This window comes from Salmo salar, chromosome 22, assembly GCF_965601325.2.
Source record: "Salmo salar chromosome 22, fSalSal1, whole genome shotgun sequence".
Classification (NCBI taxonomy): domain Eukaryota; kingdom Metazoa; phylum Chordata; class Actinopteri; order Salmoniformes; family Salmonidae; genus Salmo; species Salmo salar.
In genome coordinates this window covers 10,325,966-10,614,323 of record NC_138312.1, presented here as the reverse complement: position 1 = coordinate 10,614,323, position 288,358 = coordinate 10,325,966, and the positions used below count along the sequence as shown (strand labels likewise).

Below are 288,358 nucleotides of genomic sequence, written 5' to 3'. Positions count from 1 at the left end.
CAGTATCCAACAGGTAATATTTACCAATTCCACAACAAAACCTAATACACACAATCTAGTAAAGGAATGAGATGAGAATATATAACTATAAAATATATGGATGAGCAGTGACAGAGCGGCTAAGATGCAATAGATAGTAAAGAATAGATAGTGAAGGATACAGATTTTTTTTATTTCACCTTTATTTAACCAGGTAGGCCAGTTGAGAACAAGTTCTCATTTACAACTGCGACCTGGCCAATATAAAGCAAAGCAGTGCGACACAAACAACAACACAGAGTTAAACATGGAATGAACAAACGTACAGTCAATAACACAATGGAAGAAAATATATATTCAGTGTGTGCAAATGAGGTAAGATTAGGGAGGTAAGGCAATAAATAGGCCGTAGTGGCGAAGTAATTACAATTTAGCAATTAAACACTGGAGTGATAGATGTGCAGAAGATGAATGTGCAAGTAGAGATACTGGGGTGCAAAGGAGCAAAAATAAATAAATAACAATATGGGGACGAGGTAGTTGGATGGGCTATTTACAGATGGGCTATGTACAGGTGCAATGATCTTTGAACTGCTCTGATAGCTGATGCTTAAAGTTAGAGAGGGAGATATGAGTCTCCAGCTTCAGTGATTTTTGCAATTCGTTCCAGTCATTGGCAGCAGAGAACTGGAAGGAACGGTGGGCAAAGGTGGAATAGGCTTTGGGGGTGACTAGTGAAATATACCTGTTGGAGCGTGTGCTACGGATGGGTGCTGCTATGGTGACCAGTGAGCTGAGATAAGGCGGGGCTTTACCTAGCAAAGACTTATAGATGACCTGGAGCCAGTGGGTTTGGCGACGAATATGAAGCGAGGGCCAGCCAAAGAGAGCATACAGGTCGCAGTGGTGGGTAATATATGGTGCTTTGGTGACAAAACAGATGGCACTGTGATAGACTGCATCCAATTTGCTGAGTAGAGTGTTGGAGGCTATTTTGTAAATGTCATTGCCGAAGTCAAGGATCGATAGGATAGTCAGCTTTACGAGGGTATGTTTGGCAGCATGAGTGGATGACGCTTTGTTGCAAAATAGGAAACCGATTCTAGATTTAATTTTGGATTGAAGATGCTTAATGTGAGCATGGAATGAGAGTTTACAGTCTAACCAGACACCTAGGTATTTGTAATTTCACACATATTCTAAGTCAGAACCATCCAGAGTAATGATGCTGGATGGGCGGACAGGTGTGGGCAGCGATCGGTTGAAGAGCATACATTTAGTTTTACTTGAATTTAAGAGCAGTTGGAGGCCACGGAAGGAGAGTTGTATGGCATTGAAGCTCATCTGGAGGTTAGTTAACACAGTGTCCAAAAGAAGGGCCAGAAGTATACAGAATGGTGACGTCTGCGTAGAGGTGGATCAGAGAATCACCAGCAGCAAGAGCAACATCATTGATGTATACAGAGAAAAGAGTCAGCCCGAGAATTTAACCCTGTGGCACCCCCATAGAGACTGCCAGAGGTCCAGACAACAGGCCCTATGATTTGACACACTGAACTTGTTGGTCGAGGCAGTCATTTGAGAAACCATGGCTGTTGAGTCTGCCAATAAGAATGTGGTGATTGACAGAGTCAAAAGCCTTGGCTAAGTCGATGAATACGGCTGCACAGTATTGTCTTTTATCGATGGCGGTTATGATATCGTTTAGGATCGTTTAGTATACAGTATGAGTAATGCGAGATATGTAAACATTCTTAAAGTGTCATTACTAAAGTGACTAGTGTTCCATTTATTAAAGTGGCCAATCTCTCTGTCCCAGCTTTGATGCACCTGTACTGACCTCGCCGTCTGGATGGAAGCAGGTAGTGGCTCGGGTGGTCATTGTCCTTGATGATCTTTTTGGCCTTCCTGTGACATCGGGTGCTGTAGGTGTCCTGGAGGGCAGGTAGTTTGCCCCCGGTGATGCATTGCGCAGACCACACCACCCTCTGGAGAGCCCTGCGGTTGTGGGCGGTGCAGTTGCCATACCAGGCGGTGATACAGCCCGACAGGATGCTCTCAATTGTGCACCTGTAAAAGTTAGTGAGGGTTTTCGGTTACACATCACAATTTCTTTAGCCTCCTGAGGTTGAAGAGGCGCTGTTGCGCGTTCTTCACCACACTGTCTGTGTGCATGGACCCTTTCAGTTTGTCTGCAAACTTGATGATTGAGTTGGGGGCATGCATGGCCACGCAGTCATGGGTGAACAGGGAGTACAGGAGGGGGCTGAGCATGCAACCTTGTGTGGAGCCCCAGTGTTGAGGATCAGCGAAGTGGAGATGTTGTTTCCTAACTTCACCACCTGGGGGCGGCCCGTCAGTAAGTCCAGGATCTAATTGCACAGGGCGGGGTTGAGACCCAGGGCCTCAAGCTTAATGATGAGCTTGGAGGGTACTATGGTGTTGAATGCTGAGCTGTAGTCAATGAACAGCATTCTTACATAGTTATTCCTCTAATCCAGATGGGATAGAGCAATGTGCATTGTGATGGCGATTGCATCATCTGTGGACATATTGGGGCGGTATGCTAATTGAAGTGGGTCTAGGGTGGCAGGTAAGATGGAGGTGATATGATCCTTGACTAGTCTCTCAAATCATTTCATGATGATAGAAGTGAGTGCTACGGGGTGATAGACATTTAGCTCAGTTACCTTTGCCTTCTTGGGTACAGGAACAATGGTGGTCATCTTGAAGCATGTGGGGACAGCAGACTGGGATAGGGAGAGATTGAACATGTCCGTAAACACACCAGCCAGCTGGTCTGTGCATGCTCTGAGGACGCGGCTACGGATGCCGTCTGGGCCGGCAGCATTGCGAGGGTTAACTCACGTCGGCCATGGAGAAGGTGAGGGAGAGCTCGCAGTCCTTGGTAGCAGGCCGCATCGGTGGCACTGTTTTATCCTCAATGTGGGCAAAGAAGGTGTTTTAGTTTGTCTGGAAGCAAGACATCAGTGTCCGTGACATGGTTGGTTTTCTTTTGGCAGTCCGTGATTGCCTGTAGACCCTGCCACATATGTCTCGTGTCTGAGCCGTTGAATTGCGACTCCACTTTGTCTCTATACCGACATTTCGCTTGTTTGATTGCTTTGCGGAGGTAATAACTACGCTGTTTGTATTCAGCCATATTCCCAGTTATCTTTAAAATTTTGTGCGAATGCCGCCATCTATCCATGGTTTCTGGTTAGATTAGGTTTTAATAGCCACAGTGGGTACAACCTCCAATGCACTTCCTTATAAACTCACTCACCGAATCATCGGAACATTTCCCAGTCCGCGTGATCAAAACAATCTTGAAGCGTAGATTCCGATTGGTCAGACCAGCGTTGAATAGTTCTTGTCACAGATACATCCTGTTTGAGTTTCTGCCTATAGCAAATTAAGATGTGTAATGTATGCCTTTTGTTTTGATGACAAAACATAGTCACCTACACACCTGTCGAAGTTTGTCACTTTCAGGGCCCAACTGCAATCTCCAACTGATCGGCTGAATACCATGTGCGTTTGCTGTTGTTTTTTTGAAGGGGTAAGAGGATCAGAAATCAGGGCTATATGTAAATATATTCAAATTAGTATCCCACTCCCACACAGTCTGACTGAGCATTTCAGTGGCCCAAGGAGGCTCAGGAAAATAAATGCTAAAAAATATATTTTGGGTTCGGTGATTTTAGATATTAATCAAATCAAATCAAAATGTATTTGTCACATGCGCCGAATACAACTTTATTTAACTCGGCAAGTCAGTTAAGAACAAATTATTATTTACAACGACAGCCTACCCTGCCCAAACCCTAACCCGGATGATGCTGGGCTGATTGTGGGCCGCCCTACGGGACTCCCAATCACAGCCAGTTGTGAAAAAGCCTGGAATCAAACCAGGTTCTGTAGTCATGCCACTAGCACTGAGATGCAGTGCCTTAGACCACTGTGCCACTCAGGAGCCCAAAGTGACTATGCATAGATAATAGATAACAAACAGTGAGTAGCAGAAGTGGGAAAAAAGGGGGGAGGGTCAATGTAAATAGTGGCCATTTGATTAATTGTCCAGCAGTCTCACAGCTTGGGGTCAAAGCTGGTAAGAAGCCTTTTGGACACAGACTTGGCCCTCCGGTACCGCTTGCCATGCGGTAGCAAAGAGAACAGTCTATGACTTGGGTGACTGGAGTCTTTGACACCACCTAGTATATAGGTCCTGGATGGCAGGAAGCTTGGTCCCAGTGATGTATTGGGCCACACTCACTACCCTCTGTAGCGCCTTACGGTTGGATGCCGAGCAGTTGCCATACCAAGTGCCGATGCAACCAGTCAGGATGCTCTCAATGGTGCAGCTGTAGAACTTGTTGAGGATCTGGGGACCAATGCCAAGTCTTTTAAGTCTCCTGAGGGGGAAAAGGGGTTGTGTTTGGACCATGATAGATTGTTAGTAATGTGAACTCCAAGGAACTTGAAACTCTCGTCCCAATCCACTACAGCCCCGTCGATGTTAATGGGGGCCTGTTCAGCCTTCCTTTTCCTGTAGTCCACGATCATCTCCTTTGTCTTGCTCACGTTGAGGGCGAGGTTATTGTCCTGGCACCACACTGCCAGCTCTCTTACCTCCCCTCTATAGGCTGTCTCATCATTGTCAGTGATCAGGCCTACCAATGTTGTGTTGTCATCAAACTTAATGATGGTGTTGGAGTCGTGTTTGGCCAATCAGTCATTGGTGAAAAGGGAGTACAGGAGGGGACTAAGCATACACCCCTGAGGGGCCCCGGTGTTAAGGATCAGCATTGCAGTTGTGTTGTTGACTACCCTCACCACCTGGGGGTGGCCCGTCACGAAGTCCAGGATCCAGTTGCAGAGGGATGTGTTTAGTCCCAGGGTCCATAGCTGAGTGATGAGCTTTGTGGGCACTATGGTGTTGAATGCTGAGCTGTAGTCAATGAACAGCATTTTCACATAGGTGTTCCTTTTGTCCAGGTGGGAAAGGGCAGTGTGAGGTGCAATTGAGATTGTGGAGCTGCCTCTCGGGCTTCCGTTGTTGTGCTAATTCTTCATATCGTCGCCGTTCCTTTCTTGCTGCCTTCATATCCTCCCTTGGACGGTGATACTCTCCACTCCACATCCAGGGTCCTTTGCCGTCCAGGATGTCCTCCCATGTCCACTCCTCCTGGCCACACTGCTTGGTCTGTTTTTGGTGGGATCTTCTGTTACGTTCGTCGTAAGAAGTAGTCCAAGGTGCAGCGTGGTAGGCAAACATTCCAGCGCCCGACGCCACTAGCGGAACACCTGCTCCAATATCCAATGATAGGCGTGGTGTGAATTACAAATTCCTCAAAAATACAAAAACTTCAATTTTTCCAACATATGACTATTTTACAGCATTTTAAAGACAAGACTCTCCTTTATCTAACCACACTGTCCGATTTCAAAAAGGCTTTACAGCGAAAGCAAAACATTAGATTATGTCAGCAGAGTACCCAGCCAGAAATAATCAGACACCCATTTTTCAAGCTAGCATATAATGTCACAAAAAACAAAACCACAGCTAAGTGCAGCACTAACCTTTGATGATCTTCATCAGATGACACACCTAGGACATTATGTTATACAATACATGCATGTTTTGTTCAATCAAGTTCATATTTATATCAAAAACCAGCTTTTTACATTAGCATGTGACGTTCAGAACTAGCATACCCCCCGCAAACCTCCGGTGAATTTACTAAATTACTCACGATAAACGTTCACAAAAAACATAACAATTATTTTAAGAATTATAGATACAGAACTCCTTTGTGCAATCGAGGTGTCCGATTTTAAAATAGCTTTTCGGTGAAAGCACATTTTGCAATATTCTGAGTAGATAGCCCAGCCATCACGGCTAGCTATTTAGACACCCACCAAGTTTAGCCCTGACCAAACTCCGATTTACTATTAGAAAAGTTTGATTACCTTTGGTGTTCTTCGTCAGAATGCACTCCCAGGACTGCTACTTCAATAACAAATGTTGGTTTGGTCCCAAATAATCCATTGTTATATCCAAATAGCGGCGTTTTGTTCGTGCGTTCAAGACACTATCCGAAGTGTAAATAAGGGTCACGAGCATGGCGCATTTCGTGACGAAAGATTTCTAAATATTCCATTACCGTACTTCGAAGCATGTCAACCGCTGTTTAAAATCAATTTTTATGCCATTTTCCTCGTAAAAAAAGCGATAATATTCCGACCGGGAATCTGCGTTTAGGTAAAAAGACGAAAGGAAATAAAGCATGGTGTCGACTCGGGCACGAGCCTGAGTCTCACAGTACTGTGACCAGCCACTATCCAAACGCGCTACTTTTTTTCAGCCAGAGCCTGCAAAGCCACGATTCAGCTTTTTGCCGCCTTCTGAGAGCCCATGGGAGCCGTAGGAAGTGTCACGTAACAGCAGAGATCCCCTGTATTGGATAGAGATAATCAAGAAGGGCAAGAAATTGTCAGACAGGGCACTTCCTGCATGGAATCTTCTCAGGTTTTGGCCTGCCAAATGAGTTCTGTTATACTCACAGACACCATTCAAACAGTTTTAGAAACGTTGGAGTGTTTTCTATCCAAAGCTAATAATTATATGCATATTCTAGTTTCTGGGCAGGAGTAATAATCAGATTAAATCGGGTATGTTTTTTATCCGGCCGTGAAAATACTGCCCCCTAGCCATGAACACCGTCAAAACAACAAAATACAAGAACGAACGTAAACTTCTGCAGGCTACACAGTAACTAACAAAAACAAGATCCCACAATCACAGGTGGCAAAAGGGCTGCCTAAGTATGATCCCCAATCAGAGACAACGAAAGACAGCTGCCTCTGATTGGGAACCATATCAGGCCAACATAGAAATACATAATCTAGAATGCCCACCCAAATCACACACTGACCTAACCAAATAGAGAGCTTTTTTATTTCTCTACGGTCAGGGCGTGACAGGTACTTCCAACTTTAGCTTTTGCTTGTAAACAGGAATCAGGAGGATCGAATTATGGTCAGATTTGACAAATGGAGGGCAAGGGAGAGCTTTGTATGTGTCTCTGTGTGTGGAGTAAAGGTGGTCTCAAGTTTTTTTCCCTCTGGTTGCACATGTGACATGCCGGTAGAAATTAAGTAAAATGGTAAAGTTAAAGATAAATAAAGTTCTGATTTAAACATTTAATTAAAAAGACGGCATGGGGGCTTTGGGGAGAACATGGCCTGGCTAATTATTAGTGAAAGTACAATGTTTATGGATTAGAGTTTGATTAAAATTCAGTCGTCATGCTCCACTATTTTTTGGCATTGATTGTATGTCTCCGACTTTGCTGACCAAGAACATTCTGACCAGGGTTGCATTACTTTTATGGCTACTTTATTGATTGACTGCCAGTTTATTCTGATGAAATCACTTTAACACTGATTTTGCAAAAGACACACAGCCCCTTTAAACGGCACCCTGTTACCACAACACTACTCCCGGTAGCCTATATTTTTGGCGGCAGTTTCATCAAGGCAAACCTACTATATTACAGTTTAGACTAGGACCTCTATAAGATAAGATGATGTTTGACTTTGAGGTTAGCTAGCATAAAGAACCTAGGAGTATGGCATGAAGAACCTGACACTTGGATAATGGGACCTATAAAGGAGAGATGAGCAAAACAAGCTGACATAATACCTAAAGACCTTGCCCTGAACCGTATCTCATATAACTGTATTTAACTTAACTCCACTTTCAATTTGTAGACTCTTTACCCAGACATCCCTTAGTAATGCACAGTGCCTTCAGAATGTATTCCCACCCTTTGACTTTTTCCACATTTTGCTGTTTTACAGTCAATGATGTATATAAACCCTGGATTTCTGATATTGTGTATTGGCCATTGAGAGGCTTTGACGTCACCTGTCGGCCGTATTGGCACTCCCCAGTAGGAGCAGTCCTCCATAGGAATGAATGCAATTCTACAGTATTTCAATTAAACATTTCAAGGACAAAATTAGATGTATTTAAGTATTTGTATTGTTGTAGTGGGGACAGTAGCATTAGTAATCTCACAAAATTATACTTTAAGGAAAATGTTTTTATATATTTTTCTGTTTTTATGGTTAGTTCACATAATTTTATAATAAAAATTTCTGTAATAGAATAAAAAAGTGGCAAAAACAAACATTAATTAGACATTAATAAATGTATTTATATAGCTTCCAAAATATTTTTACAATGATGGGGGAGTGCCAAGATGGAGGCATGGTGGCTTCAACACAGCACCCTCTATCAGTAATTGGTTACAACCTGAATTTAAAATGGATTCAATTGAAATTTTTGGTCACAGGCCTACACGCAATACCCAATAATGTCAAAGTGGAATTGTTTTTTGAAATCTTTACATATTAATAATAAATGAAAAGCTGTAATGTCTTGAGTCAATAAGTATTTAACCCCTTTGTTTTGGCAAGCCTAAATAAGTTCAGGAGTAAAACATTTGCTTAACAAGTCACATAATAAGTTGCATGGACCTGAACATGATTTTTGAATGACTACCTCATCTCTGCACCCCACACACACAATTATCTGTAAGGTCCCTCAGTCGAGCAGTGAATTTCAAACACAGATTCAACCACAAAGACCAGGGAGGCACCTTTTGGTAAAAAAAGCAGACATTGAATATCCCTTTGAGCATGGTGAAGTTAGTAATTACACTTTGGATGGTGTATCAATACACCCAGTCACTACAAAGATACATGCGTCCTTCCTAACTCAGTTGCCGGAGAAGAAGGAAACCGCTCAGGAATTTCACCTTGAGGCCAACAGTTACAGAGTTTAATGGCTGTGACAGGAGAAAACTGAGGATGGATCAACAACATTGTAGTTACCCCACAATACTAACCTAATTGGCAGACTGAAAAGTAGGAAGCATGTACAGAATAAAAATGTTCCAAAACATGCATCCTGTTTGCAACAAGGCACTAAAGTTATACTGCAAAAAAATGTGGCAAAGCAACGTACGTTTTGTCCTGAATAAAAAGTGTTATGTTATGGGCAAATCCAATACATTACTTAGTACCACTCTTCATATTTTCAAGCATAGTGGTGGTTGCATCATGTTATGGGTATGCTTATACAGTGGCTTGCGAAAGTATTCACTCCCTTGGCATTTTTCCTGTTTTGTTGCCTTACAACTTGAAATTAAAATTTATTTTGGGGGGTTTGTATCAATTGATTTACACAACATGCCTACCACTTTGAAGATGCAAAATATATATTTTTTGTGAAACAAACAAGAAATAAGACATTAAAACTGAAAACTTGAGCGAGCATAACTATTCACCCCCCCCCCCCCCCCCAAAAAAAAACTCTATACTTTGTAGAGCCACCTTTTGCAGAAATTACAGCTGCAAGTCTCTTGAGTGTATAAGCTTGGCACATCTAGCCACTGGGATTTTTGCCCATACTTCAAGGCAAAACTGCTCCAGCTCCTTCAAGTTGGATGAGTTCCGCTGGTGTACAGCAATCTTTAAGTCATACCACAGATTCTCAATTGAATTGAGGAATGGGCTTTGACTAGGGCATTCCAAGACATTTAAATGTTTCCCCTTAATCCACTCAAGTGTTGCTTTAGAAGTATGCTTGGAGTCATTGTCCTGCTGGAAGGTGAACCTCCGTCCCAGTCTCAAATCTCTGGAAGACTGAAACAGTTTTCCCTGAAGAGTTTCCATGTATTTAGCGCCATCCATCATTCCTTCAATTCTGACTAGTTTCCCAGTCCCTGCTGATGAAAAACATCCCCACAGTATGATGCTGCCACCACCATGCTAGTGTTTTCCTTGATGGCCAAAAAGCTCAATTTTAGTCTCATCTGACCAGAGTACCTTCTTCCATATGTTTGGGGAGTCTCCCACATGCCTTTTGGCAAACACCAAACGTGTTTGCTTACTTTTTTCTTGAATCAATTACTTTTTTCTGGACACTCTTCCGCAAAGCCCAACTCTGTGAAGTGTACAGCTTAAAGTGGTCCTATGGACAGATATTGGTCCTATGAACAGATAATTTGCAGCTCCTTCATGGTTATCTTTGGTCTCTTTGTTGCCTCTCTGATTAATGCCCTCCTTGCCTGGTCTGTGAGTTTTGATGGGCGGCCATCGCTAGGCAGGTTTGTTGTGGTGGCATATTCTTTCCAATTTTAATAATGGATTTAATGGTGCTCTGTGGGATGTTCAAAGTTTCAGATATTTTTTTATAACCCAACCCTGATCTATACGTCTTCACAACTTTGTCCCTGACTTGTTTGGAGAGCTCCTTGGTCTTCATGGTGCCGCTTGCTTGGTGGTGTTGCAGACACTGGAGCCTTTCAGAACAGGTGTATATATACTGAGATCATGTGACAGAACATGTGACACTTAGATTCCACACAGGTGGACTTTATTTAACGAGTTGCGTGAATTCTGAAGGTAATTGGTTGCACCAGATCTTATTTAGGGGCTTCATAGCAAAGTGGGTGAATACATATGCACACACAACTTTTCAGTTTTTTTATTTTTTAAATTTCACATCACCAATTTAGACTATTTTGTGTATGTCCATTATATGAAATCCAAATAAAAATAAATGTAACTGACCAACATCCGATGAAATTGCAGAGCGCGAATTTCAAATTACAGAAATATAAATATGTAACATTCATGAAAATACAAGTATTATACATCAAAATAAAGCTTAACTTCTTGTTAATCCAGCCGCTGTGTCAGATTTCAAAAAGGCTTTACGGCGAAAGCACACCATGCCTGAGGAAAGCGCCCCACATATAAAAACAAGAAAAAATATTTTCAACCAGGCAGGAGCGACACGAAAGTCAGAAATAGCGATATAATAAATGCCTTACCTTTGAAGATCTTCTTCTGTTGGCACTCCAAAAGGTCCCAGTTACATCACAAATTGTCCTTTTGTTCGATAAAGTTCTTCTTTATATCCATAAACACTCAGTTTAGCTGGCACGATTCATTCAATAATCCACCGGTTTCCCTCCTTCAAAATGCATACAAAATGAATCCCAAACGTTACCAATAAACTTATCCAAACAAGTCAAGCAACGTTTATAATCAAACCTCAGGTACCCTAATATGTAAATAAATGATCAAATTTAAGACAGAGAAGAGTATGTTCATTACCAGAGATAAATAACAAAGAACGCGCCTTCACCCACGCACATGGAAACACTACAGCCAAAATGGGAGCCACTTAGAAAAACTACAACTTCTAGCTCATTTTTCCAAAAACCAGCCTGAAACTCTTTCTAAAGACTGTTGACATCTAGTGGAAGCCCTAGGAACTGCAATCTGGGAGGACTTCGCCTCATAATAAACATGAAAGCCATTGGAAACAGCAGAAGGCTGAACATTTTTTTTGGGATGGTTTGTCCTCTGGGTTTTGCCTACCATATCAATTCTGTTATACTCACAGACATAATGTTAACAGTTTTAGGAACTTTTGAGTGTTTTCTATCCAAATCTACCATTATAATCTACCATTATATGCATATCCTAGCTTCTGGGCCTGAGTAACAGGCAGTTTACTTTGGGCACGCTTTTCAGCCGGACGTGAAAATACTGCCCCCTACCCAAGAGAGGTTAAATTACAGGTTGTACTACAACAAAAAAGGAAAAACACCAAGGGGGATGAATACTTTTGCAAGGCACTGTAATCGTTATGGACTGGAGACTTTTTCAGGATAAAAAATATGTGTAATGGAACTAAACACAAGCAAAATCCTACAGGAAAACCTGGTTTAGTCTGCTTTCCACCAGAGACTGGGAGATGAATTCACCTTTCAGCAGGACAATAACCAAAAACACAAGGCCAAATCTACACTAAAGTTGCTTACTAAGAAGACAGTGAATGTTCCTGGGTGGCCGGGTTACAGTTTTGACTTAAATATGCTTGAAAATCTATGGCAAAACTTGAAAATGATTGTCTCGCAATGATCAACAACCACTTTGACAGAGCTTGAGGAATTTTGGAAAGAATAATGGGCAAATATTGAACAATCCAGGTGAGCCAAAGCTTTTAGAGACTTACCCAGAAAGACACAGCTTAATCGCTGCCAAAGGTGATTCTATGTATTGACTCAGGAGTATGAATACTTATGTAAATGAGATTTTTCTGTTTTAAATTTTTTATAAATGTGCTAAAATGTCTAAAAACATGTTTTCACTTTGTCATTAGGGGTTATTGTGTATAGATGGGTGAGATGGATTTTTTTTAAATCCATTTTGTATTCAGGCTGTAGCACAACAAAATGTGGAATAAGTCAAGGGGTATGAATACTGAAGGCACTGTATATGTTGAAATATCTGTTGAAATATCTTATATCTACAGCAGATAAATCATTTGTTGTTGTTTGTGTGTGTGTGTGTGTGTGTGTGTGTGTGTGTGTGTGTGTGTGTGTGTGTGTGTGTGTGTGTGTGTGTGTGTGTGTGTGTGTGTGTGTGTGTGTGCCAGCATGTGTATATGTACCTTCTATTTGCTCGTTAAGCATCAGTTGATATGGAGGACAAACAGATGGACACACCCTGCATCTTGGTGGGGAAGGCAGAGACTTGGGCCTGGTGTCACGCAGTGAAACAACCTCCTTAGGAGGCCAGGCCTGTTCAGAAAGGAGGTTATGCTCCTGTTAGAGACAGCAGGCTTCTTATGCAACATTCATCCTCGGCTCTCTGGAAACCAAACCCTGGTTTCTGTAATACATAGGAGATCCGAAGGGAGCAGTCTGAAAGATCGTACCTGGGTAAGTTCATGGAAATTGTACTCTGACACCAGGGTCTCTTGAGTTGACTTATGCCAGTCAAAAGTCTCCCTGAATGTTTTTGTTGGTTTTAGTGTTTAGTTGTGAAAATACTTAAAACCTGTGTTATTATATATTCATTTTTTATCTCTATAAAAATCTCAGCGAGTATAATGTGTGTGGAGGAAAATCTTTGAATGTGTTTTTAAATGTCTATTCAAGTAGGAGTCTTTATTACATTATTTTAAAATCCTCTGTGAAAGATACCACAAGGTCAAAGGTTTCCATTACCTTCAACTGTGATGTCATGGGGGAACACCCCCAGCCCTTTCCTGACCTAGAATTCTCCACCGCCAGACTTTGTTACTGCAAGCTTCTAAATAATGCAACTGACATTTTGGTCTTCTTCAATAATTCAAAGTGGTTTAAGAGATTAGTTTGTGATGACCTGTCATCCATCAGTAACGAGTAAACCTTATATAATGACTCTCAATCGGGTGATCTAATCTTCACAATGTGAACCCTAACAAGGAAATTACTGGGATATATATGATCCGTAGACAAATTGGGGACTTTTTTGTCTGTCACTTTAAGTGATTTCACATTGCTGCATTTTGAACTGATGTGTATTCTTTTTGAATGGTACTGATTTCTTTGAAGTCAGACTGAGGTTACTGCAGTCTCTAACTTATAAATCTCTGCAGCAGACTAAATGGGTTGGAGTCCAGCAAAAGCAGGTAATGACCCAAGAGATAAAGATTGATGACTGATTACAGAGTGGTGACTCCTGCTGCGCTGCAGTATGCTGTCCCTCAAGGTTAATGACCAGACCATGTGAGAGGAAACCTAAGTCCGACATCTGTCCTGCTTAAGACCAGGCACCAATGGCTGAAATGAAATTTTTCTATCCATTTTCAGATTTGTTGGTATATTGGTCCATTAATATTAGTATTTTCAATAAGTAAAAATTAAAATGTAAAAAAATATAATCATTTGTTTATCATACCACGGCCATCAACTTTTTAATGAATTTTAACAACTAAAATGGACATACATCAATCATTTCAAAGTTCACAACATTAAATTACAGAAGTGGAAAAGTGTTAAAAACTGGACGATATTTAGTAACTTACTTGGAGAGATGGTGATTGGGTCTAAACAGGCATTTGGTATTTGGCAGTCTAAATTCAGTGTACTTGTCTTTAACTGCCAACTCTTCACACACCCCAACTTATTTTTGTAAGCTTCAGAAGCATCTGCATTCACCAAATTGTGTGTGGTCATCTTTAGATATGTTCTCTAGACTTGCCCAGAGGAAATTGTTGGTACACAACATCACCAAAAGTTTGTGGACATCTGCTCATCAAACATCTCATCCCAGAGGTGTTTGATGGGGTTGAGGTCAGGGCTCTGTGCAGGCCAGTCCAGTTCTTCAAACACTGATCTCGACAAACCATTTCTGTATGGACCTTGCTTCGTGCAAGGGTGGATTGTCAAGCTGAAACAGGAAAGGACCTTCCCCAAAATGTTGGCACAAAGTTGGAAGCACAGAATTGTCTGGAATGTCATTGTATGCTATAGCATTAAGATTATTCCTCCTCCACCAAACGTTACAGTTGGCACTATGTATTGGGGCAGGTAGCGTTCTCATGGCATCCGCCAAACCCAGATGTGTCTGTTGAAGGGGTGTACACATACTTTTGTACATATATTGTATGTTGTAAATCATTTAATTCTAGATTTTAAAAAAAATATCAAGTTGTGTTTAGTATTTTACAGATACAAAAATTTTTTAAAAATGTTTATCCATAATCTTCTCTGGATAAGTCTGGTCCTGGAGTGTCTTAACAAAATGAAACCAAAATATTTAGGATGACTTCATCCAGTGTCCCAAAACAGTGAATTTGTGCAATATGCAAATATGTGCATATTTAATTATATGTCTCCTCATTTGCATATTTTTATCAAATATTTATGAAATGTTTTAATACCAAATGTATTATTTTAGAATAAATTGGGAATTATTTAAGAAATGCGCAAGGGTACCAATATATTTGGCCGCAACTTTATGGTTGATATTGATAACTCAAAGCGCTATCAGCCGAGTGAAGCATGTTGTAGAACATCTCTAATAAAAAATGCCTAAAGTATTAGTGATTTTTATAATAGAATCTAATAGGATTCTCACAATCCTATATTGTAGTTGACATTGTAGTTGACAGTGAAAATAAAAAAAACATGTACAGAATAAAAATATTCCAAAACATGCATACTGTTTGCAATACGGCACTAAAGTAAAACTGCAATAAATGTGGCAAAGAAATGTCCTGAATACAAAGTGTTATGTTTGGGGCAAATCCAATACAACACATCACTGACTACCACTCATCATATTTTCAAACATGGGGGTGGCTGCATCATGTTATGGGTTTGCTTGTCATCGGCAAGGACTAGTGTGGGGTAAAATTACATTCAGACATGATATGCTGGTTTTACTTCGAGAATTGTCTATTGTTATACGCTAGTGTTTTTTCGTATACAAACTTGTGTTGTGTGACTTAGTGATAAGCCATTTGGGTGCGACCGCAATATGTTCCCCTACCTTGTTTCCACACATCTGCTAACTGCCACATTCTATAAAAGCTGTGAGCCAACTCTGTTCGTTGGGCTTTTAACTCTGCACTACTGAGTGATAGTTGATTGCTCCCTTTTTGCAAATCTTATAATAAAGTTGTTGTTGTCATTAGCGCTTACCTTTGTCCACACCTCTCCTCCTCCCCAAACCAACATGAGCAGTTCAAGACTAGAGGCTCAGAGACTCGGTTTGTTTTACTTTAACAACAAACTACCTAGTTAGCTAATAAAAGTTTTCAATAGTTTTCAAATCTGAAATCACCACAGTCAGGGAGGGCCTCCAGAACATGTCTGGGAAGGCTGATTACCTGGATGGACAATCGAGGATAAATAATCTTGTAATAGATGGTATATTCAGAAGCGCCAAAATGAGACATGGACTGAATCAGAGGACAAAGTTCAAAAGCTGTTTTCTGAGGAGCTCAATTGGATCAATAGGTTGAGCTAGAATGTGCTCACAAGTCTGGGAAACCAGGGGGAACTGGTGGTGCCAATAGTGGTGCCAATGGAACCAGATCCAGGCCAATTGTAGGGTAAATCCTCAGGTTCAAGGATGAGCTTGCAGTCCTTGAAAAAGCCAAATGCCTTAAAGGGTCCTTCATCTTCATCAATGAGGACTTATCTGATGCAGTCCGACAAAGAAGAAAGGAACTAATACAAGCTATGAAGGCTGCAAGAGAACGAGGTGACATAGCATACCTGAGGTATGACAAACTGATGTAATTTGTGAAATGTTGGATACGGTATATGATGAAAATGGGGAAATATATTTTTGGGGAGATATGAATATAGATTTTTTTTAACACCAACTGTCCAATGTATGTAACCTGACCGAAGTTATGACCTTACCAACCAGAATGTTCACTAATAGGTCCGGTATCACATCATCAACTTGTATTGATCACATTTTTACTAACATGGCTGAACATTGTTCTAAAGCTGTATCAGTGGCACTAGGTTGTTGTGATCGTAACTTTGTTGCACTAACTAGGAAAACTAAAATACCAAAGGCTGGCCCTAAGGTAGTCTACCGAAGGTCTTACAGAGGGTTCAATCAGGACTCATTTGTGGATGAGATTAAGAATGTCATATGGTTAGAAGTCTGTAGTAAGGATGATCCTGAAATGTCACTAACTTTGTTTATGTAATTATTCATGAGTATAGCTGATAAGCATGCCCCTTTAAGAAAATGCACTGTGAGGTCAAACGGTGCCCCATGGATTGATAATGAGCTAAGAAATGTAGTGATTCAACGTTATGATGCCAAAAAAGCATCAGATAAATCTGGCACTCTGTTTGATAAGCAAAGTTATTGTAAATTTAAAAAATCTTGTGACCAAGCTGAACAAAGGAAAGAGGAAGGGTTTCTATCAGCACACAATGTGTGAAGTAAAGGGTAATGGTAAAAAAACTGTGGAGAACGTTGAACGCTATTATGGGAAGAAATTAAAATATGTCCGCCTCTTTTGTTGAATCAGAGGGTATATTTATTTTCAAAACCACACGACATCGCAAACTACTTTAATTAATATTTTAAAGGCAAAGTGGACAAGTTGAGGAATTCTATGATTCCAACTGATGGTTCCATGTCATATACCATTATAAAACATTGTATCATGAAGGAGAGGCAATGCATGTTTTAATTTCACCAAGTAGAAAGGGAAGAGGTAGAAAAGATGCTGTTGTCTTTTTCGGATGACAAGTCACCTGGTACTGTCACACCCTGATCAGTTTCACCTGTCCTTGTTATTGTCTCCACCCCCTCCAGGTGTCGCTTGTTTCCCCCAGTGTATTTATCCCTGTTTCCTGTCTCTCTGTGCCAGTTCATCTTGTATGTTAAGCAAGACAACCAGCGTGTTTTTCCCGTACTCCTTTTGCTATTCTCTTTTGCTAGGCCTCACAGTTTTGACCCTTGCCTGTTTTCTGGACTCTATACCCGCCTGCCTGACCATTCTGCCTGCCCTGACCTTGAGCCTGTCTGCCACACTGTACCTCCTGGACTCTGAACTGGTTTTGACCTTTTTGCCTGTCCACGACCATTCTCTTGCCTTCCCCTATTGGATTATTAAATATTGTAAGACTCCAACCATCTGCCTCCTGTGTCTGCATCTGGGTCTCGCCTTGTGTCATGATAGGTACAGATAATATTGATGCCAAATTGCTTAGAGTTACAGCTCACCAAATATCTACCCCAATAACTCATAATAATAAGTGCTTGATGTATGGGGTGTGCCCAGAAGTCTGGAAAGAGTCAAAAGTTATTCCACTACCTAATGATAAAAAATCTGCATTCACTGATCCTAATAGTCATCCTATAAGCTTGCTGCCTGTGTTAAGTAAGTTATTGGAAAAAATTGTATCTGTACAATTGAAGGATTATTTCTCATGTAATGGTCTGATAACAGGTTTTCAGCATGCATACAAAGAAGGGCATTCTATGAGTACGGCCTTAGCACAAATGACAGATGATTGGTTAAAGAGTATGGATGACAGGAAGTTAGTAGGTGCAGTGTTGCTAGATTTCAGTGATGCTTTTGATGTAATTGATCATGAACTGTTACTAGGTAAACTCAAATGTTATGGTTTTCAGTCTGCAGCTCTATCCTGGATGGAAAGGTATCTATCCAGGAGAAGGCAAAAAGTGTTCTTTAATGGTAGCTTTTCAGTAAAGATATACACTGTGGTGTTCCTCAAGGAATCTGCCTAGGCCCACTTTTCTACTCTATCTTTACCAATGATTTACCTTCAGTAATTAACAAAGAAAGAGTGGGAATGTATGCTGATGACTCTACAATGTATAGCGCTTAATCAGAATGTAATGAGTTAACAGATGTACTGGGTAGTGAACTAAGAATGGTGTCTGAGTGGGTTGATATGAACAAATTGGTGTTGAACATTTCTAAAACTAAATGTATTGTGTTTGGTTCAAGATATATGCTTACTGATGATCGCCAATTGAATTATTTGATTAATAAAACGCATGTAGGGTAAGTGAAAAAAACAAAACTACTAGGCATCATATTGGACACAGCTTTATCATGGTCAGAACACATAGAAAATATTGTTATTAAGATGGGTGAGGGAATTGCTGTCACAAGAAAATGTTCAGAATATGTAACATCTAGCACTCTGAATCAGGTGATTCAATCCCTGGTACCATCACACTTACAGTACTGTCCAGTTATATGGTCAACTGCAGGAAAGAAATACATAAAAAAAAGCTCAAAATTGCTCAAAACAGGGCTGCCAGATTAGCTTTTCATTGCTCTATCTGTATGAATATTCTCCAAATGCATTAGAATCTCTCATGGCTTCATGTTGAAAAAATTACCTATCCAGTCTTTTTTTTAACATAGTACTTTTCAGGCCAGTTAGTACATACTAGCAATGTGCATAACCACCAAACCAGGCAGGTAAATTCAGAGCATATAAGACAACCCAAGCCAAGAACAAATCGCCTTAAATCTACAGTTTTATATAGAGCCAAAGCTGAATGGAACTCTTTACCAATCCATATTTCTCAGGTAAGAAGTAAATCCACCGTCAAGAAAAAAATAAAAGAACATCTAATGCTATAGACCATATGACTGGACAGGAAATAGAAAGCATCAACTGAATGTTCAGTTTATTTCCTGTCAGGTATTTTAATTGTCTGTATTGTCTACTTGTCAAATGTTTGTAAAGTCTTAATTTGTAATTGTTTGTAATGTCTTATTAATTGCTGTTGAACCCCAGGAAGATTAGTTAACGTTATGGCATTATGCTTTTTTTATTGGAATCCTATATCCGATTTTTTGTCTAGGGACAGCAACAGACCAGCGGAGAGTTACTCCTTTCACTGAATACAGCCGTGCCATCTGATCCAAAACCTTATCTGAGACTCGCTCATCTGCTGCACGATATGGATCCTTTCCCAGATATGGACAGCCAGCCATTCAGCATGAATAAGAATAATCATCAGAGATGTCATGATCCGTGTCTTCCCCACCATCTGAGTCAGTTTCATTCAGATCTTGTAGCAACGCTAACGCAGAATGTGCATCTATTTGTCTTGGTCTTGCCATTGTAAATTACACACACTTAATGTGTAGCCTTCTCCAAGTAGGCCTAGAGTAGACTAATTATGCATTGTTTGCTTCCCCTCGCTCATCAACTAACCCATTCTCCCCCATCATACTATATTTCAATTATTTAATCTGTTGTTATATGTGTGAAATTAGTTTGAGTATAGTTTAGGTTCAGTTTTGAGGCAATTATCAGGGTGATTGTCAACTGGACACTGCACCTAAATCCGGTTATAACTCCAGATCTGTTTGTGATATTAAGATTCTAACGACAGTGTGTTATATAGACTTACTTGGGAAAAGTCAAGGAGGAGGGGGACATGACTTTAAAAATGGTAGAGTAATTAAACATTTATATTCATTTTGAGTCATTGTGATGCTCTCTGCCTTTCAATTGTTAATGTACACAATCACAAACAAATCCATTCATGTTTTGTTTAGGAAGGCCATGAAAAACAGGAAACAAAACCATTTATTTCATAAGAAGAGAATAGCATGTTTTGAGTTGTATTTATCGGTGCTTAGTGAAATCAACTTGTTCATTTAGCAGACATCACAGGCCCTGTAAGAATATAATGGAATACAACAGAAGAAAATTAAAATCATATTTTTCCCAAATGGCTATTGCTGATCATCACCAGTAACCTACTCACATGAGGAACTCCTTGGATATTTTAGTTAAAAGTTATATTTTGAAACAGAGACCATCTGCACAATTTGTAGAATTGTTTGGCAAAAATAGGTTAATTAGAAACCTTGGAATCTGTTATTTCTGATAGGGCCCTCGAACTCAACTCTGGACCACAAAGCCAGTACCACTGCATTTTTTCATTGTTCCCCTCTAATCAGCGACTGATTTAGACCTGGGGACACTAGGTGTGTGCAATTACTTATCGGGTAGAACAGAAAACCAGCAGGCTCCAGAGCTCATAGGGTAAGAGTTGAGTACCCTTGTGAAATGGTAGAGCAATTAAAATGTCTGGCCTGCATGGACCTCTGTAGGATGATATGGAATAAGTGCTATTTGGTAAGCTATGTTCCCTTCTTTGTCAGTGCACCCTGCTCTGGTCATCAGTCTCTTCATTCTCTATTTGACAATTGATAATATTGTCACCCATCAGACTACTGTCAATTTAATCTTGTCTTTAGGCCACATCTATTATTATGTGTGTGAAATTAGTTTCTATATAGTTTAGGTGTAGTTTGGATGGGCCATTAACTGGGCAGGCAACTCTTGTCTTACAGTCCGAAAATACACTATTGTCTTATTTTAGTATTTACAGTCTATTCGCTTCTGGATCAATCAATGCATTTTCTGACTGATTACAATTTACTTCTGGTGTCCTGAGGTTTCTTATGACCTCTTTTAACAAAATATATGCATTAATTCAGCAATTTATTACTTATTATGGAATATTTACACAATTGAAATATCAACAGTCAGTGGGTTCATAGAGGTATTGTGACGTGACTCTCATTAATGGGATGACTGTTATTTATCGAATCAACTAACTATGTTTAATTGTTACCCGATGAAATTAATTACGTAACAAATAACTCATTAGGAATTTGGGGCACCACGGAAGAAGTTGTTTATAGATTTACCATCTCTCGAATTAAACTCTAAAGATATGTTATATATCGATAACAGTCACTTATTAATCATTACCTCATATCAGTCTCATTCTGAACGTCGCAGACTTCTTGAATCTGCACAAATCCGAGTCTTACTGATCATCCCGTACCACACAAATTGATTTCATTATTTATTTACTAACTAAATGATACCACAGGACACACACACACGGTATAGGTTATTGATTAGAAACTTAGTCTGCTAGGGACCTGTTTCCATCGTATTAAGACATGACACTTGTTACAAAAAATGGAGAGTTAAAGAGAGAGAGAGAGAGAGAGAGAGAGAGAGAGAAAGAGAGACAATACTTGGATATATTTAGAAACTACGCTCACAGTAATCCTAATACCCTGCCCCGAACTGGCGGCAGTTCGGGGCAGGGTATTATGATTACTGTGAGTTATTTACGGGTTGAAAGTATTTCTTCGTCGAGTATCTCTGTTGGACCCAGGCCTTCATGAAGAGGGTTCCAATGGGCCTTCTCCCAAGCTCTGTGTAAGAGAGTGTGTAAGTGCAAGGCTCTGATTGTCCACAAGAGGTCACAATGTCCTTCTTAGTTGACCGTGGTTTCAAGGCCTTGTCCTAGAGTCTGAAGGAGTCTGAAGAAGAACTTGTTCTCGTTCTGGAAGAGTGGTCTTCTGAAGAAAGATAATCAGCCATGTCAATGATCCCAAGTGGGGTGATGAGAGCCTTGTAGTCAACGATGATTTGAAGAGAATAACCGGATGGTCCTACTTAAATTCACTTTCTTAGATACAGTACTCAGAAAAGCTACTCAACCGTAACATTGATTGTTAGAGGCTACTTTGTCATCTTCAACCTGTGTTGATTTTTAGGGCCGTGACCAATGTAGACCTAACTGCAGCTTGAGTCCTTCTAGTCTGGTATGTTAATTCTTAACTCAATCCTTTATAGACTTGAGTAAAAAGGGGCGTTTCCGTCATACTGACACACTCTCTGAGCCACCTCGGGTGTGGCTAGTTACAGGGCAAAACATAATCAAAAGCTATGATGTCATTAGAAAACTAAAATTACATTCCTATCCTATTCCTATACATTCCTAAAAGTATTATCTTCATCCTTGAAATTTCCTACACAACGTAAAGGATGTATACCTGATATACACAGTGTGAAAGCTCTTCAAGTTACAATATTTTCATTATATCACTTTTATACAATTTTTATGAATTTCCCATATTCCATCTCTCATCATTTCCCACATTCGGATGGTGAAATATATGGTCCCAGTGTTCACTTTTGGACATTAGAGCTTTTGGATGGCAAAATGTCTCTGTAATAAAGGGGACATTTCAATCCCAATACTAGAGACCAAAGAGAGTCCTGTAAGAGACAAGTCCAGTGGCTTCTTCCACAACTGCAGGGACCCACTTAGGCACTCAAAAGTAGCTCCTCATATACACAGACTTGTCGGGTACAGAATGCCTTAAATGAACAGCCCAGCATCTCTCACCCCAACACTCTATTCCTTCCCCACCTCTTTTTATTTGTATTAATTGCCATTTGGAGCAAAAATGCATGGGAAGAGAACCATGATAGATGACAACCATATAGATGGTAAACTGTCATCCTGCTCTGTTTGTTTGATAAGATCGAAGGGTGAGCAGACACCTAAAAAGGCATCAAGGGGCTGTTGAGGACCCGTAGGTTCAGAATGGGGTGCAGGAAGTACCGGGAGTAGGAGCCACGATGTCTCTCTGGCGCTGGTATTGCTCTGATTCTATTGAGCAAATGGGCAGAGGAGATTTTCAAACAGTGTCGGCACTTGCTACTGAAGCCAGAATCCCATTGAAAATTGGTGGCTTCATAGAAAACTGCCGTCTGTATCCTTTTGTAGCTTTGGACAAGACCTAGGACAGGACTGAGCATGCGTGCCAGTTCCCTGCTCTTGCGGCAAGTCGCCCACAAGTTAGATGACTCGGTGCCGAAATGCCCTCTGGTGGCATTAATGGCAATTCAGCCTCTTTATTGAAAGGGTAGTGTAAAAACACTGGGATTTGGGGACAGTGCTTTGTGGCGACTGACAATGTGTCTTCCTGCCTCGGCTGCTTGAGAAAGAGCCGAAGACAAAGCTGTGGCACAAAGGGCACTTGGGGGTTAAGTGAGCTCCCTCGTCTTCCCTGTGAGTGGACACATAGTAATGAGACGCTGGACGTGGGGAATGGGGTTTTAAGAGTGCATATGTGCCTCTCACTCATTATGATGGGGGGGGGGGGTTCCATCCGAGAGTAGACAGGCCAGGACACGGTGTGAACTGTTGGCTGCACCTCTCTGCCAATGGGGAAGGAAACCCTAGGTCGGTCTTCCTTCCAAGGGAATCACCGGGCAGGACGTTGATGTGGTCGCAGTGAAGGACAGCTTCCCCCACTGTCTGCCCCTGTCCTGAGACTTGGACTGTGGGTTTGCAGCTTTCTGTGTTGCTGGTCTCTTAGTTAGCACTGGGGCTAGCGAACTGCCCTATCCTCGCTGCGGAGCCTTGGCTCGTAGAGGCAGACCACCATAGTCCCTGCTTCAAGTTCCTTGGTGCCCACATCACCAACACACTATCATGGTCCAAACACATCAAGACAGTCGTGAAGAGGACATGACAAAGCCTATTCCCCCTGAGGAGACTGAAAAGATTTGGCATGGGTCCTCAAAAGGTTATACAGCTGCACCATGGAGAGCATCCTGGCTGGTTGCATCATGGCCTGGTATGGCAACTGCTTGGTCTTCGACCGCAAGGCACTACAGAAGGTACTGCGTACAGCCCAGTACATCACTGGGGCTTAGCTTCCTACCATCCAGGACCTCTATACCAGGCGATGTCAGAGGAAGGCCCGAAAAACTGTCAAAGCCTCCAGCCACCCTAGTCATAGACTGTTCTCTCTGCTACTGCACGGCAAGCAGTACCGGAGCACCAAGTCTAGATCCAAAATGCTTCTTAACAACTTCTAACCCCAAGCCACAAGACTCCTGAACAGCTAATAAAATGGCTATGCAGACTATTTTAATTGTTCCACCTTTTACACTGCTGCTATTCTCTATTTATTATCTATGCATAGTCGCTTTAACTCTACCTACACGTACATATTACCTCGACTAACCTGTGCCCTCGCACATTGACTCTGTACCGGTACCCGCTGTATATAGCCTCACTACTGTTATTTTACTGCTGCTTTTTAATTATTTGTTATTTTTACTTATCTATTTTTTACTTAACACTTATTTTTCTTGAAACTCCATTGTTGGTTAAGGGCTTGTAAGCAAGCATTTCACAATACCTGTTGTATTCAGCGCATGTGACAAGTAAAATTTGATTTGATTTGAGGGGAAGACCGGTTTGCCACGGTACCCAAGTCTGCGGTGCAGGTGGTGGCAAGGCCAGCCTTTACGTAGTAGCTGACCTGTTTTTTTTGTCTCTTGGACCGGAAAACCTAATAGATGGGGCCGGTTAGGTTAGTAAGCACAAAAACAACTGAATGTCATGTGAACTATGCAAGGGACCTAAGCTAGCGGTGTGCTAGCTGAGGAAGGCCATGTGCACACTTCACCTAGGTTAGCAGTGGAACAGCAAGCCTTGCCACGTCTCATGGACCGGATCACTGCATGGTGGGACAGGTTCAGTTACTAGGCACTACGCAACTTAATGCTAGTTGAACTAAATACGAGAGCCAAGCTAGCAATATCTAGACAGTGGTTAGCCAGATAGCATTCGCCGTGAGGGCTTGTAGCGTAGCTTAAGCTAGCACGGGTCAATACTTGGTAAACCTTACAAAACTTGCAGGAGTTGTTTGAGAGCTGCCGGAGAGCTGCTTGTTTCCCATGGGGTACCGGGCCCATAATAACTCTTGAAGAAATGTATTGCTAACCGTGTTAAGCATGTGCTAGTCGATGCTTAGCCATGAGGCTTTTGTGTTAGCTACCCTGCTGAAAAAAACAGCAAACATCAGCATAGGCTGGTCAGCCATCCTAACCAGCTAGACCATGCTGGTTAGACAGGCACTGAGCAGCATGGACCAGCATGGACCAGCTTGAAATTTAAGCTAGTCTATGCTGTTTTTTTCAGCAGGGTAGCTAGGGTTCTAATATTCTCGCTATAGCTAGCATCGTGTTAGCCGAAGAAATAGTATTGCTTCTTAGGTCTTGATAGTCTCTTTTGACCATAGCACGCGAGGTGTAAACCAGTCAGTTTAGCCAACGAAACTAGTAAATGTTAGATGTACTAAATGAGAGATCAAGCTGGCAATTCCTCCATAGGTGGAAGAGTCTGTAGCAGCTGGATTCTCAGCATCATTGAGCTGCCAGCGTAAAAGCAAGGGGGTACGAGTGCCTACCTCGGGCGGGATAGCAGTGGCTATTATTAGTTGAACCGGGGGAGTCAAGTTGGGCCACAGTCAAGCCATTGTTACCCTTCCTTAGTCCCCAATTTGTGGAAAAAGACCTGTTAACCCAGTAGTACCTGCTGTGAATTAGCCTTGACAGGTGTGTGCTAGCTTATTAGATGCCTCACGACTAATGGCTAGCTGAAGTGAGAACTGTGTATAAACACTATAGCTGTGGTGGGCTAGAGTAGGTGTTAGCTAGCTAGCTAGCAACCAACTTGTGGGCTACAGTTGTTATAGCTAGCATAGTGCTAGCCGAAAAGAGAACCGCGTGGGTATTCGTCTTCAGGTAGAACATCTCCCACGACCGTAATGCCGAGAGGCTAAACCAGTCAGTCTCGTCAACACAAACGAGTGAAAGTAGGTTGTACTACACAAGGGGCAATGGTACTGTCTGATTAGGTATGGAACTCGTTCCGAGTTAGCTAGCAATGCTTATGCTAATGTATGTGTTGGTAAGATCCAGGTAAAAACACAGGGAGAGGTGCATAGGACGCTTGGGGAGAGAGTAGCTCCATTTTGAACCGTCAAGACTGAGGTTATAAAGAAACCAGACATTTAAATGAAGCCTTTAAAATCTACATATCAATATATCACTAAGTAACCAGGAGAGAGAGAGCCAATCTGAATCAATCTGTGAGTAAAGAGACCCTGAGACTCAAGCCCAACATGCCATGGCTTCCCTTAAAAGAAAAGACAAAGAACAACTTGGAGAAGCAAATAAGAGCAGCGAACAGCTCAAGGATATCCAGGAAAACATCGCTAAAATGCTCTCAAAGCCAAAATAAACAAACTGTTACAATCTGTTGTTAAAAAAGTTGATTTGTTCGAAAGGAAAGTAGAGTCTATCGAGTCAGATATGCATATACAGTTCCAGCGAGTGGATGAGCAAGACCACAAAATTGGCCTTCTGGAAACAAAGGTGCAAACTGTAGTAGATGAACTGAATCAGCTAGAAAGATTGGGACAAAATAATAGTCCTTACCGGAGGATGAGGAAAAAGGGGACCTTTTCAGCTATGTGATCAAGCTGATATCGGAGGAGCTTGGCATGGATGTGTCGCAGGAAGAACTGGAGTGATGCCATCGGATCGGCATGAAGCAGAAGAACACTAAATACCCTTGCGTGGTAATCTTTAAGCCGTGGAACTATCAAACCAAAGTCAGCATTCTGAGGGCACAGATCCAGGGCCAGTACATTCGATTTGTCAAGGACCTATCTGCTAGACTGAGGAAAAAACTCCAGCCATTCACTCCTATCAGACAGTCACTGGAGGAAAAAGTCTCAACTCCGGATTCCCAGCAGTACTATGGGTATAAAAGGGAACACAGAGAATGGCATTCACAAGCGCCGATGAAGTCATGAACCGGATGCAGGAAACCTTTCCATTTGAAAGAGAGCCCAGTGCCCTGAGGAGTGGCAGAAGCAGAAAAAATAGACAAGCACACCAGGCTACATACAGTGATACCCAAGACCAGCTGATCATAAGTTCAGACAATATTCCTTCCCCCTTCCCCCAAAACAATGTAGACTCTATTGTCCCCAAGTATCCATTCTTCTCTAGGAAGTAACGATAGAATTAGCTGATGTCAATGAGATACATGGACACTGAAAGGACAATATAATAGAGTATAAGTAGCATGGACTGAAAGTCAATAATTGTCAATAATGGTTATGTAGATGTGAGGGTCTGTGGGTGAAAAGGTGTGAGTGGCTGTATGTGTGGGTATGTGTCTGTGCATATGAATGGGAGAGTGAGGGAGGGTGAATGATGACGTGTGTGGCATTCTCTCAACCAGCTTCATGAGGTATCAAATCAAATCAAATGTTATTTGTCACATACACATGGTTAGCAGATGTTAATGCGAGTGTAGCGAAACGCTTGTGCTTCTAGTTCCGACAATGAAGTAATATCCAACGAGTAATCTAACCTAACAATTTCACAACAATTACCTTATACACACAAGTGTAAAGGAATGAATAAGAATATGTACATAAAAAAAACATATGAATGAGTGATGGTATAGAACGACATAAGCAAGATGCAGTGGATAGTGTAGAGTACAGTATATACATGAAATGAGTAATGTAGGATATGTAAACATATAAAAGTGGCATTATTTAAAGTGCCTAGTGATACATTACATCAAGATGTCACCTGGAATGCATTTAAATTAACAGGTGTGCCTTGTTAAAAGTTCATTTGTGGAATTTCTTTCCTTCTTAATGCATTTGAGCCAATCACTTGTGTTGTGACAAGGCAGGGGTGGTGTACAGAAGATAGCCCTATTTGGTAAAAGACCAAGTCGATATTATGGCAAGAACAGCTCAAATAAGTAAAAACAAAAACGACAGTCCATCATTACTTTAAGACATGAAGGTCAGTCAATCCGGAAAAATACAAGAACTTTGAAAGTTTCTTCAAGTGCAGTCGCAAAAAACATTAAGTGCTATGATGAAACTGTCTCTCATGAGGACCGCCACAGGAAAGACCCAGAGTTACCTCTGCAGCAGAGGATAAGTTCATTATATTTACCAGCCTCAGAAATTACAGCCAAAATAAATGCTTCACAGAGTTCAACTAACAGACACATCTCAACATCAACTGTTCAGAGGAGACTGCATGAATCAGGCCTTTGTGGTCGAATTGCTGCAAAGAAACCACTACTAAAAGGACACTAATAAGAAGAAGAGACTTGCTTGGGCCAAGAAACACAAACAATGGACATTAGACTAGTGGAAATCTGTCGTTTGGTCTGATTAGTCCAAATTTGAGATTTTTGGTTCCAATCTCCATGTCTTTGTGAAATGCAGAGTAGGGGAACGGATGACCTCCGCATGTGTAGTTCCCACCGTGAAGCATGGGGGAGGAGGTGTGATGTTGTGGGGGTGCTTTGCAGTAGACAGTCGGTGATTTATTTAGAATTCAAGGCACACTAAACCAGCATGGCGACCACAGCATTCTGCAGCGATACGCAATCCCATCAGGTTTGCTCGTAGTGGCACTATAATTAGTTTTTCAACAGGACAATGACCCAAAACACACCTCCAGGCTGTGTAAGGGCTATTTGACCAAGAAGTAGAATGGAGTGCTGCATCAGATGACCTGGCCTCCACAAGGTAAGAAAAGTTATTCAAGAATTGATTACATTTTTATTTTTATGCACTCAATAATTTACTGGATTCAACATTTTATGAAATAGTGATATCGGATCATTCTCTGGTATCATGCTTAATTACACCAATAGAAAATACTTTAGAGACAGAATTTGGGGAATGAATAGACCACATTTTTTGGAGCCAAATTTGATTAAATATATATACCAAATTCTTGTAATCTTTACCATTAAAAATGTAGACAGAGGACAGAGAAAAGCTGACCCCGGTTTAATTTGGGATACCTTTTGTCACACCCTGATCTGTCACACCTGTCCTCGTTATTGTCTCCACCCCCTCCAGGTGTCGCTTGTTTTCCCCAGTGTATTTATCCCTGTGTTTCCTGTCTCTCTGTGCCAGTTCGTCTTGTATGTTCCAAGTCAACCAGCGGTTTTCCCGCACGCCTGCCTTTGCTATTCTCCTTTTTCTAGTCCTCCCGGTTTTGACCATTGTCTGTTCTGGACTCTGTACCCGCCTGTCTGACCATTCTGCCTGCCTTGACCTCGAGCCTGTCTGCCACTCTGTACCTCCTGGAATCTGAACTGGTTTTGACCTTTTGCCTGTCTACGACCATTCTGTTGCCTACATCTTTTTGGATTATTAAATGTCTTAAACTCCAACCATCTGCTTCCTGTGTCTGCATCTGGGTCTCGTCTTGTGTCATGATACCTTTAAGGCATTCATTAGGGTAGTGATAATATCATACTCGGCAAAAGGTCAATCTGATTTAGAATTTAAAATTAAAGAAAAGTTTAAATTAATCACTATCTTAGAAAAAAGAAACACAATTTCTGAACTTAAGCAGGAATGCAATATTTTACTACTGAAGAGAGCCAACAACTTTAGGTTAAACTCAAATAAAGCATAATACTTAATGGCAAGAAAAACTGGTAAATATCTCGCTGCTCTCACAAACGAATACATGCAAAACCAGTTATAATTGTGAAAGATAAAGATACAAAAGTGGTATTTAGAAACAACAATGTGATTAATTACAATTTTAAAAGTTTCTATGAAAATGTACAGTATATAAATCAGAATTAAACAGTGGGACGAACCCTATAGCTTCTTAGACAACAACTCTGAAGCATCTATCAGCAGACAAAAAATAATCATTAAACAGAGATCACCAAAAAATAAAAATTAGATACTGTTACAACATTCACACTGAGAAAAGCACCAGGAATGGATGGCTTTCACATCGAATTCTATTCAACATTTTGGGACAAAGTAGCCCCCCTATTTACACAAATGACAACACATGTCACTTAATTCAGTACATCTTAGTTCCATGTATCAAACAGTTATTTCAGTTACATAAAAATCAGGAAAATCGGGAGAGTCCCCTGCTAATCATAGACTATTAAGTTTAAGAAATTGTGACAATAAAATAACAAAGCTTATAAGCAATAGAATGTCAAAGGTATTACCAGACTTAATACATATCAAACAGGGTTTAGAAAAAATAGACACTTACAAACAAATACAAGAACATGTTTCAGTTTAATACAATACGCAAAAAAATAAAAAAATAAAAAAATAATGACTGCTGATGCTGAAAAGGCTTTCAATTGCATTGAATGACTTCTATTCAAAACTGTGGAAGCTTTTAACTTTCCAGCTAAAATAATACAATTAATAAAATATTGTATAAATATCTTAAAGCAAAAATATACACATACATTATCTGATGAAATTGCTTTAGAAAGGGGAATACACTACCGTTCAAAAGTTAGGGGGTCACTTAGAAATGTCCTTGTTTTTGAAAGAAAAGCCAATTTTTTGTCCAATAAAATAACATAAAATTGATCAGAAATACAGTGTAGACATTGTTAATGTTGTAAATTACTTGATTTTGAATGGAATATATACATAAGTGGACAGAGGCCCATTATCAGCAACCATCACTCCTGTGTTCCACTGGCACGTTGTGTTATCTAATCCAAGTTTATCATTTTAAAAAGCGAATTGATAATTTGAAAACCTTTTTGCGATTATGTTAGCACAGCTGAAAACTGTTAGTACCCGCATAGCTTCATTAAATAGTACCTGCAAAACACCAGTCTCAACATCAACAGTTAAGCGACAACTCCGGGATGCTGGCCTTCTAGGCAGAGTTCCTCTGTCCAGTGTCTGTGTTCGTTTGCCCATATTAATCGTTTATTTTTATTGGCCAGTCTGAGATATGGCTTTTTGCAACTCTGCCTAGAAGGCCAGCATCCCGGAGTCACCTCTTCACTGTTGACATTGAGACTGGTGTTTTGCGGGTACAATTTAATGAAGCTGCCAGTTGAGGACTTGTGACGCATCTGTTTCTGAAGCTAGACACTCTAATGTACTTTTCCTCCACAAGGAAGAGAGGAGAGAATTACCAGAGCACGGGCGAGTGGCTCCTTATAAGGAGGGAGGGGCTCACATCATTCACCACTCGACCCGTCTGTCACCGACAGGCATTGTGTGATTGGTTCTTCGTGCAGTGATCTGCCTGCTGCTAATCCCCATAGTGAGATATTGAAACAAGTATTTGAAAGATAACTGATTAAACAAATACCCTTTCAACTGCGTATCCCAGCACAAATAGTGTTTGTGAATCATTACTCTGTCACACTTTTTCATTGGGGACATAATTATCTCCAGGTTTTTCGTTCACACCTCATTTACTTTAATTCTGGTGTGCATCATATGAAGGCCAACCTGTCACTTCAGTTTGTATAAAGATATGAGCTTGCGCCTTCTGTCTTCAGTGGAACATAGTACGTAGGGTGGTTGTATGAGGAAGTTAGCAAACAAGGGCTTATGGAGCCTGTGACAAGGAAGCTTGAGCCACTTCCTGGCAAGGTGACCTGGATCACGTAAGATAGAAATATACTGTGTAGAAATGACATGATACTTTGTCATTTAGAAAAGGGAATGTCAGCTCTATGAGTTGGTGTGTTTTGCATAAATGTTGGGTTGACGATCAATCTATGTGATCACGCTCTCTTATTGTGTTTCACAGTGTTTGGGGTGACATCCTGAGGCATTGAAGCATTACTGCATGACTGGTTCATTTCAGTTTCAATAACTAGTAAATAATACAGTCTACTGTGGAATATAAATGTCAAATTGATTTGATACTGAGGATGTCAATTTTTTTTTGAAAGGTACAACAAATTAAATATTCCCTAAACATAATCCAGTTACCAGAGCCCTTCATAATCCTTTCATAATTTCATGATCTGACTGATGGTCAAACATCAGAGATCAGCCCTACAACGGCCAGATTTAGAGGCTGGCTAAGGTCCACGCCACTCTGTCTGCCGCTGTATGAGTTTCCGGTTGGTATTTCAGGAGAGAAATAACTGAACATCCCTTACATGAGACAGCCAGCTGTTTACTAGCTCTGTAACCTTTCTATAAGGTCAGCCCGTGTACAGAATTTACTGAGCTTGAGTACAGAATATAATAAAATATACCGTAATATTACTTTATTAGTCCATGTCCACAGAGATGGAAATTCACAAAGATGTGTGAAAGTGCCTTCCACAAACATTAAGGTGTCTATAAAACTTAACCTATAGGTTTTAGTGCTTTACATAAAATGAAACCAGCGAAAATGAAACTTCAGCCATGCATAATTGAAGAATTTCGAGAGGCAACAAAGGTTTGATTCACTTCTCTTTTTTCCAGTTACCGTATATGCATTGAAAAGCAGAAGAGTGGGTGTATCCGGGTCACACAGGGTGAATGGTGCAGCACGTACTCACTCAGAGGAAGCTATTGAGAGGCTTTACACACCATCCCCAGTGTTCACAGAGAATGTGGATACGACACAGTGAGTCAGCAGCCACACTCAATATGCAGGTCAAGATCATGCCATTTAAATCCCCAGTGATAAGAAGAGAAAAACATAATAGTATGTGCATATTGTTCAGTTTGTGTGCAAGCGCTTAGTGAAAACTGACGATGGTGCTGCTAAAAAGGGATTCATGAACACGTTTGATTGATTGATTGATTGATTGATTGATGATGATTGGATTGAATGAGGTCTGTATTTGTGTCTTGTATGTCGTGCAGTATGTGTAGCCTGCTGATTTTTTGACTACAATGACAGTGTGCTAAGTGCTATGGTGTGTAAGAAATTAAAAGGTGACTGGTATGTGTGCAATATACAGTAAGCTACAAAATGTGGGCAAGCCTGTACTGTAAATCAACATATGTAGCTGGCTTTTGACTATACTGATTAGACTGCATTGCATTACATGGTGCACTGAGAATTCAACAGAACCCCTTTTTGTATTAGTTAGTGTTCTGCCAGCTTAATCTAAATTCTGGCCATATAACTACTATATGGCTCGCTAACCTTGACTGGAGCAAATGGATTACCAGGCTTTAAACAAGACCAAAGCCAGTGGTAATTGAAAATGAAAATCACAGCCACAATATTAACAGTCACAAATTCATTTCAGATCAAATTAAGTATGACGTAATCATCTCCAGATCTCACATTCATCTCAGGTTTCAATTATAAACTGTAGTACATTTCATGATTCATGTGATACCTTTGTAATGGAAAAGGATAAAATTTCAAATCATGCAGCTTTGAATGAGGAGTGCAGCATATCTTTTCAATGGACTCTAGCAGTGTATGCCACTACAGACAAGTTTATCGATAAAATGCATTCGGCTAATTTATTACAATTAAAAAACTGAAATACCTTATTTACACACCTTTTTAGACCCTTTGATAAGAGACTCAAAATTGAGCTCAGGTGCATCCTGTTTCCATTGATCATCCTTGAGATGTTTCTACAACTTGATTGGAGTCCACCTGTGGTAAATTCAATTGATTAGACATGATGTGGAAAGGCACACACCTGTCTATATAAGGTCCCACAGTTGACAGTGCATGTCAGAGAAAAAACCAAGCCATGAGGTCTAAGGAAGTGTCCGTAGCGCTCCGAGACAGAATTGTGTCGAGGCACAGATCTGGGGAAGGGTACTAAACATTTCTGCAGCATTGAAGGTCCCCAAGAACACAGTGGCCTCCATCATTCTTAAATAGAAGAAGTTTGTAACCACCAAGACTCTTCCAAACTGAGCAATCATTGAAGAAGGGCCTTGGGAAGGAAGATGACCAAGAACCCTATGGCCGCTCTGACAGAACTCCAGAGCTCCTCTGTGGAGAAGGGAGAACCTTCCAAAAGGACAACCATCTCTGCAGCACTCCACCAATCAGGGCTTTATGGTAGAATGGCCAAATGGAAGCCACTCTTCATTAAAAGGCACATGACAGCCCGCTTGGAGTTTGCCTAAAGGCAACTGAAGGACTCTCAGACCATGAGAAACAATATTCTCTGGTCTGATGAAACCAAGTTTGAACTCTTTGGCCTGAATGCCAAGCGTCACATCTGGAGGAAACCTGACACCATTCCTACGGTGAAGCATGGTGGTGGCAGCCTCATGCTGTGGGGATGATGTTCAGCGGCAGGGACTGGGAGACTATTTTGATTGAGGGAAAGATGGATTGTGGGAAAGATGAACTGAGCGAAATGCAGAGAGATCACTTGATGAAAACCTGCTCCAGAGCACTCAGGATCTCAGACTTGGGCAAAGGTTCACCTTCCAACAGGGCAAAGACCCTAAGCACACAGCCAAGACAATGCAGGAGTGCCTTCGGGACAAGTAAGGAAACTCTATCACCACCGATAAACCCATTATAATTGAGAATTTCAATAAGCATTTTTCTACGGCTGGCCATGCTTTCCACCTGGCTACCTCTACCGCAGTCAACAGTACTGCACCCCCCACAGCTACTCGCCCAAGCCTTCCCCATTTCTCCTTCTCCCAAATCCATTCAGCTGATGTTCTGAAAGAGCTGCAAAATCTGGACCCCTACAAATCAGCCGGGCTAGACAATCTGGACCCTTTCTTTCTAAAATTATCTGCCGAAATTGTTGCAACCCCTATTACTAGCCTGTTCAACCTCTCTTTCGTGTCATCTGAGATTCCCAAAGATTGGAAAGCAGCTGCTGTCATCCCCCTCTTCAAAGGAGGGGACACTCTTGACCCAAACTGCTACAGACCTATATCTATTCTACCCTGCCTTTCTAAGGTCTTTGAAAGCCAAGTCAACAAACAGATTACCGACCATTTCGAATCCCACAGCACCTTCTCCGCTATGCAATCTGGTTTCAGAGCTGGTCATGGGTGCACCTCAGTCACGCTCAAGGTCCTAAACGATATCGTAACCGCCATCGATAAGAAACAATACTGTGCTGCCGTATTCACTGACCTGGCCAAAGCTTTCGACTCTGTCAATCACCACATCATCATCGGCAGACTCCTTGGTTTCTCAAATGATTGCCTCGCCTGGTTCACCAACTCCTTCTCTGATAGAGTTCAGTGTGTCAAATCGGAGGGCCTGTTGTCCGGGCCTTTGGTAGTCTCTATGGGGGTGCCACAGGGTTCAATTCTTGGGCCAACTCTTTTCTCTGTATACATCAATGATGTCGCTCTTGCTGCTGGTGAGTCTCTGATCCACCTCTACGCAGACAACACCATTCTGTATACTTCTGGCCCTTCTTTGGACACTGTGTTAACAACCCTCCAGACGAGCTTCAATGCCATACAACTCTCCTTCCGTGGCCTCCAACTGCTCTTAAATACAAGTAAAACTAAATGCATGCTCTTCAACCGATCGCTGCCCACACCTGCCCGCCTGTCCAGCGTCACTACTCTGGCCAGCTCTGACTTAGAACATGTGGACAACTACAAATACCTAGGTGTCTGGTTAGACTGTAAACTCTCCTTCCAGACTCACATCAAACATCTCCAATCCAAAGTTAAATCTAGAATTGGCTTCCTATTTCGCAACAAAGCATCCTTCACTCATGCTGCCAAACATACCCTCGTAAAACTGACCATCCTACCGATCCTCGACTTCGGCGATGTCATTTACAAAATAGCCTCCAATACCCTACTCAACAAACTGGATGCAGTCTATCACAGTGCCATCCGTTTTGTCACCAAAGCCCCATATACTACCCACCACTGTGACCTGTACGCTCTCGTTGGCTGGCCCTCGCTTCATACTCGTCGCCAAACCCACTGGCTCCAGGCCATCTACAAGACCCTGCTAGGTAAAGTCCCACCTTATCTCTGCTCACTGGTCACCATAGCAGCACCCACCTGTAGCACACGCTCCAGCAGGTATATCTCTCTGGTCACCCCCAAAGCCAATTCCTCCTTTGGCCGTCTCTCCTTCCAGTTCTCTGCTGCCAATGACTGGAACGAACTACAAAAATCTCTGAAACTGGAAACACTTATCTCCCTCACTAGCTTTAAGCACCAGCTGTCAGAGCAGCTCACAGATCACTGCACCTGTACATAGCCCATCTATAATTTAGCCCAAACAACTACCTCTTCCCCTACTGTATTTATTTATTTTGCTCCTTTGCACCCCATTATTTCTACTTTGCACTTTCTTCTACTACTATATCGTGTTTACTTTGCCACCATGGCATTTTTGCCTTTACCTCCCTTATCCCACCTCATTTGCTCACATTTTATATAAACTTATTTTTTTTACTCCATGTGTAACTCTGTGTTGTTGTATGGTGTTGAACTGCTTTGCTTTATCTTGGCCAGGTCGCAATTGTAAATGACAACTTGTTCTCAACTTGCCTACCTGGTTAAATAAAGCTGAAATAAAAAATAAAATAAAAAAAGTCTCTGAATGTCCTTGAGTAGCCCAGCCAGAGCCCGGATTTGATCATCTCTGGTGAGACCTTAAAATAGCTGTGCAGCGCTGCTCCCCATCCAACCTGAGAGAGCTTGAGAGGATCTGTAGAGAAGAATGTGAGAAACTCCCTAAATACAGGTGTGCCAAGCTCGTAGCATCTTACATAAGAAGACTCGAGGCTGTAATCGCTGCCAAAGGTGCTTCAACAAAGTACTTAGTAAAGGGTCTGAATACTTGTGTAAATGTGATATTTCAGTTACTGCATTTGCAAAAATGTCTAAAAACCTGTTTTGCTTTGTCATTATGGGGTATTGTGTGTAGATTTGAGGAGAAAAAAGCATTTGATCATTTTTAAAATAAGGCTGTAAAGTAACAAAATGTGGAAAAAGTCAAGGGGTCTGAATACTTTCTGAATGCACTGTATTGCCATCCAGTACTTTCTTTGGAAATCTATAGTAGTCACAATAATTATCATTGAATAGCTCTTGGCTTTCAGAGAATATAGGTCACTTTAGGATGGTGTAAAGACTTTGGCGCCTATAAGAAGCATTGGCCGTTGACAAATGTTCTTCATCTCTCTCAGTTAGGTGCAAGTTTTTCCAGGTCACAGGTCACGGTTGAGGCCGCTGTCAGACATTTCTGCCTGGAAGTCTCTCTTCCTCTTTGTGTGGCATTTCCTCAGTTGCACTCAGACCTGGTTGCACAGCATTGCGTGGGAACATGCAAAATTGCCCTGAGGACAGGTTGGGACATGTCATCATAAAGACCCTACCCAAAATGAGCATATTCAATGAAAAATACCTGTTTTTCGCTTCTTCAGCCCTAAAGGTTTAGGCTTAGCCTATATGGTAGGCCTAATTCATTATGTCCTGAAGTGAAAGTCCAAATGCCACACAAAAGTAGTCACTCACAGTTTCCCTGCAGTCATTAAACTCTTATCAGTAGGCTAAAGTGTAACCACTTACCAGTATGAGGTCCAAAGATTCAGATGGAATCCTTTATTGCTTTGACAGCAATACAACTCTAATCAGGGTTTACCTGTATTTCCCCATATTGCAATTGCAGTAAAAAGTATGGCCAATCAAAAAACAAGAGAAAATACCCTTAGGGTGAGGCTTCTGTTTTTGTTTCTGGTTGCATATGCCACTGAACCATCATTATGATACAGGCCTTATCAATGTTATTTTCTTTAAGGGGTAGCCTATTTATAGCCTTATTTTCATCCAGGTTAACTAAAACCCAACTCCGTAATTTCCCCTCTTAGACCAGCAGGACAACATCAAAACCGTAAACAAGCCCTAGGATGAGCCTACTGAAGAAAATGGATTAACCTGTAACCTAGTGGGCTGTTGTGGTGACCATATTACCACCACACCGGCAGTCGTGACCACAGTAAAATTGTACTTGAACAAAGAGGTTCAAGAACAGGTTGAGCGGTAAACATGGTCATTGTGGATGTTGTGTCAAAGCCTCACAACAAAATGGACAGCTCATTCTAAGGTGATGATTCATTCAAACACCCACATGCATATTAGAGCTTCTGCATAGGCATATACTGTGTTTGAGACCAAGCCTGAAAAAAAACCTGAATTAAAATAATGATTGTGCCGTCATACAATGCATAGCCTCCCACATATTACACATGGCAGAAAAACATTTTAAAAATACTGATTTTAGATATCTTTGGTACATAATTGGTTTTGCCTAAATTAAACAAATTCAGAGTTAGTACAATGCATTTGATTTTGAATAGCCTAGTTATAGGGCATTTTTTAATTTTCATAATTAGTAGGTTGACATTAGCCTACCTTTAGATACAGAATATCTCCTCCCCTCCCTCCTTCATTCCTTTTTCCAGCATGCAGAGAGAGGGGCTGTCAACAGTTTAATGAAATATGTTTTGTTGTGGAAACATGTTACTATCAATGTCCTCAAACAGACTTCACTTGGTTTCCCAAATTAAGCACTGGGTAACTGCAGGAACAGGGTTGGAGAGCCCATGGCACGCAGCGAAATAAAGGAGTAACCTACCCAACATGAGTGAAAAACGAACAGGCAGGAAAGTGGCTGTCACGACTTCCGCCGAAGTTGGTACCTCTCCTTGTTCTGGCGACGTTCGGCGGTCGACGTCACCGGTCTTCTAGCCATCACCGATCCACCTTTCATTTTCCATTTGTTTTGTTTTATCTTGTCTTCCCACACACCTGGTTTCAATCCTATCAATTACATGTTTTGTATTTAACCCTCTGTTCCCCCCATGTCCTTGTCTATATTGTTTATTGTAAGTGCTTGTGCACGTTATGTCTGGTGTGCGTCGGGTTTTGTACCCATTCATTGATTATTCTGTTTTCCGGTGGTTTTTATTATTAAACTGCGCCGTTGGAAACACAGTTTTTGCTCTCCTGCGTCTGACTTCTCTGCCGCCAGTACGCACCCCTTACAGTGGCCTCCATTCACTATTCGAGTACATATGGATGATGTCTTTTTTCTCCTGCCCCCGTTCCTGCCCATTTCATAATGGGCCATTCTAAATCGAAACAAATGTTACATATTGGTAAAGACAAGATTCAATTGAGAATAGTCTGCATGGTGCATATTCAGATAACTTATCATAGGCCAACTCATATTCTGTTCTTCTGAAATACATTTAATTCATATCATAATGTTTCTTTAGACCTGCCTAAAATAAATAGTGGATTTATTGTGATGGTGATTTATTCTACTTTTTTGTTTTAATGTAGATGTTCCAAAGGTGTGCATCAGCGGCTTGTATGTGTGGAGGCCTGGAGATGCCAAAAGTGTTTACGTTAATTAACGGTCAATTATCATGAGACTGTCAGAGTTTTGCATGACAATAACCAGATGACAAAATTTCACAACCGTCACAGCCCTAGTGGCAAGACCCCCAAAACACAACCATGTTTTTCCATATCGTTAAGGTCTCCCATATATGAAATGGATGATTGTGTAAAAATAGTTCACTGCAAAACTGGTTAAATTGATAGATATTGTGACACCTACTTAACTCAAAGAGTGCAGAATAATGAATGCCTGCCTAGGGGGCAGATAAGCTCATGAAACCCAATATGGCAAACTCTGTTATTGCTCAAATGTGGAATACAAGTAGTCAATTGTCTGCCCTACATACTGAAACAAACAGCATTAGGATATCTTAAATCAGTTGGGAAATATAGACCTGTAAACACACAGATACAATAGACAGAAGAATCAACTATTAAAAATGGAACTATTTGGTAGCTTTTCAATAAACAACTTCCCAATTCAAATTTGCTCTCATTCAGGGCTGTATGGTCCTGCCTGACAAAAATACATACAGTAACAGATATTTTTGGGTACTGTGGCTATTGTAATCCGTTCTAAGGAAAACACCACCTAAACTCTAAAAGTGCAGAATAATGCTTGGCTGGATGGGGGGTGGGCGACTTAAGCTCATGTAACCCAAAATTGCAAGTTCTGATATTGCTGACATTCAGTCAGTTGTCTGCCCTGCATACACAAACAAACAGCATTAGGATATCTTGCATCTTGGAAATTTAGACTTATAAACATACCGATACAATAGGCGGAAATATCAACTATGAATATGTATGATAAATGTAAAATTTACTTTTTGGTAGCTGTTCAATAGACAACTTTAGACAAAAGTCGATAGACAACAATAGACAAAAGTCAAGTTTGCTCTCATTCAGTGCTGTATGGTCCTGCCTGACAAAAATGCATACAGCATTTTTTATTATTTTTTATGTTATGGCTATTGTAATTGGCTCTAAGGAAAACCAGTGGGCTCAGACATCTAAATTACATTTTTGGGGGTCCAAGGTTCCTTAAAGGATTTTATCTTTAGCCCCTAGTCTTGCAATTAAGTCAAAGGGGCCATCACAGTTTATCTTTATATTTTGGCTCAAATCCAATATGGCATCCAATCAACTATAGGTGCCATAACAACATTTAATGGAGGTTAAATCACCTGTAAATATTCATTTTGTAAATGAGGCATTTTTTCAGAATTGTGTTCAACACACTAGCCTTTAAACACTGTTGGTGTGAATACATTTTATTCTGAATCCAATAGGGCCAACATGATTACACTCAAACAGCCTGCATATAAGTAGCCCTTGTTCATTTTGTATTGTGGTATGTCTTTAAAATGGTATATCTAGGATCTTGGTATATCTAGGATTATCAGAGGCACTGACATGTCTCTGTTCTGTTTGAAAAGCCGAAGCCAACTAGTTTTTCAATGTGTGTTCATGTTTTAATCACATTCACACACTTACAGCATATTGTTGTGTCTTCGGCATCATTTAAAGGTGAAGACTTTTATTTTATCAAATCATTTCTCTATAGATATTATTACGTGATTAAACTATTCATGTAAATTTAATTAACTAGGAAGTCGGGGCACCACGGAAAATCTTCAGATTACAAAGTTATCATTTTCTGATTATAACTCTTCAGATATTTTAATAACTGATCAATTAGTCTTCTATTAATTAATTATTATTTACCTCACGTCAGTCTCATCTGAACATCATACATTGTTGGTTATCTGCACGAACCCAGCCTTTACTATAAATCATCCATACACCAATTGGCTTAATCATTTATTTACAAACTAACTAAATAATCACAGAAACGCATAAACAAACAAACAATAGATATTGGTTACTAGCAATGATTGGCGAAGATCCCCTAGTGGGCTAAACCGATATGACAGCTTGGTGGACAAAGGGAAGGGGGTGTGGACTGAGAAACAGCGGGAAAGAAATAATTGCAAGTACATATTTACGCCCGTATGTCATTGTTGTCTTCTCTGTTGGAATCCGGTCCGTCTGCTGGAGAGTTCATCCGAGTCTCTCTCTCGCTTTCTGATTCCCTGAAGATCAAAGTACACTGCTCAAAAAAATATAGGGAACACTTAAACAACACAATGTAACTCCAAGTCAATCACACTTCTGTGAAATCAAACTGTCCACTTAGAAAGCAACACTGATTGACAATACATTTCACATGCTGTTGTGCAAATGGAATAGACAACAGGTGGAAATTATAGGCAATTAGCAAGACACCCCCAATAAAGGAGTGGTTCTGCAGGTGGGGACCACAGACCACTTCTCAGTTCCTATGATTCCTGGCTGATGTTTTGGTCACTTTTGAATGCTGGCGGTGCTTTCACTCTAGTGGTAGCATGAGATGGAGTCTACAACCCACACAAGTGGCTCAGGTAGTGCAGCTCATCCAGGATGGCACATCAATACAAGCTGTGGCAAGAAGGTTTGCTGTGTCTGTCAGCGTAGTGTCCAGAGCATGGAGGCTCTACCAGGAGACAGGCCAGTACATCAGGAGACGTGGAGGAGGCCGTAGGAGGGCAACAACCCAGCAGCAGGACCGCTACCTCCGCCTTTGTGCAAGGAGGAGCAGGAGAAGCACTGCCAGAGCCCTGCAAAATGACCTCCAGCAGGCCACAAATGTGCATGTGTCTGCTCAAACAGTCAGAAACAGACTCCATGACAGTGGTATGAGGGCCCGACGTCCACAGGTGGGGGTTGTGCTTACAGCCCAACACCGTGCAGGACGTTTGGCATTTGCCAGAGAACACCAAGATTGGCAAATTCGCCACTGGCGAATGGTGCAAGGTTGATTCAAAGTCTTTGGGGTGACAAGGACATGAGTGTGTTAAAGGATGCAGAGCACAGGAGGTTGGTGGCACCTTAATTGGGGAGGATGGGTTTGTGGTAATAGCTGGAGTAGAATAGGTGGAATTGGTATCAAATACATCAAACACATGGTTTCCATGTGTTTGATGCCACTCGATTAGCTCCATTCTGGCCATTATTATGAGCCAGTGGTGGTTGTAGTTCTGGGGCCTGACCAGCTTGCACTACTAATTGGTCGTTCTGGGCAAGCTGCAGTGACAAGCGTGGTGTCCTTCCTGTATGACTGGGGCTCTGGGGTGATCAGTTTCCATTTCTACAGCTCTCTATAAGCATTCAGCAGATACAGCTTGCATACCAAAGAGACCCATTGACTAACTGGAATGTTATCCCAGCCTGAACGATGCTGGGGATACTCCAGTAGTGGAATGGTTGGTTGTCTGGATGTGAAGGAAAGTCTGTGAAAGGGCTGTCAAAAACAGACGTGCCTTTAGATCTTTCGAACACCTACAGTGCCTTAACCTGTTAGGGCTAGGGGGCAGTATTTACACGGCCGGATAAAAAAACGTACCCGATTTAATCTGGTTATTACTACTGCCCAGAAACTAGAATATGCATATAATTATTGGCTTTGGATAGAAAACACCCTAAAGTTTCTAAAACTGTTTGAATGGTGTCTGTGAGTATAACAGAACTCATATGGCAGGCAAAAACCTGAGAAGATTCTGTACAAGAAGTACCCTCTCTGACCATTCCTTGGGCTTCTTGGCTCTGTTTATTGAAAACTTAGGATCTTTGCTATAACGTGACACTTCCTACGGCTCCCATAGGCTCTCAGAACCCGGGAAAAAGCTGAATGATGTAATTCCAGCCCCTGGCTGAAAAACATTAGCGCCTTTGGTAAGTGGTCTATCAGAGGACCATCAGACTGAGGCGCGTGCACGGGGCGACAGCATGTTTTTATTTTCTCTCTCTTTGTACTAAAACACGATTTCCCGGTCGGAATATTATCGCTTTTTTACGAGAAAAATGGCATAAAAATTGATTTTAAACAGCGGTTGACATGCTTCGAAGTACGGTAATGGAATATTTAGAATTTTTTTGTCACGAAACGCTACGGGCGCGTCACCCTTCTTTACCCTTTCGGATAGTGTCTTGAACGCACGAACAAAACGCCGCTATTTGGATATAACTATGGATTATTTTGAACCAAACCAACATTTGTTATTGAAGTAGAAGTCCTGGGAGTGCATTCTGATGAAGAACAGCAAAGGTAATAACATTTTTCTTATAGTAAATCTGACTTTGGTGAGGGCTAAACTTGTTGGGTGTCTAAATAGCTAGCCCTGTGATGCCGGGCTATCTACTTAGAATATTGCAAAATGTGCTTTCACCGAAAAGCTATTTTAAAATCAGACATAGCGAGTGCATAGAGGAGTTCTGTATCTATAATTCTTAAAATAATTGTTATGTTTTTTGTGAACGTTTATCGTGAGTAATTTAGTAAATTCACCAGAAGTTTGCGGGGGGTATGCTAGTTCTGAACGTCACATGCTAATGTACAAAGCTGGTTTTTGATATAAATATGAACTTGATTTAACAAAACATGCATGTATTGTATAACATAATGTCCTAGGGTTGTCATCTGATGAAGATCATCAAAGGTTAGTGCTACATTTAGCTGTGGTTTGGGTTTATGTGACATTACATGCTAGCTTGAAAAATGGGTGTCTGATTATTTCTGGCTGGGTACTCTGCTGACATAATCTAATGTTTTGCTTTCGTTGTAAAGCCTTTTTGAAATCGGACAGTGTGGTTAGATTAACGAGAGTCTTGTCTTTAAAATGGTGTAAAATAGTCATATGTTTGAGAAATTGAAGTAATTGCATTTCTAAGGTATTTGAATAACGCGCCACGGGATTCCACTGGCTGTTACGTAGGTGGGACGAAATCGTCCCACTAGCCCTAGAGAAGTTAACAAAGTAATGATGACCCTTGAATTAAGACGGCACTCAACGAGTTGTATAAGGCTATATGCAAACAAGAAAATACTCATCCAGAAGCGGCCGGCGATTTTAATTCAGGCAAATTTAAACCCTTTTACCTCATTTCTACCAGCATGTCACATGTGCAACCAGAGGGGGAAAATCTAAAACCACCTTTACCCCACACACAGAGAGACATACAAAGCTCTCCCTCACCCTCCAGTTGACAAATCTGACCATAATTCTATCCTCCAGATTCCTGCTTACAAGCAAAAACTAACGCAGGAAGTACCAGTGACTCGCTCAATACGGAAGTGGTCAGATGGCGTGGATGCCACGCTACAGGACTGTTTTGCTAGCACAGACTGGAATATGTTCTGGGATTCATCCAATGTCATTGGGGAGTATACCACCTAAGTCACTGGCTTCATCAATAAGTGTATCGATGACGTCGTACCCACAGTGACCGTACGTACATTTCCCAACCAGAAACCATGGATTACAGGCAACTTCTGCACCGAGCTAAAGGCTAGAGCTGCCGCTTTCAAGGAGCAGGACACTAATCCGGATGCTTAGAAGAAATCCCGCTATGCCCTCAGACGAACCATTAACCTGTTAGGGCTAGGGGGCAGTATTGACACGGCTGGATAAAAAACATACCCGATTTAATCTGGTTACCACTCCTACCCAGTAACTAGAATATGCATATACTTATTACATATGGATAGAAAACACCCAAAATTTTCTAAAACTGTTTGAATGGTGTCTGTGAGTATAACAGAACTCAAATGGCAGGTCAAAACCTGAGAGATTCCTTTACAGGAAGTGGCCTGTCTGACCATTTCTTGAACTTGTTTTCCATCTCTATCATTTACTAAGGATCTCTGCTCTAACGTGACACTTCCCACGTCGTCCATAGGCGCTCAGAGCCCGGGAAAAAACAGAATGTCGTCATTCCAGCCCCAGGCTGAAACACATTATCGCCTTTCTCAAGTGGCCGATCAAGGGACACTGGCTTATGCGCATGACCCCGACCGCCCCCGCCTTTGGGATTTTTTCCTCTGTTTGCCGAAAAGGAGATTCCCTGTCGGAATATTATCGCTTTTCTACGAGAAAAATGTCGTAAAAATTGATTTTAAACAGCGGTTGACATGCTTCGAAGTACGGTAATGGAATACTTAGAATTTTATTGTCACGAATTGCGCCATGCGCGCGACACTTCTTTACTATTTCGGATAGTGTCTGGAACGCACGAACAAAACGCCGCTATTCGGATATAACGATGGATTATTTTGGACCAAACCAACATTTGTTATTGAAGTAGCAGTCCTGGGTGTGTATTCTGACGAAGACAACAAAAGGTAATCAAACTTTTATAATAGTAAATATGATTATGGTGAGTGCTAAACTTGCCGGGTGTCTAAATAGCGAGCCCGTGATGCCTGGGCTATGTACTTAGAATATTGCAAAATGTGCTTTCACCAAAAAGCTATTTTAAAATCGGACATATCGAGTGCATAGAGGAGGTCTGTATCTATAATTCTTAAAATAATTGTTATGCTTTATGTGAACGTTTATCGTGAGTAATTTAGTAAAATGTTAGCGAATTCCCCGGAAGTTTGCGGGGGGTATGCTAGTTCTGAACGTCACATGCTAATGTAAAAAGCTGTTTTTTTATATAAATATGAACTTGATTGAACAAAACATGCATGTATTGTATAACATAATGTCCTAGGGTTGTCATCTGATGAAGATCATCAAAGGTGAGTGCTGCATTTAGCTGTCTTCTGGGTTTTGGTGACATTATATGCTGGCTTGAAAAATGGGTGTCTGATTATTTCTGGCTTGGTACTCTGCTGACATAATCTAATGTTTTGCTTTCGTTGTAAAGCCTTTTTGAAATCGGACAGTGTGGTTAGATTAACGAGAGTCTTGTCTTTAAATGGCTGTAAAATAGTCATATGTTTGAGAAATTGAAGTAATAGGATTTTTAAGGTTTTGAAAATCGCGCCACAGGATAGCAGTGGCTGTTACGTAGGTGGGACGAATTCGTCCTGCCTAGCCTAGAGAGGTTAAACAGGCATCAACACAGGACTAAGATTGAATCCTACTACACTGGCTCTGATGCTCGTCGGATTTGGCAGGGCTTGACAAATATTACAGACTACAAAGGGAAACCCAGCCGCGAGCTGCCCAGCGATGCGAGCCTACCAGACAAGCTAAATGCCTTTCATGCTTGCTTCGAGGCAAGCAACACTGAAGCATGCATGAGAGCACCAGCTGTTCCAGATGACTGTGTGATCACACTCTCCGTAGCCGATGTGAGCAAGACCTTTAAACAGGTCAACATTCACAAAGCCGCAGGGCCAGTTTGGTTACCAGGATGTGTACTCAAAGCATGTGTGGACCAGCTGGCAAGTATCTTCAGTGACATTTTACCCTTTCACACATACCATCACACTGGTGTGATCATTCTACAGTGGTCCCTGTAGCGTATGATCACACCGGTGTGATTAGAATGCTTATTTAGAACGCTTATTTAGAACGGCCAGTTTCAAATGACGCAACAATCAGCATTTGAGCTGGCCACTCTGTTTTTTCAGAAACATTTTTCACAAACACAGTCCTTACAAAGTTAGGTCCAGAATGTTAGCAGTTTGTTTTTGGATGCAATGTTCAGACATTCACAGAACTATCTACAGCATAACACAATCATCCAAATTGGAAAAATGTAGGCTACATTTGTCCTAGCGCTAACTGAGTAAAGATTGAAGCAACACAAGCGGTCATATTTGTATAACTCTCGCTGACAAACTACAATATGAATTAGCTAATAGTAATTACTATCTATAATTAATCACATCACGGGTGAGCTCACCATTGATCAAAATAATTGAGTAAAAGACTCTCTAGAAGTCAAAAGTAATCTGACGATGGGTAGTTTCTGCACGCTGCCATGCTTTTTTCCCCTCACAGAAACCAAAGATAAGAGAAGACAAGATGAGTTTGGTCTATTTATAGTATGCATGTTCAAGGGGGGGTGTCGAATACCATTGTTGACATCCTACCATTCATTTCCGGAAGTCCTCAAAAAATGAGTGAACCCTTGCTCACCTCATTTTGTTATAACATCTTTGGTCCAACAGACGATTGCATGAAACCCAGAATGCTTTGTATGTCAACAAACATGGCTCCACATACAGCTGGAATTAGCTCATCATAATTAGTACAACCTTCAAAAAAGTATTTTACACACATAATATGTGCCCATTACAATCTATGCAAGAATCAGAATGCATGATTTGTCACCGGTAATTGAAAACGTGAATAAAACAGTAAATATATAAATGATTACCAAACAAAACATTTTCTGATAGTGATTTATTGATTTAAGTGGCATGTGCCGGCAGTCAATCACGTAACCTCTCACTCCCACTCTGAGCCATTCAGTGTTGTTGTTTGTGTATGTAGCTAGTGAGATAAGCTGTAGCATTAGCAATGTCTTTCAAAAGGAGACAACTCACAAATGCTAAAATTCTGGAGATTTTTTAAAATTCTGGTCCCTTTGAAGATACTGGTGGTGATGGAGGCAGACAGACAGTGGATGAAGTATAGGAGTTCTGTGGTAGCTGGAAGGCCGCCAGCCATTTCACCCCTCCTCGCCGTGCTGTTTGCTTTGATGAGTCCCAGTCTGGAGTGCAATGCCCATTGCCATTTCCAACTGAGGCAGAGTGCTTCAAGTTGTTTCTGACAGAGGAGCTGTTGGGAGACATAGTAGTGGAGACCAATCGCTATGCCTTGGAGCTACAGGAGAAGAGTGAGCCAGGAGTGGGGGGGAAACTCGCTAAATGGGTGACAACCATTGTATACCTTCCTAGTGACAGTCCTTCACATGGGTATAGTAAAGAATAACTCCCTAAGAGAATACTGGAGCACAGATCCTATGTTTGCAACTCCCTTCTTTGCCACCCTTTTCCCCAAGACTGCTTCCTAGTTCTGCTGCGATACCTGCATTTCATCAACAATGCTACTGCCATCCTAAATGACCCGTTATACAAAATAAGAAATGTTCTTACCAGCCTGACATCAGCATTTGGTCGGGTCTTTGTGCCATACAAGGACCTATGCATTGATGTGTCCCTGATGTTATGGAAAAGTAGGCTGGCGTTCCGTCAATATATTCCCTCCAAAAGGCACAGGTTTGGGGTCAAGTTCTTTGTCATGTGCGATGTGAAACCAGGATTTGTCCAGGACATTATAGTTTACACAGGGTCCACCACTGACATCCAGCATTATGAGGGGCTTGGGGTGTCCGGGTCAATGGTGATGACCATGCTGGCTCCTCATCTCGGCAAGGGACACACTTTTCGTGTGGACAATTGGTACAGTAGTCCCACACTCTTACAGCATCTGCTCTCCAACAGCACAGGGGCCTGTGGCACAGTCAGGTCGAACAGGAAGGGGATGCCGGCATTCGAATGCAGGAAGATGCAGAGAGGGGAGGTGGAGTTCAAGGAGAATGGTCAACAGCTGGCAGTAAAGTGGCATGACAAAGGAGACGTCCATGTCCTCTCCACTGTCCATAGAGCAACCATGTTGGCCACAGGGAAGCTGGACCACCTGACGGGAGAGAGAAAGATCAAACCAGACTGTGTGCTTGACTATAATCTCAAAATGGGGGCAGTGTAGATAAGGCGGACATGATAAACAGCTTTGTGGAATGCACTCGGAAAACGACCAGGTGGTATAAGAAGATATTTTTCCATCTGATCGACACTTCTGCCCTCAACGGCCACATAGTTCACCGGCAACTAACAGGTGAGATGATTACTGTACAAGGTATTTTTGTAATTGGATGTACAGATCACACAGTTCCATTATGCAATTATAGTGACAATATCTCACCCACCTACCACTGCCTCACCATCCCTCCCTCCCTTCCCTCATCCTCCCCACTCCCTCAATGGGTAAAGTTATTACCTACCAAAAGTACAGAGAGAACCTCATGAGAGAGCTGTTGGAGGAGCACCACACCCCTCGGCACCCATCCACTGGGGGTCGCCCTGATGCGGACAATCCCCTACTCCTCACTGCATGACATTTTCCCTGCAAAGTCCCTCAAACTGCTGCTCAAGGTAGTCACACACGGATGCACTGCAAAGTCTGCCTGTCTGGCACCAGGTGAAGTAAGCAGAGGAAGTTGACAAAATATGTGTTTAGCTTGTGATACACCTCTATGTATTTCACCATGCTTTGGGGAGTATCATATGCTCAAGCACTATTGAGCACATCTGCAGCAATTAGTGACTGACTGACCTGACAGGTGACTTGACAGGTGACCTGCCATGATACTATGCCTTTAGAGGTGGGGGGGTGGAAATGCAGTTGTTGTTCAGTCACTGCATGAATATTAAATATGGGTTATGCATTTTCCGTTTTTTTTCCTCTAGTAAAACAAGTTGTTGTTCAACCAACCAATACTGCAATAAAATAGGCCAATATGTAATAGTGGTCTGTGTGTTTTCTTGCTGTGTTTTCATCCAGTAAAACTGTTAAAGAGTGTACGCTAGCATACAAAAGCTGGCCTCAATCTTCAGCTCGAAAGACGTCCAGCTCCAGTTATGATATTGGCAAATACTGTTTGTGGTTTCTGAAAGTACAGAATAAAGAGAAATTATTAATTAGAATACAATATAAGGATATAGCAATAAAACAATATTACAAAGAAGTAACATAATTAACACTGCTATAAAAATAGTATACTACATTGACAAAATCACAAATATTGAGTTATAACAGTAAGACATCCCGAACTTTTGAGCTCCACAAGGGGGCAAGGCAGGGCAGAACAGAGCTGTGCTAAATAGACCAAATGAAAACAAACCATGGTCATATTTTTTTATTTATTTAACTAGGCAAGTCATTTAACAGCAAATTATTATTTACAATGACGTCCTACACTGGCCAAACTCGGACAACGCTAGGCCAATTGTGCGCCATCCTGTGGGACTCCCAATCAGAGCCAGTTGTGATACAGCCTGGATTCGAACCAGGGTATCTGTAGTGACACCTCTAGCACTGAGATGCAGTGCCGTAGAGTGCTGCGCCACTTGGGAGTCATAAGGCCAGTGTTGCTTCAAAATACAACACAAGCTAATACTTTTCTGACGCAATTAGCATTGTTTTACAGAGCTAATAGAAGAAAGTAGCTAGCTCCATAAGCACAATTGAAAATAACACCATAAAGGTTATGAAATTAGTAACGTTATCTCACGTGTCCGCGGTTACAAGGAACATACACAAATATATTATGCTCCATGCAGTAAGCTACAATAGAAACGACATACAGAAACTATTATAATGTAATGAGGCACTTACTTAGATAGAAACGCACACATTTCCAAAGTTATTATTAGTAACAAATACAACAATGACTGCGATGCAGGCAACAGATGGAGAATGTGAACACGTGTGTACAGATCCTGTTCTGACGAGAGACTGGAAAGGATAGAGGGAACAAGGAATGGAGCAAAATGTATGCAAATCCTTGATGATAACCTGCTTCAGAGTGTAAACGACCTTAGACTGGGTCCAAGATTTACATTCCAACAGAACAATGACCCCAAGCATGCTGCCAAAGCAATGCTGGAATGGCTTCAGAACAATAATGTGAAAGTCCTTGAGTGGCCCAGCCAAAGCCCTGACTTTAATCCCATTGAAAAGACTTGAAGATTGCTGTTCGGCCATAATGACCATTGTTATGTTTGGAGGAAAAAGGGGACGCTTGCAAGCCGAAGAACACCATCCCAACCGTGAAGCACGGGGGTGGCAGCTTCCTGTTGTGGGGATACTTTGCTACAGGAGGGACTGGTGCACTTTACAAAATAGATGGCATCATGTTGATATATTGAAGCAACATCTCAAGACATCAATCGGACAAAATCAGCTCAGGACAACCCCAGTGTTGCACTGCAGCTGACTAGTAGGTAACCTGCTAGTCAGCTGCAGTGCAACACTGGGGTTGACCTGAGCTGATTTTGTCTGATTGGGGGGTAGCTTTTGAATCTGCACTTGTAGCCCAGTTCTGCCAGCTGTATGAGTGTGCCAAGATCCGAACCACTTCCTACCGCCCTCAGGGCAACGGGGCCTGTGAGCGGTTTAATAAAATATTGTTCTCTCCTTGGGTCACTGGGGCAAAATGAGCAGATGCGTTGGCCACAGCATTTACCCATGCTTCGCCAGGTATGCAATACCCAATTCCTTGTAATGTGTAGCAGGCATGCTCGAATCTGTGGATGGACCTAGATGGATGGGTGAGGCACCATCATGACCAGCTACGATGGGCCCACAGTCAGATCGAGGCATGGATCTGAAATCAACAGGAGTGAGACAAACAGCGGTACGACAAGCGGACGTTCAATTAATGGCTGGTGAAAGGGTGCTCCTGCGGAACTTCTGATTACGTGATCAGGGTAAACTAGCACCCCGATGGGAACCGCAGCCTTTTGTCATTCTAGGACACATTCGGCCTGGACTGCCAGTCCTTCATATCCGACCAGAGGGAGGGGGACCAATACAGACAATTCATCGGAATCATGTGCAGCCTTGCCCCTACCCAACCTTCAGACTGTGCCCAGATGCAACTCCACCAACCCCGTGCCAACCAGACAATGTTCAGCTGAACCAGGCCCCTAGGCCAGCCCGGCACAACTACACATGGTACCCAGTCAGACTTCCTGCCGTTCTTCTGGCCAGAGAAACGCCCGCTGCTTCCCCAATGGTTCAGGATGGTAGAGGTGAGGTGGTTGGGCCCCTAGATGGGGAGGGAGGTGGGCCAGTCTTTAGATCCAACAGAGAGAACCGATGGCCCCCACTTAGGTACCAGGCTCCGTTGGCTAGTTCAGTATATTTGTGACGCGTACAGAGAAAGGGGTTGTAGAGTGTCACGAGATGGATTGGTTGATAAGTGGTAGGTGGGCTGGTGTGATCAGTCGCACCTGCAGCGAGTTAGCTAATCAGACAGGTAGCTGGGGATTGGCTGTAATTTCCTATAAAAGCCCTATATTCTGTGGTGTTCGGGGCTGGGAGTTGAGAATGTCTCTCCTCAGGGATCGGTCCCCTATGCAAGTGTACATGTCTTTTTGCTGTGATCACACTGGATCAGTGTCTGCAGGACGAGAAGTCTTACTGGCGAATTCGAGTGAGGAAATCAGTGGCTGTGCTGACTACGAACTGGGGCTGGAGAGCTGAGTGGCGATGAGAGCAGAGGACCGAGAGAGGTATTGGTACAACACCTAGGAGCTTTAGCTCCACCAAGGAAGGTATGTAACTCTTCTTGTTCCCCTTACACCACTCTCTCACTCTGGGCAATTTTGCCAAGCCACTTGTCGGCAGGATTCCCTGCAGTCTGTCTTCCTCTCATTTAGCACAGGAGGCGGGGCCATCAGTGGCGTCACCAACGAGCCTCGGACCAGGCACGTTCCTGGACAGGGAGCTGTACGAATCTGGATATTGCCATACTGAAATGTTTTGTGATATCGTTGTTGATGGGCATTAAAAATCGAGAATCTATCCTGAACCTTTCTATATGTTGTCTTGTGTGGCTTTCCCCATTCCTTATTTTGTATCGTCGCAGTAGAGTCAGAGGGGTTGGCAGAGTAGAACAGGGCCATGGGTGGGTCACATTGTGTGCAGCACCAGAGTGAGATTGTAGTCTGGGAGGGTAACCTACCTGAGGGGAGGCTTTGTGTCGACACAGTCCGGGAAATCATGCAGTCTGCTGTGTGGGAAACGGGGTCTTATCCATGTTAACCCATGCATTTAAAATAAAACTTACCTTGAGCATACTTGCCTGTCCTGGTCTTCTGTGTTGGTTGTGTGCCTGAGAACATTAAATCCTGTGTTAGGTGGAGTTAAAAGGTGTTCACACTAAGCTGTGACATAGACAGGTCTGACTTTCTAAATCATGTCTAAACAATTGAATTGGCCGCAGATGGACTCCAATCAGGTTGTAGTGACTCAAGGGTGACCAAAGGCAATTGGATGCACCTGAGATGAATTTGGAGTGGGATAGCAAAGGGGTGAGAAATACTTACAGCACCAGTAAAGTTTGGACACCTATTAATTCAAGGGTTTTTCTTTTACTATTTACTACATTGTAGAATAGTAGTGAAGACGTCAACTAAGAAATGTAGTAAACAAATCAAAATATATTTTAGATTCTTCAAAGTAGCCACCCTTTGCCTTGACAGCTTTGCACACACTTGGCATTCTCTCAACCAGCTTCACCTGGAATGCTTTTCCAACAATCTTGAAGGAGTTCCCACATATGCTGAGCACTTGTTGGCTGCTTTACCTTCATTCTGCGTTCCAACTCATTCCAAACCATCTCATTTGGGTTGAGGTCGGGTGACTATGGTGGTCAGGTCATCTGATGCAGCATTCCATCACTCTCCTTGGTCAAATAGCCATTACACAGCCTGGAGGTGTGTTTTGGGTTATTGTCCAGTTGAAAAACAAATGATAGTCTCACTAAGCGCAAACCAGATGGGATGGTGTTTCGCTGCAGAATGCTGTGGTAGCCATGATGGTTAAATGTGCCTTGAATTCTAAATAAATCACTGACATTGTCACCAGCAAGGCACCCTCACACCTCCACCTCCATGCTTCATGTGGGAACCACGCATGCAGAGATCATCCGTTCACCTACTCTGCGTCACACAAAGACACAGAGGTTGGAACCAAAAATAGCAAATTTGGACCCATCAGACCAAAGGACAGATTTCCACCAGTCAATGTCAATAGCGCATCTATCTTGGCCCAAGAAAGTCTCTTCTTCTTATTGGTGTCCTTTAGTAGTGTTTTCTTTGCAGCAATTTGACAATGAAGGCCTGATTCACGTAGTCTCCTCTGAACAGTTGATGTTGAGATGTGTCTGTTACTTGAACTCTGTAAAGCATTTATTTGGGCTGCAATTAGAGATACAGTTACCACTAATGAACTTATCCTCTGCAGCAGAGGTAACTCTGGGTCTTACTTTCCTGTGGCAGTCCTCATGAGAGAGCCAGTTTCCTCATAGCGCTTGATGGTTTTTGCAAATGCACTGGAAGAAACTTCCAAAGTTCTTGACATTTTCTGGATTGACTGACCTTCATGTGAAAGTAATGATGGACTGTCGTTTCTCTTTGTTTATTTGAGCTGTTCTTACGATAATATGGACTTGGTCTTTTACCAAATAGGGCTATCTTCTATTTACCACCCCTACCTTGTCACAACACAACTGATTGGCTCAAAAGCATTAAGGAAAGAAATTCACCAAATTAACTTAACAAGCCACACCTGTTAATTGAAATGCATTCCAGATGACTACCTCCTGAGGCTGGTTGAGAGAATGCCAAGAGTGCAAAGCTGTCATCAAAGCAAAAGGGTTGCTACTTTGAAGAATCTCAAATATTAAATACATTTTGTTTAACACTTTTTTGGTTACAACATAATTACATATGTTTAATTTGAATGTTTTGATGTCTTTAGTACTATTCTACTACGTAGAAAATAGTAAAAATAAAGAAAAACCCTGGAATTAGTAGGTGTGTCCAAACTTTTGACTGGTACTGTACGTAAATAAGATTTCATTTTCAATAAATTTGCAAATTGTTTCACTTTGTCGTTATGGGGTATTGTGTGTAGATGGGTGAGAACATCTATGTAATCAATTTTGAATTCAGGCTGTAACACAAAATGTTGAATAAGTCAAGGGGTATGAATACTTTCTGAAGACACTGTAATTGGGCTGTGGGTGGAGTTTTTTTGTCCTGCAGGTTACATCCTACATACAGTATTTATTTTCCTTTGGTTTCTGATATTAACCCAGTCTAAGTTGATTAGGTTATACAAACACATTCAATAACAGATTCACTACATGTGTGGGGTGTGCATACTGGCGGCAGAGAAGTCAGGCGCAGGAGAGCAAAAATTGATTTACAATGGCGCAGTTTAATAAACAAAACCACCGTAAACAGAACAATAAATCAATGGGTAAACAAAAACTTATGACACACCAGCATAACGTGCACAAGCACTACAATAAACAATTCCGGACAAGGAGAGGGACCGACTTAGGCGGAAGTTGTGACAGTACCCACCCTTGACGCGTGGCTCCAGCAGTGCCCCGACACCGGCCTCGGGGACGACCCGGAGGACGAGGCGCAGGGCGATCCGGACGAAGACGGTGGAACTCCTGCAGCATTGAAGGGTCCAACACGTCCTCGACCGGAACCCAGCACCTTTCCTCCAGACCGTACCCCTCCCACTCCACGAGATACTGAAGGCCCCTCGCCCAACGCCTCAAATCCAGTATGGAGCGAACGGAGTATGCCGGGGCCCCCTCAATGTCCAGATGGGGCGGAGGAACCTCCCGCACCTCAGACTCCTGGAGCGGGCCAGACACCACCAGCCTGAGGAGAGACACATGGAACGAGGGGTTAATACGGTAATCAGGGGGAAGCTGTAACCTATAACTAACCTCGTTCACTCTCCTCAGGACTTTAAATGGCCCCACAAACCGCGGACCCAGCTTCCAACAGGGCAGGCGGAGGGGCAGGTTTTGGGTCGAGAGCCAGACCCGGTCCCCCGGTGCGAACACCGAGGCCTCACTGCAGTGACGGTCTAGGTTCTCTTTTTGGCGCAGCATGGCCCGCTGAAGGTGAACACGGGCAGCTTCCCATGTCGCCTCCTCACGGCTGGAGGTGCAATTCCTATGACATGTGAATGCCCAATAAGTTGATGCCACTTCTTGTCAATGAGTATTCGGGTTCTGTTGGTTCGTTGTAGTGAATACGGCCTTAGGCGCTTGTCATGTGTGGTTGCATCCTCCCCATACACCATAACTGTCACTAAGTCAACATATACGGCAACTCCAGGGCAGACGGCCAGGGAAGTGGACATGATTGTCTGGAGGAAGCAATGTGCCAGCTCAACCCAAACAGGAGTGCACCGGAACATCCCAATGTGCATCACAAATACAGTGTGCCAGCAGAAGGTCATGTTGGATTCAGGGCTGGCCTCGAATTTCCAGGCAGCATCGACAGCCATGGCCACAAGGCCCTTGTGTGACCATAATGCCCCCTAAAAATTTACTTTTCCTCAGCCAACAATATGAGTAATGAACGTTGAGAGAATGCCAAGAGTGTGCAAAGCTGTCATCAAGGCAAAGTGTAGCTACTTTGAAGAATCTAAAATCCAAAATGTATTTTGATTATATTTGTTTAACACTTTTTTGGTTACTGCATGATTCCATATGTGTTATTTCATTGTTTTGATGTTTTCACTGTTATTATACAATGTAGAAAATAGTCAAAATAAAGAAACTCTGAAATGAGTAGGTGTTCTAAAACTTTTGACGGGTACTGTATATATTTTTTATTATTTTTTTATTTTAAGCTCACGTAATATAATTTTAAACTATGCATTAAGGAGGCAAAAACGAATGTAGGCATTAATAAATGCATTTCTTATAGCTTCCAAAAATGTTTTTTACAACGGTGGGGGAGTGCCAAGATGGAGGCACTGTGGCTTAGAACACAGCTCCCCAACATGTTATCTAGTGTTTAAATCATTGGTTCAAACATGGGTGTGAAATTAAATAATTTTTAGGTGTAGATATATCTCACGATTAGTGCTATCTGGGATCCCTGAGACGTCACTACGCTAAACCCTAATCCCAAACATAACCCCTACCTTACTCTTACCCTAACCTTAACCATAACCCTTACCTAAACCTAAACCTGGGTTTGCCCAAACTCGGTCCCCCAAGGGCAGCACGTTTTGTTTTTTTGCCCTAGCACGACGCAGATGATTCAAATAATCAACAAATTGTCAAGCTTTGATCATTTGAATCAGCTGTGTAGAGTTAGGGCAAAAACCCAAACCAAACGTGCACCCCTTGGAGTCCCGAGTACCGAGTTTGGTAAACGCTGCCCTAACCTCGACCACTAAACTTAACCAATTTAAACGTAAACTTCATTGGGGTGACGTCAGAGTTTGACGTCCCTAGGGATGCCGTATTGCAAGGACCTATATCTCACCAAGACAACACGTCGGAATCAACACATTTATAGGGAAGGAAACGCTAGACAGACAGTTTGTAAAAAGGTGAGTAGGTACGAGCCTACCTACGATATTCTATTATTTAATGTTGTCGACTGACATATTAACATGGGAAATGGCTAATTGAAAGGGGTAATGGCACTGGTAAATAGCCAACTGTTCAGGAAGAAGTGATATCAGTTTTGCGTAAAATACTATAACCAAAGAACTGTTCTGAATGTTATGGAGTTTACTGTATTCGGACCCAATGTTGTGCTAATCGTGCCTGTAGCCGGATTTCTGTTGGCTACAAAGTTAATCAATTTATGAAACGTTAAATGAACAATTTAAATCATGCAGACTTTACTTTAGGCTGAGCATTAAAAGTGAAACCACACCCACCAGAACAATATACAAGACAATTCTGCGAATGTGACATCTTATAATGTTGAATAAAGAACATTTATAAATCTAGAAATGTTTACAGTAGTGAAGAAAACAAATAATTAGCATTATCTATCTATTGTAGGTATCCGTCATGGAGGTTACAGAAAAGGTGATGCCCAAAAACGCCCAGCTGCTATCTCTTGGCCACAAGGACACTTGTCGCCTCTTGGAGGTGTATGTGAAGCGCAGCATCAGTTTAAATGATGGGACATGTGTGGGCCTGAGGTCACCAACAAAGCCTCAGAAGTGGGTGACACTGTCAGAGAAATGCACAAGAGTCCGCAGGCATTCTAGTGACACCTTGATCAACTTAGGGCCCAGCACACCTGACGAGGGCATTGCCAGTAGCACACCACCTGATGAGGAAGTTGTTATACCAAATGTGTCTCTAGTAGAAATCCCTGGGCCTGCTGACATTCCTGAGATTGAGACGTCTACTGAACTGGAGAATAAGTCTAAAAAGGGCAAGAAGAAGAGCAAACAGACCTCTTTCTGGAAAGGTTTTCTGGGTTTTTTCTCGACGAAGGGGAGTGACAAGAAAGACGAGCAGGAGTCTGGCACAGAGAAAGATGGACAGTCACAAGGAACCTTGCAGAAAAAGACATCCATAAGGCAAAGGAGCTCCATGAGGAGACTATCTCTGAGAAAAATCAAGATTGACAGCCACAGAGGGTCTGTGAAGAGACCATTGGCTTTGGACAGGGCCAAGACCACTGACATAACTGGAGTTGAATGTAGGTTTGAGAGGACATGGCACCCAAATCCATTATTATCACACACTGTACTGTATGTTTTCTTATTATTGTCCTTTTGTTCAAACAGGATTTTGTGGATTTGCAATCATTTTAGCTTAAAACTCTTAAGGGGGGTAGATATTGTGACACACACCCTTAACTCAAACAATGCAGGATAATGCCTATCTTAAAGCATTTTGGAAATATAGACCTGTAAACACAGATACAATAGACGGAAGAATCAACTATTCATATTTATGATGAACGTTAACTTTACTTTTTGGTAGCTATTCAATAGACAACTTTCTAACTAAAATGTACTCACATTCAGTGCTGTGTGTGTGTGAGGGTGGGTGGTAAGCTAACATATGGAATTCTTTTAAGGATAATTTTGCTATCTGATTTTGAATTTTAGGAACCCTGTAGGTATAAAAAAATATGTATATTAAAAAAAATATTTGTGTAGCCCAAACTGTTTGGACGGAGGTGTCATATTAAGTCAAACTGTTCAGATACTACAGACATTTTTGTGAGAAGAACGATTTTCAGGATGTCTCCCGGTCCACTTCAAATGCGGAAGGCGGACATCGGCGGATGTGGTGGATTGAGACAGATAGCTCTAATTTAAACAGACAGATTTTGATGGGGATTTTTTTATTATGCTAAATAGATTTCAATGCGAACTTGGACTCGATTTAATAATGTTCTGGGAAATTGGACCCTAGTTGACTCGGGCCCTAGTTGGTTATCCAGTTATTATCCAGTTATTTCATGAAAAAAAAGACTGCAAAGGCAATGATCGTTCTTGTTACTTTTTACAGCGGTTTTGAGTGTGGGGCCTACTGACTCGTACTATGAGAAAGTTTCAGAAGAGCTGGAGAAGATTGTGCATGAGGTGAAAGAGAGAGAGACAGCTCTTACAGATGGTAAGTATCAATGTTCTTATGTGTATTGATGTCTTATATATTCATACTAAAAATGTAACATTCTATAGCAACATACACATTTTAGGTATAAAGCTGTAAAGGTCATATAATACAGCACATCACACATATGTTACTGTCTAATGTAGAGTTACTACAGGTAACTGCCAAAATAATGGAAACACTTGAGTAAATGAGGGATACAAAGTATTTTGAAAGCAGGTGTGGTTGCTGAGTTAATTAAGCAATTAATATCACATCATGCTTAGGGTCATGTATGAAAATGCTGGGCAGGCCATTATTTTGGCTACCATGGCTAGGATGACAATGCCCCCATCCACAGTGCACGAGTGGCCGTCTCAGTCACCAGATCTCAACCCAATTGAACACTTATGGGAGATTCTGGAGCGGGGCCTGAGACAGCGTTTTCTACCACCATCAACAAAACACCAAATGATGGAATTTCTCATGGAAGAATGTTGTCCTATCCCTTCAATAGAGTCCCAGACTCTTGTAGAATCTATGCCAAGGTGCATTGAAGCTGTTCTGGCTCGTGGTGGCCCAACACCCTATTAAGAATTTTGTTGTTGGTGTTGTGATCCAGGCTGTATCACAACCGGCCGTGATTGGGAATCCCATAGGGCGGCGCACAATTGGCCCAGCGTCGTCCAGGTTTGGCTGGTGTAGGCCGTCATTGTAAATAAGAATTTGTTCTTAAATATATATTTTTTATTTATTTATTTTGGCAGTTACCTGTATGTTTACTATCCATTTCTTCCAGAGGATGTCATCAAAAGGATCATTGTTCTGATGAAGCAGCAAGGAGACCTCATTGATAACAAGGTTTTTGTTTATAACCTACAAAAAAGATTGCATTTGAGAAACTTAACACAGTCTTTCTTTGACACTCAATGCATCTTTCACATTTAGCATAGCTTGCTATAGGATGGGTACCAGTCTGATTGTGCTAACATTCCACTTCTTGTAATCTGTCCTGTCATATGCCAAACATGTTTGGTAAATTACACAGACTACAAGAAGTGGAATGTTAGCACAAAACAGGTCTGGACTTTAGTCTAAACTTGCTATTTCCTAATGGATAATAACGTATTATATTCTATGGTCATGAAAGTATGTCCTCTCTCCATAGCTGAAGGAGAACCCCAGCTTGAGCTCATTCTTCCAGAAGCTGTCCTACAGCACCTTCCAGCAGTTAGCTGATACGTACGTGGAAACAGAGACACCTACAGGCCAGAGCCGCCAGACACCACACACTGCTGGATCTGGGCACGACAACGCCCCAGAGCTGGTCAAGCTTGCCTTCACTCTGGACTTCACAGCCAGGGTAGCCTTTCTCTCCAGGCATTCCAAAGGTCACATCATGGGCCTGGGCCACCGCTACTTAGAAGACCGCTTCACCCAGACACAGGTAACAACACCAGAGGCGAGTCAGACCTATTTTTTCTCTTCAATTCAAATGTATGTAATTATGTGCAAATAAACTAAACTAGAGAGGTCAAACACAGGTGTGACACAGGTAACAACACCAGAGGTCAGAGGCAGCCTTCAGTTTTTTTTAAAGCTATAACATGTTTTCCACCCAACTAGACTCTGCTTTACATGACCTGTAACCACAGTGCTGTCACCAAGTGAATCAAGAAATACCAAATAGGTTTCTAATGACATTTATGTTGCTTTTCAGGTTAATCCAGATCAGACGTTGCATAACTATGATGATCATAATCATTGATACAACGTCACATGCAAAAAAGACTAACCACTGCAGGGGAAACCAAACATCCTTGGTGGTGGAAAAGCACATGGAGTGCTCCTCGATTCCTTGTGACACAAATGGAATAGATTACTTAAAGATGACTGAAAATGAAACCCAGAGGCAAGTCATGAAGGGACCATCACACACAACACTTATAGTAGGCCTTGTACCTGTAAATCTACACTAGGGTAATCTGTGTAATCACTATGTTTACAGGTTAGTAAGTAATGGATATGCAATATGGAGTTCTTACCACTTTTGGTACACTGTATTTATTTACCTAAATTATAAAATATAATATATGCCATTTAGCAGGCGCTTTTATCCAGAGCAACTAATCATGTGTGCATACATTTTACGGGAATTGAACCCACTATGCTGGCATTGCAGACGCCATGCTCTACCAACCTACGCTACAGAGGACCACTAGTGATAGTAAGTACTATGTACTGTAACTGCATTCACTAACTACCCTGCTACAAGGTACAGGTACATAGGTTATTACTCATTCTTAATCCTGGTTCTGGGGACACAAAGGTGTGCATATTTTAGTTTTTGCCATAGCTCTACACACCCGATTCCACTAATCAAAGGTTTCATGATGAGTAATCTAGGTGTGTTAGCTGGGGCTGGGACAAAACTGTGACACCAATCAGGCCCTCGAGGACTGGAATTGCCCACCCCTGTAGGGTAATGCCTTGTTTCTGGAAATTATACTTATGCAATTTTGTGTCAACTAAAAAAGACAAAACCGAATACTTGAGTATCCCGAATAATAATGGGATATTGGTGTGCATTTAAACGTGGTCGTTGTGATGCACCGAGGTCACAAACTCCATTTTAGACGAGACTGATTTTATGACCAAAATTAACCTATTAACACTGTAGTCAATTTTGACACTAGAATAAATGTTTCTGACTCATATTGTTGCCACATAGGCCGTTTTCAAAGGGATTAGTTGTTTTTTAGGGTCAGTCGCTCTTTAACAGACATTCCCTGACAAACATTTGGGCACAGAGTTTCTAAACCCAGAGGCGCAACATCGTGAAACTTCTGGGAATGCTTGCGATACAGACCAGGCTGTGGTTAGAGAAGTCGATGAGAGAAGTTAAAAATCTAAAGGCACAACCTAGAATCGAGTCAATGCCTTAAGTAGTTGAACATGTTATTACTCCAATCTCGTGAAAGTGACAAACTGACACGTACTTATTTCCCTCATTAAAATGCAAAGAATTTAATAACATTTTTGACGTGCGTTTTTCAGGATTTTTTTGTTGTTATTCTGTCTCTCACTGTTCAAATAAACCTACCATTAAAATTATAGACTGATCATTTCTTTGTCAGTGGTCAAACGTACAAAATCAGCAGGGGATCAAATACTTTTTTCCCTCACTGTACATCCGCTAAGAAAAGTAATTGAAAACTTAAAAACAACAATGGAGAAGTCAGCATACAAGTAAGTAGAAAACAAATGCAAATAAGTTAGAAATTGTGCTACTAATGCACAAACACGCCTCGTAAAAAATAAATGTTTTTGTTTGGTTATCTTTTGGAAATTGTAAAAAAATAAAACATTTTCCTTCTTCAGAGGTTCCAGCTAGGCTGGCTAACATTAGTTAGCTAATTAATTTGCTAGCTATCATACAGTAGGCGTATATTAATAATTATATATTTAATTCAAGTAAACTCAGCAAAGAAGAAACGTCCCTTTTTCAGGACCCTGTCTTTCAAAGATAATTCGTAAAAATCCAAATAACTAAACAGATCTTCATTGTAAAAGGTTTAAACACTGTTTCCCATGCTTGTTCAATGAACCATAAACAATTAATGAACATGCACCTGTGGAACGGTCGTTAAGACACTAACAGCTTACAGACGGTAGGCAATTAAGGTCACAGTTCTGAAAACTTAGGACACTAAAGAGACCTTTCTACTGACTCTGAAAAACACCAAAAGAAAGATGCCCAGGGTCCCTGCTCATCTGTGTGAACGTGCCTTAGGCATGCTGCAAGGAAGCATGAGGACTGAAGGGCAATAAATTGCAATGTCCGTACTGTGAGACACCTAAGACAGCGCTACAGGGAGACAGGACGGACAGCTGATCGTCCACACAGTGGCAGACCACATGTAACAACACCTACACAGGATTGGTACATCCGAACATCACACCTGCGGGACAGGTACAGGATGACAACAACAACTGCCTGAGTTACACCAGGAACGCACAATCCCCCCATCAGTGCTCAGACTGTCCGTAATAGGCTGAGAGAGGCTGGACTGAGCGCTTGTAGGCAGGTCCTCACCGGAAACAACATCGCCTATGGGCACAAACCCACCGTCGCTGGACCAGACAGGACTGGAAAAAAGTGCTCTTCACTGACGAGTCGTGGTTTTGTCTCACTAGGGGTGATGGTCGGATTCGCGTTTATCGTTGAAGGAATGAGCATTACACCGAGGCCTGTACTCTGGAGCGGGATCGATTTGGAGGTGGAGGGTCCATCATGGTCTGGGGCGGTGTGTCACAGCATCATCGGACTGAGCTTGTTGTCATTGCAGGCAATCTCAACGCTGTGCGTTCCAGGGAAGACATCCTCCTCCCTCATGTGGTACCCTTCCTGCAGACTCATCCTGACATGACCCTCCAGCATGACAATGCCACCAGCCATACTGCTCGTTCTGTGCGTGAATTCCTGCAAGACAGGAATGTCAGTGTTCTGCCATGGCCAGCGAAGAGCCCGGATCTCAATCCCATTGAGCACGTCTGGGACCTGTTGGATCAGAGGGTGAGGGCTAGGGCCATTCCCCCCAGAAATGTCCAGGAACTTGCAGGTGCATTGGTGGAAGAGTGGGGTAACATCTCACAGCAAGAAATGGCAAATCTGGTGCAGTCCATGAGGAGGAGATGCACTGCAGTACTTAATGCAGCTACTTAATGCACTAGATACTGACTGTTACTTTTGATTTTGACCCCCCCTTTGTTCAGAAAACGTCTGTGGAAGTTGTTTAGTTTATGTCTCAGTTGTTGAATCTTATGTTCATACAAATATTTACACGTTAAATTTGCTGAAAATAAACGCAGTTGACAGTGAGAGGACGTTTGTCTTTTTGCTATGTTTATAATTGGCTGTAGTGCTAAAGTTGGCTTAAAACACAATCAATGCGGGATGAACGAGTGACGAATTTCCGGCCAAGGGGGGTCCATTTAAAAATCATTCCTTTCTCCCTCGCCCTGCAAGTGTACACTTCATTTGAGGGCTGGGGGGATAGTGTGTGTCTTAAGTGTTTGGACCGCATCTGGGTAACCATTTAATTCGTTTTTTTACTGACTCGGGCCATATTCAACAGTGCGCGAGTGCTCTGAAAATGTCCATTGAAAACGCACAACGACTATACCACTTAGCTAAGAATGATGTGAATAATCAAGTCAATAAACGTTCGTTAGTTAGAAGGCATGTAGTTAATATACTGCCTGGCAAGTTCGATGTATTAGTATCAAACTAACGTTAGGTAACTAGCTAATATAACAGTACATACTGCTGTAATGCTATGCAGTTTGTAAGGATAGTGTAGCTAACAAATTGTCAGCCAACATAACGTGCAACTTATTTTTAAAGTCGTTACTTTATTAGATTGCGCAACATTTTCTTAACACTTGTCATTGGTTAGTTCAATGAATTTGTATTCGCTCTCGCTGGACTTCGGCAGCATGAAAACGTTGTGTTTTCTGAAGAATTGCATTATGGGCCCTAAAACTACAGAATTAGCCTGCAGACCGAACACTTGAAAGACACACCCTATCCCCTCAGCCTTCCAATTAAGTGGATACTTCTGATGACGAGTCAACACCTGCATGGCAAGATTTTTAAATGGACCACCCTTGCCCGGAAATTCGTCACTCGTTCATCCCGCGATGATGTAACTTCTATAGGAAAATGTTTTATTTCTACAATTTCCAAAAGCTAACAAAAACATAATTACTTTTACGATACGTGTTTGTACTGTCATGTGCATTAGTAGCACAATTTCTAACTAATTTACATTTGTTTTTACTTACACTTGTATGTTGACTATATTGACGTTGAGGCTTTAATTTGGCGGACTTTTCTTTGCGGATGTACAATCGTCGTAAATTGAATTATGGGGAGTTTCAGGCCCCAAAGTGAACATAATTGTACACTTGCAAACTCGACTAAAAACGAGGGCAAAGGGGCTTACGTTGCAAACTTCCCATGCTTGGCTAATCATTTGGAATTCCCTCCAAGATGGCGACGGGGATCCCCCCAAGGGTATAAGGTGTGGACGAGTGTCTTTTATGAGTTTGAACCGCAGACATAGTGTCCTGCGTGTATACGTCACACCCCAAAGAGGACAGGCTGTAAATAAGTGGCACTCCCCAAAGGGGACTGGGAATTAATGTTGTTCATCCTTACTAGAGAGTGCTTCATATCTGCAACACATTTTCATTTGATTAAACTTTTTACTCTGGCCTATTTATACATTTTAAAGACTAGTTATTAGTATACAACGAATCCCTGTGGTGGGGTCATTTGTCTTCAAAACAAACGCATCACATCCAAAGTATTTGTAGTGTACCTAGTTAAATAAAAAGGTACAACATATATACAGAGATATTTGGCCAGGTTAGTAGACTGACCAGGCACTGTTTGGACTGCCAGACGATGCCATGTTGCAAGGTGCAACTAGAGTAGATATTCAGGAAAAGTTGATTTGTACAGTATGTTGCATTGATTACATCAAATCATATTACATTTATCCACAAGATGTCACCATTGTGTCATGAATGGCAGTAACCAATTTCTCTTCACCCCTTGGATATTGGTAAAAGTGCCAAACACAGCAACAAATAAGAGGTGGAATAGAGGACAGTCAGATCAGAACATCTTCTGCATGGCACAGTATGCAGCACACCAACCAATTTCTTATTCATAGAACTAGGGATGTAGTTCGACAGATCGCTTATTGCTCATATGTAGATTTTAAAGAACATATTGGTGTAATTTCAGTCTAAATATTTGCAGTAGTTAGACACTGACTAAACAAAATATTCTACCAATTAAGTAAAATAAATAAAAAAATCACAAATTAGTCTTGCTGATTCTAAACAATACTGTGTCAACAGTAAAACTCATGCTATTCAATGAATCAAGGTTGAAAAACAAAGACAAAACCCATGCCAGCTGTGAATTGCATGTCTCCCAGGTGTTTACAATTCTTCATAATTTATAATCCAACAAGGTTTCCCCTTTTCTTGCAGGACCAGCAAATTCTAACTGCCACAAAAAAATATGCGGTTCGGTACTCAAAATAAACACCATTGTTCTGCCAGACTTTAAGTTTGTCTCAGGCAAAGGTCAATATTTTAGTAGGCGGCTGGATACAGTGTTTGTGTCGTAACATTAACTTTAACATTCCTACAATACTGAACAGTTATAATAGTGATGAACATATACACACACATACATACATACATATATAAATAAATAAAAAAGAAAAGATGGCTTTCTGGTAACAATTTCAAATTTTATTGTTTTTTTCCACTTCTCACGGAAGAAAAATTAATCAAAGAGGCCGAATCCCATGTCGTCATCAGATCCCTCTTCAGATTCCTCTTTCTTCTCCTCCTTTTTCTCTTCCGCTGCAGACACAAACATAGGTTAGCTTCATGTTTGGGAGTCTATCCGCAAAACGCGTAGTTAATTTCCAGAAATGCAATAAGTGTCTAATATCAAGCACAAGCATTTTCCTCAAATTATGTTTAATGCAATTATTTTCAAAGATTGAAATGTTTGGCTCCCTATAATATTGTGGAATGTGATGTGAGAAAAGGAGGGACATGAGAGATTGATCTTACCAGCAACAGGAGCAGTGCCAGCTGCAGCGCCAGCTACAGGAGCTGCCACAGCACCACCTGCTGGCACCGAGGCCAACTTAGAGAGGCCTGCAAAGCAAAAAGGACCAATTCATTGACAGGCAATAAATTAACGTGAACAGTGAATGAATGACTGAAGACATTTGTGCCTATATGCAATCTATAGACCAAAGTAGGGCTGTCCCTGGCAAAAACATTTTTTGGGATCAAGAGTCGTCTGTTCTTTTGACCAATCGATTGGTCTACATTTTTTAACGTGTATTTTTCCATATATTTACACATCCTATGTGTTTTAATTAAATCAACAATATTCACTGAACTTGTCTAATGGTTTGATGAAATAATTAAGACACAAATGACTAGAGGGAATCCGACCACCAATTGATTTGATAGTGCCGGGCTCAGACTTGCTGTGCAAGAAAGACAGTGAGTGACTGACTGACTAGCACCCGATGCCTCTCCTCCCTGCTGCAGCGACCACCACAGAACAAAGTGTTTATCGCGCTGTCCGTGTTGGGGAAACTGAAAAATAATTACATCCATTTCTGACTGAAAAGTTCTGTTACCGAAATCCCCAATATGTTTAGGAAAAACATTCCCTATTCCCTCAACCCTTGCTCTCTTTACGTGACATGTATGCATTGCATGCACGTGACCAAAAACCTATTCGCACGGGACTAATATTACTATAGAACGTTGGTTATGAAATTATTACTTCAGAATGTCCGTTATTCCAGAGGATGATTTGGACAGGATTAGTTTTTTCCCCCCAAACTGCCCCCGTAATTCTCTCTTTTTTTTTCAAATAAATTGACAGTTATGACGGAAGCCTGGAAGTTTTTATTCTAGGCGCGAAGATACAGTATTTCAACATGCCCAGGTGATCGGGCCACATTGATAACTCTAGCTTGGTTCCCGAGTTTCTAAACCATACCGACCATCTTTCCTATAGTGTCGCCATCATATTTGAATTGAGGAAGTGTGATCATAATCATTAGGATATTTTAGCGATCCGCAGTATGCCCTAAATGCCCTCCAGCCTTTAGATGTGAACTAAACAGTGCAATTGCACTTGAGATGCATTTTAAGGCAATGGATGGAAAGTTAACTTATCATTTCCAAACGTTTAGCTCGGTTATATGCTGCTTTGCAATCTACTAAACAGCAAGGGTTGCGTTAAATAGGCTCAATATTTGTTTCTGATGCATTTGGCAATATTCAATTAATACGCACAAAACAAAAAAATGCATTCACTGCAAGTTGATAGGCTACATGTAGGCCATTCATATAGGTTATGCGCAGCATTTAGTTAAATTTATCGATTCAGACATTTCTCAAAACACAGGGATGTTGATTCACACGGGGCTAGTACCATCAAAGGACCTTGGAGTTTGCAACAAACAAAAAAAACAGTAGGTTATTCTGGCTGGAATTGTTACTTTCCTGCCATGTATTGACAGAGTCGGACAGGACAAAAATTACAGATGTGGTGTTTTGTGCTAGTGCACATAATTACATTATCCGACCTCCCCCAGTAAAACTAATCCCATCCGAATAGGAAACCATAGGGCCTAACCTATAGCATATCATAATCACATCAATAAATTGCTTATAAATAACTCAACGTGACAGCAAAATGGATGCAGAGGACATGACAAATAAACTCGAAACGGGGGAATATTTAAGGGTTGCTCAGCAGGTAGATGCGTGGAATAAATGTGAATAGTTGTGGAAAATACTGAAGATCAACAAAAGGGTAAGGAGCAAGCGCTGCCTGCATATTGTGTGTGCCAAACTGGTGCTGTATGGATTCATATAATTTCTGGCCGCTTGGAACAATGTAAACACTAAGTATAAGCGTACCAGAGAGTCTGTTGTAAAGTTTTCCCCGAAATGGAACGGTTTATTTATTGTATAAGCTAATTATTCAAGGCTCACTTTATTTTGTTGTCAAACTAAAATGCTTCATTGCATTTTAAATCATGAACAACATGAAGGAATGAATGATTGATACAGTAGCCTATATATTGAAATATAGGCCTAAGTAAGTCACGGTATTAAGACTAAAAGAGGATGTGCTCTTAGGCCTACAGCTCGATGGTGGTTATACAAGGCTGCTATACTAAGCCTACTAATGATAATGATTACTTATGATCATAATAACAACAACAAAAGGAGTGTTATTATTATAAATATAATTTTTACGACAATTTTGAACATGGTAAACAGGAAATAAATAATACCAGAAGTTGTTTGGTAAAGCCTTTATTTTACCCAAAGCAAAAAAATTTAAAACAGCCGAAAAGGCGAAATGGTTTACTTGCCATGTCGTTGTGCGAGGCTTGGTGCTCATGGAATCAGTAAGCTATTAACCAAATACTCAAACAGGCAACAGAAGCAGGATCTGTCTTATTTCTGTATATATATTGATGATTTATGAAGCCAGGCACATTTAACAGTGAGGCAATTGATTATTGACCTAATATAGTTGGGGTTTCCTCTCTCCTTACTTTTCTTAGGCCACTGCTGTTTTCTCATCTCATTCTGCTGCTGCTGCTTCCACAGCATTGTTCTCAACACCAATATGCTGGTTAACTTTAACATTATGCACAGAGCAACATGGTCTAGGAAAAGCCGTCAAACAGCAATCGCTACCCAATGAGGGAGAACGCACATGTTATAAAATATGTATATATATTTTTTTATAAGTGTTGCGCCATTGTTCTTATGTAATATAACCATATACAATTTCAGTAGCACGTCTTGGACTGTGCCATCCCCACGGCCTCCACAATGGATCAGTCCACTCAGGGGGAATCCGACAGGTGTATTTTTATTTATTTATAAATTGCTACTGTTCGACAAAATAAATCTTGGTTGACTAACAGCCTATCGACCAAACAATCGACCAGTCGACTAAATGGGGTCAGCCGTAGACCAAAGCCAATCACACTATAGTGCCGAACCAAGAAGTACTGGGGAAATATCTCAGCCAACAGTAAATCAGGCATAATGAGCTACAGAATTGTTAACAGGATGTACGGTATCTATTGCTCCGAACCCGTTACAGATTGGCTAATGAAAACATAACCCGTTCTTGGCGATATGTTCTTCGTTTTTGATTCGGTAAAAAGAGTATCTTATAAATGTCCGTGCACAGTTGCAGGTGGTTCTTCAAAAATCAAAGAATATAAAGAAAGATATTAAATCCACGTTTTGCACAGTGAGCAGTTCCCTCGCCATTTTAGCTACCAGACATCTTGCATTTCCCAACATCTTTGCAGGAACTAGTCATTTCTACACGATGCGGACGCGTGTAGAAGTAGATGACAGTGCATCACACAGTGCAACCAAAAACAAAGATCTACACACATGCAAGAGGCATTTCTCATTCGATATAAAACCTGGATTTAATATCTTTCTGAATAATCTCTGGTATATACTGAATCCAGAACAAAGAAAGTATCACCAAGAACAGGTTAGTTGAAAAATTCCTTGCGATGCTTTCCGTTAGCCAATCTGTAACATGAACAATTCTGTAGCTATGACCATGCATGAATTCACGAGTCAAATCAAAGACATAAGGGAAAATGCCTCACCAGAGTTCATGACTTCATTGATGTCTTTTCCATTTAATTCACTGACAACCTGTGAAAACAAATTCAGGTTCTAATCATCAGTTAATGTGTAAACCGAGGCCTCCATCGTGCAACAGTGTCCAAGGAAACAAAAGTAAATCAGTTTTATCTTAACAAGACAGCATCTCCCTAAATGGTGCCATACCTTGTCTAGGCGCTCAGCTTCGGCCTCGATTCCAACACTCCCCAGGATGTTCTTGATGTCCTTTGAGGAGGGGCTAGTGTTGCCACCGAGCACAGCCAGGAGGTAAGCGGCCACGTAACGCATTCTGCAAGAGATATGGATAAGAAAAAAACGATTAGTTGGATTATAAACTATATTGGTCTACGTGACATGCATTCTGTGGATACGTGACATGCATTCTGTGGATATTCAAGTTGGCCTTACCCAGAGTCCATGTGAGATATGAGTAGCCTAATTAGCAATGGCTACAGTGTTTTCCACAAGCACATGGAGTACCCAGCCAAATAGAAATAGTAAGGCAGGCTCCCCCGTATGTTTACAGAACAAGCTTTATTTTGGTGGCCTCTGGTACATTCTAATACTATAATGTATTTTCAACCAGCAACTACCAGGAAATAACACTGATCAAATGTTTTCACACTTTTACAGTGTTATTCATCAGCTGTTGTAGAATAAGATAAACACATGGTCTTTAAGAGTTATTTTCTCAGCTATCTGCAATACAGGTATGATTGAAGAATGAAGCAGGTGTTAAACATGGGCTTTGCTACACAGAAAGCAGCAGTTGACTGACTACTCCATTGTCAACACTGATATCGACATGGCTACAGTAGGCTAGCCAGGATGAATGCCAGGTGTCTTTTTTAGCTTTCTTTTTGCAACAGTAGCCAGCAATTTGCTATTATGTTCACTATTGAAGAAGGTTAACTTTTGTAAATCACTTTCCTTAAAATAAATAAGCTGAGCAAGTAGATTGATGGGCACTTTTCTTTTTGCTCTGGAGAGCTTGCGTTTGCTGTGTGAAGGCATCAGCCTGCTTGAGAAGTTAGGACTCACTCAAATACAAATAGCATGACTTTCACCCGATAGGCCAGTAAAGAAAATACATGAACGTGTCAGAAAACAATAGACTAAATGACTTCGACTCATCGTTACCACATTATATGGGACGTTCAAATTCATGCTCCCTGGGCACTTTTGAAGATTGACAATAACATCTTGGGAGTGATATTGCCTTTGGCTTCACCCCTAGTCGGTGGGGTTGGGGGTCTGGGTAAACCCCAATGGCAATTCTTTAAAAAAAAAAGCTAATTACAAAACATTCTGAAAACAGATATACTATTTGACTATAACCTAATACTTTCAAATCTTGCTTACATTTGTATACGATCACGTCTCTATTATGAGTGGGAATCACTTGGAGACGATCTCCGGGTGTTTTTAGTCTTCTATCCATTTTTTTTAAAATAAATAAATATATTAAATCAAATGAAATTGTATTTGTCACATGCGCCGAATACAACAGGTGTAGACGTTACCGTGAAATGTTTACTTACAAGCCCTTAAACAATGCAGGTCAAGAAATAGGTAGGGGGGGGGGGGCAATGTAAACACTCCGGGTGGCCATTTGATTAATTGTTCAGCAGTCTTATGGCTTGGGGGTAGAAGCTGTTAAGGAGCCTTTTGAACCTAGACTTGGCACTCCGGTACCGATTGCCATGTGGTAGCAGAGAGAACAATATGACTTGGGTGACTGGAGGCTTTGACAATTTTTTGGGGCTTCCTCTGACACGCCTAGTATATAGGTCCTGGATGGCAGAAGCTTGGCCCCAGTGATGTACTGGGCCGTACGCACTACCCTCTGTAGCGCCTTACGGTTGGCTGCCAAGCAGTTGCCATACCAGGCAGTGATGCAACCGGTCAGGATGCTCTCGATGGTGCAGCTGTATAACTTTGAGGATCTGGGGACCCATGCCAAATCTTTTCAGTCTACTGGGGGGCAAAGGTGTTGTCGTTGTGTGTCTTGGTGTGTTGGGACCATGATAGTTTGTTGGTGATGGAAACTCTCGACCCGCTCCACTACAGCCCCATCGATGTACGGCCCTCCATATCCTGTAGTCCATGATCAGCTCCTTTTTCTTGCTCATGTTGGAGAGGTTGTTGTCCTGGCACCACACGGCCAGGTCTTTGAACTCCTCCCCATAGGCTGTCTCATCGTTGTCGGTGATCGGGCCTACCACTGTTGTGTCGTCATCAAACTTAATGTGTTGAGTCGTGCTTGGCCAGGCAGTAGTGGGTGAACTGAGTACAGGAGGGGCCCCTGTGCTGAGGATCAGCGTGGCAGATGTGTTGTTGCCTACCCTTACCACCTGGAGGCGGCCAGTCAGGAAGTCCAGGATCCAGTTGCAGAGGGAGGTGTTTAGTCACAGGGTCCTTAGCTTAGTGATGAGCTATGTGGGCATTATGGTGTTGAACGCTGAGCTGTAGTCAATGAACAGTATTCTCACATAGGTGTTCCTTTTGTCCAGGTGGGAAAGGGCAATGTGTAGTGTGATTGAGATTGCGTCATCTGTGAATCTGTTGGGGCGGTATGCGAATTGGAGTGGGTCTAGGGTCTCCAGGATGCTGGTATTGATGTGAGCCGTGACCAGCCTTTCAAAGCACTTCACAGCTACCGACATGAGTGCCAAGGGGCGATAGTCATTTAGGCAGGTTACCTTCACTTTCTTGGGCACAGGGACTATGGTGGTCAGCTTGAAACATATAGGTATTAGACTCGGTCAGGCAGAGGTTGAAAAGGGATCTGTGCAGGCCAGTCAAGTTCTTCCACACCAATCTCGACAAACCATTTCTGCATGGACCTCACTTTGTGCACAGGAGCATTGTCATGCTGAAACAGTAAAGGGCCTTCCCCAAACTGTTGCCACATAGTTGGAAACACAATCATCTAGAATGTAATTGTATGCTGTAGCGTTAAGATTTCCTTTCACTGGAACTAAGGGGCCAAGCCCGAACCATGGAAAAAACAGCCCCAGACCATTATTCCTCTTCCACCAAACTTTACAGTTGGCACTATGTATTCAGGCCATAAAATTTGATCAGCAGGGAACAAACACGCCTGTCTAGTCTGCCGTGGCTACACTCAAATCATTTGGGGAATTTCCTCACCAACGTGCATCCAATTGACTTGGTCCCCAACCCTCACTAAACCAACCACAAGCTTCAATCTGCTGCAGTTTAGTGCAGTGGAAAGAAAATGATGGCTCTCCCTGGTGAAGCTGCTGCGGTTACAATGTTTATGTGGAATTGCAAGCGCATATTATATGTTCCGAATTCAAAAATGATTGAGGCACAATTGAAAAGTTTATGCACTGCATATAGCAGATTAATTAGAAAATTAAAGCAGTACGTCCCTCAATGCTTGAGAAATAAGGAGCGCCATGTGAGCATGTGAAGAGGGTCAAATGGGTCTCACGGCCAATGTGTCAGTTGGCATTAGTGTGCTCTCTCCTCCTATATAAAGACATTTGACTGCAACAACAGCCCACACAATACTTACCCAGGTACCGAGAGGCAGGACAGAGACTGTCAAACCAGCCGTTTCCCTGTCAGCTCACTTTGTGACTGACAGGCACCTGTCCTATAAATAGATTGCTAGAATATGCATATTGTGCTTTCTAGCAGGAGAGTTCTCGGCAGACTTTTTCCTGACTAGCAAAGTGGAAAAAGTACTCAGCTGAAAATGTGTCCATAAACAGCTGTATAGCAGCACTAGAGGAAAACACTGAGTATAATCTACATTCTTGCATCAGTTAATTAATAAAATACTGGTCATTTCTTGAATGTCTGTTACCTAGCCCAGGGTTTCCAAAACTCAGTCATGGGGACTTAAAAAAAAAAAATCACCATCAAGCTTTGAATATTTCTGTAGTAACTTGACAAGGAATGCCCACACGCATTTCAATATTACTTTCAACCCAATAACTAAAAGGTGTACAGCCAGGTACAAACGGTACAAAAATAGCAGAACTATATAGCCCACTCAACCGGTGGTAGAATCACATTGCACAGATCTGACTCTTAGTGATGACATCATCAAAGGGGGAAGGTCACGGTCAATGCCAATAATAACCATGTCATTATTTATATAGTGTCCACACTATAACAATTTCAATCAGCTGTCTAGTTAGTGCTAGGGCAAAAAAATAAATGTGCACCCCTTGGGGTCCCCAGAACTTAGTTGGCTAGTTCAGCGTTTACCAAACTAAGGTTGTCACTAGTTACCACAGCTACAAAGTCATAATTAGCTCTATATTATGAAACAGTTGCTTTTTAGTCTTAATTTAAATTTAGGCATAAGGCTAGCAGTGTGGTTAAAGTTAGGGTTACGCTAAGGGTATATATATTTTTTTTTAAATAGCTGGGGTTTTGCAATAATTATGACCGTGGTAACTAATAAAGACCATGTTACTGTCATAAATGCATAGCTAGCATGCCGCCCAAGCACCAGAGGGACAGTATCGGAGCATGCGCGGCTAATAACTAACTGGCTATTAAGTTAGCATTTCACTAGACTCATGACACGTGAAAACTCAAGTCAATGCTGCAACAAAAGGGTAATAGTAAAAATGTTATGAAAGAAGCAAGATTTCACATACAGATAAAGAGAGTAACATGTGTTCGTGGTGCTCATGCAATTTCATACAATGGTGTCATGTTAGCAGCTAGTGTAGCTCGCTTACGTTAGCTCCTCTACCTTAGCTTTGAACACTAGCACGTGCTCTTTATTTGCTAAAGTACTACATTTTCTTGTTGTACAGAATGACTTCTGACAATATAGTTGAACGTTAGTACAACTTAACTATAATACTGCAAACACTGAATCAACTGTTTATGGTCTAAAACGTATTATAAAGATGAACTTACTTTAAGTCTATAGAGACACGAAACGTCAGTCACGCTGAATTTTCTGGAAAGGAGCGAGAGGTTAGAGTCTCGCGTCGTCTTCTTCTTCGGTGGGATTTATCGGAAGTTGGCATCCAACGTTATGGTGCATTACCGCCACCTACTGTACTGGAGTGTGGGCTAGAGACAGGGAAAAACTAAATCTACATGCCAGCCCTGTTGCTCTTAAAAAAGATAACAAAATATTTGAGACTACATCGAATGACGTTCAACTCAATATACTCTAAACTAATTTACTGTATCCCCTTCTCTCTCATACTAGATCTCAGCGTCTCTCTTTCCCTCTGATACTGCCCACACTGTAGCAATACATGCTCCACGGTCTCTGTTTCCTGTCAATAATCTCTCCTGCCTTATTCTCAAAACCCATTGGAGGAGGTCAGAGGGGCGGGACCTCTGGCTTTCTATCCAATGGGTTTTGAGAATTAACAAGGAGTGGGGGTCTTCTTCTATGGTATTATGGCGGTCCGCAAACATACGTTGGAGGTAAAACCTCACCACTATTCCACTACTTTGTCCCTATCCAAGGCTGGCCCGCTCATTAGGCAGGATTAAGGCAGGATTAAGCAGCATTTTCTGAGCTAAACTGACCAAGACGCACCATAAAACCTCATATAATTCTGCCTAAAAACAATGACAATTTCTCTCAACCAGTGGCATATGGGCTTTTTAGGTGAGCACTGATGCCGCCTTGTGATAATTTTATTTGTATTTTTTTATTTAACTTTTATTTAACTAGGCAAGTCAGTTAAGAACAAATTCTTATTTACAATGACGGCCTACCCCGGCCAAACCCGGACGACACTGGGCCAATTGTGTGCCGCCCTATGGGACTCCCAAACACGGCCGGATGTGTCAAATAAGATAAGCAGTGCCCACTTTGTCAAAGACAGGGGTGCAAAATATTTTGTATGTCCATTCCCAGCGCGTCTCTACAGGGTGCTATTGGAGAGACAAATTGCTGCCACGCTCCACCAACATTCCATCCAACTAACATAAATCATGTAGCAGCAGATATAGTATATGGTAGAAAGAGTATGTGGCATTTTCTGTAGCCTACAGGCTGGAGATGAAATATATGACAATGAGACTAACACTTTTTACATCATGCAGGTTTCTCAGATCAAATAGCTTAACCTAAATGGTGCCCAATCAAATAAAACATTTGCGGACATATTAACAAACAACATATCCTAAAAACAGGACAGGTTGAAGTAAAATGGACAATATGGAATTGATAATCAGGCTACTCACAACTGCTGTACAGGAGTTTCACCCGTGTGCTACATTGTCATCATCAGTGGTTTCAAGTTTGTATCCGTACATTTTTGACGAGCTGATCACAGTGAAAAAGAAAACACTTCTGCATTTCCCACTGTGTAAACACATTGCAAATAGGCTCAGGATAACTCCTGCTAAAATTGGGTAGCTGATATTCAGAGCTTAAATAACCAAATTGATTAGTCACAGGAATCAGGACTAATAAAGCCAATGCAACGGCCTGTTTTACAAACGGTGGGCCTAACACATGGATGGGTATTCATACAATTCCATTCTAGGCCGACAAGGTAGGCTACTCCCCAGTAAGCACGGACCGACGCCGACGTCTTTTGGATGTCTTTTTTTGGTCCTGTCAAGACCAGCCATCTCTTTATTGGTGTAGTCCAAACCAGCCTTGATTTCCACGTCCACAGACGTTGGCTTTTGGTCCGGTCTGGACCAGCCTCGATTTGACCCAAACATAGGCCTTGATTTCAATGTCTGCAGACATAGATCTTTGGTCTGGACCAAGTCTCTATGTTTGATTCAGATTTGGTCCAGTCTAGACCGGGCTTATTTTGGTCCAAACATAGATGTCTATAAATTACGTATTTTCGACTTACATTCAGAACCGAAAATTAACCAGATTTCTACATCTGGAAAATATGTATTTTCAACATCCAGAAAAATACTTATTCTCAATGTCCGGGAAAATACATATTTTCACCTTTCATTCAGAACCTAAATTGAACCTAACTTCAATGCCTGGAAAATACGTATTTTAGACGTCTTTTCAACGTAATTTTGCTTACTGTGACTATTCTAGTTATGCAGTGGGGTGGGGGGCAGCTGCAATATTTTTGTCTCGCCTAGGGTGGCAGAATGGCCAGGACCGGCCCTGGCCTTATCTGATCCTAAACCAGTTTAGTTTAGTTTATTAGGATCCCCATTAACTACTGCACATGTAGCAGCTATTCTTCCTGGGGTCCACATAAAACTTAGAAATACATGACAAAGAACAGAACAGTTACAGACAAGAACAAAATAAGATATTACATTCAATTCAAATAAGAGCTATACATTGAGTATAAAAAACATTGAGAACACCTGCTCTTTCCATGACCAGGTGAATCCCAGTGAAAGCTACGATCCCTTATTGATGTCACCTGTTAAATCCACTTCAATCAGTATAGATGAAGGGGAGGATTTTATTTTATTTTATTTTGATCTCTTTTAGTCCCCATTTGGACTAATCTTCCAAGAGTCCTTAAATATTAAAATACAATTTATATACGAACACATTTTCACATATAACACACTATTACAAACATACATAATATACTAACATAATGAACCAATAAATAATCAATCTAAAAAATATTGATTCTTCATCTACTGTAATCCCACAACATTTCTGTGTATTATATTTAAATCGTTTTAAAATAATGTTTACATTTATATATTGAAAGGTTTCTGGTTTGCTCAGTTAATTTATTCCATTTCTTTATTGCTCTAAATCGAAATGTTCTTTTGCCTATTTCTCTTTTCTGTCTGGATAACGCATAGATGGTGGACAATCTATTCCTAGTATTTACGGAATGTCTGTCTCTTACCAACTGATTACCGTTGTGAATAGAACTTGGCCGTTTTAAATGATGTATATTATGAAATAAAATAAGCATGTTTTTTTCCATTATCTTGTCGATTGATGACCAACCAAGAACATTGCGCATGACTGCAACAGAAAAACCATATCTCCACCATAAAACAATCCTTGCTGCTTTGTTCTGTGCAATCTGCAGCCTCCTAACTTCACTTGATGATGCATTTCCCCAGACCACTTGACTCTCAATTAAAGCTTGTGTTATTTGCTTAAGAATTTTTCCTGGTAAATATTTAGCTATCCTTCTGATTATACATGCTTTTTAAATATTTTTTTTACATAGATTAGTTATTTGAATACGACCATTATAAGCAGTTGTCTAGCTGCACTCCCAATAGTTTGGTTTCTGCCACTTCTTCAATTTGTACTCCTCCCATATTTATCCCATGCTGTTTTGGCCTTTTCCTAGTGGAACAGACCAACATAACTTTGGTTTTCTTAGTGTTTAAAACAAGTTTGTTCTGGCAAACCCACTCCTTGATATTCTCCAAATCTCCTTGTAAAGCTTGCTGTACCTGTTGAACCGATTGTCCTGCTGCATAAATTGTAGTATCTTCTGCAAATATAGTAGCTTGAGTTTCAGCTAAGGCGTAGGAAAAGTAATTGGTATATATTAAATAAAGAAGTGGCCCAAGGCAGCTGCCCTGCGGTATTCCACAGTTTAACACGAGGGGAAGAAAATGAACCATTGATATAATATAGGTGGACTGTTTCCTGTCAGTTAGGTATGACTGTACCCAATTCAATGCTACCTCCTTAAAACCATAATGCATTAATTTTGTCAAAATTATTTCATGATCCACTAAATCAAATGCTGCACTGAAATCTAAAAATAGTACCCCCACAAACTTGCCATTATTCATAGCATTGAGCCACTGGTCAGTCATGTCAACCAATGCAGTGGTAGTGGAATGGTTTTTGAGATAAGCATGCTGATTGGCTGTAATCAGATCATTATTTTCCATGTACTCCCATATTTGTCTACTCACAATACCCTCCAATATCTTACTGAGTGTAGGGAGTAGACTAATTGGTCGACTATTGGCAGGAGTAATGGGTTCTTTGCAGTCTTTCGGAATAGGACACAGTTTCGCATGCTTCCATACATTTGCAAACATCCCCTTTTCCAGTGACCAATTATATATGTATCTCAGTGGAACTGCAATCTGGGGAGCAGCACAGTGAAGCAAAAAATTGTCCATAAGATCATAACCTGTAGATTTCCCATCAGGTAATGACTTCAATAGGTTTAACACCTCCTCCACTGACACCGTTTGCAGACTAAAAGAGCAGATCTTGTTGCTCATAATATGATCATCAATCCATTGGACAATAGCTTGTTTGGAAGAATGTATGTTTACATTGTTGCTCAGTAAATACATTTTTTTGTAAAAAAATCTGCAAAATGATTGGCAATATCAACTGGTTTTGTTATTATTCTCCCGTCAACCTCCACACTAGATGGGCATGATGAGATAGGTGTACCAAGTAAGCCCTTAACTGTAATCCATACCTTTTAAGAATCATTTTTACAATCATTGTTGAAAAATAACTTTTTTTTCCTTCGATTCAATTTAACTGCATAATTACGCAATGTTCTATAATTCTGTTCATCAATTTCTAATTTTGACTTGGCTGCTAAGACTTTTGACATATTTCTTTGAGAAAAAGCCTCACCCAGTTCATCATCAATCCATGGAGATGGACGAGCACCAAGTGTACTCTTTCTTATAGGGGCATGATGGTCCATTACCTCAGTGAGCAAATCAATAAAACATTCTGTAGCGTGATTTAAATCATTCTCTAGATAAATCATCTCCCAGGGTACAGCAGCCAAATCATTTAGAAATAGCTCATGATTAAATGTTTCAAAATTTCTCTTGACCACAATCCTAGGGGGTTTCTTTGGAACCTTGGTGTTCATGGTTATGGTAACAATATTATGGTCTGTCCAGCCCACTGGCATTGATCTGGCTTTTAAGCATTGCAATGGTATATTACAGAAAATCAGGTCAATGCATGTGTCTGAACGATGACCCAACTTAATTGACAATCTAGTAGTATCATTAACCATTTGTTTCAAACCACAGTTCTCGGCATATCTCATCAATTTTGTTCTATTCTAATTATTGTGATCCTTCCAATTTATATTAAAATCACCCAAGATAAATACATCTCTGTTGCCATCTGTGGCCTGGTCAAACCCAGTACATAAGTCATCCAAATAGGACAACTTAGAGCTAGGAGGTCTATACACACATCCCACCAATATGGCTGCCTGGTGAGGCAGATGTACCTGAGCCCATAGTGCCTCTACTTGACATACATTAAGGTCATCCCTCCTCTTAAAAGATATCTGATTCTTAATGTACAGTGCTACACCCCCACCATTCCTATTCCTGTCCCTTCTAAGTAGACTATATCCATGAATGTTAATTTGCCCATCATTTACAGATGCATCTAAATGTGTTTCGGTCAAAGCCAAAATATGAATATTATTTATCTTGACCAAGTTAAAAACCTCATGTATTTTGTTAGGAAGGCTACATACATTAACCTGAGCTATATGCAACCCTTTCCTTATCAAGTGAAGATCAATAGAGCATGTATTCGTTATAGTTGAAGTTGTCATGATACATACACTACAACATACAAACTCAAATTTGAACATTAGATTAAAATAGCAAGGGAGTTACTCTAGAGTCCCGGTACAATTGCCCGTTGATATAAAGTTTATCCATCACCATGGAGACTCGTTGACTCAGGCAACGTTTTTCCTTCATGATGGGATATCGTTTTTTTCTCCTTTCATTGATCTCGGTGGCGAAGTGATCATTCATTCCAAAATCAGTGTTTCTGAGTTCTCTGCCCATGTTCTTCGTCATTTCCTTTTGCTTAAATTTGTCAAAACATGCAATAATAGCCCGTGGCCTATTCCCAGAGGCCTTACCTTTTCTATGGACTCTGGAGAAAGTGACATTACGCACAACATTAGTGGGCAGTTTTAGTTGAGTTGACAAAGTCTCGGACTGTGTCCTCACAGCCTCTGCTGTTGTCATTCTCCGGTATCCCTGAAAATATTAGATTGTCCCGCATTGATCGACACTGTACATCAAGCAAGGTTTCTTTATTAAGTTGTTTGTTCTCCCTTTGTACCACCTCCACCTTGCTATGAATAGAGTCTACAGTACCTTTCAGTGCCGTGTTCTCTTTCCTTAGATCATCAATCTGACGTTGGCTGAATTCTAGACTAGCACATAATGCATTGATGTCCTCTCGTAATATATCCAAGATATCAAGTTTGGCAAGCCTTTCATTGATGGATTTTAACAAGTCAACATCCATATCAGTAAACCTCTCCCCACTCGCCCTCTTACTAGGGGATGGTTTGGGTCCATCGTTGATACCTATTGTCCAACCTGATTTTGGTTTGTTTTGTATATTGGGTTGGTTGTCCTTAACAATGCTTGAGTCCTCCGAAGCCAACGACATGTTTCTAAGAGTTCGTAAGTATCTCTCGTCAATGAATTGTTCAAGCTCTTCAATAGATTCTGAATCATCCAGCGTGTTTACAGGCAGAGTTAAACACACAAACAAATTGTTCAGCCGCGCCTCATTGCTTGCGTCCGTTATGGGTCTGCGACCAAACGACCACCCCTCATCACTGTCAAACGCGGAGGAAACCGGTTAAAGAAATATTTTTAAGCCTTGAGACAACTGGGACATGGAATGTGTATGTGTGCCATTCAGAGGCAAGACAGAATATTTAAGTGCCTTCGAACAGAGTATGATAGTAGGTGCCAGGCACACGAGTTTACATCAAAGACTGCAATGCTGCTGGATTTTTCACACTGAACAGTTTCCTGTGTGTATCAGGAATGATCCACCACCCAAATTACATCCAGCCAATTTGACACAACTGTGGGAAGCATTAGAGTCAACATGGGCCTGCATCCCTGTGAAACGCCGTCGACACCTTGTAGAGTCCTTGTAGAGACTAATTGAGGGGGGTGAAACTCAATATTTGGAAGGTGTTCTTAATGTTATACTCAGTGTATTTTGGAAAGACAGCAAAAAATACTTTTTACACACTATTCATATATACATACAGTTGAAGTTGGAATTTTACATACACCTTAGCCATATGCATTTAAACTCAATTATTCACAAATCCTGACATCTAATCCAAGTAACAATTCCGTGTTTAGGTCAGTTAGGATCACCAATTTATTTTAAGAATGTGAAATGTCAGAATAATAGTAGAGAGAATGATTTATTTCAGCTTTTATTTCTTTTATCACATTCCCAGTGGGTCAGAAGTTTACATACACTCAATTAGTATTTGGTAGCATTGCCTTTAAATTGTTTAACTTGGGTGAAATGTTTCAGGTAGCCTTCCACAAGCTTCCCACAATAAGTTGGGTGAATTTTGGCCCATTCCTCCTGACAGAACTGGTGTAACTGAGTCAGGTTTGTAGGCCTCTTTGCTTGCACACACTTTTTCAGTTCTGCCCACAAATTTTCTATAGGATTGAAGTCAGGGCTTTGTGATGGCCACTCCAATACCTTGACTTTGTTGTCCTTAAGCCATTTTGCCACAACTTTGGAAGTATGCTTGGGGTCATTGACCATTTGGAAGACCCATTTGCGACCAAGCTTTAACTTCCTGACTGATGTCTTGAGATGTTGCTTCAATATATCCACATAATTTTCCTCCTCATGATGCCATCTATTTTGTGAAGTGCACCAGTCCCTCCTGCAGCAAAGCACGCCCACAACATGATGCTGCCACCCCCGTGCTTCAAGGTTGGAATGGTGTTCTTCGACTTGCAAGCCTCCCCCTTTTTCTTCCAAACATAACGACGGTCATTATGGTCAAACAGATCTATTTTTGTTTCATCAGACGAGAGGACATTTCTCCAAAAAGTACTATCTTTGTACCCATGTGCAGTTGCAAACTGTAGTCTGGCTTTTTTAAGCAATGGCTTCTTCCTTGCTGAGCGGCCTTTCAGGTTATGTCGACATAGGACTCGTTTTACTGTGGATATAGATACTTTTGTACCTGTTTCCTCCAGCATCTTCACAAGGTCCTTTGCTGTTGTTCTGGGATTGATTTGCACTTTTCGCACCAAAGTACGTTCATCTCTAGGAGACAGAACACGTCTCCTTCCTGAGCGGTATGACGGCTGCGTGGTCCCATGGTGTTTATACTTGCATACTATTCTTTGTACAGATGAATGTGGTACCTTCAGGCGTTTGGAAATTGCTCCCAAGAATGAGCCAGACTTGTGGAGGTCTACAATTCTTTTTTCTGAGGTCTTGGCTGATTTCTTTTGATTTTCCCATGATGTCAAGCAAAGAGGCAGTGAGTTTGAAGGTAGGCCTTGAAATACATCCACAGGTACATCTCCAATTGACTCAAATGATGTCAATTAGCCTATCAGAAGCTTCTAAAGCCATGACATAATTTTCTGGAATTTTCCAAGCTGTTTAAAGGCACAGTCAACTTAGTGTATGTAAACTTCTGACCCACTGGAATTGTGATACAGTGAATTATAAGTGAAATAATCTGTCTGTAAACAATTGTTGGAAAAATTACTTGTATCATGCACAAAGTAGATGTCCTAACCGACTTGCCAAAACTATAGTTTGTTAACAAGATATTTGTGGAGTGGTTGGAAAATGAGTTTTAATGACTCCAACCTAAGTGTATGTAAACTTCCGACTTCAACTGTACTTTTATTTTATTTTGGATCCTTCGGCTCTGTTGGTCTTAGTGAGTGCTGTGAGTGCTGCTATCTGTCCTGGTATCCTGCCAGATTCCACATAGGGGGAGAGACACGGAAGCCCAACTAGCCTAGCTGGCTCAACGGTCTCAAACAGTGGTCACTATTGAATGTTTCCAGTGCTGCAGAAGCTGTGTTTACTTTGCTTTGTTCTGGGACAATGTGGACCACGCTGACTTTCAATGTAGCAACTGCTTGCATGCGGAGGACTACAGGAACTAAGTGGCTACTCTTAACAAGCAAGTAGCAAACCTACACAAGCTAGTGGTGAATCTACCCCTGCCTACTTTTTATTTTTCTTCCATCCCAGTAGCCAGACGCCACAATGGTCTGATAGAAGTTTCACCGCCTAGTCGGTTCTCCAAGGCCGACTGGTCGATGCTCAGCAGGGTTCCAGCACTGAAGGGGTATCCCCCTTCCCCGGAGAACAGAGCTGTTCTCGACCCAACAAACCAACGGTATCCATGGAGATGTTGAGCCCGGATCTGAAACAGACCAGAAACAGCCTTGCTGCCCTGGATCCAGAGGTTCCGGCGCCTTCTTCCTTGTGGGCTTTCCATTCAAGATTGGTACCTGCGTCTTTGTCCTCAGTTCTGTCTCCCTCTCCGGTGGCTTCTACCTCGGAGCTCCCACCCTCATCAGACCGTGAGGCTGCCTGAGAGACCGGCCCATTCAACATCGCCAGCTGTCAACGTAGTCAGCTCTATGGTGAGAAACATCTCAGTTCCCAAGGCAAAAACCCTGTGCTAACCAGGAGCACGAGTACAGGACATCACAAGGCTGCTTCTGACTGTTCTACAACAGATGCTGGGAGTTGACACTGTCGTGGTCCATGTGGGGTCAAACGACATTAGGAGGGCTTGCTCGGAACATTTGAAAAGGGATTTTAAAGAACTGATTTTAGCATTAAAAGACTCCAAAAAATTGCCAATAATTTCAGGTTCAGTACCATCGTCGGGCCGCGGGTGTGAAAGATTCAGCAGACTGCTGGCATTACACATCTGGCTAAAATATTACTGTAGCTCTGCTGGAGTCACTTTTATGGATAACTTTGACACCTTCTGGAAACAGAAGATACTCTTCAGGAATGACGGAGTCCATCCAAATCATCTTGGCTCCTGGACTCTGTCCATGCATTTCAAGGCTCCGTTGAAACAATTGTTTTTCAATGATCCAAGACCAGCTCAGTTAATCCCTACCATTGTGACAATGAGTCATCATAATGCTGTATCAAATGTACATTATCCTAGGGGCATTGAAACATGTCACTGAAACATGCATGAGAGCATAATCTGTTCCGGGTGACTGTGTGATCACGCTCTCTACAGCCAATGTGAGTAAGACCTTTAAACAGGTCAGTAGTCATAAGGCCGCAGGGCAAGACAGATTACCAGGACATGTACTGCGAGCATGCACTGACCAACTGGCAAGTGTCTTCACTGACATTTTCAACCTCTCCTTGTCCGAGTCTGTAATACAAACATGTTTTAAGCAGACCACTATAGTCCCTGTGCCCAATAACACTAAGGTAACCTGCCTAAATGACTTACCAACCCGTAGCACTCACGTCTGTAGCTCTGAAGTGCTTTGAAAGGCTGATCATGGCTCACATCAACACCATTATCCCAGAAACCCTAGACCCACTCCAATTTGCATACCACCCTAACAGATCCACAGATGATGCAATCTCTATTGCACTCTACACTGCCCTTTCCCACCTGGACAAAATGAACACCTATGTGAGAATGCTATTCACTGACTACAGCTCAGCGTTCAGCACCATAGTGCCTTCAAAGCTCATCACTAAGCTAAGGACCCTGGGACTAAACACCTCACTCTGCAAATGGATCCTGGACTTCCTGACGGGCTGCCCCCAGGTGGTGAGGGTAGGTAACAACACATCCGCCAAACTCATCTTCAGCACAGGGGCCCCTCAGGGGTCCATGCTCAGTCCCCTCCTGTACTCCCTGTTCAATCATGACTGCACGGCCAGGCACGACTCCAACACCATCATTAAGTTTGCCAATGACACAACAGTGGTAGGCCTGATCACTGACCACGATGAGACAGCCTATGGGGAGGAGGTCAGAGACCTGACCATGTGGTGCCAGGACAACAACCTCTCCCTCAACTTGATCAAGACAAAGGAGATGATTGTGGACTATAGGAAAAGGAGGACTGCGCATGCCCCCATTCTCTTCGACAGGGCTGTAGTGGAGCAGGTTGAGAGCTTCAAGTTCCTTGGTGTCCACATCACCAACAAACTAACATGGTCCAAGCACACCAAGACAGTCATGAAGAGGGCACGACAAAACCTATTCCCTCTCAGGAGACTGAAAAGATTTGGCATGGGTCCTCAGATCCTCAAAAGGTTCTACAGCTGCACCATGGAGAGCATCCTGACTGGTTGCATCACTGTCTGGTATGGAAACTGCTCGGCCTCTGACCGCAAGGCACTACAGAGGGTAGTGCGTATGGCCCAGTACATCACTGGGGCCAAGCTTCCTGCCATTCAGGACCTCAATACCAGGCGGTGTTAGAGGAAGGCCCAAAAAATTGTCAAAGACTCCAGCCACCCTAGTCATAGACTGTTCTCTCTGCTACCGCACGGCAAGCGGTACCGAAGCGCCAACTCTAGGTCCAAGAGGCTTCTAAACAGCTTCTACCCCCAAGACATAAGACTTCTGAACATCTAATCAAATGGCTACCCAGACTATTTCCATTCCCCCACCCCCCCACCCCCTCTTTTACGCTGTTATTAAATATGCATAGTTACTTTAAAAAATCTACCTACATGTACATATTACCTCAATTACCTCGACTAACCGGTGCCCCCGCACATTTACTCTGTACTGGTACCCCCTGTATGTAGTCTTGCTATTGTTATTTTACTGCTAATCTTTAATTACTTGTTCTTTTTATTTCTTATTCTTATTTTTTAAACTGCATTGTTGGTTAGGGGCTTGTAAGTAAGTAATAATCTCACTGTAAGGTCTACACCTGTTGTATTCGGCGCATGTGACTAATACAATTTTATTTGATTTGATTGGCAAACACAATATAAGTAACTTAATTTATGTGCCCCTAATTGCATCGAATACCTCTGTTTATCCTACAGCCATTGTATGCAGTAACCATGAGCCTATGAACCAGAGTTACACTGTTTGCGCTGAGGCGATGTGCTCTAGTAGGAAGATAATTTTGTGTAGCTCACCCTGCACTATCAGCTCCAATATAAATAACATGAGCAAGTCTACTTCTGAAAAGCTTCCCAGTAAAGCATTAAAATCAATCAAGCAACCCAGAAAATTGCAAAAAATAGGTCATATTTAACATGTGCAGCCTGAGAAACAAGGTCCATTAAGTCAGTAAGTTGCTTGTAACAGATGACATACATATTCTGACTATCTCTGAAACTCCCTTAGATAATACCTTTGATGATACAGTGGTAGCAATACATGGTTATAACATCTCCCGAAAAGACAGACATGCCAACGGGGGCGGTGTTGTGGTCTATATTCAGAACCACATTCCTGTAAAGCTTAGAGACGAACTAACGTTAAATACTGTTGAAGTAATATGTCTACAGGTTCATCTGCCTCACCTAAAGCATATTCTTGTGGGAAGCTGCTATAAACCACCAAGTGCTAACAATCAGTATCTGGATAATAAGTGTGAAATGCTTGATAATGTATGTGATATCAATAGAGAAGTATATTTTCTGGGTGATTTAATAAATATTGACTGGCTCTCATCAAGCTGCCAACTCAAGAAAAAACTTCAAATGGTAACCAGTGCCTGAAACCTACCAGGGTAGTTACAAACTGCACAGGAATTAAATCATCAACATGTATTGATCACATCTTTACTAATGCTGCAGAAATGTGCTTTAAAGCAGTATCAAAATCCATAGGATGTAGTGATCACAAAATAATAGCCATATCTAGGAAAACCAAAGTTCCAAAGGCTGGGCCTAATATAGTGTATAAGAGGTCATACAATAAGTTTTGTAGTGATTCATATGTTGAATATTTTCTGGCCTGTGGTGTGTAATGAGGAGCAATCAGACGTTGCACTTGACACATTTATGAAATGTCTTATTCCAGTTACTAATAAGCACGCAGCCATTAATAAATTGACTGTAAAAACGGTTAAATCCCCTTGGTTTGATGAGGAATTGGAAAATTGTATGGTTGAGAGGGATGAGGCAAAGGTATGGCAAATAAGTCTGGCAGCCCAACTGATTAGCAAACGTACTGCAAATTAAGAAATCATGTGACTAAATTAAATAAAAATAAACTATACTATGAAACGAAGATACATTTATATAAAGATTGATAGTAAAAAGCTTTGGGGCACCTTCAATGACATTTTGGGAAAAAAAGCCAACTGGGCTCCATCATTCATTGAATCAGATGGCTCATTCATCACAAAACCCATTGATATTGCCAACTACTTTAATTACTTTTTCATTTTCAAGATAAGCTAACCTAGGGATGATTTGCCAGCAACAAACGCTGACACTACACATCCAAGTATATTGGACCAAATTATGAAAGACAAGAATTGTACTTTTGAATTCCGTAAAGTCAGTGTGGAAGAGGTGAACAAAGTTTTGTTGTCAGTAGCTAGCCAGTTTGAGTTGAAACACTATTGAAAGCAAGCTGGCAACATGCATCAAACCCTTTTTTCAGTTTTTTTTTTATTATGAGCTAGCCAGCTAGCTAACGTTAGCTAGCAGGGATCAAATCTGTCTTCAGGTGCAATGTTAGCTATCAAATCTTCCTCTCACATTATATGTCAGGGAGAGGCTATGTATTTAGCTTGTTGTATCACATTATAATAACCTAGTATCATAGCTACATAGCCTATCCCATAATGACATGTAAATCAAATGTATTTATCACATGCTTTGTAATGTAGCTATAAAGCTATAAACAAAATGTAGCTATTTACCAACAACACGCCAGTCTTAGGTTTTGACGGTTGACAGCCCAAGTAGAACAAGTAATCCATATCCTATCCATCTGCCCAAGATTGTTGAACAAACTTATGGAAGCCCATTTTCATTCCTATTTTCAGAGGGAAATGTGCGTGCGTTACATCCACATGCAGACAACAAATGTCCATATGGCAGCTGGGGGGCGGACCACAACTTGTTGTTTCTAGGCAATTGGGCATCATTGGCAAAAGTGTAAGTAATCCATACCCAATCCTCCAGTAAACTTTGACGAACTCACTTACAAAACTCTGTTTTGGACGAGCCTGACTTTATGACCAAAATTATCCAATTTACACTTGGCAGTCAATTTTTACACTACAATGAACGTTTCTGACTCATATCTTTGCGACATAAGCCGTTTAAAACCAGAGAAGTTGGTTCTAAGTGGCCTTTACAGTTGTATTGGTGTTGGTAGCTTTTATGGTTTTGCCTCTACAGGTGGCAGAGGAAGTAAAATCATGAACTATTTCTAAAGTTGTGCTTGGCTTTCAGCAAGCACACTTTAATTACACAGTTTAGTTTATTGAGTAATTGACAATCTTGGAGTTTAGATGATTATTCAGAGTACATCTAGTGGATTTCCATGCACACGTTCAGTTACAAACAAAAACAGGATTTCCAAACAGACAACAATTAATCACATTTCAAATATTTCTGTCAAAGCAAAGTGGCCTACTGACAAATCACAATGTCTGGTGTGGTGATCCTCAGGTAATCATGAGGATGTTATACTGTCCAATAGGCATACAGTTCAATCATCTCCTCCCCTTCATCCTGGGCGAACAGGTATGTGGCAAAGTCGATCAAAAACGCCTTAAGCTTATGCTCGTTTGACACCCACCACGTTTTGTAGATAACCTCCCCAAACAGCACAAAGAGGAACAAGATGACAAAAGACAAGAAAGCAGTGGTCCGTGTAGTAGGCACTCTTCTCTTGGTTGGTCTTCCTGCGACATTTCTTTAAGATGTCCTCCATTGGGTGATTCTATGAATCACATCACCCTAAATCCTCTCAGGATTTCAAGATTTCAACGTTCACAAAACTAAAAAATAATGAGAGAGAAATGCAAAGTGTCTGGTGATTATAGTTTTACAGCACCAATACTGCAAGAGTGTCCCTTCGGAATACTCGTATTTTGTTCGGGGGAGTGCTTGTGACCCAAGGTAACAGATGGGTAAAGGTAAAGAGAGAGAGAGACCTAACATGGGAAATTGGCTTTTGTCAATCAGGTCAGTCTCCTCTTTCACAGACAACATGAGTGACAGGAGCAAATTGCAGAAGCCCTTGCATCAGTGTCACCTCTCCCATGTCCTGTCATGAAGTATTTAGTCTGTGTAGACTGTCCATTTCTAACAGCTATTTCTAACAGATCCATGCAGGATCTCTTTATTTGAGTAAACCACTTCACTCTCTGTATCAGTGGGGTCAGGATTGATTGGTTTCTCTGGCGTGCTTTGCCAAGTGGTGGGTTGCCCACATTTGGCGTGCTCCTCAGTCACAGATGTATTTGTACTTTGTAATAAAGATTATGTTGAAGTACATCATAAACAAGGACAGTGCATGCTTTCAGTATCTCTACTTTTAGGAAACATTTGGAGGTAATATCAGAATCTCAAAAAATCCCGTACTCTGATAGCCATATAAAACAATGCTGATGATGCAGATTGTCAAACAATTTAGCTAGTGTGTAATTAGTAGGATATTATTATTTATTAACTTTGAATGCAAATGCAATATCCCCAGACTCTCTTTCCAACCACCTAACCCCATGTGTATCAGTTATACAGAAGTGCCTTGTGAGGGTCAAGTTGATGACGAAGCAGAACTGACAAAGGCTTGCATAAAGGTTTTCCAGGGTTGTATAAATCACACAGCCATAATGTACCGCATGTAATGAATTCACTCTGGATTTAAATCGGGCTCACTCAGATGCCGGAGCCTTTTTCAACACCCTGTCAGTGTTATGAAAATGATGGCACAACCAAGATCATTCTTCTCAAACAAAGCATTGTTGAACCTGTTCACCTGAAACTATTCTTAAGAATAATCTGTGGAGCTTGGTTTACAGAGAATTGTCTTGATTTACATTTCCTTTGTGGATCTTGATGGACAACAGCTTGACTGTAAAACGGATATAGGCATTTTGAGTGATCTTCCTGGGAAAGCATGGGATTTTACAGTAGTATTGAACCAACTCTTGTAAATCGTTATTTTTGTTACAACGGCATTCACCAAAAACAGTTGGCAAGGTAACAGCACCCCACCCATACACATGCCACTAAAGCTGAAAGAGGATGAGTGTGTTACAGGCCAATTTGACAAGGATCTCGTTATACCGCAAATTACTCAATATGCATTGCAGCTGGCATCAGTGAGTGAAATGACAGATATGGCCTGGGCTAATTCTTATTTAAAGTCTTCCTTTTTCCTGGATTGTCTTTCCCAGGTGGGGCCTATTTCAATTGTAAATTCATTTCGTTTCCATAATTCAGTGAAGTGCTCTTTGTTGGAGTTCATTCCAGTAATTGGGGGCCATTACAAACTAGCCTGCAGTCCACATACTGTTTCCTTCATCCCAAATGTCTCTCACATGGTTGCATAAGTTTCCTCATCATTGCACTATGGCTACTTCTTTGACACAACTATTCCGCAGGAAAAGCATAGAAACAGTGCACGTCCTGGCTAAGGGTGGACTGGAGTTTTCTTAGCCAGGGGCGGCGGGCTGGGCTGGTTGGGACAGGGGCTGGTCTCCTTGTGTTTACACAGCATGCAGCGGCGGGCAATCTGGACTAGCGTGGCGCGGAACCGCTGTATCCGGAAGGCATAGACCAGCGGATTGAGGGCAGAGTTGACATGGGACATAAAGATGCCCACGTACATGGCGCTCTTGGGCATCCCACACTCCGGGCAGAAGAAAACGATGCAGTTCATGACATGCAGGGGCAACCAGCATAGAGCGAATAACAAGACGACGAGCGCCAGGGACTTGGCTAATTTTAGCTCCTTGTGTAAGTACTTGCTGGTGTCGCAGGTGGCCTCTGCACGCATGTTGAGCTGCTTTCGGATCACCCTGAAGATCTCAGCGTACAGTGCGATCATGATAGTCAGAGGAACCACCACCCAGCCAAAGAAGTTGAAGTAGACCATGTAGTCCATGCGCATGACCGTGGTAAACGTGCAAACTATTATGTCATCGCTGGTGGTGCTGAGGTTACCGTGCGTGTGCTCATTGTGCCAGCCCAACATTGGCACCAGCCCGGTCAGGGCAGAGAGAAGCCAGCACAGGAACACTGCCACCCATGCCCTGTTCTGGGTCACGATGATGCTGTACCTGAAGAGGACCAGAGGAATGATCAAAGTCGGTTTGAAAAACTACACAGTCAAACATTGAACATGCAAAACAGTTGGAGATAAAGTTTAGCATAGACTTCAGATAATCTCCAGTCAAATATATCTAGAGATATCTTTTCATAAGCCATCTGTATGAAATGCTTGACAGATGCATTAAGCATGCATTTTTAAAGTACATGTTGTTTTAAGTAGCAATGCATGAGCTCTTATGAATAACAATGATGCACAATCTCGGTTTATTGCATTATGAATTAAATTAATGTATGGACTGTCATACTGTTATACCCATTTGCTTCAGTGCCACTCAAGCTAACAGGGTGTCAAACGTATTCTGGGACAGAAGCACAATGCATTCATATTTGAATTCAAGGTGATTTATAAAGTGTCACCAAATTTCCTGAGGACAAAGATATGGATTTTAGAATGCAAAATACTGAAAGCTAAGCAAATGTAAACATCTACATTTCTTTCCCGATTTTTTTTTTGATGTGAGGAAATAAAAGGTGGCACTATGAAACCAATACAATTTAAACCAAATGTATGATAATTTAATATTAAACAGCCAAATTAAGGAACCGTTCCCTTTAATAGTAAGTTCCCACTGGGCACAAACGCCAAATGAACATCTATTTCACATTGGTTCAATGTCATTTCATTGTAATGACATGGAAAAAACGTTGATTCAACTAGTGTGTACCCAGTGGGATTGGTCCCCTGTTCACATGACATTACAAATAAATGACGCACCAGGAACTTTGCCAAAAATGCCTAACGAACCAGCCTTAAAAATCAATCCTTGGGACGGACAAGAACATTTTAATATACTTAAAAGCTTTCAATGTCTGGCCCATTGATTTCTGTTCAACTAAGCGTAGATATATGGCTTTCGAGCAGTCTGAGAGAAATTCTCCTCAGATACACTACATTACCAAAAGTATGTAGATACCTGCTCGTCCAACATCTCATTCCAAAATCCTGGGCATTAATATGGAGTTGGTCCCCCCTTTGCTGCTATAACAGCCTCTACTCTTCTGGGAAGGCTTTCCACTAGATGTTGGAACATTGCTGCGGGGACTTGCTTCCATTCAGCCACCAAAAGAGCAATGGTGAGGTCAGGCACTGATGTTGGACGATTATTCCTGGCTCGCAGTCTGCGTTTATCCCAAAGGTGTTCGATGGGTTTGAGGTCAGGGCTCTGTGCAGGCAAGTCAAGTTATTCCACATCGATCTCGACAAACCATTTCTGTATGGACCTTGCTTTGTGCACGGGGCATTGTCATGCTGAAACCGGAAAGGGCCTTCCCCAAACTGAAGCACAAAATTGTCTAGAATGTCATTGTATGCTGTAGAGTCAAGATTTCCCTTCACTGGAACTAAGGGGCCTAGCCCGAACAATGAAACAATTGGCACTATGCATTGGGGCAGATAGCATTCTCCTAGCATCCGCCAAACCCAGATTCACAATAACAGCACATACAGTTGACCGGGACAGCTCTAGCAGGGCAGAAATTTTACGAACTGACTTGTTGAAATGTTGATATCCTATGACGGTGCCACGTTGAAAGTCACTGAGTTCTTCAGTAAGGCAAGTCTACTACCCATGTATGTCTATGGAGATTGCATGGCTGTGTGCTTGATTGTATACACAGTCACAAATAGCCAAATCCACTCATTTGAAGGGATGTCCACATATTTTTGTATATATAGTGTACGTTGCTACCGCATACTCCCTTGGTATCCCTCGCACATCAATATAAAGAGGCCTTTGAAAAAGTCCACTTATACAGCGCCCTCAAAAAGTAATCACACCCCTGAATCAATACATGTCAGAATCCCCTTTGGCATTGATTACAGCTGTCTTTCTGGTTAAGTCTCTAAGAGCTTTGCACTCCTGAATTATACAATATTTGCACATTATTCTTTAAAAAATTCTTCAAGCTCTGTCAAGTTGGTTGTAGATCATTGCTAGACACACATTTTCAAAACTTCCCATAGATTTTCAAGCCGATTTAAGTCAAATCTGTAACAAGGCTGTGCCTGTGCTTAGCTCTGTTCCATTTATTTTTATCCCACCAAAAACTTGCTAGTCCTTGTTGATGACAAACATACCCATAACATGATGCAGCCACCACCATGCTTGAAAATATGAAGAGGGGTACTCAGTGATGTGTTGTGTTGGATTTGCTCTAAATATAACGCTTTGTATTCAGGACATAAAGTACTTTTTTTTGGGCCACATTTTTTGCAGTTTTACTTTACTGCCTTATTGCAAGCAGGATGCATGTTTTGTATTTGTTTTATTCTGTATACGCTTCCGTCATCTGTACAGGCTTCCTTCATTTCACTCTGTCATTTAGATTAGTATTGTGTGGTAACTACAATGTTGTTGATCCATCCTCAGTTCTCTCCTATCGCAGCCATTATACTCTGTAACTGGTTTAAAGTCCCCATTGGCCTCATGGTGAAACCCTTGAGCAACTGAGTTAGGAAAGACTCCTGTATCTTTGTAGTCACTGGGCGTATTGATACACCATCCAACGTGTTATTAATAACTTCACTATGCTCAATGGGATATTAAATGTTTTTAATTATATTTTTAACCATCGACCAATAGGTGCCCTTCTTTGTGAGGCATTGGAAAACCTCCCTGGTCTTTGTAGTTGAATCTGTGTTTGAAATTCCCTTCTTGACTGAGGGACCTTACAGATAATTGTATGTGTGGGGTACAGAGATGAGGTAGTCATAAAAAATGATGTAAACACTATTATTGCACACAGAGTGCACACTATTATTGCACACAAACATATTATGTGACTTGTTAAGCACATTTTTACTCCTGAACTTATTTAGGCGTGCCATAATAAAGGCGTTGAATACTTATTGACCCAAGAAATTATTAATTTGTAAAAATGTCCAAAAACATAATTCCACTTTGACATTATGGGGTATTGTGTGAAGGCCAGTGAAACAAAATCAAAATGTTATTAATCTTAATTAAAAACGTGGAAAAAGAAGTCAAGGGGTGTGAATACTTTCTGAAGGCACTCTAAGTCAATGTATAATTAGAATTAACAGAAAATTGTCCTCACTAGGAATACAGTAAAATTCTTCATTTGTTGCCCTCAAGCAAAATCCATCTCATTATGGACAATCCTCTATTAAAAGTTTAAAACCCCGAATATACTGTAATTTCATTACAGGTGGTGCTGCAGACCAGATAAATGTATTTCATGTGATGCAGTTACAGTATGTTTTTTTGTCATGAATTTGGCAGTTGTTTTTCAGTAAATAGCATGCAACCGGTGGCTATACAGTGGACTCACTTGATGGGAATCTTGACCCGGAGGTAGCGGTCAATGGCGATGGCCATTAGAGACAGGATGGAACCCTGGGTGATGATAAGGAGCAGACAGGCGAGGAAGAGGCAGGTGTAGAATTGAGTCTTCAGCCCCAGACTAATCACTATAGCCAGGGGAATGACCAGGGCTCCCACAGCGATGTCGGCCACCGCTAGAGACACGATGAAGCAGAACGTGGTGTCCCTCAGGGCGCGGTTTACACAAACCACCATCACCACCAGCACGTTTCCCAGCACAGAGACCAGGGCGATGGCTGTCTCCATGGAGATGTAAATCATGTCCACATGCTCCCGTGGCTGGATACCGGGAGAGGAAAACATTTTAAAAGTCCTCAGATCTCCCCTTGCCTTGCCTCAGAATGGAAATGGTTTAAGAGGTTTTTCTTCAATTGGTCCTATGGATTCAACTAATTTCATTGTGTCCTCCTCCATTCTACGTGTTCCCTCTGGGTTGCTGCTGTTGAGAGAAGAGTGGGTTGTCGCTAATCTGGCATTGATTGAGTGGGCCCTATGTCAATGAGGGGATCTGGGGAGATGAATGTCCAGCATCCTCTTCTTGCTCCACACTAACTGGCTGACAGGCTGATCCCCTGCTTCTCTCCTCCTCTCCTCCTTCTCACTTGCTCTCACTCTTGGAGAGAGGCTCTCTCTGAAACAAGGGAGGGGCCTCGTTCTCTATGCAGCAGTCTGCAGCACCACCACCTCCCATCACTGCTCTGGAACAGTAGCGAGCTCCCCACATACCATCAGAAGTGTGTGTGTGTGTGTGTATGTGTGTGTGTGTGTGTGTGTGTGTGTGTGTGTGTGTGTGTGTGTGTGTGTGTGTGTGTGTGTGTGTGTGCGTACATGACGTGTGTGTGTGTGTGTGTGTGTGTGTGTGTGTGTGTGTGTGTGTGTGTGTGTGTGTGTGTGTGTGTGTGTGTGTGTGTGTGTGTGTGTGTGTGCGTACATGACGTGTGTGTTTGTGTGTGTGTGTTATAGAGGGGAGCTGTGACTATGGTCTGGCAGGTGGGTCTTATAAAACAAGCATTTGGGAGATTGCATGCTTTTCGGCAGGGCCACTCAAGCTAATAGGGTATCAAATAAAGTTGGAGTGCCAAGGTGCCATCTTAAGTTTTTAGTACTCTGTCACCTGAGATGCACTACAAATATGACACTTTATTAAATGTTTTGGTTATTTTTTTAAAGTCAGTTAAGAACAAATTCTTATTTACAATGACGGCCTACCCCTGCCAAACCCGTATAACGCTGGGCCAATTGTGCGCCGCCCTATGGCACTCCCAATCACAGCCGGTTGTGATACAGCCTGGAATCAAACACGTGTCTGTAGAGACTCCTCTATCACTGAGATGCAGTGCCTTAGACTGCTGCGCCACTCGGAGCCCACTTACCCAAGAAGATTTGTGAAGAACCAAACTAACAATCTTCCCCCCACGCATTTGTGCTAACCAAGAATGCTGTCATCCTCTCAAATAGCTTTGCATAAATTAATGGACCTTACTGTGTCCAGATGTTCTGTAAGTGATGTGACGTTTTTACTTCCTGAATATCCACAAAGAGAATCTGTAGAGATAGAAATAGAACCTTAAATCCCCTATAGATTAATGTTATACCCTGCCCTTTTGCCTTTGGCCTTAAAGATGAATTAATAAATAAATAAATCATCTTTAGTGTGGCTGGAGCGCTTCCCAGTCTTAAGGCGAACCTACAATGCTGACATCGATTTCTCATTAATCAGAAAGCATCAGTACACAAGCTACATGGGAGTAATTAGAATTATGTAATGTGCAAGTTATGATTTGTGGTTATTCAGGTGCAATCCATGGTTTAATTTCATACCCCAGCTAATTAACTTGTAAAAAGATAAACTCAGCAAAAAAAGAATGTCCCTTTTCAGGACCCTGTGTTTCAAAGATAATTCATAAAAATTCTAATAATCTTCTTCATTGTAAAGGGTTTAAACACTGTTTCCCATGCTTGTTCAATGAACCATAAACAATTAATGAACATGCACCTGTGGAATGGTCATTAAGACACTAACATCTTACAGACGATAGGCAATCAAGGTCACAGTTATGAAAATGTAGGACACTAAACAGGCTTTTCTACTGACTCTGAAAAGCACCAAAAGAAAGATGCCCAGGGTCCCTGCTCATCTGCGTGAACGTGCCTTAGACATGCTGCAAGGAGGCATGAGGACTGCAGATGTGGCCAGGGCAATAAATTGCAATGTTCGTACTGTGAGACGCCTAAGACAGCGCTACAGGGAGACAGGAAGGACAGCTGATTGTCCTCACAGTGGCAGACCACGTGTAACAACACCTGCACAGGATCTGTACATACGAACATCACACCTGCGGGACAGGTACAGGATGACAACAACAACTGCCTGAGTTACACCAGGAACGCACAATCCCCCCATCAGTGCTCAGACTGTCCGCAATAGGCTGAGAGAGGCTGGACTGAGGGCTTGTAGGCCTGTTGTAAGGCAGGTCCTCACCAGAGATCACTGGCAACAACGTCGCCTATGGGCACAAACCCACCGTCACTGGACCAGACAGGACTGGCAAAAGGTGCTCTTCTCTGACGAGTCGCGGTTTTGTCTCACCAGGGGTGATGGTCGGATTCGCGGTTATCGTCGAAGGAATGAGCGATACCCCAACACCTGTACTCTGGAGCGGGATCGATTTGGAGGTGGAGGGTCCGTCATGGTCTGGGGCGGTGTGTCACAGCATCATCGGACTGAGCTTGTTGTCATTGCAGGCAATCTCAACGCTGTGCGTTACAGGGAAGACATCCTCCTCCCTCATGTGGTACCCTTCCTGCAGGCTCATCCTGACATGACCCTCCAGCATGACAATGCCACCAGCCATACTGCTCATTCTGTGCATGATTTCCTGCAAGACAGGAATGTCAGTGTTCTGCCATGGCCAGCGAAGAGCCCAGATCACAATCCCATTGAGCACGTCTGGGACCTGTTGGTACGGAGGGGAGTGCTAGGGCCATTTCCCCCAGAAATGTCTGGGAACTTGCAGGTGCCTTGGTGGAAGAGTGGGGTAACATCTCACAGCAAGAAATGGCAAATCTGGTGCAGTCCATGAGGAGGAGATGCACTGCAGTACTTAATGCAGCTGGTGGCCACACCAGATACCGACTGTTACTTTTGATTTTGACCCCACCCCTTTGTTCAGAGACACATTATTCCAGTTCTGTTAGTCACATGTCTGTGGAAGTTGTTCGGTTTATGTCTCAGTTGTTGAATCTTGTAATGTTCATATTAAATATTTACACGTTTGCTGAAAATAAACGCAGTTGACAGTGAGAGGACGTTTCTTTTTTTGCTGAGTTTAGTACATTTCGAATAGTACATTAGTGCTTAACAGTACCTACTCTGTTGTTATTCTATATCGGCAGGCAGATGATCAGCAGGCGGATTTATGCTTATGCAACACACATTTTCTTCATTTTCATCATCATCATCTTTTTATGTGATTTTTTTTTACTTGAACTTCACACAGGCTAACAGCCCACCAGTTGTACTTCAAGCCTCATTCTGTATATTCGCTCCATCAACTTGAACATTCTGGACAAGCGCTTTGCTAGAATAGTCATGGAGCTAGAAAAGGGACACGAAATAAAAAAATTCACATATTGAAATATCATATGCATGGAAATGAATTGGAGTGGAATAGCAGAATTTTGATAACTGCCAGCAAGCCTTAGCCTCGTACGAACCATTCTGATCTCTCAAGCTTAATGTAAGCTCGTGAGATCAGGATGGTTTGTTCGAGGTTAAGCAAGCCTATAGACAAAAACATTTAATTAACCTAAAACACAGTTCTCTCAATAAGGCAAAGTTCATCTCTGAATCAGAAAATCTTGGCAGTTGGCAGCCACTTCAAAGGATGCAGTAATGAAGCAATCTCTGTGATGGCCCCTCTCAATCCATTAAGGAGAGTCTGCCTGTAAACACATTCATTTTATACTCTCTTTTTTGGAGGAAACCGATGACTCAAGACTTTTTTGGGGATCATTGCCTCTGACCTCAGACTGTGCTCTGTGCTTTAGCGTGTTGGTGAGCAGACACAAAAGTAAATCACTTGTATTGGAGATGGTATCACCTTCCCCATGTGCTGTATGACATCTGCACAGAGGGTCCCAGGCAATGTTTCCTGTACATTTTTGATCATGTGAGCGGAAACTTGAAAGTTGTGAGAATTTTGTGCAACTTCCAGCGTGCGTTTACAGTAAACACTGAGGCTGTACCCTTACAGTTTTTGACAGTAACCAATAGGCTATTGTGGTTATTTGACCATTAATGTAGGCCTACCAACAAAACCAATGAAGCAAATCACATAACATTTTCACATGGAAATAGCTTTGATTTCTATGATATAGCCTACAGTATATGTGGTGTTCAATGCAGGCGTACATTGCATGTGACTTTTTTACATTATGAAGGGCTTGATATTATTTATTTTAACTTGGTCTGTAACACCATTGGCCAAACAGGTGACTGTAAATTGCATTGTATTGTGTTGTATGATTCAATTAAACACTTTACAAAATTAAATGTATTATTCTTACCACACAGAGAATTAGACAATGTAGGCTACCCCTCTGCCTATTGGCTTATTTGCATATTCAAGCCTGTCTCAAAATACAACACTTCCCATTTACTTAAGACTTAAGCGTTTTACTTCATTGGCTTTTCAAAAGACAGCTTGAAATGTGGCCTACTCGTTTTGTGCTCTTGTAGGAAGCAGTAACTCCCCATTGCTGACCTATACTTATCTATAACTGGGCTAATAACTCGATAACTAGGTAAGAATATCAACAAATATGCATACGCGCGGCTCTCCGCTCTGATCTGATCTGAAAAGCACATTCACTCGCGCGGGATTGAAAGACCGTTTGTGAGCTACCCCCGCCAATATAATTCTACTCCGTTGCGCTCTGGCTCTGCCTACAACAAAAATCACAGACTGCAACATTTGATTTGTTTTGGTTTGTTGCATTGAAAGGGGGTTGATATAATGTAGATTCGATTACAGAGAGAAAAGAAAATGTTAATCTATACAATGCAAACTAATTGGACAAACTCAGTGAAATTCAATCTCTTGTGTCTCCGCATGGCATGGCATTTCTTCTGCGACACAGTCCCGGAGGAGGTGCATGCGCGCAATTTAGAGAGAACATTGGTCTCAGAGATATTCGGGTCTGTGTGTGTGTGTGTCTATGATAGAGTGATAATCGTAACATAGGCATTATCCCTTTTATACAACAAATAATGATTTGACATATTTTAATTAAAAACGTTATTTTGATTAATTTATTAATACTATGTCATCCTTCCACAAAATATAGTCCAGACAAATCTAGGGGATGGTCATTCATTCTATCGGCCGGTTGCCAGAGACGCAACCCAGTCATTAAGTATTTCTGTTCTGTGTATATGGACGCCACCCAGTCGTTCGTTCTAAATCTTCTATTGCCATACTGTCTGGCAACGTTCTTATCCCTTGCTTGCTAGCTAGCCAACTACGGCTACTTTACAGTCATGTCAAACAGTGCAGCCAGAATAACAACAAAGTAGCAGTATTTGCATTTGTTTAAGTTGTTTTCATCAAATCAAATGTATTTGTCACATGCATCGAACACAACAGGTGTAAACCTTACAGTGAAATGCTTACCTACATGCCCTTAACCAACAATGAAGTTAAGGAAAATATGTGTTAAGTAAAAAATTAAGAAATAAAAGTCACAAATAATTAAAGAGCAGCAGTAAAATCACAATAGGGTTATATACAGGGGGTACCGGTACAGAGTCAATGTGCAGGGGCACCGGTTAGTCGAGGTAATTGAGGTAATATGTACATGTAGGTAGAGTTAAAGTGACTATGCATAGATAATAAACAGAGAATAGCAGCAGTGTAAAAGAGGAGAGGGGCAATGCAATTAGTCTGGTTAGCCATTTTATTAGCTGTTCAGGAGTCTTATGGCTTGGGGTTAGATGCTGTTGAGAAGCCTTTTGGACCTAGACTTGGCGCTCCGGTACCGCTTGCCGTGTGGTAGCAGAGAGAACAGTCTATGACAAGGGTGGCTTTGACAATATTTAGGGCCTTCCTCTGACACCGCCTGGTATAGAGGTCCTGGATGGCAGGAAGGTTGGCCCCAGTGATGTACTGGGCCGTACGCACTACTCTCTGTAGTGCCTTGCGGTAGGAGGCCAAGCAGTTGCCATACCAGACATTGATGCAACCAGTCAGGATGCTCTCCATGGTGCAGCTGTATAACCTTTTGAGGATCTGAGGACCCATGCCAAATCTTTGGATTTTTTTGTTGTTATTCTGTCTCTCACTGTTCAAATAAACCTACCATTAAAATTATAGACTGATCGTTTCTTTGTCAGTGGGCAAACGTACAAAATCAGCAGGGGATCAAATACTTTTTTCCCTCACTGTAGCCTCGCTTGTTATTTTACTGCTGCTGTTTAATTATTTGTTACTTTTTCTTTCTATTTTCTATTTTTTCTTATTTATTTTTTACTTATCACTTATTTTTTTTAATTTTTTTTTAACTTCTTAAAGCATTGTTGGTTAAGGGCTTGTAAGTAAGCATTTCACTGTAAGGTCTACACCTGTTGTATTCGGCGCATGTGACAAATAAAATTTGTTTGATTTGAGTAAAGGTGGTCTAGAGTTTTTCCCTCTGGTTTCACATTTAACATGCTGGTAGAAATGAGGTAAAACGGATTTAAGTTTCCCAGCATTAAAGTCCCCGGCCACTTGGAGCGCTGCCTCCATAACAATGATCAAATGATGCATGATTTCATCTGGCATAGAAAATGTGCTCTCTCGTCAGGACACTGTTGTTTAGAGAAGCTAGCCAACAACACAGGTAGCACAATCACTTCAAACTGGAGCTTGAAAGACTAGCTGCAGTTCGTTTCATTTGACCTGTTTTCAGTTGATATTTGTTACTATATATCCATAAAATGTTTCGACTGGCTGAGAAAAGCTGCATACCTGTCTGTCTCATCCTGACTCCCGACACGTTCATTACTATGCGACAGCTTGAGATCTAATTTGAATATTGAAACAATGTTGCAAATGTTGGAGAGACAGACAGCCAGGTTTATACAAACCTCCGCTGTTGAAAACTAAATGTTAGTCTAAAAGAAATGTGAGATAATGTCTATATGCTTTATATAGTGGAGATCAAGTTTATAAATTGCCTGGCTTGGCTGATGAGACAGTGGATTGCGCCGTAAGATGGAACAGAGTAAATATGCATTTTAACGTCAAGGATTTAGCCGCTGGTAACTTGTGGAAAAGACACTGGCTGGAATGCAGTTTTAACCCATCAGCATTCAGGATTAGACCCAGCCGTTGTATAATATGTAATAGACCTATAGAAGAGTTGTTTCAGGCCAATGAGTACATTTTAGTCAAACGGACCACTGATAAACCAACCTGTAAGCATACTGTAGTTCAGCAGTAGAGTGGCTCAGTTGGTAGAGCATGGCACTTGCAACGTCAGGATTGTGAGCCCAATTCCCGGCGGGACCACCCATACAAAAAACGTATGCACTTTGGAGTGGAGTTGCTTTAGAGAAAGTCTTGATAAATGGTATATTATCTACAGTAGACCTCTAGTGAAAAGGCACCTGACTTCTGGGTACATTTTGCGACAGAAAACAACTGGCCAGTGATTACACCTCTGAGACTGTATCACTATGAATATCTGTAATGAATTAGATTAGTACCCTGCGTATATCCGTCAGGTTCCTCTGGGATTATGTGACTGTGGTGAAGTGGTCCTATTACCGGTTTACCAAATGAGTGCAATGTTCTCCACATCCTCACCAAACATCCTATTCTAGAGATGATGGATGCCTCAAATTACCCATTAGTGCTAATGCAGCTCTGAAGCTACAGTACAGAGCACTTGCTATCTTATCATGACTGATGTAATGCACCTCCACACAGAGAAGATGGTCGTAGACTGGATGAATGTGTTTCAATGGTGAAACATAAAGCACAATGAGTCACCAGATATTGTTGTTTTGTTCTGGGGGAACCAGCAATAAAACAATGGCATTGAAAGCCAAAATACCAATAGCATCTCAGAAGGCTAGGAGGAGCACAAGCTGCTCCTGCATTATCGCCCACACAACAACTTCAGTTATGGGCTGGGGCTTATTTGACAGACTAGACTAGACAAAGGAAAGTCACTCTGTCAGTGTTATATTTAATTGAAAAGTTTGTCTACAAGCTAGAAAGAAATCAATATTATACAAAGGCAAATAACCGAGCCACTGGTAAGCATGCTATCTCATTTATTTTTCTGTTTGTATGAGTGTTTCATCTCTTATAGTGGTTATTGTGTTTGTAATAATGTGTTTGTTTGCTTCGGTTGCGTATCCATATTTTGGATGTCATGCCTGCTTTCATAAATTAAGTATAATTTATGGATAACTCAGCAGTGTGTCCTTCAAGAGAAGTGAAAGTGTTGATTCCCTTGTTACCCCCCCAGGGTATACACTTGACATCTGTACTGGAACATTGTGGAATATTATCCAACAACAACCCACATCCCTGGTCACTGTCACTCAACTGGATCAAACTGAACATAACCATTTACTGCTGACGCAAACAAATCATTAAATGAGAATGCAAGTTTTATTTCCTTGTTTCATCTGCCCCTCAAACATACACCTTTACATTGGAGATTAAACATATTAATTGGATAACTGGCAAATACTGCATCATATTTCTATGTCTGAGCAACTTAATCATACAGATTTGTTTTTCTCCTTTAAACAGGAAATCTATAAAAGTAAAATGAAACCTATAAGAACCCAGTGCCCACCCACCTGACCTCCTCTCCTACCTCCATGTCCATTTTTATTCTCACCCTTTTTACAAAATGCAAATATATATACCCTTGGCAATAGATTTCCCATATGAGAATTATACAGGTTCTAAATAAGGTATTGATACTCGTTGCTAAGGGACTATCGCCTCTAATGGCTGCCTACACTATTAACATGTTGTATCCTCAACTGTGTAGCATCTCTGTCAATATTTCTGGCCGCACTGTTAGGGTTGCTGCTGATATTGTTCTCAATGGTCTGGTTGCTCTGAAAGCTCTGGTTTCATCCTCTACGGGATCGGTGTCCTTATACCGGGATGGTTGAGCTAACATGCGCTAACGTGATTAGCATGATGTTGTAAGTAACAGCCAACTTTCCAGGACATAGACATGTTTATGTGGGCAGAAAGCTTAAATCCTTGTTAATCTAACTGCACTGTCTAATTTACAGTTGCTATAACAGTAACAAAAATAGCATGCTATTGTTTGAGGAGAGTGCACAACAACAAAACACTTTTATCATGGCAACTGGTTTAATACATTCACCTCTGAAGGTAAATAATGTACTAATCTTGCTCTGATTTGTCATCCTGAGGGTCCCTGAGATAAACATGTAGCATAGTTTTGTTTGATAAAATACATTTTTATATTCAAATGTAGGAACTGGGTTCTACAGTTTGAACCCCTGCTGTCTCTGGCTCCACACCCACCCCGCCCCGGACATCTATAGTAGAAGTCGTAAGTTTAAAAACACATAGGTTGGAGTCATTAAAACTCGTTTTTCAACCACTCCAAAAATGTCTTGTTAACAAACTATAGTTTTTGCAAGTCGATTAGGACATCTACTTTGTACATGACACAAGTCATTTTTCCAACAATTGTTTACAGACAAATTACTTCACTTATAATTCACTGTATCGCAATTCCAGTGGGTCAGAAGTTTACATACACTAAGGTGACTGTGCCTTTAAACAGCTTGGAAAATTCCATGATGTCATGGCTTTAGAAGCTTCTGATAGGCTAATTGACATAATTTGAGTCAATTGGAGGTGTACCTGTGGATGTATTTCAAGGCCTACCTTCAAACTCACTGCCTCTTTGCTTGACATCAATGGTAAATCAAAATAAATTGTAGACCTCCACAAGTCTGGTTCATCCCTGGGAGCAATTTCCAAATGCCTGATGGTACCACGTTCATCTGTACAAACAATAGTACGCAAGTATAAACACCATGGGACCACGCAGCCGTCATACCGCTCAGGAAGGAGACACGTTCTGTCTCCTAGAGATGAACGTACTTTGGTGCGAAAAGTGCAAATCAATCCCAGAACAACAGCAAAGGACCTTGTGAAGATGCTGGAGGAAACAGGTACAAAAGTATCTATATCCACAGTAAAATGAGTCCTATATTGACATAACCTGAAAGGCCGCTCAGCAGGGAAGAACCCACTACTCAAAGCACCCCCACAACACAATGACCCCAAGCATACTTCCAAAGTTGTGGCAAAATGGCTTAAGGACAACAAAGTCAAGGTATTGGAGTAGCCACAAAGCCCTGACCTCAATCCTATAGAAAATTTGTGGGCAGAACTGAAAAAGCTTGTGCTTGTGGAAGGCTCCCCGAAACATTTCACCCAAGTTAAACAATTTAAAGGCAATGCTACCAAATACTAATTGAGTGTATGTAAACTTCTGACCCACTGGGAATGTGATGAAAGAAATAAAAGCTGAAAAAAATAATTCTCTCTACTATTATTCTGACATTTCATATTCTTAAAATAAAGTGGTGATCCTAACTGACCTAAGACAGGGAATTTTTACTTGGATTAAATGTCAGGAATTGTGAAAAACTGAGTTTAAATGTATTTGGCTAAGGTGTATGTAAACTTCTGACTTCAACTGTAGGTGTCCTCTGACCTTGGCTTAACACACCCCAAACCAATAATGAATGTTTCACTAAGATCCTTAATCTGAGTGGGGTGTGTTGGGTTGGGGTGCTGCAGGCTGGTGGACCCCTAGGGACTGGACAGGGTAAAAAGAGCTTTACAATACTATTAGGCCTATGAGATTAATTATATGGAGGATATGCTGTTTCCGTGTGGTAATATATATGTGTAGTTGTATGTTGTTGTTTTAAAAAATATATACATTTTTACCTTTCCCTTGGGAATAAAACAAAAAGTGTGAAAAATGTTTTGTGTTGAGAGTTGTGGTATTGACTAGACTGGTGGGGGTTGGGCATGCAGGTGGCTTGTGCTGACTGGTTGGTCTGGCTGAAATTTTATATAGAGGAAGACAATCAGAAGTCTTTGTACTTTATTATTTTTTTTTTTATTTGTCAGGCTATTGGTTAAAGGTGCAACACAATAATGATTATTGAATTACCTTTGATCTAGTCTTATCAATCACTTAAACATATTATACAATGATCTCTTACCTGGCTTGATGACTGGGGTCATTTTTGCTTGCTTTTTGTTGTTCTAAATAGAGACGGCTAGAAGGGCCATGGGTCATATTGGATTGTGTAGAAATGCAGGAAATTAGCTTTAGATTGCCCCACAAATCTGGGGGAGGACCCCAGACCCCCCGCCAGGTTATGTCCCTCCCACTTCTAAAACCAAAGTTGCGCCCCCTTCTTTGCAGTGTAAGCAATGTCACATTTTTGGACATGAAGAAAGTGTTTGCAGACAGTGAGGAGCCAAGATTGTACGACGTATGGAGAAAATCACTTTGATGGAGACTGTATAGCAGAAGAGAATTGCAAAGGAATAAAGTGTTGTAACCATGGTGGAGAGCACGAGGCGACATCCTTGGAATACCCAAATAGGGTGAAAGAGATGGAGGTGGCCAGAATCAGGGCAGTTCAGTCTGTTTCCTACGTGGTGGCGGTAAAAAGGGTAGAAAGATTAAAAGGTCCAATGTTGTTGGGTAGGCCTTCACTGCAGGCTGCAGAATTGGCCTCCCATCGGCAGGATCCAGATATGCTGCATGTAAAGAAGTTGGACTTAGTGTATTTTATGGCAATGGTGATCAATGGAACGGCTAATGTGGAGGGAAACCCCACTGTATGGAGTTGACTTTTTTACACCCGCACAGCGGTAATGCACCATAAATATTGGATGCCAACCACCGTTAAACCCCACCAAAGAAGAAAAAATCTAAAACTACATCAACAACGATGGCTGCTCTTGAGAAGCTTAGTGTTGATGCTGCAACCGTGCTATTCTGTTTGTTTTTTCACATTGTTTGTAACTTATTTTATACATAATGTTGCTGCTACCGTCTCTCATGATCGAAAAGAGCTTCTGGACATCAGAACTGCAATTACTCACCTCGAATTGGACAAATCATTTTTCTTTAATGAGTCAGACAGGAAGAATATACTCCAAACACTCGAACAGGCCCTTATCCCCGTCATTCGCTGGTGAAAGAAACGGAGATTTAGCGGAAAGAGATCGGAGAAGGCACTGAGGATCAGGTGATGAGAGACTAATCTGCCTTTGCCATCTGTACTGTTAGCCAACGTTCAATCACTGGAAAATAAATGGGATGGACTGAAAGCACGTATATCCTACGGGACATTAAAAACTGTAATATCTTATGTTTCACCGAGTTGTGGCTGAACGACGACATTAATAACATACAGCTGGCAGGTTATACACTCTATCGGCAGGATAGAACAGCAGCCTCTGGTAAGACACGGGGTGACGGCCTATGTATATTTATAAACAACAGCTGGTGCACGATATCTAAGGAAGTCTCAAGGTTTTGCTCGCCTGAGGTAGAGTATCTCATGATGAGCTGTAAACCACACTGTATTCTTGGTAGCTGTAGCCACTGTATTCTTGGTAGCTGTAGCCGTAGCCATCTGTATTTTTGGTAGCTGTCTACATACCACCATAGACCGATGCTGGCATTAAAACCGCACTCAATGAGATGTAGTCATGTATAGTATGGGCCACAAGAGCTTGTTGAGGCTATTGTTCAACAGGTTGGCAGGGCTGGTAGAAATGGGTTGCAATCATATGCAATTCAGTATGCCGTCAAACACAACAATGGGGGTTGATAAAAAAGCAGTTATAGGACTGCTTGACACAGGCACAAAGAGCTGCTTTCGAATAGCCCTATACGGTCACTTTGAAAAAGCACCCCACAAGCTTTAAGCCAGGACATCTGTGCTGCACGTATTGCCATGCATCATGTTCATGTGCATCTGTTTGTGGAGAGCCTACCCCCAAACATGAGTTATTACAAGGAGACACTTGCAATCCAGTGAAATGTAGAGAGGAAGGACCTGGGGACATAACTTTGATCAGGGACATGTTAGAGAAGTACAGGAGTCATTTGGTTAAGGATACAGCACACCTCTACACTTGCAAGGCAGCCTGTGCTGGATTTAGCACTGAACTAATTGAGGCAGTAGTAAAAGACAGTGCCATATTTGGCTTGGCCTACATTATCAACAACATTACAATGTTCCGATTACGACATGCAAGAGAAATTTTGCACATAATCGGTTACGTTTTTTGGTGACATTGAGAACGTAGAGCCTACTTCCCATCATGATAGCTTCAGTGAGCTAGATGATGATTACATGGGTTACTTTGATGAGGAATATGAGGACTTTGAGATGGAAACACACCACAGCAGCTCTGACAGATAAATAAAAGGGACACTTACTAATGTGACACCACTGGTCAGCAGTAAGCCACTAGAAGCTGCTGTAGAACAACTGCCACTTTATGGGGGCTGTGACTAGTTAGTTGAATGACTGCTTAGCAATGAGACTGTGTTACTATCTGTACGTTGTTACTTGTCCAAATGCAACTGTCACGTGTGCTCCCTCTCCGGCTTCTAGGTCACCAGGCTGCTCGTTAGGGCGCACACCTGTCACCAGCGTTACGCGCATAATGACACTCACCTGGACTCCATCACCTCCTTGATTACCTGCCCTTTATATGTCACTCCCTTTGGTTTCTTCCCCAGTCGTCATTGTTTCTGTTCCTGTTTCATGTCAGTGCGCTGTTTGTTTCTTGTTTTGTTCCTTGTTTTGTCCATGTATTTATTAAACGTATTCAGTCCCTGAACGTGCTTCCCGACTCTCAGCGTACATCGTTACAGAATGACGACTCAACAAAGGGAAGCATCAAGGAGTGTTTTTTTGTTTTTGTGTTGGGGTGATGTCGGGTCCGGGTGTTGGAGTAGGAGCTACCTGGGAGGCCTCAGCCGGTTTGAAGGCTCCCATGCCTCAGCGGGTTCAATAGGCTCCCATGCCTAAGCTGGGTGAACAGGTTCCCATGCCTCAACCGAGGCAACCGAGGAGAACTCAGCCGGCTCATCAGGCTCTCACTCCTCAGCCGGTTCGTCAGGTTTCTGCGCCTCAGCGGAGGCAACCGGTCCGCTCCGGATCCCCAGGATCATCCTTGTGGTTAAAACTGTCATAACTGTTGCTCAAAGCTGTCAGTGGTGTTGTTTCATTTCAACTGTCAACATTGTGGATTTCTTTAAAATAATGATGCATTAATCAAGAACCATAAATCAAAGTTAGATTTTTACTTTGTTACAGTAGACAAAGCAATGATAAAGAGAAAGGTGTAGTGATAAATACAAAACATAAATAGTCTACAAATACAGATAAATAAAACATATTTACAGTGACAACTTAAAGGGAAACTTCAGGATTTTGGCATTGAGGCCATTTATCTACACCCACAGAGTCAGATGAACTCATGGATGCCATTTTTATGTCTGTGTCTAGTACGAAGGATGTTAGAGGTAGTTTGCAAGACAACACTAACTAGCATTAGCACAATAGCTGGAAGTCAATGGGTATCTGCTAGCATGCTAGCACTAATAACTAACTACCAATCAACATCTTTCCCTCTACCCTGTTTTCCTCTTAGAGATAGTTTGATGGTCAGACTAAGCTGCCCACATCCCCAGCTAGCCTGGCACCCAAGTTGTTTGAATTCAAACTGGTACCTTGGTCTGCTCCTTCAATTTGGACCTTAACCACCCACACAACTCACTGACTTCAGCTGGAATGTTTATGTTAAAACCAGGCAATGTCGTGAACTCTTTGCATGGTTTAACAGCTCTGCCTCCCTGACTTCCTCCACAAGAGCTAGAATATACTTGGTCTGGCGAGCAGTATGATAGATGCCACTAGACTTTGGACACCTCCAACTCAGCATCTGCGGTGTCCATCAAGTCCTTGACGACACCAGTAGACTTCCTAATCCTGTCTGCTCAGTCATGTTCGGACCCAGGCCCTGAAAGATAAAGCAAAGGGTTCATCAGTAGTAGGCATAACTGACTCATAACATGTGTTAGGACTAATGATTAACATTGTGATTAACTACACATACTGATATGCATCTTGTATACTGTGACATACCAGGTTGGGAATTCCACAAGGTGTTGCTGTCCCTCTCTCACTATCTAACACCTCACACTACTGTCCATCCCACAACCCCATGTAGTAATCTAATCTGTCTACAAGGCCCCTCCTGCTTGTGCAGGTGTAGGGTAAAGTTGCCTCTAGATGCTGACCTTGGGTAAATTTGGCTTTTCTCCCATTGATGGTTAAGGTTAGGTTTAGGGGAGGGGAATGTAACGATCGTCGTGCAGGAAGGAAGAAGTGGACCAAGGCGCAGCTGGGAGCGAACACATGTTATTTATTACAGATTGAAATAACACGGTCAAAACAGAGAATACACGTATCGCTACTGCTCCAACAAAAGAGACAACCCACAAACATCGTGGGGGGAAAAGGAACTTAAATATGATTCCCCAATCAGAGGCAACTAGCGACAGCTGTCTCTGATTGGGAATCTACAGAACCCAACATAGAAATACGCCCCAAAGCAAGGCTATACCAAAACATAGAAAATAAACTATAGAAATGCCACACCCTGACCAAAATAGAAGAGTTCACCTGGTCAGGGCGTGACAGTACCCCCCCTCCAACGGTGCGTACTCCCGGCGCACCAACCTAAAGTCTATTAGGGGGGGGGACCCGGGTGGGCGCCTCACCCTCGGTGGAGGCTCTGGCCCCGGGCGTGTTTCTCCCCCTGCCTCCACCCTAGCCCTACCCCTCTGGCCCGGACTGGACCACGGTGGAGCGGCATGCTCAGGCTCCGGAGCGGAGCCGCCGACTGGAACAGGACTGGTCACCGGTGGACCGGACACAGGCCGTGCCGGACTGTGGACACGCGCCGTGGGCCTGGTGCAGGGAACAGGGACGGGCCGGACAGGACCGGGGACACGCACCACCAACCTGGTGCGGGGAGCAGGGACGGGCCGGACTGGCCTGGGGACGCGCACCACCAACCTGGTGCGGGGAGCAGGGACGGGCCGGACTGGGGACGCGCACCACTAACCTGGTGCGGGGAGCAGGGACGGGCCGGACTGGACTGGGGACACGCACCACTAACCTGGTGCGGGGAGCAGGGATGGGCCGGACAGGACTGGGGACACGCACCACTGGCTTGGTGCGGGGAGCAGGGACGGGCCGGACTGGACTGGGGACGCGCACCACTAACCTGGTGCGGGGAGCAGGGATGGGCCGGACAGGACTGGGGACACGCACCACTGGCTTGGTGCGGGGAGCAGGGATGGGCCGGACAGGACTGTGGACACGCACCACTAACCTGGTGCGGGGAGCAGGGACGGGCCGGACAGGACTGGGGACACGCACCACTAACCTGGTGCGGGGAGCAGGGACGGGCCGGACTGGACTGGGGACACGCACCACTGGCTTGGTGCGGGGAGCAGGGACGGGCCGGACTGGACTGGGAACACGCACCACTGGTTTGGTGCGGGGAGCAGGGATGGGCCGGACAGGACTGGGGACACGCACCACTAACCTGGTGCGGGGAGCAGGGACGGGCCGGACTGGACTGGGGACACGCACCACTAACCTGGTGCGGGGAGCAGGGACGGGCCGGACTGGACTGTGACCGCACACCGGCGACACAGTGCGCATAAGCGGCGCCGGATATCCTGGACCGAGGAGGCGCACTGGAGGTCTGGAGTGCACAGCTGACATCACCCGTTCTGGCTCAACACCCACCTTAGCCTGGCAAGTGTGGAGCGCTGGCTGTGTAGCCGTACCGGAGACACAGTGCGCGTCCTCGGCGCAGGATACATCGGACCGAGAAGGGGCACCGGAGGCCAGGAGCGCTGAGCCGGCACAACACGTCCTCGCTGAACACTCCCCCTAGCCCGGCAAATGTGGGGCGCTGGCACAGAGCACACTGGGCTGTGCAGGCGCACTGGCGATACCGTGCGCACCTCTGCCACCCAAGGCTCTTCCTCCATGCTGTCACTACGCAGGTCCTCCAGGACCTGCCACATCTCTGCCTCCTCCTTCGCCGTTATCCCCCACGAGAGCAGTGGTCTGGGCTCTTCCTCTGCCCTTCCGGACCACCCCATTAGCCCCCCCCCCCCAACATTTTCTTGGGGGTGTCTTCCGGGCCTCCTCGACCGCCGCCTGCGACTCCTTCCACCGGCTGGCATCACCTCCTCGACCTGGGAATCCTTCCGCCAGGGTCCTTTCCCCGACATGATCTCCTCCCAGGTCCAGAACTCCTTTCCCTCGCGAGCCCATCTCTCGCGCTCCTTTTCCTCCCGCTGCTTGGTCCTGGTTTGGTGGGTTGTTCTGTAACGATCGTCGTGCAGGAAGGAAGAAGTGGACCAAGGCGCAGCTGGGAGCGAACACATGTTATTTATTACAGATTGAAATAACACGGTCAAAACAGAGATTACACGTATCGCTACTGCTCCAACAAAAGAGACAACAACCCACAAACATCGTGGGGGGAAAAGGAACTTAAATATGATTCCCCAATCAGAGGCAACTAGCGACAGCTGTCTCTGATTGGGAATCTACAGAACCCAACATAGAAATACGCCCCAAAGCAAGGCTATACCAAAACATAGAAAATAAACTATAGAAATGCCACACCCTGACCAAAATAGAAGAGTTCACCTGGTCAGGGCGTGACAGGGAAGCAGATTTTATAGCTGTGCCTCGGGGAAACTTCACCCTGGAGTGTCTGTGCAGTGGCTCCTTGGTTCTACTCCAAGTGGACATTTGTGATGCAAAACCACATCATTCATATATGTCCTCTGGCAATAAAGTTCCCTTTATTGAGAGCTGCTCTCCTCTACACTAATATCAAATGACAAAACCAACATAAATAATGAAATACACAACATTGGATTTGGACTGACAAGGTGTAATACAGTTGTGTGCTACTTTAGTTGTATTGTTCTAGAATCATTGTGTAGATTCTAGCTGTAATATTTTTAAATTACTGTTGAAAAGTAGGAATAGTCCCAAGTTGAGCAGATGCACTTTGCAGTGTCTTCTGTTCGGTTTCCCAACAGCATTCAACTTACCTCCTTCAGACTATGCTGTGTGGGCATCTCGGTAGACAACTTGTTCTGACCTGGGTTTGGGGGATTGGGACCCAACTTTTTTTAGAGCCCTTGGGGTCTTTGAAGGTGTCAGCTCTCGGTCCCATTTGTCAGCTGTTGAAGTTGTTGCTTCGACATTGGGACTTGTTTCTTTCTCTGCTTCTTTCCATCTTTTAAAAATGGCAAAATCCTCTTCTACTCAACCAACCAAGCGAAGGCACTTCTAATCAATTCTAATCGATCGTCCTGGAACTGAGGCAATGTTAATCCTAATTACATCAGTCATTCGTTCAAAATGTTCTAATTTGCTGCCTATGTTGGATCAAATATTTTCTTGGTGTTTGCTAAGGTGCCTTTTATGCGCACATTTTCTTTTTGTCTTCTTTTTCCCCCTTTTTCCCCCAATTTCGTGGTATCCAATTGGTAGGAGTTACTGTCTTGTCTCATCGCTGCTACTCCCGTACGGACTCGGTAGAGGCGAAGGTCGAGAGCCATGCGTCCTCCGAAACACAACCCAACCAAGCCGCACTGCTTCTTGACACAATGCACATCCAACCCGGAAGCCAGCTGCATCAATGTGTCGGAGGAAACACTGTACACCTAGCGACCTGGTCAGCGTGCACTGCGCCCGGCCCACCACAGGAGTCGCTAGTGCGCGATGAGACAAGGATATCCCTGCCGGCCAAACCCTCCCTAACCCGGACGACGCTGGGCCAATTGTGTGCCGCCCCACGGGGCTCCTGGTCTCGGCCGGCTGCGACAGAGCCTGGGCTCGAACCCAGAATCCCTGGTGGCACAGCTAGCACTGCGATGCAGTGCCTTAGACCACTGGGCCACCCGGGAAGCCTATGCGCACATTTTCATGTCAAAGATGGCAATAATCGTGTACAGACATGCAAAGTAGTTACACGGACCTGCTTCCTTGACAATTGCTGCTAGTAGTAATGTTGTTTGCCTACATAGAACAGACGCCTGTATATTTGTTTATTCATTTGTTTGTTTGGATCCCCATGACCTTTTTCAGAGGCAGCAGCTATTCTTCCTGGGATCCACAAAAAAAAACATGACAAGTAACTAAACACTGATACACTGATAGAGGACAGTCACACAAATGTAAATACAACGATATACTTTGTCAATATGGCTTAACCATGATAATTGACGATCCAATGTTATACGTAGGAGTTTAGCTTCCTCAACAGGCTCGATGGTCACACCCTTTAAACTCCAGCTGAGGTTTAGGTCTTAGAGAATGTAGTGAAACGGCGCTCTGGTACTACGTCATATGGTTCATTGGTCTGATTGGTTGAAGGTTGATCCAATTGCCTGCGAAATAATTTAGCGCAGCGGTCTAAGGCACTGCATTGCAGTGCTAGAGGCGTCACTACAGACCCTGGTTTGATCCCGGGCGTGTATCACAACCGGCCGTGATCGGGAGTCATATAGTGCGCCACACAATTGGACCAGCGTTGTCCGGGTTAGGGGAGGGTTTGGTCAGGGTAGGCTGTCATTGTATATAATCATTTGTTGTTAACTGACTTGCCTGGTTAAGGTAAGGGTAAAGGTTTGGTAAGGGTTAGGGTTAGGGTTTAGGGTATGGACGTACCAAGGATCCCAGATAGCCAGAATGACAAGACTGTATTCATGCAGCGAACCATATATGGAAGCTCGGGAGATCAGGCCGATATGCGAGGCTATTCATATTTAGCTGTGGTTGCATTGCGGTTTTCACATTTCCTGTGACTCATGCCATTTCATGTAGGGTTAAATGTAATAATGTACAAAAATGCCCTTGCCTCTGAAACAATGAAATACTACAAACATTATGACACATGTTACTTTATTTTCTGCATAGTTGAAACAATTACCATGTATTGTCAATGGGCTATAATGTTTTCTCGGCAGGTGTATGAATGTTTGTGATATATTTGTTTTGATGTATTTGTGCTTTCAGATCCCTATATCAATGCCCAACAATTGCAAAGGGGCGTAGCATTTTCTTGAATTTTTTCAGTGAGCAAGAAAACTTCCTCAAAGCCTGCTGGTCATCCCCTAGAGGAACAATTCACAATAAAGCATACTCAGTCATAGAGTAAACTTCCATTGGACAGCTGACATGATGCCTGGAGGAGAGGTGGCCTACACTGTGCTGGAGGTGATGATCGCCATTGCCTGCTGCCTGGGAAATGTGCTGGTTATCTGGGCAGTGTGGTCAAGCAGTGCTCTGCGGCAGCCCACCTTCTGCTTTATGGTTTCTCTGGCTGTGGCTGACTTTCTCGTAGGGTCTGTGGCAATGCCGCTGGCTGTACTGGTGGATGGACGGGTGCAGACCTCATTCAATGTCTGTCTCTTCATTAGCTGTGTGGTCATCATGTTGACAGTGGCCTCAGTCTTGTCTCTGCTAGCCATTGCTGTGGACCGATACCTACGCGTCTTCATCCCTCTCAGGTGAGCTGTTAAGGGGACATTTCATGATGTTTACAGTTGTAAATATTATTCTCCTAGCTGTGTCCCATGTTAACCACATTTTAACAAAGAAAATCATGCTTGGGTGGAATCAGATTCCTTGTTTTCTTTTGCAAAGCAATTCATTAAAACATCGTAACTTTTCTGCTTCAACAGGTACAAAAAGACGGTAACAGAGAGAAGATCTTGGGTGGTAGTTGCAACATGTTGGTTTGTTGCTTTTATATTGAGCTTCCCTCCCATGTTTGGATGGTACAATCCTGAAACGTTGTCTCACTCAGAGAACTCAACCACAATCCTCTGCCATTTCTTGGCTGTGATTCCCATGTCATACATCGTTTACTTCAATTTCTTCCTCTGCATCCTCACCCCGTTAATTGTCATGGCTGTCCTGTACATCTCCATCTTCTGTGCCATCTGGAGGAACCTGAGGGAGAAAGCAGGGCACAGGGCCCAGTCCCACACCTACTTCAGGAAGGAGAGGAGCCTGGCCCAATCCCTGGCTCTGGTCCTGGTGCTGTTCGCCTTCTGCTGGCTCCCCCTGCACATTATGAACTGTGCTGCCTACTTTGGCAGCCCGTCAGACATACCCCACACAGCCTTCTATGTGGGCATCCTCCTTTCCCATGTCAATTCAGCGGTCAACCCAGTCGTCTATGCCTTCAAGATCCGCAGGATCCAGGGAGCGTACCTGAGGATCTGGAGGAGGTTCTTTGTGTGCCGTGATGACAACCAGGGCTCTCAGAGCAATCAATCCACTGAGCACAATATCAGCAGCAACCCTAACAATGTGAGCTAGGGATAGTTCATGATGTGTTAAATGCTAATCCCAGATTTATTCTCTGATACTTTGAAAAAGACAATCCCAGGGATGCAGATCAGATTAAGTGGTCTACATCATTAATATCCTAATGAGCATTATCTTATCATCAAAACCATACTCACATTATAATTAGATTCTTTACTAAAACTTTAGCTGACAAAATTGTTATTTTTATGTTTTTACTTCAGTTTCCATTGATTTTATCAAACATAATACAGCTGACCACATGTTGGATTTGTCTTTTCTCCGTGCTTTGAATGGCACAAGCTGTCTGCGATGGATGGTAGAGTTACTACAATCCAAATTGGCCACACAATCCATGCTCGATTTTCGTTGCTTTTAAATCAGCCCTACAGACGTCCTGAAAGGTTGAAATACAAAAAAGGGATCAATAAATATGCGTGAGTTTGTCTGATTTGGAAACAGATTATACCAAACAAACGGGCTGCTCCATCTGTGTTGATAGGTAGCCGATATTCTTTGTCAGTGTGAGACAGAGGGGGACGTCACTATAGTGAAATTTGTGTATGCAGTGCCACAAATTCAGCAATTTGTTGATTTGTTGACACATTTAAACAGTATATGACAAGTAATCATGTACTATCATGCACCCTCTGTTTGTAACAGACCGCTAGAAAATGAATGGCAGCGGACGGGGGTAAGCTAGCAATGTTAACTATGCCTTTCCCTAACCCTAACCCTTACCTTAACATCACAAAAGTATACTTAACCTTAATGGTGAAACTGCCATGTCCGTTTGCGATATTACTCTAATAAAAAACATGAGCTGGCGCACACCCAGAGAAAATTATTTTATGTAGAGTTGTTGAATAAACTATAAACTAACGGTGAATAAACTGTAAGCTATAAAAACAAAGGGTTTTTATGTTGGGTAAATCCCCAACATTTCGGCATCACTACCCTGAAGAAGGCACAGTGATGCCGAAACGTTCATGATTTACCCAATAAATTACTGGGAGTTTATATATAGAATGTGCGACTCCATTTTTATAGCTTATCGTTTGCTATATTACAACAACAAAAAGGTTACTTCAAACAACATTTATTTTTTTCCTCTGACATCATTGCATGTTCGATAGAACATCAGAGTATGCACTGCATGTTTTGCCACGATGCTGGATGCTCCTCTCTGTTTCACCAACAAAACAAAAACACATTTGCTGGGGCAAAGAGTGGTGCTGTTTGCCCTCATGCAGATTTCATTTGACTGCCCTTTCCTGCAGTCAAATGAGCTAGTGGCCTCATGGGTGGAATGTTATTTATATTTTTCATTTATGAACATTATTATTTTTAATAATCTGATGTTTCTATGTCAAACAGTTTTGTTATATTTCAGTCTTCTATAATGTATATAAAGTGTAATATTGGGATGCAAACGCAAAATTGAATACATTTCAGCTCTATATCTGACATGGTACAGGTGGGGTTTTTTTTAACCGTGTGTGAGGTGTATATTGTTACATAGTAGATTTGTTTAAGACTACCGAGAAACACTCTGTGGGAACCTGATTTAGCCCACGGCAGTAAAAAGTGAAAGGGATAGTTCACCCAAATTAAAAAAAATCATATATTGGTTCTCTTTACCTGGTAAACATTATATGTACAAGAAATGACAGCAATCCGTTTTTTGAAGTACAAAGTGTTTGTTAGTGTCACGGTTGTCGTCGGTTAAGGAGGACCAAAACGCAGCAGGAATGTTGACGCTCATCTTGTGTATTTATTTACCAACTAAGTGAACACAAAAACGAAACCACGAACACCGAAACAGTCTTGAAAGGCACACTCAGCAAAACAAGAAACAATCTCCCACAAACACACAGACAAACACACCCAAGTAATATAGGACTTCCAATCAAAGGCAACACCACACAGCTGCCTTCAATTGGAAGTCCACCCCAATTAACTCTACATAGAAACAGACTACCTAGACTAAACATAGAATTACATAAACATAGATCATAAACCAAAAACCCGGAAATACTAAATCAAACGCCCTTTTACCAAAACACCACCCCGAACCACATAAAACAAATACCCTCTGCCACGTCCTGACCAAACTACAATCACAATTAACCCTTATACTGGCCAGGACGTGACAGTTAGGTGTTAAGCCCGTGTCAAAATGTTTTCAAAACTGTAACGTTTACTTTAATTCGGAATATTACATCGTGGAACATACAGTATATAGTCAGGGCCTGACCTCCAGGAGGTCCCCATTGATTTTGTTAGTCATTCTCACTAAGATATCATATTAACATGGCGTAAGTCATTACAAAATAAAGAACATATGTAGAGTTGCATAAAATGTGTTTTAAAACTGCACAAATGTCTCTCCTCCTTGTCACGTCCTGACCAGTAAAAGGGGTTATTTGTTATTGTAGTTTGGTCAGGACGTGGCAGGGGGTGTTTGTTTTGTGTGTTTGGGTGTTTGATGTATGTTCTATATTTTATATTTCTATGTTCCCTATCTATGTGTTGTATTTCTTTGTTTTGGCCTGGTATGGCTCTCAATCAGGGACAGCTGTACATCGTTGTCACTGATTGGGAGCCATACTTAGGTAGCCCTTTTTCCACCTGTCTTGTGGGAAGTTGATTTTGCATTGCTGTGTGTTAGCCTGCAAAGCTGTCTAGCTGTCATTCCTTTTTTTGTTTAAGTGTTCAATAAAAGTAAAAAATGAGCACTCAACCCGCTGTGCCTTGGTCCATTCACTACGACAGCCGTTACACTCCCATGGCAAAATGGGTAGAATTTCAGAAAATTATAGGCATTTTAATGTCATAGATTTAGCCGGTGGTAACTTGTGGAATAGACACCGGCTGGAATGCGGTTTTAACCAATCTCCATTCAGGATTAGACCCCCCCGTTGTACAGTATAACTGTTATAGGTCAGTATTTTAGCATTGCTCAACAGTGTTGGCACATCACAGGAAATTGCATGTCTTCTGACTGAAACTGAAGGAGAGGATGAAAAGCTTGTAAGTTTCATTTCAATGTTGCATTTCCTAGGTCTAAATGCCAGTTCCTCAAAATGTATTGTATCAAATAGTTTGTCTATTTCTTATCATTGTTACCTTCTTTACTTATACAGGGGTTTCCCAGTATTGGAGATACGATGTACTCTTACAGTTATCCAATAAAGAAACCCTTCTCTAATAAACTTTATGGTTATGTTTAACGCAACCATTTACACTTGAACTTTTCACATACAGTGAGGGAAAAAAGTATTTGATCCCCTGCTGATTTTGTACGTTTGCCCACTGACAAAGAAATGATCAGTCTATAATTTTAATGGAAGGTTTATTTGAACAGTGAGAGACAGAATAACAACCAAAAAATCCTGAAAAATTCATGTCAAAAATGTTATAAAATGATTTGCATTTTAATGAGGGAAATAAGTATTTGACCCCTCTGCAAAACATGACTTAGAAAATTGGTGGCAAAACCCTTGTTGGCAATCACAGAGATCAGATGTTTCTTGTAGTTGGCCACCAGGTTTGCACACATCTCAGGAGGGATTTTGTCCCACTCCTCTTTGCAGATCTTCTCCAAGTCATTAAGGTTTCGAGGCTGATGTTTGGCAACTCGAACCTTCAGCTCCCTCCACAGATTTTCTATGGGATTAAGGTCTGGAGACTGGCTAGGCCACTCCAGGACCTTAATGTGCTTCTTCTTGAGCCACTCCTTTGTTGCCTTGGCCGTGTGTTTTGGGTCATTGTCATGCTGGAATACCCATCCACAACCCATTTTCAATGCCCTGGCTGAGGGAAGGAGGTTCTCACCCAAGATTTGACGGTACATGGCCCCGTCCATTGTCCTTTGATGCGGTGAAGTTGTCCTGTCCCCTTAGCAGAAAAACACCCCCAAAGCATAATGTTTCCACCTCCATGTTTGACGGTGGGGATGGTGTTCTTTGGGTCATAGGCAGCATTCCTCCTCCAAACACGGTGAGTTGAGTTGATGCCAAAGAGCTCCATTTTGGTCTCATCTGACCACAACACTTTCACCCAGTTGTCCTCTGAATCATTCAGATGTTCATTGGCAAACTTCAGACGGGCATGTATATGTGCTTTCTTGAGCAGGGGGACCTTGCGGGCGCTGCAGGATTTCAGTACTTCACGGCGTAGTGTGTTACCAATTGTTTTCTTGGTGACTATGGTCCCAGCTGCCTTGAGATCATTGACAAGATCCTCCCGTGTAGTTCTGGGCTGATTCCTCACTGTTCTCATGATCATTGCAACTCCACGAGGTGAGATCTTGCATGGAGCCCCAGGCCGAGGGAGATTGACAGTTCTTTTGTGTTTCTTCCATTTGCGAATAATCGCACCAACTGTTGTCACCTTCTCACCAAGCTGCTTGGCGATGGTCTTGTTGCCCATTCCAGCCTTGTGTAGGTCTACAATCTTGTCCCTGACATCCTTGGAGAGCTCTTTGGTCTTGGCCATGGTGGAGAGTTTGGCATCTGATTGATTGATTGCTTCTGTGGACAGGTGTCTTTTATTCAGATAACAAACTGAGATTAGGAGCACTCCCTTTAAGAGTGTGCTCCTAATCTCAGCTCGTTACCTGTATAAAAGACACCTGGGAGACAGAAATCTTTCTGATTGAGAGGGGGTCAAATATTTATTTCCCTCATTAAAATGCAAATCAATTTATAACATTTTTGACATGCGTTTTTTTGGATTTTTTGTTGTTGTTATTCTGTCTCTCACTGTTCAAATAAACCTACCATTAACATTATAGACTGATCATTTCTTTGTCAGTGGGCAAACGTACAAAATCAGCAGGGGATCAAATACTTTCCCCCCTCACTGTAAGGTTGTGTTTAATGTTAAGTGTGTAGACCTACAGTATACATATAGCTCTGACATTCTTCGATATCATCATACATTTTCAGAGATTAAGAAATCCAATCTAAAGTAACATTTTTATTTCAAAATGGTTTGTAAAATACATACTATTACATTGTATGTATTATACAAATGTTGTAATGACAATATTGTGTCTTGATTAATGTCTATTGGCATGCAGCACATCCCTATCTCCGGCATTATTCCCCTGGTCTTGTGTAAGCACACTAGATGGCAGTGGGATATGTATTTTATTATTGCGATATGGCATATTGCAATAGATGAACGAACACAGTGTTCCTGCCATAATGATAACATGGCCTGGTACTCTGTATCAGAACTCAACTGACCTTCCTGGCAGTTGTTTCTCTTTTCTTTAAAGAGATGTAGCTACATACTTTCAGTTTTGTTGAAATTCAACCTAGGTCATACTGTAACTGTTCAAGTCATCGGTGTGGTAAATTTAGATGTAGTTGTCCCCCATGATGAAATCGGGCTTTATAACTAGGGCTTTCCAACTAGACATAAGGGGGTTGACATCTTGTGACACAGGGCTGACAAAGGGGCACTTTAACAAGCCTTTATTCACATAACATATCTAATTTGTTGAATTCTCCATGTGGTCTATATTAAAGGGCACTTCATTTAGTATAACAGGCTTTTAAAATTCAATATTGGTGCACAATTTCTACTTAAAATATCAAAGAGACGCAAAAAGGCACTCTTTTCGTGGAACAACCCTAATACCCTCTCAGCAACTTTTGAATTGACTGGCAGTAAATGTATAAACCTATATCATGTGTGGTTACTGACCACAAAATAAAGCTTATAGCCCTATAGCATGTATTGTTACTGACAAAAAAACTATCTTCAGAATTGAAATTAGGTGTAATCAGATGTATTTAATGCCCTAAAAAGTCAGATTAAAAGACTAGATGCTAGTTTAATAGCTATATTTAACCTTTATTAATTAATAAAACCTTGAATAATGTTACCCTAAAACATATCACAAGCCTAAAAGCATTTATTTAGGGCTTGATTTGGTTCTGGAGAACCAACCCTTATTGTTTAGATTTTGTAACACTGATGCATTCTCTGTTGAGTGCATTTCATATCCTTTCATTCTTGAGGAGCTCTGAATCGTGAACCTACAAGGTCTCTGGAGTCCTGCTGCTCCTTGGCCACCAAGTGGCGCTGGCGAGGCTATAAACACATTTGTGCTCCAGCTTTTGCTTTATCATAGTGAGATTGCATCCAATGCATTGAGGAATTCAGAGAGCAGCTTTCTGTGGACTTCCTCGTTGCTGCAGACGGTCATTGTGCCTCTCAAGGAAGGCAATAGACTGTATAGTTATCACCTGAATAGGATTAAATCCCTCCCACAAACTATACAACCTACTACCTCACCTCGCCAGGACACATTCACCTGAAAGACTGATGGATGAAGGGGGAATGTCATTCAAACACACTCAAAGAGATACAGCGAGAGGGGACAACACAAACACAATCGCCCTAAAGTACACTTTTACTCAAACACAACAAATAAAGCATTGGGTGGTCTAACAAAGGAAATGTTGCCCGTTCTCATTTTGTCCTGCAACAGTCTGTGAATGGGTGTAAATGGAGGTGATATGCTAATGGCGTAACTTCCCCACTGAGCAGAGACAGGCTGCAGGCAGGTGTCCAGGCTGGGAAGATGGGTGGGACGGTCAGGGGAGAACAGTCAATCTTCAGGGTTATTGACGATCAGTCTGTCTCCTTAGGAAAGACAGTAGATTGTATAGTTATCTCAGAGGGAGGACATATACCCCACAACTATTCAATCTACTACCTCAGCCTCAAGGACAGGTGCTTAGTCTGGCGTCGACCCAGAGATGAGGTTTAGGAGTTCTACTAGGGAACTGTGGGAGAAAGAGAGAAAGAGAGCGTTTGTATGGTTAGTGGTTGATCATTACTGTACATAAACACATACGCACACCCTTGCACATTTGCACTCGTACAAAAGCTCAAAACACATAGAGGCGCACACACACACACACACTCAAACACACTACAGGACAGTACATGAAGCCAACTTGAATTAAATCAGGCATTAAAAGAAACCCTGCACATATCCAGTTTATTCAAATGACATCCCTCGCAATGGACTGAAGAGGAGGTAGTCTGGTAACAATTTTATAGGGAATTACCTCCAAGGAGCAATTTCCTCTCTGGTTCTGACTCTGCTGTTTAATCCTGGGCCTGGTTCAAATTCGCCACTACAGAACGAAGCTGTGAAAGCTCAACTGCTTTGCTTCGTATGAACTGTGCTACTGGAACTGCGTCAGTTCACAACATCCCGAGGAATCATCAGTTCGCATTATGGCATCGACAGGTGTGTCCGTGTCACCATAACAGTTATACGGACAGAAGGCATGCCATGTGATCGCAACGGAATAGCATAAGGTAGCTTTTGCCAAAAGATTAACGAAATAAAGACGAAACGATGCAGGCGCTAAGGAAAGTGTGCTAATTTCTGCAAGCCTAAAGCATAACTCACTGGCATCCAGAGAGGTTGGCATGTAATAAAGGAGCGCCGCGCCAGGAATTAGTGCCCATTTTTTCTAGTAACTTGGCTCTTTCCAGCCCTACAACCCCACGGAAGCTTGCTGTTTAATTGGTAGCTTATTTAAACATGGCTTCCCCCGGTTGCCTCCCCCTAGCCTGCACAGAGCTGTGTGGATAGCCTGCAAGAAATGCAAAGGAAGGAAGGAAGGGGAAAGGATGAAAACAAAATGGCAGCGATTCGGCCATTTTAGGGAGTTGCTTGGCACTCTTAAGTGACAACATCTGTGGGGCAGAAACCTGTGAAACTCTCTCACTGCTTCTTTTAATCCATCGTATTGGATCTCAGATGGATTTTTATGTTTGTTTTGTCCGGATAAAAGGTGGCACTGTTATGCCAATCTGAGTGGATAAGATAAATTACTTTTACTACTTTCCAGCTTCCATAATTTTAAAGAGATGAAGGTGAATGAAAACCGATAATATTCCATCGTTTTTATGCTGACATGGTACTTGGTAGTGAACTATTTTTGTACCTAGACTCAGTCCCTCCCTAATACAATGTTGTTTTTTATCAGTGTGAAAGCCATTCAGTTCTTTGAAAAAGAACTCAGTGTTAACTGTGCCAACTAGAGTTTGAAGTACCAGCTGGGCAGTGCAGCCCATGCCCCCCAGGGCAATGCTTTGGCTGGGTGGGTTGGGCCGGCTCAGGCAGTGTTATGGGAGACGATGGTCAAACCATGCAGAGGCCCCGCCGCTTTGCATAAATTAGCATGTAAACCATAGCCTCTGAAAGGCACCAGGGCAGTTCATTAACATTCTGAATTCCTCTTTGGCCTAATTAAGGCAGACAGTGATTGAAATGTTTTGGCAGGCCGCGAGGCTGTTTGTAGGAGTGTCAGGGCCTGCTCAGTGGGGCCGAATGAGAAGGCAGTGGGGCAGGGAGGGAGTGGAGGCCTTAATTGAGATGTTGAATTAATTAGACTCCGAATGGCATCAGCCTCCCTTGACTGGCCACTGTACACAGACGAGACAGACTGAGAGGGACACTGATTTCTATCGACAAAAAAATAAGTTCATGGCAACGGTTGAAGGCTTAGAGCTGAATCCTAACTTGATTTCTGAATGTGTTATAAAGCTTGTTAGTTTGAGTTACTTTGATCTTGAAGTTAAGATTCAGCTTTATGAGAAAGAGAGAGATTAATTCAGGAACACTTTCTATGCGGTCCATACACAGCATTATACATCTACACATAATGCACAAGGACAGAGTAATAATGCAGTATGAGCATAGTTATAGAAACACATTAAGACTCCTATAAACACATAATTGCATATACCAATACTCCTAATGCATTATGAGTATAATCATTGGCAGTCACTTTTTCCTCAAGGACCATATAGCATTATAATGACCATCAGTGTGATGCATTTCAAACGTTTTTGTCAATGAGCATATTACTGCATCATAATCTTTGTTATGGTGTGTTATAGCATACTTATAAGCCACTATAAAGTAATCTTTGATTGTTTCAGATAAAGTGATGAAACGCCTAAGGCAGACAGATATTATACACCATAAGTTGTTGCTATACAATTCTAAAGTGCACAGCAAATTGGCCAGTGTTGACTTTTCAGTGTAACATTTCTAGTGTTGATTCAGGACTTCAATTGACTCAGAAATTAACACTCAGTGGTGTAAACTCCAGTGTTGGTGTTAATAACCAGAGTTGCTGCACCAACTGCTGTTCACGAGGTGAAACAGCTTAAGCAGCTTCTGGACTGAGAGAGAGAAAAAGGTGCCATACGAGATGAGACTATAAAAATCCTGGAAGATTACAAAGTCTTACTCCAAGGGGAACTGTCCAAGAAGGAGTACTTCATCCGAGAGGTCACCAGTGTGAAAAATGAAGAATCACTTGAAGCCACTTAGGTTAGGAAAATTTATGAGAAGTAGAAAGGAAAATAAGACAAAGTACATACTTAAAAGCACATTTGAAAACATGCTTCTTGGATATGTGTACAGGATATTGTGTTAGCGTATTTCTCTGGCTTGACCCCATTAAAGTATCCATTTTGAATCTGCAGATGTGAAGCAGTCCAAAGTGGATATTTCAGATCACTCAGCTGATGATTCAGATGTTCATGACACCTCTGCCCTTTCTGACTCTTCGATGGATTGAATTCCCAAGAGAGGCCCAGTGAAACAGAAGAGATCTGCTCCGAAACACTCACATACAGTACACAAACAGATTGGAAGGAAGCCACACTCAAAGACGCTCAATTAGATTCAAGTGACAAATAAGTGAGATTTGAATGAATAGCACAACATCATTGATAACAAATACACATTCATTAAAACTTGTGTCAGTGGATTGATTGTCTGTTATTCCTGAATGTTTATTTAACCACATATAAATGTGCCTCTTCACTCAGTGAAAAACATAAGAAGCATCATTGCCAGGTACAAGTTGGCTCTTCAAGGCTTCAAAAATGGAAACTCTATGAGGCCCGCCTTTGAGACTGTTGGACTGGACCGGACCACGAGTGCCCGTACAGCTCCAGTTGCCGAGCTGCATCTGGCAGCACCAGACATCCGTAGCCCTTTCCTGCAGTCAAATGACCTAGTGGCCTCATGGGTGGAATGTTATTCATATTTTTCAGAATTTCAAATTGAATAAGCATAATTTTTTTTTAAACTGCCAATAATCCGGTGTTTCTATGTCAAACAGTTTTGCTTCAGTCTTCTGGGATATATATATAAAGTGTAATATTGGGATGCAAACTCCAAAATGAAATACATTTCAACTCTATAACTGACATGGTACAGATGTCTTCTTTTTTTAAGCCCATAACCATGTGTGTGAGGTGTATACTTTTATTTCAAAGTATATTCATTTAAGACTACCAAGAAACACTGTTTGACCCATATTTAGCCCACTGCAGTAAAAGCTTTTAAGGGTTTAGGCCCCTAGATGTTGCAGAGAGGGTGGAGGAGTGGTCCTCTTTTGTGGAGAGATGGGCGCTCTGCCATGACCACGGATGATGAAAATAAGATCTCACAAATGAAAATGGACAGAGAGCTGTTGCCCATTGCTGGTCCTAAGTAAGAAGTTACTCCGCTAGATATTTCTGCTCTTCTTTGTTATTAAATCGTGATCCTCTGTTACTCAGCTGGTAGAGCATGGCGCTAGCAACACTAAGGTTGTGGGTTTGATTCCCGCTGGGACCAGCAATTCTGAAGCACTACATTGCTGTGCATTATACTTCATTAAGATTACACCTGTGATGCATTAGGAGTACTGATATAAGGAATTATGAGTTTATATGAGCCTTTATCTGTGTCTACAGCTATGCTTATAATGCATTATTACTCTATCATAGTGCATTATGAGTACATATCATGCTGTATAATGCATTATGCAAATGAAGCTTCATAGAACGTGTTACCATTTAGGTCATATCCAGACTGTGTACAATTATTTAGACGTCTTAATAAGGTCAAATAAGAAATGCATTTTTATATGCATTTGCAGTTGGATTTTGTTGGAGTAACTCCACATTTCTTCATGACTGATTATCTGGTTGTTTATGAATAACAAGCAAAACAACACGCTAACCTTAAATAAGATGGTTGCCAATTTCAAAACATTTCATGGTAAAATAGCTTAACACATTAGTAACGCTTGATCCGAAATAATGTTGCAATAATCGCTTGTATCGTTTTAGTACCAAGTTTTGTACCAAGAAGCTATAGAACCTTTCGCACACAATTTTTTCTATATGAAACCCATCATCCTGCTTCAAATGCTTGTAGGCAGTGACTAGCCACTCAACAGTGCTTCATGATAATGATGGGCCTCATTGGTCTGTGAGAGATTTGTTGTCATGCCTGAAGATTCGATGCATGACAACAGGGGATGGGAAGTGACTGAGAATCCAACTGATGTACAATGATTGAGTGTATTTGGATTAGTGTATTAACTGTATCCCAGTATGAGTCCTAATTATATAAACACAGATCTGCAGGCTTGGTAGATATATAGTAAAATACATATTTGTACACATAATATATAGCCTACCAAAACAAGCACATTCAAAAAAAAGACAGACAATACTCACAAAAACTCAATGTTCAAGTCAGATAAAACCTGTATTCTTATTATCAAGTGTTCAAATCCCAGACTGCTCCCTCACTGACTATATTGCACAAAAGAAAATGGCTGCCGTGGTAAACGAGAGGAGCTGTGTTCCTGTCACACCTGCTGCACACTTTCCCTGAGAAAGACATCATCAAAATGCTCTGTCTGTGCCGTCGCCTTATAGAAAGTTGCTCTTCTCATCTTTGTGAGACGAGTAAAACAGCCGTCACGAAAAATAAACTTGGTTAGCATGTTCCATACTGTGTAATAGTAGGATAACGAATTGCTCGCGATTCATATTTTGCCACGAGTGCGATACGAAAAATATCTATCATGAGTGGTGGTCCATGGCGAAACACCGGGCACGACCGAGAGGGTAGAGACTGGGGAAGAATCTTGTATGCTCCTCTCTTCAATATCCGGTGCCATGAAATGGGCATTGTCTGTGTGCCAAGCTGAATCTCAATGAACCAAAAAGCGGGTGATGTAGTGGAGGGAGCATGGCAATGCTCGCCACTGAGGGGGGAGGGGAATATTGGCACCGAAGCAATGGGAGTCTGCCATGGGAGTTTGTGGGAGTCTGTATGTGACAGTACAGTAGCTACTATGGCATTGCTTACAATTGGACCGGACTTACACCATCGCAACAACAGCTAGATACAGTACTCGAGTTTTCAATTCGGAGAAATGTCCAGATAGAGGTCCAATGCTAATGCAGTAAAATACTTAGAGTGTTTGTTCTGCTACTCCATCTAATGAAGATGATCATCTCACTAGATGTGACATGTACTGTATATTTTTCCTCTCTCTGCGTTTGCCAGGAATTTCCATTGATCTTCAGATCTTTTTTTCCCCGTTCACAATTCGAAACGTTTTGATCGCCTGCCACTTCAGTATGGTAATTATTGAAAAGGAAGTGGCTATTATCAGGTTGAGCTCGCCCATTTGCAAGCAACTGACCATTTTAATATTTAATTTTATTTAGAACAATACGCTATTTAGTATCTGTGTCAATACATATCCAATCAATTATGAACAATGCTTTCAAGCCAGAAATCACTGGTGATAAAACATTTGCTTTTCACATGTATTCAAAATAGATTTAGCAGAGATCAGTTGATCAAATCCCCAGTAGACAAATAGTTTATCCCAGAGTTGATCGGGACAAACCCGCTTTCATAAAAATCAGTCCGCATTGTTAAGTTAATGTACTGTTGGGAGTCAATCAGCATTCACTTCCAATCTTAACTATAATATATAAAAATATAATATAACATATATGCCATTAACTATGTATGTACAATGAAAAAAGATTACCATTAGTGTTCTGTACTATACGCTGGACCAGGTGTGCTCCATCTTCACCTAGCCAAGTTGTCCAAGTTCACCGTCTTTCTCGTGTTCATATTCCAACCCTCCAGACTACCTTTTCTACTAATACCAGACTCAGGCTCTACATGGTTTTTTTCTTCTCAAAGTTCAATTTCCTATTGAGCCTAGTGTAGGAGAGTTGTAAAGTCCTCCACTATAGATATAAGCATACTATATGTTTAACATATGGGCTAAAGCAAGTCAACTTTTCTGTATTACAGTAGCCTACTTCTGTTCCCTATATTGACTGAGAGAGAAACGATTCATAATGTCAAATCGGCTCGACCGGAGGAGAACGCCCTGGTTGCAAAAATAGCGGGCCCCCAAACAGGAAGTATGTCTGGCGTTGACCTTGTTTGACTCCATCATGTGGTCTCTGGAGGCCTCAGCGTAGCATAGCCATCCCTCTGTTTGTGATAACATGCAGCACCTAACTGCACTCAACCATTAGACAGGCCTAGATGACTGTTTAATATTTAATAGCGGCGTGTTTCACTTTGTTCAATATCCATCCCCATAGTTACAAAGAAAACAAATAATTGTATTTTTATACAGGCCCATATCACTTATCCATATTGATAGCAAATTTGACAATTACGGTCTTCTTCGCAATTCAAGTTAACAAGCTGGTAGCGCAACACCAATTATTTATTTCTTCAGAATCATGTTACATTGTCTACTATTTCAAAAGAACAATAAAATATGTTCCACTGAAATCTAAAACTTTTCCCTCTATTTTGTAGAAGTCGCATACGTCAAAGAGTTAAACGAAACATTCAATATTGTTACTTTTTTTCCCTTCTCAGTGGCCTTCGAGTGTTATCAAATTGGATTGTTTGAGTATGCTTATAGTTCCTGATAAAGGCAAACAGACTTTGTTCCTGGTAACCAGCACGTCCGTGTAACCGACACACACACACACACACACACACACACACACACACACACACACACACACACACACACACACACACACACACACACACACACACACACACACACACACACACACACACACACACACACACACACACACACACACACACACACACACACACACACAAATAGCAGGGGATATGAATGGCCTGGCTTCCAAAAAAACATATCATCAAGTAACATGACAAGTTTATCTGAGGAAAACAGAACGAACGGGGGAGGAGGAAATCAGCTCATTTTCTGTCTCTTCCCCGCCTTCCCTGCCACTGCCCCCACCCCCCCACCCATTTTCTATTTTTCTCTATTACTGTAGCTTTGACTTTCTGTATGCCATGCTCTCTTTCACACGCACACATACACAAACGCACACGCAGACTAAGCAGATAATAGACTGTAGGTGATATACAAAAACTAGAGAAACATTTTGTAGGTACAGTAGGCCTTGGCTACTTGAGCAATTGAATGCTGTGCATTGTAGTAGGCCAACATGTACTAACAAAATGTCAAGATTTTTGATGCTCCTTTACTGAAAGTAGATCTACTATAAATAAATACGAGCCACTTCAACATAAATCCACACTTGGCTTTTATTTTATTTGAAGCGGTACCCGTTAATGCGATAATTCTGCAGGATCAAAAAAAAAGGACATGCCAACAATAACAACTTAAACCTAAATTGTTAGTGCAGAAATGCTGAAGAAGCATTCAAACGTGCTCCATCTGAAATTGAGACCCTACAATACAAGCTCCTTCATGTATAGAACAATGCTTGCATCAGAATGATCTGGTTCATACTGGTTTCTGCACAGGTCTAGAGGAAACAGCAGTAACTTGACTGTCAGTTACCAAATTAGTAGATAGCGATTGTTCCAACAGTTCTTTTAAGCTCAATTTAACGTTGTCATTTAGTTTTGACATCTCTGTTTCACCTTCTAACACATTCGTAGCGAGAGCCATCGTGAAACAAAGCCTCCGGGGCTTTCTAACTGGTTACCTCTTTTAGATTATGTGATTGTATTATGACTTGAACTGTCATAATAATTCACGCAAAAAACCTCTGAGGTGAGATCGAGGTCTCCAAGTTGAAAAAAAAATCAAATCACCCAAAACATCAGCATATAAGTGTTTTGTGTGCGGAGATACTGTAAATATGTTACGGACACATTGTAAGAGACTTTGAATTCTGGTATATAATCAAACAAACAACATGTTATATATTCATATTGTGGCTGCTAAAACTAGAGTCAGAGGGTTTTAAAAATAGGAAAACTTCTTGAGTTCATTATATGTTCACTGGAGCTCCTCTTTTTTTCCTGGGAGTCCTCATCTTTTGGTCATACCTATTGTATATGCCAGTGTTTCCTCCACTACGGACAATGTAGGAGACTGTTCACTATGTTTAAAACCTGCGCGAAAGATAAAACGTAGTGTAAATATGCAGAAGTCATTTTGTCTCAAAATATTTCCCATTGAAACCTTTCGAGAGGTAGCACTGGTGCCGTTTTGTTTCTTTTTTATGACTTTGGGGATAGGATTTATGGCATAGTAGTGTGATTAAGCTCTCTTTGCCTTATAACGATGCATTAAATGTTATTGTTCACATAAAAAAATAAAGAAAATAAGCAAAAATCGACTTCAAAGGCCAGATGCAACCAGAGGCCTATTTATTTCTCTTTGGTGTCTGTTGTATTTAAACCTTTCTACACAAACAACGCTGTCCAAAATAATGCATCTTGTCCTGGGCGCTGTCTTATGCTCTACTGTACCCTGAAGTGAATAGCTATCACTATATCAACCTTCAATGGGTTTACAAAATGTACAATATGCTCATGGTCGAAGTAATTCTCTCTACTTCTTCATACGAAAATCAGCTTCATTTCTACCATACAGTAATGGCGAAGATTTCAACATTGCGGCGGGGGCGAGGCAGACACGTGTACAGGAGGAAGATGATGGTGAAAAATAGGAAAAGTGCAAAGGATAAAATATAAAAGATACGAGTAAAGGAGAGGTAGATCAAAAACTAAAAGTCACAGGGCCCTGGCATAGAAGCAGTATCAAAAATGGAAATACCTGGAAGTAGATTTTGTAAAGGACAGAGCAGGGATCTCCGCAGAGATGACCCGAAGTGAACAGGCCATGGTGGTGGTGAAAAAAGGGCGGGGAAGAAAGGAGAGGAGAGCGCGTTTCCACGTCCCTCTCTTTCGTCTGCAAGATGAGGGAAAGGCTGAGCAGCGTGCTGGCGAGCAACCCCACTCGAACAAGGGCTGGGGCTTGAGAGCAGTCTCGGCCGTGCCCTCCTCTCTCCCTGCCCACTTTGGCCCAGCTGCCAAGAGGCAGAAACAGGGAGAGGAAGAGAGGAAGAAAGAAGAGAGAGAGAGAGAGAGAGAGAGAAAGCATGAGGTCACAACAGCCTGCTCGAACAGATGACTTTCGAAAAAGAAAAGTCTTATTTTGGGTTCGAACCGCAAGTAGTTTCATAGCGGAAATTGAGATCTTAAACTTTGAAATCCTCTCTAAAAGAATGGCTGTAAGGAACAACAAAACAAAGACACCCCACATGGCCCTTAAACCGAGAGACTGACAGTCTATCATCATAAATTAATCTCACAGTAACACACTGAGGCAGAGAGAGCAGGGAAAAACACAAACAAGCGCAGAGAGAGGTACCAGAATGAAATACTTACATCGGTTCTTGTACCTATGGCAAAAAGTGTTGCCAGACTTATGACATCAAAACAACTCAATCCCGTAGATTTCTGATGCATTTGGGGGGGGAGAAAGAACGAGTTAAAGACTTCTCTCTGAGCGTGCAGTGAAGCCTTTTGTCAGCAGTTGGCATCAGTCCCAGGTAGTACATGCCTCACGGTTCCCATTTTCAGTAGTCATTACAGACGTCTTTAGCTGTTCTGCACCTGCCTGTGTTTTTGTTTTGATTTGAACCGTTTTCACGCTTTCAGATAAGATGGTAAAATTGCCTGGTCGCAATGAGATGAAAGAAAAGAAAAGAAAGAAAACAACCTGTGAGTAAAAAAGTGTCCTTTTTTGTCAAAGTTACAGATGAGCGTTTCTGTATGTGTACGTTAAATGTGGTTTGCAGGAATGATACCCCAGCAACAAGATGTGCTGTGGAAAAGCAAAACAGAGGGTGAGGAAAGGGTCAACTTCTGGGAACAGACGGCAGTAGTAAGATAAACCGAATGACAGAGTTCCGCAGGACTCTGTGCCAAAATAAGTTCAAGTCACCAAAATAATCCAGTGTCACTGTGTCAAAAAAGTGTATTTCACCCCCTTCCTCCTCCGTCTGTCCACCAGAGAGAGAGAGAGAGAGAGACATAGACACGTATGTCACATAGACAAGTGCTGCAGTCAAAAACTGTCATCATCATCTTCTTTTCTCAGGCATAATCCCGGGCAGCTCTCTCTGTGACGTCATCTACTCTTTTGTTATTTTCTAATTTATTTCTGTCCTTCAATGTACCTTGCATTTCAACCTTCATGCACACTCCTCCCAAAAAATATTTCTGTTTCCTTATATAAATTCCCCTTTTAATAAACACTAACAATTATCAACAAAGAAATAAGGTTGTCAATATTTCAGGAACGAGCGCAGACAGGAATTGGAGAATAGAGGAGCTGCGCATGCAAATTCCCTTTACAAATATTTCTCTGTGTCTCTCTCTTCCTGCTCGCGAGCAGCGAGCTTGTAAAAGTTTCAGCTGCAACAGCTTGGGCCAGCCTCTATTGGCAGCGGTTCAAAAGAGTGCTGCTTGTCTCTAAAGCATTGCGCTGGGGACACACGTCTCTGTAAGGCAGCTCGAGCTGGCTCTCTGCTCTCTCTCTCACACTCCGCCCTCACGTGGGAAAGCTTTGGGGGTAGTGCCCACTCCCAGGCAGCCCTCTCATGGCAGTGCCAGCTTAGGCAGTACACAGTAACCAGGAACCTTTTTCTGGTTTTGAGGATCAAAATCTTTCTAAGACTGAACCACACGATCACATGCTGTACAGTAACAGTTTCTGTACAGTAGGATTGTGTGTTGTGCTGTGCTCTCTCATTTGGGTATGTACGCCCAGAAGAGAGAGAGAACAAGGAAATTCTGTCTGTTCTCTAATGCAGCGCTACTTCCTGGATCTCTTGTCCTCCATTTCAGATGGGTGTCAGACAGACAGGCAAGCAAGGCAGGCAGGCAGGCAGGCAGGGAAGGGAGACAGGGCAGGCAGGCAGTGCAGGACCTCACAAGGTTCATGGCTGTTTGCTCTAGAGGTCATAGCAGGTTCTGAACGCATTGCCCTAGTTAATGCACAGTACTGATAGCACTAACTCTGGACTGGGCTAGGCCTAGTTTCTTTCCTTTCATGTGATGGTTTTGAGTTATCAAATTTCTGCTGTTTTTAATATAATAATAAAAAATATGATTATATTTTTCAATCCAATCTTTTTAGAAATGCATTACAACTATTTTAAATGTGATTTATCTTAAAAGGGGGAACAAAAATATCCACTTGATATAGTCTTTCATTGTTGTAAAATGGGTCATATAGCTTGTTAACTTGAGAAAAGAGTAAACCGACCACCCAAACCTACGCCACCTACTGCACACAATGCTTCTGTTACACCGAGGCCTTCAGGTGCTGTGACACCCCTATCATTACAGTCTGTTTGCACAACTGTTCCTCTCCCACAGTCAGTGTCAGACCAGGACACTGTTTTCCAGGCGAGATGTCACCCCGCTGCAGGGAAAGGCCACGTTCGAGAGCGTCAAAACTGTGATGCATCATGGGTAAATTGTGACTGACCAATCGATCTACAAATAATATGAGTTAATAGTAGTAGTAGTTACTGTGGGTATCGTAAGTATTTATCCCCCTTGGATTTTTTCATATTTTGTTGAGTTACAAAGTGGGATTGAAATAGATTTAACAGTGATTATTTTTGTAATTGATCTACACAAAATACTCTATAATGTCAGTGAAAAGAAAATTTTACTTATTAATACAAATTAAATAACTAAAATATAGTTGTTGCACAAGTCTTCACTCCCTTCGTTTAGGCAAGCCTAAATTAGGCTTAACAAATCACATATGGTACATGGTAATAGGGGTTGACAAAAAATGTTGAATGCCTACCCCTTCTTCTGTCCGCTATACATACAACATATTTAGGGTCCCTCAGTCAAGTATTGAATTTCAAGCACAGATTCAACTACAAAGACCAGGGAGATTTTCGAAAGCCTCATAAAGAAGGGCAGTGATTTGTAGATGGGTAACAATAACAAATCAGACATTGAGTATCTCTTTAAGCATGGTCAAGTTGATAATTATGCTGTGGATGATGTATTAAACCCCCCAGACACATCAAAGATAGTCATCCTTCTGAACTGAGCTGCAGGACAGGAAGGAAACTGCTCAGGGAAGTCACCATGAGTTCAATGGCTGTGATGAGAGAAAACTGAGGACAGATCAACAACATTGTAGTGACTCCACAATAAGGACCCAAATAACAGAGTGAAAAGTAGAATAAAATATACAGAATAAAAATATTCCAAAACATGCAACAAGACACTAAAGTAATATTGCAAAACAACACGGCAAAGCAACACACTTTTTGGCCTAAATGCAAAGCCTTGTGTTTGGGGCAAATCCAACACAACACATGACGGAGTATCTGCCTCCTTATTTTCAAGCATTGTGGTGGCTGCGTCATGGTATGGGTATGCTTGACATCGGCAAAGACTGTGGAATTTTTCAGGATAAAAAGTAACGGGATGAAGCTAAGCACAGGCAAAATCCTAAAGAAAAACCTGTTTCAGTCTGCTTTACACCAGACACTGTGAGAGGAATTCCGCTTTCAGCAGAAGAATAATCCACACAGGAGTTGCTCACCAAGAAGACAGTGAATATTCCTGAGTGGCCAAGTTACAGTTTTGACTTAAATCTGCTTGAAAATATATGGCAAGACTTGCTGATCATGATCACCAGCACCTTGACAGAGCTTGAAGAATTTTTGAAAGAATTACAGGAAAATATTGAACAATCAAGGTGTGCAGAGCTCTTAGAGAATTACCCAAGAAGACTTACAGCTGTAATCACTACCAAAGGTCTTTCTAACATGTATTGACTCAGGGGGGTGAATACTTATCTGATGAAGGTAAATAGTGTTTTATTTTTCTTTAAATCTTTAAATATATAGCATTTTTCTTCCACTTTGCCATTACAGATTATTATGTATACATCGTTGACAAAAATGACAATTAAATCCATTTTAATCCCACTTTGTAAGACAATAATATGTGAAGAAATCCAAGGGGGTTACTTATACTTATTAGGCACTGTATTTATGATGCAATATGATTTGTAGATCAGTCATCCTCGACTCGCCTTTAAAGTTGGCTGCAATATGGAAGGTGCCCATTGTTTGTCCTTGCCTGGCTTGCTCCGGGCTACTCTTCATTCCAGGAAGGTGTTTCCTCCACTCTACCCTTATTCACTACCCTTAAAATATCTGATCAGACTGGATATCTTAAAGCAACATGGCGGAAACTAGGTGGTGGAGCTATTTCTTACACCTACCCAGTTGTCTCAGATTCATGAAAGGGAGTGAAGGAGGACATAGGGTAGGGAACATCTTGGAACGAAACACAGCCTGGCGGTTCTGCAAACAGCCTCAACCCTCGCCCAGTTATCAGGAAACACGTTGACCCTTCACACAGCTAGTTATCTGGCCAATGGAAAGTCAGATGTGTTTCAAATCTCTATGTAGTCTAGTGTTGTTGCAAGAGGAAGGAAGGGACAGCAATAACATACTGTAAGCTGTTTGTGTACAGTTTGTAAGAGTGTGCTGGATACGTATATTCAATAAATAGAAACACTTCATCTATTCACTTCTATTCATCTGTCATGGAACAAACCTTTGTAAGTCTGAAACAATTACTAATTGCAACTTTTAAAATGTATTGTGATGTTATTTGAAAACAAAAAGGTGTAGACTTTCCCGTGAAATATTACCTTACGAGCCCTTTCCCAGTTCAAAATTAAGAAACATAGCAACAAAAATGATTAAAGAACAAAATAGTAACACACTGAAATAACAATAACCAGGCTATATAGAAGGAGTACCGGTACTGAGTCAATGTGCTAGGGGTACGAGGTAGGTCATGGGATTGAGGTAATATGTACAAGTAGGTAGGGTAAAAGTCACAAGACAATCATGACAGATAATAAACAGAGTAGGAGCAGCGTGTGTGAAGAGTGTGAAAGAGTGTTAAAGTGTGTCTATGTGTCGTCAATATGCATGTGTGCGTTTTGTGTGTCTGAGCGTATGTGTGTGTTGGAGTGTCAGGGAAGTATGTGTGAGTTTGTGGGTAGAGTCCAGTGAGTGTGCATAGAGCCTGTGCAAGAGAATCAGTGCAACACAAAAAAAGTGGGTCAATGCAAACAGCCATTTGATTAACTGTTCAACAGTCTTATGGCTTTGGGGTAGAAGCTGTTCAGGAGCCTTTTGGTCCCAGACTTTGCGCTCTGGTATCGCTTACTGTTCGGTAGCAGTGAGAATAGTCTAGTCTATGACTTGGGAGGCTGGAGTCTTTGAAATGTTTTAGGGCCTTCCTCTGACACCGCCTAGTATAGAGATCCTGGATGGCAGGAAGCTTGGCCCCAGTGATGTACTAGGCCATACGCACTACCCTCTGTAGCACCAAGCAGTTGCCATACCAAGCGGTGATGCAGCCAGTTAAGATGCCCACAATGGTGCAGCTGTAGAACTTTTTGAGGATCTGAGGGCCCATGACAAATATTTTCGGTCACTTTACGTTAGTGTTGGTGTGTTTGGACCATTATAGGTCCTTCGTGATGTGGACACTGAGGAACTTGAAGCTCTCGGCACCCTCCACTACAGCCCCGTTGATGTGAAGGGAGGCGTGCTCGGCCCTCTATTTTCTTTAGTCCACGATCAGCTCCTTTGTCCTTTGCTGACATTGAATGAGAGGTTTTTGTACTGGCACCACACGGCCAGGTTTCTGACCTCCTCCTTGTAGGCTGTCTCATTGTCGTCGGTAAACAGGCCTACCACCGTCGTGTCGTTGGCAAACTTAATGACAGTGTTGGAGTTGTGCGCATTAACGCAGTCGTGCGTGAACAGCAAGTACAGGAGGGGACTAAGCACGCACCCCTGAAGCGCCCCCGTGTTGAGGGTCAGTGTGGCGGATGTGTTGTTGCCTACTGTCACCACCTGGGGGCAGCCTGTCAGGAAGTCCAGGATCCAGTTGCAGAGGGAGGTGTTTTATCCCAGGGTCCTTAGCTTAGTGATGAGCTTTGAGGGCACTATGGTGTTGAATGCTGAGCTGTAGTCAATGAACAGCATTTTCACGTAGGTGTTCCTTTTGTACAGATGGGAAAGGGCAATGTGGAGTGCAATAGAGATTGCGTCATCTGTGGATCTGTTGGGGCGGTATGCAAATTTGGGTGTGTCCAGAGTGTCTGGGATGATGGTGTTGATGTGAGCCATGACCAGCCTTTCAAAGCATTTATTGGCTACAGATGTGAGTGCTACGGGGCGATAATAATTTAGATAGGTTACCTTGGCGTTCTTGGGCACAGGGACTATGGTGGTCTGCTTGAAACATGTAGGTATAACAGACTGGGTCACGGAGTGGTTGAAAATGTCAGTGAAGACACTTGCCAGGTGGTTAGGGCATGCTCTGTGTACATGTCCTGGTAATCTGTCTGTTAACCTGGTTAAAGGTCATACTCGCATCGGCTACGACGAGCTATTGCTTGCCTCGAAGCGAGCATAAAAGGCATTTAGCTCGTCTGGCAGGCTCGCGTCACTGGGCAGCTCGCGGCAGGCTTATCTTTGTAGTCCGTGATAGTTTGCAAACCCTGCCACTTCCGACGAGATTCAGAGCTGGTGTAGTAGGATTTGATACTAGTCCTGTATTGCCCCTTTGCCTGTTTGATGGTTTGTTGAAGGGCATAGCAGGATTTCGTATAAGCGTCTGGATTAGTTTTCCACTCCTTGAAAGCGGCATCTCTAACCTTTAGCTCAGGGTAGATGTTGCTTGTAATCCATGGCTTCTGGTTGGGATGTGTACATACAGTCACTGTGGGGACGATGTCGTCAATGCACTTATTAATGAAGTCGGTAACTGATGTGGTAAACTCCTCAATGCCATCGGATGAATCCCGGAACATATTCCATTCTGTGCTAGTGAAACAATCCTGTAGCTTAGCATCAGCTTCATCAGACCACTTCTGTATTGAGCGCCTCACTGGTAATTCCTGTTTGAGTTTTTGCTTGTAAGCAAGAATCAGGAGGATAGAGTTCTGGTTAGATTTGCCGAATGGAGGGCTAGGGAGAGCTTTGTACACATCTCTGTGTGTGGAGTCCAATCAAAGCTCAAGTAATGTGACTTTACCTCAAACATATCTGACTGTCACAAAAGTGTTTAAATTGCATACATTGTACATTGCAAATTAGTCCTGATTATCTGATAATCCCTTGCAAACCACACTATTTACAGGTAGCAGGTGATGTCTATGCTTAACGACTGTGATGCTTAACGACTGTACTGTATGTGAATATACAGTGCAGTGCTGTGTCTATGTGTGTGTGCGCGCATGCATGATTGCCTGTGTGTGTGTGTGTGTGTGTGTGTGTAGCTGATGTGGAATCTATGAACTTAACGGTCTCTGTGGCGCCAAGACTCACACTCTCCACTGGGACCCTCTATTAGCTGCAGGCTGCAGGGCGCACACACACACACATACACACAACCCCTAGCCACTGGTGATGAAATCATCCTCTGGCTGAGCACATACTTAAGTGTGCCCTCCCTCTTCGGGGAATCCTGGCTTTCCTCTCTCTTCTCTTTTTACTTTGACAAAGTATTTTTCAGGCAAGGTTTTAGCCGTTTAAGGCAATAACTTGTTTTTCTTTTTTTGAAAGTTTTACTGTGTGCATTGGAAACACTAGAGGCTGAAGAGAAGGCTCTTGATTTGTTTTTTATTAGATTTGACACAGCACTGGATCAGCCTGCTCTACTAACCTTTTCCTCGTTTCCCCATTTGTCTGTTGTCTGTTTGCTGTGTGGAGTATCACATGGTAGCGCCTGAGGGAGTTCCAACGGAGAGGCGCGAGGCCGTTGTTACTGAGAACTATGGAAATGTGACTCGCAGGAAAATGTGACTTCCTGGAGTTGGGTTTAACCCTTTTTTTATTGTGATTACTAGATGTCTCGACTGAAAAAGATGTGGTTGTTTATTTCAAACAAATACAAAAATATTCCGCTTATCTGAATGAACATCGAAAAAGTGGGGGGGGGCCCTTGCACCCCTATCCGGATCTTTCACTCAACAATGAAGAATGTATACATTTACTTCCCTCTCATTGGCTGTGCTTCACGGCGCACTGTCTGTAAACAGAGTGCAGAGAGGAGAAGTGCATCTCAGGTCATAGCGACCACACCTCTCCTCATGAACAGACTCATGTTGGCATGGATCTTTCTTCCTCAAATGGACTCACACAGCTATGACCCCAACTGGCTGAGTACATACTATGTTTTATGCTGGTAAATATACTACCGTAATTTCCGGACTATTAAGCGCACCTGAATATAAGATGCACCCACTGAATTAAAAAAATATATATATTTTCAACATAAATAAGCCGCACATGTCTATAAGCCGCAGGTGCCTACCGGTACATTGAAACAAATTAACTTTACACAGGCTTTAACGAAACACGGCTAGTAACAAAAATAAATAGGCTTTAACGAAACACGGCTTGTAACAAAAAATAAAAAATTAGCAGTAAGCTTTAGTTGTCTTTTTGCACTGAGTCAATTCCTCACGCTGCTGTTTCCAACGTCTTATCATCGACTCATTAAGACCAAGCTCCCGTGCAGCAGCTCTATTTCCTTTTCCAACAGCCAGATCAATCGCCTTCAACTTGAAAGCTGCATCATATGCATTTCTCCGTGTCTTTGCTATGATGAGGGTGACAAAATGACTACCGTAATAAGTTTGAGAGCGCTCGATTTAGTCTAAATAGTAAACAAAAAAAGTTGTTTGACCTTAACCCGTTCGGCAATTTCATTGGTCTAATGAAAGCTTCATACCACCAAAAAACTGAGCACGTCACAGAATGTGTTTTTTTGGAGAAAAAAAAATTGAAAGCGGGAAATATCCATATATTAGCCGCGTCATTGTTTAAGCCGCGAGGTTCAAAGCGTGAGAAAAAAGTTGCGGCTTATAGTCCGGAATTTACGGTATATGTACCGCCAACCATGGCTGGCATATATTCTCCACAGGTGTGGCAGCTTGCTCCGAAATTATACACTACTGCTGATTTCCAAACAGCTTACACCCATCCAATCGTTTCAGAGCTACAGGAGTGGCTATAGCGGGTAGGGAGGTCTCATGGTTGATTTGGAATCTAGTGTATGAGAAACGCTCCAAGCACAACGATCATAGATCAGAGAGTCTTGTTGTGTATCATTATTCTATTATAGTGCCCTGAGAGCTTGGTGCTTATGGTTGTAGAACGTCGTGCTGTTTATAGTGAACCCTAAAAGAGACCTCCTGCCATTGTCCCCGTCTTTAACCCTTTTCGAAGCAGCAGCTCCCTCGGGGCCTGGTTAATTTAGCCCACATTTTCGTCTTCATTGTTTGCCCTTCCTGAGCTACGACATTTCTCTCTCTGTGTACCATTTAACAGGCTTTTACAGTGCACCGGGTTCAGTGTCCTCAACTACGCTGCCTGCTGGGTCAGTGGTAAAGTGGCAAACTGAAATATTTTGACACTTCAGACCTGGAACTTGAGCTCTAGGTCACTGCCGCCACCTCTGGAGTGGGTGTACTACCACTAGCTGGCTTCGAATCAAATCAAATGTTATTTGTCACATGCTTCGTAAACCACAGGTGTAGTTTAACAGTGAAATGCTGACTTAACGGACATTCCCAACAATGCAGAGAGAAAGAAAACACAGAAATAACAGAAAAGTAAAACGCGTAATAATAAAAGTAATAATAATTACACAATGAGTAACGATATCTTGGCTATATACACGGGGTACCAGTACCGAGTCAATGTGCAGGGGTATGAGGTAATGGAGGTAGATATGTACATATAACTAGGAATAAAGTGATAGATAATAAACAGTAGCAGCAGTGTGTGTGATGAGTCAAAAAGGGTAGATGAAGAAAGTTAACCAAATAGCTACCCAGACTATTTAACTAATTATTTAGCAGTCTTATGGCTTGGGGGTAGACACTGTTCATGGTCCTCTTGGTTCCGGACTTGGTGCATCGGTACCACTTGCCGTGCGGTAGCAGAGTCTATGACAGTCTATGACTTGGGTGGCTGGAGTCTTTGACCATTTTTAGGGCCTTCGTCTGACACCACAGTGGAACTTAACATAATCCCCTGCCCCCGGCTCAGTGTTTGCACAACCTTTAAAATGTGTCCCCTTTTCTGCCCTTTTATTTTGTTTTGATGTTGTTCTGTTTTGTTGTTACAATTGTTAATGTATTAAGAATGTTGCTTTAACTAGCATTTATTGCTTTGTCTTGGCTATTTTTCATTATTGGATGCAACATTTACCCCCATCCTGTCACCAAATGCATAACTACCACATTCAGCATATTGTAGTTATGCATTTGATTTGATAACAACAGTAGGTATATATGTACAATTGTTGTGAAGACACACAGCACCACATCCCTCAGTTACAGTCAGCTTGGTGTACTGTCTCTTTAATATCTTGACACCCTCTCCCCAGCCCTGAGGTCATTGGCCTTCCTTAGGCCATCTGCCAAGTGCTGTGTTACTGTCAAGGGTTTACAGAAATGCCAGCAAAGCTATTAATCTATACTTCTTTCAACAGGCAACGCGCTGGCCAGTGTGATGGGGCATACGGAGAGGCGAGGGAGGAGGCGTCTTTCATTCAATAGCTTGAATACTGATTTACTGTTGAGACACAGACAGGTGCAGTCTGCACTGTATACCGTAAGGGCTGAATCACAGGAGGTTGGTGGCACTTTAATTGGGGAGGACAGGCTCATAGTGACGGCTTGAACGGAATCAATGGAATAGTATCAAACACATGGTTTCCATGTGTTGGATACCATTCCATTCACGCCATATGAGCCGTCCTCCCCTCAGCAGCCTCATGTGGGCCGTATACTGTACAAGTGATACTATCACAACTACAGTACAACTGTTTATGCTACGAATACTGCTAAAACTACTAAGAATAATATTACCACGAGCAATACATTATTACAACTACTTCATCATCAGTATTATGTTGACTTACAGTCACCTCAAAATAGTGGCATCCTTGATTAAGATGAGCAAAAAAGACTGCATAAAATAAATTATACAAATACTGCGCTACATCCTCATTATCCTAGCAAGGGGAGATGGTTCCAGAGTATTGAAAAGTGGGGTGCCAATAATGTTGACCTCAATCTTTTTGAGAGAACAAAAGTATTACTAGCATATAAAAATATATATAACGTTCAACTTTTTTGGAGCATACAATAGTTAGTATTTGTATTATTTATTTTATACAGTCATATTTGCTAATCTTTATAAAGGATGCCAATAATTTCGCAGTTGACATTATAAATAGTATAATGAATGAAAATCGTGAAAATAGTAATCATTTTGAGTCTTACAAACCTGTGTTGTTACACGGCAGTCAAGAGTTAGAGTGTAGCCTAAATGCAATGTAAGTACACATTGTTACAATGAATAACACATTATCGTCATGGAATAGGCGTATAAAAACATCTAGCTGCAACGTAAAATCGATTAAAATGGCTGTGTAGAATCTCTCATAAGTCTGATGTGCGCCCCCATGTGTTATCACTGGCTCCTGCAACACTTGTGGTCTACTGACATTTAGCAGCATCTGGTGGTAGAAAGTAGGAACTACAACTATGCTTCATATGACTGTTGCACTATCCTGAAACACCACTTCTCCACCAATGGTAAACACACACTGGTTCTCGTTCATATACCAGAATGTATGTTGAATCGGTCTTTTCTTATCCTGGTCCGGTTAGGGCACTCTTATTATAATAGAGGTTGACAATCCAACCCTATCAGATCTCCCTCTTTCTTCTAAAAAGGGTTGAAAAGTCCCCAGATGGTGTAGAGCTGATTATGGTAAACGGTAGTGTAGTGGGGGGGGGGGGGGGGGGGTTAGGATATCTTGTCGTGTCCTGGTGGGGTGGGTGGTAGTGGAAGGGACAGGTTGCCCTGTTGGCAATCTGATTAACAAGTAGTAGTGGAAAGGACTAGTGGAGTTGTTGAGTGGACCAAATCCTTTGTGGGCAATCCTATTAAGAGGTAGTAGTAGTAGTGTGCAGTGGAATAGAGTGGAGTGGATTAGTGGAGTTGAGGGGACCTGTTGCTCTGTAGACAATCATCTTAGTGAAGTGGTCATATGACCAGCCCACATGGCCAGGACCAGTATGAACCCTTGTGGGCAGTCACACAGTGGTGGGCTAAGGGGAGACCACACTGACCACAGCACAGAGCACATCCAATGATCAGCACCTACTTGGAGCCAGTCAAAGGTACATACGTGTGTGCATGCATGTGTGAGTCTGAGCTTGTGTTTATGCCTGTGTTCAGGGCTCTAAAGTGCGACCAATTTGGTCACGTATGTGAAGAAATGTTTTTCTGTGTGACTAGGAGTTGTATTTTGGGAGCACCGTGCGACTAGGAAAACAATATTACATATAATCATTGTTGTAATGCTAAGGCATCGCTGTGTCGTTGTTTCCGGGTGCCCTAGAGAAAAATATTTGATAGCGTCATGGTTGCACTATTACTACAGGGAAAAAGATCAGAACCACAATTGCCGGCGCAACATTTCTTTCTTCCTATAGCGGATCCCGAGCAGGCATTTTACATTCATAAACCATGTCGTGGGCAGTTCTAAACTTACTAGCGCATCGTTAACCATTAGTTTACACTTTGTTCAGTCATGTTACCTCATTGGCTAGCTAACTTTACCAGTATATCCAAACATTTGGGGCCACAGAAAGAAAGTAAATATATTCTTGTGCCCCTAAATTGCATGTGGTGCTCCTAACTTTTTAAAAATTGGGGAGCACCAGTGTTATCAATGAAACATTTGAATTTCGATCCCTGCCTATGTTTGTCTGCCTACGTGTGTGTACATGCATGTGACTTTATTTACATATAAAGTAAGATTTTTTTTATTTAACTAGGCAAGTCAGTTAAGAACAAATTCTTATTTACAATGACGGCCTACCCCGGCCAAACCCTAACCCTGACGACTCTGGGCCAATTGTGCGCCACCCTATGGGGCTCCCAATCACGGCCGGTTGTGATACAGCCTGGAATCGAACCAGGGTCTGAAGTGACGCCTCTTGCACTGAGATGCAGTGCCTTAGACTGCTGCGCCACTCGGGAGCCCACTAAGATTAAGCACCACCTTTTCAATTGAAAAACACTTACTGTAAATCAATGTATTACATTGATGAAGGGATCATATTTTGAAATCATAGGCTTACAAACAAAAACAACGTGATTTTCTTCTTCAATTTGTTCTTTAGAAGGGTTCTTCCCTCCTTTTTGACATATGTCCAGAACAACCATCCACTCCTCGAACACAACCACTTTACTTCTATGATTCCTACCCCTCTCCTCAGGACACTGATGCCTCTCCAGAAGGAAACCCTCAGAGACGTCTGGACAGACGACAGGTAAGATCTTGGTGCATGTCTTAATATACAGTGCCTTCAGAAAGTATTCATACCCCCTTGACTTATTCCAAATGTTGTTGTGTTACAGCCTGAATTCAAAATGGATTAAAGATTTTTTTTTCTCTCGCCCATCTACCAACAATACCCCATAATGAAAATATGTTTTTAAAATGTTGTAGCCATCACTGTGCTTGAAAATATGGAGAGTGGTACTTAGTAATGTGTTGTATTGGATTTGCCCCAAACATAACACTTTGTATTCAGGACAAAAATGTAATTGCTTTGCCACATTTTTTTGCAGTATTACTTCAGTGCTTTTGCTTTGTTGCAAACATGATGCATGTTTTGGAATGTTTTAATTCTGCACAGGCTTCCTTCTTTTCACACTGTCAGTTAGGCTAGTATTGTCTAGTAACTATAATGTTGTTGATCGATCTTCAGTGTTCTCCTATCACAGCCATTCAACTCTGTAACTGTTTTAAAGTCACCATTGGCCTCATGGTGAAATCCCTGAGTGGTTTTCCTTCCTTTGGAAGGATGCCTGTATCTTTGTAGTGACTGGGTGTATTGATACACCATCCAAAATGTAATTAATAACTTCATCATGCTCAAAGGGATTTTCAATGTATGCTTTTTTATTTTTACCCATCTACCAATGGGTGCCCTTCTTTGCAAGGCATTGGAAAACCTCCCTGGTCTTTGTGGTTGAATCTGTGTTTGAAACGCACTGCTCGACTGAGGGACCTTATAGATAATTCTATGTGTGGGGTACAGAGATGAGGTAGTGATTCAAAAAATCATGATAAACACTTTTATTGCACACAGAGTGAGTCCATGCAACTTGTTATATGACTTGTTAAACAAATGTTTACTCCTGAACTTATTTAGGCTTGCCATAGCAAAGGGGTTGAATACTTATTGACACAAGACATTTCTTCTTTTCATTTTTTATTAATTAGTTAAACATTCTAAAAACATAATTCCACTTTGACATTATGGAATATTATGTGTAGGCCAGTGACAAAACATCTCAATTTAATATATTTTAAATTCAGGCTGTATGTAACACAACAGAATGTGGATAAAGACAAGGGGTGTGAATACTTTCTGAAGGAACTGTATTGTGGAGCATCTGAGTGTGCGGACCCTCTGATTACTGAATGCCCATTTCCCACACACTGTTACCAGATATAGGCACCAACCATCCTCTGCTGGGGTGTGTTCAGGAGGGTGCAATGCTACAGATATACATTGTGTAGAACGACATTACGCTATTTTCGAGAATAATAATAAATCATGTCAGCTCAATGCATCTCAATGTCATCTATGTCTTAGCAAAACATGTCTGGAAAAAAATGAATCATTAAAAAGTGTCATGCTATTTTCAAATTGATTCCACAGGTCTCAAGAAAGTCAAGATGTGTCCACTCCACATAAGGTAAAAGTCAATTATACCAAGTTTTAAAATACAAAAAGATACCTACAGTAGGTAGCTGGGTGTGCCTTTGCGTACATTTTTATTACATTTACATGTCTATTTGTGTATTTGTGTGTGTGTGTGTGTGTGTGTGTGTGTGTGTGTGTGTGTGTGGGGGGGGGGGGGCGTTTAGTTCCTGTGTTGTGTCCGAGTCAAAGTTGGTTAGTAATGAGTCACATCGACCATTACATTCATGGGGAGGGGGGGAGGTGTCACCACATGTGTATAACGGACCTGTCCTCTGTGTACTCGAAACACACCTCCTCCCACGCCATGTTGGTTCGTCCTGTTGACGTGTCTCTGTCTTTGAAGAGCAGATGGCTTTACACATAAATCCTATTAGCAACTTTCTGCTGATTGCGAGCCATTGAGTCCAAGGCTACTTACTCTCTTTATTATCTCCATTGTGTTGAATTGCCTCTTTTTTCTTCCTTTTAAAACTAAGAACTTTGAGGGAAAAGAGTTTGTAGTTTGTTAGAGCTGAAGTCACTGGCCATACAATGTCTGCAGAGAAGGTAATGTTATCGAAACTGTTTTGAGGGGCTTTTCTTGTCGAAAGGATGCTAGAGAAGGAATACTCGCGATGGGTCCTATAAAGTTATAACATTTCTCATATAGCATTTTGATTCATTCAGATATACTGTAATGGTGTTTACGATGACTACAGATTTAAATTACTTGCCCTCTTGATTGCTAGACAATTCAGTGGATAGAAAACCAGTTTACCAGTAATCAGATTATTTAAACAGAATACTCGAGTGATTGAGCATGCTGCTGTGGTATTGTTACGGTTCTAAAGTGGCTGGTTTACCCCAGCATGTTGTGCGTAGTAAGTAGCCCTTGCTCACAGGAGCAGGACAGGAGCCTAACTCCTGTTTCGTAGCGTGAGGCAGCTTCATTTAAAAAGGACAGACTCGCATCCAGAGGGTATCACAAGACCCCCAATCTATCATTTTAACGCTAAATGCCAAGCAGAGGTGCATCAGGTCCCATTTTTTACAGTCTTTGGGATCACTCGGCCAGCGATCGAACTATTACACCTCCAATCGCACCTTAACCGCAAGGCCACTGAGTTGGTGTCTGTTGCGTATTGATGGTTATGTAGAATTGGCCACTGGGCTGTGATGAGGCTCTGGTACATTTGTGAGGTAACATATTTTCTGTGATGTGGGAAAGGGGGGGGGGGGGGGGGCTGACTGTCATTCATGAAACAACCAACAATCTATTTGATGGACATATTCATATTTCCATTGAAAAAAATGGATGATGACCGCTTTGTCTGCATGACACTAATGGCAGCTTGTCTGAGGTGAGGACAGAAATAGCGCCACATCTTAATCGGATTACTGTGGCCATCCATCGCTGCACTCCGTCGTCAGTCAGTGTTTAAATGAACAGAATCACAGTGGCTGACCTTATTCCAGTTATCCTGGGATGCTGTGGTGTGGTGTGGAGTGGTGTGGTGATAGTTGGTTTCCGGTCAGTTGTCCCATGAAAGGGATTGCTGGGAGTAGTGGGAGTAGTGCTGAGTAACATAATACCAGAGCAAGTGAATAAGAGTTGGGCTGCTCGGTGCACTTCCAACTGCACAATGTGGAAGTGCACAAGAGTGTTTTTAAGAATGAGAAGAAAATATATCTGCCAATTGTAATTATATGTGCATTGATTTGAAGGTACAGAAACATTCCTCCCAATACTTTTTCCCCCCCAGCAGCCTTGTGTAGTTGATATGACTGTTTATTACTCTAAATCTCTAAAGCCCCACCACTACATTATAATAATGTAACTTCGTTTTTTAACACTGGATGTGACACGACATGTTTGTGATTGAGGCAGGTGACTAACATTTTTTTACATTTTAGTCATTTAGCAGACGCTCTTATCCAGAGCGACTTACAAATTGGTGCATTCACCTATAATATCCAGTGGAACAACCACTTTACAATAGTGCATCTAAATCTAACGCTTGATTGTTAGGTCACTGTGTCAGAAGGGCAGGGTTACATAATATATAAAGTATTACCTGGAATATTATAATGATTATAATCTGTTCCAAATGTAGACATTAATGAATTGGCCGCTATTTCCTTTTTGAAAATGAATTGGTTTTAAGAGAATGCCTTGACAGTAGTAAAAATATATAATATTGGATAATCAAGTATTAATCAAGTAATCAAGTATTTATAGAAGTATGATTTGAAATGTACAGTGCTTTACTTGTTTCTGTCTCCATACATTTCTGCTTGCACCTTACTGTCTTTTGGATGGTAAGTCACTAAAATCTTCATGCTCCTGTGCACACATTTACTATTAGCATACACTGAGTGTACAAAACATTAAAAACACCTTCCTAATATTGAGTTGCACCCCCCTTTTGCCCCCAGAACAGCCTCAATTCGTCAGGGCATGGACTCTACAAGGTGTCAAGTGTTACACAGGGATGCTGGCCCATGTTGACTCCAATGCTTCCCACAGTTGTGTCAAGTTGTCTGGATGTCCTTTGGGTAGTGGACCATTCTTGATACACACGGTAAACTGTTGAGTGTGAAAACCCCATCAGCGCTGCAGTTCTTGACACACTTAAACTGGTGCACCTGGCACCTACTATCATACCCTGTTCAATGGCACTTAAATATTTGTCTTGCCCATTCAGCCTTTGAATAGCACACATACACAATCCATGTCTCAATTGTCTCAAGGCTTAAAAATCCTTCTTTAACCTGTTTCCTCCCCTTCATCTACACTGATTGAAGTGGATTTAACAAGTGACATCAATAAGGGATCATAGCTTTCAACTTGATTCACCTGGTCAATCCGACACGGAAAGAGCAGGTGCTCTTAATGTTTTGTGCACTCAGTGTAAATGCATGGTTCATGCAAAAGGCTGTTACGTACATACAGTAGATCTTAAAACGTAGGATTTTGTCCTTACTGCACAGCTGTGTCATCTCTCTCCGGTGTCTACCCGCTCTCCTCTCCTCGTCTCCTCCCCAACTCTTCTCCCTGCAGATAATGCTTTCTATAAGCCAAAGAAGAAGGCAGAGTCAGCCAACCCAGCCACCAATGGTGCCGCTGCCAAGCCCAAAAAGAGCAAGAGCAAGAAGAGCGGAGAACTGTCTGGAGAAGAGAGTCCTGCTGTTCAAAGTACGGACTGCTCTGCACAGCTTAAATAACATCATCTTCAAAGGAGACATACGCAAATGATTGTTTAAAAGTTCGCCAACAATTTGGCAAAATGCTGGTGATCCACAAATAAATCATTTCTATCTGAGATAGTGTGCAGTATCCACATGTGATGAATACATATGGCTATCGCTCAAAATATATGAATTTCTTAGGAGGTCATCTCTCAATTCTGTATTTTTGTTGGTCAAATAGGTGGAAAAAAGGTGAAGAAAAAGAAACCAGATGAAGAAAAAACAGAAAAGGAAAAAGGGAAAGAGAAAGAAGAGCCAAAGAAGAAAACAAAAAGTGTGCCAAAGATAAAGAGAGGTAAGCAGTCAGCAATATAACTGAGATGATGCTCTGCGTGAACCGCATGTTAAAGAATCAACATTTATTTCAAACCCAATTTTTAAAAAAACGTCCCCTTTTCTGCTCAAGGTTCAGATACAGAAGAAGATGATGATGAGGAAGAGACTCCACAAAAGAAGACAAAGAAAAAGACCACAAAAGAAGGTTCTGACAAAGATGGCAAGGATAAGAAATCCAAAGCTAGAGGTGGGCAGATGTATAGGAGTTACTGAAACAACAAGAATACGACATGGTTTAAGAGGATTAGGTAGGAGATTTCTTTGCGAAATGTTGAGTGAAAGGAAACACTAGTCCTGCACGGCCTTACGTTGTCAGCACCAAACAAGCTGTTGCACATTACACACCAGACAGAATGCAAAACGTATCCAAAAATACAAACACGTTTCAGATGTAACTTTTTTTTTGTTGTATAGCACTGGGAAGAAAATGGCATCGCTGAGAGATGTATTTTTGTGTCTCACGTCTTTTTTTTCAGATGACAAAGAGTATGACAAAAAATCGAAGAAAGACACCAAGAAAAAGGAACCGGCTTCTCTGTTCTGTGTAAATGGAGATAAGGATAAGTTAGACTCCAAGAGCAAGAAGAAAGGTAAGTGTTAACACTAGCTTTACGTATTGATTTTAAACTGCTGCAATTTTAGGGATAAATAATGATCGATTTGATGGTTGAAAATCTCTAACCCATCGTCATGAATTATTTGTGTCCCACGCCCATTTTGGAAGAGAACATATTGCAATAATGTTACAGCACAGTAGGTACACTGAGATATGATCATAACCCGGAGTGCATTCTCTAAAACCAGCAGCCAAATCTGATAGTGATGACAGTGAACCAGAAACAAAGTCCAGCAAGTCAAAACCAAAAAAGAAGGAGAACGCCAACCCGGCATCCATGTTCGCAGCAGGGGGAGACAAGGACAAGGACAAAGACAAGAAGAAGAAAGGCAAGCGTTTTCTGCTTTAATTAAATACAGCCCCAGTGTTTGGGTGTCTTCCTGACAGTTTTCCTAACGTTTTATTTTTCTATCAGCCAAAGCATCAGAGAGTGACGATTCTGACTCTGAGGCAGAAAAAGGGACAAAAAAGAAAAAGGGAAAAGGGAAGAAGAAGAAGGTAGGTTTGTGTCTGCCGGTCCCTGTTTAGTGACTAGGGTCTCGATTCAATCCGTATCACATAAGTTCAGCACTATAGCACAATATAAATTTGACTCTAAATGCTGCCTATGTTGGTTCAAGTAAAAATGACCTTTTACATTTTAAACGCACTATAGTGCTGAACTTCTGCGATATGGATTGAATCGTGACCTAGGTCATAATGTTGCTACTACACAGTGATGGTTTGTGGGGTGGAGTATACAATGCCTCATTCTTCTGATCAGGGCTCCAAAAAGATTGCTCCTTGCCTCCTTCTCAACCACGCGGGATAAGAAAGTCTAAGGTCTCTCCCCTCTGACCTTCTCCAATGCATTTAAGAAAAAGGCGGAGAGAGAAGATGAAAATGTAGATAGAGCCATGTATAAATTAACCTACTGATAATCCTGTTTTTTCTGTCCCACATCCAGGAGGAGAGGCCTCCATCCCCGGACATTGAGTTTGACAGCCTGGAGGAGTTTGCCATGCAGCCAGCCCAGCAGGGGGTGACGGTCAAATGCAAGATGACCCGGGACAAGAGGGGCATGGACAAAGGCTTGTACCCCACATATTATCTCCACCTCGACAATGAAAAGAAGGTGAGGCACTCCCGGAGGTCCAATTTAGGGGTTTGTGGATCTCTATTCGGTCTGTCAATGTATTATAACCCACAAATGTGGCTTCAGATAAGTCACACACAGCTTTTGAGGTTTTGGTTTCAAAATGAATCTCAATCTGAGATGGAGCCAACGTGAGCTTAAAACCAAGTTGTGGATTTACGTTATGATATGCATTTGAGGAATCATTGTCCAGGAGATTTATTCTGTGTTTTTACAGGTCTTTCTACTGGCTGGGAGAAAACGAAAGAAAAGCACAACCTCCAATTACCTTATCTCCATTGACCCCACAGACTTGTCTAGGGGTGGAGAAAATTTCATTGGAAAGTTGAGGTATCCGTAACCTATAGGCATAGATCAAAACTGCAACTTGCCTATAAAATAAATAGAATTACACCTGGAATCATGCATTTCATAAGCTCATTGCATTCATGGATTGATTATTTACACTCTATAGGTCCAATATGATGGGCACTAAGTTCACAGTGTTTGACAATGCTCTGCATCCAGACAGAGCTCTACCAGACATGTCCAACGCTCGCCAAGAACTAGCAGCCATAATTTATGTAAGGCTTTGACATTTACATTGAAGTACCCTTTATGAAGGTTTATAAGTAATTTACAAACTGCTAATTATGTCTGTATAGTTGAGCCATTCAATTAATCTTTAATGGGTTGTAAAGGGGCTATAGGTACTTCAAAGAATGTTCATTATAAGATTGTAATTAGAAAATGTTATGTTAAATTGATAAATGGTGGACTCCCAACTTCCATAAAAATGTAATTCCTATTTCTGCGTATCGCTCTGACTTTTGGCGACAGGAAACTAATGTCTTGGGAATAAAGGGTCCCAGAAGGTTGACCGTCATCATCCCAGGGATGGGCAAGGACAGTGAACGAGTACCCATCCGACCTCGCAGCGTAAGCAAACCGTTGTTATACAGATGTCATTCTGCCTGAGTTATGGATGAGGATAGACAACACCATTGTCATTATTTAAAGGTCTTGAATGAACAATCTTTGTAGGAGGCCACATAGTACGTCAGAGGATTTCCTTTTACGGCAACATTCCTCGTTGTCCATATTGTTATTGTGACCAGCCATGCCGCCGCGTTTCTCCCACATTCTCTTCTTCAGGACAACAACGGTTTACTGATGAAGTTCCAGAACAGAAAGATGGACAATCTGATCGAACTCCACAACAAGACCCCCACGTGGAATGATGACACGGCGTCACATGTGCTGAACTTCAACGGCAGGGTCACACAGGCCTCCATCAAGAACTTTCAGATCGTCCACAGCAAAGATGGTGAGAAGAGCCTCAAACCAAAAATCATCCACAATCATAACATTCTGTACATATTGCTTATTTCTAGTAACTATCGTATACAAATTCCAAGAACAAAATAAGGTGAATAAGGTTGAATAAAGTCACAAAGCTCCCAAATACAGTCTATTTTCTGGGAGTTATTTTTTGCAAAAGTGTAAATGTAAAACTTTTGTGTGTGCATTGTTTTTATTTATTTTCTTTTTCCTAGAGGCCTATATTGTGATGCAGTTTGGACGAGTAGCAGATGATGCTTTCACTCTGGACTATAGCTACCCCATGTGTGCGGTGCAGGCCTTTGCCATCGCTCTATCCAGCTTTGATGGCAAAATAACCTGCGAATAACAGGAAACCATGGGCCCCGGTGCCTCCTCAAGCTGCTGCAACTCGTAATACTACAGATGCACACTACCACAAAGAAGAATTTCCTTCACCACTTTAACACTCAACATCAGTGCAAGGTACACAGAAGGATGGACGTCCTAGACGAGATGGGGATCCAAGTGCATTTGATAACACATGGACTGTCTTCTGGGATTGTTTTGTTTGTTTGTGTCTCATGCACAGGAAGCTGCTGAGGGGAGGGCGGCTCATAATAATGGCCCGGAACAGAGCTGATGGAATGCCATCAAACACCTGGAAACCATGTGTTTATGTATTTGATACCATTCCACTAGTTCCACTCCAGCCATTACCACGAGCCCGTCCTCCCAAATGAAGGTGCCACCAACCTCCTGTGGTCTCATGATAATCATAAACCTTTCTGGGAACAAGATGACTTTTTCCATAGGAGATCCTTGCTGATGCTGCACGCAAGGCTGAGCACTTGAGATTTGGTGTGCTTTGGCGTTACACCATTTCAGTGTCGGGGGATGCAGCCCAATTGGGGGATGAAAGTAACATCTGCAGAATTAAAGCCTATCTCCCTCCCACCTACATCAAGGATTTTATAGTATAGTACATGTCCAATATTCATTCAGTTGTTTTTCGTTTGGAAGGCAAATCCAATCATGTGTAATCTCAAGTCCATTGGTAGAAAAACTGGGTCTTCGTGGACTTATTTAGGCATACTTGTTCTTATTACCAGTAGGGTTATGTTTGTTTCCATGCATTGTGGTATGTCAACATTATGAAATTGACCTAGTCTTAGCTCAATGTGTGCTTATCAGATGTCTGCTGTATGTTCATGTTAGGGATTTTTATCACCAATATTATGGCCTCCTTAAACAAATTAGAGGTTTCATTCTGAACCCTTAAGAGGCTGTAGCATAAGGCAATATGCTTGTAACAATTGACTGTGGACAGTCACAAGTATTTTCCTAATCTCATTTGCTGTTCCTATTCCACTCAAGCAACAATTTTGTTGTTCTGATACCTGCCTTTTTATGTTCTCTCTATGTACAGTTGAAGTCGGAAGTTTACATACACTTTAGCCAAATACATTTAAACTCAGTTTTTTGCAATTCCTGACATTTAATCCTAGTAAAAATTCCCTGTCTTATTTTAAGAACGTGAAATGTCAGAATAATAGTAGAGAGAATGATTTATTTCAGCGCATTCCCAGTGGGTCAGAAGTTTACATACACTCAATTAGTATTTGGTAGCATTGCCTTTACATTGTTTAACTTGGGTCAAATGTTTTGGGTAGCCTTCCACAAGCTTTCCACAATAAGTTGGGTGAATTTTGGCCCATTCCTTCTGACAGAGCTGGTGTAAATGAGTCAGGTTTGTCAGCCTCCTTGCTCGCACACACTTTTTCAGTTCTGCCCACAAATTTTCTATAGGATTGAGGTCAGGGCTTTGTGATGGCCACTCCAATACCTTGACTTTGTTGTCCTTAAGCCATTTTGCGACAACTTTGGAAGTATGCTTGGGGTCATTGTCCATTTGGAAGACCCATTTGCGACCAAGCTTTAACTTCCTGACTGATGTCTTGAGATGTTGCTTCAATATATCCACATCATTTTCCATCCTCATGATGTTATCTATTTTGTGAAGTGCACCAGTCCCTCCTGCAGCAAAGCACCCCCACAACATGATGCTGCCACCCCCATAGTTCACAGTTGGGATGGTGTTCTTCGGCTTGCAAGCCTCCCCCTTTTTCCTCCAAGCATAACGATGATCATTATGGCCAAACAGTTATATATTTGTTTGATCAGAGCAGAGGACATTTCTCCAAAAAGTACGATCTTTGTCCCCATGTGCAGTTGCAAACTGTAGTCTGGCTTTTTTATGGCGGTTTTGGAGCAGTGACTTCTTCCTTGCTGAGCGGCCTTTCAGGTTATGTCGATATAGGATTCGTTTTACTGTGGTTATAGATACTTTTGTACCGGTTTCCTCCAGCATCTTCACAAGGTCCTTTGCTGTTGTTCTGGGATTGATTTGCACTTTTCGCACCAAAGTGCATTCATCTCTAGTAGACAGAACGCGTCTCCTTCCTGAGCGGTATGACGGCTACGTGGTCCCATGGTTGAACCAGACTTGTGGAGGTCTTGGCTGATTTCTTTTCATTTTCCCATGATGTCAAGCAAAGAGGCACTGAGTTTGAAGGTAGGCCATGAAATACATCCACAGGTACACCTCCAATTGACTCAAATGATGAAAATTAGCCTACCAGAGGCTTCTAAAGCCATGACATCATTTTCTGGAATTTTCCAAGCTGATTAAAGGCACAGTCAACTTAGTGATTGTGAACTTCTGACCCACTGGAATTGTGATACAGTGAATTATAAGTGAAATAATCTGTCTGTAAACAATTGTTGGAAAAATTACTTGTGTCATGCACAAAGTAGATATCCTAATCGACTTGCCAAAACTATAGTTTGTTAACAAGAAATTTGTGGAGTGGTTGAAAAACGAGTTTTAATGACTCCAACCTAAGTGTATGTAAACTTCCGACTTCAACTGTATGTTCTCTCTTAGGCTAGATTCTGACTTTGTATGAATCATGTGGACAAGAGACTTATATTGACAGCTATTGACAAACATAAGGCTCCATTATTGTTGTTTTGATAATGATTCTTAATGTATGATCAGAAGGTTAACAATGCATTTCAGTGTCTTGCGAACCAAAGTGCAGGCTTGGAGATAAATTCATTATTATTTGAGCATGTTATCTGCAAATAAAGTATGACGTGTTTAAAATAAATTCTTACAGGATAAGCGTAGTGTTGCACAAACAATTTTATTTTACACCTGCTACGTTAGGTTGCACAAATCCAAAAGATGACACTGTAGTTTACTGTGCATTTGACAGCACTATAATAGTGTTTACATTATAACTAATTGGAAACTCAATGCTAACTGTGGCCTGCATTGATTAGACTCTTGCTTTTGTCTGACATCAAAATATTTGTAAACTGGAAAATGTTTTTTTATGACAGAATGTCAGCAGTTATGATGAGAGACTTGGTTACAAATGTATCAGCCTTTGGTTTTCTAGTTGTGGACTATGGAGTGAGATTTGTTTCTTTATTCTGTAAATATGTCTACCGCGATCTGTGCATATTCAGCATAACTCACAAATAAAACTGATTCTGAATTTATAAAAATATTTACTGAAAAACATAATCCGTAAATATGTAAAAACATGTCACAATAAACCATAATCTGTGAATATGTAAAACATATTAAAGAAATTAAACCATAATCTGTGAATATGTAAACAAATGTTCACAATAAGTCATGAATAAATCGATCTGTAAATATATTCAACATAGCTCACAAATGAAACTACAATTTGTTCAGAAATCCCTAACATTTACAACTGTGGAATTTGCACATTCAAAAAGTGCTTGTGGATCTTAATTCCACCTGTCAATGTATTGCAATCCACAAATGAGTCGGTTGTGACGTGCAGAGTGAAGCAAAGTGTCTCATTTATCCATAATAAAGAACAACCATGAAATGTGCGTATAACGTATATTTATCCAACAAATTAAACTTAGCAAAATAATAAACGTCCTCTCACGGTCAACTGTGTTTATTTTCAACAAACTTAACATGCGTAAATATTTGTATGAACATAACAAGATTCAACCACTGAGACATGAACTGAACAAGTTCCACAGACATGTGACTAACAGAAATGGAATAATGTTTCCCTGAACAAAGGGGGGTCAAAATCAAAAGTAACAGTCAGTGTCTGGTGTGGCCGCCAGCTGCATTAAGTACTGCAGTGCATCTCCTCCTCATGGACTGCACCAGATTTGCCAGTTCTTGCTGTGAGATGTTACTCCACTCTTCCACCAAGGCACCTGCAAGTTCCCGGACATTTCTGGGCGGAATGGCCCTAGCCCTCACCCTCCGATCCAACAGATCCCAGAGGTGCTCAATGGGATTGAGATCCGGGCTCTTCGCTGGCCATGGCAGAACACTGACATTCCTGTCTTGCAGGAAATCATGCACAGAATGAGCAGTATGGCTGGTGGCATTGTCATGCTGGAGGGTCATGTCAGGATGAGCCTGCAGGAAGGGTGCCACATGAGGGAGGAGGACGTCTTCCCTGTAACGCACAGCGTTGAGATTGCTGTGACACACTGCCCCAGACCATGACGGACCCTCCACCCCCGAATCGATCCCGCTCCAGAGTACAGGCCTTGGTGTAACGCTCATTCCTTCGACGATAAACACGAATCCGACCATCACCCCTGGTGAGACAAAACCGCAACTCGTCAGTGAAGAGCACTTTTTGCCAGTCCTGTCTGGTCCAGCGACGGTGGGTTTGTGCCCATAGGCGACGCTGTTGCCGGTGATGTCTGGTGAGGACCTGCCTTAAAACAAGCCTACAAGTCCTCAGTCCAGCCTCTCTCAGCCTATTGCGGACAGTCTGAGCACTGTTGGAGGGATTATCCGTTCCTGGTGTAACTCGGGCAGTTGTTGCCATCCTGTACCTGTCCCGTAGGTGTGATGTTCAGATATACCGATCCTGTGCAATTGTTGTTACATGTGGTCTGCCACTGTGAGGACGATCAGCTGTCCTTCCTGTCTCCCTGTAGCTCTGTCTTAGGCGTCTCACAGCACGGACATTGCAATTTATTGCCCTGGCCACATCTGCAGTCCTCATGCCTCCTTACAGCATGCCTAAGGCACGTTCACGCAGATGAGCAGGGACCCTGGGCATCTTTCTTTTGGTGTTTTTCAGAGTCAGTAGAAAGGCCTCTTCAGTGTCCTAAGTTTTCATAACTGTAACCTTAATTGCCTACCGTCTGTAAGCTGTTAGTGTCTTAACGACCGTTCCACAGGTGCATGTTCATTAATTGTTTATGGTTCATTGAACAAGCATGGGAAACAGTGTTTAAAGCCTTTACAATTAAGATTTGTGAAGTTATTTGGATTTTTATGAATTATCTTTGAAAGACAGGGTCTTAAAAAGGGACATTTCTTTTTTTGCTGAGTTTATGTTCAAATGTTCAACAAATTACTTTAGAATTAATGTTAAATTCGACCATTGGGCATGCAATGGGAGTGTGTGCTTTCGACATCAGCCCACTAGTAAAGCTAGCTAACTAGCTAGTGTTGGACACTACCGATAGCTAGCAGGTGATCTCGTCAGGTGTTTATGCGAACAACCAAAGTTAATGTTAGTTTAATTAGTTCATTGTTTATTCAGAAATGTGTCAATTGTGAAGAACCGCTCAGTTTTAAAATCCTGAATTGGTGATCTTTCAGGGACTAAACAGCGCAGTTGATGCATTGGCACTCTTACAAAGCACTCTTTCCAGACTGGTGCGGAGGTAAGAAATGTATTATCTGATAAATGTTTTTCTGCTCCATGTAGGCTTGCTTGCTAGCTAGCCAAGTCATTTGTTGTGCCTCCTTAGCTACATGAATATGTTGTTTCCTAGTCAATACATGCATTCCGTGTCTGATTAATGTCAGTTCAATTCCTCTCTGTATTGTGTTGCACTATTGGATTGAGGGGATGGGCAATGTTACCAGTTAAATAAAAGGCCAAGTTGTTCTACTCATATGGTAAAATGTATTAACCTGACAATAATAACGTGAGGGTATAATTGTGTAACAATGCACAGGTCATGTTATGATGATGGGTCAAGATAATCCCCAAAATTGTTCTGAAGACAATGTTTTGAAGAATGACATGACCAAACGTGTGACAACTTGCTCAACCTTCTGAATATTTAAAACTGCATAATGATGGCACATTAAAAGTGCAGAAACAATACATGCACCAATTCACACACATTGACACACCCCGTCATCCATCCACACACACAGGGAAGGAGTTAAAAAGTTGTCAGGAAGAGCAACTGTCTGTGTGCTGTTGGCTTGGGTTCTAGCATGTGGTCCTCTTGCCTCCTTTTATTGAGTGACTCCTGTTTATAAAAGTTTCGATCAAATAGCTTAATAAGATGCTATTTAAAACGTCTTGTTCTGTGTAACAAGTGGTGTGTGCTGCCCAGTTGACGTCAAACTCAATATGATTATTCTATTCCTACTGTTCCCACAGAGCTGTCCATTCTGAGTCAGCCTAGCACCAGGACCCCGCTTGGCTGGTTTTACCACTGACCAGCTGCTTTTGGACCCTACTGAATCTCCCCACTAGTCAAGCTCCCGTTTCTTTCAGGCCCTTCCTGAGTTGTTTGATCTGACTGCTGACTCAGCAAAGGATCTATAGCAGTATTTCCCAAACTCCTGGGGACACCAAGGGGTGGACAAACTGGACATAAAAAAAAAAATCCCTAGCACGACTACACAACTGATTCAAATAATCAACTCATAAATCAAGATTTGATTATTTAAAATTAACTGTGTAATGAAGTCAAAAACTAAATGTGCACCCCTTAGGGTCTCCAGATTAGAGTTTGGAGACGCTGACCTTAAGAATATGATAAGATGTCAGTAGTGTGGTTCAGCATATCATTTTAAGGGATGTTTTGCTAAATGTGTAAAAGACAGGCACAGTCAGACAGGGTGGATTCCCCTATATGGATGGATTATAGGATTTATAGAATATAGGATGGATTCCCCGCTGTCAAGACCAACAGATTTCCATGTGAATATTCTAATATCCGCATAAATAAAAAAAGATGCGCATTTTCACACTCGTGGTGTGTTTCCACCAAACTGACTTGTTGCAGATAACAATCCGTGTGTGATGACGTAGTGTGCACAACATTTCCTTTTCCGCTTAAATTTTCATGTACCGAGCAATAATCTAAAGTTCAATGTGTTTACATTGCATTTTCAACTCGAACGATACTTTTGTCACAAAATCTGTTGCGTTAAATAGCTGTGAATATTTGTGAAATATTTGTACAAATTCATAGGTTATGGTTTAATTTGTGAAATATTTGTACATATTTACAGAGTATGGTTTTATTTACGAAATATTCCAATATATTCACAGATCATAGTTTTATTTGTGAGTTATGTTGAACATACGCACAGATCGTGGTAGACATATTTGCAGAATAAAGAAACAAATCTCACTCCATTAAGAACCTTGCATTTAGGATGAAAAAAACCTTGTGGGCTGAGGATCCTGAGAGCAAGGGGGAAGGTGTGTTCTCTGCCCGAACCTGCTCTGGCAGTTGTCCAAACTCGCAGAGGCAATGAAGCTTGATAGACTAGGTTTTCTGGACAGATGCAGTGCAACGATGCACAGAGTACCTCACTGAATAGTTTTCTCAAGAGTTGTCTAAAGGAAGTGTCCATAGTTAACAGAGTGAGTTAATACTACGACGCTGTTACTTTACCCACATGTTTTTGATGTTGCCTACATTTCACTTGTAATTTTTGGAACACGTTTTCAGCAGCAACCGAACCCTGTACCGCCAATGCCAACAATCGCAATCATGGGTTTGACCAACAGACGGAGCTATTCTATTGTTGGATGTGAATGCTAGTACATGTTCACAAAAATCTTCTAAAAAATGTTATGAATTTGAGCATACCTCTAAAGGGTTACATCATGGAGTTTGACACTCGAGATGCATAATGACATGCTCGACCTACAGTACCAGTCAAAGGTTTGGACACACTGACTCAGTCCAGGGTTTTCCTGTATTTTTACTACTTTCTATGGTTGTAGAATAATAGTGAAGACCTCAAAACTATGAAATAACACATATGGAATCATGTAGTAACCAAAAATATATTTCAGATTTGAGATTCTTCAAAGTAGCCACCTTTTGCCTTGACAGCTTTGGACACGCTTGGCATTCTCTCAACCAGCTTCATGAGGTAGTCACCTGGAATGCATTTCAATTAACAGCTGTGCCTTGTTGTAAGTTAATTTGTGGAATTTCCTTCTTAATGCGTTTGAGCCATTCAGTTGTGTTGTGACAAGGTAGGGGTGGTATACAGAAGATAGCCCTATTTGGTAAAAGACCAAGTTCATACTATGGCAAGAACAGCTCAAATAAGTAAAGAGAAACAACAGTCCATCATTACTTTAAGACATGAAGGTCAGTCAATCTGGAAAATTTCAAGATCTTTTCAAGTTTATTCAAATGCAGTCTCAAAAACCATCAAGTGGTGTGATGAAACTGACTCTCATGAGGACAGCCACAGGAAAGGAAGACCCAGAGTTTCCTCTGCTGCAGAGGATAAGTTCATTAGAGTTACCAGCCTCAGAAATTGCAGCCCAAATAAAAGCTTCACAGAGTTCAAGTAACAGACACATCTCAACATCAACTGTTCATAGGAGATTGCATGGATCAGACCTTCATGGTCAAATTGCTGCAAAGTAACAACTACTAAAAGGACACCAATAATAAGAAAATACTTGCTTGGGCCAAGAAACACGAGCAGTGAACATTAGACCGGTGGAAATCTGTCCTTTGGTCTGATGAGTCCAAATCTGGGATTTTTGGTTCCAACCGCCATGTCTTCGTGAGACACAGAGTAGGTGACCAGATGATCTCTGCATGTGTGGTTCCCATGAAGCATGGAGAAGGAGGTGTGATGGTGTGGGGGTGCTTTGCTGGTGACACTGATTTATTTAGAATTCAAGGCACACTTAACCAGCATGGCTACCACAGCATTCTGCAGTGATACGACATCCCATCTGGTTTGCGCTTAGTCCCACGATCATTTGTCTTTCAACAGGACAATGACCCAACACATCTCCAGGCTATGTAAGGGCTATTTGACCAAGAAGGAGAGTGATGAAGTGCTGCATCATATGGCCTGGCCTCCACAATCACCTGACCTCAACCCAGTTGAGATGGTTTGGGATGAGTTGGACCGCAGAGTGAAGCAAAAGCAGCCAACAAGTGCTCCGCATGTGGGAACTCCTTCAAGACTGTTAGAAAAGCATTCCAGGTGAAGCTGCTTTAGAGAATGACAAGAGTGTGCAAAGCTGTCATCAAGGCAAACAGTGGCTACTTTTAAGAATCTAAAATATATTTTGATTTGTTTAACACTTTTTTGGTTACTACATGATTCCATATGTGTTATTTCATAGTTTGTCTTCACTATTATTCTACAATGCAGAAAATAGTCAAAATAAAGAAAAAACCCTAAAATGAATAGGTGTCCAAACATTTGACTGGTACTGTATATTCGACCTTCAGTGGAATGTGTAAATTCCTCAGGAGGAAACATACAGTAATATAATATGTTAATAATGATACTGTTAATTGTCTGTGCACATTTTTGTGATAATTATAACAATAATATCATAATTATACTGTTAGGCCTATTATTATTACTTTTGTCGTTAACAGTATTATTACTTTATGAAATGTAGCCTACAGGTTCTCATTTAATAACGTTCCATTCATATCTATTCCACTTGCTTTATAACACAGCAAGTTTCACACCAAGCAATGCAAGTCATCCTGTGATCTTTGCTGTTATTTTTTTATATTTTTTTTTACATTTTACTGCATAGGTCATGTTGTCATTTCAAGTGGCACAGCCAGAGAACGAAAGGCAACTTCAACGAAGAATCCTCTCTTGATAAGACTTCTCTGAAATAGTCTACGGTAGGACCGACACCCGGTACTGTATTTTCAAAATCGTGGGGGTGGAGATTTCAGTGAAGTCACTGCCCCCAAGTATGTTGATTGACGTTACCCAATGGCTCCTCCCTGAAAGTTTTTTTTTTTCTTCGTTTTCCAGTGTAGTGCGTTGATTTCATACCAAAGTCATACCTAACATTCCACTTACACTGTCAAACCAGGATAAATATTATTGAAAACGATAATGCGCCCAAAAATTAAGTATCAAAATGAGTAAGTTCCCTTCGCTTTTGTCAGGAGGGGTGACTACCAAATAAAAAGGTGAGTAACCATTAATTTGTTCCCTTTGTTTAAGAGCTTTCGGTGAAGTTTTCATGCTGCGCTCGGTGAAGTTTTCAGATCATTGTCATTTTTTGCATTTTTCCGTGGAACTCCCTGCGTTGGGAGGGAATAAAAGAATAAGGGATTCATCGCCTATATTGTGTGTGACTTTCTCTGTGTGCAGGAAATCTTTGCTAAGCGTTTAACTATATTGACCATACTCACTGACAATAATAATTGCTTCTTTGTCAATACTATGGGACAACGACCATGTTTCCTTTCTTTTTCGTACAGCTGCTTGGATCCGGACCACTTTCCTCTAAACTTGTTCTCCAGAAGAATCAAGTGGTTATATACCCAAGAATTGACAGACAGACAAAGGCAAATTGGAGGAATACATAACTCGACATTTAACGCGCTGTTTTGCTGCACCCCATAGGTAAGTGAATCACCGAATTTGGTAACATCGTGTCCAAGGAAAGATACCATATACGACCCCCCCCCCCAACCAATTTATAGAAGTTTAGATTTAAGTAGGTCTAAAAAAAAACTTTTATTTCCTATTATTCTTTATCATATTACAGTAATATATTATGTTATGTATTCAATGGATGTTTACCTTTTTTTGTTTTACCAGAAAATGGCAACACTGACAAAACAAATCTGTTTCAATCAGTTTCACGCAAAACAGATACGCTGTTGGTCTTGCAACAATTTGACATGGTCGTTTATGCGTATTAATATATGTATAAATACAACAGAGAGAACATGAAGCTATCATAACTTCAGTACACACACACACACACCACTGCAGCCTCTATACATACACACTGTTGTTTACGAAATGTTCTGATTTAGGACACTTGGAAATTGTTTATTTTTCTTGTCCAATCAGTCCTCTGACTATTTCTCTTCATCATAGGGGAAACACATTCATTGTCTGTTTTTATTTTAATATGTCCTAATGAATGTTGTATTATTCCTTTGTGTGTATCCCTTACTGAATAATAGTTCAACAGCTAAATTAGTGCAGATTTTTAATCAACAATTTTCGCATTAGCCAACTATTTAAAAAAAAACCTGTTTCTTTCAACCTTTCTTTTATATGGGTAAATAATGTATAAGTAAGGGTTTTGTACTTTTCTTTGAGTTGTGGATCTTTCTTGATCTTCTCCACATGGGGCCAGGGATGTTTCACTGGAAATCTTTACTTAAATATGTAATCCTTATATTAGCATTTAAAATGGATGGATCTGTGTGCATATAATTGTATATCGTCAAGAAACACCTGTTCATGGTGTGCTATTGGTTACGCTTGGGAAAACAGATAATTCCTGCTCCAATTGCTTTCCTTATTATAGAAATACCCCAAAAAAGTGTGATGCTTTGCAAGGTTTATAATTTCTCATCTCTCTTAACCACCCTGTAAACAAGTGTACACAACAGTGTTACAGTCCAGTCAATGCCATTCAACAGCTAGAACAATATAATGTTGTCTTTCAGGTTCATCACTAAGTACTGTTAGTAGACCAGCCAGAAAAGCCTGTTTAGGGTTGAGATAATAGACATTTAGGGTTACATTCAAATGGTAAACAAGTCATTCACGTTTACTCCACTGGAAAGATAGTCAGTCACCATTTCGTCAAACTATACGAAACAATCTGTCGTTCTGCCCCTGAACAAGGCAGTTAACCCACAGTTCCCCGGTAGGCCATCATTGTAAATAACAATTTGTTCTTAACTGACTTGCCTAGTTAAATAAAGGTTAGATTTAAATAAAAAATAAAATAAATAAACAAAAAAGTTAAAAGAAATAAAAGAGAAAGACACACAAAAAAAGAACATTTTGAATCACACCAAATCACAATTTGGGTTTGTTTATAATTGACATAATAGATCCATACAAACACTATCCCCAGGTCATCTGCCCAACTGTAAATCTTTCAGATGGACTCAGTAGTTTCGCTAAGTTGTTGAAGCACTGCAGGCACTCCTGGTTGCAGCTGCACATTCTCTGACTCTCGAAGAGATAGACCAATGTTTGCCTATACAGTCTCCAGTAACGATTGAAGCTAACATATGGTATTTGGGTGATAATGTGATACAAGTGTTGTCAATTAGAATTAGTATGCTATAAATAATGTAAGGGTAATATGTGATGTCTATATTGTGGAAATGTGAGTTTCAGTATAGGGAAACTGTACTGACTGAGGTACATAGGCTCAACAGGTAGTTGAGTTGACATTGTTGGAATTGTTTATACCCGAAGATAGGTAGTACTTCCAAATATAAGAAGTGATGTCTAATAGTGCAGCCTGCTTTGTATCATATTTTAGTGCAACCAAACAAATAAGCACGCAGGCTTAGATAGTATTGGAGATTTCAGGATTGACAAGTTTAAGGATCTATATGCACAATAAGTTAAACTGTTTATGAAATAAAAAGTTTGCTATTAATCATTTCTACACTTTACTGCCAAAACATGCCTTTAGTTTTACAACTATGTTGTGGAATTAAACCAGGGGAATAGAGTCTTCTCTACCTATTTTTATTCTGTTTGGGTGGTCTGTTAACCTCTCTGGTATGAGTGGGATGCTAGCGTTCCACCTCAACAACAGCCAGTGAAATTGCAGGGCGCCAAATTCAAAACAACAGAAATCCCATAATTAAAATTCCTCAAACATACAAGTATTATACACCATTTTAAAGATAAACTTCTTGTTAATCCAACCACAGTGTCCGATTTCAAAAAGGCTTTACGGCGAAAGCACACCATGCGATTATGTTAGGTCAGCGCCTAGTCACAGAAAACCATACAGCCATTTTCCAGCCAAGAGATGGCTCACAAAAGTCAGAAATAGAGATTCAATTAATCTGATGATCTTCATCAGATGGCACTCACAGGACTTCATGTTACACAATAAAATGTTTGTTTTGTTTGATAATGTCCCTCTTTATGTCCAAAAGCCTCAGTTGAAATTGCCGCGTTATGTTCAGTAATCATTGTCTCAAACAAACATCCGGTGAAATTTCAGAGAGCCACATCAAATTACAGAAATACTCATCATAAACATTGATGAAAGATAGAAGTGTTATACATAGGATTAAAGATAAACGTCTTGTTAATCCAGCAGCTGTGTCAGATTTCAAAAAGGCTTTATGGCGAAAGCACACCATGTGATTATGTTAGGTCAGCGCCTAGCCACAGAAAACCATACAGCCATTTTCCAACCAAGGAGAGGTGTCACAAAAGTCAGAAATAGCATTAAAATTAATCACTTACCTTTGATGATCTTCATCTGGTGGCACTCCCAGGTCTCCATGTTAGACAATAAATGTTTGTTTTGTTTGATAATGTCCCTCTTTTTGTCCAAAAAAACGCTGTTTTGTTGGTGCGTTTAGTTCAGTAATCTAAAGGCACAAAGCTCGCTCTCAACATCCAGACGAAAAGTCAAAAATGTACAATAAAAGTTTGTAGAAACATGTCAAACGATGTTTAAAATCAATCCTCAGGTTGTTTTTGTCATAAATAATCAATAATATTTCAACCGGACAAAAGCTTCATCAATAGAAAAAGAGAAACAAGTATGGCACGCTCCCGATCACGCACTTGCTTCATGTCTGGAAATTTCCACTGTCCACTCATTGAAAGTGCTGTATCTCCCTAATTTCAGAGTAAAAGCCTGAAACAATGCCCAAAGACTGGCCACATGTAGAAGAAGCCATAGAGATCGTGAACTGGGTCCTAAGTCTTTGTATGGTGGATAGGCTTTCAATGGAAAAACAGCCTTTCAAAATAATAGTACTTCCTGGATGGATGTTCCTCAGGTTTTCGCCTGCCATATCAGTTCTGTTATACTCACAGACATTATTTTAACAGTTTTGGAAACTTTAGCGTGTTTTCTATCCAAATGTACCACTTATATGCATATCCTAGCTTCTGGGCCTGAGTAGCAGGCAGTTTAATTTGGGCACGCTTTGAATGCTGCCCCCTACCCTAGTGAAGTTAAAAAACAGAACCCATCAGACCATACTTTGAAGTTACACATTGTTGATGTCCTGTGTTGGAAGTATAGTACCGTCCAACATAAACACTTGGGTGACTGAGGAACGTTGAGACTAAAGATGAATCACACTTAGATGGAATCCACAGTAGGGGGAAACAGCGCCACTGGCCGCCCCACCACCTTTATTATTGTTTTTGTTGCCGAGCTGAGGAGCACCGTGCAGCATGGTAAAACAAAATGGCTGTGCCCTCTTCTATCGCGTGTGCAGTGATGTCCAAGAGGGGAAAAACGGTGTTTGTTGTTTGCAGTAACTTTGTTGTTGTAATATAGCAAACTGATGTGGCTGTTTCTCCTTTAAGGATTCTAGCTTAGAAATATGTATTCGTCAGTAGGGGAAACAGCGCCACTGTCTACCCCACGGCCGTTGTTATTGTTTGACGAAGTAGAGGTGGGGAGCGTCGGCGCATCAAGGTAAAAAAGATTGCACTACATAGAACAGCAGCATATCACGCGCGTGCAATGATATCAGAGGGGGAAAAAAACTGTGTTCCTTGTGTGCAGTAACTTTTCTTGTAATATTGCAAACGGACATGTCAGTTTCACCATTAAGGATTCCAGCTTTAATACCTTTTAATATCTACAAAGCTGGGCCAATTTACTTTCTCTCTGAAAATGTGGAACTTGTGTGCATGTGGAAAAACAGAAGAAAGCAGTGAAAGTATCCTTTGTGAATGAAGGTGTCTAATATTAGATTGCGATGGAGTAATGACGAGAGGGTAAATCTGGGAAGGATCAATATTCTGCTGCTCTGACAGATTCTCCCTCCGTCCTCAGTGTGTTTATGCAACATGCATGTAGCAGACTAGCGCTATGCTTTGCTCTGCTCTGCTCTCAGTCCCAACACAATCAGCTCTTTCTCAAACAAATTGCAACACTGCAACTCATACTCTGAGTCTACTCTGTGGGCTAAGTATATTTTGTTTACGCCTAGCAGCTTTACTTGTAACGCAAAGGCCATAGCTGCCTGCCTGCTCTAATGCTTGTGGTCAACTTGATCATTTGAACAATGTTCTCTTAAAGTGGGTAGTTTCTCTTCTGGTCTCCCTAGCTGTAGTACCCCAGGCCATCGGGAAAAAACAATAATTTAATTAACATATTCCATCCCAGCTTAGTGTACGGGCACTGGGCAGGGGCTTTTATTTCAGGACAGAAAGGGTAATAAGACAGTCAAGTGCAGATGTGAACTTACAACACCTTTTTCCCAAAGCTAATAATATAGGTTGATGAAGTCGAAAGTGCAATTGAGGAAAATCTTTGAAACTCTGGGGCTGGATGGTTTTGTATTAAATAAACTGGGTGGTTCGAGCCCTGAATGCTGATTGGCTGACAGCCATGGTATATTTAAGCAATAAGGCACAAGGGGGTGTGGTATGTGGCCAATATACCACGGCTAAGGGCTGTTCTTATACACGACGCAACATGGAGTGCCTGGATACAGCCCTTAGCCGTGTTATATTGGCCATATACCAAACCCCCGAGGTGCCTTATTGCTATTAGAAACTTGTTACCAACATAATTAGAGCAGTAAAAATAAATGTTTTGTCATACCCGTGGTATACAGTCTGATATACCACGGCTGTCAGCCAATCAGCATTCAGGGCTCGAACCACCCAGTTTATAACAGACCGTATACCTCGGGGGTTTGTGGTATATGGCCAACACACCACGGCTAAGGGCTGTGTCCAAGCACTCGTTGCGTTGCGCTTAAGAACAGCCTTTAAGCCGTGGTATATTGGCCATATATTACTTAATTATAACACAGCTACTATCCAGGCATTGACTCAGATCTTCATGCATTGTGCATTGGCATGGCATGGATAATAAATGTGTCCCTCTAAGAATGTAATCAGGGGGAAAAAAATTCTTAATGTTGCCACCACTGTGGTTTTCATGGTTGTGAATAAAATGCTCTATTTGGTGTACTGCAAAAAACATCTGAGTGACAAGCCAATAATATTTTTATGGATTCCAAAAATCTACTTCTAAGTAGGGCTACCGTTAAAATGTGTCATTTATCTGACTGGGTTAATTGCTCTTCAGATGATATTATCTTATGCTCAGACAGCATATCATTTTAAAATGTTTACATTTTCTATACTATCCATTTCCTATTTTCAAACATACCTTCCTTTAAAATACTATAGGTAGTTGCTTGTTCTGGAGAGTGCGAGAAACAACCCAGCATATCTTCACTGGCTATATGAGAGCAACTTCACTGGTTTGTGCTAAAAACCCCTCAGAAGAAAGGCTAATGAGCTCTGCCCATTTTGTGCAGACGTTGGTTGACTTTTTAGCACCATCGCCAGAAGTGGTCTTCCAAATGGTGGCCACATACCCTCCGGTCAACAGAGGTCTGAACAAATACCACTTGTGACTGTTGCAGACACACAGAGAGAGCCTCAGAGAGATCTGGCCTTCACAACATATAAGGAGTATAATATTTAACTCAAGCCTCAAGAGTGCATAAAGAATATTAATTTGGGGAATATTTCATTTATAGCCAGGTACAATGCACTTTAATGTGGTTCTAAGGCATTGTTAGATTTGTCGTAAGCATATGTGATGCTATCCTTATTTCCAGGATCAGAGTCAATGCACCCCTAAGCAATTACCATGTCTTAGCCTATAATTAGAATACCATGAATAAACCTTTGATTAACATTAATGCATTGAGTGCATGGGCTTGTTTACATGTTCTCCTAATGCAGTAAGGCCCTAACTAACAGATATGACTTCTGGCCTCCCTGACTGCTCAAGGGAGGAGCTTGGGAGTGGCCTAGAACAGTATAGTCTTTGTGTCCATTTTTTCCAAATGGCTTAACTTTTCAGTTGCTCTTGTTGCAACCAACTGTTGATAGTGATGAACTTCACAAACCAACCCTCTATTGTGTCGAGAGAATGACAACACAACTCTGTGGGCTCATGCTTTATGCAGCAGTAAACAGGAAGTTTGTTAGTTTGTGTCTCTAGGTGGTGTCCATTATAAATGACGGGGGCAACAAACCAGGCCTGGCTTTCTGGGATCCTGTCTTATGACTGATGTAGTGGGCATTGTGTTGGAGTGGGGCTCCAATGACTTAAAGGGGCACTCGTATGAAGCCTCGCTCTTAATCCCTGCCTTTAGAGTGGGGAGTTGGAGGACGACCTCTCCAAAACCAAACCACACACTTACTGAAGAATTTAGACCGTACTAAGCATCATACACATCTAAAAGTGTTGTGTAAAGTATCAACCCGGGCTTCTAATGCTTTGTCTGTTAAATGAGTTGTAGGCTACACAATGGCTGTGAATTCATTTTGAAAGGATGAGCACCTCTGGGTTTTGGGTTCGAAAGTTAGTTCCTTCATAAATAAATAAATAATAATAATTCTTGCCATGCAACAAGTACCACATATAGATTATCCTTTATCACCGGGCTATATGGGTAGATGAGTAACTGTATAAGCTTGCGCACTTGTGCATTAATTACGCAACGTCTTAAAGGTTTCACAGATTAAGGCACCAAACCGCTGGCCTCACCACAGAATGAACAACTCAGGCGAGGAGGAGAGGATGACTGCCCTGCAACGCTCCCTGGAAAATGTCTGATTAAACTGCTGAATCAGGCTGTAAAATAAGCAGTCTGGCGCGCTCTCTCCGCTTTGTGTCAGTCTTTCCTCTGTTGGTCGGCTGGATTAAAGTTGTACTCCATGGAGCTGTGAGATGCTGGGGTAGACCCTAGTCTGCAGGGTCTGTGGTGTAGGAGGACATGGATTAGTCAATCACCCGCCATTCAGGCCCTGGGTTGATGTTTTATACTAGAAGGAAGACTTTTTTTGATGTCTCATGGCAGATTGGGAAAGTTTCTAACATTTGTTTCTCTTTCTGTCAGACTTAGAAATATTTCAGTTGATTTCAGCCTTTCCAATTCAAACATGCCTTTTTGTGGGTATCCAAAGAGAATCAAGCTGCTTAGAGAGTGTGACTGCCTTACTGACTGAATGTAAGCCCTTCTCTCTCTTTCTTTCTGCCTCTCCCTCTCTTTCGCCCTACTCTTTCCTCCTCTCTCTTTCACTCTCGTTCTACCTCTGTCCTACACTTTCCGTCTCTCTCTCTCCCCTTCTCTAGCTGTCTCCCCTTCCCTTTCTCTCCCTCTGCCTCTGCCTCTTGCCGTGTGAGCTGTCGGTCGTCCAGCCCTCCGCTCACTCAGCTCTGATTGTTTCCTGAGCGCCGTGCCAGAGAGGAAGTAGGAGGAAGTTATTGGAGGAGCTGGAGAGAATTTATTAGGGCCAAACACAGACAGGGGAGAGGAGGGGGAGGGGGAGCTCTTCTAGTGCTCTGAGATGGGGCTCTCATACACTTGGGAGTCTAGGAGGGGAGGGAGGACTGGCAGTGTCTTGGCCCTCTCTTTCCTCTCAGAGGCAAAACTCGACTAGGCTACTCAATAGGCAGCTCACCTTCCTTTTCAACTATTGAAATGAAACGTTTTAACATGTATTTAAACCTGATTGCATACTGTAACCCAGTGGTAAAATACAGGCGTGCGTGTGTGTGAGTGAGAGAGAGAGAGAGCGAGAGTGTGTCGTGTGTGTGTGTGTGTGTGCAGTTGGTCAGGAACTGTCTCCAGCCTTGTAAGAGAACCGATCTCTTGGCCTGAGTGTATTTAAAAAAAAAAATCTGTAATCTGACCTTAGAGAGCAGCTGCTCCTTCAATTGCCAAGTCCTGTTGTTCTCCTTGTCAAGTGTGTGTTTGTGAGGCTCTGAGTGTGTGGGTGTCTCAGAGAGAGAGAGAATGTGTGCATCTGTGTATAATTGTGTTTTATAGTAGGCCCTTCAGCCATGATAATGGGATTTTCTTTGGGGTTGTGTGCAGAAAGAGAAAAATATTCAAATATGGTGTGCTTGTGTGTGTGTTTAGTATGAGTGATAGATGGGTGTGTGCAGGGCTTAGGCTAGGGGTTGGGGTTGGGGTCTGCCCTCGGGGGGGGGGGGTACCTCTCTTGGAGGCCCTCACCAGCAAGTGTCCCAGCTGCAACAGCAGCCCTAACAAAGCCTGCATTCTGACAGACAGGAACAATCTGACAAAGACCTTATGAAATTATAAACAGATGGGAGGAAGACTATGCAGTCCACCAACCTGTACCCGTTTTATTATTGTTACAGTCTACCAACATGTACCTGTTTTACTTTTACAGTCCACCGGCTTGTACCCGTTTTGTTACTTTTACAGTCCACCGACATGTACCCATTTTGTTACTTTTACAGTCCACCGGCTTGTACCCGTTTTGTTACTTTTACAGTCCACCGGCTTGTACCCGTTTTGTTACTTTTACAGTCCACCGACATGTACCCGTTTTGTTACTTTTACAGTCCACCGGCTTGTACCCGTTTTGTTACTTTTACAGTCCACCGACATGTACCCGTTTTGTTACTTTTACAGTCCACCGACATGTACCCGTTTTGTTACTTTTACAGTCCACCGACATGTACCAGTTTTGTTACTTTTACAGTCCACCGACATGTACCTGTTTTGTTACTTTTACAGTCCACCGACATGTACCTGTTTTGTTACTTTTACAGTCCACCGACATGTACCAGTTTTGTTACTTTTACAGTCCACCGACATGTACCTGTTTTGTTACTTTTACAGTCCACCGACATGTACCTGTTTTGTTACTTTTACAGTCCACCGACATGTACCTGTTTTGTTACTTTTACAGTCCACCGACATGTACCAGTTTTGTTACTTTTACAGTCCACCGACATGTACCAGTTTTGTTACTTTTACAGTCCACCGACATGTACCAGTTTTGTTACTTTTACAGTCCACCGACATGTACCAGTTTTGTTACTTTTACAGTCCACCGACATGTACCAGTTTTGTTACTTTTACAGTCCACCGACATGTACCAGTTTTGTTACTTTTACAGTCCACCGACATGTACCAGTTTTGTTACTTTTACAGTCCACCGACATGTACCAGTTTTGTTACTTTTACAGTCCACCGACATGTACCAGTTTTGTTACTTTTACAGTCCACCGACATGTACCAGTTTTGTTACTTTGTTTGTTCTAAATCTCTGAGGCTAGGATTATTTTATTGTGTACTGGCATGACGGTGAGCAAATGCATGAGGTTGAAATGCATATCTCTTCGGTATGATCCCATTCAATTTCAATGGGACATCTGCTCAGAGTGGGAGTGAGGCTACTTAGCTCTCCAATGCTGTTTGCGTCGTAGTGTCACAGTTGAGTGTTTGTCGAGGGCATTTTACACGTTGACTTGAAACGACTTTATGTAAAGATTACCTCATTTGATTGACAGCATTAGTTGGCTGTCTAGTCAATGATTACTTTGGTGGATGGTGTCTGTTTGAACCCTGGTTTCCTCATCAGTTACACCATTGTCCTAGCTCAATAGGCCAGACTTCTCCCTCTCAGGGGATGTTTAGTCTCTGTAAAACTATTATTTATTTCTGAAATCCATCCTGTTTGTATCGAAGTGCGACGTATGAATGAAACTTTACTTTCCTACCACTTCTGGAATGGAACACGGATGTCCCCATTTCATAGTGTAGGGTCTGTCATTTTTCACCTCGTCATTCCCCTACTCCACCAATTAAAAGAGAAATGGATCATCTTTTGAATGCATCAGGGTGATGTCCTCTTTTTATAAACATTGGTTGAGTGTATAAATCACTGGTTATCCCTATACAATCCTCCACCCACAGCCAAAATACACACAACCTCTACTTGTTTTCCAGTCTGTGGCTGTCTCTGTGAGGGTTTTCATATGTTGACTGTGGACAGTTAAACACATAATATAACACACATACTCTCAGGAGTCACATGGAATTCCTTCCTGTGTTTATACCGACAATTTCCCATAGAAGAAGAGTGGGCCAGGACATATAATGACTCAAACATATTCAGCATTACATGGGATGTATTATTATAAGCAATGCTGGGAAAAGTATAGACCAGCAAACCTGCACAGGGGCCAGTGCAAAGATATGTCAAAGTCCTGAAAATGTAGGATCTTAATTTGATCACTCTTTAGGTTTTTGAATTTTCTTGCACAGCAAACTTGTAGTGTATTTGAGTTTTAAAAAGGCTTTTAAAAGTTTGTAATTTCCTCTTTGAAATTTCAGACAAAATGTGTCAACCCCTACAAAAATGTCCAGTAATTATAATGACAAAATAATTCACATTTCCTGTTGCTCCAGGATTATTTTCCTGCTGTAGTAAACTGGCTCAAATTAGGATCCTACATCTGTAGCTTTATGAGGCCTGGGAAAACAGATGGAGAGGATTTGTAGGCTGTGAATGGTGGAGTTTGAATGAATGTGTGAGGTGCATAGCTTTCCACTGGTATTTACATTCCTGCTAGGGCTGCACAATTAATCAAATTCACATCAAAATCACAATATTGACATGTGCAATTTCCATATCGCAAGAGATATATATATATATATATAACAATATTTTGAACTTCCACTCAGCCTTGTGTAATGTCAGTTTAAAAAAAAAATAGTTTACTCTCATCTCTCTCCCTTTCTGCTATTGGGGCTGCTTGCCACACACACACACAAGCCTCACCTCCTGTCACTCAAGCGGCGCAGTTCCTCCTCCCTGCTGTTAGATTCACTGTAAGTTTGCATGCTGTTCTGTCAGGTTAAATGCAGTCAACAGATCATTCCAAACAAGAAAAATGCTGCTTTCCACTTAATATGAATCATTCTATTTCTATACCCAAGTGTTTTGATCTATATCACAAGTCAAATCGCAATATTTGGTAGATAAATTGCAATTTGATTTTTGCCCATATTATGCAGACCTAATTCCTGCTGCACATTGGAATCTGTAACATGTTGGTCTCAGTCAGGTCTGTGGCTGGACCTACTCCCAGAGTTTGGGAGGGGAAGTCTGGTTGTCACTAGTTACCACAGCCACAAAGTCAAAATGGCCTATTGTAAAAATTCATGGAAACTACAATTTGCTTTTTGGACTTAAATTTAAGGTTAGGCATAAAGTTAGCAGTGTGGTTAAGGGTAGGGTTAGTTTTAAAATCTGATTTTAAGAAGATAAATTGTAGAAATAGGCTCAGTTTAGCCATTATTATGACTTTGTGGCTGTGTTAACTAGTGACGACCGGGAAGTGTGTGTGTGTGTCTCGCCTGACTTTGTAGTCAATCTCAGTTTACCGTGTCATTCAATCAAGAGGCCTTATATCCCATCTGGCAACAGGTGAAATACGCCATTCATCGAAAGTCTATTTGTGTATATGTTTCTGCCTGCTTGTGTGTGTTTAAATTTGGGTCCGTATCAGTGTGTGTGCTTGTGTGTGTTTATGTGTGTGTGCATGATGCTAAATCTGTGCTCTCTGTTGTCAGCCTCCCATCACAGATGTGCTGTGTTTCACCCATAAGGAATCAAAGGGCCTTTCTTCTTTGTGAGTAACAGCTGATTTGATATATAGTCTATCTTCTGAGGGTTTTGAATATTTTACATTTGCAGAGCAAATGTTTAGGCGAACCAAACAAGTGTGCTTACATACACCCTTAAATGAGAAAATAGTACCGTTTGTCCATATTAGCACTGTTTGTCCACCTTAGCCAGTAGTCACTTGTTAACTTCTTTGGGATAGGGGGCGGTATTTTGACGTCCGGATGAAAAGCGTGCCCAAAGTAAACTGCCTGCTACTCAGGCCCAGAAGCTAGGATATGCATATAATTGGTAGATTGAGATAGAAAACACTCTAAAGTTTCTAAAACGGTTACAATAATGTCTGAGTATAACAGAACTGAAATGGCAGGTGAAACCCCCAGGACAAACCATCCCAAAAAGAAAAATCAGCGTATTACTGATTTCAATGACTGGCACTTTTATAATAGGGCGAAATCGTCCCCGATTGCAGTTCCTAGGGCTTCCACTAGATGTCAACAGTCTTTAGAAAGAGTTTCAGGCTGGTTTTTGGGAAAATGAGGGAGAAGTTGTAGTTTTTCTAAGTGGCTCCCATTTTGGCTGTAGTGTTTCCAAGTGCATGGCCGAGAGAGCGCGTTCTTTTTGTTTATCTCCCGTAAAGACAATAACGATTCTGTCTTAAATTTTATAGTTTATTTGCGTATTAGGGTACCTAAGAGGAATTTTTTGTTGGGGTTTATGTCAAGTCTGACATTTTCAAGTGTAAATCAAACTTTAGAAGCCTTTTTAAACCTTGAGTACACTACAAGTTTGCATTTCCTGTTGCAGGAAAATTCTCAGCAACAAAAGAGGGATCAAATTAACATTTAATAGGTTGATTGCTTTGGTCCTAGGAATTCCCAATTATCGTAGTAGGCTAATTGAAATAGCCATAATGTAGCATCTGACATTTTTACTTTGTAAAACCATTGTTGATAGTTAAATACACAATTGCACAGTTGTATGCAAGTGTCTCATTTCCATTTGCTGTGTCATGGACAATTTAGACTTTTCTGCACTGTTTTACTGCATTATATTGAATTACCCAGTAATGTAGTGAAACAGTCCATATAATCATAGCGTTGACAATGCTCTCTCTTTGGTGGTTAGCGTCAGGCAGCGTCATGGAGAGGCTGTGAGTGTGGTTGTGTGTCTCTCTGTCTGTCCATGCTGATGTTGCATTCCAGCAGAAACAATCCTACTGTTCTCCAGACCCCGAAGTGGACGCCTAAATTGGACAATCCGCCCCCTCCAATCCTTTCCCCTCCCCTCCCTCCCCCCTACATGTATCCCTTGGTCTCCAGTCCTTATTTGGGCAGAGACGTTCTGAGCGCTGGGCGTAGGGTTGGAGTGGGGGGGCGTCGGGTTGACACAAAAGAGGCAGGAGGAGGAACAGTGAGCGCTCACAGCCCTTTCTTAATAAGGACATGTCTGGAATGTAAGCCTCGCTCTCCATGAGAGCTTCTCTTTCACACACAGCACAGCAGCACCCTACTAAACAGACCCATATACTATTATAACCCATTACTCAGGGATCCTGATCAGTATTGTCAAATCCCCATGACAAAACTTAAGAAACTCAGAATCACTCTCACTATTCAACAACCTACTCCTATGATCCTAGCTTGAATGGGAAAGAGACAGCTGTGTCTTCAATACTAGGATACAGCTAGGACTAACACTGAGACTGCCTCCAAAACAATGTACACACCATTTGGACATACTTGACCAAACATTGCTGGTCTTAAGAGACCCAAAACGTAATGGATTCTACTAGATACTTGCATGTGCATTATGCAATATGCACCTACACCTTTCTACTGCAGTGGACGTTGACTACGGGGATTGTGGAAGTTTCTGTAGCAGTTTCTGGTCATTGGATCTGCTCATCTTGAGTTGTGGTGGGGTAGATGCATAGCTGCAGCCTGATCTCTGTGGACTTTTAGCTTGAATACGAGTGCTGCTCAAATTCTGCCGTGATCTCCACATTCAGTCGGGGGTTTAACACCAAACTTGGTCCTGGGGGGCCTAAAGCTCTCAGGTTTACCTCACAATCTCACACTGTCCCTCAACCAGACTTATTAGACTGCTGAACATTTGAACTGACTACCTGCACTGACTCTCTGCACCTTAGCACACACCCACACTTTGTTCTTCTATCCTCCTAGGGACCTAAAATACATTTCCATTCAAAATCCTATTTTCCCTAAACTTACCCCTTAATCTAACCCTTTACCCTTATTGTTGTTGCATTGTCGAGAAGGAACCTGCAAGGAAGCATTTCGTTGGACAGTGTATACCATGTGTATCCCGTACATATGACTAATGAAACCTGAAACTAGGCATTACACTTAGTTATGGATGTTAGCTAGCAACTAACTCTGCTGTTTGACTGGCCTACTGCGTTATATTCAGGCCTAGTCAGACTGGATTGGAGGGTTTTCCCTTCAGGAGGTAGAACTGGTTTCCCGGGCAGTTCTTCATCCCATCATGCTTAGTGAATGTATAAAAATGCCAAGTTGCCCATTATTTTGGCTACCGTGGCTAGTAAAGAAAAGAGATCTCAGACTTTGAACGAGGGGTTTCAAAGGAGCGTAGGGGGTTTCAAGTGTGTGTGTGTGTCTCAGTCACCAGATCTCAACCCAATTGAACACTTATGGGAGATTCTGGAGCGGCGCCTGAGGCAGTGTATTCCACCAGCATCAACAAAACACCAAATAATGGAATTTCTCATGAAAGAATGGTGTTGCATCCCTCCAGTAGAGTTCCATACACTTGTAGAATCTATGCCACAGCGCATTGAAGCTGTTCTGGCAGCTCGTGGTGGCCCAATGCCCTATCGAGACAGTTTATGTAGGGGTTTCCTTTATTTTGGCAGTTACTTGTACATATTCTTATTTTACTGTATAGAGGTATAAATGGAGAAACAATTCCCGTTGTCTGCATCTTTGGTCTTTTAGTGAAGAAACATTTTAACTTTGTACAATGGGGTAGTTGTGACTTTTAGTAAACAATACTTTGGCTTTTCTTTTCACATCTGTCTTAATCCTCCAATTCATATTTCTGAAGTTGCATTGTGGAAGTTGTCAAAACAGCAACTTTAAAATGTGCAATGATGCCCTTGTGAATTTGTATTATAGAGGAACCTCAAAATGTTCTTGTAACGTGAGGAGTTGAGTTTACCCATAGGACCATCCGAATTGGCCTTCCCCATATTTGTCCAATATGTGTATTTTTGTCAACAACTGCAGAATTTCAGATATATAAACACACGCATCCTGGAATAATGGATACTTCGGGGACGCTCATTTCAGAAACAATACAATGCCGAAGAGGCAGCTTGAAAAATACTTAAGATCTCGGCCTGCTCTTAGTCATGAGCCAACCACATTGGGACACAGTCTCCTAACCACAATAATTATTTGAGGCCACTGCTGATTAGTGTGCTCCTTACACTAGGTTTTTATAGAATCTCTTGAATTCGTTTGGCAGTTTTAGAGACAAAGACTAGGAAATGGTAATAATTAGTGGCTGTATTGTTTATTTATACAGATTTTATGATTTCAATGAAAACAGACAGCTGAGACCAAAATGAGCCTACTTTATAAGGCAGAATTTGAAATGCACTTGGCAGCTAATGGTGACGGTGAAGCTGTCGACAACAATTACAACATACCTTTTTCGGAATGAAAGTATGAATCTGTATGCCTCACTATTGTAATTCACTCTGGATAAGAGTGTCAAACCTGCAAGCGCGCACGCACTATATCTATTTCTATGGGCACAAGCACTGTTCACGACACAAACTGTTCACATCCCTCTTGTTGGCGGAGAGAACATTTTCCAGGTTTAAAGCGTATTTCCTGCAATTCTACACTTTTTGTCATGGGGATCAGAGAAAATATTGCTGTTTTAAAGCTACTTTTCTTGCAATTCTATACATTTTGCCATGTCTAATGTGTATTCATGTGATATTTTAATGACTCAAACATTACAACAAAATCTATGGGCTAAAAAAAACCTAGCTAAAAAACATTAGCAAACATGGGCTAGTTGATCTGGACATTTCTGACAAGTTAAAAGTAGCTCTCTATGGTATGCAATGACTGACATGATGAGGAAAACTGATGATGCACTACCCAATTTCGAAATTGCACCTTAATACACTCTACTATTACAACTTTCAAGAGTAGGTTGAAAGCTGGACTGGGTTCCTCTTTTTTGGGGGGGTGGGGGTGGGGGCATAGTTTGGTAACTACTGTGCTAAATGACTAAATTGATAAATGTTAATGAAGGTCTCTCTCTCTCCCAGATCCTCTGACTGTGGGGCTCGGGGTCGGGCCCAGGGTGAGCCGCCACCATTGCTTCCAACGAGTGGAATGCCAACGGTAGCCCGGGGGATGGGCTGGACGAGGGGAACGATGAGCTGGACAAGGCCATGGACGGGGACGCCGAGGGGGTGTGGAGCCCAGACATAGAGCAAAGCTTCCAGGAGGCCCTGGCCATCTACCCCCCCTGTGGACGGAGGAAAATCATCCTCTCAGACGAAGGCAAGATGTACGGTGAGTAAAACACATACATTTCTTTTTACTGTGCGTTTGAGTGTATGATGTTTTTCATCATCAATGTAGATGCCAAAATAGAGTGCTGTGGTTTGATTGGCTCCATCAGCCACATTGTTAACCTGTTGGGTCTAGGGGGCAGCATTTGCACGTCTGGATAAAAAAAATGTACCCGATTTAATCTGGTTACTAATCCTACCCAGTAACTAGAATATGCATATACTTATTATATATGGATAGAAAACACTCTAAAGTTTCCAAAACTGTTTGAATGGTGTCTGTGAGTATAACAGAACTCATTTGGCAGGCAAAACCCTGAGACATTTTCTGACAGGAAGTGGATACCTGATGTGTTGTATTGACTTTAAACCTATCCCATTGAAAAACACAGGGGTTTAGGAATATTTTGGCACTTCCTATTGCTTCCACTAGATGTCACCAGCCTTTACAAAGTGTTTTGAGTCTTCTGGAGGGAGATCTGACCGAACAAGAGCCATGGAACGGTGATGTCCCATTAGACACCTGGCGCGCTACTTCATGTTGGGTACCCTCGTTCCAATACGTTATAAAAGGCTATGCATTCGTCCACCTTGAATATTATTCATGTTCTGGTTAAAAAAGGCCCTAATGATTTATGCTATACAACGTTTGACATGTTTGAACGAACGGAAATATATTTTTTCCCCTCGTTCATGACGAGAAGTCCGGCTGGCTTACATCATGTGCTAACGAGACGGAGATTTTTGGACATAAATGATGAGCTTTTTTGAACAAAACTACATTCGTTATGGACCTGTGATACCTGGAAGTGACATCTGATGAAGAGAATCAAAGGTAATGGATTATTTACATAGTATTTTCGATTTTAGATCTCCCCAACATGACGTCTAGTCTGTATCGCAACGCGTATTTTTCTGGGCACAGTGCTCAGATTATTGCAAAGTGTGATTTCCCAGTAAGGTTATTTTTAAATCTGGCAAGTTGATTGCGTTCAAAAGATGTAAATCTATAATTCTTTAAATGACAATATAATATTTTACCAATGTTTTCTAATTTTAATTATTTAATTTGTGACGCTGACTTGACTGCCGGTTATTGGAGGGAAACGATTTCCTCAACATCAATGCCATAGTAAAACGCTGTTTTTGTATATAAATATGAACTTGATAGAACTAAAAATGCATGCATTGTCTAACATAATGTCCTAGGAGTGTCATCTGATGGAGATTGTAAAAGGTTAGTGTATCATTTTAGCTGGTTTTATGGTTTTGGTGACCCTGTCTTTGACTTGACAAAACATTACACACAACTCTTGTAAATGTACTGTCCTAACATACTCTAAATTTATGCTTTCGCCGTAAAACCTTTTTGAAATCGTAAAACGTGGTTAGATTAAGGAGATGTTTATCTTTCAAATGGTGTAACATAGTTGTATTTTTGAAAAATTTGAATTTTGACATTTATTTGGATTCAAATTTGCCGCTCTTGAAATGCACCTGCTGTTGATGGAGTGCACCACAGGTGGCACGCTAGCGTCCCACCTAGCCCCAAGAGGTTAATGTTTGACCTCTCAAGAGCCTTTCTTTGTCGTCAACCAAACCAGATTCAGTAGTTTGTCTAGTTATACCTAACATAATTAATTTAGATACAGAACTAAGTCATTTATGCACTTCTGTACTATTTGGTGCACTCACACATGGACACGCACCAAACTTAGTCCACGTGTTAATTTGCCCTGCATCCCTTTCTGGCTCATTCATTGAAAACGCCTGTGGCTCAATGTGTTTGGATCCCATTCCCTTCTGGAGTGAGGGTGGGAAAACACCTCAGCAGTTTGTAGTCTATAGAAAGACGTTGATGTTCATTATTACTGTTAATGGATTCTTTCTCATCATTCTGATCACCACAGAAGGCTGTCATGTTAAGGCTCTAGTTGTCCTTGCACAATCCATTAGGCAAAGCAAGCAACGTTTCCCGCCCCTCCCATACGATTGTGTCACAGGCTAAGATGTAGCCTATTTTTTTTTTTCTGAGAGTGCTCTACAGAACAAGTCTGAGCTCGTCTTCCACTGACCCAGGGGCTGGTTCTTCCAGTCTCACTAGAACACAGCAGTTGAGCTGAGCTACCCAGAAGACACAAGAGGCAGCTCCCCTCAGCCTGGTTTTCACCTGGCTTTCCTTAGAGCTCCAAACTGGTTCTTTCATCACCTGTCTGTGCCGTCTCCAGCTATGCCACCCATCATGTATTGCTTTTCTCTTCCTCATCTGCAGTACAGTACATCTGCAGCCTACTGTGAATTAGGAAAGTGACAAAACCCAGTGGTGTAATCATATTTGAAAGTACTATTAAGTAGTTTCTTGGGGTATTATTTATATATTTTTCCAACTTTTAATTGTACTTCTACATTCCTAAAGAAAATAATGTACTTTTTACTCCCTACATTTTCCCTGACACCCAAAAAAACTTGTTACATTTTGACAGGAAAATTGTCTGGTTTTCTTAATATAAGGAATTTGAAATTATTTATACTTTTACTTTTGATACTTAAGTACATTTTAGCAATTACATTTACTTTTGATACTTAAGTATATTTTAAACCAAATATGTTTTTACTTTTACTGAAGTAGTATTTTACTGGGTGACATTCACTTGAGTCTTTTTCTGTTAAGGTATCTTTAGTTTTACTCAAGTATGACAATTTAGTACTTTTTCCACCACTGGCAAAACCTGCTCTCTGCTTATGCAGCAAAACCAAGTGCCATTCATTAGACTCATGTCAGTCTAACACTAAGGTGCTTCTTACAATAAGTAGTCATGCTCACCTGGTCTCAAGAGTAGCTTTTGCTGCTTCTTGAACCAGTTGGACAGCATTGCAATGATTATCTCAACGCCATAAATCAAACCATGGAAACAAAAACACGTTAAAAAGCGTTTTAATCCTTCACAAGGTCCTTTAGGGGTCTAAGCTATTTCCTCCACCAGCATGTTCATTAAATCGCAGGTGGAGAGAGCAATTTAGGTGCTGAATTCCTCTGCATCCAGATGGAGGAATTGGCAAGTTGCTGGTTTAGAATCATGAAAGATCCAGGTGTTAGAAACTGGCTGCATTTGTCTTAAGTTATTTTGATCTCCCACTCTCTCCCTCTGATGGGTGAGAAAAAAGGGCCTCAGCAGGCTGGGCTGCTGGTTTGAATCAGACAGCCAAGGAGGACCTAAAACAAATTTAAATGTGAATCGTCAGGAAATGCATGGGGCACGGGCTGAGATGAGGCTTATTCAGGGGGTTTGACTTCACATTCTCCTCACGAAACATCTTTTGGTTTGGGGAACAATGTTATGTTCACCAGCATGATATAGACCGGGTCTCCTCCTCAAGTCCAGTTGTGCAAGTCCTTTAATTATTGTTAATGTCTCAAAGTTTAATCAAAGCCTGTACCGTCAACCTTTTTAAATCCACCATTGACTTCTATCAGAAAGTATTTCAAGACTATATGTTTAGGGGATTCTTTTCATGACTGTGTTGTTTTTCTGTCCTTGCTGTTGTCAAATGGAATGTTTTAGCATGCGTCTGTCAGGAATCTAATTCTTTGGGATCTGAGAGATTTTAATGTTAGTGGATAGACACACACATACCTCAGATGACTCAGCTGCTAGCTGCCGCTGTGCTATCTGTTGCTGTACTAGCTGCCGCTGTACTAGCTGCGTTTCTGGGCTGTTTCAGAGAACATACCAGTATCATAGGCTGAGCTGGCTGGGGTCTAAACAAGGCCAGAGTTCTGATTAGCTCGCCTGTGGTGTTGAGTCTGCCACCAGTTCCATTTACGTCATTTGAACGATATCTGATTTGACTGGATGGCTAGCTAGCTTATGAGCATATTCAGTGACCTGGCTATATGTCAGAGGGACCTGCGGCTAAATGCTATTTCATATTTGGCTTACTTGGTAAGAGGTTCTTAGAATGAGAATGGACCAGTTTAGCACCACTTCCATGTGTCTGTGAATTTGTTTATGTATTGCCTATTAGCGATAACGCATTTATTGCAGTGCAGAACTGCACTGTTTGCTCTGACAACATTGCCATGGTTTGACCAGTCTGTCTATTGACCTTCCCTTGAGTCTATTGAAGGGACTATAATGGGAAAGCAAGATGGCGGCCCTTCTCCTGGTTTGGCAGGACAGTGAGTGTTCAGAGCCTATAGCTCAATATTGTTTGTCAGAAAACGAGCACAACAGAAGTGGCAGGTCAACCCCACAGTGTGTTTCCTCCCTTTGCAGCACAGTGTCAGGACCCCCAGTAGAGGTCAAAAACAGCGCCTGCTTTTTTCCAGTGCAGTAAACACCCTATCCAGTCATCTGAGGCCCTTCTGGCAGCGCCGAGGCATGCCCCCGTCCCTGAAGAAGCCTTCTCACAAGGCGATGACCTCAGACATCTAAATCCTGCCCTGACGTGAGGCCGGGGGAATTTTAACGATTGCACTGCGTGTAACGCTTTCTACTTCACAGTCTCAGACTGGGGGAGCGCTGCTAGCCTAACACCGTGGCCTCCAAAACCAAGCAAGTCATCATTATTCCTACCATTGGGAATTACATCTGGATTTTTCCACAAGGAATGTTCTTGTGGGAAACCTTGGTATTCCGTGATGACTATTAACCTCGGGTATCATGTGGCGCTCAGAATTGACCAGATTTCCTCAATGGTCAGAATGTCAGATGACCTTGAAATGGAAAACAGAATGTGGAATAAAAAATAAAAATAAATCAATAAGTAGAAAACCCACAAAATGGTAGGAACATAGATGCCAGGCCATGTGTCTGTGTCTGTTGGGGCAACTGAGCACCCAGCGGGTTTTAAGGGGACAGACAGGTGGAAGACAGGGATCTTTGGTGGATGAGTGTGTAAAAAAAAAAAGTGGCCTGTCTTGTTTTGTGGTGGGGCACTACTGACATGTTGTTCACCTGTGTTAGCGCTGGAGGAAGACTTTGCCAAGCCCTGAGCACACCTCCGCCTCGCCGAGCCTGGGTAAGAAGGGAAAAAAACAGCAAATGAGGCGCTGGAGGGAAGCTCATGTCTCTTAGTGACCTTTGTGAGCTGCCAGGAATGAGCGATGGGTTCATTGCATGAACAGAGTTAGTAGAAGGACAGAGTAATATAAGCTGCAGTGGGTGGATGAGTATTCTATACTATGCATCAGTTTGATAGATGGGAGAGGAGAGAAGCGTGTGATGACTGAGAGGGCCTGGTGTTTCCCTGTTAGCCTCTAGCTGAAATGTCAGGCATGTTCTCTGTGATGGCCGAACAGTATGTTAGCAATTTAGTATTACCTCAATGTGAAAGGTGGGAGAGAGTTATGGAGCGAGAGAGAGCGAGCTTGATAAGAGACAGCAGGAGGGAGGGAGGGACAGTGCAGCAGTGAGTTACCTCCGCTCCCCATCTCAGTGTGGAAGTGGAAAATTCCAGTGGACAGGCAGTAAAAGAAAAGGATAGGCGTGTCCTGGCAGGGAAGAGGTTAAGCACAGCAAAGTCAGCCCGCGGGGCTCTGCAAACTGCACTGAGTGGGTGTTGAGCAATCTGAGAGAGCGACAGAGAGAGGTGATGGTAAACAGGGTGAGGAAGAGTGGGGGGAGATGCGATAGAGATAGGAAGGAGAGAGAGGAAGATGTACAAAAACTCCATCCTCTGTGTGTGTGTGCACCAGTTGTGTTTCTCGGTGGTGTGTGTGTGTGTGTGTGTGTGTGTGTGTGTGTTGTGTGTGCCAACCTGTCCACCACCTGACTTGGGGCCTAGGAGGCCCCTTTCCTTCCGCCTAGCTGACCCCTCTGTCTAGTCTGAACAGGCTTAGCCAGCCTGCCTCTCAAACCCAATCTTCTACTTTGCAATAGTCATGTCAGGCCAGGCAAAAGACAAGCTTATTCCATGGTTTTCAACCCAAGTTAGTTACAACATTTAATGAAGACACACAGAACACACCATTTCTTAGAACAGCCTCTGTAAATTAAGCTCAAGTCCCGTTATTTTTGTGCTGACAATCTGTTTTCAGTACGGATGGCACGGATTTTTAGAAGCAATTACATGCGGACCACACCAGTCGCGTTGCGTGCGCAAGCTTTGAAAAATAAAATGTACACATGCATGTTATTCAATCATTTCATCCAAACTGCTCGCGCATGTCTGTGTAGACAGGTTCTACTTTAGACGCTTGACGTGCTGCAATTCCTGCCTTTCCCACCGCTTTTTACAAGAATATAGCCATGAGGGTGATCGAAAGATGAACGAGGTCCACACCTTAAAGTTGGTTGCCAACCGCTATCTAAAATCCACAGAAGAAGAACAATGATGAACGAGGAGAGATTAATCAAATGAACTAAAAACTAACTAGGTTTTCCCAATTCTACAAAGATCCAGCAACAAAAAAAGAAAACAACAACCCAATGTTTATCTCACAGGACAAATTACCTAGCAACAGTCGTGTGTGTTTCGATCTGTCCCCAAATAATATAGTTGGTTTTTGGTACTTTAACCTGCGTGTCATGAACGCATCTGGTGGGGATAGACAAAATCAACATGCACACGATGGCGCGCGCACGCAGCCGGTATGGTCAGCATGTTAGTTAGTTCCACTGCTCCCTCAGTCCAGGAGATTGAGAGTAGCAGTTGGGCTAAGGAGAGTAGGGGTCAGTGGGCCAGGCCAGGGGGTAGGGGGGGTTATAATTGTTCTCTCCCACCTCCTGACTGCGACGGTCAGTGGCAGGTGTTACTGTCCGTTGGGTAAGGGGTCACACGCATGGGTTGTTTTGGGAAGTGAGGGGTGTGTGGCGTGTGGGCGGCCTTGATGCCAGGTGGCAGTTTTTGGCAAAAACAGTTATGGCTTTGTGTCTCCTTCCAGAATTATACCCTCAGCTGCCACCCCCCCCCACCCGCCCCCATACCTCCCGCTCCAATACCGTCCCCTCACCCCACCCTCTCCCACAGCCCTGCCAACCAACCCTTGGACGTGAAGCCCATTAGCTTAGCGCTGTGCGCATGCATGTGTCCGCAGTCCTTACAGGCACTGGCTGCGCTCGCAGGGCCCTGGCCAATCAGACTGGCTAGCACAGATGTGACAAGCTGGGAGGAATGCTAAGAATGCGGAGGCGCTGGGGCAGGCGTGTCCCTCCTGAGCCTGGGGGAGAGGCAGAGGGCTGGCTGGCTGGCTGGCTATCTGACTGGCTGACTGCTGCAATTCAGTATCGGCAGGCCAGGCAGCTCAATGGCGAGAAAGAGGAAGATGGCGAGAGAGAGGAAGCTAGAGGCCTGCTCAGCTAAGCTCAGCTTAATGGAGAGAGAGTGAGATGTTGGAGAGAGAGAAGCCTGCTCAGCTCATTGGAGAAAGAGAGCGAGAGGGAGAGAGGCCTGCTCAGCTAAGCTCAGCTCATTGGGGAGAGAGAGAGAGAGCGAGAGGGAGAGAGGCCTGTTCAGCTAAACTCTGGTCATTAGAGAGAGAGAGAGGCCTGCTCAGCTAAACTCTGCTCATTGGAGAGAGAGAGAAGGGAGAAGGAGTAATTACACCAAGCAGAGCAGAGCCTAAAGGAGGCCAAGGGCCAAGGAGTGTGTGAAAAAGGCACAATGTTAGCTTTTCTCCTGTCATTATGTCTGCGGTGCTGTCTGAAGTCAGTTGGTCTGGCCTGTCACAGGCTTTTTTTATCCTTGGTTTGCGATAATGTGAAGCTTTAGCTGTCCTTTGTTCATAACCTGGACTGAGAGTGTGTGTGTGTGTGTGTGTTTTAGAGAGAAGTGTAATGAACTCATGGCTAGCTCTCAGTTACTCTCAGTGAGTGAGGGAGTCATTATTCATGATGGTACAGCTGTTGTCTCTCTTTCTTCCTCTATTTCTCTCTCTCCTTCTTTCACATACACACACACTGATGCACATTCACATCGACCCTCTTGGGGAAAATTCCAATAATTTATCTTACCAATCAGCAAATGTCAAAATTGGATGTTTTGAAATGCAGACTTCCTTACCTAGGACAAAGATACACAAACTGTACCGGGCAAATCCAACAAACATGACCAGACAAGGCTGGTAAATACTAATTGCTTAGAGCATTGACAGATTCCATTGTTCTGCTGCTCTCTCATTTGAAAAACATCCAGAGAAGTTGCATTCAAATAAAAGTAACCCTTTTGAAGCCCCTATCATCTGTCAGGACTAAAGCCTTTAAAGCCAAGAATAGAAGGCACTTCTCTGCTGACCTGTTTGTGCAGAATGTCGAGTGTAGATGTTACAATAAAAAATAAATAAAAAGAGAGAACACGTTTTTCAAGTACTGCGTCTGTAATTATGTAACCGCATGATCTAAAAGTCAAACACGCTAATGAAATGAAAAAAAAAGCTGTTGAAACAGTCCGTTGCAGTTGTATTATATGCCTCTTTAAAAAAACTATGCTAGCCATGTCCCAGTGTCAGTGGTATATAGGAATGTTCACCCACTGACTGAAAGGCTGGGTAATCTGTGTGGTTCCTAAGAACCACCTTTTGGGAGATGAATGGTGTGCTTCACCTAGTATTTTGTTCAGCCCCTGTAGATATTTAGCAGCATACCTTTAGCTCCACCTTGTGTTTGTTGTGTAGAATCATGGGCAACTTTTATCCGGAGCCATGATAAAAGTTGCACATAGACACAGATCTAGGATCAGTCTTTTCTTTCCAAATCTGAACAACCTAGGGTGGAAAATGCTTAGCTGATCATAGATCAGTGCCCACTCCTTGATTATTTGTGTACCAGATCTAGAAAAGCCAATGTTTCACAAATGAATGCCTAAATCAGATTTGTCTCTTTTGCATGCTGTATTTTTCATGGAATTCTTCTACTCCCTATTCCAGGTCGCAATGAGTTGATAGCCAGGTACATCAAGCTGAGGACAGGCAAAACCCGCACAAGAAAACAGGTATCAATATTAGATTTTTATTTTAGAGCAATGGGCTGATTAAAACAATTAACCATTCAGACTCAAACATTTATAATGACTTCATTTTACCTCAATTTATTGTTAGAAGTCTTAAGGCTGGAGAAACTACAAGACATGTTAGATTTACTGCAGCTTTAACATTTAGAAACTGGGAACTAAACAAATATGTTTTGCAGTAAGAACTCGGCCAACTGTGTACTTTTAGTTTGTAGAAATTAGATTTGACTGTCTTTCGTATTTGTATTGAAGACAGTGAACACCATCCAACACAAATCAAAATATATATCCATCTATATATTTTTTAGAGTAGCGTGTGAATTGCATTAACTTAATGTTTGAGTATCTGTATAATATTGTGTGTGTTTGTGCGTGCGTGCGCGCGAGTGAGTGAGTGAGCGAACTAGCAGACATACATCTGTGTGTGTGTGTGTGTGTGTGTGTCTGTGTGCGTGTGCATGCTCTATGATGCTTAACTGTCTCGCACCCCTTTAGGTATCTAGTCACATACAGGTGTTAGCACGGAAGAAAGTTCGAGAATACCAAGCGGGTATCAAGGTAGGTGCTACCGAACGGTCCTCCAGCCAACTGTGACTGGGCATCTCTTTCCTCTTTGGTTATGGCCTCTCTTCTCTTCTCTCTGTCTCCTTTTCTCTTTCCCTCTTGGCTCTTCTCCTCTGCAGGTTTCTAGCCATTTGCAAGTTCTCGCCCGGAGAAAATCTCGCGAGATCCAGTCAAAGCTGAAGGTATGCGCTTCTCTGCGGGCTGGGCAGGGCGGGGCTGGTCAAGGCTTTGCTTTGCGCTAACCAATTAGCTCCATTTTAGTTCCCATTACAGCCATACATGGATTGGTGCTCCATGACTAGAAAATACCAGTAGTGGCAAACAGTACAGTACGAGACTCTCAGTCTGCATAGGAGTGTATGGGCTTCAGGTCACTGCATGAGTCATCATATAGGCTAACGTGTTTGGGAGAGAATAGTGAACTTAGCTAAAGCTAATAGCTACCATGCTAAAGCTAGTAGCTACCATGCTAAAGCTAGTAGCTACCATGCATGCACGGCACAGAGAGCTACAGGCTAAAAACATGGTCATCTTTTGACCATTGCAATACATCTCAACGTTTAGTACAGTACAAAGCTGTAAAGAAATTATATTATAGCATGAGCCAGCTTCATTCTACTGCTTGTCATGTATACAGTAACTCAGCCTGTGGTGTAGCCTAGAGCAATGCTGTGAGCAGTATGATCTGTCTATGGTGAAAGGTGTTGGCACATGATGGCCTTGTCGCTACAGCTCCACGTCTGTCCCTACTGTACCTATGCCAGCCATGCTTCTGCCGATAGGCTTTCCTCAGCTCTTCCTCTGCCTTCAACCCTTCTCTCCGCTCTGACCCCAATCTCCATTGGATCTATTGGAATGTCCTCCTGTATGAGAGTTAACTACTCTAACTGTATGCAAAGACCTAGAGCTAAATGTTATATTGAAACCTGCATGCATGTTTACACTACTAGAGCAGTATGCTTAGAACTGTGTTAGCTGTATACTTCCATTCCACTTCTACTACTTCTATTTCTAGACCATATTGAGTGTAACCTATTCCTTGAACCTGATTCTCCTTTGATGTTTCTAAGCTTATATTCAGCAGAATATATGCCACTTGCCTTTCGTCCATTGGAGGATGGCAGGCAGGTGTTTGTTATAGCAATCCTCATCCAACTCTAGGTCTTTAATCTATCCCTCAACCCTAAAACAACTGCAAACATAACACAAAGTGAATCCACGTTTTGGGGTGGCGTGTAGCCTAATGGTTAGAGCGTTGGACCAGTAACCGAAAGGTTGCTGGATGGAATCCCCGAGCTGACAAGGTTAAAAATCTGTCGTTCAGCTCCTGAACAAGGTAGTTAACCCACTGTTCACTGGTAGGCCATTGTAAATAAGAATTTATTCTTGCCTAGTAAAATAAAAGGTTAAATATATTTTTTTTAAATACAATAGTGTGTCTGAGGAAATTGTGTTAAAGTGTGTTAATGAATCATTTAGCAAAAATGCAATTGGTAGTTCACCATTTGCCTTTATTGGAAGTTTATTGGACCTTGACTTCTCTATTTATTAAGACTTAGGAGGTATTCTAGTTGACCGTATCTAGTAGAGAGAATCTGATAAGATAGGGAACCCCCATTATTTGAACCAACCCAATGTTTGGACATTTTTTTTTTTCTCCATGAGGGGGATATTCCCTACATGATTGTCCCTACTTGCGTAGTTCCTGTCCAATAGTTAAATTCAGCTCCCCTTCGATGTTGCTTTCCCTTGTATTATTCATGGCTCCTTCTAGGTTATTTAGCTAGAACTATGTAAGTAATGCCATAGTTGGTATCGTGTTCTGCTCTAGTCTTTGTATTGAGTTTACTGATGTGACATATCTGCAGCTCGCAAACTAAGAACCAAAAGATATAATAAATGATTACTTGTTATAAGTGCTTATGATGTTTAATTATTAACTCGTACTATGTTCTGCCTTTGTATGGAGAAAAAAAAAATATATATATTATAAATATATATATATATATATATATATATATATATATATATACACACATTCGACAGGCTCAAAAGGAGATGATACTAAGTCATTGTGAAGTCTTACAATGCATTTGAGTGCATCATAATGCATTCTACCTGTTGTCTTTTTGTTAAAGTGTCACGGAACTTTTCTTCAGGGCTAAGAAAATGTTTATTTCAACATCCTAGTGGCCTACAGTACATCTTCAACTTTATTGTTACTGTATTTAGTATGTACTGACACAGCCTATAAGCAAGCCCATAGTTTATCAGCATATCCGTTTAGGTATATGCAGTTAGATGTGTATACTAATCGTTTCTCTTTCCTTTGATTCAGGCCATGAATTTGGTAAGTGGATTTGACTTTTGCGATTTGCTTCCCCCCTGCTTGGTGGTGCCAGTGCATTGTCCACTCTGCTAATGCCCTCTGCTGGCATGGCAACCCAACCCCACTGCTATCCCATAATAAAGAAATGCTTAGGGAAAAAAAGAAAATCGGGAATGTGTGTGCTTGGAACCACATTGCTGTGCATTGTACCTGATTGTGCTAAACACTGAGCAGCTTGCTTGTGCAGGGGGATTCTGCTTCTCCGAGGGCTGCGTCTTCTGAGATATACTTTCCTCTCACAAGCCAGGCCTTCTTTGTAACGCTTGTTCAGTGTCTGCTAAATACATAAACACAAGGAAGGTTTGCAGCAGCATTAGCAAACATTTCATGTCAGTTCCATGTCCATAGGCTATTGTGATCCAAGAGAACGTTAAGGCATGGTCAAACCTGCACGCCAAAACAGAAACATTTTCGGATAAACATCACGCTTTGATTCCATTGAGCATCACTTAGATAATATTGGAATTCATTTCACTGTGATTTTCTTGTCCAATTCTGAGGCAAAGCATTTATGTAGCGCTTATGTTCAGGGAGCTTTATATTATAAGACCCCATCCACCACCAATGTGTACTGTACAACTTAACCTAGGGATGCACTTACACCATTTAGTGCTAGAATCATCACAGTACATTGTAATAATGTAGAGAAAACAAACGTTGCCGGTGTCTATAGTCAGTTATAAACTGGGTGGTTCGAGCCCTGAATGCTGATTGGCTGACAGCCATGGTATATCAGACCGTATACCATGGGTATGACAAAACATTTATTTTTACTGCTCCTTATCACATTGGTAACCAGTTTATAATAGCAATAAGGCACCTCGGGGGTTTGTGGTATATGGCCAATATACCACGGATAAAGGGCTGTGTCCAGGCACTCCGCGTTGCGTCGTAACCTAAGAACATCCCTTAGCTATGGTATATTGGCCATATAACACACCCTCTTGGGCCTTATTGCTTAATTATACTGCACTGCAAATCACCACTACCTGTTCCACACACAACCTGTGTTTTTGTAACTTTCATTTGACCTCGTTTACACTAAAGATTTTGCATTTGAAAACTCTTTAGGTCAGCCTTCTTCTGCCTTTACAGACACATTTCATTCCCATTTCAAGACATGTAGTAATACTATCCAACAAGGCTAATGTAGGATATGCTGTTTCTCACCCTAGGAAATTTCACATTCTCATCACTGTGCAACTACCCCAAAAGGCTTTGGCCTTTTTGATCCACTTTACACCCCCCCCCCCATCTCTTTATTTCTGACAGGGGTCCTGATATCAGTTTAATTCACAGCTCCCATACCAAATAATCGTGGGGAGTGTAGTGCAACTTAACTGTCCCCTATGTACTTTGTGCCGTGACACAAGTTTCGTGATATTGCTATACAGTGTCAGATACTGGATCTGTGGAAGTTGTGAGACGCACACCGAAAGTGACGTTGAAGCATTATTGTTGGGGTAAACGTACAAGTAGGGCCGAATGCTCTTGAATGTCCAGGTACAAACATGCCAAGCTTAACCATAACCATCTACGCTTGATTTTTATATCTCTGGCAATTACAATCAGCGGAACATTCCAGGCAAATCAATCACAATCATACCCATTGCAATCTGACCAAATACAGTGCAGTGTATTTGTCAATGCAGCCATTAGGTCTGTGTTATGAAACAGGAATTTTTTCTATTGCAGTCATATTTTCTATTCTGTCTTTTTCCATAATAAAAGAGTGGTGGCATCAACGAGATTTTCTCAGAGACAAACTCTTTCTGAAGGATGCTTTCCTTCGAGGTCTCGACTAAATTAGAATCATGTGACTCCTGGAATGTTCTGTTTGATTATGTGGCTTGAAAGCCTTTTCATCTGCTCATTGTTGAATGGTACAATTAATCATACCAGTATATCGATGTTCTCTTCACGGCTTCTTTTCAGTGACTGTAGCCAAGTAGTACTCCAAACGTAGTTGCTGCAAAAGTGTTCATTTTCGAGACTCAGATCTGTTGTATGTTTATTTAAGAGCCTAATGAGAGTACATAAAAAGCTCCGATCATTTTAGATTACAGTATAAATGTTGTGATAGTAGTAATAAACTCAGCAAAAAAAAAGAAACGTCCCTTTTTCAGGACCCTGCCTTTCAAAGATCATTTGTAAAAATCCAAATAACTTCACAGATCTTCATTGTATAGGGTTTAAACACTGTTTCCCATGCTTGTTCAATGAACCATGAACAATTAATGAACATGCACCTATGGAACGGTCGTTAAGACACGAACAGCTTACAGACGGTAGGCAATTAAGGTCACAGTTCTGAAAACTTAGGACACTAAAAAGGCCTTTCTACTGACTGAAAAACACCAAAAGAAAGATGCCCAGGATCCCTGCTCATCTGCGTGAGGACTGTGGCCAGGGCAATAAATTGCAATGTCTGTACTGTGAGACGCCTAAGACAGCGGTACAGGGAGACAGGACGGACAGCTGACCATCCTCGCAGTGGCAGACCACATGTAACAACTGCACAGGATCGGTACATCCCAACATCACACCTGCGGGACAGGTACAGGATGGCAACAACAACTGCCCGAGTTACACCAGGAACGCACAATACCTCCATCAATGCTCAGACTGTCCGCAATAGGCTGAGAGAGGCTGGACTGAGGGCTTGTAGGCCTGTTGTAAGGCAGGTCCTCACCGGCAACAGCGTCACCTATGGGCACAAACCCACCGTCGCTGGACCAGACAGGACTGGCAAAAAGTGCTCTTCACTGACGAGTCACGGTTTTGTCTCTCTGGTCGGATTCACTTTTGTCGTCGAAGGAATGAGCGTTACACCGAGGCCTGTACTCTGGAGCGGGATCGATTCGGGGGTGGAGGGTCCGTCATGGTCTGGGGCGGTGTGTCACAGCATCATCGGACTGAGCTTGTTGTCATTGCAGGCAATCTCAACGCTGTGCGTTACAGGGAAGACATCCTCCTCCCTCATGTGGTACCCTTCCTGCAGGCTCATCCTGACATGACCCTCCAGCATGACAATGCCACCAGCCATACTGCTCGTTCGGTGTGTGATTTCCTACATGACAGGAATGTCAGTGTTCTGCCATGGCCAGCGAAGAGCCCGGATGTCAATCCCATTGAGCACCTCTGGGACCTGTTGGATCAGAGGATGAGGGCTAGGGCCATTCCGCCCAGAAATGTCCGGGAACTTGCAGGTGCCTTGGTGGAAGAGTGGGGTAACATCTCACAGCAAGAACTGGCAAATCTGGTGCAGTCCACGAGGAGGAGATGCACTGCAGTACTTAATGCAGCTGGTGGCCACACAAGTTACTGTTACTTTTGATTTTGACCCCCTCCCCTTTGTTCAGGGACACATTATTCCATTTCTGTTAGTCACGTCTGTGGAACTTGTTCAGTTTGTTTGTTGTTGAATCTTATGTTCATACAAATATTTACACATGTTAAGTTTGCTGAAAATAGTTGACAGTGAGAGGATGTTTCTTTTTTTGCTGAGTTTATTTGTAACTGTTGTATGACTATTAAACCAACTGTGTTTCTCTTGGGGCACTGTAACTAGCCTAGTAGTTATGTCACGTCAGTGTACAAAACATTAAGAACACCTGTTCTTTCCATGACAGTCCGACCTGGTGAATACCTGTGAAAGCTATGATCCTTTATTGGATGTCGCTTTTTAAATCAACTCAATATTAGAAAAGGTGTCCTTAATGTTTTGCGCACTCAGTGTATGTACTAGGTATTAGACTGCCCCCTAGTGGTGCATCTCCCTCACCTCTCCCTTCTCGTCCACAGGACCAGGCGTCTAAAGACAAGGCTCTCCAGAACATGGCTGCTCTGTCGTCAGCTCAGATTGTGTCGCCAAGCCTGATCAAGAGCCAGCTGCCCCCGCTGCCCCATTCTCCCTACCCACCGCAAGCCAGGGTGAGCCCTTCTACACTGGGTTTGAGATTTCAATGATTGCTCTGTCTGCATTGACACTATTTACAAGTATTTAAACATTATTGTTATACTAGTAATTGATGTAGGCTATGTGAAAACAGTACAGTAAAGTACATTACCTGAGCATCTGATTCTGTCATCTTCGCCTTAGTTTTGGCCAGGCCCTATCCCAGGACAACCTGGCCCCTCTCAGGAGTGAGTATGACTTAACTATCTGTTGAGTGACAGGTTCAGGTTGTATGTTTGGACTATGCATTTGATTGATTGATTGACACTTGGTGTGAGTGGAGTGGTGGGTTCTCTTTGGCACGTTTAACGGATCGCATTTGTGCACATCAGGCTGGTTCTAGAGCTCAACCCGGGAAGGATTCCTGGGCTTGGCCGCAACAGCTATGCGTAAGTTCCCTCCTGGTCCAGCTATAGCACAAGGCAGCACTAACTCTGCTTCAGTATGCTTCCTGCTCTTGCACTCATTCGACAAACAGGCCACAGCCGGCTTCACGTCTGAGAGCGAGAAGACCAATCACAATGCCGGATTTGTTTGGAACGTCGTTCCGTTCTGACCATTTGGAATGTAAATCACAAAGCCATTCGTGATGTAAAAACGTCACACAAAAGGGCGATTTCAAGACAAACTGGCAACAGAATCAGTCCCTGACATCACCTAACTTCCATATTCATGTTTGTCATTCCAAATTTAAAGAAACTCTTCCATTGACTTCAAAGCATTACTTGCACACAGAAAAAGCACATGGATTTGTACGGAATTGGCCCATTGGGAACGTTGGTGTGACACTCTCAAGCATCCCTCTGAAATGAAGAGTGTCACAAATGAGCAGAGAATGTCCCCATGAAGGACAACAAACATCTATCAAATTAAATCGATCAATCAATGAACCAATCAGAGTATGTAAATAGCATCACTAAGTGTATGGCGTATTGCAATATGACAGAGTTAAGCAGAGGTGGACTTACACCTAGCTGGTGCAGCCACAGACACATGCCTATGTTGAGACACTAGTCATAACACTGTGGATCCACGTCTGTCTGACATGCCAATGAAGCCCAAAGCCACATGCCACTAGCATAACCAGGTTTCACATGGAATGTCACTTTTGGAAATGTGTTTTTTCAACTAAGAGTTGGATAAGGAATATTGAAAAGTTTGACTCCTAAATGTACAGTAACAATGATGTGATGTTACGATCGATCTCTTTCAGTATCAAACCTTTTGCACAGTCCCCATACCCAAACCTACCAGGCCCTGCCCCCCCACCTATATCAAGTGAGTATAGAGTCCCAATTTAATTTATCTCCATTCATTCATGATTTCTAAAAATATGTTTTACAACTGAGACCAGTCCCAAGATGCCAGAAATGAAACTAGCTTAAAAAAATGTAATAATATTTAACCCTTTATTTAACTAGGCAAGTCAGTTAAGAACAAATTCTTATTTACAATGACAGCATACCGGGGAACAGTGGGTTAACTGCCTTGTTCAGGGGCAGAACGACAGATTTTTACCTTGTCAGCGCGGGGATTCGATCCAGCAACCTTTCGGTTACTGGGCCAACACTCTAACCACTAGGCTACCTGCCGCCCCAATATAACATACACATCAGCAATATGGTGCTTAACATTAATGCAGAAATTAAACATCTTCTGAGACCTCAGCCTGACTGTCTCTCTCTCTAAGCCTATGAACCCTTGGCACCCCCCCTCCCCCCGGCTGCTACGGCAGTACCCGTGTGGCAGGACCGGACCATCGCCTCCTCCAAGCTGCGGATGCTAGAGTACTCTGCTTTTATGGAGATGCAGAGGGACCCTGACAACGTGAGTCACCAAACCAACAACAGCACCCAACCACATTAACCAAACAGTCCTAATTGCAGATAAAAGCCTTTGTTTTTACGGTACACATAGTCAGACGAGCCAGACTATGTCTAGCACTAACTCAGTATGGCCAAGCTAGACTTCTGTCATCGCAGCTGGTCTGACCATCTCTCTCTCTGTCTCTCCACCCTGCAGTACAGCAAACACCTGTTTGTCCACATTGGTCAGACCAACCCCTCGTACAGCGACCCTCTGCTGGAGGCAGTGGACATCAGGCAGATCTACGACAAGTTCCCAGAGAAGAAAGGCGGACTCAAAGAGCTTTATGAGAAAGGCCCCCAGAATGCCTTTTTCCTAGTCAAATTTTGGGTGGGTAATTATGACGTCATCTTTCTCACTGTTGTATTTATTACTGATGGTTTGACAAATCACTTTTACTATTATTTGATCCTCACCTTGAATGCTTTACAGCAGGGTTCCCAAACTGGCGGCCCGAATTTGTCCCTTGGGTAGTTTATTTGGTCCCCAAAGTTGAATCCAGGTGAAAGCTATGATCCCGTATTGATGTCACTTGTTAAATCCCCTTCAATAAGTGTAGATGAAGGGGAAGAGACATGGATTGGATGCCTTGAGACATGGATGCCTTGAGACATGGATTGTGTATGTGTGCCATTCAAAGGGTGAATGAGCAAGACAAAAGATGTAAGTGCCTTTGAACAGGGTATGGTAGTAGGTGCCGCGCTCAACAGTTTCCCGTGTGTATCAAGAAAGGTCATCCACCCAAAGGACATCCAGCCAACTTGACACAACTGTGGGAAGCACTGGAGTCAACATGGGCCAGCATCCCTGTGGAACGCTTTCGGCACCTTGTAGAGTCCATGCCGCAATGAATTGAGGCTGTTCTAAGGGCAAAAGGGGTTGCAACTCGATATTAGGAAGGTGTTCCTAATGTTTTGTACACACCGAATTTTGAAAATCTGTTCCCAAGTACAGTATAATAGACAGGTGTGATCGTATACAAATGTAAGCAAGGTTTGAAATTATGTTTTAGTCAAATAGTATCTGTTTGGGCTTCTTGCAGTCTACAAATTATTTGTAATTATGTGTCGGCCCCCGACCATTAGCTCGAAAAAAATATAAAAATAAAAATCGGAATCAACCTGCAGCTGAATCTAGTTGAGGATCCCTGCTTTACAGAGAAATGTGTGGATTGAAAACATAGTTGAAAAGCAGAAAAATAAATCTTTCACACATTTAAACCTACACTGTCACACTCACACAGTCCCTTTTGGTGGTTTGATTATTCTCTCATTTAGAGTAGAATAAGAAAAAAAATACATTTGAGGGTTTAGGCCTGTTAGCTGAGCGTTAATCTGACTCGTCCTGTGTGTCCTCTCTGCAGGCGGATCTTAACAGCAGTGGCATGCAGGACGGTCCAGGCTCCTTCTATGGAGTCAGCAGCCAATACAGCAGCTCTGAGAACATGACCATCACCGTCTCCACCAAAGTCTGCTCATTCGGCAAACAGGTGGTCGAGAAAGTAGAGGTGAGGCCACTTTCAACTGGGTATGCATTATGGTCACAAAAACAGCTGTCAGGCCGTCATGGTAAATTAGGAGTGGCACTTAAGTGACTTAACTGGTTAGATTAAGGTTAAACGAAATGGGAATTAAATTGTGTCAATTTACTCTCAGAAACTATACTGTATATATTATACAGTTGAAGTCGTAAGTTTACATACACCTTAGCCAAATACATTTAAACTCAGTTTTTCACAATTCCTGACATTTAATCCTAGTAAATATTTCCTGTTTTATGTCAGTTAGGATCACCATTTTATTTTAAGAATGAGTAGTAGAATGATTTTATTTCTTTCATCACATTCCCAGTGGGTCAGAAGTTTACATACACTCAATTAGTATTTGTTAGCATTGCCTGTAAATTGTTTAACTTGGGTCAAATGTTTCGGGTAGCCTTCCAACAATAAGTTGGGTGAATTTTGTCCCATTCTTCCTGACAGAGCTGGTGAGTCAGGTTTGTAGGCCTCCTTGCTCTCACACACTTTTTCAGTGCTGCCCACAAGTTTTCTATAGGATTGAGGTCAGGGCTTTGTGATGGCTACTCCAATACCTTGACTTTGTGGTCCTTACGCCATTTTGCCACAACTTTGGAAGTATGCTTGGGGTCATTGTCCATTTGGAAGAACCATTTGCAACCAAGCTATAACTTCCTGACTGATGTCTTGAGATGTTGCTTCAATATATCCACATGATTTTTCATCCTCATGATGCCATCTATTTTGTGAAGTGCACCAGTCCCTCCTGCAGCAAAGCACCCCCACAACATGATGCTGCCACCCCCGTGCTTCACGGTTGGGATGGTATTCTTCGGCTTGCAAGCCTCCCCCTTTTTCCTCCAAACATAACGATGGTCATTATGGCCAAACAGTTCTATTTTTGTTTCATCAGACCATTTCCTCCAGCATCTTCACAAGGTCCTTTGCTGTTGTTCTGGGATTGATTAACACTTTTCGCACCAAAGTACGATCATCTCTAGGAGACAGAATGCGTCTCCTTCCTGAGCAGTATGGCGGCTGCGTGGTCCCATGGTGTTTATACTTGCGTACTATTGTTTGTACAGATGAAAGTGGTACCTTCAGACGTTTGGAAATTGCTCCCAATTATGAACCAGACTTGTGGAGTTCCACAATTTTTTTTCTGAGGCCTTGGATGATTTCTTTTGATTTTCCCATGATGTCAAGCAAAGAGGCACTGAGTTTGAAGGTAGGCCCTGAAATACATCCACAGGTATACCTCCAATTGACTCAAATGATGCCAATTAGTCTATCAGAAGCTTCTAAAGCCATGACATCATTTTCTGGAATTTTCCAAGCTGTTTAAAGGCACAGTCAACTTAGTGTATGTAAACTTCTGACCCACTGGAATTGTGATACAGTGAATTATAAGTGAAATAATCTGTCTGTAAACAATTGTTGGGAAAAATTACTTGTGTCATGCACAAAGTAGATGTCCTAACCGACTTGCCAAAACTATAGTTTGTTAGCAAGACATTTGTGGAGTAGTTGAAAAACTAGTTTTAATGACTCCAACCTAAGTGTATGTAAACTGTATTTACTTCAACTAAGATTGTTTGCTGTTTTGGGTAAGAGTTTTAAAATCTGTGTGTGTGTGAATTTCAGACGGAGTACGCCCGAATGGAAGGAGGGAAGTGTGTCTACAGGATCCACCGCTCTCCCATGTGCGAGTACATGATCAACTTCATCCACAAGCTCAAACACCTGCCAGAAAAATACATGATGAATAGTGTTCTGGAAAACTTTACCATCCTTCAGGTAACATACTGCATTGCAAGATACTAACTAACTTACAATTTGGCAATGCACTGATATTTCAACCGTGGTCATAGGACAATAGCTGGGTGATATGTTTTTGACCTCATGTTGTTTTGCTTTGCTAATTGAATAATTGATGATATTTACTGACTTTCACCTGCTGCAAGACCATAGCTGGATCATGTTTCTTATCTAATTTTGACACGCTTCCTCCTTCAGGTGGTGACAAACCGTGATACTCAGGAGACCTTGCTGTGTATAGCGTTTGTGTTTGAGGTCTCAACGAGTGAACACGGGGCACAGTACCACGTCTACAGGCTTGTCAAAGACTGACCCACCCACCGTTCTGCAGGGAGGTTTGGGAATCGGCTTCCAAAGTACTGCGTGACACAATCTGTACAGTACACACAGACTGCTCAACTGCCAAGAAACATTCAAAACGACGTTAGAATGAACTGACATGAACAGATTTTATACTTCCACACATGTTTTGGTAAAATAGGAAAAAGGATGAAGTCTCAACAGACAGGAAAGGCAACTTATTAACCATATATTTAAATGTGCTAAGACAAAGTGGGTCATATTGGTAATGACAATAAAATGTACAGTGGCTTGAGATGTCTTCACTGAGGGAATGAGAAGGTGTACAAGGTTAAGAGAGTTGTCTCCAAGGGAACACACTCTAAGCAATATGGGAATAAGTGTATAGATTGGAACGGTACAGCTACAAGGACCATCGAAGAAGAACAAACCCAAAATAATCAAAAAGTAGAAATTTCCGACCGAGTGGTGTTGATAAATTAGATAGGACGTTAGCCAAGTGCCTTTCTCCAAAGACAAGTATTGATTGATTGCCAGCCTCTCTGGAATGCCTTATTTACTACCTCTTGTCTTTAAATAAACAGAAGAAACCAGACAGATGTACATGCATCAATTAATTGGAAACTGAACATTACTATGCAGTTCACCCTTATCTAGATCCTTGAAGCACACTTCTTATCCAGGCACATTGTGTTACGGACAGAGATGAATGAAACTCTTATTGTTTTCAATTGATGTGTTGTCATGAATGGTTACAAGTTTGGCTGCAGTCCACATGTACAGTAAGGGGATAGCACGATCAGATCATTCAGTTTCGAAACCCTTGGCTTATTGGGTCTAGACAACAACACATCTATGTGCTGTGGTGCACTTAAAATATCAAGAAAGGGTGAAGCAACAAATATGTTTATTTTCTGCCTTTAGTTATGATATTGAAATGAACTGTTTCTGTACTGTGAGTCAGTGGATGCTACAGGAATGTGTTACATAGGAGTATTTTGGGGACGTGTTTATATTTGTGATTAACTTTAACTCGGCACAGAGACTATAGCTGTTCTCTTAGAGTGGAGGGGATTCAACACTGTTTTCTTAAAAACATGGCTTGAGAATTCGCCCGATTAGAACTTGCCAAATTGTAACTGACCAAATGTAAGGGTGAGTTCAACTAATGTAAGAACTCCAGGTTTTCTTATCCAATCTCCCCATTTGAGAAATCCCAATTGATGTATTTCACATTTAGTCTGATTGTAGGCCTACATGATGTAAGAGAAGTTTATCTTTTGTAAATGTAACCAATAAAAACAAAAGCTATCTCAAGAAATTCTACTCTCAATTTGTCAATGCCATCGGCCAATGAAAAAAAGCTTTTATGTTTCTAAAAAAAGACCTATCCTCTCTGTGCTGTGGTGTGTGACCATTGATTGTTATTTATATTGAAACGAATGGTGGGAGGGCTGGGCTGGGCTATGTGTTTATCCTTTGCCATGGCAATGGAGGTGTTACAAGTATTGCTGAGCTAAACTTTATACTAAAGACAAGATAACTGTCATCCCATGGATCTAGATAGGGGATGGTCTCTGCCTTGGATGGTTCACTGGGCTTCTGTCAGAAGAATTCATACATCAGACTTTGTATGGTGGATTTAGTACACCAGGATTTGAATGTCATACTTCAAAAGCTAGATTTAAAATGACTGCTTAATCTTTACTAGCGGATGTCTCAATTGTACCTTTTTTTACAGGCCCTTTTTTGTTTATTATCATAATTCATATTTTTGTTTGTTGTTTTCTTTTTTTGACATTCATTGGAAGCCATATGCATCCGTTGAAAACGTGTTTTTGTTGACATTGATGATGAGATGTTATGTATCATAATCTGAATGGTGTGGGCAAGTTTTTTTTGGTTAATAGGTGGTTTACTGTGGCCTTGGTTACCAATTGTGCATTGCATTTTTGTATGTTATCTTCGAAGTAAGGGGGGTTGTATTATATAATCCAATCAAAAAATATGTATAATCTAACAATAAAAGACGCATTGTGCCTTTGGGGCCATTTTCCCCCAGAAAACCCATTAAAACATGTTTGTAATTTGAGTGGTCAATGCAGTTCTTTCCAGATTAGATACATTGTCTCTTAACTATTGTAGATGGCACCATTGTTATACTGTTTAAATAGTCATTGCATGTGCAATATATTGTATAGTATACTTCCCTTGGTCCTCTGTCACATTTCTAACTATGATGTAATTTCACAATTCCGTAGGCTACTTGAGGACAAGGACAAACACAAGAGTAGGCCCATATGAGTAGGCCAGTGGAAGCTGCTGAGGGGAGGACGGCTCACAATAATGGCTGGAACGGAGCAAATGGAATGGCATCAATCACCTGGAAACCATGTGTTTGTTGTATTTGATACCATTCCACCGATTCCGCTCCAGCCATTACCACGTGCCCATCCTCCCCAATTAAGGTGCCACCAACCACCTGTGGAGTAGGCTTTATTCAGGTATATTGTCAAGATACAGTCTTTTATACTATTTGTATGCACTGACTGGAGAAATCAATGTTTGACAGCCTTTTAGGGAAAATAAATGACCCCAGATTCTCAGAGGTGCAAGCACAGACACAGGCCAGATGCGTAGGTCAAGTCTGCCTCAGTGTCTGTGCGTTATGATGCTTTTAATACAACTTTTTTTATTTCACCTTTATTTAACCAGGTAGGGTAGTTGAGAACAAGTTCTCATTTACAACTGCGACCTGTTTGTGCGACACAAACAACAACACAGTGTTACACATGGAATAAACAAACAGTCAATAATACAATAGAAAAGGTCTATATACAATGTGTGCAAATGAGGTAGGATAAGGGAGGTAAGGCAATAAATAGGCCATAGTGGTAAAATAATTACAAATATAGCAATTAAAACATGTGCACAAGATGAGTATGCAAGTAGAGATACTGGGGTGCAAAGGAGCAAAATAAATAACGGTAGTTGGATGGGCTATTTACAGATGAGCTATGTACAGGGGTGCAGTGATCTGTGAGCTGCTCTGACAGCTGGTGCTTAAAGCTAGTGAGGGAGATATGAGTCTCCAGCTTCAGTGATTTTTGCAGTTCGTTCCAGTCATTGGCAGCAGAGAACTGGAAGGAAAGGCGGCCAAAGAAGGAGTTGGATTTGGGGGTGACCAGTGAAATATACCTGCTGGAGTGCGTGCTACGGGTGGGTGCTGCTATGGTGACCAGTGAGCTGAGATAAGGCGGGCTTTACCTAGCAAAGACTTATAGATGACCTGGAGCCAGTGTGTTTGGTGACAAATATGAAGCGAGGGCCAGCCAACAAGAGCATACAGGTCGCAATGGTGAGTAGTATATTGGGCTTTGGTGACAAAATGGATGGCACTGTGATAGACTACATCCAATTTGCTGTGTAGTGTTGGAGGCTATTTTGTAAATGATATCGCCGAAGTCAAGGATCAGTAGGATAGTCCATTCTACGAGGGTATGTTTGGCAGCATGAGTAAAGGATGCTTTGTTGCGAAATAGGAAGATTCTAGATTTAATTTTGGATTGGAGATGCTTAATGTGAGTCTGGAAGGAGAGTTTACAGTCTAACCAGCCACCTAGGAATTTGTAGTTGACCACATATTCTAAGTCAGAACCGTCCAGAGTAGTGATGCTGGACGGGCGGGCAGGTGTGTGCAGCGATCGGTTGAAGTGCATGCATTTAGTTTTACTTGCATTTAAGAGCAGTTGGAGGCCACGGAAGGAGAGTTGTATGGCATTGAAGCTCGTCTGGAGGTTAGTTAACACAGTGTGCAAAGAAGGGCCGGATGTATACAGAATGGTGTCATCTGCATAGAGGTGGATCAGAGAATCACCAGCAGCAAGAGTGATATCATTGATGTATACAGAGAAAAGAGTTGGCCCGAGGGTTGAACCCTGTGGCACCCCCATAGAGACTGCCAGAGGCCCGGACAACAGGCCCTCCGATTTGACACACTGAACTCTATCTGAGAAGTAGTTGGTGAACGAGGCGAGGCAGTCATTTGAGAAACCAAGGCTGTTGAGTCTGCCGATAAGAATGTGGTGATTGACAGAGTCGAAAGCCTTGGCCAGGTCAATGAATACAGCTGTACAGTATTGTCTCTTATCGATGGCGGTTATGATATCATTTAGGACCTTGAGCGTGGCTGAGGTGCACCCATGACCAGCTCGGAAACCAGATTGCATAGCGGAGAAGGTACGGTGGGATTCGAAATGGTCGGTGATCTGTTTGTTAACTTGGCTTTCGAAGACCTTAGAGAGGCAGGGTAGGATAGAAATAGGTCTGTAACAGTTTGGGTCTAGAATGTCTCCCCCTTTGAAGAGGGGGATGACCACGAAAGCTTTCCAATCTTTGGGGATCTCAGACAATACGAAAGAGAGGTTGAACAGACTAGTAATAGGGGTTGCAACAATTTCGGCGGATAATTTTAGAAAGAGAGGATCCAGATTGTCTAGCCCGGCTGATTTGTAGGGGTCCAGATTTTGCAGTTCTTTCAGAACATCAGCTATCTGGATTTGGGTGGAGGAGAAATGAGGGAGGCATTGGGCAAGTTGCTGTGGGAGGCACAAGACTATTGACCGGGGTAGGGATAGCCAGGTGGAAAGCATGGCCAGCCGTAGAAAAATGCTTATTGAAATTCTCAATTATCGCAGATTATCGGTGGTGACCGTGTTTCCTTGCCACAGTGCAGTGGGCAGCTGGGAGGAGGTGCCCTTATTCTCCATGGACTTTACAGTGTCCCAGAAGTTTTTGGAACTCTTGAAAAAATTAAGTCAAATCATGACGTCAGTGACGTGGTCTAGAAAGATGACAGAGTTTCTGACGCGGAATTCCGCATTGAATGACCGTTCAAAACGATTTTTCCCGGTCTGAGCTCCCCCCCCCCCCCCTTCCCAGTTTTCTTGAACACACTGAAGTCAGAAGTTGGGGATTACCGAGTTCCCAGTAGTTTTGAACGTGGCGACGATGAGCAGACTATGAAGTGTCTCTTCTCATGGGGTCACCAGTAGTTACCACAGCCACCAAGTCCTAAACCTTGCCTATTTCAACCATTTCTCTTCTTAAAATCTAACTTTATACCCAACCTTACCACACTGCTTATCTTATTCCTAACCTTAAATTAAGACCAAAAAGCATATTATAGTTCCAATAAAGGGTACTTTGTGGCTGTGGAAACTACTGGAAACACGCACAGGAAGCAATGATTTAAACTCCCATAGAGTACCACAGTATGAGTCAAAATACCCATAAAACCAGAGCAACCAAACAGGAAAATGGTTCCAATCGTTTTTCCCATAGGGGATGTCAGAAACACTTCAAATAAGAGCTGTGTTTGGTGTAGTATTACCCTGGTGTGACGTTTTGATAACCATGTAAATATCTCTAGGACAAGGTGATTTTAAACAATATAGTTGCGTTTACCCGCAAAGAAATGAAATGCTAATTGGCTGCTAATGTGGCTATCGAAGAACTACAAATACCATAGTGATCTGGACGAGACTGCCAACGCGAGGCAAAGGTAAGAATCTCTGGATTAACTATCTAATGTTAGCTAAATGTAGTAATGAATAAATTTGCAATTGTGTGAACTGCAAGTTTTAAGTTGACACAATACCTGTTCAGCGAAGGTTTCAGCTGGAGACAACGTGCAGGACCTTTGTGGGATTTTTAGTCTTACATGAAGGCTACTTTAATGCTAAGTAGCAGTTTCGAATATGAAAGTAAAGAGCCGAATATGTAACCTTTATTTAACCTGGCAAGTCAGTTAAGAATAAATTCTTATTTACAATGACACTACTGGGGAACAGTAGGCTGTCATTGTTCAGACAGAACGACAGCTTTGCACCTTGTCAGCTCAGGGACTAGATCCAGCAGCCTTTCGGTTACTGGCTAAACACTCTAACCACTTACCTGCCGCCCCGAATATATTGATAAGTAACCTTGTCCAAGAGATTTACATGGTTATCAAAACCTCATGCCAGGGTAAACCTAAACAAAACAGAGCCCTTACTTTAAGTGTTTCTAAAATCCCCTATGGGAAACATTTATGGTGGGAAAAGGAATGAAACAATTTCCCGTTTGACCGCAGGGTTTTATGGGTATTATGGCACCGCTACTGTGGGGCTCTATTAGACAGTTCCGCAAGCATTATAATGTCAATATACTTTTGTTACTCACCAAATATGAAGTTTCGCTGAGCAACTATCTTCATTTACTCCCAGTACAGCCAGTATGTACTTCCAAAAACGTTCTGAATAAAAACGTACAAGCAAACAAAAACAATCCTCTTCGGCACCTCCAATGTATTGAGCTGTTGTAGACTTCCGACCTGTGCGTGGCAGTAATGAGGGATTTAGGCCTACATTGGCGGTGCCGAAAAGTCATTTTTTTTCGGGCGCTTGTAAATTTGGATTTTTTTAGAGAAGATACATTCACGACATCTCTAACCCACAAATACTGGGGTAGGTTTCGTAATGCTTACGATGTTACGAGTGTACTAATATAAGTAGGACACGTGACATCACGACAGTTTTGAGAAAAAAACACTTTATACCGGAGTTGTTTCGAGATAGCTATGCATATTAATGACACGAGGCTAGTCGCGTAGCATCTCTCTCTCCATTGAATACTGGTGGTTGACGTCAACAACCCTCATCGAATATTCCACCCAAAATTACAAGCTTGAGATGTGTCCACCAATCCAAAGAAAGGACAGGCGGTCGCTAGACAGCCCACAGTGCCGCTTTGTGGACAACGACTCCCATTGTTAGGGCGGAGAGACATGTATCTTGTCAGAATATTCATAATCTTTGGTCAAGCACAGCAGCGATGGGACAACTGCATTGGCTGGAAACAAGCTATTTGTCAGTAAATAAAATAAAACCCAAAGTAAGGTATTATGACGAACAGGGTTGCAAAAGTATCACCCTGTTTTCTTGACTTGTCAGCACTCGACATGTGACCAATTGCAGTCACACGGAATTTGCTAGTAAGCCTGCTTGTAAGGTTGGTAAATTCATTGAAATCATTGGCTATCTAGCTAAAATAATTTGGTAGCTTGATAGATTATTATTAAAGTTAACTGGCACCAAGTTGTCACCCATCTGCTCCATTTATGTAACTAATGTTAGCTAGCTAGAGTCTATAAACAGTTAACAGTAAGGGTCTGTTTCTGTGTCATGAAAGTCAAAGCCTGCTAGCTAACTAAAGTCTGTTTTGCTTTATGTTGTGTTAGCTAGCCATGTTGATGGTGCACTAACTTCGATAGATTGTCTCTGGTTGTCATTGCAAACTAGCTGTAGTGGTGGTCAATTAGCCCGCTAAGGGTAGCAAGCTGGTCTCGAGGCAGTCCTACTCCCCGTAGAACGATGTCTCGAGCTCTCTGGCGCCTAGCTAAGAATTTAACTCGTATTGTAAAACGTCTTCTCTTTTCAGCAATATATATTGCTATCTGGCGCGTAGGGAAGGCTGTTGGCTGTGTCTAACTTTAGGATCATAAACGTATGTTGCCTGCAAGGTTATCTATCTGTTTTGAATACATAGCTAACGTTAGCTAGTTACATTATTGCATGCGCAAATACAAATTGACAAATCAGATACTTTGTGTGTGTTTGGTAACATTTAAAAAATGTTTTTATAATAGTTTCAATTCACTTAGGCCAGTCATCACATATTAAAACATACATAAATTAGGGGTATATACAACCAGTTTTGGATTCACCTGATGTTTGTATGGCCTACCTATTAAACAAAGAAAAGACCTCCTTTAGGAATGCGTTTTGCTTTTGTTGACTACGGTAATGAGTATTGACGCTGGGTTAAGTTTAGGCCCACTCTTTATATTCAGTGGAAGGCCTCTCATTCTAACGTAACCCTCCAGGTCTTTTCACCGGCTCTTATTCCTCTGTCCTGTGTCAGTGTGTCTCCTATGTCAGCAGTGTGTTGGCTTAGGTTAGGTCAGTCTGCTATGCCCCCCCTGCAAGAGAGGAGACAGACAGTGAGTGTGGTGGCCCACTGCGTTGTTGGACTGTGTGGGTTAATGATTTAGTGCTGCCAGGTATATTTACATAGCTGTTTTATTGAACTTCCAAGTAATGTTCTCTCCTCTCTCACATAGGATTGTGAGCATACAATAAAAGTTGCTTAGGCTGGGCATAGACACTTAGAGAGCATTCAGCCTCAAAGTTGACTAACTCTGCTCTGTCAGTGTTTTGTCTTGTTGGAGTTCCAGTCATAGTCCTCACTGCTGATCCTAACCAGGCATGTGGCTTCATCCACACAACAGGGACTAACCTCAGCTGCCACACAGGGACTAGCCTAACCACACAGGCAGGCATTGACCACCGTTGAAGTCTGCCATCACTGTTCATTTATTCCTATAACCATGGCTGACAGCAACACCATCAGGCTCCGAGTCTTCTCCCTCAACTGCTGGTGAGTGCTGTTTTGTTTTTAGTGTGTGCAGAGTAAGCATATATATTTTTGCATCGCACACATACTAGGGCTATAATGTGGTAATGTTGTCTGTCTGTCCTTCCTGTTCTCAGGGGTATCCGTTACCTCAGCAAGCACTGTCGGGAGCGCTACGCCATGATCGGAGAGCTTTTGAGCAGAGAGGAGCATGATATTGTGCTGCTGCAAGAGGTTGGTGCATACTGGTCTGTTCTGCTCATATTTTGGTGAAGGAGGTCCACTGTGTTACACCCCATTCCAGCACTCTCACAGCTGTCTCGACTGTCTCATCATTTTGAGAGAGAGAGAGAATATGTAACTCCAAGTCAATCAAACTGTCCGCTCAGGAAGAAACACTGATTGACAATACATTTCACATGCTGTTGTGCAAATGGAATAGACAACAGGTGGAAATTATAGGCAATTAGTAAGACACCCCCAATAAAGGAGTGGTTCTGCAGGTGGGGACCACAGACCACTTCTCAGTTCCTATGCTTCCTGGCTGATGTTTTGGTCACTTTTGAATGCTGGCGGTGCTTTCACTCTAGTGGTAGCATGAGACGGAGTCTACAACCCACACAAGTGGCTCAGGTAGTGCAGCTCATCCAGGATGGCACATCAATGCGAGCTGTGGCAAGAAGGTTTGCTGTGTCTGTCAGCGTAGTGTCCAGAGCATGGAGGCGCTATCAGGAGATGTGGAGGAGGCCGTAGGAGGGCAACAACCCAGCAGCAGGACCGCTACCTCCGCCTTTGTGCAAGCAGGAGGAGCACTGCCAGAGCCCTGCAAAATGACCTCCAGCAGGCCACAAATGTGCATGTGTCTGCTCAAACGGTCAGAAACGGACTCCATGAGGGTGGTATGAGGGCCCGACGTCCACAGGTGGGGGTTGTGCTTACAGCCCAACACCGTGCAGGACGTTTGGCATTTGTCAGAGAACACCAAGATTGGCAAATTCGCCACTGGCGCCCTGTGCTCTTCACAGATGAAAGCAGGTTCACACTGAGCACATGTGACAGAGTCTGGAGACGCTGTGGAGAACGTTCTGCTGCCTGCAACATCCTCCAGCATGACCGGTTTGGCGGTGGGTCAGTCATGGTGAGGGGTGGCATTTCTTTGGGGGGCCGCACAGCCCTCCATGTGCTCGCCAGAGGTAGCCTGACTGCCATTAGGTACCTAGCTGAGATCCTCAGACCCCTTGTGAGACCATATGCTGGTGCGGTTGGCCCTGGGTTCCTCCTAATGCAAGACAATGCTAGACCTCGTGGCTGGAGTGTGTCAGCAGTTCCTGCAAGAGGAAGGCATTGATGCTATGGACGTTCCCCAGACCCTGAATCCAATTGAGCACATCTGGGACATCATGTCTCGCTCCATCCACCAACGCCACGTTGCACCACAGACTGTCCAGGAGTTGGCGGATGCTTTAGTCCAGGTCTGGGAGGAGATCCCTCAGGAGACCATCCGCCACCTCATCAGGAGCATGCCCAGGCGTTGTAGGGAGGTCATACAGGCACGTGGAAGCCACAAACTACTGAGCCTCATTTTGACTTGTTTTAAGGACATTACATCAAAGTTGGATCAGCCTGTAGTGTGGTTTTCCACTTTAATTTTGAGTGTGACTCCAAATCCAGACCTCCATGGGTTGATAAATTGGATTTCCATTGATTATTTTTGCGTGATTTGTTGTCAGCACATTCAACTATGTAAAGAAAAAAGTATTTTAATAAGATTATTTCATTCATTCAGATCTAGGATGTGTTATTTTAGTGTTCCCTTTATTATTTTGAGCAGTGTGTGTGTGTGTATATATATATATATATATATATATATATATATATATATATATAGTATAGTTGAAGTCAGAAGTTTACATACACCTCAGCCAAATATATTTAAATACAATTTTTCACAATTCCTGACATTTAATCCTAGTTTAAAATCCCTGTCTTAGGTCATTTAGGATGACCACTTTATTTTAAGAATGTGAAATGTCAGAATAATAGTAGAGTGATTTATTTCAGCTTTTATTTCATCACATTCCCAGTGGGTCAGAAGTTTACATGCTACCAAATACGAATTGAGTGTATTGCCTTTAAATTGTTTAACTTGGGTGAAATGTTTTGGGTAGCCTTCCGCAATAAGTTGGGTGAATTTTGGCCCATTCCTCCTGACAGAGCTGGTGTAACTGAGTCAGGTTTGTCGGCCTCCTTGCTCGCACACGCCTTTTCAGTTCTGCCCACAAATGTTCTATGGGATTGAGGTCAGGGCTTTGTGATGGCCACTCCAATACCTTGACTTTTAAGCCATTTTGCGACAACTTTGGAAGTATGCTTGGGGTCATTGTCCATTTGGAAGACCCATTTGCCTGACTGATGTCTTGAGATGTTGCTTCAATATATCCACATAATTTTCCTTCTCATGATGCCGTGTATTGTGTGAAGTGCACCAGTCCCTCCTGCAGCAAAGCACACCCACAACATGATGCTGCGGCCCACGTGCTTCACGGTTGGGATGGCGTTCTCCGGCTTGCAAGAGTCCCCCTTTTCCCTCCAAACATAACTATGGTCATTATGGCCAAACAGTTCTATATTTGTTTCATCAGACCAGAGGACATTTCTCCAAAAAAGTACGATCTTTGTCCCCATGTGCAGTTGCAAACCGTAGTCTGGCTTTTTTATGGTGGTTTTGGAGCAGTGGCTTCTTCCTTGCTGAGAGGCCTTTCAGGTTATGTCGATATAGGCCTCTTTTTACTTTGGATATATATACTTTTGTGCCTGTTTCCTCCAGCATCTTCACAATGTCCTTTGCTGTTGTTCTGGGATTGATTTGCACTTTTCGCACCAAAGTACGTTCATCTCTAGGAGACAGGACGCGTCTCCTTCCTGAGAGGTATGACGGCTGCGTGGTCCCATGGTGTTTATACTTGCGTACTATTGTTTGTACAGATGAACGTGGCACCTTCAGGTGTTTGGAAATTGCTCCCAGGGGTGGACCAGACTTGAGGTCTACAATTTTCTTTCTGAGGTCTTGGCTGATTTCTTTTGATTTTCCCATGATGTCAAGCAAAGAGGCACTGCGTTTGAAGGTAGGCCTTGAAATCTTGCCACAGGTACACATCCAATTGACATCATTTATCAGAAGCTTCTAAAGCCATGACATAATTTTCTGGAATTTTCCAAGCTGTTCAAAAGCACAGTCAACTTAGTGTATGTGAACTTCTGATGCACTGGAATTGTGATACAGTGAATTATATGTGAAATAATCTGTCTGTAAACAATTGTTGGAAACATTACTTGTCATGCGCAAAGTAAATGGCCTAACCGACTTGCCAAAACTATAGTTTGTTAACAGTACATTTGTGGAGTGGTTGAAAAACGAGTTTTAATGACTCCAACCTAGTGGATGTAAACTTCCGACTTCTACTTTGTGCATGACACAAGTAATTTTTCCAACAATTGTTTACAGACAGATTATTTCACTTATAATTCACTGTATCACAATTCCAGTGGGTGAGAAGTTTACATACACTAAGTTGACTGCCTTTAATTTTCTGGAATTTTACAAGTTGTTTATGTCATGGCTTTAGAATCTTCTGATAGGCTAATTGACATCATTTGAGTCAATTGGAGATGTACCTCTGGATGTATTTCAAGGCCTACCTTCAAACTCAGTGTCTCTTTGCTTGACACCATGGGAAAATCAAAAGAAATCAGCCAAGACCTCAGAAAAAAATTTGAGACCTCCACAAGTCTGGTTCATCCTTGGGAGCAATTTCCAAATGCCTGAAGTTGCCACGTTCATCTGTACAAACAATAGTACGCAAGTATAAACACCATGGGACCACGCAGCCGTCATACCTCTCAGGAAGGAGACGCGTCCTGTCTCCTAGAGATGAACGTACTTTGGTGCGAAAAGTGCAAATCAATCCCAGAACAACAGCGAAGGACATTGTGAAGATGCTGGAGGAAACAGGTACAAAAGTATCTATATCCACAGTAAAACGAGTCCTATATCGACATAACCTGAAAGGCCTCTCAGCAAGAAAGAAGCTACTGCTCCCAAACCACCATTAAAAAGCCAGACTACGGTTTGCAACTGCACATGGGGACAAAAAAGTGTTTTTTTTTTGAGAAATGTCCTCTGGTCTGATGAAACAAAAATAGAACTGTTTGGCCATAATGACCATACGTTTGCAAGCCGAAGAACACCATCCCAACAGTGAAGCACGGGGGTGGCAGCATCATGTTGTGGGTGTGCTTTTCTGCAGGAGGGACAGGTGCACTTCACAAAAGAGATGGCATCATAAGGCAGGAAAATTATGTGAATATATTGAAGCAATATTGAAGCAACATCTCAAGACATCAGTCAGGAAGTTAAAGCTTGGTCGCAAATGGGTCTTCCAAATGGACAATGACCCCAAGCATACTTCCAAAGTTGTGGCAAAATTGCTTAAGGACAACAAAGTCAAAGTATTGGAGTGGCCATCACAAAGCCCTGACCTCAATCCTATAGAACATTTGTGGGCAGAACTGAAAAAGTGTGTGCGATCAAGGAGGCCGACAAACCTGACTCAGTTACACCAGCTCTGTCCGGCGGAATGGGCCAAAATTCACCCAACTTATTGGGGAAGGCTACCCAAAACATTTGACCCAAGTTAACAATTTACAGGCAATGCTACCAAATACTAATTGAGTGTATGTAAACTTCTGACCCACTGGGAATATGATGAAAGAAATAAAAGCTGAAATAAATCATTCTCTCTACTATTATTCTGACATTTCACATTCTTAAAATAGTGGTCATCCTAACTGACCTAAGACATGGAATTTTTATTAGGATTTAAATGTCAGGAATGTGAAACATTTAAACTCAGTTTATTTGGCTAAGGTGTATGTAAACGTCTGACTTAAACTGTGTATATATACGCCACAAAGTTATCCCTATCTATTGAACAAGCTTTTCAACACTTGTCTTGATGCTATTAATTAGCATGGTGAAGCCTTTGCTAACGGCATGCTTGTTATTCAATATCTTCAAGTACAGTGCCTTCAGAAAGTATTCATACCCCTTGACTTTTTCCATATTTAGTTGTGTTTCAGCTTGCATTTAAAAATGAGTACATTTAGATTTTTTTGTCACTGGCCTACACAATACCCCATAATGTCAGTGGAATTGTTTTTCCAAATTCATGAAAAATTAAAAGCGGACGTTTCTTGAGTCATTAAGTATTCAACCCCTTTGTTATGGCAAGCCTAAATAAGTTCAGGACTAACAATTTGCTTAACAAGTCACATAATAAGTTGCATGGACTCACTGTGTGGGGTATACTAGTGTTTAACATCTCTGTACCCCACACATGCAATTATCTGTAAGGTCCCTGAGTCAAGAAGTGATTTTCAACCACAAAGACCAGGGAGGTTTTCCAATGCCTCGCAAAGAAGGGCACCTATTGGTAGATCGGTGTAAAATAAAAAGAAGACATTGAATGTCCCTTTCAGCATGGTGAAGTTATTAATAACACTTTGGATGGTGTATCAATTTACCCAGTCACTACAAAGATACAGGCTTCCTTCTCATGCAGTTGCTGGAGAGGAAGGAAACCGCTCAGGGATTTCACCACGAGGCCAACAGTTACAGAGTTTAATAGCTGTGATAGGAAAAAACTGAAGATGGATCAGCAACATTGTAGTTACTCCACAATACCAACCCTAATTGACAGTGTGGAAAAAAAGGAAGCCTGTACAGAATAAATCCAAATATTCCAAAATATGCATCCTGTTTGCAACAAGGCACTAAAGTAATACTGCAAAAAATGTGGCAAAGTAATTTGTTCTGAATACATGGTGTTATGTTTGGGGCAAATATAATACATTACTAAGTACCACTCTCCATATTTTTAAGCATAGAGGGAGCTGCATTATATTATGGGTATGCTTGTCATCGTTAAGACTGGGTAGTTTTTCAGGATAAAAAAAGAAACGTAATGGAGCTAAGCACAGGCAAAATACTAGATGAACACATGGTTCAGTCTACTTTCCACCAGGCACTGGGAGATTAATTCACCTTTCAGCAGGACAATAACCTAAAACACAAGGCCAAATCTGCTCTAAAGTTGCTTACCAAGTAGACCGTGAATGTTCCTGAGTGGCTGAGTTACAGTCGTAACTTAAGTCTGCTTGAAAATCTATGGCAAGACTTGAAATGGGTGTCTAGCTATGATCAACAACCAATTTGACAGAGCTTGAAGAATAATGGTCAAACATTGTACATTCCAGGTGTGCAAAGCTCTTAGATGCTTACCCAGAAAGACTCACATCTGTAATCACTGCCAAATGTGATTCTAACATGTATTCACTAAGGGGTGTGAATGAGATTTTAATTTCCAATACATTTGAACGTTTCTAAAAACATGTTTTCACTTTACCATTATGGGGTATTGTGAGAGAGAAAAAGCTATTTAATAACAAAGGTTTTATTCAGGCTGTAACACAATGTGGAATAAGTCAAAGGGTATGAATACTTTCTGAAGGCACTGTGTGTTCTCAATGTTCCCTTGGTTTTATTTTTCAGGTCTGGAGTGAAAAAGACTTCCTCTGCTTGAAAAGGAAACTTTCCTCTACCCATCCGCACTCCCATTACTTCAAAAGGTACAATTTTAAATCTGGTTCAATCTGTTGGTGTTGCTGGCCCTATAGGACCTCCATGTAGTTAGTTTTCCTAGTAATCCCTTCATCAACTCTCAGAACGTATGTGGAAAATATTTAAAATCCGACTCCAAGTTTTCATTAATTTTCTCAGTCAAACATTTCTTTAAGGACGTAATTTAATGGGAACAGCAAACACACAGTGATCCCTGTGCTTTGTATTGTACACTGCGTTTTCATGTCAACCACAAGAAACATTACTATTCATTTGTAAGAATTATTTTGTAAGAGAATGACCTCAAAGCAGGAAGATTAGTTAGCTATTGCGCAATGGAATTTCTCCAAGTTAAGCTTAATACTTGCTTGACCTCCCATACCAAGGCACAGGGTTGAGATTAGTTCAAAAGCCTTGCGTTTCTAATCCTCTCAGTAATTCATTAAAAGAGTGGAGGAGATATTTAAGTCTGCAGATTTGAGTGAGTTGTTTCTTACATTTTAGTCAGAGGTGGATTACACTTTTCAGCGTATTTACTTTATCTGGACTGGTGTAGTTTGCAGTCTTATCATGTCTGCAGCTGCTAGACATAAGAGAAACGGGACTAAACACTTTACTTGAACATTACCTACATTAGAACTTCATAACCCATGCATACCACATTCATAAGCAGTACATGGGTATGAATGTGTTATAAAGGCCTTCTGTATGTAGCCTACCCTTAAAGTAAGGTGTGACCAAACCCTCTAGTAACATTTGGTAGCCTACACATGTATCTTAATGCTGTATGTTGTGTGTGTGTTTGTCTCCCCAGTGGAGTCATAGGCAGTGGAATGGCCACGTTCTCCAGACATAGAATCCATGACGCATTTCTCTACCGCTATTCATTAAACGGCTACCCATACATGGTAAGTCATCTAGTCCTCAAACATTTGTGTGTACGGTATGATGAGTTTGGCTTTGGTAGGTAGTCAGGCATTCTCTTCAGTCCTCACTGTGTATCCTGTCCTCTGTTCCAGGCCCACCATGGAGACTGGTTTGGAGGCAAGGCTGTGGGGATGGTCATATTAAACATAGGCAGTCTGGCAGCACACGTCTACATCACACATGTAAGTGTTTCTATCCAGACTTCTCATCCACACCTGGGAATAAGATGATGGTGCCCTGGTCCAAGGGCAGTTTAGTTCATTTCTCCATAATGTTTTAAAGGGAAATCTGTAGTTGCTACATACATATATTTTTTAAGAAAATGACTTCTACCGTGCATTTGGAAAGTATTCAGACCCTTTGACATTTTCCATATTTTATTACAATACAACCTTATTCTAAAATTGATTAAATACATTTTTCCCTCATCAATCTATACACAATACACCATAATGACAAAATGGATTAAAACACAGAAATACCTTATGTACATAACTATTCAGACCTTATGCTATGAGACTTGAAATTGAGCTGAGGTGCATCCTGTTACAATTGATGTATCTACAACATGTTTGGAGTCCACCTGTGGTAAATTCAATTGATTGGACATGATTTGGAAAGACACACACCTGTCTATAGAAGGTCCCGCAGTTGACAGTGCATGTCAGAGCAAAAACCAAGCCATGAGGTCGAAGGAATTATCCGTAAGCTCTGAGGCACGATTGTGTCGAGGCACAGATCTGGGGAAAGGTACCAAAAAAATGTCTGCAGCATTGAAGAACCCCCAAGAACACAGTGGCCTCCATCATTCTTAAATGGAAGGAGTTTGGAACCACCAAGACCCTTCCTAGAGCTGGCCGCCCGGCCAAACTGAGCAATCGGAGAAAGGCCTTGGTCAGGGAGATGACCAAGAACCCGATGGTCACTCTGACAGAGCTCCAGAGTTCCTCTGGACATGGTTGTCCTTCTAGAAGCTTCTCCCATATCTGCAGCACACCACCAATCAGGCCTTTATGGTAGCATGTCCAGACGGAAGCCACTCCTCAGTAAAAGGCACATGACAGCCCTCTTGGAGTTTGCCTAAAGGACTCGGACCATGAGAAACAAGATTCTCTGGTCTGATGAAACCAAGATTGAACTATTTGGCGTCACGTCTGGAGGAAACCTGGCACAATCCCTACGGTGAAGCATGGTGGTGGCAGCATCATGCTGTGGGGATGTTGTTGGGACACTAGTCATGATCGAGGGAAAGATGAATGGATGAAAACCTGCTCAGGATCTCGGACTTGGGCGACGGTTCACCTTCCAACAGGACAATGACCTTAAGCACACAGCCAAGACAACGCAGGAATGGCTTCGGGACACGTCTCTGAATGTCCTTGAGTGGCCCAGCCAGAGCCCAGACTAGAACCCGATCAAACATCTCTGGAGACCTGAAAATAGCTGTGCAGCAACGCTCCCCATCAAACCTGACAGAGCTTGAGTCAATCTGCAGAGAAGAATGGGAGAAACTCCCCAAATACACTTGTGCCAAGCTTGTAGCGTCATACCCAAGAAGACTCAAGTCTGTAATCGCTGCCAGTGGTTCTTCAACAAAGTACTGAGTAAAGGGTCTGAATACTTATGTAAATGTGATAAACTAGCAAACATTAAAGAAACGAGAAAAAAAAAACGTTTTTGCTTTATTATGGGGTATTGTGTGTAGATTGAGGGGGGGGGGGAACTATTGAATCAACTTTAGAATAAGGCTGTTACGTAACGAAATGTCAAGGGGTCTGAATACTTTCCGAATGTACTGTACATGACTCATGAGCTTAGTTCCAACTGTAGTACCCCATCAGAACCCTATATATATATATATATATATATATATTTAGGGTTCTGATGGGGTACTACAGTTGGAACTAAGCTCATGAGTCATGTACAGTACATTCGGAAAGTATATATATATATATATATATATATATATATATATATATATATATATGTGTATATAAAGCTTTTTCAAATCAAATTTATTGGTCACATACACATGGTTAGCACTGTCAATGAATTTGAGAGTGCTTACATTTCTCCAAACCCATCCCTCAGCAGTGGTGGGGAGTCTGCTTTGTTTGAACTGCAGATTGCCCTTTTTAAGGTTTGGATTTTGGGGAGTTTGCTGATCCTGGATCTGTGCCTAGGGGTAACTTCTACCTGTAGCAGACAGATGCATATGAGATGTGAGATGTATCTATCGCTAATGTGGTGTCCTCTTCCTGTGTGTGTTGTCCAGCTGCATGCAGAGTACAGCAGGGAGAAAGACTCCTACTTACCTCATAGAGTGGTACAGGCCTGGGAGCTGCAGCAGTTTATTCGGTAAGGAGGCTAACACTCAATGCACACTGCCTCTTGCCATTTTATTTCAGTGCCATTTTAATGGGTGTTATTTTGATCTATTCTGTTAGTCATACCTCCAGTGGAGCAGACCTGGTGATTTTGGCCGGAGATCTGAACCTGCATCCCCAGGACCTTGGCAACCGGTTGCTACGGACATACACTGGCCTCCGGGACAGTTACACAGAGACTGCTAAGTTTGATGTATGATGATCAGTCCAGTGTCATTATCTTTTTTTTCACTTGAAATCGAACTGAAATATCTTGCAGAGGAGAGGTTGATAATGTTTTATTAGTTGTCGACATGCCTCTAATGCTTTATTAAAATGAACTGAAAAGCTTTTAATCATCTTTTCACCGTAGGGCTGTGAGGACGGCATCACTCTTATAGCAGATAACCCTTTCATCAATCCCAAAGAGCTCTGCCCCTTCGAGAAGGGCATCAGAATAGATTACATCCTCTACAAGGTGACAGTGGGAGAGATTGTTGGATATCTGGCTTTTGTTGTAGTTTCTAACAAACTTTCATATTTGACTAACAGTCTGCCAATATGTACTGGATGTTCAATGTGCCTACATATTATAAAATAGACATTGAATTGATGGTACATCTTGTACACTAAAATGTGTTGTCATTCCCAGGGGTCAGGAAGAGTGTCTATCCAGTGTGAGTCTCTGTCAACCACCAAGGGTTCTGTCCCTGACCATCCCTTCCCTTACTCTGACCACGAGGCCCTGAGCGCAGAGCTGCAGCTGCAGACCCTGACCCAGCAGGCAGGAGGAGATGAGACCAGAGGTGACCAGGACTGTGCTGCAGGTACTCATTCTAAGCCCAGATGTGGTTCACAATGATTTGAAGTGTAACTTACAGGTTTTTAATATTGTCATTACGACTCTTAAAGCTGATGTATGCATTTTGTCAGTAATCTTCCAAATGTGATGGCCTAGGGTTTGACTTGCTATTTCCCTCTTTCCCTCAGGTAAGCTGGCTGAGCTGGTGGACATTGTGACGGAGGCCCGTACTGAGGTGAAGGTGGGCCTGTACTGTGCTGAGAGGATGCGCTACACGGCAGCTCGTACCGGGGTGATGGGCCTGGCCCTGCTGCTGTTGGAGCTGGCCATTGCTGCTGTTCCCTGGCTGGGAGCTGACCAGCCCTTCCCCCGGGCCTCCTTTTACCTTCTGGGGGTGCTGTGCTTTGCCATCCTGATCACCACCTTCCTGCTCTACATCTTCTACACCATGGAGGTGAAGTCTCTACAGGGGGCAGAGGACCAGATGAGGCTGGCTGTGGGGAGCCTCCAGGAGCGCCTGAGGCGATTTTCCCCCTTGCCCAGCCTCTGAACCCCCTCTGTAGGCCACCAGACAGACAGGACCCCTGCCCTCTGGAGCCAGAGGAATAGAGGCAGGAGGAGGGGGGTATAAAATGAACGGTGAGGAACTGATCTTAAAGATGGAATCTGCAGTAGGGGAAACAATGCCCGATGGCTGTTTTTGTTGATGAAGCAGCGGTGGGGAGCGTCACGGATTAAGATAGAACAGCTGCATATGTACTGTAATTTGTTTTATCGCGTATTGAAGGATGTCCGATGGGCAGGGGCGGAAATCCCGGGGGGGACACGACCCCCCCCCCATCCTGGGAAAAATATGATTTGTCCCCCCCAATATATCACTGAAACATAACTATGTAATTTAAATAATATTAATAATACGCAATGAAAGCAATTGTGCTGATTATAGACACTTAATAGCGCGTTTTTAATTTTAAAAAGATTGCGACCCCCCCCCCCCCCACCCTTTTCCTCACAATGGTTTGATCCACTGGCAAGGTAACAGAGGGGTCGTAGCCACTGTCTGAAAGGCACTCAATGAACGTAACTGACGTGAGGTTAATCCAGTCAATCGCGCACACACACTAGCTGAATATGCAGAGCTAGCGCGCAAATATTAACTATTACGCTAGCTAGTACCTATTCCATTTATGTGGCCTCGTCAAAGATAGCAAAGATTCCATCGTCAATTTATTCCGAGATCAGCATGCAGATGATGTAAGTTAGTGCTTCAAAGTCCCTGTGATAAGGTTAGCGATAAGCTGAAGTCCAAACTGAACAGAACTACACTCTCTTCTACCATTGTCTTAAATATATTTAATGGTCTCGTTGCAAAAGCTAAATTGTCGCAAGGGAACTTTTATTTATTTATTTTATTTAACCCGGGTAGCAAAGATTATAGCAAACACCACTGAAACTGAATTGGTGCTCGCTAGTTTTGCAAATTCAGCTATTGTTGGAAGCCAGCCAATATGAAACAAACTATTAAAATTACAAAAGGTTGCAGCATATGTTGTGTAAATGGTGAACTCATACAGCTGTCAAATCTTGTCATTTTAATCCGTTTCACATTTGCTAGCTACCTTTTAGATCGAAGCCCAAATAGAATGATAAAAGATAAGATGATAGAAGCCCATCTCCTACTGTAAATAACCTGTGTGTGTGTGTAGCCAGCCAGCCAGGTAGAAAAATTGCAGAAAAATAAAAGACGGACATCAGAGTATTTTTCAGTACACCAAAACACAAAGTAAGAACCCTAGTAGCCTAATATCTCAAAGACTAGTTGATAAAATGTTCATAAGAAAGAAATGAAATTCTAATGGAAATGTTTCACAATGATGTCATTAGGCAGAGCAGGCAACAGATGGCACACAGACAGCAGAGTTGGGGACAGATATGCAGGGACAGACTGGCAGAGACAGGGAGTCTCAGGTAAGTTTGTTGAGTCTTTGTTAGGCAACATTATGAAAGGTTCTCCATTTTTTTTAAACTTGTAAAATAGGAACATAATTGGAAAATGCCATGGATACCCCCACTCTCAACTTAAACTGGTGACTGAACTAAGATTTGTTAAAGGCAATGTTATTGCTGTTGTGTAGTTTTGGGTACCGGTAGTTAGGAGTATGGCAAACACCTTATTTCTTTGGTTCCTCAATATACATTTACCATATTACAATGTAGGCTATGTGTTACAGCACTACTTTTGGTGTCCCACTCAGGAATTGCTCTTGAGAAAATTTCATGTAATTGTCCCCCCAAAGTTGATATCAGATTTTCGCCCCTGCCGATGGGGGAAAAGTGTTTGCAGTTACTTATTTGCTGTTGTAATATTGCAAATGGATGTGGCAGTTTCACCTTTAAGGATACCAGCTTTAAAGAGGTCCTGGGACTTGTCTGTCTGCATCGACTGAATGTACTTTATGCTAGTGAGGATTCACTGCAGTAGAAGCATGCAACATAAGGTTTGACTTAATGACTTGAACCAAAAGAAAAGGACATTTCTTGAAGTGGTTTTGCTCATGTGCTTAGCTGCTATGTTTTGTTTAGTTTTAACTTTGTGCATCTGTAAATTCCACTCGACAATCTTTGGATTGCGCCGCACTTACTCATTTTCCCTCTCGAACAATGACAGCTTCTCGTGACAATTGGCCATGAGACAATCGGGTGATAAACACATTCTTAACGTACATCTTTCCTATAGTCCAGACCTGAGGATTGCATTGGCGCTAGGAGGTTCCTCAGGTCTGGCTTGCATTCCACCACTCAGGGTGTTGGTGGGACCAATTCTTTCCTCTTTCATGAATTCCTTTACAGTGCATAGCAGCTTAGAGCCTCTTTAGCACAACTCAGGGACGGTGTATGACGTCTGCTTTTAGTGAAGCCATGTTTTGTTCAGTTGTGAATATTACACTAAGTTCCAAATTGATCCCCCTAGCCCTTACACCCTAGGCACTCCTGTTGATCTGAAAGGCTTGGATAGGTAGATGCATTGCTGTAGTAGCTTTGTCTTCTGATTGGATGGGTGGAACTAGTACCATATTGCTTCCACCTATCCAAATCCTCTTAGATCAGCAGGAGTGTCTAAGGAGTTGAGTCTTAAGGGTCAATTTGGAATTCAGCATCCGAGTGCCCTGCAGGACAAGAGCTCCTGTGATATGGCCAGTTTTTCAAATGGACTGTGGGGGACAAAGCACAGTTCCCCTCTTGAGCTGTACAGTAGGCTTTTATTTCATAGACGTGTTGGAGGTTGATGATCAGATCTCTTGAGCAGTGGCTGCACTGTCCCAAAGGGGGAGATTTGAACGCATTCGCTTGTCTTGTGTAGTGTGTTTTTTTTTTAGAAACTGTTGATTTAATCAAGTCATTTGGTCTAATGAGTTATTTATCACATTAACAAATTGATGTGGTAACCAATCAATGCACACTTGTAACGATTCACATAGTTGAGAAGATCAAGTTGTTTGGGTACCTGCACTTGATTAGCAAGATAAAGCTTTTAATGTACCTACCTTGTAATTGAATGTACTGTAAAATGAAGGCCAGTACAACCATTGCTGCATATGCAGAGATCGTCAATTTAAAAGCACAGAACTGTAACCCTGTCCTGCTTCTTTCAGGGGTTCAGTTTAGTGCAATTAATGATGGGAAAAGACTGAATAATTTGTTTTTTATATTACACATAGATCCATTCAATTATCTTCACAGATGTGGGCTAGTTAAATGTATTTTGGCACTCCTTTGAATCATCTTGGTTGAAATGGAACTCTACAATATTAGCTATAGTTAGTAACAATCCATGGTAACATTTCAGGCAGTATTCAATCCACTTGATTATATGGATTGTTATTGACAATTGAAGGACATGATTGTAAATAATAAATCATCTATACTAATATTTGGATTTATGTGAACTGTGTTATAGTGTGATTACTTCTTAGGATCTGCAAATGAATGACAATCCACTTAGATTTTTTTTACAGTTTGTCATTTTAGCAGATGCTCTTATCCAAAAGGACTTACAGTAGTGAGTGCATACTTTTTCAGACTAATCCCCCATGGGAAACGAACCCACAACCCTGGTGTTGCAAGTGCCATGCTCTGCCAACTGAGCCACATGGGAATCAACACTCAATGACACATTGACGCTGCAGCTTTGGAAGAGCCTACAGTCTTTCAGACATTCTGTTCATATCATCTGCTAAGCTTAGTTAGTAACTTAGTCGGTAGAGCATGGCGCTTGCAACACCAATGGTTGTGGGTTCGATTCCAGTCACAGTGCACCATTCACTTTGGAGTCGCGCGGTATAAGATATCTCAATTTCTTTGTGGTTCTAATTGACCGTTTTACCACTAGAGGGCAATGTTGCACACGTAGCAGATACTGACCACCTGAGGATAGCAATACAATTCTAATGGCAAACCAAACAAATAGACAGGCAAGATAAGGTGACCCATGTGATATACCTTTCAAAGATTAACCATGTGATGTCTCCCATCTGTGGTATAGTCTTTGCTGGAAATGCAAACACTTACACACAAAGATCTTCAACTTTAAGAGAAATACGGACCTTTTGTATATTTACTTACCATATATAGGTATCGTTTCTCTGTTTACACTGACATTTGGGTTTATTACAAGGTAATCATATAGCCAACCACTGACTTCTGGAAACTACAAACCGTGAGTGTGCATAGAAAGTATGATTGAAGGATAGAAGTGTTGTTATTTCAACACAAAAGTTAAACTCTGCTCTAATAAGTAATTTAACATGTCTGAACATCAACACCTAATTCCATTTTAGGGTTTCTTGAGGTGGGAAATGAATGCTTGGTGCAGATTGCCAGGTGGAGTTTGGCCACCACCCATAGCAATAACTGCCCTAGGGCGCTAAGCTGTGCCCATGGGTGTGGTGCTGCTTTGTTTTGTCTACACCAGAGCATTTTGCCAGTGAAGAGGAGTTGCCTGGCCTAACAGCATATAATCTGACAATTGGGTATTTTCCCAGGGTATTCTCACAGCCTTTGTTCTTCAAAATAGGGTCTGTTTGATCAACTGTCATAAAGAGATAAGAATCATTAGACAAATAGGTTCACCATATTCAATATCACATTTGGGAGAGTGTTTTTACAAAAGACTCTGTGAAGGCTTATATCCATGCTCCAGAGTCTGACCTTTGCTCTCACATGTTCCTCATATAAAATCTGATTGTCTATCACACCTAGCCTTGTCTATCTCGCTTTGTTAGACGTGTGTCACCGGCTTGAGAGCTATTGAATAAGACGGTACAGAATGATCTATTCATGAACATCTTGAGGGTCAAAAGGGTGAAGAGCATAATTATTAATTCAACCAGTTGCCAGACTATTTGATTACTGAACTCTCTACCTTGCTCTGGGTCTGGTCTTGGGTGGAGATCACATCATGGATGTTGGCTACCTTAAACAGTCTTATGATGAATGCAGTGATCACTAGTGAATTCAGTTCATTTATCAAATGTTATTATTGAGCATATTGTTATTAACATATTATTGCCTGGGTTGCCGGTTTGCCTGGGAGGGGGTCCCTGGGCAAGAAAAGGTTGAAGACCCCTGTTCTACAGAATCTTCAGTCGGCAGCCGCACAGGAAGACTAATATTTACTCGTAAAATGAACCCTTACTTCATTCACAACCGTGTTATTGCTTTATAATGGGCGTGGTTCGTTGTTCAGGGTAGGGCAAGGTGCGTTGTATATTAGATTGCACGTACAAACGCCACCTGTACAGACCTAGGAACGGACCGTCGCATTTTTCGAATTACAGCTGGAAACGGACCTTCATGATGACAATGGACCCGTTGAAATCGGCCATGTCCATCGGGAATGTGGATGAGACATCTCTTGCATTGCCTTCTGATAAAAAACTTCGGTCCAAACAGCAGCGAGTCTTGGATCAGGTGCAAACCATCAAGAGGGGAAAGTCGAAGTACAGTAAAAATGGATCTGTGTCGTCGCCAACGACATCCCCAACGAGTAAGCAGAGGTCTTATTATTATTATTATTATTATTATATTATTATAGAAACATAGCCTAATAAGTTATTTGTATGCTATTTGATTTGACCTAAAGTCCAATCTGGTTATGGTTTCTTTTTTTGTTTTTACATGTGTATTGTTGTGAATGATTTAGCGTATTCATTGTCAAATAGGAAAACCGCACAAATAAAATATCAGCAACTCCACTTTTGTAAAGTCTGTTAAGTTAACAAAGTGCACCATTTGTCATTTTAATATCAAAATAAACATATATTTAGGCCAACTGATATATATTTCGAATCCTTTAGTATTGAACCAATACAAACATCGACTTATTGATGACTTTCTTTACCTCATTGTACTCCTGCTTAGTAACGTCAAAAAGTTATGAAACCTGTACAGAGCGATTAAAGCTTCACATTTGTTAGAATTGCTCTTTTGAGATGTATTAATTGATATTAGAAGCACCCCTATTTTTTTTATTTTTTTACACAAACCAATGTACGGCCACAAATACTGAATCATATTTTAGAAATGTGATATTACTGTTGACTTTTTGTAGCCATATATAATACAAATCTTGTGTATTTGTAAGTAGCACTGGAGCAGTCTTATATTTCATAGCCAACCTGCCTAAAGTGGAAGAAATGACCAGGAAACACCTGAAATCAACCTGTACACCACTCAAATATTGTTGAACTACTACATGAATCACCTCAACAAATGTCTTTAAAGGGTTAAAAACCTGTTATGTTAAAAAAAATGCCAACACACCCAAGGAGTTACCATATATAGCAAATATTTTGAGAACATGGCTTGTTTCCTCTGAATATGACCTTAAACTAACATAGGCTTTTACATTACGCTACGATTTATGTAATATCACCTTGATATGAAACTGTTACCCAGTGGATTTAAGCCTTACATTTGTAAGAGATACTCTTTGGGATGTATTAATTGCTATTAGAATGGATGCCCAAAAATTGGGGCATGGAACCCTGCTTCTTTTCAACATAATAATCCATTATAGTCGCCAATACTGAATCAGATTTTGGAAAGGGGATATTACTGTTGAATTTTTGTTGCCATTTATAATAAAACATATTGTGGATTTGTGAGTAATGGACCAGTCTTCAACAATATGCCATTATATTTAATAAGCAATGTGACCTAAGTGGCAGAAATCTATCTATAAACAAACCACTTTTGTTGAACTACTACTACATGAATCACCTTAACAAATGTCTTGAAAAGGTTAAAAATGTCATGTTATCAAGCTTTAAAAAATCCCAACAGACCCCAGGAGTTGCATTATTTAGCTAATTGATTGAGAACAAGGATCATTTCAAAATTACTTTAAACTGGAGATGGTCATTCTAACATAGGCTTTTACATAACCCTAGCCATGTCAAGAAAAGCTAGCCACAGTTTTTGTTCACCTAAAATATTAGTCTTGTTGGTTACCTATCTAAAGGAAAACAACAGGCAACATATACTGACCAAAAATATAAATGCAACATGCGAAGTGTTGGTCCCATGTTTCATGAGCTAAAATAAAAGATCCCAGAAATGTTCCATATGCACAAGCTTATTTTGTCTCAAATTGTGTGCATCAATTTGTTTACATCCCTGATAGTGAGCATTTCTCCTTTGCCAAGATAATCTATCCACCTGACTGGTGGGATATCAAGAAGCTGATTACACAGCATGATCATTACACAGGTGCAACTTGTGCTGGGGACAATAAAATGTGCCATTTTGTCACACAACACAATGCCACAGATGTCTCACGTTTTGAGGGAGCGTGCAATTGGCATGCTGACTGCACAACTGTCCACCAGAACTGTTGCCAGAGAATTTAATGTTTATTTCTCTACCATAAGCCTACCAATGTCGTTTTAGAGAATTTGGCAGTACGTCCAACTGACCTCACAACTGCAGACCACATGTAACCACGCCAGCCCAAGACCTCCACATCAGGCTTCTTCACCTGTGGGATCATCTGTGACCAGCCACCCGGACAGCTGATGAAACTGTGGGTTTGCACAACCGAGGAATTTCTGCATAAACTGTCTCGGAAGCTCATCTGTGTGCTCGTCATCCTCAACAGGATCTTGACCTGACTGCAGTTCAGCGTTGTACCCAACTTCAGTGGACAAATGTTAATCTTCGATGGCCACTGGACGCTGGAGAAGGGTGATCTTCACGGATGAATCACGGTTTCAACTGTACCGTGTGTATGGTGTCGTGTGGGCGAGCGGTTTGTTGATGTCAACGTTGTGACCAGAGTGCCCTATGGTTCCGGTGGGGTTATGGTATGGGCAGGCATAAGCTACGGACTTTGAACACAAATGCATTTTATCTATGGCAATTTCAATGCGCAGAGATACCGTGATGAGATCCTGAGGCCCATTGCCGTGCCATCACCTCATGTTTCAGCATGATAATGCACAGCCCCATGTTGCAGGGATCTGTACACAATTCCTCTAAGCTGAAAATGTCCCAGTTCTTCCATGAGAATATGGCAGTAGTGTCTTCCTGCCTTGGATAGAGCACCAGTTGAAAAACTGCAATAGAATTGATATTGTGTGGGACACTCAACAAGAGAATCTAGGAAAATGCAACCGAATTAAAGTTGGGAGACAATAAAGCTTCCATGTAAATTATCCGATTTTCTCAGAAATCCTACTAACAAACAGGAGCTTTTCAAAATGATGACACAGACTTTGTGTGCCAATTAATTTGAAGATGGAAAAGAGATCTACAATATGTGACCAAGCAAGTATAGTGTAGAAAATCATTGTACCATCGAAACTTAGACTTGCTTTCAATGAGAATGACAGATCTATAACTCACATTTCTACGTGAATTTGGTCGGGCTCCCAAAAAGTTACATATTGCAGCTTTAATTGAAGTGAGCATGCACCACTTTTGTTTGGTTAGCAGTGTTTCGGTAGCGCACACACACACAATGGAGTTTGCAAAACAAATGCCCATCTGGATTGATGCAAATAATCATGATTCTGCCAGGTAGGCATAGGCTACTTTGTAGTAGATAGAACGCCTTTCCTTTTACCCGAAGACGGTTATCATTAGCATTGCAAATGGCTATACGCACCGCACACACAGAGACTGGGGCATTCCTGTGCCGTTGCCTCTTCAGAAAGTTGCAGGGAATATGAATCACTGATGCATTATGTTAATGTTTTATGATAAACTTTGGCAAATTAATAAATATTCGAATAAATTCAATACATTATACTGGTTTCCAAATGTGAGATACTTTCGGTTCATCTATCAAATGTAACAAAATTCTAGCACCAAACTGTTTTTCATGTTGTAGTGTCGAAAAAGTACAGACGTTTCGGTGTACTGTGCAACGCTAAGGGCTGCAAAAGCTGTCGGAAATGTCAATGCCAGGATGCTGGATTATCATGCACTCCATTATGCCATTGTGCTGGCACATCTGAACCAGCGCCCTAAATCTTTTATTTTCTCCACTAATTAGAATACATTTGATGTATTATTACTCAATTTCATTTTATGAAAATGTCATTAAAATCAACATCAGAGGCCAATTTTAATTTTGCCGCTTCAATACATTTGCAATGAGCACCCCGTTGCACATCATGGAAGGCCATGTCCACACCCATAGAATGATGTCCACACCACTCAGGCCTGTTCTACATTTTCAAAAGGAAATTGAGAATTGACTATAGCTAATGTTCTCCATCACTAACTGTCTACGTAGCCGACATTGTAAATCTTACTCAACTGTATTTATTATAATAAGTAGCCTACATTGTAAATCTTACTCACCAGAGCTCTCACCATAAAACAATTTCAAGAAAGCAAGTTCAAGACAAGTATGAACAAACATACAACAAATAATCAATTATTTTACTTAAGTACTATAGCCGAACCATTTTTACATTACATTGGAGTAATTTAGTAGACACTCTTATCCAGAGCAGGGTTGGGCTCAAATCCGAATTTTATTGAGAATGCCTCATAAATTCCAATTCAATTATTGAATGTGAACTTGAATTGAAGTAGTAAACAGCGCACACAGTTGCAATTATAATAAGAATGAAAGGAAATAGAATTGAATTCAGTGAAATTCAATGAAATTCAAATGCCTCTGCTATTCTGTATTAGGTGTACCCTATTTAAGTGATAATGCCAGAGAAGCCGGTGTTTGGAGGATATATTGGCATGGGGGTGTTGTTGAGGGCCGGCAAACCGTGCCGATATATCCTCCAAACATCGTCTTTGAGGGCATTATCACTTTTATACAACGGGTTACCAACATATTCTAATAATGATTAAAATGTTTTCATAATTTTTTAAATGTTGATTCATTTATTCATACTATTTCATCCTTCCACAAGATATAGTCCTGATACAAATCTGGAGTTGCTACCCAAGCCGGCTGGTCATTCGACACAACCCAGTATTTCAGTATTTTTGTTCTGTATCTATGGAACAAAAATACTTGTTATGTATCTTTAGAACGAACAACTGTATCCAGTCGTTCGTTCTAAATGTTCCATTACCATACTGGCTGGCAACGTTCTTATCGCTTGCTTGCTAGCTAGCCAACTACGGCTAACTTATAGTCACATTAAAAGTGCAGCCAGAATAACAGCGAAGTAGCTGCATTTGTTTAAGCTGTTTTCTAGTGACATTTATTTGGATACATCCATAACAATGAGCTAATTAGGCGCAATTTCGCCTGGCATAGAAAATGTACTCACTCATCAGAACACCGTTGTTCAGAGGAGCTAGCCAACAACACAGCTAACGCAATCACTTCAAACTGAAGCTGGAAAGACTGCAAACTAGCTGCACTTCATTTCGTTTGACCTTTTTTCAATTGACATTTCTTTGTATATATATCCATAAAAATTATGCCAGCTGATTCATGGTTTCGACTAGCTGAGAAACATTGCCTGGCTGTTTCTTCCTGACTCCCGACACGTTCCTTACTATGGGACAGCTGGAGATCGAATTTGAATATTGAAACAATGTTGCAAATGTTGGAAAGACAGACAGCAAAGTATATACAAATCTCCGCTGTTGAAAACTAAATGTTAGTCTCCAAAAAAAATTGAGATAATGTCTAGATGCTTTTTATAGTGGAGATCAAGTTTATAAATTGCCTGGCTGGGCTGATGAGACCGTGGATTGCACGGTCAGATGGAGCAGTGTAAATAGGCATTTTAATGTCTTAGATTTAGGAGGTGGTAACTTGTGGAATAGACACCGGCTGGAATGCACTTTTAACCAATCAGCATTCAGGATTAGACCCACACGTTGTATAAAGAAATATACATACTGTAATGTACATAACATCAAACATGTCATTATATGCAAATAAAATATTGTTGAAACAACTGATTTTCAGAAACTCTTAAAATGAATGATCAAGGAAAACAAAACCTGAATGTGAATGTTGTATGTTATTTAAAAAGAAAAATCAATATGGGGAAAATACTACCTTTCCAAGAATGCATTAGTTTGACCCTCATGTTGACCCTGAGGCCTTCAAAAGAAGTCTAAGAAATGAAATGGTTGGTGGAAACATAATTGGGTATTCTAAGCACTTAAAATAGTTTATGAACATTGTTTCCAGAGAAAAGTGAAATGTTCTTTGGTATCTGGAAGTGTGACTTGTCAGATTCAATGAAATTCTCATGTTCTATGACTGAGTGGAATTTATTTGAATTGCACTGAATTAAATTCTACTTCATGTCATTCAAATTCAAGTTATACCTCCTGACTAACCACAGGACTGGGTGTGAATGTGAGATACTGCCCAGTCATTATTGCTCCAGAAATACTTTAGATTTGAATTTCAATTCATGAGTTGAATGGGAGTCAATTCCAAAGTTCTGAATTAAGCCTAACACCGATCCAGAGCGACTTACAATACATATTTCACTAGAATGCATAAGTTCCCTGTTTATTATCTGAAAGCATAAGACACTGTGGATGGCATGACAATGATGTTAACAGTACAATACCAATCATTTGTTTTTGTCAAAACAGCAAATGGGTATAATACTTGGTTGGCAGGCTCATATGGAACATGTTCGAAAATGCATTTTGTCCCACCAAAACACATTTAATGTTTGACAGTTGGAAAAACATGGCAAAACATAATTACTGCATCTCTCATCAGTGCATCTTGTAATGTGATTAAAGATTTCAAACGTATTAGTCATTACAGCTTACAAGCTCACATTACGAGATGCACTGTGATGAGAGATGCCGTAATTATGTTTGCCATGTTTTTCCAACCTGCTTCCTCAAGCCCTCAATTTAATCACACCAAAGCAATAAACAGTGTCTCTTTTCTCACACTCAATATTTTACAGTGATAACTAATATTAACAGATTTTAAGAGCCATTTACAATCTCTTGTTTTTCTCCGTAGGTCCTGTGTACATCAACATATTCGCTGACTCCTTTAAGTCACCTACCAGTCTCAATGGAGGTGCCTTCTTTAATGGTACAAATGGCCTCTCAAAAACGGTATGAAGCTTTTCATATTTCACATCACATTCCCTTTTGTTTTAAATACAAAGACAGAACATTGTCCCATATTTTTGCTTGGGTTATCAGTTGTATTTATCAGTATATCATTTAAGGATAAATTATGGTTCAGTGGTGATCAACAAAAATCCCCTAAAATCTCTTTTACAGCTTTAGGCGCAGTGGATATTAATATGAAAGCAGTGCCATGGTCATCATGGGGTAGTAAATCTGAGACTATTCTCGGAACCCAGAACCATATCTCACATGGCCAGCTACTCAATGTATGTGAACATGAGAGTCTGAGTCAGGTGTAACCAGGTGCTGGAGATTACTGACTAACCACAGGACTGGGTGTGAATGTGAGATACTGCCCAGTCATTATTGCTCCAGAAATCTGGGGAGTGTTGTTCAGCTTTCTCTCCAGCACAAGTGAGAAAAGTGAGGCATCCTCCCATAATGGCACCTGACTCATTGTTGAAACTGACTTCTTTGTCTCAATCATGTGCTTTCACTTATCCACCTCACACAGGTGAGGCATGATGAGTACTCCAAACGGAAATCTGGTCCATGCCAAGTTTCCACCTCAACCGAGCTCTGGAGGCCCTCGTTCTTGTTCATGAACAAAGAGAGAAAGAAATCCATATTGACACTGAACATATTATATTAATTAAACTGTAAATTATCGTCACACATTACCCTTACTTTTACTTAATACTATTACTAATTACTACTGTCTGTAAACCATTTCTAACACATTATTTACAAATTATATCTCACACAACTCACAGTCGGTGAGAAAAACAAGCATTCACAAAACGTTCTGTTTGTATGTCGTGTGTCTCGGCCTGTCCTGTCCCGTCATGATGATGCTTATCGCAACTGTTTATGTAACATAAATCTTATTCTGGAAAGGTGCCCACTACAAATCGTATATGAATAGTTCTGATTTCCCACTGCCCTCTGCCAATTAGACAAGTCTAGAATAGTTATCAATAACAGTAGATTGATTAAATGCAGTACACTGTATTTATCTTCACCCAAAGTGGGTCTAAGCCTTTGTGTGTATTATGATTTTGGAATGAAGTTGAAAGTGTTGCAATATTCCTGCTTTGTGTCTGCTAGCATTTACTAAATTCCTTCGTCCTGCAGCTCAGCTATGAGAAAAGCACCAAGCAAAGGGTCGTGGCCTCTAAGGAATCTACGGTCCAGAGGAACATGAGCAGCTCCAGCCAGTGGGAGAGACGATTCCCTCTCAGCCCCACCATAGGCAAGCACAACAGCAGCCGCAGTGTGCCTGACCTGGCCCCCTTCCCCACCACTACTACTACCACCACCACCACGCAGCAGCAACTGCAGTCCTCAGCCCCCGCCCGGCAGCTCCAGCCCAACAGGTCCAGCGTCTTCCTGACCGAGAGGAACAGCAGTCAGGTCATCTCCAATGGCAACAGCTCCTCTCAGGTCGCTGTCAAAGGCAATAAGGTGCAGAAAAGGAACAGCCAGTTGATTGGCACGCGTCAGACGAAAAGTAGCGGCCAGATTACCAGCAGCCAAGGTCGTATTGAGAGGGCACCCTCAAACCTCTCCATGGCTGAGTCCAAGATATCAGGGATCAAGAGCAAGGGTGAAGCGGGGTGAGTGGAATGAGTGAGTGTGTAAATGCTGCTTTGGGCTTTGATGAGTTGCATTTCAAATGTTTGTGAACAGGTGTTGATACGTGTATGTGCTTTTCCCAACAGGATTAATGGTAATGGTCAGATCGCTGATATAACCATGAAGGAGGCGGTGGAGTACCTGTCCAGTGGAGATGAGAACTACCAGCTCTGTGGAGCCTCCTTCATCCAACACGCAACCTACTCAGAGGACAAGGCCAAGCAGGAGGTGTGGACACGCATCTGGGTCTCTTGGACCAGGATTAAACAACTCTGTCCTGTCCTGAATTAGGATGTCTTAACAGTTTTACATGTCTCTCAGGTGTTGCGGCTCAAAGGGATCCCCCCTTTGGTGAACCTGCTTAGGAGTCCCAGTCCCCAGGTCCAACAGACTGCCTCCGCCGCCCTGCGGAACTTGGCCTTTAAAGATGCGGACAACAAGGAGGTCGTCCAGCGCTGTGGTGGCATCACTGAGGCACTGGCCCTGCTCCGAGACACAGACTCTACCGAGACACAGAAACAACTCACAGGTAGAGAACACTATTCTATTTCTGTACACAACACTTCTCCGTCTAGTGACATTACAGAATGCTGACGCTTTGCAGACATGTGTCCCAGTGTGAATGCAAGCGGGTATGAAAGCGAAACACGCTTGTGTTGCTTTCTGATGCCAAAACATGCATATTTACATTAAATGTATTCGTGCCGTGGAGCACAGGGAAACACTCTCACTAAACACGCTCCCCTTAATCCTGATCAGATCCCGCTGTCAGTCACACCAGTGTTCTCTTTGTGCTGCTTTGTGCCAGGGGAACTTGATAGATGAGACATCTCACAATAGTCTGTTCTGGAGGCTAGACCAGCCTGCTCTCACTATTGTTCCGTCTTCCAGAGGCTGTGTTTAATCAACTGGCTCTTGTGTAATCAAATATTTACCCTGGTTTTTGACTAGCAACAGTACATAGCTACAGTATCTTTGATAAATATGAATCAAATCAAATTGTATTAGTCACATGCGCCGAATACAACAGGTGTAGACCTTACAGTGAAATGCTTACTTACGAACTCCAAACCAACAATGCAGTTTAAAAAAATATGGATAAGAATAAGAAATAAAAGTAACAAGTAATTAAGAGCAGCAGTAAAATAACAATAGCGAGACTATATACAGGGGGGTACCGGTACAGAGTTAATGTGCGGGGGCACCGGTTAGTTGAGGTAGTATGTACATGTAGGTAGAGTTATTACAGTGACTATGCATAGATGATAACAACAGAGAGTAGCAGAGGTGTCAAAGAGGGGGAGGAGGTCAGAGACCTGGCTGTGTGGTGCCAGGACAACAATCTCTCCCTCAACGTGATCAAGACAAAGGAGATGATTGTGGACTACAGGAAAAAAGAGGACTGAGCACGCCCTCATTCTCATCAACAGGGCTGCAGTGGAGCAAGTTGAGAGCTTCAAGTTCCTTGGTATCCACATCACCAACAAACTAACATGGTCCAAGCACACCAAGGCAGTCGTGAAGAGGGCATAACAAAACCTTTTTCCCCCTCAGGAGACTGAAAAGATTTGGCATGGGTCCTCAGATCCTCAAAAGGTTCTATAGCTGCACCATCGAGACCATCCAGACTGGTTGCATTACTGCCTCGTATGGCAACTGCTCAGCCTCTGACCGCAAGGCACTACAGAGGGTAGTGCAAATGGCCCAATACATCACTGGGGCCAAGCTTCCTGCCATCCAGGACCTCTATACCAAGCGGTGTCAGAGGAAGGCCAGGTCTCCTCCCTGTCTCATCATTGTCGGTGATCAGGCCTACCACTGTTGTGTCATCGGCAAATGTAATGATGGTGTTGGAGTCGTGCCTGGCCGTGCAGTCATGAGTGAACAGGGAGTACAGGAGGGGACTGAGCACGCACCCCTGAGGGCTACCTGTGTTGAGGATAAGCGTGGCGGATGTGTTGTTACCTACCCTTACCACCTGGGGGTGGCCCGTCACGATGTCCAGGATCCAGTTGCAGAGGGAGGTGTTTAGTCCCAGGGTCCTTCGCTTCTTGATGAGCTTTGAGGGTGCTATGGTGTTGAACGCTGAGCTGTAGTCAATGAATAGCATTCTCACGTAGGCGTTCCTTTTGTCCAGGTGGGAAAGGGCAGTGTGGAGTGCAATAGAGATTGAATCATCTGTGGATCTGTTGGGGCGGTATGCAAATTGGAGTGGTCTAGGGTTTCTGGGATAATGATGTTGATGTGAGCCATGACCAGCCTTTCAAAGCACTTCATGGCCACAGACATGAGTGTTACGGGTCGGTAGTCAATTAGGCAGGTTATCTTAGTGTTCTTGGGCACAGGCACTATGGTGGTCTGCTTAAAACATGTTGGTATTACAGACTTGGACAGGGAGAGGTTGAAAATGTCAGTGAAGACACTTGCCAGTTGGTCAGCGCATGATCGCAGTGCACGTCCTGGTAATCCGTCTGGCCCTGCGGCCTTGTGAATGTTGACATGTTTAAAGGTCTTACTCACATCGGCTGCGGAGAGCGTGATCACACAGTCTCCCGGAACAGATGGTGCTCCCATGCATGTTTCTGTGTTATTTGCCTCGAAGCGAGCATATAAGTAGTTTAGCTCGTCTGGTATGCTTGTGTCACTGGGCAGCTCGCAGCTGTGCTTCCCTTTGTAGTCTGTAATGGTTTGCAAGCCCTGCCACATCCAACGAATGTCAGAGCCGGTGTAGTACGATTCGATCTTAGTCCTGTATTGACGCTTTGCCTGTTTGATCGTTCGTCGGAGGGAATAGCGGGATTTCTTATAAGCTTCCGTGTTAGTCCCGCTCCTTGAAAGCGGCAGCTCTAGCCTTTAGCTCAATGCGGATGCTGCCAGTAATCCATGGCTTCTGGTTTGGGTATGTACGTACGGTCACTGTGGGGACGACATCATCAATGCACTTATTGATGAAGCCAATGACTGATGTGGTGGAGTCCTCAATGCCATCGGAGGAATCCCGGAACACATTCCAGTCTTTGCTAGCAAAACAGTACTGGAGCTGAGCATCTGCTTCATCTGACCACTTTTTTTATTGATCTAGTCACTGGTGCTTCCTGCTTTAATTTTTGCTTGTAAGGAGGATAGAATTATTGTCAGATTTGCCAAATGGAGGGCGAGCGAGAGCTTTGTATGCGTCTCTGTGTGTGGAGTAGAGGTGGTGCAGAATTTATTTTTCTCTGGTTGCACATTTAACATGCTGATAGAAATTTGGTAAAATGTATTTAAGTTTCCCTGCATTAAAGTCCCCGGCTATAAGAGCGTTTTCTTCTTTGCTTATGGCGGAATACTGCTCATTCAATGCTGTCTTAGTGCCAGCCTCTGACTGTGGTGGTATGTAAACAGCTATGAAAAATACAGATTAAAACTCTCTAGGTAGATAGTGTGGTCTACAGCTTATCATGAGATACTCTACCTCAGGCGAGCAATAGCTCAAGACTTCCTTAGATATCGTGCACCAGCTGTTATTTACAAAAATACATAGTCCGCCGCCCCTTGTCTTACCAGACGCCGCTGTTCTATCCTGCAGGTACAGTGTATAACCAGCCAGCTGTATGTTGATAGTGTCGTCGTTCAGCCACGACTCTGTGAAGCATAAGATATTACAGTTTTTAATGTCCCATTGCTAGTTTAATCTTCCGCGTAGGTCATTGATTTTATTCTCCAAAGATTGCACGTTTGCTAGCAGAATGGAAGGAAGTGGGGGTTTATTCGATCGCCTACCAATTCTCAGAAGGCAGCCCGACCTTCGGCCCCTTTTTCTCCGCCTTCACTCAAATCACAGGGATCTGGGCCTGTTCCCGAGAAAGCAGTATATCCTTCGCGTCGGGCTCATCAGACACGTGAAAGGAAAAAAAGGATTCTGGTAATCCGTGGTGAGTAATCGCAGTCCTGATGTCTAGAAGTTATTTTCGGTTATAAGAGACGGTAGCGGCAACATTAGTGACAATGACAGAGCTGTACTGTAGTTAAGTGAAAATTAAACACCTCGTATTTCGTGTCAACCCTGGTCGTGGGGACTCGAAGGGTGCGCAAGCTTTTGCTCTCTTTCTAGTTATGCTGTGGGTAGTACACGCCGTGCCCGTGTCATAAGTTTGATCAATGCGCACTGTGTTGGCTATCTAGTATTGCTTGTGTTGAATTTATTGTTTGTGTTGAGCTTGCTAAGATCAATGGTAATAATGCCACATGAGTAGCAGGTACCAGCTATTTGAACAACTGCTGCTTCTACTACCACTGAACTACTGCAACTTTGTCCTTTCTCTTCAGGTCTCCTTTGGAACCTGTCATCTGCAGACAGTCTGAAGCCAGAGCTGGTGCGTAGTGCTCTGCCTGTCCTGACTGAGACTGTGGTAGTACCATACACTGGAGATGAGACAAACAACAACCAGGACCCAGAGGTCTTCTACCATGCTACGGCATGTCTACGGTGAGACGCATCAATCAATGCTGTAGACCAGGAGTGCACATTGCACAGGTCAATACTGGCAGTTAGCCAGGAAGTTAGAGAGACAGATTTATGAACTGGCAATGGGAGGGGCTAATGATGACAGATCCCAGGTACCATCTACGCTTGTTTTGGCATTGAGTGACGCGCTTAATTAAATTTGTTCCAGTGGCACTGTGCTGGCTGAACCTGTAGCTTACTCTCGATACTACTCCTAGCTTCTTAAGTTGTGTCTGTGCCAATCTCAGAGGATTGGGTGAATAGCATAATACAAATTCTTACTGTCACTCATGGATGAAAGTACTGTTTTGTTCTAGTCTGTATTGTTATCCACTGTCAGACTATACAATGCTGGCCTGAACTGCCTCTACCTGATGTATGACAAGACCAGTTTAACTTCATTTTCCCCGACTGTCCCAACAGAAACCTGAGCTGTGCGACTCAAGGCAACAGGCAGGCCATGCGTAACTGTCGAGGCCTCGTCGACTCTCTGGTCAGTTACGTCCAACGTTGTGTGGCTGCAGAGAGGCCAGATGACAAGGTGAGCATGGAACATTGAATTACTTAAAATAAAGTTTAAACAAGTAATGTTGAATTAATGGAATATAATTATTATTATAGAAAGTCTAGCTCTAACTGCATGTGAACGTTTCATGGAATACATTTTCTCCAATGGTTACATATTTGTTGGTACCTACTTTCTAACTTGGAGTTGGATGGATCATACTATGAACATGTGTGTGCTACAATAGAGATACAGTACATGCTAAGCTAACCAACCCTTTAATACTTTGCCTCTGTCTGTGTCAGTCTGTGGAAAATTGTGTGTGTGTCTTGCACAACCTGAGCTTCCAGCTGGAGAGTGAAGCCCCGGCCCTCTTCAGCAGGATCACTGCCCTGGCCAGGACCCCCAGCAGGGCCAACACCCCCAGTGAGACCGGCCCCATTGGGTGCTTCAGCCCACAGAGCAGCAAGGTCCAGGAGCAGGAGGTGAGACAGGCATATTGGTCAAATAAAATCCAGGGAGAGCGGAGAGAGACGGATACACACTAACAACATATCATATTGAATGAACTATACACTTTTTATCATTACACACTGCAATTACATGTACATCAACTTCCGTCGTATATTTTCCATCACCTAAAAAAATCTGATGATTGATAATAACTTGGTCCTCCTCTTTTTACTCTTGTAGAGTCACTTTGACTACCCTGTGATAGAGGAGCAGAACCCTAAAGGAGCAGGCTGGCTCTTCCACTCTAAGACCATGCAGAGTTACCTTTCTCTGCTGGGGTCCAGCCAGAGAGAAGAGACCCTGGAGGCCTGCTCTGGAGCCCTGCAGAACCTCACTGCTAACAATGGCATTGTATGAACAACACTCATCATTTTGATTATTTCATTATTTATTCACACAAAAAGTATTTTAAATGCAATAAATGTATAGAGAAAAACATGCACCAAATGTGTGTAGAAAAAAAACAACCTTCACATCATGGTCCCAATTAACTTAATATGCTTTATAAACCCTTCATAATGTCTTCATCTCTGTGTCCACAGGTATCTAGTGTGATAAGCCAGAGCATCGTGCAGAAGCTGAACGGCCTGCCTCACATCTCTCCCCTGCTGCAATCCTCCAACCCCAGCCTCCAGAAAACTGCTGTGTCTCTGGTAGGGAACCTGGCCAAGAACCAACGCCTTCAGAGCACCATGGGTGAGCATGGACACCAATCATAGCCCTGTTCTTTGTAGAACAGATGGAACCTAGAATGTTTGGTCGGAGGCAACCTTGTTTCAATGATTGTGTAGTTTGCATTGAGAGCAAACATCTCGCAGGGCCAGTTTATGCAAATTGTCTCCTGGTATTTTAAGGCTGCCTTCCCCCACCTCTCTGATTCTATGTAAGCGGTTGGGTACTTGGGTTAAATGCGGAAGACACATTTCGGCTGGATACATTCAGTTGTGCAACTGACTAGCTATACCCTTTCCCTTCACTTTCCCCTTCCCTTCAGAGAGGATTAAACATTTAATTCACACCTGACCTTTTGGTTGTTTTAGCTTTTAACATTTTGTGGTTGAATTAGCAACACTTCATAGAGTGTGTTTGCTGGAGGTGAATGACCTAATGGGATGTGTCTTGTCTGAAGCCCGACAGACCCTACCAGAGCTAGTTGGCATCCTCAGCTCATGGACCAAGGAAGAGACGCCGTGTGACGACACCCTGGCCATGGTGTGCCAAACCAGCCACAGTCTGCTGATGAAGGAGCCTGAGCTGGGGAAACCCCTGCTGACCAACAAGCTGGTCAACTCAGTTAACAACCTGAGCAAGAACAGGTAAGGTCTGGTCAATATTTTGTATTGCAAAATTTAATGTTGGCCGGGCTGCTGGGTTCACATCCTCAAGGATACAGAGACTATGAGGACCCTGGCAGCATCTCTGATCCAGTGCCACTATGACTATGCTTGTATCTCATGGTTCAGTGACATAACAACAAATCTGAAAGAAAAACTTCAAACCGCCCAAAATAAACTGATGAGAATTATACTCATGCCCAGCCCTAGGATGCACATTGGTCCTAATATTTCCAGGGAACTGAACTGGCTTCCAGTTGAAAATCAAACTGTGAATGGTTTTTAAAGTTACACATGGTCTTGCCCCCAGTTACCTGTCTGGTTATTTTAATTTCATTTGAGACTCATTTTTTTTGTTGTTGCCAGTTTTGCCAATATCAGACCGGTGCACTATAGAAGCATAGCTGAAAAAAGCTCTTTCCTTAACTGGTCAGGTGCACAGGAATGGAATGGTGTACCAATCCGTATAAAATCCATCCCTACGCTAGGGAGTTTTAAGGTAAACCTTAAGAAATGTTTTATGGGAACAACGCTTTAAAACTGCACATACTTGGTCATCTATTTTATTCCTTTTACTGTTTCCTCCCTACTGATGAGATGTATTTGAAATGTATTTTGTTTTCGTGTTATAATCTTGTGTGTATTTATTTTTTCATGTATTTTCAACAGGACCACAATGGAAATACGTGTTTGAACTTTTTTGTCATCCTCAATGATTTGAATGGCATTGTACTGTATCCACATGTGTGGTTGTATTGTGTTTAAAACTGTCAAAAAAATTAAATAATAATCCCCTCCCATTCCCCTACCTTTGGGCCCTTGAGCAAGGCCCTTAACCCTACAACATGCTCTCCATCCAGGGGCACTGCAGCTTGACCCTGTGCTCGTCTCAACTGTGTGTGTGCTGCCTAGGGCAGAAGACATTTCCGTGGTTCACTGTAACTATTGGACAATACATTAGAGCAGTTTGCAATATACAATACTATATAAAGAAAAATGTTTAAAAATCTAACAGTTGTGGGCAGCCACTTTGGGGATATTCTAAAGAACCCAGATAACAGAGGTTTTGAGTATAATAGAAAGAATACCCCAGTCTTACATGGATTGTTCTTTCTCTTGATAGGGATTTCCCAAAGGCCAGCAAAGCTGCTGCTGTGCTCCTCTACAGCCTCTGGTCAGAGAAGGACGTACAGAGTTTCCTGAAAAAGGTACCAATTTTGGGCTGATATTTCAAACAAATTCTGTTTTTGTCAGATGCAATGTGATATCCCTGTTGCAGATGTTGACCTCTTTTGTCAGATATGCATTTTATCTACCAGTTTACTCCTCAATACCAAATGAAAGCGAAGACAACATGTGATTGGGTGGGTTTTACAATGGAGGCAATAGAAAGGACAATCTGAATAGGCAGGCTCAGTCAGGTCAAATACGGTAATCTGTGTGATGACTCATCACCCCTTCCCTGAAGGTAGTTGCTATTATTTCTGCTGGTTCTTTTTTTTATGTTGTGAAAACACAGTATAGAGATCCACAGTATCTGTCTGTACTCGACTGGGTGGGGTGTGTCGAGGGTGTGTCGAGGTTATTTCCTCAGTTCTGTGAACCTAATCCACTCCCCAGTGAGGTAATTATCCAAAACAGTGGAGGACGGATGGAGAGGTTTTGTTCTGTTTGGTGGTATTCTGTACACCTGAAAAAGATGCACAGGAACCATAGAGACTCATATCTCCCTCACTAGCTTTAAGCACCAGCTGTCAGAGCAGCTCACAGATGACTGCACCTGTACATAGCCCATCTGTCTATCTACCTCATCCCCATACTGTATTTATTTATTTATTTATTTATTTTTGCTCCTTTGCACCCCAGTATCTCTACTTGCACATTCATCTTCTGCACATCTACCATTCCAGTGTTTAGTTGCTATATTGTAATTACTTCGCCACCATGGCCTATTTATTGCCTTAACTTACCTCATTTGCACTCACTGTATATAAACTTTGTTTTATTTTGTTCTACTGTATTATTGACTGTATGTTTTGTTTATTCCATGTGTAACTCTGTGTTGTTGTATGTGTCGAATTGCTACGCTTTATCTTGGCCAGGTCGCAGTTGCAAATGAGAACTTATTCTCAACTAGCCTACCTGGTTAAATAAAGGTGAAATAAAAATAAATAAATAAATAGGGGTGCTGAAATGGTACAGCCAAGGACTCTAGAGAAACCGGTTCGACAGTGCTAGGCTCTGCAGACCTAGGACATCTTATCCCTTGTCTTTTAACCTTTAACTGATAATGACTATAGTTGGGTCTTGATCTCTTCCATCAGTTGCTTGACATTTCAGCTTCACTTGGGCAACACTTGGTGAGAAACCTGCTGTGAGCTAGTAACTGTAACTATGCCATAACTTATTATTTTGTCAAGGGGGGGAAAAAGTCAGTATCAAGGGGGAACTCTAATGTCTATTTTAATAATTTTTTCCTACAGCAAGGGATGAACAAGGGTTCCTTTGTGAACGACATCACCAGCGCGGCTCATCGGTCTGTGCAGGTCATTGAGTAACCAGACAACTGGCATGGATCTCTTGGCACAACCTCCGAATGTACTAATGAACTTGTGGACCTAATAAACCTACTACGGTACATATCAGATTGGGTCCAGTTAATCTGATTACAACATTTTTACTTTAGATTTTTAAAACAATTTATAGCTAATCAGAATACCTGGCCATTATGTTTAGTTGTGTCATTCATCTTACGTCAGTATAAAGGTTTGATCTTGCACTTATCTTTCTGTTATTTTCTAGGCTCTTTTGTGTTTACTAGAAATCATTTGTTTCTGTTTTTCCACTGTGAACATGATGATTTTGTATTGATAATACCTGGTTACTGGGATTGCTTGAATAGGGCCCCTTTGCTTGCATGGCAATTATGGTTGATAGCATAAAAGCTAACATAGGCTACTGAAATGATCAGATGTAACTCATTTCATTTAATTGTATTTATCTAGCCAGGATAGTCCACTCAGTAACAATTGCCACTATTTGTCAGGTAGTCCTGAGGGTATACTACAAAGCAGGATCAAGGAGTTAGCCAGCTAACTTGCCTGAATATATAACAAGTTTGAAATGGGCATGGTCAAATTGATTAAACATATCTAAGTTTAGCTTTTTAATGAACCAGAAAATCAATAGTTATTTCTGGTTGCTTATCAAGGTTAGCTGGCTAACTAATTGATCCAGCATGCCACTCTGGGTTCCACAGAATCGAAAAAATATATATAGAAAAACGTACACATCACAAAATGGACATATTGTGATGTCACCGATGTTTAACCTTGTGTAGCTACTGTGCTCCTCCATATGGTACATTCATACTTTAAGCATGTTTGCTACATCGATGTTTTTGTCCATCACTAAATGGTTTAGATTTGTATTTTTTTTTGTCACTTGACATTTTAGTCACTAGCTAGGTCACCATCTAATTGGCGTCAGATTTTCATGCAAATATTCAAAAATCTGCATAAAAACAATATGCACATTTTCCAACCAGAAATGTGTTTCCATCAAATTGACTTGTTGCAGATAAAAGGCTGTGTGTGTGATGACGTAGTGCACATACAAATATTTTTTGCTTTAAATTCCCATGTACCTAATAAAAATACAAGTTAAATGGTTTTCCATTGCATTTTGAAATCTACATATGGTTTTCTCACAATTTTTGTTTTGTTATATAGGGAGTTTGTCCACTCTGGTATTGGCACGTGCTCTCTAGCCACGTATAGGCTACATGATGAGATTATTATGGGCAAAAGAGCAAAATTATTTGTATTTGTCAAACTGCAGCCAAGCATCACTGATCATGTCACCAGAGTAAGACCCTCAATAATTATTGTAAAGGAGCATCAAGCTTATTACCTTGCACTTTCACCACCCCGTGAAGTTCAATTTATTTAATCTGTAGCCTAATAAACTGTGTGCTTTCTCGATGAGTCGTAATGGAAGGACCACACATGTCATCGCGTGACTCCAAGTTTACTTCGATATGATGGTTATTATATCAATATTTGCGCATAAACGCGTTTCCACCGACATTTCTCGCATAATTCATTTTACCGACACAAAAAGATCCCACCTTGTCTAGCGTGTTTTGTCAACTTTTGGAAAGTTTACAGAAAAATGTTCTGTTTCCATCAGGCATGTCATGACATTCTTTATCCAACATGTACTTTACTCTCATAAAAAGGTTGCTGGGAAACTGGTTACTACTGTGTATTTAAATTCAGATGAGGTATTGTAAGTGTAATGTATCACCAAAGATATTTGCTGTTCTGTACTCATTGGATAATGGATAAAGTATATTTTCAAAACATTTGTTCATGAGAACTCTTTATGCTTGTTAGCTTAGTGTTTTTTTTTCCCAAGTTCACGTTTGATGATACATACCAGTACTCGTGTGAGTACATGCTATACTTAACAGAACCATAACAACTATTGGCAGAGGTAGTAGATCAGCAATTGGGGAATGCAACTATGTGAAGCCTGAAGACAAATGTGTTTGAAACATGAGAATAGAAATTCCAGAAATGAAAAATATATTAGGGGGCAACGGAACTGACACCAGGTGAACATTATTTTATGAGGTAGTGTGGTGAGCAATGCACGCATGTTGTGATGAGTAACCTTGGCAGGGATCGGAAGACTTGTCTTACCTTCCCAAGCTAATGCTTAGGCTTAAACTCGGTGTGTTAACATAGGCCGGGATTCAATACAAGTTATCGGGTGAAAGCGCTGTTGACAATGTGCCTTTTTAAATGCAATGTTCCTGACATTCACAGAGATCGCGTTCACGGTAAACGCTGCAGATGCCGGCTCAAAATGGAAAAATAGCAATAAATGTCAAGCACACTACAACACACGTTGGATTGCATCCCGGCCATAGTCTCAAAGTCTCGAGACACAGAGACGACTCCCGATACCCACTTGGTCAAACAAGGACTTCATAAAGCCTTCATAATACCTCCATAAGCACTACATAAACATGTTACAAAGCATCTATAACCGTATGTCATGTTTTATGAAGGGTGTAATAAATGTAGAATGTCACTATGTTAAATATAATCTAAACGTGCTTTAAAAAGGACGACATGTTGTGCTGAAGGAGGGCACACACTCTAAAGTGAAGTCATGTCAGTCACATTACACCTACAGTAATCTCATTCACAGAAACTTCTGCCCAAATGCGTGAAAGGTATGTTGGACCAACGCATTGAAGTTGGCCTTCTTTAGTTTGGGTTAGGTTTAAAATGTAATTTTAAGAAGATAAATTGTGTAAATGGGCAGGGTTTAGCCATAACTATGACGTTGTGGCTGTGTTGACAAGTGACGATGAGGGAGAATGTTTTTGCTAGCAAAGGATGACAAATACTTTACTCAGTAAGGTCACTAACATAGAATTCTATGGTCACTCCCACTAAGGCCAACTTTGAATGGTTGATATTCCAGGCGTATGTGTGCTGTGTGCAATAACCTGGGGATGATGTTACACCATGAAACACCTTGATGAAAGCCCCCAACATAAGGAAATTCAAAGTGGCTTTCTTCTGGCTGTCTACATGTTCCTCAGTAAACAAACACACACTCAACAATATAATGAGCCATACCATGCGGTGCTGGGCCCAGTCAGGTCTTTGACACATTCACCCCCTCCCCTACTGAAAGATGAGCCAAACAAATGTTGGCATCATTGTAACAGGTTGTAATCAAGCCCTGGTCTCCAGCATGGGAACAGAAGAGGAATACCTGGTGCGATAGTCTCAGGTTGAATTAATCCAAATCATCATGGCTCTGACACACACACACACACACACACACTTTGCAGGTCCACTAAACCATTTAAATACCTCTAACTCCCTACAGTAACCTGTGGATCATGAGAGAACCTTCATAAATCAGCAGAATGTATGTAGTGTCCTGTTATAATTTGTTAGAAGTGAGACACCTTCTGTCATTCAAACACATCCATTCCAAGCATTTCGCTACATCCGCAATAACATCTGCTAAGACTCTATATCGCATAATGCTGTACTTAATTTAAAGTTAGACCCCTTTGGTATTTATAACACATAAATGCCTTGTATCATATGACGCTATACTTACTATAAAGTCAGACTCCTTTGGCCATTCATAACACATACATAAAGGCTTAATGATGCAAACGCAAATGTGTTAACACTTATGGAATTATCACTAACAGCTAAAACAAATAAACATTAAAGACATGTTAAAACCATAGATCATTTTTAAAACAATACAAATACATTAAGTTTAAAAAAGTCCAGCAGTGCAGTTACATTGAACATTTCACAGGGCTGTGAATAGTCTAGAATGCCTCTCTGCCTGCTGGAGGTACTGCATGTTGGTAATGTCACACAGTTATGCCACATTTAGGAAACCTTTATAGAGCCTGACATACGGTTATAGATGACTTGTGACACATGTATGTAGTGTTTATGAAGGCTTTATGAAGCCTTTTATAAACTGCACATAATTTAAAGCGAGACCGATATTTGTATGGTAACAACAAACAATTGTGTGGTTCCTTTGAATTTATAGATTTGTGGACACGTTTTGTTAAAATAAACTATAGGTAATCTATATGGAATGGCGGTGGGTAATGTTTGACCTTTTAGCGTGAGATACACTACTGTTCAAAAGTTAGGGGTCACTTAGAAATGTCCTTGTTTTTGAAGGAACAACAGTGAAGAGGCGACTCTGGGATGCTGGCCTTCTAGTTGCAAAGCAAAATACATATCTCAGACTGGCCAATAAAAAGAAAAGATTAAGATGGTCAAAAAAACACAGACACTGGACTAAAACTCTGCCTAGAAGGCCAGCATCCTGGAGTCGCCTCTTCACTGTTGACATTGAGACTGGTGTTTTGCGGGTACTATTTAATGAAGCAGCCAGTTGAGGACTTGTGAGGTGTCTGTTTCTCAAACTAGACACTCTAATGTACTTGTCCTCTTGCTCAGTTGTGCACCGGGCCTCTCATTCCTCTTTATATTCTGGTTAGAGCCAGTTGGCGCTGTTCCGTAAAGGGAGTAGAATACAGCGTTGTACGAGATCTTCAGTTTCTTGGCAATTTGTCACATGGAATAGCCTTCATTTCTCAGAACAAGAATAGACTGACGACTTTCAGAATAAAGTTATTTGTTTCTGGCCATTTTGAGCCTGTAATCGAACCCACAAATACTGATGCTCCAGATACTCAACTAGTCTAAAGAAGGACAGTTTTATTGCTTCTTTAATCAGAACAACAGTTTTCAGCTGTGCTAACATAATTGCAAAAGGGTTTTCTACTGATCAATTAGCTAATCCAAGTTTATTATTTTAAAAGGCTAACACAACGTGCCATTGGAACACAGGAGGGATGGTTGCTGGTAATGGGTCTCTGTACGCCTATGTAGATATTCCATAAAAAAATCTGCCATTTCCAGCTACAATAGTCATTTACAACATTAACAATGTCTGCACTGAATTTTTTATCAATTTGATGTAATTGTATTGGACAAAAAATTAGCTTTTCTTTCAAAGACATTTCTGAGTGACCCCAAACTTTTGAACTGTAGTGTATATTATTTGCGTACAAAGAATACGATAGCTACTCTCACATGGTGTACAAGTACAAAAACACAGTATCAAAAAATGCAGGATGATTGACACTTGTGAGGCTTGGCACTGGCAGCCAGGTTGTCAATTATGACCATCAAGGAAGGTGTGGTTGGGATTTTAATGCCATTGGCATTAATCCTTAGAAGAATAGATGTTTCAGGTTCCCACCAACTCAGCCATGGGTACAGTGTCATGGGTACAGTCACAAAGACATAAGGCTGAAGGAGTGCAATGTACTGTCTGGATCTTGTGAAGAACCACCCTGTGATGTCATTCTTCCACCTCCAGTGTTTCATTGTCTAATTATGAACTAGGCAGTATATTTAACTGGCAGAAAATGAATGGCGGCAGACAGCGGTATGCTAACCCATAGTTAACTGCTATGCATTTACCAAAGCCTAACCCTTACATTTAAGCTACGGTCCTTAGCTGAAACAATAACAAAGCAGTCACCACGCTTCTGTTTTGGTAAAAATCTGAGGGATGGGCCTGGAGAAATAAACCACTCTTAAATTCATAAACCGAGCTATGGATGCAATAATATAAAAATTATAGTTTTAACCATGTGTTTGTTTACATTTACATTGTTTACAAACATTGAACTCTCTGGATAACATGAAAACTGCCTAACCAGCTCTGCTAGGGCGAGTAAAATGGTCAGAGTGGTCTCATTTGTGTCTGGCAGTAGCTAGCAAGCTATCCAACATTAGCTTCGGTGCTTGACTGCCATTGTAAGGCCAGTACGCTCAAACCAACCCAACTCCTCGGCCAGAGCGTCCAGTGTGTGCTCCGAGAGGTCTGAATTTATAAACGGACAATCTGACAACCCTCTGAATTTATGTGTGCACTCTGGCACTCCAGATTGAATTAAGAACACACCAGAAGTCATAAAATGTCTAAATAGTAATTTTGTATGCTTAGTTGTATTAGTCGTATGTACGGGATACGCATGGTATACATCGTCCAATGAAATGCTTACTTGCAGATTCCTTCTCGACAAAGCAACAACAATAAAACATTGTAAAACATTTCGGCAAATCTGACCACGACTCCACTTTGTTGCTCCCAGCCTATAGACAGAAACTAAAACAGGAAACGCCCGTGCTCAGGTCTGTTCAACGCTGGTCCGACTAATCTGATTCCACGCTTCAAGATTGCTTCAATCACGTGGACTGGGATATGTTCCGGATAGCATCGGACAACAACTTGATGTATACACTGATTCGGTGAGCGTGTATATTAGCAAGTGCATCGGTGATATTGTAGCCACGGTGACTAGTAAAACCTTCCCCAACCAGAAACTGTGGATTGATGACAGCATTCGCGCAAAACTGAAAGCGCGAACCACTGCTTTTAATCATGGCAAGGCGACCGGAAACATGACCAAATACAAACAGTGTAGCTATTCCCTCCGCAAGGCAATCAAACAAGCTAAGCGTCAGTATAGAGACAAAGTAGAGTCGCAATTCAACGGCTGAGACACGAGATGTATGTGGCAGGGTCTACAGTCAATCACGGATTACAAAAAGAAAACCATCCCCATCGCGGACACCGATGTCTTGCTCCCAGACACACTAAACAACTTCTTTGCTCGCTTTGAGGACAATACAGTGCCACTGACATAGCCCGCTACCAAAACCTGCGGGCTATCCTTCACCGCAGCCAATGTGAGTAAAACATTTAAACGTGTTAACCGTCGCAAGGTTGCCAGCCCAGACGGCATTCCTAGCCACGTCCTCAGAGCATGCGCATACCAGCTGGCTGGTGTGTTTACGGACAAATTCAATCAATCCCTATCCCAGTCTGCTGTTCCCACATGCTTCAAGAGGGCCACCATTGTTCCTGTTCCCAAGAAAGCTAAGGTAACTGAGCTAAACAACTATCGCCTCGTAGCACTTACTTCCGTCATCGTGAAGTGCTTTGAGAGACTAGTCAAGGATCATATCACCTCCACCCTACCTGACACCCTAGATCCACTCCAATTTGCTTACCACCCCAATAGGTCCACAGACAACGCAATCACACTGCACACTGCCCTAACCCATCTGGACAAGAGGAATACCTATGTAAGAATGCTGTTCATCGATTAAAGCTCAGCATTTAACACCATAGTACCCTCCAAACTCGTCATTAAGCTCGAGACCCCGGGTCTCGACCCCGCCCTGTGCAACTGGGTCCTGGACTTTCTGATGGGCGGACCCCAGGTGGTGAAGGTAGGAAACAACAGTGCTGATCCTCAACACTGGGGCCCCACAAGGGTGCGTTCTCAACCCTCTCCTGTACTCCCTGTTCACCCATGACTGTGTGGCCATGCACGCCTCCAACTCAATCATCAAGTTTGCTGACGACACTACAGTGGTAGGCTTGATTACCAACAACGACGAGACGGCCTACTGGGAGGAGGTGAGGGCCCTCGGAGTGTGGTGTCAGAAAAATAACCTCACACTCAACGTCAACAAAACAAAGGAGATGATCGTGGACTTCAGGAAACAGCAGAGGGAGCACCCCTCTATCCACATCGACGGGACAGTAGTGGAGAAAGTGGAAAGTTATAAGTTCCTCGGCATACACATCACAGACAAACTGAAATGGTCCACCCACACAGACAGTGTGGTGAAGAAGGCACAACAGCGCCTCTTCAACCTCAGGAGGCTGAAGAAATCTGTCTTGTCACCAAAAACACTCAAACTTTTACAGATGCACAATCGAGAGCATCCTGTCGGGCTGTATCACCACCTGGTACGGCAACTGCTCCACCCACAACCGTAAGGCACTCCAGAGGGTAGTGCGGTCTGCACAACACATCACCGGGGGCAAACTACCTGCCCTCCAGGACACCTACACCACCCGATGTCACAGGAAGGCCAAAAAGATCATCAAGGACAACAACCACCCGAGCCACTGCCTGTTCACCCCGCTATCATCCAGAAGGCGAGGGCAGTACAGGTGCATCAAAGCTGGGACCGAGAGACTGAAAAACAGCTTTTATCTCAAGGCCATCAGACTGTTAAACAGCCATCACTAACATTGAGTGGCTGCTGCCAACATACTGACTCATCTCTAGCCACTTTAATAATGAAAAAATTTATGTAATAAATGTATCACTAGCGACTTTAAACAATGCCACTTTATATAATGTTTACATACCCTACATTACTCATCTCATATGTATATACTGCACTCTATACCATCTACTGCATCTTGCCTATGCCGTTCAGCCATCGCTCATCCATATATTTATATGTACATATTCTTATTCATTCCTTTATACTTGTGTGTATAAGGTAGTTGTTGTGAAATTGTTAGATTACTTGTTAGATATTACTGCATGGTCGAAACCAGAAGCACAAGCATTTCGCTACACTCGCATTAACATCTGCTAACCATGTGTATGTGACCAATAAAATTTGATTTGATTTGATTTAAAAGACAAGAATACAAACATAAAGTAAATGTAAACATTTTGGCATAAGTATAATACAGGAAGGCACAATTTATAGTCCAATATTTACATGTGTATTGGGGAAGGGGGGATGGGGGGCAGTCTATAAACTGAGCATTATAATAAGAGTCTGGTAGCAGCAGTTGTGATGTGTGTGTGATGCATGAATGTATACAGTGCCTTCAAAAAGTATTCATACCCCTTGACATATTCCACATTTTGTGGTGTTAATGCCTGAATTCAAAATTCATTAAATTGATTTTTTTTCTCACCCATCTACACACAATACCCCATAATGACAAAGTGAAAACATGTTTTTAGACATTTTTGCAATATCGAATTTATATAAGTATTCACACCCCTGAGTCAATACTTTGTTGAAGCACCTTTGGCAGTTATTACAGCTGTGAGTCTTTGTGGGTAAGTCTCTAAGAGCTTTCCACACATATATCATGCAACATTTGCCCATTATTCTTTTCAAAATTCTTCAAGCTCTGTCAAATTGATTGTTGATCATTACGACACAACCATTTTTAGGTCTTGCCATAGACTTTCAGGTAGATTTAAGTAAACACTACTCAGGAACATTCACTGTCTTTTTGGTAAGCAACTCCAGTGTAGATTTAGCCTTGAGTTTAAGGTTATTGTCCTGCTAAAAGGTGAATTTATCTCCCAGTGTTGGGTGGAAAGCAGACTGAACCAGATTCTCCTCTGGGATTTTGCCTGTGCTTAGCTCCATTCCATTTTTTTCATCCTGAAAAACTCCCCAGTCCTTAACGATTACAAGCATACCCATAACACGATGCTGCCACCACCATGCTTGAAAATATGGAGAGTGGTACTAAGTAATGTGTTGTGTTGGATTTGCCCCAAACTTAACTTTGTTTTCAGGAAAAAAAAGTTCATTGATTTGCTGTATTACTTTAGTGCCTATTTGCAAGCAGGATGCATGTTTTGGAATATTTGTATTCTGTACAGGCTTCTTTCTTTTCACTCTGTCAATTAGGTTAGTATTATGGAGTAACTACAATGTTTTCATCATCCTCAGTTTTCTCCTTTCACAGCCATTCAACTCTGTAACTGTTTTAAAGTCACCATTTGGCATCATGGTGAAATCCCTGAGCGATTTCCTTCCTGTCCGACAACGGCGTTAGGAAGGACGCCTGTATCTTTGTAGTGACTGGGTGTATTGATACACCATCCAAAGTGTTATTAATAACTTTACCATGCTCAAAGGGATATTCAATGTCGGCTTTATTTATTTGGTTTACCCATCTACTAGTAGCTGCCCTTCTTTGCAAGGCATTGGAAAACCTACCTGGTCTTTGTGGTTGAATCTGTGTTTGAAATTCACTGCTCAACTGAGGAACATTACTGATAATTGCATGTGTGGATTACAGAGATGAGGTAGTCGTTCAAAAATCATGTTAAACACTATTATTGCACACTGAGTGAGTCCATGCAACGTATTATGTGACTTAAGAAAATGTTTACGCCTGAACTTACTTAGGCTTGCCAATACAAAGGGGTTGAATACTTATTGACTCAAGACATTTCAACTTTTCCGTTTTTATTCATTTCTAAAAACGTAATTCCACTTTGACATTATCGGGTTAATCCATTCTAAATTCAGGCTGTAACACAACAAAAATGTAGAAAAAGTCAAGGGGTGTGAATACTTTCTGAAGGCACTGTATGTGTGTGTGTGCATGTCTGTGTCAATCTGTGCATCTGTGCTATTGTGCAGAAAATTAGAACAGCTGGTCAGTCAAGTTCAAGTGTTCAGCAGTCTGATGGCTTGTAGATAGAAACTGTCTCTGAGCCTGTTGGTATCACGCCTCATGCTGCGTTACCATCTGCCAAACAGTAAGAGAGATTACAGCTCATGGCTGGGGTGTGTGGAGTCCTTTGATGCTGCGCGCCTTCCTCAGTCACTGTTTCGGGTAGATGTCCTGGATGGGTGGGAACATGGTCTCAGTAATGTACTGGGCCGTCTTCGCCATCCGCTGGAGGGCCTTGCAGTCGGGGACGGAGCAATTCCCTACCAGGCCGCGATGCAACCGGTCAGGACACTCTTGATGGTGCAGCGGTAGTATTTGGAGAGAAACCGGGGCAGTATGCCTAATTTTTTCACAGCAGCCTTAGGAAGTAGAGATGCTGTTGTGCCGTCTTGACAAGAGTTGTTCCACGGCAAGTCCTCAGTGATGTGGATGCCGAGGAACTTAAAACTTGTGACTTGATGTGGATCGGGGCATATTCCCTCCTCTGCTTCCTGCAGTCAACAATCAACTCCTTTGTTTTGCTGATGTTGAGGGAGAGGTTGTTTTCATGAAACTACAATGCTAGTTCACTTACCTCCTCCCTATAGGCTAACTCTGCGTTGTTGGTTATCAGGCCTATCAGGTGGTGTTGTCAGTAACCTTTATGATGGAGTTGGTGTCGTGCAAAGCCACGCAGTCGTGGGTGAACAGATAATACTGCAGAGGACTGAGGACACAGCCCTGGGGGGCTCCTGTGTTAAGAGTCAGTGAGGAGGAGGTGTTGTTGCCAATCCTCACAGCACCCTTAAAGGGGCAATAAGCAGTTGACTTATCATTTAATAATTTATGTTCATGAGCTTAGTTCAACTGTCGTGCCCCATTAGAACCCAAAATATAAGCTTGTATGACTCCAATGTTTGTAAAGGAAGTAAATGTAAACAAACACTGTACAGCCTCAAAACATAGTTAAAACTATAATGTTGATATCATGGATGGCCAGTCCTTGCATCCATAGCTCTGTCTATGAATTTCAGAGTTGTTATATTTCCCCAGCCCCATTCCTCAGCTTTTACCGAAACAGTTGCAGAGAATATGCTTTGTTATTGTTTCAACTGCTGATTGGCGCTTCAAAGAGCCAATCTGCTGTTGCTACATCCATTTTTGGACTTATAATTAAACATTGGCAGGAATAACCTTTGTTGTTGTTTCAACTGCTAATTGCCACTTTAACCTTAACCCTCATTTCTAAACCTGACTTTATGTCATATGTGTATCAGGGTGAATATTTAGAATATTGAGGTTATGTGTCCTTACTGAAAGGATAAGAGATTTAAAATGGACAAAGTTGCCATAACAACGTTCAACATTTTATTTCCTCCATTGCAACACAAGAAAGGTCACCATCTTACCTTCTTAGTCATCTATGCTGTTGCTCATCACACGTGAGGAGAGAGACTTTCAAACATATTTATGGGGTTTATTATGACACATTTTTCCCTAAAAATAACAATCCACATAAGTTAATTCCAAATATTTTTTCTGAAAAATATTCCATATGTCACACAAGTCTTCCTTGTCTGTAGAGTACCAGGATGTCCATCAGGCAAGGTGGTATGAATGGAATGGACTCCTATGGTCTCAATTCTGATCTGCAACATTATTTCCTCAAGCCCCGTTTGCTCCTGGTCCCCTTGGTACTGAGAAGAGACACAAGGTTAGCACTGTTATGTCAACCAGGCCACCCACCAGCCAAGAAGACAAGTATGTCTCCAAGTGAATCCACACTCAAGCCACCTAATTACATTGCTTGAGAGGTTGGCACTGCAAGGTATGAGTGTGAAACCCAGTACTATACCAATAGGTAAACCCAATAGGGAAAGAAAGAATTCAGAAAACAAACAATCTTACCAAGTGTTTGGCTTTGTTGTCAATGGCAATTGGTTTACCCTTCTCAGATATACTGCTATACTACAGAAACATGGATTGTATAGTAGTTAGAATGAAGAGTCAGCCTAACCATTGTGGTCTGATCCCCAAGATGCGTGTACCACTGATGCGGAACAGCTTACAAGGGGAGACATCGCACGTTTCATATGCATTATCAACGGAACCTGCCACGCCTTCTCCTCCTGAAATATGTTACCTTCATATGAAGCCATGTTCAGTGTTTTTATGTGTGTAAGCCCCCAGGCATGTGTAGCATGGTGCAGATCATGTCCCCATACCCTGGCAGTGGTTGTTTGAATGTGATGCCCCTTTAGAGAGAAGCCAGTAAAGGCTGTTGAAAGCAATGTGTCATGAGACAGGGATTAAGCAAATTCATAGAGCTTGACTCTGCCACTGAGAATAACTGCGTACTCATTTTATGTAGCTACTCTGGTGAGTGATCTTTTTGCTTTATGCTGGCAACCAGCCAGCCCATTACTCATTTTTCTACATTTACATTTTAGTCATTTTGCAGACGCTCTTATCCAGAGCGACTTACAGTAGTGAATGCATACATTTCATTTCATACATTTCATACATTACTTTTCTGTGCTGGCCCCCCGTGGGAATCGAACCCACAACCCTGGCGTTGCAAACACCATGCTCTACCAACTGAGCTACAGGGCTACTCCACATCGCCACATGTACTATGCCACAACGTGTGATTTCAGCATTCGGTTCACCTCCCCAGATATTAAATTACACACTGATGTTTTAGACAATATCGATAGTATTGATTAACACCCAGATTGAACTGGGATTAAGTCTGGCAAATTGGTGCAGGTCTGAAACCATTGAGAAATAGCCATTTCATCCAACAGTGTGGGGCCCGCAGCCTTATGATTGCTGTTTCATGTCCTTCTTAGGACACGTACTGACATACTCAGGCTAGTTTACTAGAGTCTGGGAAATAAAAAAACTGTCAGATCAGACCCAAATATAGTGTCTTCAGAGGTATCTGAAGGTAGGTCTGTTTAGAATACCAGTGTTAAGTCTTCTGTGTTTTATTGTGGGGCGTATTACTAGTTGTGACCTCACAGGTAGATTTGGGGCCTTTCAGCTGTTGCAGTTCCATTGTGTGTGTGTGTGTGTGTGTGTGTGTGTGTGTGTGTGTGTGTGTGTGTGTGTGTGTGTTGACGTGCATGCTTGCATTTGTTGTTCAGGCGCCCTATAGGCTGTTCTCTTCTCAGACCATTTTCTTTAATTAACCCCCAGGCCTTTGTTGTCTGGATCCCGGTGGGCTGGGTGTGCAACAGCGCCAGCCCCACTCAGCCCCTCTCAGTCAGTTCCTCTCAGCCTGCAGCTGTTAGTAGAGTCACTTCAAACAACTGGCAACAGGCGGAGGGTGGAGGGGATGGAAAGACAGGAGGGGGCAGAAACTTGATTAGGCTCAAGGTGAGCCTCTACATTGGGACGGCTTATCAGTCTTAGCAGGGTATTATCACTACTGGAAGGAAACTAGGCAGAATATCGAGAGTTTACAAATACGATTAAGAAATGACAAGATATAAAATATAGGAGGAAATTAGGATTCTTGGAATGTGTTGTGTATGTTTAAGAAGCATATAGAAGTGGAGGCTCCTCAGAGAAGGAAGGGCAGGACCATCCTACTAAGTGAATTTCAAGAACATGTGAAAAATTAAGAAAGTTATCCTTTAAAGAGAAAACTATACTATATATATTAATGTCAGCAAATAACTATTTAAAACACACTGTTTTGCAATGGTCTACAGTATCCTCAACAGCACCCTCTAGGGTAGCACCATAGTGTAGACGGAGGACAGCTAGCTTCCGTCCTCCTCTGGGTATATTGACTTCAATACAAAACCTACGAGGGAGGTTTTCACCCCCTTCCATAGACTTACATTGTAATCATGACGACTTCCGGAGGATGTCCTCCAACCTATCAGAGCTCTTGCAGTATGAACTGACATGTTGTCCATCCAATCAAAGTAGCAGAGAATGACTCTAGTGCTGAAAGCATAAGCTACAGCTAGCTAGTGCTGCAGTGAATAAAGTGTGGTGAGTAGTTAACTCAAAGAGAGAGAAAGTTTTGAACAAATTAATTTCTAAAAACATTAAGGAGAAGCAGTTTACCTTTCACTTACTTAGCTAATACAGCTCATTTAGCCTACTCAACAACCTGACTCAAACAGAGAGTAATGCTATTTATGTCAGCTAGCTGGCTAAGGCTATCCAACACGGCAACTCTTCCAAGTCAAGGTAAGCTTTCAGTTTTATACATTTATTGCCCCGGGGCCCTCTGGTGTAACTGGTAAACTGCTTCTGTACACTGTAAAATGGAACAAAACAGGGAGGGGACCTACCTTTGTCCAATAGAAACTCTTGTTTTAGTTTTCCATTTTGCAACTGTTAAGATGAATGATTACTCCCCAGCGGGCTAGATGCATGCAAGACTGTGCAAGGCGGTATTGTATGTGTCACTATCTGTCACCTTGATGGCCCCAATTTGTCTTTCAACGTGTGCACCTATGTTATAAACATGAATTTGTGTGCTAGGTTGTAGCAACCTCATGATCGGTATAGGCAAATTGAAGTATCATGTAGTAGCCTAAACCTACCAATGTTAGATTGAGCTGGGTGAATGGAATATGAATGATAGTCATCCAATATGCTGTAATAGTGAGGTCTGCAGAACGCATCACCGGGGGCAAACTACCTGCCCTCCAGGACCCCTACACCACCCGATGTCACAGGAAGGCCAAAAAGATCATCAAGGACAACAACCACCCGAGCCACTACCTGTTCACCCCGCTATCATCCAGAAGGCGAGGTCAGTACAGGTGCATCAAAGCTGGGATCGAGAGACTGAAAAACAGCTTTTATCTCAAGGCCATCAGACTGTTAAACAGCCATCACTAACATTGAGTGGCTGCTGCCAACATACTGACTCAATCTCTAGCCACTTTAATAATTACTATCACTAGTCACTTTAAACTATGCCACTTTATATAATGTTTACATACCCTACACTACTCATCTCAAATGTATATACTGTACTCTATACCATCTACTGCATCTTGCCTATGCCGTTCGGCCATCACTCATCCATATATATTTTTATGTATATGTTCTTATTCATTCCTTCACACTTGTGTGTATAAGGTAGTTGTTGTGAAATTGTTAGAGTACTTGTTAGATATTACTGCATGGTCGGAACTAGAAGCACAAGCATTTCGCTACACTCGCATTAACATCTGCTAACCATGTGTATGTGACAAATAACGTTTGATTTGATTTGAATAGAAATAAGGCCACGCTCCTCCCTAACTTCAAACGACACCGACCGCCACTGGTATCTAGGTCATGTCTTTTGTACTTACACTTTCTGATGATCGCTGACTCGATTCCTGAGTACGGTGACCTGTATAAATGAGAGTTTTGACAGTAAATACAACCATCTACACACACAATACATGTTAATGTTTTTAAATGTATGTCAATTGTAAAGTCTTTATGTTGTTGTCTGTAATGTCTTTTTCGTTATGTGTCGAACCCCAGTAAGACTAGCTGTCGCTAATGGGGATCCTAATAAATCAAATCTTTAATCAACATCTAACATATGTCTTTTTATTTCTCTTGGATCACAGCCAATTGACTGTTCTATGCCTCCCTGTCAAGTCCATTGAGATATAGTTTATCAGATCTTGAATGAACTCTAGTTATAAAGAGGGTGAGGTTTTGTGGTGTTGTGCATGTTAATTTATACGAAAGCAGTATTTCAATCTCTACTCATGTCACAGGAGGTGTTAGCAAGGCTGGTGTTTATTTAAAAAAAAAGCATGCTTATACTTTCACGTGAATCATATGCACATATCATTTTTTTCATTTCAGTTTGATGCTATATCCTAAAGTCTAGAATGAAAAGAAGGTGGCATAATCTTACATCATATTTCTGTCGTGAGTGTTTGTACTGGAGATCAAATTTCTCTGCCTCAAGTTGATGTATCCACTTCCACAGTTCAGTAGCCTTCTCTCTATATGAGGGAGAGAGTGGAAATAATCGAAAATAGCGGAAATTAGGACAATCCTATAATGCTGCTCAGTGGTAAACTGAATATCTGTAGCATAATGAGAGAGTAGTCATTCATCTCGTTAGGGTGAGATTATAACATTATTAATTATTGAATACTACCCCTTTCATACTGTATATTATCACTACATGCCAGTGTAAAAAAAAACATACCTTAGTTTGTCCTCTTTGAGATGGTCAATATTCAGCTCCTTATGTCGTTCACTTAAGATCGCTCTCTTCTTCTCTCGCTCTGTTTTCTTTTTTGGCCCACCTTTCTTTTCTGTCTGTAGTTACAGTATAACGAGATGTACAGATATTAGCTATAAATTAGACTCTGGTAACAATTCAGAAAGTCGGGTGCTGTATGGGTGTTTTTGGATGATTTCTGTCACCTTGTACCCGCTGAACTGCAAGTTGGTGAGGACCTTTTTTTTCTTGGCGTCATCCTCCGCTTTCTTCTTAAATTCCTCTTCCTCCTTTCTTGCCTTTTCCTCCTGGAGATGCGAGGGAAAAATACAACATTACCACAGTTGTCCTACTTTCTACTAATGTGCGGTGTTCATGCTGTCCATTGCCGTTCCTTGTGTTGCTATGGGGATACTCACGTTTATTCTGTTTTGACGCTCCTTTTCTTTCTCTGTTCGGATCCTCACTTGCTCTGCTCTCTCAGACCTGCGCTTCTCCTGAGATACAGAGGGGATAGTATTAGATTAGTTATAACCCCATCACACAGATATCCAGTGGTGTAAAGTACTTAAGTAAAAATACTTTAAAGTACTACTTAAGTCGTTTTTTGGGGGTATCTGTACATTCTGAATACAGAATGATGTAACAGTATCTCACAATACGATCAGTGAGGTTGATGAGCTCCTCTTCTTCCTTCTTGCGACTCTCAAAATGAGCCTCGATAAGTGTCTGCAGCTCAGTCAGGTCCTTCTCCATACGCTTGCGGTGGATATCCTACAGGCAGGACAGGTTCAAGGATGAGAGGTCAGAGGACAGGGTGAGAAGACATGCAGGGAGGACATGGTTAGTTGCTCGAGGTAGAAGTTGCACTTAACCACAGATCTAGGATCAGATAACCCCTACAACTCCATCCTAATCTTAACCATTAGGTGATGAAACAAAATATATGTCAGTGGTTAGGGGGAACTTAATCCAACTCCAGGTCAGTATAGGTCCTTATATTCAGTATACTTGTGTTGCTACAGTGAGGCAAACTGACATCAAAGTCCACTTTCTCTCCATCTGGGATTTTGGGAGGCACCAGGCTGGTCTGAGGCATGAAGGCTGGTCTGAGGATGATACAAAATACATCAGTTTTCTCTTGGATGTGAAAAATTTCCTAAACTGAGTTCAGATTATCCATATTCATTTTGAATCTTACTTTGGTTTAGGTTTTGCCCAACCTTCTTCCCGAGTGGGAAAAAGGAGAACTCAGTTAATGACACAGTTAAATGTACTTGACAGAACACTGCAAAACTGGTCAATGTTTAACTTTCACACACAAATGTAACTTTCACACATTCTTTCATAACCAGGTATTGATTGATAAGCCTTTACCTACCTCCATCCTCCTGCTCCTCCTCGGCATCTGGTAAAAGAAGCCAGGGTCAATACAATGTCAACTATGACAGACGTGAAAAGGTGCCGAGAGCAGAGACTGAAATAGAGCCATGATAAGACCAATGGAAGCCCAGGGGGACAGCGGTGATAAACCAGATTAGAAAAAGGTCTGTGACCTGCTTGATCACCCCTCCCCACCCCAGCCCCTGCTCACATCTCTCCTCTGCTGGCTGTGTTGTACCTCATTCATACGGTCCTTTCTAACACATGCCCCGTCATGCATGTCAAGCAGTGATGTTTTTTACCACCAAGAATGTGGTTTTTCAAAAAAACAAATACTATAGCTTCCATTTTCTAAATACAATTTTGGATTTAATATTAAATAGAGCAAAGTGCTCACCTTGTTATCTTTAATTTAACCTGACCTCATTATAAAAAATAAAAAAAAGTAACCTTTATTTAACTAGACAAGTCAGTTAGGAACAAATTCTTATTTACAATGACTTGCCTACCCCGGCCAAACCCGGACGACGCTGGGCCAATTGAGCGCCGCCCTATGGGACTCCCAATCACGGCCGGATGTGATACAGCCTGGACTCAAACCAGGGACTGTAGTGACGCCTCTTGCACTGAGATGCAGCCTTAGACCGCTGCGCCACTCGGGAGCCCTGATGTCAAGAGCCATGTAGAGCGTTGAACCCTACTATTCTATTCCAGCTTGAGAATATACATAATTGCATTTCACTGAAACAGCCATGCTGTCAGGATCAATACACACAGGTGAAAAATGTGTGTGTATACAGTATGTATAGTTGTTACTGTCCGTGTTACTATGCTAGCTAGCTTGCATGCATGAGCACAAGCAGTACTACATTCTACCTCCTCCTTCTCCTCAGCAATCTGCTCCTCCACTTCGTCTGTTGCAAAGCCAGCGCATATTGTGAGAGCAGAGCAGTCATTCTCAAGCCAAGACATGGGCATACAGAGGAGGAATATAAGCAATGCACTAACTAGAAAGGCAAAGTAGTAATTAAAGGCAGCATTCTATTTTTCTTTTAATCAAATAAATTATTTCTGCCAGTTTGTCAACCCTTATTCTCACACTGTGAATTGACTGAGTGTAACAGCACAGCTGCCTTTTATTCCCTCATAGGATTGGTGTCCTCAATGTGAACAGCACTCCAGGTAGAGTGATACAGCTCTCTAAAGCTCTCTCATTGTTGCAGTCAGTGCATTTCATGCCTGAATATCAAAGGTCACCATTCATTCCTCAGTCCGAGTGCCAGTCACAGCACAGCAGTCGGTAACACTGACTCTGTTGCTCCACTTAGAGGGAAACATGAACCACATCACCAGGAGTTCTATCTCGGCCAAGAGTGGCATTGTGCATCTTTCCCCTAGGGTCCCCATTTCTGGACTACCTGACCCACATAGCACTATAACACCAACTCTAACGCCACATGAGGATGAGACATGTGCTTGTTGAAGTCAAGGACAGCCGCGCTGAAGCCCAACAGCATGGCGACAAGACGGGACAGAAATAGAGATAGGTGATGGGTACCCAGGCACCAGAATACCTTTCATGTAAAAAAATCATAATAAAACAATTCCCCAGGGAACATGCTTAGGGGGCAGGCAGAGAGAGGCAAGGAAGGGAAGTGGGGTTAGGATGGTCGACCTGAGGGCCAAAGACAAAAGTTGTCTGTGTGGCGCAGAAGCTTATACCACAGCGGTTGCTATACAGTAGTCCCATGCCTAATTTATGCATTCTTGTGGAGACTCCAGGGGCTTAGTGGACCCTGCTTTTTTGGTGACTCAAGCTGTAGAGGAAGCTGTGGTGTGTAAAAAGGGTAGCAAAGTGGCAGAACTAATAATTGCTTCAAAGTTTTAATTCAGACAATTCAATAATGCCAGTTTACATTCAATATAATAGTATTACATTATTGGGTTTTTATAGTAAACAGCCTACTAAATTCACTGGTTCTGTAAGATATTGTTTGTAATACATACCAACAATATCCTCCTCTCCTTCTGACCACATGCACAGAGAAGGAAGATCATTAGGTACAGTACCAGCCACATGTGAAAGCAGTACATGAACACAACAGCAGCATGGACCACTATGTAAACAAACAATAATAAATCAGTATAAAGTATACTTTACACTAAACTGTATTTAGACACTCACATTCGCAATTAGTTGTGCCTAGATTATTCTTAAGCGTTCTGTAAAAATCATATACTGTGTATTGGCAATGGATGAAATAAAATTCGAAACGATTTTCACTATCCCCCATGATGAAACGTTGACATACCTGTAGCTGCACCTGAGCCCTTACTGCGTAAAGTATGTCTTCATTCACAGTATGTTTATCAGCATTTAGTTATGTTGTTTTTCCCCAAGATAAAATTTGAATTGATGCAATGACTTACGTTCTTTCTCCCTGAAAGGATAACACATAAAAATAATTGTGTTATGATCCAATTCCATTATGGAATCACTCACAAGCATTGATCAACAAATAAATAACAACTGGTAGACAGAATACAGCTGATTCAATTGATGAACTGGTCATTTACTTACTCATATTCAACCTCTTCTGTGTCTGACATCTTTAGAATTTACCTGCGTAAATGTGTGTGGAGTACCATAGAAAAATCTAAGCAAATATTCCCAGTTATGTATACAATGTACAGTAATTCATATTATTTTACATAGTGTACCACCTATAACCAATAGAGCCAAAGAGTTAAATTGTTTCCGCATAGAAATTGATTCTGTATGTAAACACACAACATGCAGACTTACCCAGAGTGGTGCAGTGTGTGGGCTTGAGATGGGGGGACAATGTGGGATTGTGTTGTATACCAGTCTCTGTTGGAACCATAAGCTTTTAAACCCTGTTGAGGATCACATGGCCCTCTCTGGCTGTGTCTACAATGGGTGGGCAGATACCCGTTAACAGATGGTAGCCAGCATCACACACAATGAGTAAACAAGTGTTCTCCGTAGGCTTCACTTCAGTCTATTTTTACATAGACTGGGACTGGACAACCCTAGATGCTCCCAAATAGGGATGAATGTCAGGTTTGGCGGGGAAAGGGAAGGATTAAGTTTATGCCCCCCTACATGCACGAATGTACAAAAGCATGCACACCCTCCCACAGAAATGTACACTTACTATGTTATGTTGACCTCTAAGTGCACGTTGCGCACGCACGCACATACGCGCACACACACACACACACACACACACACACACACACACACACACACACACACACACACACACACACACACACACACACACACACACACACACACACAGACAGACAGACAGAGAGAGAGAAAAGCATTCGAACAGGAACATCATTACCCCAGAGCAAAGTCTGACATCACTTTACAAATTCAAAGAACAAAAGAGCATGGGTCAACATCTCTGACCTGAGTTACTGCAGGGCCACTATCTTCCTGGTTAGGTCACCAGATACACTATTAGGTGCTATGTAGAACCTAAAAGGGTTCTTCGGCTGTCCCCATAGGAGAACCTATCAAGGCTCAGGCTAAGGCGCAGATGCAGACACATGAGGTGGATACTACAAGTTTCAATTTATTATAGTACAAGGGGCAGGCAAAAGGTAAGTCAAGGCAGGCAAAGAGTCGTAATCCAAATCAGAGTCAGGCAGGAACATGATGGCAGGCAGGATCAGGGTCAGGACAGGCAGAAAGGTCAGAACTGGGAAGACTAGGAAAAAACAAAAACTAGAGCACAGGAAACAGGGCAACACGCTGGTAGGACTTGACAGGACAAGATGAGACAAAGGGCTGTGAGATAGAGGTTTAATCCTAGACACATTAAAAGTGGCATGTATACGGAGGGTGCGGGGCAACAGAAGACAAACAGCAGAGGGGCTAAGGATTTTAGAGATGGGGAAAGGGCCGATGAAACAGGGGGAAAGTTTCCAGGACTCCTCCTGGAGGGGCAGGTCCCGAGTGGAAAGCCATACCCTGTGCCCGAGCTAATAGCGTGGAGCAGGTGTCTGGTGGCAATCCGTCTGTTGCCATACCTGGATGTGATCTTCAGAAGAGTGGCCCGGGCTCTCTTCCAGGTACGGCAATAGCGGCGGACGAACATCTGGAAAGAGGATATGCTGACTTTTTCTCTTGCTCAGGGAAAAGCGGGGGCTGATATCCCAAGGAACACTCAAAGAATGAGACACCAGCGGCCGAGCAGGGAAGGGTGTTACGGGCGTATTCCACCCACACGAGTTGCTGGCTCCAGGTGGTGGGGTTGGCGGAGACGAGGCAATGAAGAACCGTCTCCAGTTCCTGATTGGCTTGCTCCAACTGGCCGTTAGATTGGGGGTAAAAACCAAAGGACAGGCTGTCCGACGACCCAATGAGGGTGCAGAACACCTTCCAGAACTGGGACAAAAACTTGTGACCACGATCGGAGACCATGTCGACCGGAAGTCGATGGATCCGGAAGACGTGCTGCACTATGAACTGAGCCGTCTCCTAGGCTGAGGTTAACTTTGGAAGGGGAATAAAATGGGCGGCTTTAGAAAACCTATCCACCACCGTCAGGATTGTGGTGTTGCCATCTGACGGAGGAAAACCAGTAACAATGTCCAGGGATATATGGGACCAGGGGCCGTGAGGAACAGGGAGTGGTTGAAGAAGGCCAGCCAGAGCTGTCGTGGAGTCTTATTTTGTGCACACACAGTGCAGGCTGAGACGAATGCGGAGACATCAGGAACCATGGAAGGCACCAAAAGCATTGTCGGATGAAAGCCAGTGTCTGAGAGGAGCCTGGATGGCAGGTCAGTCTCGAGGAATGTGCCCATTCCAGGACTGGGGAATTGGCAGAGTCCGGGACCAACATCCGGTCAGCCAAACATCCCCCATAAGGAACTGGCTCTCTATACCCCAGACGAGTGCAGCCACGAGGTGGGAGCAGTGGACGAGCGAGTGTGACTGGGAACAGACCTCCTCTCCCTCCAACATTCCCGTAGCCGCACATCTGTAAGGTCAAGGTGATGAGGGAGTCGAGGGCCATTGGAAGCTCCCGGGCTGCAAGCTTGTCTTCAACCTCCGATAATCCGTGAAGGAACGTGTCGAAAAAGGCTTCCAGGTTCCAGGCACTCTCAGCCACCAACGTGCGAAAATCCACTATGTAGTCTGCCACACTACAGGAGTCTTGACGTAGTTGGAGCAGATTACGAGCAGCCTCTCTCCCGGACAACGAAGAATTAAACACATTTCGTACCTCCACAACTACCTCGTCCCGACTGAGACAAACGGTGGACTGTTGCTCCCACACCGCCAGCGAGTGCCCTCCCGGACATCAGCGTAGTGAGGTACTCTATCTTCGAGCGGTCCGAGGGGCACGAAGAAGGCTGCAGGTCGAAGACGAAGGAGCACTGGGAGAGAAAAGCCCGGCAGGTTCCAGAATCTCCAGCGTAGCACTCCGGATGAGGTAACCAAGGTTCTCGGGACACCGGGGTAGGCTAGGAAGAAGCGGCGCTGATGGCTGGGTTACTGTTGTGGCTTGCTGCCTAGTAGGGAATCCGCGGAAGTAATCCAGCAATGTATTGAATGCATGGTCATGGCGTTCTGCCAGGGTATGGAGTCCCTCCATAAGTAACTCCTTGTGTCTTCCAATGGTGGCTGCTTGGGAGGAGACAGCGTTGCGGAGCTGGTCCGAGTCTACTGGGTCAGTCATGGCCATTTCATACTATCACAGCTCAGGCTAAGACCCATGATGCAGACACAGGAGGCGGATAGTACGAGTCTCAGAGTTTATTACAGTACAACGGGCAGGCAAAAGGTAAATTAAGGCAGGAGGGTTTAACATGGGACCCAATAGAGTTCTACCTGGAATCAAAAATGGTTCTACCGGAAACCAAAAAGGGTTCTCCTATGGGGACAGCCGAAGAACCCTCTTGGAACCCTTTTTTCTAAGAGTGTAGTATTAGGGACAGCACAGCATTGCCCTAATACACACACAATTCATAACTAATTGGACATATCTAGATTTGTGGGTCATTATAGTTTATGATTATGAATTGTGACTCTCATCTAATGGATAGTTGATCTGCTTAATCTGCTAATAAGTTAATCATTGGCAACAACTTGCACACTCTTATAAAAAAGGCTTCCAAAAAGGGTTTTCGTCTGTCCCCATAGTAGGACCCTTTTTGTTTCCACGCAGAATCCTCTGTGAAAAGGGTCCTACATGGAACCAAAAGGGTTCTACCTGCAACCAAAAAGGATTCTTCAAAGGGTTCTCTTATGGGGACAGCCGAAGAACCATTTTAGAACCTTTTTTTTTTCCTAAGAGTGTATAGAATATTTTCCAATTTGGAACAAACAGTAAGATAAAACAAACAGTCAGATTAGGAAATAAATGTTCCAATTGGATTGAAGAGTATTGTTACACTGCAGTTGAAGGGTATAGGCCTATTTCTGTTCAGTAAACAAGTCGTTTTGCATCATACCCATGGTTTATTGTCTGATATACACACGGCTGGAATGCTGTTTCAGCCAATCTGCATCCAGGACCCAAGCTACTCGGTTTATAATTAGCTATATATTCCATTTGGATTGGAGAGTATTGTTACACTGCAGCTGAAGTGTATAGACTTAGTTCTGTTCTTCACACACTTGAACTGCTGAATCCTCTGCTGCACCTCCATTGTTCAGTGTCTTATTCCTTTCCGCTAACTTGCAACAACATGTTTACAGCACTCTATCTCCCTGCCAAACCTTTTAATAGAAACCAACATTCTCTATTAACATGAGACCCCACACGTATCAGATCTAATGTGGAATTATGATTCAGCACGTGCCTCACACCGCCTAAAGGCCACAGCCTTTCAAAGGTTTTGTTTACAGTGTGTGTTTCTGCCCTCTGGTTGTTTATAGGTTGTGTGGCGTGAGATTTCTGACACACTTTCGGGAGCCTGTAGGACCTTCGGAATGCGGAGGCCAGCTTTGTCTCATGTCCCATGACATACGTATGGAGATGTTATGTAACCTACAGTGAAAATCGACACACCTCTTGCACCCCTTCCACCAAGTACAGTATTCATTCTGTGGTGTGAAGACATATGCAGTCAAGACATGTACATTTTTTATTTTGTATATTAATTGAGAAAATTGACTATATTATTTATTTCACTTTGAAATTGTGGGGCAGGTTGTGTAGATAGATTTTTTAAATACTTAACTTAATCAAATTACATATTAATGCAGTAAAATCTGAAAACTATGCAAGTAGTGTGTAGGATTTCACTAGGCACTGTATGTGTTATGTAAGCAAGAACACACAACATACTGGCCATTACGACGGAATAACTGGTGTGGCTGTAGAAACACAATCCCCTTGCCTTTTGAACTGAATTGGTAACACGTTATAATAACCTTCATTCATATCCTTATAATTAGGTTAAATTCAAAACTGGATACAAGTGATAATATCTAGTGATACTGCATATCCCTTGATAATTGTATTGAAGGACTTAAGAACTCACAGAGCAAAATTCTGACTTGAAATCATCCATGTACTCCTCATAGAAATATCCCATCCAAGGACAAAGTCCAAGTTACAGACAATTCAACTAAGGAAACGACCCACAGTTAATAAATTCCTCTTTTGCTACTATTGCAACATTGTCAGGCCTACCACAAGTTTTAATGAAAATCTGAACACAGACCATCCTACACTCTTAGAAAAAATGGTTCCAAAAGGGTTCTTCAGCTGTCCCATAGTATAACAATCTTTGGTTCCAAGTAGAACTCTTTTATGTTCCATGTAGAACCCGCTGTGTAAAGGGTTCTACCTGGAACCAAAAATTATTCTTCAAAGGGTTCTTCTATGGGGACAGCCGAATAACTATTTAAGGTTCTAGATAGCACCTTTTTTTTCTAAGAGTGTACGGCATTGCTCATACTAGACTGTGTTTGAATTCAGCACAGAGGTAACACTGTCCTCTAGCTTCACAGAGTTGTTATTGCAGTTACTGTTATGAGACAGGTGGGCCCTGCCCAGACATAACCCCTTGCCCTTAACCGAGCTTGGGCGTACAATATCATGTGTCTATTCAAGACAATGTGAACCTGTTCCTTTTGCTAGATAGCCTGCAAAGTTCTGTCATACTTTCCAGGTCTATGCTCAAACAATTCGAGCTTCTAATTTTAAAAATGAATCTCTCCAGAAATAAGTCCCTCACTGTTGCCGCCTGTTATAGACCCCCCTCAGCTCCCAGCTGTGCCCTGGACACCATATGCGAATTGATTGTCCCCCATCTATCTTCAGAGTTCGTACTATTAGGTGACCTAAACTGGGATATGCTTAACCTCCTGGCAGTCCTACAATCTAAGCTAGATGCCCTCAATCTCACACAAATTATCAAGGAACCCACCAGGTACAACACGAAATCCGTAAACATGGGCACCCTCATAGATATTATCCTGACCAACTTGCCCTCCAAATACACCTCTGCTGTTTTCAATCAGGATCTCAGCGATCACTGCCTCATTGCCTGCATCCGATATGGGCCCGCGGTCAATCGACCACCCCTCATCACTGTCAAACACTCCCTAAAACACTTCTGCGAGCAGGCCTTTCTAATAGACCTGGCCCGGGTATCCTGGAAGGATATTGACATCATCCCGTCAGTAGAGGATGCCTGGTCGTTCTTTAAAAGTAATTGCCTCACCATCTTAAATAAGCAGGCCCCTTTGAAAAAATGTAGAACTAAGAACAGATATAGCCCTTGGTTCACTCCAGACCTGACTGCCCTCGACCAGCACAAAAACATCCTGTGGCGGACTGCACTAGCATCGAATAGTCCCCGTGATATGCTACTTTCCAGGGAAGTCAGGAGCCAATACAGTGCGGGGAAAAAGTATTTGATCCCCTGCTGATTTTGTATGTTTGCCCACTGATAAAGAAAGGATCAGTCTATAATTTAAATGGTAGGTTTATTTGAACAGTGAGAGACAGAATAACAACAAAAATATCCAGAAAAACACATGTCAAAAATGTTATAAATTGATTTGCATTTTAATGAGGGAAATAAGTATTTGACCCCCGCTCAATCAGAAAGATTTCTGGCTCCCAGGTGTCTTTTATACAGGTAACGAGCTGAGATTAGGAGCACACTCTTAAAGGGAGCTTGTTACCTGTAAAAAAAAGTCCACAGAAGCAATCAATCAATCAGATTCCAAACTCTCCACCATGGCCAAAACCAAAGAGCTCTCCAAGGATGTCAGGGACAAGATTGTAGACCTACACAAGGCTGGAATGGGCTACAAGACCATCGCCAAGCAGCTTGGTGAGAAGGTGACAACATTTGGTGCGATTATTCGCAAATGGAAGAAACACAAAAGAACTGTAAATATCCCTCAGCCTGGGGCTCCATGCAAGATCTCACCTCGTGGGGTTGCAATGATCATAAGAACGGTGAGGAATCAGCCCAGAACTACACGGGAGGATCTTGTCAATGATCTCAAGGCAGCTGGGACCATTGTCACCAAGAAAACAATTGGTAACACACTACGCCGTGAAGGACTGAAATCCTGCAGCGCCCCCGCAAGGTCCCCCTGCTCAAGAATACATATTCATGCCCGTCTGAAGTTGGCCAATGAACATCTGAATGATTCAGAGGACAACTGGTGAAAGTGTTGTGGTCAGATGAGACCAAAATGGAGCTCTTTGGCATCAACTCAACTCGCCGTGTTTGGAGGAGGAGGAATGCTGCCTATGACCCCAAGAACACCATCTCCACCGTCAAACATGGAGGTGGAAACATTATGCTTTGGGGGTGTTTTTCTGCTAAGGGGACAGGAAAACTTCACCGCATCATTTGACGGGGCCATGTACTGTCAAATCTTGGGTGAGAACCTCCTTCCCTCAGCCAGGGCATTGAAAATGGGTCGTGGATGGGTATTCCAGCATGACAATGGCCCAAAACACATGGCCAAGGCAACAAATGAGTAGCTCAAGAAGAAGCACATTAAGGTCCTGGAGTGGCCGAGCCAGTCTCCAGACCTTAATCCCATAGAAAATCTGTGGAGGGAGCTGAAGGTTCGAGTTGCCAAACGTCAGCCTCGAAACCTTAATGATTTGGAGAAGATCTGCAAAGAGGAGTGGGACAAAATCCCTCCTGAGATGTGTGCAAACCTGGTGGCCAACTACAAGAAACATCTGACCTCTGTGATTGCCAACAAGGGTTTTGCCACCAAGTACTACGTCAAATACTTATTTCCCTCATTAAAATGGAAATCATTTTATAACATCTTTGACATGCATTTTTCTGGATTTTTTTGTTGTTATTCTGTCTCTCACTGTTCATATAAACCTACCATTAAAATTATAGACTGATAATGTCTTTGTAAGTGGACAAACGAACAAAATCAGCAGGGGATCAAATACTTTCCCCCCCCACTGTACATGCAGTCAGTTAGGAAAGCAAAGGCTAGCTTTTTCAAACAGAAATGTGCATCCTGTAGCTCTAACTCTAAAAAGTTTTGGGATACTGTAAAGTCCATGGAGAATAAGAGTACATCCTCCCAGCTGCCCACTGCACTGAGGCTAGGAAACACTGTCACCACCGGTAAATCCACGATAATCGAGAAATTCAATAAGCATTTCTCTACAGCTGGCCATGCTTTCCTCCTGGCTACCCCAACCCCAGCCAACAGCTCCACACCCCCCACAGCTACTTGCTCAAGCCTCCCCAGCCCAAATCCAGGTAGAAGATGTTCTGAAAGAGCTGCAAAACCTGGACCAGTACAAATCAGCTGGGCTAGACTATCTAGACCCTCGCTTTCTAAAATTATCCGCCGCCATTGTTGCAACCCCTATTACCAGTCTGTTCAACCTCTCTTTTGTATCCTCCGAGATCCCTAAAGATTGGAAAGCTGCCGCGGTCATCCCCCTCTTCAAAGGGGGTGACACTCTAGACCCAAACTGTTATAGGCCTATATTCATCCTGACCTGCCTTTCTAAAGTCTTCGAAAGCCAAGTTAACAAACAGATCACTGACCATTTCAAATCCCACCGTACCTTCTCCGCTGTGCAATCCGGTTTTCGAGCTGGTCACGGGTACACCTCAGCCACGCTCAAGGTCCTAAACGATATTATAACTGCCTTCGATAAAAGACAGTACAGAGCAGCCGTCTTCATCAACCTGGCCAAGGCTTTCGACTCTGTCAATCACTGTATTCTTGTCGGCTGACTCAACAGCCTTAGTTTCTCAAATGACTGCCTCATCTGGTTCACCAACTACTTCGCAGACAGAGTTCAGTGTGTCAAATTGGAGGGCCTGTTGTCCAGACCTCTGGCAGTCTCTATGGGGGTACCACATGGTTAAAATCTCAGGCCGACTCTTTTCTCTGTATATATCAACGATGTCGCTCTTGCTGCGGGTGATTCCATGATCCACCTCTATGCAGACGACACCATTCTGTATACATCTGGCCCTTCTTTGGACACTGATCGCTGCCCGCACCCACCCGCCTGACTAGCATCACTACTCTGGACGTTTCTGACTTAGAACATGTGGACAACTACAAATACCTAGGTGTCTGGCTAGACTGTAAACTCTCCTTCCAGACTCATATTAAACATCTCCAATCCAAAATTAAATCTAGAGTTGGCTTCCTATTTCGCAAAAAAAGCCTCCTTCACTCATGCTGCCAAACATACCCCCGTAAAACTGACTATCCTACCGATCCACGACTTTGGCGATGTCATTTACAAAATAGCCTCCAATACTCAGCAAACTGGATGCAGTCTATCACAGTGCCATCCGTTTTGTCACCAAAGCCCCATATACCACCCACCACTGCGACCTGTATGCTCTCGTCGGCTGGCCCTCGCTACATATTCGTCGCCAGACGTGAAGAGGGCAATACAAAGCCTATTCCTCCTCAGGAAACTAAAAAGATTTGGCATGGGTCCTGAGATCCTCAAAAGGTTCTACAGCTGCAACATCGAGAGCATCCTGACTGGTTGCATCACTGCCTGGTACGGCAATTGCTCTGCCTCTGACCGCAAGGCACTACAGAGGGTAGTGTGTACGGTCCAGTACATCACTGGGGCTAAGCTGCCTGCCATCCAGGACCTCTACACCAGGCGGTGTCAGAGGAAGGCCCTAAAAATTGTCAAAGACCCCAGCCACCCCAGTCATAGACTGTTCTCTCTACTACCGTGTGGCAAGTGGTACCGGAGTGCCAAGTCTAGGACAAAAAGGCTTCTCAACAGTTTTTACCCCCAAGCCATAAGACTCCTGAACAGTTAATCAAATGGTTACCCAGACTATTTGCATTGTGTGCACCCCAACCCCTCTTTTTATGCTGCTGCTACTCTCTGTTTATCATATATGCATAGTCACTTTAACTATACATTCATGTACATACTACCTCAATTGGGCCGACCAACCAGTGCTCCCGCACATTGGCTAACCGGGCTATCTGCATTGTGTCCCGCCACCCACCACCTGCCAACCCCTCTTTTACGCTACTGCTACTCTTTGTTCATCATATATGCATAGTCACTTTAACCATATCTACATGTACATACTACCTCAATCAGCCTGACTAACCGGTGTCTGTATGTAGCCTCGCTAATTTTATAGCCTCACTACTGTATATAGCCTGTCTTTTTACTGTTGTTTTATTTCTTTACTTACCTATTGTTCAACTCATACCTTTTTTGCACTATTGGTTAGAGCCTGTAAGTAAGCATTTCACTGTAAGGTCTACACCTGTTGTATTCGGCGTACGTGACAAATACACTGATTTGTTTTTTTTAACAATGAGCTAATGAGGCATGAATTGGCCTGGCATACAAAATGTGCTTTCTCGTCAGGACACTGTTGTTCAGAGGAACTAGCCAACAACACAGCTAACACAACAAGTTCAAGCTGAAGCTGGAAAGACTGCAAACTAGCTTCACTTCAATTTGTTTGATCTTTTATCATTACTTTGTATATATTCATAAAAACTAAGCCAGTTGATTCATGATTTCGACTGGCTGAGAAACGCTGCCTGCTTGTCTGTCTTGTCCCGACTCCCAACCCCTACACGTTCCTTACTATGGGACAGCTGGAGATTGAATGTTAATATTGAAACAGTGTTGCAAATGTCGGAGAGACAGACAGCAAGGTTTATACAAATCCCCACTGTTGAAAACAAAATGTTAGTCTAAAAGAATGTGAGATAATGTCTAGATGCTTTTTATTGTGGAGATCAAGTTTATAACTTGCCTGGCTGGGTTGATGAGACAGTGGATTGCACAGTCTGAGTAAATAGGCATTTTAACATCATAGATTTAGCCAGTGGTAACTTGTGGAATTGACACTGGCTGGAATGTGCTTTTAACCAATAAACATTCAGGATTAGACCCAACCGTTGGCCATTATAGACTGGGTGGTTTGAGCCCTGAATTCTGATTGGCTGACAGCTGTGGTATATCAGACCATATACCACAGATATGACAAAACTTTTATTTTTACTGCTCTATTTACGTTGGTAACCAGTTTATAATTGTGTCAGTCGCTCTCACTATCTCACATTCACTAAAAAGTTGTCTCCACCCCATGGTAAAATGTGTTGAATTGCATCACATTAGTAGCCTGACTACCCATCCACATCCCTCTGGCCAAACGCCACACCCACTAGCGTTTCTTCTTCACGATGAGTCTAGATTTGCTTTCCTCCCTGACGTCTTGTAGAATGCGAACACATTCTGGCCGTTCTGATTGGTCCCAGAAAGTGTCGGGCCAAACCTGCCCTGCATGATGACCTTGTCAACTTTGATACTCTGATTGGTTGGAGATGATCCAATCGCTGATGAATTTGTTTTCTACAACGCCCCACATTTTGGCATCAGCACAATCGACTTCTAGTTTCAGACAATGTATGACGCGATTGATAGAGCAGCGGAATGAAATTCAGGTGTCAGGCAACCAAATAAGATTTAGAACTGCAAAATTATTTCTCTGCCCCATGGCAAAATGAGTGGAATTGCACAAACTATAATTTACTCTATAATTTCTTCTCAGGCCAATATTAACAGTGAGGATGAAGCAGAACATTGTGATTGTAGCAGCATACAGCTTGTACTGTATAAGCCTTGCTAAACAATAAATACAAGCATTGTAGTGCCACCGAAACCAGACTTTAAACCATTAACACAATTTGAATGTTCAGGATTAATAGAAATGAAAGAAACATTTTGAGTATTCTCTTCTCTGTCTACTGGAGGGGGCCTTTGGCTGCGTCAAACATCTTCTTCCTTCCCTCCATGCCAGACATGGCCTCCACGTTCTTCCTCCAGTCACTCACCTCCACTGTCTTCTCCTGCAGAGCGTACACACAATGGCAGTCACTACCATGTCAGCAGGATGTCAGTGTGTCAGTATATCAGCCTGGTCAGCTTCAAGAACAAACTGTTAGCTCCTGTCATTGATATATAGATTACCACCGGTTGAGGGAAATATTGACAATTGAAATAAAGCTCCAGGCAGTATATTATACAAACTCAGCAAAACTCATCGTTGCATCACACTATTTATTGCCTGCTGCCTTTGATCTTATGAGGACACACTAAATCTACCAGGAAAAACTAAACTTACCTTCTCTGTGTCCTCCTTCTTGACTGACTTGAGGTTTGCACGAAGGTCCATGGAGACCTTGTGTTTGGAGCCCAGGAGGGAGCGCAAGATGGCGTCAGCAGAGACCCTTACCCTCCTCAGGTTGGGCCGCTTGAACTTCCCCCTCAGGTCCAAAACTTTGATGTTCAGGTCCTTGATCTATGGGACAGGTGGAAAGAAGAGGTAGACCCCATCCTAGAGATACAACTAAAATGGCTTCTTTCTCTATGGGCTACACAAAAGGCATCTCAGATTACACCATCTTTACAGCTAGCCCTTGGAGTCGACCATGTCGTGGATATATGAACCATATTTAGAAGGTATGTTTCAAGCGGCAGAGAGGTACAGTAGGCACTGTACCTCTCTGGTGTTGTGCATGACTTTGGCTTCAATGTCATATCGCTCCTCATCCACCACGTCAACCTTGGCATGTAACTCCCGACATAACTCCTGTTGGGGAAATTCGAATTTTGCAATGATCTAGTACCCAGGACAATGTAGTCAATAGGTTTACTGAATGTGTGCATGGATGGGAGTACCTGGAGCTCAGCAAAGGACATGCCACCGGTCTGTAAGGCAGGTGCTCTCTCTGCCAGATACCTCTCCTTCTCCTCCTCTTTATCCACCATCTCCTGCTCAATCTCCTCCTTTGCCTTGGCCACCATTAAGCTCTGAAAACACATTGAAATATTTCAAACGTATGGCCTCATATGACTGAGGTAGTTGCCAAACAGTCAAGTGTTATTGCTGTGGTCATAGTGTGGCTATAGACTCACCTTTAGCATGAGCTTACGGGAGGCCGAGATCTTCGACTTTCGCTTCAAAAAGATGAATCAATTTGATTAAGTTAGTCATAGATTGACTGTTTAATTAATGTCTCACTTAATCAGTGTATTGGCATTTATGCAATAGAATTAGGGAAATCTCACCTCTTGTCTGTAAAGAAAAAAAACACATTTTAGTGTAAACATAATTTAGCATAAGAGATAAAGGATCTGAAATACTTCCGAATGTGGCACACAGAATTGATCAGGCAGTCATTGATAGTGTTTCTAAAGATGAACCGGCATGTGCTGTCTGACCCGTCTCATGAAGGGGTTCGCTGGAATAGAATACACTTACACTTGCTCCGGCATCTTGGCAATGTAGATTCCCCTAGAAGACAAAAATAAAACCTGTTTCTGAAGAACTTGACAAGTGAGACCATTTGCACCTGTAAGCCTACAGTAATTATGTCTCCCATTTCAGTTCCATTGATTTATTATCATAGCTTTCAATGTACTGATATGCAACACAAAGTAATTGCATGATTCTACAGTGTATTGTCAACTTTATGAAAAGTAGCTATCGTACTCATGTAATATGACTGAAAAACACCTAAATCGTAGCTGTTTTTGTTATTCATTCCTTCTTTTGCTAAATGAACTATAGAGCATGTTTCCATTTGGTCATAGTTGTTTACTATCTAGCCATGGGTTGTTTTTCTCCAACTACTACAGTACATTATCAGCAGGTCAAGTGGTCGCTCAGGGCTCCAAGTGGTCTACATCACCAGTCCCCACTTCTACATCTGACCCTCTGGCTTGGAGCCTGGGGCCTGTGACCCATCCCCCTGCCGCCTCTCTCTGCTGACAGTGGCACTCCCCCCCAAAAGAAAGTGATTGCAAACAGGGGGAGAGACGTGCATCAGCCCTGGCATGGTAACTATTCCAGACAGATAACAACCCTGGCTTTCTCCTGCTTATTTTCACTGGATAATGCTCCACAAATAGACCAGGAGGTCTGGATTTGGGAAGTTATTTTTTAGAATTCCCAATTCCATTAAGGAATGTTGCAGTGTCCAGTTTAGATGGGAATCCAGTGTAAATGATTAGTAATGGGAAACCAGTGTGGAATACTTTACAGAAATAACTGGTAAAACATAGAAAAACCTGTAAAACAATCTCAGAAAAGAATCTTTCCCAAAAGAAAAGACAAATGAATAGAACAAGAGAGACATTAGAAAACTCAAATAAGTTGGAAACCTGAAATTGCTAAATACATTTTCTAAACAAATTGTAAAAAAAAAAGACAGAAAATATAAATTGATTCCAGATTTTTCTAATAGGCCTACCCTAAAATGTTTATTTAGATTTGCAACTGATTTACAGTTTAATTTTGAGCATCTGTAAATAGAATCTAAAAGTATATGAGATGTTTTCAAAATAGTTTTAAAAAATACATACGTATATACACCGATAATAACAAATATTACAATGAATAACGTTCTGCAATTATCAGACCTGAAAACCTCAAATTCAGGAACTACAGAAAAGCTCTAAGCATTGTCTACACAATATCACATTCAGAGAGGAGCCCAGTCTTACCTTTCTCTGCTAAGGTTGGAGAAGTCCTGTAGAGGCTCAGAGTGATGGGAAGAAGAATGCACCAGAGTATTTAACTCAGCCTCCCATTGTCCCTCCTGCCCGTCACTGGGACCCCTAAATAGAACACACACACCACACACACACACACACACACACATATGCACCCTAGTGGTCTCCCTTATCCAATGCTTATGATGCTGAACTTTCCAGTGGTGTTGGTACTGTAGGTCATGATCCAGCAGCTGCTCAGTGATAACACATTGTGTTAGTGGGCTGTGTGTTGTGCCAGGTGGGGACAGACACTTTCCTTATCAGGTATCACAATAATATAACACTTTCATCCAAAGCAAATTACAGTCATGTGTGCATAGATTTTATGTATGGGTGGTCCCGGGAATAGAAAAAACTATTCTGGCGTTACAAGCTCTATGTTCTACCAACTGAGCTACAAAGGATCATGTCAGATTTACTGCAAAGACCCTGCCCAGTCTTACTGTTGGTTGGGGACAGTGCCAGTAACTTCAACTGACAACAGCCAGCAATGAATACCAAGTGGAGGAAGTTGTCCAAATGAACACAACTCTGCTTTTTACTATTTTCTGACTATGATGGAGCCTTGATATATGATCCAGTGGGTTGGTTTTGCAAGCAGTTGTGTCAGGGCCAGCTCTAGCCTTTTGGGGGCCCTAAGCGAGATTTGGTTGCCTCCCCTCCCCCACCTCACGGGCAAAACATTTTAGTGGGCCCCCTCTTGACAGCAGAGAGACATGTTAGCTTTAAAGTTAATTTCCTGCAATTCTACACATTTTGCCATGGAGTGTAGAGAAAATGTTGCCGTTTTAAAGCAAATGTCCTGCAATTCTACACCTATTTCCATGACATATGTCATGTTAATGATATCTGAGTGAGAGTGACTAACAAAATCAATGGGGGCCACCTGGAGGTCAAGGCCTTTGGCCATTTGCCCGGTCGTTATTCGGCCATGATAACTACAAGTTTAGATAGCTGGCTAGACTAACTTACCAATCTGAAAATTGTAAGCAAACATGGCTAATTGAGTGACTGTCAGTTACTGACATAACAAGAGAAAAATTGCTGATGCACAACCAAATTTCAAACTTGCACCTTGTGTATTCTACCATTCTAACTCTCAACAGTAAGTTGAGACCCCGACTGAGTTATTTTTTGGGGTCTGGGGCTCCCTAGCGTCCTGGAGCCCTAAGTGACCGCTTATTTCGCTTATGCCTGGAGCCGGCCCTGGGTTGTATTCACCCTGCATTTCAGATCTGTTGGCTGGTAATGAGAAAGGTATTGCAGACACACGCTGCCCCCTGAGAACAGCAGGCCCCCGCGGCCTGATTAGAATATTAACTGCAGACAATGTTAAGCCCCGCAGTTGATGAAAGGAATGCAATCATATCCACCACACAATAGCAGAGTCCTGCCAACTATACATAGACCAGTGTATCACCATCTGATTCTACCACTCTGATTGGGTTGTCGGATGCTTAAGTGCTTGGTTTGCTTTGTGTATGTGCGCAGGGCCAGCCCTAGACATAAGTGACCATTTAGGGGGCCGCGGCTGCTACAAAAAATGGCATGAAATGAGTTATACAATTGCTATATCTTCTCTGCACCCCATGACAAAATGTGAAGTTGCTGCAAACTTGCAGGCCTGAAATTGAAAGTTCTGCTTCTGCTGTTTTTTTTTGTCTAGAAGCAAGTAGGCCTATCTCCCATTTATGGTTGCCTGTTGTACCAGGCAATACGGAGACTGTCGGTTGTGATTTATGTCACTTGAGAACTAGGCCTACTGATGCATCTCATGACAGCTGATTTTAATTCCGATGTATATATAGCAGCAGGATCAACCAAAGTGCTGTCGATTTGAAACGAGCAGCCCATGTATTTCTACACGGAGGGGATTATGACTAAACAGTTGCAATACTTTGTCATAGGAATGGATTCCATCTCCGTCAAAATCAAATCAACGTTTTTTTTTTGCCAAGCCACATTTCTTAAGGTTCCTGAGGTTGAATAGGCGCTGTTGCGTGTAGCGGGTGTGGCTCCTTTGCACGGACTGAATCAATTTAATAGGGCTCAGATGGGCTGTGTCCCTCTTTCTGCAGTTATGGTTTCGGAACTGGAGCGCCAAATTATTTTTAGCATACACATTTCAGCAATATACTGGTCGCGTGGTTCCAAATGTTGAAGAGGTACAATTATCTCTAGGGTGAACCATTAATTCAAAATAATTTAAATTGCTTTAAAAAAAAAAGGATATATGAAAGAAGAGTCAAGGGTACAAGACTGTATACAGTACATACCAGCGTTAGGGGACAAACAAACTACACAAACTCCCGTACAGCATTGCGGTCTGTATCATCCAATCACAGAGCAGATACAAGTCACATGACTACTGGAATCATTTCCTCAACATTTTGAAAAACATGGCGATTGTCGGTTGGGTTAGGTGTTGTGTTTCCAATTTCTGTTAAACTAGCTAAATTACCGTAGAAAGGATTCAAATAAACCATGAGATTTGGTAGCGAACACATGGCACGGAATTTGTTTTTCGCGTTATAGGAAAAGTCGGTGCGTATGATTAAAACCATTGATATCGTGTTAAATTACTAATTTGATAAGTACTAATTATGAATTAATCGAATTCCTAATTCGATTATTAAAACATTCTAGATAGAACATATTACTTGTCATGCCATTTGTGTTTTCAAATGTAATCCCTGCAAATTATAAGGCCATACATACATTAAATTCTGCATAACGGCACAGCATTTCACTCTACTGTATCTCCAGAGATCATAAGGTAAAATATATCTAATTGTCATTTAGCCTATATTTACAATCCCCTTATCCAAACAGATTACCCATTTAGCTAGCGCTTATCAATAGCTCGTATCATTCTATTAATTACAGTGCATGGAGAATGCCGTTATTTCTATCAGAAAAAACTGTTTTTCCACTTGCAACAGACAGGTTCAATTGACCTTGTGTAAAGGTGGTGGAATTAGGGAGTTAATGCTTTCCCATGTGGGAAAGCAATAAATACCAGTTGGATGCATTCACTTGTTTTTAATTATTTGAGAAATGCTGGCTTGGATAATGCCCAACAAGCTGCATCAACCACAAACTAATAGTACAGCTATCATGCTAGTAAACTATAGAGTTAAACTCATAATAGTTAGCTTTTTTTATAATGAATGTTTTGTTGCATTTACTCTGCCAATTGTGCTGTTGAGGTAATTTCCTTAGGTGACATCAGCATGTGGAAGAAATTGGAGCGCAGGGATAAGAGTTTCACACTAATTACCAGTTGGAGGGGGTGTTCAAGTAGATTTTTCCCAGTTGTATGTGGTAAATACCACCTTCCCACAATTTTATGAACGCAGCACATGTCAAGATCAGAACATTTATTTGTATACACCAGAGGCTGGTGGGAGGAGCTATAGGAGGGTGGGCTTGTTGTAATGACGTAAATAGAACAGAGTCAAACATGTTTTATACCATCCCATTAATTCTATTTCAGCCATTACAATGGGCCTGTTCTTATATAGCTCATCCTATGGTACACATCTGCCACACCTCCATTTGTGATCTCCACCACAAAATGGCTTGCACATGCGTTTCCTCATGTTTAAATTGTAGGTCAGAATGCTCGACGATTGTGAAAAGGGAATTAAGTTCCATGTATCTCGGGTCTGAGTTCCCCGCCAATTATAATTCAAATAAAACATTAACACTTCCAATGCGACCACTGACTGAATTGAAAAGGAATTCCTCTTTTTGTACGAGTGGAATTCTATAGTGCCCCCGTTGCATTTTGCAGTGGGTAAAAATTGTTCTAATAACTTACCCAGACAGCTCTTCTCCTCATCAAATGACAATGGTTGACTCATGGCCTTAAATGGTACCAATTTATTTCCCATCACCCATAAAGTTTCAATATTTTCCCCATTGTATTAATTATGGAACATTGATTTTCAGGTTCTCTGAAGATGAGTGAATCATCCAGCCCATTGGGCATCTCACAATACGCCCATATGCCATGTATTGAAATATGCAGACGGATTGAAAGTTTAAAATTGTAATACTTCTGACAGGCAACTTTCCAGCTCTGCCCATACATTTTGGACTAACATTCACAGAATGCGTGGATTGAGTTAGTTTTACACTTGTCTGTGGATAAATGATTTACATTAGTTTATACTGCTCAAACCTTGCCGCCATCTTGTGCCAACATAAAATAAACTTAAATGTTGGTTCCAATAGTAATCTAAGAGATTGTCAGTTGAATATGCTTTCAGCAAGGTTTTGTATCGTTTACCTATCATATGCACCTCCTTTTCTGACTCTAGGTTGTGCTGATGTCAAAAATATAAAAAAAAACCAGGTTCTTTGTGGCCAGATGTGCCGTTGTCATTCAAGCCCATTTCCCAAACAATTATCCCATATTCTAATTCAATACAATGTTTTTTTTCCTCTTAGTTTGTTACCTTTTAATGTGCACAGTATTTGATACAGTACATCTCATAGGATAAGATCAATGCAAGTCTTCAGAATTCATAGCCTTGGACTACAATACTTTATGATTTTCTTCTTTCACTCTGCCTCTGATAAATTGCCCCATTAAGCAAACTCACCAACTGCCAAACAAAACCAGGATGTGTCCATTTTACTGTCAATAAAAACTGACTCACTTGGTGTATATTCAAATTGCAAAAAGGAGTTTAATAGGCCAAAGTGAATAAGCTGGTAATTCTTGGTTCCCTTAGTGGTTAACCTCATTAATGCCAAATCTTAGCTGCTCATGTTTTTTTTTAACTCCGCTGGTAAGGTAAGCACATAGGTAAACTGTGCACTGTGTGTTGCTATTGAGCCTCTGCCAGTAGCTGGAATGAGACAGCCGGATTACACGGGTTGACTGGGGAATCCAGGGATTTGCAGTCCAAATGTTTAGAAGTCTGAGGAGGCCTGAGCTCTACTGAGCATGTGCCAGAGCTCCTGCCCCCTGGCCGAACCCAAAGCCCTTTGGACCAAAGTTCTTGGCATAACATGCTGTGGATGAAAAGGTAGTATACTTGATATAATAATGTATATAAATACTAAGGGACATAAATTGATAACAGATGCTACAGTATTTGTATTTTCTCTAGTTTAATTAAATTCTGTTTTGATGCATTTACAGTAGAAGTTCAGAAATAGAGTACACCCACCTTTACAGTAGATTTCTCCATCTTTGTCAGCCACAGTGGTTGATTCCAGCCCCTTCCCACACTTGCTACAGCGGAAGCAGCTCTTGTGCCAGGACTGGAAAAGACAGATTAGGAGAAGTGTTGTCTCAGCACTGGGCTGCACAGATACAGTATGTCAACAATAACTGGTACTTCTCCTTCACATTACAGTATTTGAACACAGATAAGATATTCCCAATCATGCATTTCAGTTGACCCACTGCCACAGCAGCCGTTGATACAGTATGGCCATTAATACTGTTAAATATATGGGCGGTTTCCCGGACATAGATTAAGCCTGGTCCTGGACTAGACAGCAAGCTCAATGGAGAATCTCCATTAAAAGTGCTTTTTAGTCCAGGACTAGGCTTAATCTGAGTCCAGGAAACCACCCCATGATGTTCAGGAGAAGCAGGGTTTTGGAGACTACCCATAATGTAGCTCTCCCCCTTCCAAAAAACAGAATCAGCCCAGAACTCTGACTTACATTTCCACCGCCGAGCACCTTCTCGGCAGAATACACAGCCTTGGCGCAGCGCGGGCACACATCTGAGCTGCCAAACTTAGTGGCCAACTTTGAGGCGTTGGGGTTGTTGGTGGGGCGGTGGGCTGCTTGCCTGTTGATGAACAAACGGACCATCTGACTGGATATGTAATGACTAACACTATGCAGCTCACTGTGGGCAAACTTACTGTGGTTAGATTTGTTATGATTAAACTACATAGAACAGCATTCAAGTCAGGCCTCAAGGTTTTCCTTTATCCCTAATTGATTGATTAATTAATGTAATGTTATGTTATCCCAGGTTTTAATCAGTCCCTTATTAGAAGGGAATGATGAATATCAGCAATGCTGTGGAAATAGCCCTGGTAGACCTATTGGTATGGAGTGTACATACAACTAAGATTACTTCCTTACTCTTCAGGTCTGATTCCAAGATGTGCCCCCGTGTCCATGCTCAGGGTGCCTGCTCCCCCACCAAAGCCATAGCCTTTTGGCCCATACTTCTTGCCGTAGCAGGATTTGCAGTAGATTTCATCCACATGGCAGGCCACCGTTGTGCTGTCCAGGTTCTTCTTACATGCCACTAAGAGCAGAATATTTTAGGCAGGAAGAGGCAGACAGATTTAGTGGCATTGAACTGATTGGTCAATGCTGTGCCATATCAGCAACATCAGCAACACAAGCAGTTTAGAAGCTACAGACCAATACTAACAGTCTTCCAATTGGAGGTCATTTCGTGTTATGTTTATCAGCAACAGGCCATGTAGTTGCAGACATTTGACTCTTTAGAGTCTGAGTCACTGCAAAGACATTATGGGATCACCACAGTATTAGTTTAACATTTGACATTCTGACTCTGGGGGCAAGAGAGTTGCATAGTTAACTCAGACTAACAGTCATCTGAGCCAGATCACTCTGGTACCTTTCCTCCCATATAAGGCCTGTGACACATCCATTTATCCCTCT

General features: G+C 42.0%; 11 protein-coding genes and 3 long non-coding RNA genes across 29 annotated transcripts in view; 6 read left to right on the top strand and 8 right to left on the bottom strand.

Annotated features, from left to right (window-relative positions):
• Window positions 1-57,039: 57,039 nt before the first annotated feature.
• LOC106582722 (uncharacterized) lies at window positions 57,040-62,326 on the top strand. The gene is made up of 6 exons (XM_014166094.3): window positions 57,040-57,192; window positions 57,656-58,307; window positions 59,129-59,233; window positions 60,012-60,073; window positions 60,381-60,659; window positions 60,933-62,326. The coding sequence occupies exons 1-6, from the start codon at window positions 57,097-57,099 to the stop codon at window positions 60,978-60,980; spliced, it is 1,242 nt and encodes a 413-aa protein (XP_014021569.2). The 5' UTR covers window positions 57,040-57,096; the 3' UTR covers window positions 60,981-62,326.
• A 4,199-nt stretch (window positions 62,327-66,525) lies between these two features.
• rla2 (ribosomal protein, large P2, like 1-2) lies at window positions 66,526-75,455 on the bottom strand. Its single transcript, NM_001139735.1, has 5 exons — window positions 75,425-75,455; window positions 70,679-70,802; window positions 70,495-70,543; window positions 66,878-66,964; window positions 66,526-66,661 (listed from the first exon to the last, which is right to left on the bottom strand). The coding sequence occupies exons 2-5, from the start codon at window positions 70,799-70,801 to the stop codon at window positions 66,582-66,584; spliced, it is 339 nt and encodes a 112-aa protein (NP_001133207.1). The 5' UTR covers window position 70,802; window positions 75,425-75,455; the 3' UTR covers window positions 66,526-66,581.
• A 13,756-nt stretch (window positions 75,456-89,211) lies between these two features.
• LOC106582721 (adenosine receptor A1-like) lies at window positions 89,212-96,577 on the bottom strand. The gene is made up of 2 exons (XM_014166093.3): window positions 95,850-96,577; window positions 89,212-92,506 (listed from the first exon to the last, which is right to left on the bottom strand). Exons 1-2 carry the CDS (start codon window positions 96,203-96,205, stop codon window positions 91,858-91,860), a joined length of 1,005 nt encoding a protein of 334 aa, XP_014021568.1. The 5' UTR covers window positions 96,206-96,577; the 3' UTR covers window positions 89,212-91,857.
• Window positions 96,578-116,212: 19,635 nt separating this feature from the next.
• LOC106582617 (adenosine receptor A1) lies at window positions 116,213-120,180 on the top strand. Its single transcript, XM_014165843.3, has 2 exons — window positions 116,213-116,632; window positions 116,807-120,180. Exons 1-2 carry the CDS (start codon window positions 116,301-116,303, stop codon window positions 117,447-117,449), a joined length of 975 nt encoding a protein of 324 aa, XP_014021318.3. The 5' UTR covers window positions 116,213-116,300; the 3' UTR covers window positions 117,450-120,180.
• A 2,728-nt stretch (window positions 120,181-122,908) lies between these two features.
• LOC106582720 (uncharacterized) lies at window positions 122,909-134,833 on the bottom strand. Its single transcript, XR_001323379.3, has 3 exons — window positions 133,409-134,833; window positions 124,174-124,243; window positions 122,909-124,100 (listed from the first exon to the last, which is right to left on the bottom strand). It is a non-coding gene; the product is annotated as an uncharacterized LOC106582720 (long non-coding RNA).
• Window positions 134,834-138,063: 3,230 nt separating this feature from the next.
• LOC106582603 (tubby-related protein 1) lies at window positions 138,064-158,810 on the top strand. 6 transcript variants are annotated; one of them, XM_045705210.2, is made up of 16 exons: window positions 138,064-138,247; window positions 144,217-144,359; window positions 147,023-147,076; window positions 148,478-148,514; window positions 151,563-151,697; window positions 151,932-152,045; window positions 152,157-152,334; window positions 152,563-152,676; window positions 152,891-153,031; window positions 153,118-153,200; window positions 153,649-153,816; window positions 154,055-154,167; window positions 154,292-154,400; window positions 154,657-154,755; window positions 154,972-155,143; window positions 155,373-158,810. In XM_045705210.2, the coding sequence occupies exons 7-16, from the start codon at window positions 152,175-152,177 to the stop codon at window positions 155,504-155,506; spliced, it is 1,293 nt and encodes a 430-aa protein (XP_045561166.1). In that variant the 5' UTR covers window positions 138,064-138,247; window positions 144,217-144,359; window positions 147,023-147,076; window positions 148,478-148,514; window positions 151,563-151,697; window positions 151,932-152,045; window positions 152,157-152,174; the 3' UTR covers window positions 155,507-158,810. The 6 variants fall into 6 exon arrangements, with proteins under 6 accessions (XP_045561166.1, XP_045561162.2, XP_082823489.1 ...); XM_045705206.2 differs by having other exon boundaries at window positions 138,065-138,247; window positions 151,580-151,697; window positions 152,157-152,273; XM_045705207.2 differs by lacking the exons at window positions 138,064-138,247; window positions 144,217-144,359 and adding an exon at window positions 145,579-145,918 and having other exon boundaries at window positions 151,580-151,697; window positions 152,157-152,273.
• Window positions 158,811-165,238: 6,428 nt separating this feature from the next.
• On the top strand, window positions 165,239-205,932 carry LOC106582716 (transcriptional enhancer factor TEF-5). Of its 9 annotated transcripts, XM_014166078.3 has the most exons (17): window positions 165,239-165,411; window positions 165,706-165,850; window positions 177,850-177,908; window positions 182,232-182,481; window positions 191,347-191,411; window positions 191,925-191,987; window positions 192,113-192,175; window positions 194,332-194,343; window positions 198,187-198,315; window positions 198,485-198,528; window positions 198,673-198,729; window positions 199,554-199,618; window positions 200,031-200,167; window positions 200,363-200,536; window positions 201,570-201,713; window positions 203,367-203,519; window positions 203,739-205,932. In XM_014166078.3, the coding sequence occupies exons 4-17, from the start codon at window positions 182,358-182,360 to the stop codon at window positions 203,850-203,852; spliced, it is 1,344 nt and encodes a 447-aa protein (XP_014021553.1). In that variant the 5' UTR covers window positions 165,239-165,411; window positions 165,706-165,850; window positions 177,850-177,908; window positions 182,232-182,357; the 3' UTR covers window positions 203,853-205,932. The 9 variants fall into 9 exon arrangements, with proteins under 9 accessions (XP_014021553.1, XP_014021552.1, XP_014021556.1 ...); XM_014166077.3 differs by lacking the exon at window positions 177,850-177,908; XM_014166081.3 differs by lacking the exons at window positions 177,850-177,908; window positions 191,925-191,987.
• On the bottom strand, window positions 185,400-210,582 carry LOC145862608 (uncharacterized). The gene is made up of 3 exons (XR_014382122.1): window positions 210,063-210,582; window positions 194,533-194,659; window positions 185,400-187,498 (listed from the first exon to the last, which is right to left on the bottom strand). It is a non-coding gene; the product is annotated as an uncharacterized LOC145862608 (long non-coding RNA).
• A 10-nt stretch (window positions 210,583-210,592) lies between these two features.
• smpd2b (sphingomyelin phosphodiesterase 2b) lies at window positions 210,593-226,999 on the top strand. Its single transcript, XM_014166087.3, is given in 12 exon segments — window positions 210,593-210,890; window positions 212,092-212,318; window positions 212,432-212,528; window positions 218,905-218,981; window positions 219,788-219,881; window positions 219,993-220,082; window positions 222,176-222,258; window positions 222,348-222,480; window positions 222,640-222,744; window positions 222,919-223,093; window positions 223,257-223,594; window positions 223,597-226,999. Coding segments are annotated over 11 exon segments (1,323 nt in total). The 5' UTR covers window positions 210,593-210,890; window positions 212,092-212,268; the 3' UTR covers window positions 223,678-226,999.
• Window positions 227,000-228,370: 1,371 nt separating this feature from the next.
• Window positions 228,371-247,838, top strand: LOC106582715 (plakophilin-1). The gene is made up of 13 exons (XM_014166076.3): window positions 228,371-229,114; window positions 235,556-235,653; window positions 236,806-237,287; window positions 237,393-237,534; window positions 237,628-237,835; window positions 241,615-241,774; window positions 242,216-242,333; window positions 242,603-242,782; window positions 242,991-243,161; window positions 243,353-243,506; window positions 243,940-244,126; window positions 245,268-245,352; window positions 246,628-247,838. Exons 1-13 carry the CDS (start codon window positions 228,922-228,924, stop codon window positions 246,700-246,702), a joined length of 2,253 nt encoding a protein of 750 aa, XP_014021551.3. The 5' UTR covers window positions 228,371-228,921; the 3' UTR covers window positions 246,703-247,838.
• Window positions 247,839-258,369: 10,531 nt separating this feature from the next.
• tnnt2b (troponin T type 2b (cardiac)) lies at window positions 258,370-266,658 on the bottom strand. Of its 2 annotated transcripts, none has more exons than XM_014166069.3 (11): window positions 266,613-266,658; window positions 264,604-264,630; window positions 264,424-264,448; window positions 264,262-264,331; window positions 263,880-263,996; window positions 263,642-263,719; window positions 263,429-263,530; window positions 263,208-263,320; window positions 262,908-262,998; window positions 262,345-262,385; window positions 258,370-258,711 (listed from the first exon to the last, which is right to left on the bottom strand). In XM_014166069.3, the coding sequence occupies exons 1-11, from the start codon at window positions 266,641-266,643 to the stop codon at window positions 258,672-258,674; spliced, it is 735 nt and encodes a 244-aa protein (XP_014021544.2). In that variant the 5' UTR covers window positions 266,644-266,658; the 3' UTR covers window positions 258,370-258,671. The 2 variants fall into 2 exon arrangements, with proteins under 2 accessions (XP_014021544.2, XP_014021545.2); XM_014166070.3 differs by having other exon boundaries at window positions 264,424-264,445.
• Window positions 266,659-278,650: 11,992 nt separating this feature from the next.
• LOC106582713 (troponin I, slow skeletal muscle) lies at window positions 278,651-280,231 on the bottom strand. Of its 2 annotated transcripts, XM_082967361.1 has the most exons (5): window positions 280,046-280,231; window positions 279,809-279,940; window positions 279,630-279,719; window positions 279,252-279,428; window positions 278,651-278,976 (listed from the first exon to the last, which is right to left on the bottom strand). In XM_082967361.1, the coding sequence occupies exons 1-5, from the start codon at window positions 280,052-280,054 to the stop codon at window positions 278,872-278,874; spliced, it is 513 nt and encodes a 170-aa protein (XP_082823487.1). In that variant the 5' UTR covers window positions 280,055-280,231; the 3' UTR covers window positions 278,651-278,871. The 2 variants fall into 2 exon arrangements, with proteins under 2 accessions (XP_082823487.1, XP_082823488.1); XM_082967362.1 differs by lacking the exon at window positions 279,630-279,719.
• A 56-nt stretch (window positions 280,232-280,287) lies between these two features.
• Window positions 280,288-284,015, bottom strand: LOC145862607 (uncharacterized). The gene is made up of 3 exons (XR_014382121.1): window positions 283,963-284,015; window positions 281,636-281,749; window positions 280,288-280,424 (listed from the first exon to the last, which is right to left on the bottom strand). It is a non-coding gene; the product is annotated as an uncharacterized LOC145862607 (long non-coding RNA).
• A 2,344-nt stretch (window positions 284,016-286,359) lies between these two features.
• Window positions 286,360-288,358, bottom strand: part of LOC106582712 (cysteine and glycine-rich protein 1) — a 3,867-nt gene continuing 1,868 nt past the window's right edge. The window contains exons 3-6 of the mRNA XM_014166064.3: window positions 287,807-287,975; window positions 287,375-287,504; window positions 286,870-286,963; window positions 286,360-286,711 (exon numbers count right to left, since the gene is read on the bottom strand). Of these exons, the coding sequence (XP_014021539.1) occupies window positions 286,635-286,711; window positions 286,870-286,963; window positions 287,375-287,504; window positions 287,807-287,975 (470 nt within the window). The 3' untranslated portion in view covers window positions 286,360-286,634. The remainder of the gene's footprint in view (window positions 286,712-286,869; window positions 286,964-287,374; window positions 287,505-287,806; window positions 287,976-288,358) is intronic.

What these genes read in the sequence shown, in the direction of transcription:
- LOC106582603 (XM_045705205.2), top strand. Translation starts at nt 147,000, where the DNA reads ATGATTCCTACCCCTCTCCTCAGGACACTGATGCCTCTCCAGAAGGAA. An exon ending in TGTGCCAAAGATAAAGAGAG is followed by an intron (nt 152,046 to 152,156) that starts GTAAGCAGTCAG and finishes TTTCTGCTCAAG; the next exon opens with GTTCAGATACAGAAGAAGAT. An exon ending in ACCTCGACAATGAAAAGAAG is followed by an intron (nt 153,817 to 154,054) that starts GTGAGGCACTCC and finishes GTGTTTTTACAG; the next exon opens with GTCTTTCTACTGGCTGGGAG.
- rla2 (NM_001139735.1), bottom strand. Translation starts at nt 70,801, where the DNA reads ATGCGTTACGTGGCCGCTTACCTCCTGGCTGTGCTCGGTGGCAACACT. An exon ending in AAGCTGAGCGCCTAGACAAG is followed by an intron (nt 70,544 to 70,678) that starts GTATGGCACCAT and finishes TTGTTTTCACAG; the next exon opens with GTTGTCAGTGAATTAAATGG. An exon ending in CAATGAAGTCATGAACTCTG is followed by an intron (nt 66,965 to 70,494) that starts GTGAGGCATTTT and finishes TTTGCTTTGCAG; the next exon opens with GCCTCTCTAAGTTGGCCTCG.
- LOC106582617 (XM_014165843.3), top strand. Translation starts at nt 116,301, where the DNA reads ATGATGCCTGGAGGAGAGGTGGCCTACACTGTGCTGGAGGTGATGATC. An exon ending in CGCGTCTTCATCCCTCTCAG is followed by an intron (nt 116,633 to 116,806) that starts GTGAGCTGTTAA and finishes CTGCTTCAACAG; the next exon opens with GTACAAAAAGACGGTAACAG.
- tnnt2b (XM_014166069.3), bottom strand. Translation starts at nt 266,643, where the DNA reads ATGTGGTCAGAAGGAGAGGAGGATATTGTTG. An exon ending in GGAGGAGCAGGAGGATGGAG is followed by an intron (nt 264,449 to 264,603) that starts GTAGGTAAAGGC and finishes CCACTCGGGAAG; the next exon opens with AAGGTTGGGCAAAACCTAAA. An exon ending in GAGAGAAAGTGGACTTTGAT is followed by an intron (nt 263,997 to 264,261) that starts GTCAGTTTGCCT and finishes TCCTGCCTGTAG; the next exon opens with GATATCCACCGCAAGCGTAT.
- LOC106582713 (XM_082967361.1), bottom strand. An exon ending in TCATGCACAACACCAGAGAG is followed by an intron (nt 279,429 to 279,629) that starts GTACAGTGCCTA and finishes CCTGTCCCATAG; the next exon opens with ATCAAGGACCTGAACATCAA. An exon ending in AGAAGGAGGACACAGAGAAG is followed by an intron (nt 278,977 to 279,251) that starts GTAAGTTTAGTT and finishes TACGCTCTGCAG; the next exon opens with GAGAAGACAGTGGAGGTGAG.
- LOC106582722 (XM_014166094.3), top strand. Translation starts at nt 57,097, where the DNA reads ATGCCGTATTGCAAGGACCTATATCTCACCAAGACAACACGTCGGAAT. An exon ending in TGACATAACTGGAGTTGAAT is followed by an intron (nt 58,308 to 59,128) that starts GTAGGTTTGAGA and finishes TACTTTTTACAG; the next exon opens with CGGTTTTGAGTGTGGGGCCT. An exon ending in AGAGACAGCTCTTACAGATG is followed by an intron (nt 59,234 to 60,011) that starts GTAAGTATCAAT and finishes CATTTCTTCCAG; the next exon opens with AGGATGTCATCAAAAGGATC.
- LOC106582716 (XM_014166077.3), top strand. Translation starts at nt 182,358, where the DNA reads ATGGACGGGGACGCCGAGGGGGTGTGGAGCCCAGACATAGAGCAAAGC. An exon ending in AGACGAAGGCAAGATGTACG is followed by an intron (nt 182,482 to 191,346) that starts GTGAGTAAAACA and finishes TCCCTATTCCAG; the next exon opens with GTCGCAATGAGTTGATAGCC. An exon ending in AAACCCGCACAAGAAAACAG is followed by an intron (nt 191,412 to 191,924) that starts GTATCAATATTA and finishes GCACCCCTTTAG; the next exon opens with GTATCTAGTCACATACAGGT.
- LOC106582721 (XM_014166093.3), bottom strand. Translation starts at nt 96,205, where the DNA reads ATGTTTTCCTCTCCCGGTATCCAGCCACGGGAGCATGTGGACATGATT. An exon ending in CGGGTCAAGATTCCCATCAA is followed by an intron (nt 92,507 to 95,849) that starts GTGAGTCCACTG and finishes GGTCCTCTTCAG; the next exon opens with GTACAGCATCATCGTGACCC.
- LOC106582715 (XM_014166076.3), top strand. Translation starts at nt 228,922, where the DNA reads ATGATGACAATGGACCCGTTGAAATCGGCCATGTCCATCGGGAATGTG. An exon ending in AGGACAAGGCCAAGCAGGAG is followed by an intron (nt 237,535 to 237,627) that starts GTGTGGACACGC and finishes CATGTCTCTCAG; the next exon opens with GTGTTGCGGCTCAAAGGGAT. An exon ending in TCACTGCTAACAATGGCATT is followed by an intron (nt 243,162 to 243,352) that starts GTATGAACAACA and finishes CTGTGTCCACAG; the next exon opens with GTATCTAGTGTGATAAGCCA.